Here is a 288,358-nt window from a genome sequence, read left to right as displayed (position 1 = left end):
GTTTCCGAATTACAATTTTACCACTCACATTTGTCTTTCTGTTTTAAATTTTTTTCAATATCGATGGGTCTTGTTTTAAAAATTTATGCTGAAAAGCACATAACATTTATTTATCATGCCTCTTTCAGTTGAAGAATGTGCTAGGATCATGGCTTTTCTGGAACTAGGCATCAGTATGCGTCGCACTGCAAGAATGGTGGGTGTGACGGTACGAATGGTCCAGAAGGTAAAGCGAAGGTACGAAGAGACTGGACACCATCTGAGGAGACCTTGTAATGGCAGACCCAGGTGTACCAGTGCCCGAGAAGATCGTTATATTATTTCCACTGTGTTAAGAAATCGCCACCAAAATGCAGTTGAAGTCCAGCAACAGCTACTTCAGACCCGGAGGGACTACATTAGTGACAGTACAGTGAGAAGAAGACTTGCTGAAGCAAATTTGAAACCCCGAAGACCAGCGAGTGGCCCAAAACTCGAGAGACAGCATCGAGTAGCGAGACTGCGATACGCCCGTGAACACATGCAGTGGTATTTTATTTTTATTTTATTTTATTTTATTTGGAAAACTTTCAGTGTTACAATAACTTAATTACTAAATAATAGTGAGAACATTTTACACCATTTAATAGTTTTCGCATATTGTATATATCGTATGAAGAAGAATGGTCAAGAATTTTTTTTGCAGATGAGTCTCGATTCTCCCTTTACACTTCTGATGGAAGGCGAAGTGTTTACAGGCGACCTGGTGAGCGATACCTTCAAGCCTGCATCTCAGAGAGAGTCCAATACGGTGGAGGCAGTGTACATGTATGGGCTGGCATATCTTCAGAAGGTCGCACAGAGCTAGTAGCCATAGAAAATAGCACCCTCACTGGGCAAAGATATGCTCAAGAGATTCTCAATGAGTATGCAGGGCCGTATTTAGCAGATATGGGTGATGGATCGATGCTGATTCATGATAATGCCCGGCCACACACGGCTCATATCGTACAAGAGTATATTCAGGAGGTCGGTATCAGCGTGATGGCTTGGCCATCAAGAAGTCCTGATCAACCCGATTGAACACGCCTGGGATGAGCTTGGGATGCTAGTCAGAAATCGCAGACCACCACCTACTACCCTCAGGGCACTGAAGCAGGCCCTGGTAGAAGAATGGGAGAATATTCCCCAACATCGCTCCGAAACCTAGTGTTCAGTATGCCAAACCGGCTCGAAGCTGTGATCAGAGCTCGAGGAGGCAATACCAGTTATTAAAAATTAAATAACATGTAATACATTTTAGTTGAATTTTTTTACACTTAACTAAAATGTCTATTTTCATTGTTTTATCTTTTTTAAGTTAAAAATGTTACTAATGTATAATTTTAGTTTCTAAGAATTAAAGCCTATAAAATTTGCAACAAAACGTTTTTAATCTTAAATCTCTACCTTCTATAGTTAAGAAAAAAAAAAATTTGAAAAGTGTGATACTTACTTTTGCAGGCCAGTGTATTAAATGATGTTTTGCGAACGTATACGTAATGTTCTATATCCTAATCCTTTATTACAAAAGTAGTAATAAACAAACATATACACTTGGTGATTTTCAAAAATATTTGTAAATAAGGTTTTTAAAACCATTCAATTTTAAGGGTTAACAAAAAATTGTTGGAAAAGCGTTGAATTACCATCAAGTCATGCCCAAAGAAATTTTACTTCAAAAATTTTCATCTTAGGTGCAGCTTTTTGCCATATATCATTAAATATATATACGTGCCCTACGTGCTATGTGCCTCCAAACTTCACTTTCAAATTTCCTATATATATATATATATATATTATATAATGTATATTATATAATTTTTGGATACCTACTGGTTTAAGGCAGTGCTGTTCGAGTTCAAAAACCAGTTTCGAAAGGAGGTTGTCGACCTTTCCGATGGTAACAATGCAGTTCCTTCCGTTTACTTCAAGTTTAAGGTTGAAAGTCAGTTTACTGTTAGTAATATTCTAAAATAATTTTAATTTTTGGCGATTGTTTTTTTTTTGTTCAAAACAAAGCAAATGTATTGTTTGTTACAAAACATGGTTCCTTTGTTCTCATCACTGATTGATTAAAAGGTGTATTTTAAGGTTTATTTAAAACAGCTGTCTTGTGGGTAAATATAGCCTAAAACTTAATTTACTTACAGCCTTTTTCATATGGATCTTAATTGTTCAGAAAACTAGTTTAATTAACATTTTCAAATTACTGTTATTATTATTTTTGTAATTCTAACCCTTCCCTCACAATACATATAATATATGAATATGTATGTTAGAAAAAATATATCTGAATTCAAGAAAAAATCATTCAATTGAAGAAGAAAGCATAAACTGTACGTGCTGTTTAATATGTTAGCTAGAGTTAAGGGCTTAGATAATTTATAGGTCTAGATAGAGTCTCTTGCTGTTAGAAAACCGATAAAAACAAGCCAGGAATATTAGTTTAGTGTGTGCGATTTGTATGACATTATTGCTAGTGTGCATCAAAGAGGATTTCGACATTTTCATAGCTGTCATAGACATAGTCTATCTAAACGTATGGTTAAGGGCTACTTCATAGGTCTTCGCAGAGCACAAATTCAAGAAATATATTAAAGTTTCTTTGCCAAGGAAGGCTTACTATAGTAGATTAAATAGAGGATAATGATGGACGGTTCCTGTCTGATTCTGCGCACCTAAAATTGTATAATATTATATAAAGCACGGACGAGTAAAAAATAAGGACTCCGTGTCACCTTACATAACAGTGAGGCACCAAAACAAGCCGGTAAACGTGTAAATACATAGCCCCACGCATACACTTACACTAATACAAGCCGATCGGCTGCCGTTATGAGATTTGCCATCGTCTGTGACAGATCAGTTTGCGTCGCAATAAAATATTTTAAAAATGCCGTCGTGGGTTGTGAAAAAGTGTAAAAACAATAATATAAAAGTATTTGTGGATATATGATTATTTAAGGGAGAATAAATTGTGTAACTGGTGTACCGCGTAACCGCACACACACTAGCATAAAGGTGCTTCACTTGCTAATATCACGGCGCGGAGTCCTTCTTTTTTTACTTGTCCGTGATATAAAGTAAGCTTGGTTGTTATTTGATTTAAAAGATGGGCCGGGAGTTTCGTATCAGTTCTTCACACCATGTCATAGCCCCTTTAGGAACTGATGTATTTAATAAGAGCATTTCGTTGAGGTACCTGCGGTCAGATCGTAGGAGGACCAAAGTTAGCGACATAGCCCAGATGGTTGCGAAACTGAAGTGGCAGTGGACAGGGCACATGGCTCGACGGACAGATGGCCGTGGGGCACTAAAGTCTCAAATGGCAACCACGTAGCGGAAGACGTAGTGTTGGTAGGCCCCCCACAACATGGACCAACGATCTGGTCAAGATCGCTGGAATAGGTTGGATAAGGGCAGCGCAGGACCGATACCCTTAGATATTAATTTCAATAGATTATTTAAGTTTTACTTTATTATTTTTTTTATTAAAAAAAAACTCGGTCAGCATTATCTCATACCTAGGCTAAGCAGACTATAACAGGGAATTCAAAGCCAGGGATATTTCCATTGATCTGTAAAAATTTGGAAAATTTAAAAAAAAATTGTCAAACCACTTTTTTTTTATGGAATAGGAGGACAAACGAGCGTACGGGTCACCTGGTGTTAAGTGATCACCGCCGGATACATTCTCTTGCAACACCAGAGGAATCACAAGAGCGTTGCCGGCCTTTAAGGAAGGTGGCTTGACTCTCAAGTGGGAGATGTAGATCACAAGCACTAACTTCTTAGAGTTGTAAATGTTGTGTTTTTTCTCACCATTAATATTTTTTTAATGTTATCTTTATTTTTCTTAACTGCATAAGCTGTTCATTTTTATATCCGTTAATTCTAGGTTCTGTCGCACGACTTATCTGTCTTTGCATGCTGCCTGTAGCCGTCTGTAAATGGAATTATATTATGTTAACTAAGTACCTAAGACTTAAATAATGTAAAAGTTTTGTGTGTAAGTCTGTTGGTGGTTCTAATAAAATATAATAAAAATAATTAATTATTAAGTCATGTGTAAATAAAATTTTAGAAGCAGTCTTTTAAATATGGTTAACAATAACTTCCACACAAAAAAGGTCGCAGTGCTTTGTTTTCGTTAAATTATAATAATTTTAATCTCTGCATTTTAATTGTGAATACTTGTACACATAATTGTTGTATATTTTTGGATAAATTAATATTGAAGTGCGCAAAATTCGTTTAAATTAATAACATGTCTCAACTTGTCTAATTGATGTATGATGAAACAAAAAATATTTATACCATAAAACATTAGAATGATTATTATCATCAAGTTTATAAGTTTTAGCAGTCTACGAAATAGATTTAGTTAATTTTTTTAACTTTTACAATTAACAATTGGGAGTCCCCTTTGCACCGGATGCAGGCTAGATTATGGGTAACACAAGCATTAGTGTTCGGATCTGAAGGGCACCGTAGCTAGTGAAATTACTGGGCAAATGAAACTTAGCATCTTATGTCTCAAGGTGACATGCGCAATTGTAGTGCTGCTCAGAATTTTTGGGTTTTCAGTAGTCCTGAGTGGCACTGTATTGTAATGGGTGGGGCGTATCAATTACCATCAGCTGAACGTCCTGCTCGTCTCTTCCCTTTATATAAAAAAAATTACGGAACGAAGTCTGTCCGTGCAGCTAGTTTAGATATAGATATGACAATGGTGAATGAAGGTAGAAATATGTGATATAAATTAAAAAATATTTTAATCAACGGCCCTAGAAAAGAACTGATATTTGCCATTTTCTTAATTTTCATCAAAGTCAAAGTCAAAGTCAAAATATTTTATTGACATAAAATCAAAAGACTGCTCGTCAACGTCAAATACAAAAAATACAATTCAGATACATACATATTAATTACATAAAAGTTTAAACATATTTTCAAAACAATGCAAACCAGTGAAACAACACAAGGCTGAACCATATAATCCATAAAAAAACAACTATAATACCATTTAATTCCATATTGTAATATCGTTTACATAATCTTCAATACTGTAATAAGCCTTCGACATAAGTCTGCGCTTAATAAAAGATTTAAATTTATTTATTGATAATTCAGATACCCTTTTTTATCGCATGCAAAAGAATTGTTTATTTTACAGAGCCTAGTAGGAATCGATTCACTTCCATCAAGTGGAAACCTTTTATACAACTACCTACATATAGGAAATGTGGCATTAATATTTCGAACGGACTTCGAAAACTTAAAAAGGACCCTTCCAAATAAAAAAAGAGCTTAAGGTACATTTTAATAAATAATATAAAAACAACAGCTGTAACACAAACAAAAACAGAATGCATATAAGACTGATTTCAAATCTGCTAAGTTTGTTGGTTTGGCCGCAATAATCCAAGGGTAATAAAATCATTTCTGCAGATTATTTATAATTTGCATTTAATACATTATTTTCTGTGGTTTATTGTTTTAAAACTGAATCAAACAAACATTCATGAGCATGTGAATGAAAAGTTGTTTAATGCGCTGATGGTTATCTTTATGGCTTTGGTGTTCAGTGAGTTTTTTTTCTTCTTCGTTAAGTGTATTGAGAACTGCATGACTTTTGTTTTAGATATCAACTGCGGTTACTTTCATAAAAGTGATATTTCTCACTTCTTAATTAAATGTAACCAAAATTTATAAACGATGTGTGACTCGAACCTGCGACTTCTGGGGTTCCGTCCGAGCACTCTTATAACTGAGCCAACCACAAACTCTTTCATATATGCTTACTTAATTTGCTATCATCAATTGCTACACTTAAGTTCAACGCATACTTAAGTTCTTCAGACTCGTCTCCCGGCGCGAGAGTGAGGCCATCGAGCGCCTTTTTTTTATACAAATAAGGGACGAGACGAGCAGGACGTTCAGCTGAATGATGCGCCCTGCCGATTAAGATGTAATGCCGCTCAGGGTTATTATAAAAACCCAAAAATTTTCAAGCGACACATCAATTGCGTTCGTCACGTCATGTTAAGTCACATTTGCCCAGATTTTTCACTAGCTACGGCGCCCTTCAGACCGAAACACAGTAATGTTCCCGGAGTATCCTTACAAAATCAATGAATTCAAGCTCTGTATTGGATACTTATTTATATTTATACAGTTTATTATTTATTACTTTTCATGAAATATTTGATATTTATAACGCTTTTAACTTTGAACACAATTTATATTACACAAAACATTTAACACTTCAGAACTATTACAATTGTTATACTCAAACGTCAATTACTAAATGCGTTACACGAGTAAGTCAAAAAAAAGTAAATAAATAAGTAAAACCATACATATAGCACAATAAAGTAGATGCACGAATCTCAGCGGGGAATGGGCATAGCCCTCTATGCTCGGAGTTTCCCTACGAGATCGAATCAGAAATGAGGAGATCCCTAGGAGAACCAAAGTCACTGATATAGCCCTGACATGCGAAACTGAAGTGTCAGTGGGCAGGGCACATAGCTCGACGGACAGATGGCCGTTGGGACAGTAAGCTCCTCGAATGGCGACCACGTGCCGGCAGTCGTAGTGTTGGTAGGCACCACAAGATGGACTGACGATCTTTGGAATAGTAGTCAAGATCGTTGGAATAGTTTAGATGAGGGCAGCGCAGGACGTCCCCGTCCTTTGTCCAGCAGTGGACTTCTTCCGGCTGAAATGACACATTAAATATAGGCATTATGCGAGCATTTTATTACCTATTCTATATAAAAAATATATAAATATTATATACTAAAAAAAATAAAGACAATGAAAGAAATAAAAGCAAAACATGCAGCAGATCCCGGTAAGAGGATAATCCAACCACCACATGACGTAGGTACTTCTCAATATACTTAAATTTGTGTTAAAATGTATAGAATTGAAATACTAATAAATATAATGTATGTAACGATTTTTAACCATTAATTTCATAAGTTAACCACATAAATTATAATATGTTATGCTAAACTGTTTCTATAATTTTTACAGTTTAATCATAGTAAAGTTTATATTATATTGCTATATTTATACGAGCTATTAACAATAAGGTAATAATAATATCATCCAAGGATTACAATATAAAATTACCCTTTTTTGTGAATTAACGTCACTTTATCGGTAGTTAATTATATATCTCGCTTAAACAGTGACAGGTTCATTTCGCAAAGATTATAATGTACATAAATAAAAATGAATCGCCAACTGGCAACCATTACTGAAAACAAAAATTGACATCATATTACTTTATAAGCGTCGGAGTCGTGGACTGGAAAAGTTAAGTTTGTGGGACTGCCATAATTCTTGTTCCCGATTTCACCGATGACACTTATAACTGAGTTTAATAAGACTCAGTTTGACTTAAACTTAATCAAATGAAAGGCTTGATCCCGATTAAACACAAAGCGATTTTATCATCTGCATCCCAATTATCACTCTCGGAACAATTGCCAATCTTGTCCACAGTTCGACTGCTTTTTAAGTTTTCCGGGTTATAGGCACGGACGAGTAAAAAAATAAGGACTCCGTGTCACCTTACATAACAGAGAGGCACCAAAACAAGCCGGTAAACGTGTAAATACATAGCCCCACGCACACACTTACACTAATACAAGCCGATCGGCTGCCACTATGAGATTTGCCTTCGTCTGTGACAGATCAGTTTGCGTCGCAATAAAATATTTTAAAAATGCCGTCGTGGGTTGTGAAAAGTGGAATAACAATAATATTAAAGTATTTGTGGATATATGATTAAGGGAGAATAAATTGAGTAACTGGTATACCCCGTAACCGCACACACACTAGCATAAAGGTGTTTCACATGGCGCGGAGTCCTTCTTTTTTTACTAGTCCATGGTTATAGGATTGTTTATCCCTTTCGGGTGTACGCACATCGCAACACACAACTCAATATGGCACCTTCATCCTTCATCCTAACGTAAGAATGACATTATACGTGTGGTTGAAGTCAGTGTATTTTACATGCTGTTTATTAGCTTCACCTGTATGTATGTTTGTTTGTAAACGACTCATTTGGGCGCGATTTAGACCCAGATTTCGTTCAAACTTCGTAGGTTTATCGAGGACCGATGACAATGTATTAATTTGATAAAATTATTCCATTTTTAATTTGTTAAATATTTTTTCATCTATAAGGCAGGAATTAATGTTCATTTTAAATTTCATCCATTATCTTTTCAACCAAAGGGTGTTTTTTAGTTTTTTTTAACTATTTTTATTATTTATCATCTGTATGTTTTGAATGCAGGTAGACTTATTTATTTACAATCGAGTGGCCAGCAAACAAACTAGACCTACGTGAGAACTTGTATTGTACCTATACTTACTTGACTCATATACAAGTATTAAACTAATTGCAGCGCGAGATATTGTCATTACAATCTCTGATATGAGTAATATAATAATAAGCCTTCATTAATTCCAACAATCTTCGAATGCATAATATTAATATCTTAAGACTACGCGTATAATATAAAAGTTATGTCATTTGAACCCCACTCTGGGTATAGGCCTCCTCCAGCTTACTCCATGTATCCCTTTTCTGTGCTTTTCCTCTCCTTTTCCTCTCCATTCTTTTCCTGCCATTTTTACTAATTCATCTACCCATCTGTTTCTTGGGAGGCCTCCTTTTTTTGCTCGATGGTCCTTCCCAAATTGTCGTTTCTACTGTCCATCTTTTGTCTATGAATCTCGCCACATGACCTGCCCAGAGCCACTTTTGTGATACAGCGTACTCAAGAGCATCTATCACTTTTGTCCTTTTCATAATGCTGTCACATAAGTGTAAATTTTTCTGATTTTCAACATATTCCTTTCCATCGCTTTCTGGCAGGTCGCTAGTTTTGTTTTTATTGTTGTATTGTATGTCCACATTTGATAGACGTATTATAGAGTCGATAGAATGCAGAGAGACCAGAGAGATGACTCTTTTAAAATTTCTTTTAAGCTCCAGAATTTTTTGCAGCTTATATTCACACTGCGTTCGACTTCTTCCTCCTCGCTGTTATCTCTAAATCACAATAATTCTCCGAGATAAATGTAGCTTTTTACGTTTTCCAAAGGTTTTCCGAGCAAAGTGATTTTATTGTTTTTCTGTTTGTCATTACGATTCTAGGACATAGAGAGAGAAAAGAGAACAGATTTCATCGAGTCACCAGGTGTTAAGTGATCACCGCCAGCCACGTTCTATTGCAACACAAGAATAATCAGGAGCGTTGTCGGCCTTTAAGGAAGGGGCTTTTTTTGAAGTCATATCGTCCCGGAAACACCGCATAAGGAAGCTCATTCCACAGCTTTGTAGTACTTGGAAGAGAGCTCCTTAAAAACCGCACTGTGGAGGACCGCCACACAACCAGATGGTAGGGATGATATCCGAATTGTGGCGTATCGTGCGAATGTGGAATTCGGCGGCATATAGCAATTATAGTTTGCATTCGATAGCTTCTATTCAGAAAATCAATCAAAAATCAGATAGAATGAATTCCTTCCTAATATTTATTTGGCGTCTCGGTATCAAAACTAATAACTTCGAGCATATTATCTCTACGCGGAAATCGAGATATTTTTAGAGAACGGATATATTTTATCGATACAATGGCCTCTGCCCGCAGGTATCCTAATAACCATTTATTACGCCATACCTATATAACTAATTTAGCATGGAATGCCGATAGACATACGTTTATCGGAACTAATATTAAATTTTCAAATTATGAAATTTAAATTTTATCTGAAATTTTCTAATTTCAAAGATTAAAGTTTTTCTTACTCGTCAAATGTATTATGTCTTAAATATATAATGCCAGGTGTTAATCTACTTAAGTGGCGTTTTATCATACTAATATGTTCTTTATGATAAGAGATAAATTTCCTATTATGTTATTCCTTTGTTTACTGACCGTAATTCTAGACGTAATCAGTGATAGAAGACTTTCTTTAATCGACAATAAAACCACAGAGTATCGATAGATACTTACGTATAAAGTATAAGCCAGATTTTTTGGGCTGTTAGTTACACTGTATCTGTTTCTACTCTGTGGTTATAGATATTTCGTTTGCGCATTGCTAGTGCGCAGGATTAAAGTATATTTATTATTGTTGGTTTTATACCTATTTTTTGCAAAATATGTTTACTCAATTTACAAAGACCTGTCAAAATTCTTGTCACTACACAGGTTTTGTGTCTACTGTGTTGTAATAACACATAGACATCTTTGTTTTGTGAATTTTAGTAACGCTTTCGAGTGTTTTTGTAATTTACGAACTCTCATACATCGATTGCATTTGCTTTTTCCAAAATCATAGAGTACGCTTTATGTTTTTCTTAATTACCTCAACGGTAATATAGTGGCAGAATCTTTACTGTTAATATTATAATTAAATGTTCAAGTGCTCAATTAGTTGTATCGATTTATCTGTATTTTAAGATCGCCGAACTATACAAGGCTTCTGATAAAAAAGATCACAACTTGCCAGTAAAAAAGGATAAAGGTACTTACTGCTCTCAACATATTTGGTTCTTATTCTGCAAGAAGTTAAGCTAAGTGGTTTTCAATCCAAAGAACTTCACTAATATCTGACCGTCTATTTATTCTTCCTTCTTCTTGATCAAATTTTCCAAAAGTTTTTTTGTTTGGAACTTAGAAATAACTCTCAAACGTTAGATTATTGAAATATAATATGTAATATAACTACTGTATCAAACTATACTTACGTATGTACGTACTGTACCAGTGGGAGGCTCCTTTGCACAGGATGCCGACTAAATTATGGGTACAACAACGGCGCCTATTTCTGCCGTGAAGCAGTAATGTGTAAGCATTACTGTGTTTCGGTCTGAAGGGCGCCATAGCTAGTGAAATTACTGGGCAACTGAGACTTAACACATTATGTCTCAACTCTCAGAGTATTTAGGTTTTTCAAGAATCCTGAGCAGCACTGCTTTGTAATGGGCAGGGCGTAACAATTACCATCTGAACGTCCTGCTTGTCTCGTCCCTTATTGACATAAAAAAATTCAAGATTTCGGTGTTGTTTGAAACAATTAATTAAAATATGATGAAAAAATAAATAAAATAGCTCGCAAAATATTTAACATAACATGAACTATTTTGATAATTATATGGTAACAATTCTGTCATATATTCAACACAATTCTGTCGTCTAATGCCCCAAGATATTACAAATAAGCTGTGTTGTCGACATTAAAAGTTGACTTGCAGCCTTAAAGGGACGTACTGGTAATTTCTTAACTGATAATTTAAAAAAGATTACGGTGGTATAATGGAAAGAAGTGACCGTATTTATGCTCAAAGCTCTAAGGAAGCTTCCCAATAAGTCAACAGAGTGCAACGTGCAACTATCCGACTTCAGTGATGGTTTGGTTATTAGCTATGACGGAGTGACTGAGCCATATTTTTGTGAAAAAGGTATCAAAACATCGGCACAAGTGTATCAAGATACCATTATTGAGAAGGTAGGAAGCTCCTTAACAACACCATGTTCAATAACCAAGAGTGGTCCTTCCAGCATGACTCGACGCCGGGTCACAAAGCTCGGTGTACGCAGTCTTGGTTGGAAACGAACGTTTCTGACTTCATCAGAGCTGAAGACTGGCCATCGTCTAGTCCTGATCTTAATCCGCTGGATTGTGGTCAGTTTTAAAGAGTAGGGCTTGCTCTAAACGCCATGATAATTTGGAGTCCCTAAAACAATCCGTACGATTGGCAATGAATAATTTTCCATGGAAAGAGTGCGTGCTTCTATTGATAACTGGCCTCAACGTTTAAAGGACTGTAATGCAGCCAATGGAGACCACTTCGAATAAGCTTTTTATATGTTAAATTATTTTATATTTATGTATTAAACTAATTCACTGTAAAAGTAAAAAATGTTATTTTCAATAGAAACAATTTTTTTTCTTTCTTTCAGTATTTATGGCAAGACTAGGTATCATATATCCGCACAGAGTTGCAGAGAATAGTAGATTGTTAACCGAGGGTTGAAAGAATTAATTCCCTAGGTATTTGGACGCCCGAGCGCAGCGAGGTCGGCTGTAGTCCAAGTAGGAATTGATACTTTTACCCGAGTTAAACACTCTACTTTTCATTTCGAATATGAGGAAATTAAAAGTAGTTGTTTATCTAAGCACAGATTAGTATCCCGCCAATTTATGTCAACTTTTTAAATTTCAAATATTGAACTTACCGCGCAATTGTTGCGGTTTACTCCGCTCAAAGAAGTCTTCGCTAAGTTCACACTGGCTGTTTAGAAAGTCACATGGCCGCAGCATTTTTTTAATTAGTTAGTACATAAACCTCTTCACAGCAGTTCTATTTTTAAAGTGAGGAAGGAGAGGGAAGCAGCATTTTCACCAAATAATCAAATCAAAACGGAAAGTAAGGTTACTTTCCGAGTATGAGTAATGAAAAATTATTTTTTATCCCCATATTAAAATGGCATTAAACGTGATGTATCCAAAAAAAACTTGATGGCTTTTAGCTTTACAGCTTGTTAAATATCCTTCATGATTGCTCTTCCGATATTATACATTATAATTATAAAGTCATAATTGAGTTTTTGTCTGATGTCTAATGTTATACATAAAAAACCGGAACGTACTCAGCTATATCGCGGACCTCAGTTTTTATAAGGTTGCATTTACATAATATTTAAACGTCATGTCAAGATCAAGATTATTAATAACAATCATATTATAATAAAGTATTCCGCGCTCCATACTGTGATATTCAAATAAATTTTATTTGCATGAAACATTGTATTTATTATTTATAATTACGTACATTATATTATTGATAATCCACAGACGAGTAAAAAAAGAAGGAATTCGTGTCACCGTACATAACAGTGGAGCACCAAAACAAGCCGGTAGACGTGTAAATACATAACCCATGCACACACTTACACTAATACAAGCCGATCGGCCACGATCATTGAGAATTGTCATAGTCTGTAACAGATCAGTTTGCGTCTCAATAAAGTATTTTAAAAATGCTGTCGTGCGTTGTGAAAATGTGAAAAACCGATACTATAAAAGTATTTGTGGCCATATAAGATTATTTAAGGGAGAAAAAATTGTGTAACTAGTATCCCTCGTAACCGCACACACACTAGCATAACGGTGCTTCACTTGCTAATATCACGGCGCGGAGTCCTTCTTTTTTTACTAGTCCGTGTTAAGATGTTAACATAATATTATTGATAATCCAATATCTTTCGTCCAATTGACATGCAAAATATGTTATAAAATTGTCTAAGTACCAACACACAACTGTTATACTGAAACATGTCGGATTTCACAATGCTATCATTAATATTTATAAAATTAAAGATATTATAAGACGTAAATAATTAAATAACTCATCTAGTACCTATGTATAATGTTAACAAATTCAATGTCATATAATATATAGAATTCTCGTGTCATGGTGTTAAGCATTGAACTCCTCCGAAACAGCTTGACCGATTCTCATGAAATTTTGAGTGCATATTGGGTAGGTCTGAGAATCGGACAACATCTATTTCTCATTCCCCTTAAATGTTAAGGGTGGTCCAGATGTTTTTTTTTTTTAATTTTTTGACATTTTTTTTTATTTGTTTGATTATGAGTCAGCATTAAAAATACATACAACTTCAAATTTTCACCCACCTACGATCAACAGTTACTTTTGTATCGCAATTTTAATATCGGCAATACAACGTTTGCTGGATCAGTAAAAGTATATAATTTACATAATATATTATTATCAAATAGACTAATTCATAATAATAATTCTCTTCAATGTAAAAAGTGATTATAATAATAAGACAAAAACAGGGTGTCTGTCACTTACCTGGAAGAGAAAACTAACAAATTTGCTACGTTTTAATATATTATACTACGTTTTAATATATTATACGACAGACGTTGTTCTGTTCATAATAAAAAAAACTCTTGCGGGTGGAATCATGGAAAATCCGTTCTTAGCTGACCTCTTCTCGGTGAAAAGAATATTCCTACCAAATTTCAAGTCTTTAGCTCTAATGGTTCCAGAGATATCGTGATGAGTGACTATATACGTGGATATCTCTTATATATATATATATATTAAATATTATTGCACCTTATAGCCTTTTTTTTATGATAATAATGCACTAGACGAGGAGGACGTTCAGCTGATGGTAATTGATACGCCCTGCCCATTACAATGCAGTGCCGCTCAAGATTATTGAAAAACTCAAAAATTCTGAGCGGCACTACAACTGCGCTCGTCACCTTGAGACATAAGATGTTAACTCTCATTTGCCAAGTAATTTAACTAGCTACGGCGCCCTTCAGACCGAAACAGAGTAATGCTTACACATTACTGCCGCTTGACTTTTCTCATGCATCCCTTGAAAATACAAGAAGTGAAGTTATCTAACTCCTTGCCATATTTATCAGCGAAGTGTTGTGATTCAATTATAAATAAAAATAACTATTTATACAAATAAATACTTTTGCAAGTTGTTCTTATATTTTAAATAAAATGACGCCAATGTTTCTCAGTGATAACATAGTCATTCTACCGGTGGAATTAATTTAAAACCGGTCCAATAGTTTTTAATTTGAGTCATTACAAATACATACATGTTACGTAGATACAAAAAAAACTTTTCCTATTTACATTATTTGTATAGATTGATAGACGCATTTATATTTTTCAATTTTAAAGGCTAAAAGTTTTTTGCGTGACGTTGTAATTTTATGAAATAAAAATAGCTTGACTAAGGCCGGTCGATTAATACTTCTTTCAAACCACACAAGAATATCTAGCAATTCTTGATGTGAGTAATGTTAGGTGATTGTTAGCTTAGCATATTATCTTAAATTTCGTTTTTATAGTCATTTCACAGCTGAAATTATTCTGAACTTGAGCCAAGACAGCCCAATGCAATAGTCAAGTTCACGTTTTAACACACACGGCTAAGTTTTAGGTAAAGCCGGAGGAAAGTCTGAGTACGCTATATACATCTCGTACCGGGCAAACCACTACATCTGCTTTGACGAATTAATAATTTTCGCAAAAGAGAACAGATTTCATCGATTCACCTGGTGTTAAGTGATCACCGCCGCCCACGTTCTAATGCAACACCAGAGGAATCAGGAGCGTTGGCGGCCTTTATTAAGGAAGGCGCTTTTTTTGAAGTTACCCATGTCGTATCGTCCCGGAAACACCGCATAAGGAAGCTCATTCCACAGCTTTGTGGTACTTGGAAGAAAGCTCCTTAAAAACCGCACTGTGGAGGACCGCCACACAACCAGATGGTGGGGATGATATCCTAATTGTGGCGTGTCGTGCGAAGGTGGAATTCGGCGGCATATAGCAATTATAGTTTGCATTCGATAGCTTCTATTCAGAAAATCAATCAAAAATCAGATAGAATGAATTCCTTCCTAATATTTATTTGGCGTCTCGGTATCAAAACTAATAACTTCGAGCATATTATCTCTACGCGGAAATCGAGATATTTTTACAGAACGGATATATCTTATCGGCAGGTATCCTAATAACCATTTATTACGCCATACCTATATAACTAATTTAGCATGGAATGCCGATAGACATACGTTTATCGGAACTAATATTAAATTTTCAAATTATGAAATTTAAATTTTATCCGAAATAAAATTTTCTAATTTCAAAGATTAAAGTTTTTCTTACTCGTCAAAAAGTATTATGTCTTGTAATTAATAATTAATTATGCCCTGTACTTTCCCCGGGGCGTAAAAATAATAGGGGAGTCCCAGGCCCATGGGTGTCGTAAGAGGCAACTAAGGGTTTTTTAGAAGTGGGAGGGTCACGCTGCAGTCTTTTGACGTCAGCACAATGGGGCCAGTCTCGTCCGGGTTTAATTACCACACTCGCACAGAATACCGGCGTGAAGTAGCAGCCTAGTACCGCTATGTTTCGCATAGGTTAATGTCGAGGACCGGTGGCCCTCCCCCCCCCCCCCTCTCCACCCGAATATGACAGCGGATGTACAAAAGATTTTACCCCCGGAGGGTACCGGCTCTACCAAAACCGGAAAATCCCTCCCCGAGCACTCTAGCTCGGACTGCCCTTCGTATTCTGGGGAGGGCACAGAACCGCGCATGACCAAGGACAAACGAGGCAGTAACACCACGGCACCCCGCTCCACACTCAACGTGGACTTCTGTCACGCAAGTTCTGGTCGTTGTCGAAAGCTGCTCTTGGTAACTTCAGCCAGGCATCCATGCCGCCGTTGCACATGAGGAATGACACCCTGGCCCATACGGCAAAAGAGAAAGCCGATCTCTTGTGCGCTCTTTTCGCCTCCAACTCGACTCTTGACAACAACGGAAAAACATATTTCTGTCTAGAAAACTGTTAGGCGAGATCTGTTTTCGTTGGACGTCAGGAAGTCGAGCGGGCCGGATGACATTTCTCCAATCGTGCTTAGAACTTATGCCCAAACGTGTGGCAAACTACAGGCCTATTGCTATTACATTCCTGCTCTCCAAAATCATGGAGAGTATAATCAGCCGCCAGCTCTTGGTATATCTAGAAGGTCACCAGTTGATCAACGACCGACAATACGGGTTTCGCCATGGTCGGTCGGTAGGTGATCTTCTGGTATACCTAACACATAGATGGGCTGCGGCTATTGAAAGAAAGGGGGAAGGCCTGGCAGTTAGCCTGGATAAAGCGAAGGCCTTTGATCGTGTTTGGCACAAGGCGCTCCTCTCAAAACTTCCATCATTTGGGCTTCCCGAGAGCTTGTGCAAGTGGACCTCCAGCTTCCTCACTGGGCACAGCATACAGGTTGTTGTCGATGGATATTGCTCGAACCCGAAGCCCGTGAATGCTGGAGTGCCCCAAGGCTGTGTGCTACTCCCACCCTGTTTCTTCTGCATATCAATGATATGTTGGACACCTCCAACATTCATTGCTATGCAGACGACAGCACTGGTGATGCCGTATACACGGGCCATGCAGGTCTCTCTCGGAAATCGTCGACCTGTGCCGGGAGAAACTTGTGTTTTCTATCGAGTCCTCTCTCGAGAAGGTCCCGGAATGGGGTAAATTGAACCTTGTCCAATTTAACCCCCAGAAGACTCAAGTTTGCGCGCTTACCACTAAAAAAACCCCATTTGTCGTGTCACCGCTCTTCGACAACACTTCCCTTAAAGCCTCGCCTAGTATCGGAATACTGGGTCTCGAAATCTCGAGCGATTGCCAATTTCTGGAGGGTAAAGCCACATTGGCTTCAAAGAGACTGGGCCTCATTAATAGAGCACGGCAATACTTCAAGCCGACATACTAGCGCTCTACAAAGCGCAGGTCCGGCCACACATGGATTACTGCTGTCATCTCTGGTCTGGCGCACCCCAGTATCAGCTCGATCCATTTGACCGCGTGCAACGTAGAGCAGCTCGAATTGTGGGGGACCCAGTGCTCTTTAAACGGCTGGATCACTAGGCGTTGCGTAGAGAAGTCGCTTCATTGTGTGTTTTCTACCGCATTTATCACGGGGAGTGTTCCGAAGACCTGTTTAACCTGATTCCTGCCGCCGAATTCCACCTTCGCACGACACGCCACAAGTTAGGATATCATCCTCACCATCTGGATGTGTGGCGGTCCTCCACTGTGCGGTTTTAAGGAGCTTTCGTCCACGTACTACTAAGCTGTGGAATGAACTTCTTTGTGCGGTGTTTCCGAGACGATACGACCTTTAAAAAAAGCGCGTACACCTTAATTAAAGGCCGGCAACGCTCCTGCGATTCCTCTGGTGTTGCAAGAGATTGTGGGCGGCGGTGATTACTTAACACCAGGTGACCCGTACGCTCGTTTGTCCTCCAATAGGACGGAATACCATAGAAAAAAAATAAAAAAAATTATGTTTCGAGAATATAAACAAACGTTTTATTGTGTTTATAATACTTGCGTCGTGTTTTTATCATGTTTGCTAATTGGCTGACGTTACAAATGCGTCATGGCTTAAAAGCCTAGATAAATCTATAGCAATGATTAATTTTTAATTGTAGATATTTGAATGTATCCACAATGACTTTGTCTGCTGTTTTTCGTCAGACTTCAAAGATTCAACTGTTTGTATGTTTGTTATTGTACCGGTATTGGTACTCCTAGATCAGCCCCATTGTAAAAAGATCTGATGACGCAGACTATTGAGGGCACTCTTTCAATTTTAAAGGAATATAGATTTTGTTATGAAAATGAGGTTACGTTGAAGAAGAAATGACGTTCAGCTGATGGGAATTAATACTCCTGCCCCCTTACAACGCAGTGCCGCTCAGGGATTCTTGAAAAGCCCCAAAAATCCTGAGCGGCACTAAAACTGCGCTTGTCACCTTGAGGCATAACATGTTAAGTCTCATTTGCCCATTTCATTTCACTAGCTACGGCGCCCTTCAGACCGAAATACTTACAAATACTGCTTCACGGCAGAAATAGGCGCCTTTACCCACCATACCCTTATGGGTATCCATAGATAGATCCTTAGATTATCAAGCGGACATCCGGTGAAGCGATGTGCTACAGTGGTACGTGGATTCACAATCCACGTACTATTTCTTTTTCTTTACTAACAAATATAGCATTTTTATACAGGAAGCTATAGCAGTCATTTGCCTTGTCTTTGGTGAAGTGTAACGGAAGAAGAAGTCTACAAATGGCCTCTGGAATAACTTGAAAAACTTTTAGATGTTAGTAAAGAACTTTGAAAGGTAAGTATTTCACGTGTAGGTAGTTAAACTATAACCAAACAATTCTTAAGGGAGGGAAAATAATGAATCTGGTGGTGAAGCCACAAGATAGCAGGTATTTGAATTCCTTCATAGAACTTAGAAAAAAAATAGAACTTTCTTGCCAGTCTACAGTCTACTATTTATATATATTTTGTATATAAATTCCCTTTCTTTTGCGTACTTGGAGTAGGCAGCTTATAAGATAGTTACGTATACGCGCTAATAAGTCTGTACTTACACTTATCTGTAATCTAGAATATTTGGGAAAAAAAGAGGCAAAACCGTATTTATATGTGTGGACTTGAAACCTTCTTTATCAATTACCGTTTATATTATGAAGTTCTAAATTTCAGATTTACATAAAAATTAAGTAAATACTATCCCCCTTATTCATAATAGTCTGCTAACTTAAAGCATTGCTAATTCGCACTCTGTCTTCTAATATTGACCTAAGTCAGAATGAGAAAAAACACTCCTTAGCGGCTGTTTAAAGTTAGCGGACCATTATGAATAAGGGGGTTAATGTATAGTATAAGTATTATATTTGTCATAATTTGTCCAAATGTTTTAAGTTTTCTTTAGTGCTAATTCCGCCAATATTTGTCTTAAAAACGTTGACTCGCCGAACTCTGGCACGAGACAAGGGTCTTAAAGGATGAATACTAGAGAAAACGTAAAACAGTTGGATAATTATGGATTTTCCCAAAGTAACGCCTACTTCAATAAATAATTTATATGTTTAAATAGGCTTTGAAAGGCTAAAATAATATTGAATAGTAAATTTAATTTTGTCTTAAGTTCCTCGTATTTAACTATTTTTTATATTTATCAACGAGCGCTTTCGGTCTTTGAATCTAGAATAAACAATTACAAAGTTAACGGATTTTTTTAGGCTGAAATTAATAATTTAGTATTAAATGACAATGATTTAATTAAATAGAACTAATATAATGCCAGGTGTTAATCTACTTAAGTGGCGTTTTATCATACTAATATGTTCTTTATGATAAGAGATAAATTTCCTATTATGTTATTCCTTTGTTTACTGACCGTAATTCTAGACGTAATCAGTGATAGAAGACTTTCTTTAATCGACAATAAAACCACAGAGTATCGATAGATACTTACGTATAAAGTATAAGCCAGATTTTTTGGGCTGTTAGTTACACTGTATCTGTTTCTACTCTGTGGTTATAGATATTTCGTTTGCGCATTGCTAGTGCGCAGGATTAAAGTATATTTATTATTGTTGGTTTTATACCTATTTTTTGCAAAATATGTTTACTCAATTTACAAAGACCTGTCAAAATTCTTGTCACTACACAGGTTTTGTGTCTACTGTGTTGTAATAACACATAGACATCTTTGTTTTGTGAATTTTAGTAACGCTTTCGAGTGTTTTTGTAATTTACGAACTCTCATACATCGATTGCATTTGCTTTTTCCAAAATCATAGAGTACGCTTTATGTTTTTCTTAATTACCTCAACGGTAATATAGTGGCAGAATCTTTACTGTTAATATTATAATTAAATGTTCAAGTGTTCAATTAGTTGTATCGATTTATCTGTATTTTAAGATCGCCGAACTATACAAGGCTTCTGATAAAAAAGATCACAACTTGCCAGTAAAAAAGGATAAAGGTACTTACTGCTCTCAACATATTTGGTTCTTATTCTGCAAGAAGTTAAGCTAAGTGGTTTTCAATCCAAAGAACTTCACTAATATCTGACCGTCTATTTATTCTTCCTTCTTCTTGATCAAATTTTCCAAAAGTTTTTTTGTTTGGAACTTAGAAATAACTCTCAAACGTTAGATTATTGAAATATAATATGTAATATAACTACTGTATCAAACTATACTTACGTATGTACGTACTGTACCAGTGGGAGGCTCCTTTGCACAGGATGCCGACTAAATTATGGGTACAACAACGGCGCCTATTTCTGCCGTGAAGCAGTAATGTGTAAGCATTACTGTGTTTCGGTCTGAAGCGCACCATAGCTAGTGAAATTACTGGGCAACTGAGACTTAACACATTATGTCTCAACTCTCAGAGTATTTAGGTTTTTCAAGAATCCTGAGCAGCACTGCTTTGTAATGGGCAGGGCGTAACAATTACCATCTGAACGTCCTGCTTGTCTCGTCCCTTATTGACATAAAAAAATTCAAGATTTCGGTGTTGTTTGAAACAATTAATTAAAATATGATGAAAAAATAAATAAAATAGCTCGCAAAATATTTAACATAACATGAACTATTTTGATAATTATATGGTAACAATTCTGTCATATATTCAACACAATTCTGTCGTCTAATGCCCCAAGATATTACAAATAAGCTGTGTTGTCGACATTAAAAGTTGACTTGCAGCCTTTAAGGGACGTACTGGTAATTTCTTAACTGATAATTTAAAAAAGATTACGGTGGTATAATGGAAAGAAGTGACCGTATTTATGCTCAAAGCTCTAAGGAAGCTTCCCAATAAGTCAACAGAGTGCAACGTGCAACTATCCGACTTCAGTGATGGTTTGGTTATTAGCTATGACGGAGTGACTGAGCCATATTTTTGTGAAAAAGGTATCAAAACATCGGCACAAGTGTATCAAGATACCATTATTGAGAAGGTAGTGAAGCTCCTTAACAACACCATGTTCAATAACCAAGAGTGGTCCTTCCAGCATGACTCGACGCCGGGTCACAAAGCTCGGTGTACGCAGTCTTGGTTGGAAACGAACGTTTCTGACTTCATCAGAGCTGAAGACTGGCCATCGTCTAGTCCTGATCTTAATCCGCTGGATTGTGGTCAGTTTTAAAGAGTAGGGCTTGTTCTAAACGCTAGGATAATTTGGAGTCCCTAAAACAATCCGTACGATTGGCAATGAATAATTTACCTATGGAAAGAGTGCGTGCTTCTATTGATAACTGGCCTCAACGTTTAAAGGACTGTAATGCAGTCAATGGAGACCACTTCGAATAAGCCTGAGCAGCACTGCTTTGTAATGGGCAGGGCGTATCAATTACCATCTGAACGTCCTGCTCGTCTCGTCCCTTATTGACATAAAAAAATTCAAGATTTCGGTGTTGTTTGAAACAATTAATTAAAATATGATGAAAAAATAAATATAAATAGCTCGCAAAATATTTAACATAACATGAACTATTTTGATAATTATATGGTAACAATTCTGTCATATATTCAACACAATTCTGTCGTCTAATGCCCCAAGATATTACAAATAAGCTGTGTTAATACGTAAATCTAAATGTATTCGTTATAATTTTGTGCACTAAAATCCTTTTGATTTTCAAAGCTGATAGCAACATTTTCCGCTCTGTGGGCCAGGAAAGAAATTAACAAAAGTTTCAGCCACTGCTTCGCCTGGGATAGTACTTATTACTTAACAGTGGGCAATTGTGATGCCGCTTTTTACTTATTCTATTTTACTACAACACCCTGTATTATGCATATAGTATATTTAGGTCACACTTATATTTCATACACACGGAGTCGTAAATCTAAACGAGACTAATAACTCTCAGTCAGTGATCAAAAGATCGAAATATGAAAGAGCGTGCTATGCATTCAAAGTATAATTATAGAATAATTTAGCTACATAATATACTTAGTCTGGCCATAAAAATATATAACAGTTAATAATAAACAAAATATTACATTTGAATTTGGAATCAGTCATTTTTATATGATTGTTCATTGAGTTTTCTCATTTCGGCGCCAGTAATATGTACAATATTTTGCGATATTAAAATGGAGTGGGGTGATAAAGAGAACCAAATCGCTGTGATTGCATTACAGAAAGTAGATATGGAGCCAAATAGAATATTTAAAACTCTCCATACGCTTGGTATTAGTAAAATGGGCTATTTAAAGTACAATGAGACTCCTATCCTCCTCTGTTTGTAACAGAAAAAGATCTGGCCCTCCACAAAAAAGAAAAAAGTGGTCAAAGCAGCAAGGGAATGAATTCGAAGAAGTCCTGTCCGAAACCAAAAGATTTTATCTCGGGAGATGAAGATAGCACCTAGAACTTTGTCGCGTATTTTAAAAGTTGACTTGCAGCCTTTAAGGGACGTACTGGTAATTTCTTAACTGATAATTTAAAAAAGATTACGGTGGTATAATGGAAAGAAGTGACCGTATTTATGTTCAAAGCTCTAAGGAAGCTTCCCAATAAGTCGCAACAGTCAGAGTGCAACGTGCAACTATCCGACTTCAGTGATGGTTTCGTGGGGTTATTAGCTATGACGGAGTGACTGAGCCATACTTTTGTGAAAAAGGTATCAAAACATCGGCACAAGTGTATCAAGATACCATTATTGAGAAGGTAGTGAAGCTCTTTAACAAAACCATGTTCAATAACCAAGAGTGGTACTTCCAGCATGACTCGACGCCGGGTCACAAAGCTCGGTGTACGCAGTCTTGGTTGGAAACGAACGTTTCTGACTTCATCAGAGCTGAAGACTGAAATTTCAATAGAAACAATTTTTTTTCTTTGTATCAGTATTTATGGCAAGACTAGGTATAATATATCCGCACAGAGTTGCAGAGAATAGTAGATTGTTAACCGAGGGTTGAAAGAATCAATTCCCTAGGTATTTGGACGCCCGAGCGCAGCGAGGTCGGCTATAGTCCAAGTAGGAATTGATACTTTTACCCGAGTTAAACACTCTACTTTTCATTCCGAATATGAGGAAAATAAAACTAGTTGTTTATCTAAGCACAGATTAGTATCCCGCCAATTTATGTCAACTTTTTATATTTCAAATATTGAACTTACCGCGTAATTGTTGCGGTTTACTCCGCTCAAAGAAGTCTTCGCTAAGTTCACACTGGCTGTTTAGAAAGTCACATGGCCGCAGCATTTTTTTAATTAGTTAGTCCATAAAACTCTTCACAGCAGTTCTATTTTTAAAGTGAGGAAGGAGAGGGAAGCAGCATTTTCACCAAATAATCAAATCAAAACGGAAAGTAAGGTTACTTTCCGAGTATGAGTAATGAAAAATTATTTTTTATCCCCATATTAAAATGGCATTAAACGTGATGTATCCAAAAAAAACTTGATGGCTTTTAGCTTTACAGCTTGTTAAATATCCTTCATGATTGCTCTTCCGATATTATACATTATAATTATAAAGTCATAATTGAGTTTTTGTCTGATGTCTAATGTTATACATAAAAAACCGGAACGTACTCAGCTATATCGCGGACCTCAGTTTTTATAAGGTTGCATTTACATAATATTTAAACGTCATGTCAAGATCAAGATTATTAATAACAATCATATTATAATAAAGTGTTCCGCGCTCCATACTGTGATATTCAAATAAATTTTATTTGCATGAAACATTGTACTTATCATTTATAATTACGTACATTATATTATTGATAATTCACAGACGAGTAAAAAAAGAAGGAATTCGTGTCACCGTACATAACAGTGGAGCACCAAAACAGGCCGGTAAATGTGTAAATACATACCCCACGCACACACTTACACTAATACAAGCCGATCGGCCACCATTATGAGAATTGTCATAGCCTGTAACAGATCAGTTTGCGTCTCGATAAAATATTTTAAAAATGCTGTTGTGCGTTGTGAGAAAGTGTAAAAACGATACTATATAAGTATTTGTGGCCATATTTATTTAAGGGAGAAAAAATTGTGTAACCATTATCCCCCGTAACCGCACACACACACTAGCATAACGGTGCTTCACTTGTTAATATCACGGCGCGGCCGCGGAGTCTTATATATTTTACTAGTCTGTGTTAAGATATTATTGATAATCCGATTTGTTTCGTCCAATTGACATGCAAAATATGTTATAAAATTGTCTAAGTACCAACACACAACTGTTATACTGAAACATGTCGGATTTCACATTGCTATCATTAATATTTATAAAATTAAAGATATTATAAGACGTAAATAATTAAATAACTCATCTATGTTTAATGTTAACAAATTCAATGTCATCTAATATATAAAATTCTCGTGTCATGGTGTTAAGAATTGAACTCCTCCGAAACGGCGTGACCGATTCTCATGATATTTTGAGTGCATATTGGGTAGGTCTGAGAATCGGACAACATCTATTTCTCATTCCCCTTAAATGTTAAGGGTGGTCCAGACGATTTTATTTTTTTATTTTTTTGACATTTTTTTTTATTTGTTTGATTATGAGTCAGCATTAAAAATACATACAACTTCAAATTTTCACCCATCTACGATCAACAGTTATTTTGTATCGCAATTTTAATATCGGCAATACAACGTTTGCTGTGTCAGCTAGTAAAAGTATATAATTTACATAATATATTATTATCAAATAGACTAATTCATAATAATAATTCAATGTAAAAAGTAATTATAATAATAAGACAAAAACGGGGTGTCTGTCACTTACCTGGAAGAGAAAACTAACAAATTTGCTACGTTTTAATATATTATACTACGTTTTAATATATTATACGACAGACGTTGTTCTGTTCATAATAAAAAAAACTCTTGCGGGTAGAATTATGGAAAATCCGTTCTTAGCTGACCTCTTCTCGGTGAAAAGAATATTCCTACCAAATTTCAAGTCTTTAGCTCTAATGGTTCCAGAGATATCGTGATGAGTGACTATATACGTGGAAATCTCTTATATATATATATATATATATCTATATATATATATATATATATATATATATATATATATATAGATGAAATATTATTGCACCTTATAGCCTTTTTTTTATGATAATAATGCACTAGACGAGGAGGACGTTCAGCTGATGGTAATTGATACGCTCTGCCCATTACAATGCAGTGCCGCTCAAGATTATTGAAAAACTCAAAAATTCTGAGCGGCACTACAACTGCGCTCGTCACCTTGAGACATAAGATGTTAACTCTCATTTGCCAAGTAATTTAACTAGCTACGGCGCCCTTCAGACCGAAACAGAGTAATGCCTACACATTACTGCTTCAGTTAGTTGCCGCTTGACTTTTCTCATGCATCCCTTGAAAATACAAGAAGTGAAGTTATCTAACTCCTTGCCATATTTATCAGCGAAGTGTTGTGATTCAATTATAAATAAAATTATAAATAAAAATAACTATTTATACAAATAAATACTTTTGCAAGTTGCTCTTATATTTTAAATAAAATGACGGCAATGTTTCTCAGTGATAACATAGTCATTCTACCGGTGGAATTAATTTAAAACCGGTCCAATAGTTTTTAATTTGAGTCATTACAAATACATACATATTACGTAGATACAAAAAAAAACTTTTCCTATTTACACTATTTGTATAGATTGATAGACGCATTTATATTTTTCAATTTTAAAGGCTAAAAGTTTTTTGCGTTACGTTGTTTTTTATGAAATAAAAATAGCTTGACTAAGGCCGGTCCTACATTAGAAGCGGAACTGTTTTCCCGACCAGACGGTCTGGGCGGGTTTGAACAAAACAAACATTGACGCACCGTGTCCCCTCCTATACTGGAACCAGTGGTCGCTCCGGGGAGGGGGAATAAGTCTGAACTGGTCTGACAATAACCAAACAGGTTTGTTCTTCGTCTAGTCCAGACTCCAGACAATATCGACACCTTTCCTCTTTGAGAGTTCACACAGTACTGACTCTGGATTCTGACTGGTTTGTCCGCTCCTGTCTAGCTGCAGTGTAGGAGCAGTAGAGTCTAGACTGGTCTGGTCTGACGGGGTCGGGTCTAGTGGCCAGACCGATTCCCCGTTTCCAATGTAGGACCGGCAAATGGATAGGAAAATGAATATTTCGGTCTTCGGCCATTACTGTTCTAGTATAAGTGGCGCGTTCTCAAAATCAAACTCAAGTAGCCTTTATTCAAATAGATTTACGCCTTCGACCAAATAATATATTTGAAAGTCTAAAAAAAATATTTCTAGTAATTTTGAAAAAAAAATCTAATGTTGAAAAAAAAAATATATGCAACTCATTTTGCGAATTAGACTTGACATCTTATGTGTCAAGGTGACGCGCAGTTGTTGTGCCGCTCAGAATTTTTGGAATTTTCAATAATTTTGAGCGGCGCTGCAATTAATGGGCAGGGCGTATCAATTACCATCAGCTGAACGTCCTGCTCGTTCGTCCTTTATTTTCATAAAAAAAAAACACAATCCCCGTGACACTATTTTATTGAACTGTATTTGAGAAATTCTGGACGGAGTGATTTATCGGTTACGATTCGTTTCATATGTTTAAAACAGTAACATACTATACATATCGTTGAACAACAAAAACTGTATACAGATAAATTATCTCATTAGTTTAGACTTTTGACAGCCTTGATTAATGTCAAAATAAGTGCTTAATAGTGATAAAAACCTTACGTATTTAAACATATATATCGTTGTCCTATAGATAGTAAAAAAACACAGTTTTATTGGAATTTGCCAATAATATTTTAAAACATCAAGAATTACTTCGTAAAAAATGCTCCCTGTTGTTATAATGAAATTGTTTCACAGCAGAACTGTCAAACTGCGCGTCAATAAATTCTCTCACAGAGAATATGTCCATACAAAACAATTATTGGAAATAAAAATAATTATGGGTCCCAAATCTAAATAAAAAGTATCCTATCTCTCAAGTTGGACTAAACTGCACTCCATGAAGTAATCCCCATAAAAATCCGTTCATTAGTTTAGGAGTCCATCGCGGACAAACAACGTGTCACGTAATTTATATATTATACTAGCTGACCCGACAGTCGTTGTTCTGTAGATAATAAAAAAAGTACTGTTTTATAGGCATTTACCAATAATATTTCAAAACATAGAGAATTATTTCGTAAAATAAGCTCCCTGTTGTTATAATGAAATTGTTTCACAGCAGAACTGTCAAACGGCGCGTCAATCAATTCTCTCACAGAAAATATGTCCATACAAAACAATTATTGGAAATAAAAATAATTATGGGTCCCAAATCTAAATAAAAAGTATCCTATCTCTGAAGTTGGGGCAAATTGCACTCCATGAAGTAATCCCCATTAAAATTCGTTCATTAGTTTAGGAGTCCATCGCGGACAAACAACGTGTCACGTAATTTATATATATTAAGATTTACTATGACAGCTGAGTTAAGTACTTAGACATTAATGATTATAAGCATAATTAGCGGTTAGAAGCTACACATCGCTGTTGAAGATTGATTTAACGATGCCTTGTTTTATACGTTAACAATTCTTACTGCTAAATAAATAAAATAGGTAATTTAAACTTTATTTTGGGCTTATTTCATGTAGAGAGCAATACCAAAACTCATGTGGCGTTTATCAAAGTATTATATAAAGAAGAATATAAATAACCTAGTTCCTAAAGAATCACTAAGAGAAAAATATAATCATTTTAAAAGTGGCAGCTGTATTCTTGATAATCTATACATATAAATTAAATTGGAGTGTCTGTTTGTAATATTGAAAAAACCGTTTTTTACTACATGTATATGAATATATACACCAAAATAACGTTTTTTTTTTAGTTTTTGTCTGTCTGTTTGTTCCGGCTAATCTTTGAAATGGCTTGAGCTATTTTGACGGGACTTTTATTGGCAGGTAGGTGATGTAATAAGGAGTAACTTTGCCTACATTTATTTTGGAAAAATTCTTTTATTTTAGAAAATTAAGTAATGTTGCAATGTCCATGAAACTGTATACAGTTTTAACTCTAAAATAATTTATATGGCAAAACAACGTTTGCCGGGTCAGCTAGTGATATATATGTTCATAGGTACATTGAACAATATTCTAGAAACTGTAATAATCATAATGTTAGCACCAGGAACAAACATAAACTTGCAATGCTTACTACTCGGCTAAGTTGAGTAAGTTCCTTCGGCAATGTATAGGGTGGTATCATGATATCAAAAAACTGTGTAACGAAATACAAAAGAGTTGTTAAATACACTGGCCTGCAAAAGTAAGTATCACACTTTTCAAATTAATTTTTTTTCTTAACTATAGGAGGTAGAGATTTAAGATTAAACGTTTTGTTGCAAATTTTATAGGCTTTAATTCTTAGAAACTAAAATTATACATTAGTAACATTTTTAACTTAAAAAAGATAAAACAATGAAAATAGACATTTTTAGTTTAGTGTAAAAAAATTCAACTAAACTACTATTACATGTTATTTAATTTTTAATAACTGGTATTGCCTCCTCGAGCTCTGATTACAGCTTCGAGCCGGTTTGGCATACTGAACACTAGGTTTCGGAGCCGATGTTGGGGAATATTCTCCCATTCTTCTACCAGGGCCTGCTTCAGTGCCCTGAGGGTAGTAGGTGGTGGTCTGCGATTTCTGACTAGCCTCCCAAGCTCATCCCAGGCGTGTTCAATCGGGTTGAGATCAGGACTTCTTGATGGCCAAGCCATCACGCTGATACCGACCTCCTGAATATACTCTTGTACGATATGAGCCGTGTGTGGCCGGGCATTATCATGCATCAGCATCGATCCATCACCCATATCTGCTAAATACGGCCCTGCATACTCATTGAGAATCTCTTGAGCATATCTTTGCCCAGTGAGGGTGCTATTTTCTATGGCTACTAGCTCTGGGCGACCTTCTGAAGATATGCCAGCCCATACATATACACTGCCTCCACCATATTGGACTCTCTCTGAGATGCAGGCTTGAAGGTATCGCTCACCAGGTCGCCTGTAAACACTTCGCCTTCCATCAGAAGTGTAAAGGGAGAATCGAGACTCATCTGTAAACAAAATTCTTGACCATTCTTCTTCATACCACTGCATGTGTTCACGGGCGTATCGCAGTCTCACTACTCGATGCTGTCTCTCCAGTTTTGGGCCACTCGCTGGTCTTCGGGGTTTCAAATTTGCTTCAGCAAGTCTTCTTCTCACTGTACTGTCACTAATGTAGTCACTCCGGGTCTGAAGTAGCTGTTGCTGGACTTCAACTGCATTTTGGTCTTAACACAGTGGAAATAATATAACGATCTTCTCGGGCACTGGTACACCTGGGTCTGCCATTACAAGGTCGCCTCAGATGGTGTCCAGTCTCTTCGTACCTTCGCTTTACCTTCTGGACCGTTCGTACCGTCACACCCACCATTCTTGCAGTGCGACGCATACTGATGCCTAGTTCCAGAAAATTTATGATCCTAGCACATTCTTCAACTGAAAGAGGCATGAATAATAAGAATAATAAATAAATGTTATGTGCTTTTTAGCATAAAATTTTAAAACAAGACCCATCGATCTTGAAAAAAATTTAAAACAGAAAGAAAAATGTGAATGGTAAAATTGTAATTCGGAAACGTCCACTTTGAAAAAGAAATGGTTTTGTTTTTGAAGTTTTTTTTCAGCCAATTCTTAAAAGAAGGTTACCGACTATAAAGTTTTTATGTACAAAATTAAATTCTCTTTGGAGTCCTTTTTATTTCGAAAGTATATCTTGTGAACTTAAAACGTTATCCTAATTTTAAAAGTGTGATACTTACTTTTGAAGGCCAGTGTATATTTATGTTGTTAAAGGTTATATTAAACTACAACTTGATTTTGTTATTATATCTTGTATTGATTTGAATGAATGAATGAATTTAATGATTTGAATTTGAAATGGTGAATTTGAATTGAATTTGAATGAATTTGGTAATGATATCACATCTAAGGAATGGAGCGACCGCCCTCAGGCACTTTAATTAATAAATTTTATTGCGATGAAATTCGATTTCAAAGAAAAAAGAAGACCGCGGTGTTTCTTGCGCCCGTTCTTCTTATATATTTTTTTTATGTAATAGGAGGACAAACGAGCGTACGGGACCTGTTGTTAAGTGATCACCGAGGCCCCCAAAATCTATTGCAACACCAGAAGAATCCACAAGAGCGTTGCCGGCCTTTAAGGAAGGTGCACGCTCTTATTTTTAAGGTACCCATGTCGTATCGTCCCGAAAACACCGAACAAGGAAGTTCATTCCACAGCTTTGTAGTACGTGGAAGAAAGCTCCTTGAAATCGCACTGTGGAAGACCGCCACACATCCAGATGGTGGGGATGATATCCTTATTGAGGCTGTCGTGCGAAAGTGGAATTCGGTGGCAGGAATCAGGTTAAACAGCTCTTCGGAACACTCCCCGTGATAAATGCGGTAGAAGACACACAATAAAGCAACATCTCTACAAAACGCCAAGTGATCCAGCCGTTCACAGAGCACTGGGTCCCCGACAATTCGAGCTGCTCTACGTTGCATACAGTCAAATGGCTCGAGCTGATACTGGGGTGCGCCAGTTCAAAGATGGTAGCAATACTCCATGTGTGGCCGGACCTGCGCTTTGTAGAGTGCTAGAATGTGGGCTGGCTTGAAGTATTGCCGTGCTCTATTAATGACGCCCAGTTTCTTTGAAGCCAATTTGGGTTTGCCCTCCAGATGGCCACGAAATTGGCAATCGCTCGAGATTTCGAGACCCAGTATTCCGAGACTAGGCGACGCTTTAAGGGAATTACTGTCGTAGACAAATGGGGTTTTTTTAGTGGTATACGCGCAAAAATGAGTCTTGTGGGGTTAAATTGGACAAGGTTCAAATTACCCCATTCCGCGACCTTCTCAAGAGAGGACTCGATAGAAGAAACAAGTTTCTCCTGGCACTGCTCGACGATTTCTCGAGAGAGACCTGCATGGCCCATGTATACGGCATCACCAGTGCTGTCGTCTGCATAGCAATGTATGTTGGAGGTGACGAACATATCATTGATATGCAGAAGAAACAGAGTGGGAGATAGCACACAGGCTTTGGGAACTCCAGCATAAAGGCGCTTCGGATTCGAGCAATATCCGTCGACAACGACCTGTATGCTGCGCCCAGTGAGGAAGCTGGAGGTCTACTTGCACAAGCTCCGAGAGCTTATAGAATATATAAATAGAAGCCGAAATGATGGAAGTTTTGAGAGGAGCGCCTTGTGCCATACACGATCAAAGGCTTTCGCTATATCCAGGCTAACTGCCAGGTCTTCCCCCTTGCTTTCAATAGCCGCCGCCCATCTATGTGTTAGGTATACCAGAAGATCACCCACCGACTGACCATGGCGAAAGCCGTACTGTCGGTTGTTGATCAACTGGTGACCTTCTAGATATACCAAGAGCTGGCGGCTGATTATGCTCTCCATGATTTTGGAGAGCACTCCCTGCTCTAATAACAATAGGCCTGTAGTTTGCCGGAGCCGAACTGTCTCCTTTTTTTTTGGATCGGATGGACAAGGGCTGACTTCCATGAGTCAGGGACTACGCCTTTTGAATACGAGTGCCGTAATAAACGCGTTAGCACCGGCGTCAACTCAGGGGCACACGTTCTAAGCACGATTGGAGAAACGCCATCCGGCCTGCTCGACTTCCTGACGTCCAACGAAAACAGAGCTCGCCTAACAGTTTTCTGTCTGAACTGTATTTCAGGCATAGAGCTCTGACACCGCGGGATGGTCGGCGGTGTTTTTCCGTTGTCGTCAAGAGTCGAGTTGGAGGCAAAAAGAGCGCACAGGAGATCAGCTTTCTCTTTTGCCGTATGGGCCAGGGTGTCATTTCTGATGTGCAATGGCGGCAGGGACGGCTGGTTGAAGTTACCAAGAGCAGCTTTCGACAACGACCACAACTTGCGTGTTCCGGTCGGGTAACTGGAAAGCTGCTCGCCGATTTTGACGACGTGCTTCATATGATCTGAGACATCTATTTATTCTTTCCATTGAGTGTTAGTTTTGACGTAAAATAACTGATTTAATATCTTTGCATGCTTGCTTGAAGCAGCGTCGTGCGCCACTTCATCCCTTTCCCTCAAGTTTGTGTGGCGCGGACGATGGCTGGTCCATGCGACAACTTATGGTGATTGATATAGTAAAAAAATCGATGTGTACGTTTTATTCTTAGATAATTTATACGTCTAGATAGAGTCTCTTGCAACAGCAAGAGTTTTTATCGATTGTCTAACAAGACAATAAACAAAAAGAGACCAGGCCAAACAGACCAGGTTTAATACTGTAGTGTGCGTGACAAGCTCAATCTTACACACGCGGTATGTATGACACTTTGTGTAAGTGTGCGTGAATTGCTCAAAATAGATGTTAAGCGCTTATTACACTTGACTGAATTTAGTCATCTAAATTCAGAAGCAACTTACAAATTAGAAGTATCTCATAACACTGTCTTAAATTTAGTTACTGAATCAGTTACCATTCACCACTTAAAGCGCGACGAAATCGGACGTGTCGTATACGATAATGACTCCAGACACCAAAAAATTGGACTTTGCCTAGCCCTGGCCATTGGCTCAATTAAAATAGAAAAAAGAAAAAGATGAACATGAGTAAAGGAATATTTGTTACTGCGCGGAAAGTTCGCAAACATGGACATTATGGGTGTTTTAGATCCAGCTGACTTCAGAAATTATCTACGAATGGATTCGAGATCGTTCGACATATTATTCTTCACATCTTCTAACACATTTTATTCAAAAGCTCTTGCTTTTTTTATCTGTAACACTAAGGTTTTATTGCAACAGGAAATTCCTATTAAGAATTAAAATTTAGTTCTTTACTATCCCAAACCCTGCTGACAAAAATTATCCCTGAAACTGATTGTGCTCTTACTATTCCCGGGTTCGAATCCCGGTTGGAGCAATAAATTATATGATGAATATGGATGTTTGTTTCCGAGTCATGGATGTTTATATGTATTTATGTATGTTTATATGTATTTATGTATGTTTCAGTAAGTATATTGTATTAAATATATCGTTGTCTTGTACCCATAGAACAGGCTTTGCCTAGTTTGGGGCAAGATAATTAGATTATTATATTTATTATTCGGGAATATTAAATAAAACTTAGATACGTCATCCACGCACGAAGAGCTACGAGCAACTGAAAGCAGTGACTTAATGCGATTATACCTTCCTAAATGCGTTTCTAATAGGCTTCTAAATGATTCAGTCAGTCAGAAACCATTCTTATTTCTAAATTTAGGATGCTAGCTTGTTGAATGCGATTATACTTGTCTTAATTGAGTAACGACTGAATTCAGATGACTAAATTCAGTCATGTGTAAAAAGTGCTTTAACTCTAAACTCAATTTTTTTCGACGTTTGCACAGCTGTCATAGTCATCTAGACGTATTAGTATATAATATATAAGTTTATATATACATAAGGTTTTTATCACTATTAAGTACTAATTTTGACATTAGTCACGGCTATCAAAAGTCTAAACTAATGAGATAATTTATCTTTATACACTTTTTGTTGTTCAACGATATGTATAGTATTTTACCATGCAATTCCAAATAGGTAATGGAGAGTCCACAAGAATGCAGAGATAGAAGACCTCGTGGTTGAGCCCAACATTATTGGAGAAGTTACCCAACGTCTTCGCTGGCTCAGCCACTTAGAACGCTTGGGAGAGGATAATGAAGTGAGAAAAGCGTACTCGGGACTTAAGGCCGACGCCCAGTAGGTCGCCCTAGTACCGGTGGAAAGACCGGTTCAACGCTAACTTGCTAGATATGAAAGTCATTAATTGGCGTGGAATCGCACAGGACCGAAATAAGTGGAACTCTCATGTCGGAATCACGGACTAGTAAAAAATAAGAACTCCGTGTCACCTTATATAACAGTGAAGCACCAAAACAAGCAGATTAGCGTTAAATTAAATACATAGCCCCACACACACACTTACACTACTACAGGAGAATTGTCATCGCTGTGACAGATCAGTTTTGCGTCTCAACAAAATATTTTAAAAATGACGTCGTGCGTTGTGAAAAAGTGTAAAAACGATACTATATAAGTATTTGTGGCCATATGATTATTTAAGGTAGAAAAAAGTGTGTAACTAGGATCCCCCGTAACCGCACACACATTAGCATTACGGTGCTTCACTTGCTAATATCACGGCGCGGAGACCTTCTTTTTTTTACTGTCCGTGATCGGAGGCAACAATTTACATTCCGTTAAGGTGGCCTGTTAGTGGTAACTAATACTGGGATGAACAAATAGGCCAAAAAAGTGTGTGTGCACTTATGTATGCACGCAAGAAGTTATACTTCTTTGGCCTAACGAAGATTTTGACGATTTCATTAAAATGATTTATTCCTCGTGCTATTCTACGTTTTTAGAAATAACAATTTTGCAAAAATCTTGCAAAGATTGGCTTTGACAATTAATTATTAAATAATGAATACGGCTGTATGGGCTTGAACCCTTTGCCTGTCCTAATAATGGACGACGAAACCAAAAAAAATAACGGATGATGCAAGCGTCAGAAAATTTTAGGAACCAACTTTAACATGTTACTTTTGTGTTACAATCCCCAACTGTTAACAGTTTGATTGTATCCATTATATATTTGCACTGTCTGCATTAAAATTCAAAATCAATGTCCGTGAAGATAATCAAAAAATAGCCTCATTATAACAAAAGCTTAAAAATATTACTATATAGATAATTTAGGTGATACCCACTGTTAGTAGATCTTTAGTTATTATGTATTTTTCTATTTAAACTTGTGCACATTGTAGTATGTTATATTAATACGACCTGTATAGCCGAGTGGTTAGCGATCCTACCTACTAAGCTAGAGGTCCCGGGTTCGAATCCCGGTAGTTGCAAGCATTTATATGATCAATATGTATGTTTGTTTCCGAGTCATGGATGTTTAAATGTATTTATGTATGTTTATAAGAATATATGTATGTTTAAGTAAGTATATTGTATTAAATATATCATTGTCTTGTAACCCATAAAACAGGCCATATATGCTTAACTTGGGGCAAGATAATTTGTGTAAAAAGTGTGTCAATATTATTATTATTATTAATTTTATGTTTTCTGTAAGTCCGTCATAATATATACACGATGTATAATTGTGTAAATCACAAAGAAAATAAAATGAATTTAACGTATAAGTTTACCAGACTCCTTTGTACAGGATGCCGGCTAGATTATGGATACACAACGGATACCGGTAGATACCATAACGGCGCCTATTTCTGCCGTGAAACAGTTATATGTAAGCATTATTGTGTTTCGGTCTGAAGGGCGCCGTAGCTAGTGAAATTACTGGGCAAATGAGACTTGACAACATAATTCCACCTTCGCACGACACGCCACAAGTTAGGCATCCATCATCATCATCATCTGGATGTGTGGCGGTCCTCCACAGTGCGGTTTTCAAGGAGCTTTTTTTTTTATTTTATTTTTTTATTTATTGAAAGTGGGTATATACAATACACTTTTCCACGTCATAAATACAATAGAATAATTTAATACATTATCGTAAAAATATAAATGTAACAATAATAACAATAAAAATGTCAAAAATATAAATGTCATTGATGGTATTGTACATATAATACCTGTTACCTATCATCTATTTATTTTGTTTTGTCACTAAATTACAATTATTGTTCCAAATAATTTTGTCATTTAAATATTCTTCTATTTTTATAATACGCATTTTGTGTTAGTATGCGTTTGATAACAAACTTAAACTTATTTTCACCAAGACTTATAATATTTTCAGGTAATTTATTATAACATTTAATACATAGGCCCATAAAAGAATTATTAACTTTAGACAATCTGTACTTTGGACATGCTAGTTTATATTTATTTCTCGTATCAAAACAATGTTTATCACAATTTCTATCAAAATTTTTAATATTTCTTCGAGCATACATAATATTTTCATATATATATTGTCCAGGCACCGTCATTATATTTATTTTTTTGAAAAGTTCTCTCAATGTATCACGGCTACGTAGATTATAAATACTTCTAATTGCCCTTTTTTGCAGTATAAATATAGACTGTATATCAGCTGCTCGACCTCACAGCAGTATGCCATATGACAAAATGCTGTGGAAGTAACTAAAATAAACAATACGAGCTGTAGTTACATCAGCAAGCTGTCTTTCTTTTCTTACAGCGTAAGCAGCTGAACTAAGTGTGAAATTTGAGGACTCCATTGCAATCTGGCATACAATCTAATGCCCAGGAAAATTGTTTCATGGGTACCTTCAAAAAAAGCGCGTACACCTTCCTTAAAGGCCGGCAACACTCTTGTGATGCAAGAGAATGTGGGCGGCGGTGATCACTTAACACCAGGTGACCCGTACGCTCGTTTGTCCTGCTATTCCATAAAAAAAACATAAGTCTCAAGGTGACGAGCGCAGTTGTAGTGCCGCTCAGAATTTTCGGGTTTTTCAATAAACCTGCTCGGTGCTAATCGGCACTGCATTGTAATGGGCAGGGCGTATTAATTACCATCAGCTGAATGTCCTACTCGTCTCGACCCTTATTTTTATAAATTAAACAAATACTATATTTAAGACCTTTTTACTTTTCTTTCTGCTTACTCAAGATCGACGTGACTGATCGTGATGAGAATAAGCATAAGGTTAGAACACAAAATATTATCCCACAAGTTGAGAGGCCGCCGTATTCGTAACATAACAGTGGCGTCTTCGAAAAGGATTAATAAAAATATCTTTTCCAAGCAGACGACTACCTGATGGTGCAATGCATTCATTAGTATCACATTCTGCTCCTGTTTTAACCAGCAGGGCTTATTTTTTGCTCAAATGATCAGACATTACAAATCTAAAACAATCAAAATGCAAATGCTTGACCGCAATGGCCGCACTGGCCGACAACCGGATAATCCAGATATTAAGGAAGTTAATCGTGGTGACCAAGGTTAAATGTAAAAGACCCGAGGGCGATCACCCATCCGCTAATGTGAAAAAGTCACTCGGGGGCCTTGAAATAAATACCGCCCTGAGAGAAACAGAAAATCTATCGAGATGAAACGAAATAACGAGTACTGTGAGAAGAGACTTAGACACACGACCTTGAGTTACGAAGAAAGTACCTACGTAAAGGAAGAGTACCTAAATAATATGTTCTTATAAGAAATCAGGATACTTATATAAAGATGTTAGCGCACACTTGGCGTTACTACACTAACTCAATCAATACCTTACTTGTGGCTGGTTCATATTTACTAATTAAAAATCGGGATTATAAATTCCTATCGCGACTCATAATTCTTATAATAATAAAAAAATTCTCCATACAGTCGAATACGCAATACATACAGAAACACTCATAGAACTCACGCAGGCAGAACATTCGCCCCGGCCTACACCCGAACAAGCAAAACACAGACTCAGGCAGACAGAACATTCGCTCCGTCCTACAGCCGAACTCGCAATACACAGCACATACACTCACAGACTCATACACTCAAAGACTCAGGCTGACAGAACATTCGCTCCGGCCTACAGCTGAACACGCAATACTCAGACACATACACTTACAGACACAGGCCGACAGCAAATTCGCTTCGGCCTACAGCCGAACACGCAATACACAGACACACAGAGATCCCGCTTAATTGTCATGCCGGCAAACCATTCGCTCCGCATATACACATAGTCGAACACACAATGATCTAGTTTCAAACTTTGTTTTCATTGACTTTATAGCTGGCAGCTCAAAATAGCCTTGCAGCTTACTGCAAGCGTACCCATAGCGAGAAAACCTCTCCTGCGAGTCTCAAACCTCGGCCTGGCTGCACGCTAAGGGAAAATTAAAAGAAGATATTAAAATCAAACTGACAGACGGGGGACCTTGCCTTCGTCTTCGATGACGGTGGGTGTATAGTATATACGCAGGTTCGTATGACTCATCCTTGTTTTGTAAGTTTGTGTGCCATATTCTGTTTCAAAATTTACAAATTCAAGTTCAAATATTTTTATTCAATATAGGATTCATAATCACATTTTGAATACAAAAACTACCACCACCATTCAAAAGAGACCGCCCCAGACCCGAGAAGAATGGGCGCAAGAAACTCAGCGGGCTTTTTTTTTATATAAAATATGGATTACAATGTGATATCGCACAATAAACATTTATAATTAAAGAGCCTGAGGGTGTTCGCTTTATTCCCATCCGTGGTGTCATTAAGAAAATCGTTTATGCTATAATAACCTTTCCAACACAAACGTTTTTTAACAATTCTTTTAAATTTCGTAACACATTTGTTCTGCGCATTTTCTGGGATCATATTGTAGAAGCATATACATCGCCCAATAAAAGACTTACTAACTCGACCCAACCGAGTAGTGAGTAAAACAAGTTTATGTTTGTTCCTCGTGTTAACATTATGAATGTCACAGTTTCTAGAGAATTCCTCAATGTGCTTATGAACATACAGAACATTATCAAAAATGTATTGAGAAGCAACAGTCAAAATGTTTATTTCTTTAAATTTTTCTCTTAATGATTCTCTAGGACCTAGGTTATAAATCGCGCGAATAGCACTCTTCTGCAGCACAGAGATGGTATTAATATCGGCCGTACTGCCCCATAACAATTTACCATAGGACATAATACTATGAAAATGACTAAAGTATACTAATCTCGCCGTATCTATGTCAGTTAACCGTCTAATTTTCTTAACCGCATATGTTACAGAACTAAGCCTATTCGCCAATCCTTCAAGGAGTACATATTTAGAATGCCACAAAATGCTAAATAAATTTAGTCTAAGAGTACCACTAAAAATTCCACGTAAGCCTATTACTCCACTTTGTCCTCCACTTCGTCGAGCGATCCTATGTACCAATTCCCCAGTCCCACGGTTACGTAAAATTTTAATTTATGGCATAGCTGATATTTACACATTTGCTGATTCCTTAGCCAAATTCCACAAAACCATTTGCACCAACCTTGGTAATCTTTAATAATGTTATAATTGGAAAATTAATGTAACTGTGTAAGTATGTAACCAACTCATTTATTCATTTAAAAAAACTGTTTAATTTTTAACTTATTCTATTTCTTAAAATTAATTATTTCTGTGCATGCTGTGTTTATTTGTGAGTAATCGCTACATTTAGTAGTTTTTAGTTCCACTTTTTATATTTGTGTGTATTATTGTAAGTTGTAAATAAAACTGATAAATAAATAAATAAATAAATTTAAGCTTATCACTTTGAATAATGTGAGACCTTACGTAATACTGACCTTAAAATTATTCCTCATCACTGTCTTAATAGCAGCATGAACATTAAGTTTAACAGCTGATATATCGTAAAGCTGCTTCCAAGAAAACAATTTTCGCTATTATACACAGGTATTTTTTATTATTTAACTCGAATTACTTCCTAAAATTTAAAATTAAAAATGATTTTATGGCTAAGTATTATGTCAGGATGGTTTTTGATTTATTTTCAATTATTTAAAAAATAAATGCCATTTCATGCCTTTTATTTGGACAAACTAATGTATAAATAAACTAAAACAGCTTTATATCAGTATATATCGTAAAACTGCTGCAAGAAAACAATTTTCGCCGTTACACACAGGTATTTTCATACTATTTAACTCAAATTACTTACTAAAATTTCAAATTAAAAATGATTTTATGACTAGGATTTTTTTAGGATGGATTTTAATTAATTTTCAATTAGATATTTGGAAAAACTAATCCAAAAAAGAATGGTAACGGGCCGGACATACATCCTGCCCAACCGTTGCTTAACAATACTAGCTTGTAATTTATGAAAGTTTCCCCCTGAAAATCAAATGAATCAAATCAAATCAACCTAATGTTAAAATACCATTTCAATGATACGCGTTTGAATCCTTAAAAAAGTATTTTATTTAAAAGTTTCATAATCTTAAGTCTTCCCCAGAGAATTTTAATTTATAAAATTAATCTTCTGTCAGTAAAATATTTAAAAAATCTAGAGCCAAATCTCAGCATAACCTACCGAGTGTCGTATTAATTTAAACCCAGAGACAAATCAAAGAGGCAAACAAAATATCATCAAAACCGGTTGAGCTGGTGGTATACGTTACGAAACGACAGAATAATTATGTTTATAAATATTATAATAACAAATTATACATTTCAAACACTGTGCTCTGAAGTCATCGTAATCCAATTTATCATAAATATATATTTATGAAAATCGCATTTAATTAACTTTTTTGTGGTGTTATCAAAGTTATTATTATATATGTAAAAACTGTTGATTACGCACGTAAGAACATATCACATTATCTATCATTTTAAAAATAACTTACAATAACTTTACCTAAAATTATTAATTTTTTCAACACAATTATTTTAATAAAATATACTGAACATCACGGCCTAGTAAAAAAAGTACCAGTTACACATTTTTTTCTCCCTTAAAGTCAATGTCAAAGTCAAAAAAATCTTTACTTTTCTCTTCACTGTAAAACTTTAAGTTATTTAGTGCAAGTCAGAATGAACTACAAAAGTTACAATAGCATTCAAATGAGTATAACAATATTCATTAACAAAATTTAGAACATTAATTCAAACTATCTTTATCATTCAAATAATCTTTCACATTATAATAGGCCTTAGATGTTTATTTATTTTTTACGATACATTAAAATTTTTTAATAGGTAATATTTTAATATCATTTGGGAGTTTATTATAAAATATAACAGAATCCACTTCAAAAGATTTAGCAATTTTACGGAGCCTAGTAGATGGAATTGCGAGTTTATGTTTGTTTCGAGTATTGACACTATGTACATCACTATTCTTTTTAAATTGGCTAATATGTTTATGAGCTTATAGGTCATAGGAGGTTCTCGTATATGGACTGACAGTGTACTGTCATAATATTAATTTCACTAAACTTTTCTCTCAATGAATCCCTTGAACGCATTTTATAGACTACTCGAATTGCTCTTTTCTGCAGCACAAATATGTTTTCAATATCTGCAGCCCTACCCCACAATATAATTCCGTAAGACATGACACTATGAAAGTAGCTGAAATATACAAGTCTAGCCGTTTCAACATCTGTCAGCTGCTTAATTTTTTTTATCGCAAATACTGCAGAGCTAAGTCGATTACATAAGTTTTTTTTATGAGCACCCCGTTGTAGCTAAAAGTCTAATGTAATGCCTAGGAATATTGCCGTTTCTACTACTTACATCAAGTTTGTCATTATTAATTTTTATAGATGTTGGTTGGTGCTTTATATTTGGAAGTGTAAACCTTATTCATTTTGTTTTCCTTTCGTTTATAAGTAAGTTATTAACATTAAACCAATTTACTACTTCAGGAATGTCATCGTCAACCTGATAGAATTTTTTTTGCTGGCGTTTTATTTTAAATGACAAAGATGTATCGTCAGCAAACAGTATAATATCATGTTTATTTTGAATAAGATATGGTAAATTATTGACGTAAACCAGGAACATAAAAGGACCCAATATTGAGCCCTGCGGATATTATAGAGCCAGTTGATCTTTTTCCATTAATGTCTTTTCTTTGAATTGAAAGAGAAAGATCTTTTAAAGAATTTCTAGAGAAACATCTGTAACCCCATAGTGGTAAATTTTTTTAGGTAAGGTTCATGATGGTTGCAGTCGAATGCCTTGGATAAATCACAAAAGACTCCTAACGCATCCCAAGCATCCAAAATATTTCTTATTAACTCGATACTAGCATCTGTGGTTGAAAGACCTTGAGTAAACCCATATTGTTTATTATGCATGAGGTTATTATTGTAAAAATGGTTAATTAAATGCATTAACATAATTTTTTCGAAAATCTTGCTAAAGGTTGGTAGTACTGATATGGGTCTCAAATTGGTGGGTTCAGTTTTATCTCCCGACTTAAGTAGAGGAGTGATCTTGCTCTGTTTCATTAGGTTTGGAAATATACCGCAATCTACACTCTTATTGAAAATTAAAGCTAAGTCTGTGACTACAATATCAATGACAGATTTCACTACGTTAACAGAGATTCACCAGAGATCTTTAGTTTTCTTAACGCTAATTAGTCTAAACGTTTTAATAATCTCTATGCGATCAACATGCTTAATTTTAAAGTTTGTATTACATAAAGATACGTTTTTCTGTAGCAGTTTCATTGCAGATATACATGAGGAATTTAGATATTTTGTCGTAGAGACCGGTATATCAGTAAAAAACTTTTCAAATGTATCTGCGATTTCAGAATCTGTTTTTATATTTCTGTTACCAATCTTTAATTTGAACTCATTATTTTTCTTATTTATTTTACCGATCTCCTCATTTATAATTTCCAAGTTGTTTCTATTTTTTCATTGCTATCTTAAATCTTTAAACTTTTATTGTGAGACTTAGGTAATTTACAATCTTTAATATAATTTTTAAATTTTGCACTTGTATTAAATCGCCTCTCTTCATATAAGTTATACAATGTTTGTCTACGTTTCTGTAAATCGACGAAAGCCCAGTCATTAAAAGATAAAGTATTTTTTGGAAAAAAAGATTTTGAAATGAAAAGAGAGTTAAACAGTTTAGTAAATGATTCAAAAAATGTGTTGTACATTGCATTGGCATCCAAGTTAGGTTAAGGTAGGAATGGAGAATTGGAACTGAGGCAATTTTTCAATTGATTTAAACGATAGTTTGTTACAGAAGTACTTATTTAACTTGTTTTTTCAAAACAGATCTGATGTCTTTAATATTTATTAGTTGACCAAAATGGTCCGAGTCTAATTTACTAATAATACATTTGCTTATTGGAATAATGTCAGTGAATATATTGTCAATACACGTGGCGCTAGTCTTAGATATTCTAGTAGGCTCCGCAAACAAGTAATCATATATCCACAAATACTCTTATATTATTGTTTTTACGCTATTTCACATCGCACTACAGCATTTTTAAAATATTTTATTGCGACGCAAACTGATCTGTCACAGACGATGGCAAATCTCATAATGGCGGTCGATCAGCTTGTATTAGTGGAAGTGTATGCGTGGGGCTATCTATTTACACGTTTACCGGCTTGTTTTGGTGCCTCACTGTTATGTAAGATGACACGGAGTCCTTATTTTTTTACTCATCCGTGACTGAACATATACCTCTTTTTATATTTCGCACGATTGTTATATGTTTGTATACCCTTGAACCAGTTGAAAATATCTTCCTTAATAACATAAATCGCTTAGTGCAGAATGAAGAAATCTGGCAGAAGGAAAATAAAATTGATCTGGTTAGCTATTTCCTTCTTATAATTCGAAATATACAGATATTCTGTAAAAGTCTCTCTCTCTAGTCGTTCCCTCATGACTGAGGATCTTAGAGCACACTTGGAGTAAACTATTTGTTTCCATCGGCTTCTCTCCATCGCGGCCCTGACGACGGAGCTAAACCTCGGGGACCTGGAGTCTTTTATTTGGTCGGTCCATCTGGCGGGAGATCGGTCTCGGGCTCGCTTGCCATCTGTGTTCGTGTGTGTGCCAACTACGATCGATTTCTCCAGGTTCTCATTACCTCTTCACATTATGTGGTTACAATAATAAATAATTCGTTGGTGGAATATCGTGGACAGACAGGTTTTTATCTTGAGCTGTGAGAGGATCGACACATTTGTTCGCTTGGCCGTCCTCAACATACGCTGAACATCTGAAAATGTAAGGTATAAGTTATTAAGAATATTAGATTGGTTATTATTTTAATACTTATGACAGTTCATCATGTCAGCCTAGTCGCACTAGTCCGATGAATCCGTCCGATAATCGTGCGTGTCTGATAATAATTATCGGACACTAAATAGTAACTAACTAACGGTAACGGTGTAAATACATTGAATGAAGGCATTAGGGCGTGTGGCAGGGCACGTAGTTCAACGGACAGATCCAGAGAACGGCTGTTGGGGCAGTTAAGTCCTTAAATGGCGACCACGTACCGGAAGACAAAGTGTTGGGAGCCCCCCCACAAGATGGACCGACTAGTTGGTCAAGATCGCCGGAATACGTTGGATGAGAGAATAAAGAAGAGAAAATAAGAGAGACAAGAATTCAGATCATATTCAGCTGTGGTGTAGTAGGACTTACGGCAGAGCCATTGTTTAATAAAACATTTAAATTTATTTATGCCTCAACAGTGACTGTGATTTTATTATAAAAGTGTATACATTAATTTACATTATCAATGAACTAACCTAGATATATAACATATATAATTCTTCTGTACGTGTGTTGGCAGTAAACTCCTCCTAAAGGGCTGGACAGTCATCATCAGCCGGAGGACGTTCACTGTTGGACTGGACCAATTTGAATGAAATTATTTGTGTGTGTTCAAGTGGATTCGAGGATGGTTTAGATTCACAATTGATTTTTTTTAAAGTGTACCAGTTAATTTGAGATTGGCTAAGATTCTCAATACCGACTGTATTAATTCTCCTACGTATTATGTGTACAGGACAACGTCTGTCGGGTATTATATTATGTAGACTAATAGAAAACTCTTTTGGGAATGAGGCCACAATCGATTATAAAATGAGAATATTGCAAGAAAATTAACAGAATTGGGCGCTGTTTTATGGTAGTCCATTGCCATTTAAAGCTTTTATTACTGTATAACAATCTTTTAAATTATTACCGTCTTATTCATAATAAAACATTTATCGATGGTATAAACCTATAATAGTTAAAACGTATTTTAAGCTACCGAACGTTCGATAAAATGCCTTATTCATAATCGTTTGGTAACCTACGATAACTATTACGTCTCTATAGTACGCAATGTTGCCATTTCGTACAAAAAACATGATTTTAAGTGATTTGACGAGGAACTGTCTATAGGAACAGACAGCTTTTCAATGTCAATGCCTTGTCAGTTGTCAAAAATCGATAACAAAAGTTCAAAATTCAAAAATCAAAGTTTTGAGTAGCGCTGTAGGTTGGTAATGAAAACTAGTTGCAGCTATGAACCCGTGCTACTAAATAAATTTAAAAAAAAACTACTATGAACTGACTGACGTCAAATACTAGACAGCTGATCGATGTCGTCCATGTTTTTTCCTATAGAGGGCTTAAAATATGTTTATAGAAGGGTCCTAGCTACTTTAAGCCACATCAGCTTCATCGATGAGATAATGAGCGCTTTAGCTCTAATATCCGATTATGAATACTATTTTTTAACAAGCGTCTATATGCGATGTTTTAAATGTCCGTTAAGTCATTATGAATAAGACTGTTTCAAAATAATTTAGGATCCAGTTTGCCTACTACGCAGCTTGTCCTTGGACATATGCCTCCTCTAGCATCTTCCACTCCTTTCTATATCGAGCCATACGTAGCCACAAGGGGCCAGCTACGTATATCATCCACCCATTTTCTAAATTGCCTCCCTTTTCTTCGTTTTTCGTTAAGTGATATCCACTCTGTAACTTTCTTTGTCCATTTGTTCCCATTATCTCTAAGGATGTGTCCCATCCATTTCCATTTTTATCTCTTGCTACAATTAATGGCATTTCTAAACTTAAGCATTGCCATGATCTTTAGTATCGCGAGTCAACAGTTGTTGCTGAAGAGGTATTGTCTGGAGGCGAAACACGTATCGAAGTTATTTAGATTATGTATGTTTAAGTAAGTATATTGTATTAAATATATTGTTGTCTTTGCCATATGCTACTGGCTACTGCTACTTGTTTAGCCATATGGCTACATATGGCTATGCCTAGTTTGTGGCAAGATAAGTTGTGGTAGAGTGTGTTAATATTATTATTATTATTATTATGTAGTAAACCGTTGCGGAATTAATACTTAACATCATAATTATGACGTTCTATATGAAAAGAACGTCATCGTCGAAAGTTGGAAAACATGCTAACAAGTTTCCAAGGAATTCTATTTTCAAATTTTGTATTTGATTTTCTATTTCTTATAATATTATGAGTCGTCAGTGCCCCTGAATGTTTCAGTGATGACCAAAGAGGATGTAAAAACTAGGTAATAGAGACAGGACTGCCAAAGTTTTAGTATGAAACGTGCAGTCATTTGCCATAAGTTTGAAATAGTAATAATTACAGTATGGCGATGGCGACGAAGTATAATCCCGCTAAATCTGAAAACGAACATTTAATTAAAACTTCGTTGATTTCGGCTATCTCTGTTTTTCACAAGATAATAGCCGTCATCTGTCAATCTATCAATGGCTGCACGTTCCATACAATCGAGGCCATGTGACGTCAATTTAGTATAGTGTAAAGCCGTTTCTTTTTAGTTAGTTATACTGTTTACTATTTAAAACGGAACGCAATTCAGTATACTGCCAGCCGCATTTTTAGACGCAGCATTCAAATGAGTGTAATATAAGTTTTCTAGTTCATTAAAAAAAACTGTTGTTGGAGTACTGTCAATTTAAAATTATTATAGTACATTAATTTTGTGTATAAGTTAATGTACAGAGGTTATATAGGGTAAAATTTAGGAGTTTAAAAAAAATATTATTGATAACAATAAACGAAATAAAATTACAGGTAATTTAGTAGTAATTTTTAATACAGTCTAATAAGGTTAATTTTTGCAACTCTCCCATTTTTTAATAATTAAACCAAACTAATTACAGAACTTTATTACTTTGGGATTAAACTGTAGGTATTGTTTAACGTTTTTTTTATAATAGGCACTCGAGTGGTTTTGACTGATCACGTGATTAAAGTACTGCGAGTAGCTTACTCCGAAAACGCCAGTGCTCACAGCAGAATATGGCGGCGATTCATGACGTCATATATTTCCTTAGGGTACTGCGGCAGTATACTGGCAGTCAAAGAGTATAATAATATATAGGGAAAAAAGAGCCCTCTCGACGCATTATGAGCTGTCTATTTGAAAACTAGCGCCATCTGGAGATTGGCCCCGAAAATAACTATTATAAGCTCCAAATTATAAAATTCATTTTTAATGTTGTGACGCAATTAAATAACTATTAACTCTACTTTTTAATGTAGGTATTGCAATTTTTTTCCATGTTGAAATTGCGTGTAGAGTTAGTTATTTAATTTTGTCACAACATAGAACATAAAGGATAGATTTAGTAGTGGAAATATGCAAAATGGAACACGAGAGCTACATTCATGTGCAAACGCTAGGCGTAGCCGCCATTTTATGACCAGTGGGCAGTGACACAATTAAAGAAAAGTTGAAAGGTTTCAAAGCGAGTGACAGCTGACAAAGGTTTCATTTTCGGGCCAACTAACAGATGTCACCACAGTCTTCTGAAAACGTCACTTTAAGGCGTCTGTCCCACCCCTGCTGGCAGTCCATAACGGAACGAATTTTTCTACAGTGATAGCACTATTCAGTGCTCGCAGTGCATATCGGAACAAACCCCGAGTGATTCGCTTTTGTCTTAGAGTTTTGCTTGGCTGGTGTTGAAGTACATCAGAGAATATGTACACATTCACTGATATCAATATATAGTTTAATAGATCTAAATTTAATTTGGAATGTCAGGTCATCCTTCATAATATTAACATTCCAAATTAAAATTTTAAATAACATAAAAAATATATATTCGTGATAAGTTAAAGGTCTAATTACAATATTTAATTTATATCAAATCTAATTAGGAAATCGAAAGCGAGGTTAGAAAACATATCCAATTTAGTGATATTGGAAAACCCTGACCGTACTTGTTCCTAAATTGTTTCCAGCTAATGTGTAAACCATATCGTATAATGTGTATGTAAGGTGAGATCTATGTGATAAATAAAGTGTCTAATGAGAATCTAATCGAAACATTTCAAATACGAAGTTGGAAGCTATTTTTATCAGTGATCACACTAGATAAGATTAGATTCTAAATAGGACAAACAATTCACATTCTTGAATTAGAATTTCATGAGGCCACAGTTTTTGATGGCGCCGTATCTTTTAAGACAACAGTAGATAGGGCTAGAAAAAAAAAGATGAAAGAGTGCAGGGTTAAAGAATATTTACTATTAAGAAAGAAACTGTCCTATATAAAAAATTGTCATTTATATTATAATTTATTCAAAACATCAAAGTATACAATTTTATTACGACCTAAATAAGCAGATTTCAAATAAAATTTTATTACGATCCACGGACTAGTAAAACAAAAAAGGACTCCGCGCCGTGATATTAGCAAGTGAAGCACCTTTATAGCCCTAGCTAGTGTGTGTGTGGTTACGGAGGATACTAGTTACACAATTTTTTCTCCCTTAAATAATCATATATCCTCACTTTTATATTATTGTTTTTAGACTTTTTAACAACGCACGACGGCATTTTTAAAATATTTTCTTGAGACGCAAACTGATCTGTCACAGACGATGGCAAATCTCATAATGGCAGCCGATCGACTTGTATTAGTGGATGTATGTATGTAAGTGTATGCGTGGGGCTATGTATTTACAGGGTGAGTATGGTGGGTTCGCGATAACGTCCCACCTCTTACTGAGGTGGAACGTTATCGTAAACAGAGGAGTGAAGGACCTCCGAATGGTCCGAAACTAGTCGGTACCGACACCGACAAAAACGTAAATCCGTATTAATAGATAATTGAATAATGACTCACGAAAGTTTTAATAATTTAGTTTACCGGCTTGTTTTAGTGCCTCACTGTTATTTAAGGTGACACGGAGTCCTTATTTTTTTACTCGTCCGTGGATTGGAGCCTCGTTTTAAGCATTATAGCGCATAGGAAACTCAGATCTTCTACAGCATATTAATGAAATAGTTGGTGTGGAGCATAGTTGTGTTCAAGTAGTTAGTTTTACTGATGACAGAGTTAATGCCCTCTCTCTCTAACCACTAACGACTACTAGATGCACGAAAAGAACTGTAATGATTACTACGAGGGTGCAGATCGTAGGCACGATTTTGAAGCCGAGGGTCCGAATACAACCTAGTAGGGTAATCGCACATTCTCGTGAGCAATAGAATTGAATAGCAATATATTTATTTATCATTAGGATAAACAACACTTGGTAAACCTCATGACGCTACATCAGATCGTAAAGGAGATTTGATATGGGAAGAAGAACTGATAAGAAACTGCAAAAAAGATAGGCTGAAAAGCCTATATTCTATCATATAAGTCCTACCAGGCCTACTTAATATCTAATATATAAAATTCTCATGTCGCGGTGTTTGTAGTTAGACTCCTTCGAAACGGCTTCTCATGAAATTTTGAGTGCATATTGGGTAGGTCTACATCTATTTTTCATACCCCTAAAGGGTGGTCCACGCCAAATTTTTTTTGACTTTTTTTTTAAATTTGTTTGATTGTGAGTCAGCATTAAAAAATACATACAACTTCAAATTTTCTCCCATCTACGATCAACAGTTACTTTTGTATCGCGATTTTAATATCGGCAATACAACGTTTGCTGGGTCAGCTAGTAATACTGTACAATTTTTGGTGGCCTGCGCGGAACCAGACAAGAACCATGCATCATTATCCTACTAATATTATAAATCTGAAAGTTTGTATGTCTGGATGTATGTTTGTACTCCTTTAATTCAAAAACTACTGAATGGATTTTGATGAAACTTTTCAATAATATAGCTTACACACCAGAATAACACATAGGCTATAATTTTTAAAACTATAATGTTCCATTCCGAAAAGCAAAATAATTTAAAAACATTGAAATGTTGATGAATAAATAAAATACTTTCTCTCTTTTTAATCTCCGGATCTACTGAAAGATTTTAAAATCTTTCTTACCCATAGAGGGCCACATTTTTTGTGAATGTTTTATGCTATATTAAGTTAACCAGAAAAATGAAAAGACTTTTTCGTAGAGGTCGGCTTTAAGTAAGTAAGTCTGAGAAAAAACGGTCAAACACTTAAAATAATTCATATGGCAAAACAATGTTTGACGGGTCAGCTAGTAAAATATATAATCAATTCAATCAGTTAATTATACTATAGTAATCCTTCTTTGTAAAAGAAGCTTTAATATATTTCATAAATTTTTCATCAGTTGAGTCCTAGTATACTACACCTACTTACGAGGAAAATACATATAAAATTGTTATAATATTTTCAAATCTTAATATATATAAATTACGTGACACGTTGTTTGTCCGTGATGGACTTCTAAACTAATGAACGGATTTTAATGGGGATTACTTCATCGAGTGCAGTTTAGTCTTGAGAGATAGGATAGTTTTTATATCGATTTGAGACCCATAATTATTTTTAATTCCAATATTTGTTTTGTATGGACATATTTTCTACGAGAGAATTTATTGACACACGGTTTGACAGTTCTGCTGTGAAACAATTTCATTATAAGAACAGGAAGTATATTTTACGATATAATTCTTGATGTTATGAAATATTTTTGACAAATTCATAAAAAAAATCAGTATTTTTTTTATTATGACGTACAGAACAACGTCTGTCGAGTCAACTAGTATTATATAAATTGAATGCAGAGTAAATGTTTGTGACATTTTTTTTATGAAAATAAGGGACGAGACGAGCAGGACTTTCAGCTGATGGCAATTGATACGCCCTGCCCATTACAATGCAGTGCCGCTAAGGATGATTGAAAACCCAAAAATTCTAAGTCGCTCGTCACCTTGAGATATCAGATGTTAAGTCTCATTTGCCCAGTAATTCACTAGCTACGGCGCCCTTTAGACCGAAACAGTAATATTTAAACATTACTGCTTCAAGGCAGATATAGGCGCCGTTGTGGTACCCATAATCAAGCCGGCATCCAGCGCAAAGGAGCCTTCCATTGGTCTTTACCAGCCCCTTTAAAAAATTTGGAGTTTGTGATATTTTTATATATAAACAGTAAGTTTATCGTATCCCGTTAAATATTTGACAGTCAAAATAAACCTTAACAAATGAAAAACATGTAAAATAATGTTTTTTGTATTTTTTTATGCCCACTCAATTACCTAATATATTTTCAGAGTTATCTTTAATAGATTATATCTCAGTTTTGTGAAAAACTACATTATAATTTGGTAAATATTTAACTTTAAACCTGATTTTCATAAAAGATTGTATTAAAAATCGTTGCTGTTATATAAATATTTTATTAATTAGGGACATAATTTTATCGTCCGCTACAAGAATCCATGACCCACAGTGATAACCATGTGGACATATATTTTTTAGTACTTACTAGCTGACCCAGCAAACGTTGTATTGCCGATATTAAAATCGCGATACAAATGTAAGTGTTGATTGGAGTTGGGTTAAAATTTGAAGTAGTATGTATTTTTTAATGCTGACTCATAATCAAACAAATGTAAAAAAAAATGTCAAATAAATTAAAAAAAAAAAATTTGGCGTGGTCCACCCTTAATATTTAGGGGGATGAAAAATAGATGTTGTTCGATTCTCAGACCTACCCGATATGCACTTAAAATTTCATGAGAATCCGTCAAGCCGTTTCGAAGGAGTTTAACTACAAACACCGCGACATGAGAGTTTTATATATTAGATATAATATACGAACTAAATTCCCATTTATTGTCCTGTGTAGTTGTCTTGCGGCTACTTCCCTCATTATCAAGTCCACAATTAAACTAATAGTTTCAACCTTGCACTTGTTCGATGGCTTCGTAAATAAATGCTATCAGCTTAAAGGATTTTAAATAAAACTATAGTTTGGTTCAATTCGCGCGTATCAATGCGTGGCCAGTCGTTATCGGCGGTCGAAGCGGTGCGCGTGTTTACATCTACGAAAAATTACAAAAAAAAAAATATTGTTCCTTATGGGCTTACAGTGCAGTGGTATTTAATTTTAATAATTGAGTTATTCGGTGTACTTTCAAAATGGCCAGTGCTTTAGCTATGTTGCAAGAATTGGGGCAAAAAGTCAAGGGGAAGGATTACCAGGAATGCAGAACCCTGCAGATAAATATGCCCCCGCCAACTAACGTTGATATTGAGTTCAGGAATATTTCACTGAGCGTCTGGATTGGATTAAGAAAAAACAGTAAGTGTTTCTTTTTTATTGTTCTAAATTTTTTTATTTTTTTAAAAAATATTTTTGCATTATAAAAATATTATAATTAATTTAAACATTAAAATGAAAAGAAAGGTGTGCAATCAGTATTAACTAACACTTCAGTTTTATTAAAAAATAAAAATAAAATAAAGTATCAAAAATAATTTATTTGTTATTTTAAAAGTAAATTATTGTATATCATATTACGCTATTGCTAATCTAATACGAGGTATTATAACATTTTAATAATATAATAATTTGTAATAAACGGCGAATATAATGTTGTTATCTCATCAAAGGTTAGTAATGTGAAGTTTGCGTTACGATAACAATAATACCAAAATATGTAATGTTATATACAACTCATGTTATATACAAATAATATTTATACGAAAAAAAAACCTATTTCTGTTTTTTGTTTTTATTTCATTTTTACCCAAACGGCTTGACTGATATCTGTGTTTATTTAGATGACGGATGATTAGTTATTAAATTTGACCCGGTATATGTTTACGATTTTATCATCATCAGCCGGAAGACCCCAAAGATTTCCACGACGATCGGTCCTGCGCTGCCCTCATCCAACGTATTCCGGAGATCTTGACCAGATCGTCGGTCCATCTTGTGGGGGTCTACCAACACTACGTCTTCCGTTACGAGATTTACATATTTTTATTTACTTAATAAAAATAATAATGTTTATTATTATTTCTAAATAATTCAGGTGTTTAGTGTTGCAATAAATACATCTATGTAATTCAACAAAGGCCTAAATTCAACAACTGATTATTTTATTAAAATTATGAGGATACTAGCTGACCCAGCAAACATTGTATTGCTGCATAAAGTAATTAAATAAAAAAATTCAATAATTAAAACTTTTCGGGTATAAAAAATTGATACCGACCGATTCTCAGACCTACCAAATATATCGTAGATATATAAAATTTATCGTACTACAATTATTGTATTCGATTGCCATCTTGCAACCTATAGGGTTAGTGGATGGAACAGAATAATATAAAAATCGCGATACAAAAATACTTGTAGATCGTAGAAGGGCGAAAATGTGAAGCTGTATGTATTTTTCAATGCTGAATCGGAATAAAATAAAAAAAAATAAATCAAAAAAATATTTTTAGGGGTCACCCTTATCCTTTAGGGGTATAGGTAAAGAATAAATGTTGCCCGATTCTCAGACCAACACGATATGCACACCAAATTTAATACAAATAGTTTCAGCCATTTTGGAGGAGTTTGGTAACAAACACCGGGACAAGATAATTTAATATATTAGACTAGTCGACCCAGCAAACGTTTTATTGTCATATAAAGTAGTAAGAAAATTAATAATTAAAATTTTTGGGGTATCAAAAATAGATGACGACCGATTCTCAGACTATATATTATTTAGGTTATATAGTTATTTTATAATTATCTAGGCTAATCATTTAGGGGTGTGCAAAATAGATGTCATCGGGAAACAGCTATTATATTTCTGAATGTTGGCCAAGAACTACTACTTAATAAAAGAAGAAGAACTCTAAATGATACTAAGCACTAGTATCATTTAGAAAGAAAGATATATAAAATCTAATTAGTTATTTATTTTAAATTATTCTTTCAATTTGATTTCTGAACGACGGGGGACACATCAAAGGAAAAACAAAATTTTTGTTTATATTAATTTTTTTCCGAGAACTTTCATATTTATTCACCTTTTACACCTTCCCTGGACTTCCACAAATAATTCAACACCAAAATAAGCCAAATCGGTTCAGCCGTTCTCGAGTTTTAGCGAGACTAACGAACAGCAATGAATCTTTATATACATAGATTATTTCATTGAAATGCCATAGATAACAATAATAATTAATGCTCCCAACACCTGTACAAATGTATTTAGATTACAACACAGATATAATAGTATTATTACTTATTTTATTACCATGTGTGTTTTTGTTATATTTTTTATTTGTCTGACAAACTCACTACCTTAAGAAACTTAAGAACTGTATAACTGATCCTAATAAAATTTAATGAGTGAATGAGAACATATAATTCTTAGTATTATGATAGGTACCTAAATGACATCGAAAAATCATATCCTTACTATGCCATAGCGTTGTCGAGACGTTTGGCCCGAGGGGCCCAGAGGCGCGGAGAATGTACAGAGTACTACCTTCTCCTACTGGCAACCCTCTGGCAGCTGTTTCGGTCAACGGATCAGCCTATACGACGAAATGCTGCCAGTATTCTTGGTACGCTGCCCCGTACTTTTTGTTAGAAAACTTAAACCTATATGTTATTTTTTACTAGCTTTTACATAATATATGATTCTAATTAGTTTATAAAATTCCTAGAGAGTCACGATATTATATAAAACATTAGTTCTAAGTATAGAATTAGTACTTATAATAATTACATTTATGTAAGTATTTTCCATATGGTTCAAGATACCTACAGCAAGAAGTTTACATTTATAAAATATAATTACAGTTAATAATAATAATATAAGTTTACATTAATTTTATTGATACAATACTTTGCTACTTGGGGAGAAAATGTGATTTGGTTATCAGATGCCGAATTGCACTAGGTTTAGTTAAAAATTTGTCAGTTTCGGAGTAAGCATTCACAAGTTCATTAGACACTTGTACGACGAAGAAGGAATTACGGCGATAGAAAGTGTTATAAATTGGGATATGAAAGGGGATAGTATAAGTAATCTCTAAATTTAAACCCACAACTACACATACCAAAAAAGAAGAGGACACTGTCAGTAAGTTTTGCCAAAAACCATCTGTCTACAGCAAATACCACCTCAGAGGCAATAAATTGCGCTAAACTTCATAAATGACAACTATGACAAATACTATCTTTGGCTCATTTTATCTGTATTCCCCATGAAAACGAGATCTAAAAAGGTCTTTAAACGTCGGGTTAACTAAAAAAATGTAAATTTAACGCAAAAATCGAATGTAAAAACAGTTACAATTAAACGCGTTTTAATCCTTTAAAACTGTTTTATTTAAACACATAACATAATTTGACTAAGTAAAGGAGTAAGATCTACTTTATCGTTAACTATTTTACTGAAGTACACTATATCATGATGTAATGATAGTTTTAATTTAATGAAATCATAATGTTGTAAATAAAGTTATAAGATATGTTTTGTTTGAATAAATTGACTGCCTTATGAGCACAAATCTATATTATCAAATTAGATAGGTACATAGGATTCAACTAAGGGTCATATTCCCAAATGCGTTTCAACACCTAGTCCATCATCAAGTATATTTTGTCTCTTTTCGTGGGTATAAGACTGACAGTTCAATGTCATTCGAATCTTGGTCACTTGAAACGGCGTCCGAAGAGGATGTAAATACTACGTAATAAGAAACGGGACTGGCCGTGTAAAAAATTTTGTTCAGTATGAAACGTGCAGCTATTTGACATAAGTTTGTAATAGTAATAACAATATTATGGTGACAAGTATAATCCGGTATAAGTTTGAAAGCGAACAGTTGCTTTAAACTTAGTGGATTTCAGCTATCTCCGATTTTTACAAGATTATAGCCGTCATCTATCATCAATCTGTCAATCACTGCACGTTTCATACAATCGCTTTTTTCTTAGACAGTTTCGCTAGGCTGATGGCGACGCGATGGTATAATATCAAAGCCATGCGATATACCCTGTTACCAACTAAAATCGGTAACACAGAGAATTAGGGACCAAACAGACGCAGTTAAAATATGCTAGTTGGTTGAGAATGCTAGAAGATTTTATTGTTATTTAATTATAGAAATTATTATGTGATTGAACTTCGGATTACCAATGGGAGGCTCTTTTGCCAAGGATGCCGGCTTGATAATGAGTTGGCGCAAGTTTCAGCAGTGAAACAGTAATGTGTATTATTGTGTTTCGGTCTGAAGGACGCCGTAGCTAGTGAAATTACTGGGCAAATGAGACTTAACATCTTATGTCTCAAGGTGACGAGCGACACAGAATTTTTGGGTTTTTCAATCATCCTCAGCGGCACTGCATTGTAAAGGGTAGGGCGTATCATCACATTACCATCAGCTGAAAGTCCTGCTCGTCTCGTCACTTATTTTCATAAAAAAAAACGTCATTATTCACAAACATTCACTCTGCATTCAATTTATATAATACTAGGCAAATTACTGGGCAAACGAGACTTAACATTTTATGTCTCAAGGTGACGAGCGCAATTGTAGTTCCACTCATTTTTGACGTTTTTCAAGAATCCTGAGCGGCACTGCATCGTAATGGGCATGGCGTATTATTTACCGTCAAATTATACCGACGAGATAATAAGCCACCCTTATTACTCCATATCAATCATTAATATGCTGGTTATTCAATATCATGTCACCCAGACTTTTTAATTTTAGTTTATTTAAATTATTGTAAATTGATTTATGTTTTGTTTTCTCATTAGACCAGCCAGTAGGTTATCAACTCTGTGGTCTTTTGCCCTCGATCTTTCCCACTGCAACCACTGTATCCAAATTATAACTTTATCTCCGGGCATTGGTCCCAGATAAATATATGCATAGTCTCGCTAGAAGTTCTGTTACAAATAAAAATGCATTCATTTTTTATGACTTAATTAATTAATCTTAATAAAACTTATATGTATCTATTTATTGAAATGTCTGAAAAATAAAAATGGATTCTACTATCTATGGCTTGAAGCTTGAATGCAAATATTTGATCTATCTGGCCATGAATCTTTTTGCATGGGAAATTAAGTCACTACTTGTTCTAGAGATTTCTTATCGCATCCGTAGATTAAGGATTGGTCTCCGCTGCGCTCCAACGAGATACCGCACTACTTAAGAACAATAGCTTTTTCATTACTATTATATGCTTGTGTGCGTGGCATCTTGACACTCAATGGCATCTTTCAAATTTTGTAAAATACGCTTCGTGTTATTTAACATCGAAACTAATAAAATACCAAGTACTTACTGATCACGGCCTAGTAAAAAAAGAAGGACTCCGCGCCGCGATATTAGCAAGTGAAGCACCTTTATGCTAGTGTGTGTGCGGTTATGGTTACACAATTTTTTCTCCCTTAAATGATCATATATCCACAAATACTTTTAAAGTATTGTTTTTACACTTTTCACAACACACGACTGCATTTTTAAAATATTTAATTGCGACGCAAACTGATCTGTCACAGACGATGGCGAATCTCATAATGGCGGCCGATCGGCTTGTATAAGTGTATGTGTATGCGTGGGGCTATGTATTTACACGTTCAACGGCTTGTTTTGGTGCCTCACTGTTATGTAAGGTGACACGGAGTCCTTCTTTTTTTTCCTATTCGATTCCTCAAGGCCATTGGCTCGGTCCCCAGCCTTAATCATTTTACTAAATAATAACAGTCCAATAGCTTAAACAGTTACATCGCCGAAATGCACAATCGATGAGCTTCTTTTAAACGTATACAATAATAGACATTGAACATTACTGCCACCAAAATAAGGTGCACAAATAAAACTGAGCACAAAATTTTATGAACGATGCGGGACTCGAACCCGCGACCTCTCGCGTTCCGTGCGAGCGCTCTTTACAACTGAGCCAACCGTTCGAGTGACGTATCGTTTACAAAATATTTTATGCTTTGTTCTACACTCAGGTTGTGGCTTCATCTACAGGATCTACTTTACAGTTGATAGCCTGCTCATCCCCAATATTTGCATACTTGGAGGTTGGCTTGAGATGTCGCTCTTGCAAATCCAAACAATTTGTTATATTTTTAAAGTGATAACCCTCACTTCTGGGATTAATTACACAAATAAAACTAAAAACAAAATTTATGAACGATGCGGGTCCAGAACCGCGACCTCTCGCGATCCGTACGAGCGCTCTTTCCGACTGAGCCAACCGTTCAAGTGACGTATCGTCGATAAAATCTTGTATGCTTAGTTCAACTTTTAGGTTGTGGCTTCATCTATAGGATCTACTTTACAGTTGATAACCTGCTCAACCCCAGTATTTGCATATTAGGAAATTGACTTGAGATGTCGCTCTTGAAAATCTAAACAATTTGTTATATTTTTAATGTTATTTTTAAAATATAAGGTGCCATTTCTTTTTCTTTTTTTTTAAATTTGTTATGTTAAGTTATTTATGTTATCTATACAAGTTAATGAATACGTATATATACAACGCCGCTCGGACATTTATTGGCGCCCTTTTAGTAGGCGATTATTAGACTTATTACTTTTAGTACATAATACATTTACAAGATACATAATTTATGTATACATTTAAGGGTAAATGTATACAATTCTATAATAAAGTCCCAGCCACTGTTCAGGCATTATCTATAAATAAATTTAACTGTTTTATAAAAAAAATCCTATTACTCCACTGCTGAATATCTAAATTATCGGATAGCCTGGGACTAGATTGTGATTATTTTATAGCGATAGAAATGATTGTACAATATTGTATATTTTTTCTTGCGCCGCTTCTTCTCTCTCAGAGCGCCATTTGTTTCCGAAGCGGTAGTAGTATCTAGTAGTTATGACATCAAAAAGAATTCTAAAGGAATCAATTTTGAGAAAATTTATGACTTTTTTATGCCTTTAGTACGTCAATTACCGTACCCAAATATACAGTACACAATATCAAAGATGTTAATAATTAAAACCGTAGTTGTTTATGCAGTATTTCATATGAATCATAATATATCTTACACAAGGAAGTATAGAGTACCTACATATACAACATTAATTTATTTTTAGGTTTGATAACTGTGTGCCAGACATCTGGCCTCGATTCGCGAGTTTATCTTGGACTTACAAGTAACATATATACGAGTAATATTATATATTATATATTACCACAAGAAAACTAGTTTATATATGATGATCTAATTCAAAGGGTACTAAGTAGTTCGTTGTCCTGTACTGTTTAAAATGTTATAAATGTCTTCTTTAGTCTTAGATAATTATATGTCTAGGTTAAGCCTCTTGCTGTTAGGCAACGTATAACAACAGGACAGGTTTATTAATTTAATGCGCATGACAAATCCAAATATTATTATTCAAAATAGTCGAAGTATTATATGATATATATGAGTCAAAAACCCATTCCAAAAATTATGCCTCAGACCTGAGAGAACGAGCGCAACAAACTCAGAAGAATTCTCTTTTTTTTCACAAATAAAACTTATTATTTAATAGTATGAGGGCGGTCGTTCCATTCCCAATCTATGGTATCATTAAGAAAGTAATTTATGTTATAGTAAGTTTTACCACATAAACGTTTTTTAACAATTCTTTTGAATTTCGTAATACATGTTTTGAACATTTTCTGGGATCTTATTGTAAAAGCATATAAATCCAGCTACGTTATAATAATAATAATAATATTGACACACTTTTTACACAAATTATCTTGCCCCAAGTTAAGAATATATAGCCTGTGTTATGGGTTACAAGACAATGATATATTTAATGCAATATACTTACTTAAACATACATAAATACATTTAAACATCCATGACTCGGAAACAAACATCTATATTCATCATATAAATGCTTGCACCTACCGGGATTCGAACCCGGGACCTCTAGCTTAGTAGGTAGGATCGCTAACCACTCGGCTATACAGGTCGTCGTTATAAACTCGCGATACGCTATATACACTTTGTTTTAGTGTGCGTGTGTTGCTGAAAATAGAAGTTAAAAGCTTGCCGCTATTTTTTCGACGTGATCACAGCTGTTACAGTCTATCTAATGATATAAATTGTGTAAGAGTTAACTATAGTTTTGTTAAATGACAAATTTTCTATAAACATTTTTATTTTAAGGCTAGCCAATGGCCTTGAGCAATCGAGTGGAGCTAAGTTACCTCCCTAGCACAAGATCGCTGTTATTTTAATTCAGAATTAGAAGCATTTTTAATTTTTTACAAAACTAATACAAAACTATGTTATTTTAAATAGTATTTTGTGTACAATTAATAAATTATTGTACAATTTTTATCTAGATTGAATGATTAGAATAGCTCCAACTGTAAAAGTTAGAGGTATTTTGGTGATTTTACTTCTCACTGTCTATAAAAAAAAAAATAGAAGTGTAAAGAAAAAATGAATTTTCTTCTCGTATTCCGTATGTATGTAGATGTTGATGATGTATGTTCCGTAGATGTATAATTATTTTTTGTAAAAATATAATCTTAATATTAACCGTCAAGAAATGGTTTCAATTATTGGCTTATTTGGAGATTTCTCGAGATAGCAGCCTTAAATCTCCAGCTACAATAGTTTAGAAGAAATAGAAATTTTTTAATTATTACTTTTGCAGACCAGTATATTGGTACCAGCTCATCTGATCGTAGACAAAGTTTTATTGTAAACCATTCTTATCAACTACCAAATGCTGTAATCCTAACTGTGGTTGTATTCCACATTATGGTTACATTTGCCTAATAACCAACAGCGCAGTAACGTAACATTGTAATCTGAATTCTAGTCGTAGGTATAAATTTTTGTTAGTTATACTCTATTCAGTGCAATTTTAAATCCGCCTTAAAAATGCGCCTAATGCCTCAGATCGGCGTGATTTCGGCGCCCGCGCAGCGTTCTGTCAATGCATATTATTTTACGTGTAGTAATAGATTGCTTATAATTAGAATGATTTGAGTGAATGTATCAGAAAGCTATTGAAATAAGCTATAAGACCATGCAAAATAAACCATTCTGTAAACAAAATAAGGGTTAGAACTTGGTGAGAGAGTAAGGTGCCATACGGCACTTTCGGTTTTGGTGTACCTGAAAAATTTAGGGCACTGTTGATTTTAGAAAGTTATCAAAATATTAAGTATGTTAACACTCTTTATATCAGCTTGACTTGTATCCATCGATTTTCACCCAATTTAAATGTCGAATTGAATTGAATCTTTGCACACTTATCAAGGACCGATGACGATTTACCAGTGAGAGATTATGGAAACCACAACGGCGCCTAATTCTGTCGTGAAGCAGTAACGTGTAAGCATTATTGTGTTTCGGTCTGAAGGGCCCCGTAGCTAGTGAAGTTAATGGGCAAATGAGACTTAACATCTGTCTCAAGGTAACGAGCGCAATTGTAGTGCCGTTCAGAATGTTTGGGTTTTCCAAGAATACTGAGCGGCACTGTACGGTAATGGGCAGGGCGTATCAAGTACCATCAGCTGAATGTCCTACTCGTTTCGTTCCATATTTTCATAAAAAAACGATAATAAATATTAATGTAAACGGATTTTTACAATGTCCCACTGTTATTAGCTCTTTGAATGTGATTTTTGTCGTTTTGAAGACGTCAAATTAAATTGAAACTTTGCACACTGGTCAAGGATTGATGTCTTCTTTTTTTTATTTTTTTTTTATTTAATATTATGGTCTAGAGCAGCCGATATCAACAATATCTTTGTGCTGCAGAAGGCTATTCTTAGCGGTTATTTATAACCTAGGTCCTAAAGAACCGTTAAGAGATAAATTTAAAGAAGTAAATATTTAAACTGTTGCATCATAACAAATTCTTGATAATTTAAAGTTTGTTTATAGGCACATTAGCGATTGTGCTAAAAACTGTGATAATCATAATGTTGTGAGTGTAAACGAGGAACAAACATAAACTTGTTATGCCTTCTAATCGGTTAATTCGCGATATTAAGTCTTTTGTTGGTATATGCGTTTACAACACAATCACAGAAAATATACAAAATAAATGTGTTACAAAATTCAATAGGATTGAACAAAAAACGTTTTGGAATGGAACGACCGCCCTCGGGTTATTCACAAACAGTTTTATGATACTAAATTGTATTATGACGAAATTTTATTAAAAAAAAGAAGAGCGCTTATTTTATTGCGGCTATTCTTCTCAGGTCTGAGGCATACATTTTCGACTGATAGGTAGTTTTAGACGTTCAATAAGTGAGTATTAAATCCTATTTGAAATAAAAATATATGAAAAGAGCCTTGTGGCACCCCTATACTGAGAAGAGTCCCAGGAGGTCTCCTGCCATTCACCTCGACCTTCATAATTCTATTACTTAGATATGAAATCAGAATATCGAGCGCAGTTTTTTTATGACATAGTGACATAGTTTCCTGGCAGCGTTGAATGTTGAACACAATCAAAAGCCTTAGATAAATCACAGAAGATGCCAAGTGCATTCTGCGATTCTTCCAAGGCATAGTTTCTCAACCTTATTTTACTCACCGCCCACTTTGAGAATATGTTTTTTTATTTTACTTTAGTACGTGATTAGCGTGTATTTTTTTGCCTTTTTAGACTATATTTTTTAATCTACCCACCCCCCATCTGCGCCATCTTGATGCCCCCTAATTTTCTCTGGGTCTTCTACTACGCCCACAAGGGGGCGTTATCGCCCACGTTGAGAGCCTATGCTCCAAGGCATCAAAAATATTCTTTGTTAGTTCAACACCTGTATCTCCTTCGATGTTGAACTTCACCTCATCATCATTAAATAGCTGTGAGTATAATTGTGAAGATTGTCAACAATATTGTAACGAATATCAGTGGGAGGCTCCTTAATACTGGATGCCGGCTAGATTATGGGTACCACAACGGCGCCTATCTCTGCCGTAAAGCAGTAATGTGTAAGTATTATTGTGTCTCGGTCTGAAAATGAGACTTATTTTTATTTATTTATTATAAACATACAGTTTCTTCTTAAAATAATACAAAGTCCTGTAAAACTGTTTACACAGTTTGTCTACTGGACCGAGCGAGTCTCATAAAATAAATCTTAAAGCGTATTTTACAAATGTCACTGCAACGATAAATATTGATTCAATCGTTTTTTAAATTTATTTTTGTTTGGTTCCCGTCGGATGTATTATTTTCTTTAAAGTTCTATCGCCAAAGTAATTGTTTACTTTAGGTACTTCCACTTTGCCTGATGTCTTAACATCTTATGTCTCAGGGTGACGAGCGCAACTGTAGTGCCGCTCAGAGTTTTTGGGTTTCTCAATAATCCTGAGTGGCACTGCATTGTAATGGGCAGGGCGTATCATCACCTGAACGTCCTCCTCGAGTCGCCAGGTATTGGCATAAAAAAAAGTGAGTGTAATCGATGTCAGTTATAAAAATAAAGTTTTTTTTTCAATAAAAATTAAACGCCATTGAATTGAATGCTCATATTAATTAAGAAAGTGTGCAGTGTATTTAGATAGTAAAAAGACCAATTTCCTTGCCACATACACTTATCCACTCACGGACGTACAGAAAAGATTATTTTTAATGTTATTATTTATTAAACAGAATATGTAATACGGAAATATATATTATTTACCTCGCAGATTATTTGAATTGATGTGTAAGTGCACTCAAATTAAACTGTAAGTGTAAAATAAAAATAAAAAAAAATATTTCAGTTAAATCTTTTTTAACATTTATTTATTCATTAGTATATGACTTAACTTGTAAACTTACAATTTTACCCAAAGCGTTTACAAGCTAGTTTTAGAAGTACAAATAAAATAACAAAATTTGATTTTAAATTAAAGGTAAAAAAACAATGATAAATAATACTAAAAATGTCAAGTTATATAAAATCAAATTATGTTCATAGCGCCAATAAACATACAATAAAAGTCCAAAGTCTTCAATAAAACGTTATTAACATTAATAAATAATTCAAGTACCATCTAAGTTAATATGCATGTCATTAACAATCGTTTGATTGTCAAATAAATCAATGTCACATTATGTGAACAAGTCGCCGACCAGACTTATTTTTTTGCACCCAGACAAACGGAAAGGGCAACCCTCTGGGATAACGACGGGAAGGAGATGGTGAATGCTCATGCATACCAACGTTATGTGGGACTCACGCAAAACCTACGTGCCTATCCACTAAACTGTACCTGAGGTAGGCTTTGGGCAAGTGCCCTCTAAGTCTTCATCGAAGGCGAACTTCTCTTGGGGAAAGAGAGGCGCAAGCGGCACTCCCTATGGAGTATCCGCTGAGATTGGTATCCGGCCGACCCGACGTAGTGCTCGAATAGTATGAGAGTTTTCCGCCGCGTGACGCTGCCGCCGTATCACGGGAGATACGATTTGGTAACAAACCAACTTCAGCTAGGATTTGGGGACACACTAGTTTTAAAAATTTCATATTAAGGAGAGTTATTGTTTACTTGCGGCACCTATTTATGCCGTGAAACAGTAACGTGTAAGCATTACTGTGGGCGCTGTAGCTAGTGAAATTACTGGCCAAATGAGACTTGACATCTTATGTCTCAAGGTGATGAGCGTAGTTGGAGTGCCGCTGTATTGTAATGGGCAGGGCGTACCATCAGCTAAACGTCTTGCTCTTCTCGACCATTATTTTCATTTAAAAAAACTAGCACTTCTAAAAGAAATATAAGTGTACAATATAATACTTCGGATGATTGTTGTAGGTACTTATGCGTGCAATAAGCGATAAGTTTAAGGTACTGCTCTACTCTTGACAGGGAGTGGGAGAGACTCGTAGAGCAGTGAATATGCATTAAAGGTATTTATTTTCTCAAAATTGATACCTTCAGAATTATTTTTGATGTCATTTCTAATATACAAGATACTACTACTGCTTCGGAAACAAGTGGCGCTCTGTGAGAGATTAAGCGGCGCAAGAAATTCTCCCAGCATTCTTTTTTTTTTGCGATATTTTTAATGGAATACACAATATTGTACTGTCATTGCTATTGCTATAGAATAATCACAAACTAGTCCCAGGCGGTCATTTACGACAGAGTCATTTTTTAATAAAACATTTTAATTAATTTATAGATGACTAGCTGACCCGGCAAACGTTGTTTTGCCATATAAATTGTATTGATCTTGTGCTTGCTAGTTGATAAGAGATGGCGCTAGTTGTATTCATTAGTAACAATCACACTTCTTAAAAGAAAAATATAAATATTTTGTATAATTCACACTATAGTTTTATAAATTATAGCCTATTTGTTATTCTGGTGTGTAAGCTATATTATTGTAAAGTTTCATCAAAATCTATTTAGTACATTTTGCGTTAAAGAAGTTCAAACATACATCCAGGCATACAAACTTTCACATTTATAATATTAGTAGGATGGCTGAACAGTGACTGACACTTTATTATAAAAGTATTATACATTTACCCTTAGCCATGTATCTAATGAAGCCTACTAGCTAATAACTGCTTCACTTCAGAAATAGCTGTTGTGGTACCCATAATCTAGCCGGCATCAGGTGCAAAGGAGCCTCCCATCGGTTAAACTAAACTGCTAGTTATATTAATTTAGGCAAAAGCGATTATAACCAGAGTGAATTTTTGCTAATGCAGGCCTTTTATGATCACACAAGATGAAAATGGACATCACTATGGGCCGTTTTCAATAACCTATCAATCCTTAGTTTAACTTAGGTACTAGAGGTAGAAAAATCTATAATTTTACGCTTACTTACAATTCAATTAACTATCGACAGATAGCATTGGACTATAACTAATAACAAACTATATTGGACATAACTATGGATAGATAAGATCTTATCATTAAACAGTGATAGCAATATATCCGTAACTAGAGATATGCTATTGAAAACGGCCGTTAGTTGGACATAACTATGGATAGATAAGATCTTGTCATTCAACGGTGATAGCAATATATCCGTTACTAGAGATACGTTATTAAAAACGGCCGTTAGTTGTACATAACTATCTATGGATAGATAAGATCTTGTCATTCGACGGTTATAGCAATGTATCCCTAACTAGAGATACGTTATTGAAAACGGCCGTTAGTTGTACATAACTATCTATGGATAGATAAGATCTTGTCATTCGACGGTGATAGCAATGTATCCGTAACTAGAGATACGTTATTGAAAACGGCTGTTAATTGGACATAACTATGGATAGATAAGATCTTGTCACTAACGGCCGTTACCAATATTCTATGATAAATATCGTAAGTATCGTTGACTTTTCTGTCCCAATAAATTATCCTAATCCACGGCTACTCACCTTATCCGTGCACGCTGTCTGTCAATGGGACGACGTACAGCTTACCAGCGATATAAAGTTTGTATTGAAATTGCAATTCACGCGTCCCAATATAAGGCAATAAGAATGACTCATCGGGTATATTGGGGCAGCTTCAGATTATTGACAGGTAATTACTGACAGTAGAAGGCAGTAATTCATCTCTATCTGTAGATAGTATATTGGGAACGGCCGTAAACTGTGATAGCAATGTAACTAGAGAAAATGGCCGTAAATCATTCTCGCTCAGACGACGTCGCAGCGGTTTTTAACATCTTGACTGAACATTAAATATCTTCCTTATTTAAGCTCAGCTGCTCAGATTATTATCATAGATAACTAATCAAACCTTGACCTTGTAATTAATCAAAAGTAAATAAAACGAATTATACGTCCTTATCGTGTTTTGTTAAATGTTTGATTGTAAAAAAAAAACGCGATTCAAAAAAAAATTATGCTAAGTACATAATTTTATTGGCGGTTACATATTATTAATAGTCACAGCATTATTATTAAAGTTTTATTATTCATCATGTAGGTATTAGTAGTGTTGGTTTACATTACATTTAAATTAATGGCTTAAGGAAAATAAATTATTAAATGAATTTTAATTTTTTCTAGTAATAAATATATATAATTTAAAAAACATTGTTTGAAAAATACACACGCAAATTTGTGGTATTATTTATATGGTAAACTAGCTGTTACACATGACTTCTTCAACATTTACCAGTTTGACAAAATATCATATCAATTCGACCTATAAAAGATAAATATCACTGCCACCAGCGCCACCTATCCGGAAACGTAACTGTGATCGTCGAAGTGGTTATATCGTCACGCAGTTTCATTTCATTTGGGCTAACTGTTCTCGTGGTTTAGATGAACACAACACACTGTCTTTTATATATATATAGACGTTCTCGCACGCTTCGCTGGGCGATACAAATACAATAAAAAAATAAGTTGCCATAAACCATCTAGGATAAATTTCGCATCGAATATTGGTAGTTTTATGTCGATACGATCAGTGGTTTAGGCGTGAAAGAGCCTCAAACAAAGACCATTTTCATTATATATATTTATAGATAACAAAAAAATCTATTCTTACATTATTAACCTCATGCATAGCCAGCTTAATGAGGATATCATAGGCTAGCATTAAGTGTCACCACTTTAGACTTAAATATCATTGATTTTTGGGAAGTAAGTTTCGAAAGAAGAAGCGCTCCTAAACTGCTTTATGTTCGTGCCTGCCGCTTAGGATTCTTGAAAACCCCAAAAGTTCTGATTGGCATACACGTGCGCTCGTCTCCTTGAGACATAAAATGTTAAGTCTCATTTGCCCAGAAATTTCACTAGATACGGCGCCCTTCAGACCGAAACACAATAATTCTTATACATTACTGCTTCACGGTAGAAATACGGGCCGTTGGGGTACCCATATCTAGCCCGTATCATGTGCGAAGGAGCCTCCAACTGGTAAAAAATGGTAAAAATGTTAAGATATAGATTAGTTGCAATCGCCTCGTTTATAAGGTAAGGTATCGTATAAAAAGCGCAATGGAGTGGTGCTGGACCCATATAACCTGTCTTAACTATTTATAACCCTAATTTGTTGATATAATGTTTTGGAAATAAAACCGGTCACACATCAAGATAATATAAATGCCAAGTTTAAACAATAATAAAACCACAGAGTATATCAGTGGACAGTGTAGGTGAACGGCATAATGAAGTAGGTCTGGGAATTAAACACAAAGTACTTACCTATTTTTTAACTCATTTATTCACAGTAAAACATTGCTTATAAATCTTGATATATATAAATTACGTGACACGTTGTTTGTCCGCGATGGACTCCTAAACTAATGAACGGATTTTAATGGGGATTACTTCATGGAGTGCAGTTTGGTCCAACTTGAGAGATAGGATAGTTTGTACTTCGATTTGGGACCCATAATTATTTTTATTTTCAATATTTGTTTTGTATAGACATATTTTCTATGAGAGAATTTAGTGACGCACGGTTTGACAGTTCCACTGTGAAACAATTACATTACAACAACAGGCAGCATTTTTACGAAATAATTCATGATGTTTTGAAATATTATTGGCAAATTTACCATAAATCAGTATTTTTTTATTATCTACAGAACAACGTGTGCCGGGTCAGCTAGTATGTTTATAATTCTTACTTAGATTACATGAAGAAAAAACTACAACGACAAGGAAATGTGTCATAATATTAAAACCAGGAACATAAACTTGTTATGCCTAATTGGTTAAGTCGAGTTAGTAAGTCTTTTGTCGGTCGATGTATACTTCGCTGGTCTGGTCGCTTTTAAAACTTTATAGCAGAAAATGTACAAATGAGACTTAACATCTTATGTCTCAAGATGACAAGCCCAATTGTAGTGCCGCTCAGAATTTTTGGTATTTTTCAAGAATCCTGAGCGGTACTGCATTGTAATGGGCAGGGCTTATCAATTACCATCAGTTCAACGTCCTGCTCGTCTCGTCCCCTATTTTCATAACAAAAAATAACATAACATTTCATATAATTAGATGAATTTAAAACTATCATTAGAACTATTAAGGTGTACCTAGAATACTGGCAGCATTTCCGTGTTGGATAGCTAGGCTGCTCCGTCGACCGAAATAGCTGCCAGCGCTTGGGTTACCAGTAGCCCTATGAAGGCACGTCGATAGTACTTTGTACATTCTCCGCGCCTCTGGGCCCCAACGGGGCATGTGTATCAACACCTAACGGCACAAAGATGTAAGACGCACTAATACCGACATATTTGCGACGTTTGCTGTCTTTGGCAGTCGAAGCAGCAGCCCAGCACCAACTGACGTAACTTGGGCATGATCCGGAGCCAGAGTACCGACGCAGGTCACGTCCCAGAAATAAATATTTTATAATAAAAGGCATTTATTTTCTCATAATTGATTTCTTTAGAATTCTCATTGATGTCATTTCTAATATACTAGACACAACTACCGCTTCCGAAACAAATGACGCTCTGAGAGAGATGAAGCGGCGCAAGAAACTCTCCCTAATATAAGACCACTCGGACTTTCATGAAAGAAAAATGGTATAATATATAGAGAGGCGAAGCAACGAGAAATTGGACCTCTAGCAAGTTTATCAGTGGGACGCACCTTTGCACAGGATGCCGGCTAGATCATGGGTACCACAACGGCGCCTATTTCTGCCGTGAAGCATTAATGTGTAAACAGTACTGTGTCTCGGTCTGAAGGGCGCCGTAGCTAGTGAAATTACTGGGCAATTGAGACTTAACATCTTATGTCTCAAGGTGACGAGCGCAATTGTAGTGCCGCTCAGAATTTTTGGGTTTTTGAAGAATTCTGAGCGGCACTGCATTGTAATGGGCAGTGCGTATCAATTACTATCAGCTGAACGTCCTGCTCGTCTCGTCCCTTATTTTCATAAAAAAAACTACGAACTAGAACTAATGCAATAATTTCTGGTTATTTTAACTTAAAAGAAACTACAAAATAACGCTTAAAACAGTAGAAAATTATTTATTAAGAGTTGTGGATAAGTTATTTATTAATACGGCTTTAAAAACGATTTCTCACATGTCTCATAGAAGTTTTAATAATTTGGTTACGGATAATTTGTTTTATTACGATATTTATTGATGAATGCGGAAGTTCTTTTTTATAATAATAAACCTTGTATCGTACATAAGTACTTATTAGCCATTAACAATCATGGCAATCAAGAACATAACCCAATTATGCACAACCACGATACTCGGTTGATGTCCGCTGGTAAGTTCGAGATTCCTAGAATCAATAACTACTACGGAGATAGAACTCTGAAAAAACGCCTACCTTATCTATTAAACAGCTTGCCTGAGGACATCCGACTAGAAACCAGTAAAAGAAAATTTAAAACTAAACTTAAGATTTTTTTTACAACACCGACTAGAAACCAGTAATAGAAAATTTAAAATTAAAATTAGATTTTTTATTATATTTTTATCAATATTTGTTAATTACACTTGTATAAAATCAATGTTCTAATAAGCATTAATGTATTACAAGAGACTTGATCCTGCAGACAAACTGTCCAAACAGTTTTGCGGGAATATGTTAGCTTTTAAGATTCTTTCTGTAAATGATTAATAGTATAAATAAATAAAAATAATAAAATAGTACTAATGGTAAAATTAAAAAGCTATTTTAAGAAATATTTATATTATGTTGAAACATAATGAGCTTGTAGCATGGGTCATATTTTATTTTCAAACAAATTAAGATAAGATAAAATCATTTATTTGTAGTCATGGGTATACACAGATGTTACAAATAACAATAAAAGTTCTCCATTCCTTGCAAACAAATTTATATATATATACATAATGACAGTTAATTGATATACATATCAATAATTGAATATTTTGAAATAACATTTAATAATGGAAATTGGTAAAAAGTAAATAAAATAAGTGAAATGATATTTAAAAAAATGTTAATTGAGAGTTGTATCTGAAAAGAAGTCTTTTATGGAATAGTACGATTTTATCAGTAAGTTTCTTATTAAAACACGTCAACTTAAGTTCTGTGATATGTGTAGGTTCTCGGCGCCATTACAAGAACACTTATTGTACATAGAAGCTGTCTTACTGCCATGTAAACGTAATCTATTCTTGCTTCTCAAATATATAATGTGGATTTCAGATGCTCTGAATAATTAAAGATCTAAATTGCCTATAGACAAGGTATACCTTACCTACCTACCGCTATCATATATGCGTTCTCTAATATTCATAAAATGAAGTCAGTATGTATGTATGACGGATGTATGAAGACAAATAGAATAAGTCCCAAATATTTTCGAATTTCTTTGTGTCTCTGTATGTTGGTCTGTTTGTACATGCTAATCTCTGAAACTATTGGACTTAATAGAAATTTTGCATGATGATACCTTACATACATCTTGGATACTTTTCATCCCGGAAAATTAAAGAGTTCCCCTGGTACAGTTAAAAACCTATAGTTACTTATATATAATGTAATATGATAAACGAACTGCCACATAATTAACGGTTCCAAGTTTGATATCTAATATATAAAATTCTCATGTCGCGCGCGGTGTTTGTAGTGAAACTCCTTCGAAGCGGCTTGACCGATTCTCATGAAATTTTGAGTGCATATTGGGTAGGTCTGAGAATCGGACAACATCTATCTTTTTCATCCCCCTAAATGTTAAGGGTGGTCCACGCCAAATTTTTTTTTTTAATTTTTTTGACATTTTTTTTTAAATTTGTTTGATTATGAGTCAGCATTAAAAAATACATACAACTTCAAATTTTGAACCATCTACGATCAACAGTTACTTTTGTATCGCGATTTTAATATCGGCAATACAACGTTTGCTGGGTCAGCTAGTATTATATATATTTGTATAGATACAAAAGATTCGAGTAGCTTTTTTTATGAAAATAAGGGACGAGACGAGCAGGATGTTCAGCTGATGGTAATTAATACGCCCTGCCCATTACAATGCAGTGCTGCTCAGGATTATTTAAAAACCCAAAAATTCTGAGCAGCACTACAACTGCGCTCGTGACCTTGAGATATTAGTTGTCAAGTCTCATTTCATAATCAAAAATAATTGCTATTTGCTTCGATCGGGAATTCCACTAATTTTACTAAACGACGAGATTAATTGCTTAATTAATTAATTTACTGTAAATTTATTTGATAATAAGCCTCTTAATTTATTATTAATTGCGTGGTGATTAGCTAACGATGGGGATTCGAACCTGTGTGTGAGTGAAAAAAAAAGGAATGCTGGGAGAGTTTCTTGCGCCGCTTCTTCTCTCTCAGAGCGCCATTTGTTTCCGAAGCGGTAGGAGTATCTAGTAGTTATTAGAAATGACATCAAAAAGAATTCTAAAGGAATCAATTTTGAGAAAATAAATGCCTTTTATGCCTTTTATGTGTTGAGCTAAGCTTACCATAAACGTTCATAAATTTTGGATAAGAGACAAGATTCTTATTCAGATCTCCAGCTGTAGCTCCATTTTCAGCATCTACTTTACAGCTGTTGAAAGCCTGCTCAACCCTAATAATTGCATACTACATTGAAATCTAAAGAATTTGCAATATTTAATCTATGTCACTTAATTTGTACGAAAATTTATGGACAGTGCGGAATTGGAACCCTTTTTTTTTTTTTTTATGGAATAGGAGGACAAACGAGCGTACGGGTCACCTGGTGTTAAGTGATCACCGCCACCCACATTCTCTTGCAACACCAGAGGAATCACAAGAGCGTTGCCGGCCTTTAAGGAAGGTGTACGCGCTTTTTTTGAAGGTACCCATGTCGTATCGTCCCCGAAACACCGCACAAGGGAGCTCATTCCACAGCTTTGTAGTACGAGGGAGAAAGCTTCTTGAAAACCGCACTGTGGAGGACCGCCACACATCCAGATGGTGGGGATGATATCCTAACTTGTGGCGTGTCGTGCGATGGTGAAATTCGGCGGCAGGAATCAGGTTAAACAGCTCTTCGGAACACTCCCCGTGATAAATGCGGTAGAAGACACACAATGAAGCGACGTCTCTACGCAACGCCAAGTGATCCAGCCGTTCACAGAGCACTGAGTCCCCGATAATTCGAGCTGCTCTACGTTGCACGCGGTCAAATGGATCGAGCAGATACTGGGGTGCACCAGACCAGAGATGACAGCAATACTCCATGTGTGGCCGGACCTGCGCCTTGTAGAGCGCTAGAATGTGGGCCGGCTTGAAGTATTGCCGTGCTCTATTGATGACGCCCAGCTTCTTCGAAGCCAATTTGGCTTACCCTCCAGATGGCCACGGAATTGGCAATCGCTCGAGATTTCGAGACCCAGTATTCCGATACTAGGCGCGGCTTTAAGAGAAGTGTTCTCGAAGAGCGGTGATACGACAAATGGGGTTTTTTTAGTGGTAAACGCGCAAACTTGAGTCTTCTGGGGGTTAAATTGGACAAGGTTCAATTTACCCCATTCCGCGACCTTCACGAGAGAGGACTCGATAGAAGACACAAGTTTCTCCCGGCACTGGTCGACGATTTCCCGAGAGAGACCTGCATGGCCCGTGTATACGGCATCACCAGTGCTGTCATCTGCATAGCAATGCATGTTGGAGGTGTCCAACATATCATTGATATGCAGAAGAAACAGCGTAGGAGATAGCACACAGCCTTGGGGCACTCCAGCATTCACGGGCTTCGGGTTCGAGCAATATCCGTCGACAACGACCTGTATGCTACGCCCAGTGAGGAAGCTGGAGGTCCACTTGCGCAAGCTCTCGGGAAGCCCAAATGATGGAAGTTTTGAGAGGAGCGCCTTGTGCCATACACGATCAAAGGCCTTCGCTATATCCAGGCTAACTGCCAGGCCTTCCCCCTTGCTTTCAATAGCCGCCGCCCATCTATGTGTTAGGTATACCAGAAGTTCACCTGCCGACCGTCCATGGCGAAACCCGTACTGTCGGTCGTTGATCAACTGGTGACCCTCTAGGTATACTAAAAGCTGGTGGCTAATTATGCTCTCCATGATTTTGGAGAGCAGGGAGGTGATAGCAATAGGCCTGTAGTTCGCCGGATCCGAACTGTCTCCTTTTTTTTGGATCGGATGGACAAGGGCTGACTTCCATGAGTCAGGGACTACGCCTTTGGAATAAGAGTGCCGGAATAAACGCGTTAGCACCGGCGTCAACTCAGGGGCACACGTTCTAAGCACGATTGGAGAAATGCCATCCAGCCCGCTCGACTTCCTGACGTCCAACGAAAACAGAGCTCGCCTAACTGTTTTCTGTCTGAACTGTACTTCAGGCATAGAGCTCTGACACCGCGGGATGGTCGGCGGTGTTTTTCCGTTGTCGTCAAGAGTCGAGTTGGAGGCGAAAAGAGCGCACAGAAGCTCGGCTTTCTCTTTTGCCGTATGGGCCAGGGTGTCATTCCTCATGTGCAACGGCGGCATGGATGGCTGGTTGAAGTTACCAAGAGCAGCTTTCGACAACGACCAGAACTTGCGTGTTCCGGTCGGGTAACTGGAAAGCTGCTCGCCAATTTTGACGACGTGCTTAGACTTCGCACGGGCGATTTGCCGCTTAAAAAATCTGGAGGCACGGTTATATTTCCTCTTAAGAACTTTGCAGTTCGGATCCTTTCAATCCAAGCCATTCGGCATTGTGCCCGTTGAAATCACCCAAGACCACGATTTCAGCGGAGGGGATCTGTGCAAGCACGACGTCAATTGCAGCTTGAACGCAGCCCATGAGATGATCGGTTTCTGCGTTACCACTATGGGACCTGTAGACACACGCATAGATACGGACGCGGTCGTCTAAATCTACGCGGAGCCAGAGAGTAGACAGGTCCCTACCCTCAAAATTGCCGAGACGGCGACAGCAGATATCCTCCCTAACGTACACACATACCCCGGCATGAGGCAAAAAGTTGTGCTCAATTTTGTACCCGGGGTACGTTAAATATGACGTATCGCTAGGTCGAGATATCTGCGTCTCCGTAAGGAAACACAAGGCCGGCTGCGCCGTCTCAAGGTGGTGGTGGACGGCGATTAAATTGGAGTGAATTCCCCTGATATTGCAAAAGTCCACGTTGAGCGTGGAGCGGGGTGCCGTGGTGTTACTGCCTCGTTTGTCCTCGGTCATGCGCGGTTCTGTGCCCACCCCAGAATACGAAGGGCGGCCCGAGCGAGAGTGCTCGGGGAGGGATTCTCCGGCTCTGGTAGAGCTGGTACCCTCCTGGGGTAATATCTTTTTACGGACCGCTCTCATAATTTGTGTGGGGGGGGGGGGGGAAGGGATGGCCTCCGGTCCTCGATACTAACCTATGCGAAACATAGCGGCACTAGGCCGCTACTTCACGCCGGTATTCTGTGCGAGTGTGGTAATTAACCCGGACGAGTCTGGCCCGATTGTGCTGACGTCATAAGACGGCAGCGTGACTCTCCCACTTCTAAAAAGCCCTTAGTCGCCTCTTACGACACCCATGGGCCTGGGACTCCCCTATTCTTTTTACGCCCCGGAGAAAGTAAAGGGCCTTTATCCCCCTCAAGGGATACGCCCTTAACAACTAAGCCAATCATCCAAATGATGCATGATGTGTAAATGTTGGTATATTTGTATATTTTATAAAGAATAGCACTGTTAAGATGCGTATTTCTGAGGAGACCTACTTATATATATTTCTTTAGCTCCCATGGAGCTCGATAAAGTGGATGGAATACTACAGACTCCATTCCTCGATAGTGGCAACCGGATTTGTACCCAGAGTGTGTTATGTAATGACGAGTACTCACTTCACAGTTGAGTTACGTGAAGCTGTGGGTCCCTCAGGATTCAGGAAAGGCTCCGGGTTCTTACGGCGACTAGATGCTCATGAAAAATTATAAAGCAATGCTCTTTGACATCAATAATATCCGTATCTCGACTACATCTCAAAAATACGGAAACTACAAAGGTCGGTCCTGTTGGATAAAGGCATGGCTGTATCCATTCACACATATTTGTTATGTATAAAAGATCTTCAAGAGCATGAACAGGAATCAGCAAATGAAAGGAAGTCAATGCGGGTAAACGACAATCAATTGGTTTTCGACCGGGCAATACATTTGACGCCATTTCCTAAGCGATTGCATTTGCATGAGTAACGTTTGATATACATAATTAAACTATACAGAGTTCCGTTTCATTCAGTTTTTGTATTTTTATTCAATGACAATTGTTTGATTCTATCTTTCTGTGTTCTGTTGTTTGATCATTGAAAATATTTATACACTAGCTGCTGCCTGCGATGTCAGTAATAATACTATATCAGCTGTATCTAGTGTGGTAGAGACAAAGGATTGGCCCACAAGAAATGTGGTGTTGGAGACGAATGCTACGAGTATCTTGGACACAACGCCGCACAAACGTCTCGATACTTGAAGAGCTCAAGGTGAAAGAAAGGCTTTCATCTATAGTCAGAGCCCGTATCCTCAAATACTTCGGACACATCACGCGACGTGGAGAGCATGCCATAGAGAGACTTGTTGTTCAGGGAAGGGTCAACGGCAGTAGGTCAAGAGGACGCTCCCCTATGCGCTGGACAGACCAGATTAAAGCCCAAACCAATACTCCCCTCAACCCATGTGCCAGAGAAGCAACAGCCAGGGATAACTGGCGTAGAATCGTTCGTCATTCGACGTGACCACGACTGCTCTGTCAAGAGTAATCTGACGAAGAAGAAGATCTAGTGTGGTATTATGTAGCCTTTATGTTATCCCGAACTATAGTTAATAAACTTTGGATCAACATAACATATTTTGATCAAATACAGAATAAATGTTGCTCCAGGCTACGCTGAACGCATTCGTGGAGGTTTCATCTAAGTCTGTCCAGGGATTAGCGAGTACTAAAAATAATAAAATATTTGTAATTCTATGTTCAGCTCCACTCCCTTTATAAAATCCACCAAAATATCCAATGCACATCGACTCTACAGTTTTATTATAATATAATAAATACATCTATATAGATGACGAGATTATATCGAATGCATATGTAAAAAGATACAAATTCTCTTGTTTTCCTTAAATATTTGATTTAAAATGTAATGTGGTCATCTGTTAAGATTGTGCCTTGTTAATTATTAATTATCTTTTTATCGTTTACATATTTGTGTGCCTGTATTATTTGCTGCATTAAATTTAAATTAATGTCTTTATTCATGATTTTGATTGAATTATTGCCTGATATCACTATTAAATACTATAATATATCGTTTGTGAACAATATAATGTCATCATATGTAGATACTATATATAATCCACGCAAGCATATTAATTTTCAATTTAAAACAGACTTATGAATACTGTTTAGAGAAAAGTTTGCCATCATTTCGTATCGAGGTTTTTTTCCAAAACGTGTTTTCGATAGGTACAACAGATTTCTTTGAATTATGTTTAATTTATACACATATATTTTTCTCGCTGTAGCAAATTTTGGTTGTTGTCAGCCTCTTCATTAAAAATTGTAAGGGTAGGTTGGCCGTCAGTTTTTTGGATTCGCTCCAATCTCCAGAGAGCCGAGAACTTGTAAGACAGACGTCCCCCCGGTCTACTCTCGGATGTTCCACAGCCAAGATTTCCTACTTCGTCAGGAGCGTCTGCGTCTCCTCCATCTTGCCCATCATGATGAGCTGAAACAACTTACTTGTAACGAGTCCGTAATGATTTAAATGTTGTGTTCACTGATATTATATTTTAGTATAATCCTACTAATATTATAAACGCGAAAGTTTGTAAGAATGTATGGATGTTTATTTGTGACTCTTTCACGCAAAAACTACTGAATGGATTTGATGAAACCTTACAATAATATAGCTTACACATAAATCATCATAAATCTAATGTCCTGTTGTTTGTTTCCAGTGAACTCCTAAACTATTGAATGTATTTTAATGGGGATTACTTCGTGCAGTGCAGTTTAGTCCAACTTGAGATAGAGGATAGTTTTTATTTCGATTATGACCCATAATTATTTTTATTTCCAATAATTGGACATGGACATATTTTCTATGAGTGAATTTATTGACGCACGGTTTGACAGTTCTGCTTTTAAGCAATTTCATTGTAACGACAGGTTATACGATATAGTTTTAATAGTTACGACTATGATGACCAACCGAGTGCGCGATACTATGGTGCGGTCTGGCGGCGGTTGAACAACTGAATAGATTTAATTCAAATTTTGCAATTTTATCAAGAGCCCCATCTCTCATATAACATATAGGCTATATTTTCAAGCTAGACGCAATCATTATCATCACTATATATTCGCTGCTTCATAGAGTCCACGCGGACGACGTCGCGAGCAGCATCTAGTATGTAATAATTGTACAAATATTCGAAGAAGTTAAATATGCATCGTTTCTATTAACTACGTAAATATCTTGCATTATTTTAAATAAAATAAATTAAAATTACAACAGATCACACTTTATCCATAATTAAGATCAAAGGAATGTTTACTTGTATTGTAAATACCTAGTATCGCTTTAAGTTCTCTTACAAATAAAAATTCAATAATTTTGCATGGAATGAAATGAAATTTATTTATTTCGTCAAATACAGTATCCATTATAGATCTTAAATTTATTGTAGTGTCTATTCGGCTAGTATAAATAAGTGTGCAAAAAGTTTACTTAAATTTAAAAAATCCTTAACACTATAAATTTTGTGTCGATTAACCATTTCAACAGGAGTCCAAGCTTTTAACTTATGACTTAATGTTACCTTAATAAAACTTATATGCATTTATTAGTTGAAGTCTTAGGAACAAATAAAAAAGAATTCTATTCGTGAGAGCTGAATTTAGTCGCTGCTTGTTCTAGAAATTTCTAACGTTAAACGATGTCGGTGTGTCGTAGAACAGGCTAAGATTTCTTAAATTGTCTATAATTTGTAGTCCAACGGTTAAGAACTGAAATAGACGAGGCTCAAACTTCAGCTTTTATAAATTACAGAAGTTTAACTTTCAAACAAGACACGAAGTCTTGCTGGAAAGCCCCAGATACATTTTTAAATAGCGTATTACTAAATTAAAGAAGTATTAATAACATCGCCTGTATGGTATGGTAAGTACACACACTGTTTATTTTCTTATTGTAAGTGGAGTTTCTGTGGGAAAGTTCAGCCACTTTGTACACATATCAGCATTCTTAGGACTGCAATATAAGAGACTACCAGTGAGAGGCTCCTTTCCACAGGAAGCCGGCAAAATAGGCGCCGTTATGGTACCCATAATCTAATGGGTACCATAATGGTGCGCCTATTTCTGCCCTGAAGTAGTAATGTGTAATCATTACTGTGTCTCGGATTGAAAGGCGCAGTAGCTAGTAAAATTACTGGGCAAATGAGACTTAACATCTTTTGTCTCAAGGTAATGAGCGTAATTGTAGTGTCCCTCAGAATTTTTGGGTGTTTCAAGAATCCTGAGCGGCACTGCATTGTAATGGGTAGAGCGTATCAATAATTGATACGCAGTGTAATTATTACCATCAGCTGAACGTCCTATTCTCGCGTCCCTTATATTCATTGAAAAAATATTGTAGTACAACATAATGTACTAAAAAAATGGGTTTTAAATTAGCAAAACTTACTTCGACTGTCCACTAGCATAATAAGATAACCTTATTAGCACAAATGACTGATAATATACACTGGCCTTCAAAAGTAAGTATCACACTTTTAAAATTGGGATAACGTTTTAAGTTCACAAGATATGCTTTCGAAATAAAAAGGACTCCAAAGAGAATTTAATTTTGTACATAAAAACTTTATAGTCGGTAACCTTCTTTTAAGAATTGGCTGAAAAAAAACTTCAAAACCAAAACCATTCCTTTTTCAAAGTGGACGTTTCCGAATTACAATATTACCATTCACATTTTTCTTTCTGTTTTAAATTTTTTTTCAAGATCGATGGGTCTTGTTTTAAAAATTTATGCTAAAAAGCACATAACATTTATTTATCATGCCTCTTTCAGTTGAAAAATGAGCTAGGATCATAGCTTTTCTGGAACTAGGCATCAGTATGCGTCGCACTGCAAGAATGGTGGGTGTGACGTCCGAACGGTCCAGAAGGTAAAGCGAAGGTATGAAGAGACTGGACACCATCTGAGGAGACCTTGTAATGGCAGACCCAGGTGTACCAGTGCCCGAGAAGATCGTTATATTATTTCCACTGTGTTAAGAAATCGCCACCAAAATGCAGTTGAAGTCCAGCAACAGCTATTTCAGACCCGGAGGGACTACATTAGTGACAGTGCAGTGAGAAGAAGACTTGCTGAAGCAAATTTGAAACCCCGAAGACCAGCGAGTGGCCCAAAACTCGAGAGACAGCATCGAGTAGCAAGACTGCGATACGCCCGTGAACACATGCAGTGGGATGAAGAAGAATGGTCAAGAATTTTGTTTGCAGATGAGTCTCGATTCTCCCTTTACACTTCTGATGGAATGCGAAGTGTTTACACGCGACCTGGTGAGCGATACCTTCAAGCCTGCATCTCAGAAAGAGTCCAATACGGTGGAGGCAGTGTACATGTATGGGCTGGCATATCTTCAGAAGGACGCACAGAGCTAGTAGCCATAGAAAATGGCACCCTCACTGGGCAAAGATATGCTCAAGAGATTCTCAATGAGTATGCAGGGCCGTATTTAGCAAATATGGGTGATGGATCGATGCTGATGCATGATAATGCCCGGCCACACACGGCTCATATCGTACAAGAGTATATTCAGGAGGTCGGTATCAGCGTGATGGCTTAGCCATCTAGAAGTCCTGATCTCAACCCGATTGAACAAGCCTGGGATGAGCTTGGGAGGCAAGTCAGAAATCGCAGACCACCACCTACTACCCTCAGGGCACTAAAGCAGGCCCTGGTAGAAGAATGGGAGAATATTCCCCAACATCGGCTCCGAAACCTAGTGTTCAGTATGCCAAACCGGCTCGAAGCTGTAATCAGAGCTCGAAGAGGCAATACCAGTTATTAAAAATTAAATAACATGTAATACATTAATAATAATAGTTGAATTTTTTTACACTAAACTAAAAATGTCTATTTTCATTGTTTTATCTTTTTTAAGCTAAAAATGTTACTAATGTATAATTTTAGTTTCTAAGAATTAAAGCCTATAAAATTTGCAACAAAACGTTTTTAATCTTAAATCTCTACCTTCTATAGTTAAGAAAAAAAATTAATTTGAAAAGTGTGATACTTACTTTTGCAGGCCAGTGTATTTTTGTTTACTAGCTCATTGCCCGTTAGCTAAGTGACATTGTTCGACTTTTATAGACTATATATATAAGAAATCCCTATGTAAGTTTGTAATGTAAGTTTGGTACGCTTTCACGCCCAAACCACCGAACCGATTTTGATGAATTTTAGTACATAGATAGCATAGAGCTTAGATAAGGACATAGGCTACCTTTTGTTGCGAAAAAATATAATGGTGGGGCTGAAATAGGAGATGAAAGTTTATATGGAATTTCGTCATTATCGAAGATTACACCATAAAATATTGTATTTAGGCACTTGATAAGAAATAAATAAATATTTTGTCTATCGTTTTTTAAAATTTCGACATGTGTAGGGATGTATGGAATGTTTGGTCAAAGAATGTAAGAAAAGATTTGAGAGTATGATGCCTGTAAGCTCTATAAAATAAGATGACTAGCTTATAATTTTCATTGTTTGTTTTTTCTTTAGTATTATATCTTTGTAACGCTTTAGATTTAATCTGTAATGTTATATTGTATCTTTAATAAATAAATAAAAATAAATAAAATGTAACAGGGGATGAAAATTCATATGGATGTCCAAATAACGTCACGCTTACTCCGAATTCAACTGTGATTATATAGTGTGAGGGAATACGTCATTTTATTTTTTCTTCAGTCATTAAGTCCCGTTACTTTTTCTTCAGAAACAAGTCAGTCAAATAATTCTTTTATCTGTTAAAAAAGAACAGTTTGAAAAAAACATATTTTAAATTACTCAGTGATATTTTTTTTTAAATTTCCAAGTTTTTTTTAGGTACTACTTTTATAATAAATAAATTATTTATTAAGTGTTCAGAAATTTTCTAACGTTTGCGAATTTCTTTAGTTTACTATTTAATAACAATGTTATCTTAGATCATTTATACGTCTAGATAGACTATGACAGCTATGAAAACTTCGAAGAAAATTAAGTTTAGATTTAACCTCTATTTTGAGCAATTCACGCACACTAACACAAAGTGTCACACAAATCGCGAGTATAAGACGTAGCTTGTCACGCACACTTAACTAATATTCCTGGCCTGTTTTTATCGGTTCTCTAAAAGCAGGAGACTCTATCTTAACGTATTAAAGATCTAAGAACGTTTTATTGACACGTGCTAATAATCTAAGCTTTACTTTCTTTTTCTCTATCAATGTATTTAATGAGTAAACTTTTTTTGAACATTAAAGTTTTTCAAGTAGTTTTTTTTATGGAATAGGAGGACAAACGAGCGTACGGGTCACCTGTTGTTAAGTGATCACCGCCGCCCACAATCTTTTGCAACACCAAAGGAATCACAAGAGCGTTGCCGGCCTTTAAGGAAGGTGTACGCGCTTTTATTGAAGGTACCCATGTCGTATCGTCCCGGAAACCCCGCACAGGGAAGTTCATTCTACAGCTTTGTAGTACGTGGAAGAAAGCTCCTTGAAAACCGCACTGTGGAGGACCGCCACACATCCAGATGGTGGGGATGATATCCTAACTTGTAGTTATTTTAATTTCAATTTATTTCAATTCTATAAATACAATCCTTAAATAGAAAACATTTTGAGTAAATACTTTAATTGTACGTATAATACTGCCTATACCCAGTTTGGGTGTCTGGGTGTGTGTTTGGTCTGAACAGCAGACCGTAGTAGGGAGACCCACATTTTTATTTATTTTAGTTTGAGTCGTTTAGGATATCATTAATGGCATAGTAGCACTTTTCTAATAAATACTTTTATAGTATTTTAATAAATTCATTTTCATTATCTATGCTTCGAATTTTGTTTGGCAGATTATTATATATTTTTATAGACATTACATAAGGACTCGATGTATATATTTAGCTTAATGAAATTAATTTTATATATAATACAAAATGAAGTAATAATCAGTTAAATAGAATGGCGGAGTCTCAGAAACATTTTACTATTTCATCAATTAATAATAAAAAAAGATAAAATAAAGAACTTGAAAATTACTTGACCTGTAAATAACGTTATTATTTATTTTTAATGATTAATTTGTCAACATAACATTATATTTATATAATATCTGTTAATTATACCTAAAGTTAATTATTATTAAGTTATACTTCAATCGCGCATTTAAATACATTACTATAATCTTTAAATATTACACGCATAAAATTTTTAGGGTTCCGTAGCCAAATGGTGAAAAACGGAACCCTTATAAATTCGTCATAATATCCGTGTCTGTCCGTCCGTATGTCACAGCCACTTTTTTCTAAAACTATTAGAATTATACTGATGAAACTTGGTAAGTAGATGTATTCTGTGAACCGCATTAAGATTTATACACACAAATAGAAACAAAAATTTTGGGGGTTCCCCATACTAAGAACTGAAATGAAAATTTTTTATTTACTAAATGTATACGTGGATGGATAGGTCTTTAATAATGATATTGAGGTTTCGAATATAATTTTTTTCTGAACTGAATAGTTTGCGCGAGAGACACTTCCAAAATGGTAAAATGTGTTAACCCTGTAACTTCTAAGATAAGACAATGAAAAACTAAAACTAAAAAATAATATATGATGTACATTACCATGCAAACTTCCACCGAAAATTGGTTTGACGACACCTAGTAAGTAGTTTGTTTTTAATACGTCATAAATCGTATTATCAATAACTTAATTGAATAAAAATTCATTATTATTAAAACATCGATCAAAGTTACTACATGAACGTTTATATTCTATAACTTGCTGCTACGGAACCGTTCATGGGCGAGTCTGACTCGCACGTGGCGCTGCCAGTGTCATAAAATTCAAGAGGCAATCATTAATTGAGTATAATCAAAATTGATCAAAAAAAAATAGTCAAATAGCTCTACTCTAATTTAATAGATGCCCCTGATATTCATAATGAGCTGATTCGATTGTATATACCTGACAATTATATTCATAGTAGAAATCACAGTCTGCTGACGGTGCCCGCGTGTCGCACGGTAGCACGGTAAAGAGAAAACACGCAAACAAGGTGTTTTTAGACAAGTTTTGTGGTGAAAATATAGCATTTGGAGCTATGAACACTACTTAATCATGTTACAAATACCCTTAAGTCTTATTTGTAGATTGCTAATGCTTGCTGTTGGTTATAGTTAACACTCCAGGGCCTTTTTAAACTACTACTTTTCTTTGCAGTTCTACAAGTTTTTTGGAATGGCATGACGCATTTGTTTAGTACTACTCTCAGAAAAGTTATTCTTATAGCTTGTACTTTTTTGTGTAGGTTCATTTATTACCTGAATACCTGATAACGAGGACTGTAAGCATATAAACTGTTTGCAACTGTTAAAATGTTACGTATTCCACGCAAGAATGTTTAAACTATTGACTTTGTTACATAGCTGGCGGCCGACAGCCGCTAACTCATATCGCTCAAGGTCACTGGCATTTAGGGTCGCCTTAATCGCCTCGTAGAAGCACGCCCTGATTGTGATCTATTTATTAATAGACTTGAGGTGTTGGTGCAGTTGCTGCTCCAACTTTGTGAGTCCTCGCATAATAGTGTCTAGCAATAGTATAATTTACTTGATTAATATAATTATTGGTGTTGTAACCGTTTTAATCAAAATAAATAAATAAAAAATCCGTGAATATTTTTATAAATATATTATTAAAAACGTTTATTATGATGTATATGAATTATGAACTGTCATTAATATAATGTGTCCTTCAATTTTAAGCAATAATATTTATGCAAAGGCAAGTTTTTTTATGTAATGGATTAGACATAATTTAATTTTTTTTATGAAAATAAGGGACGAGACGAACAGGACGTTCAGCTGATAGTAATTGATACGCCCTGCCCATTACAGTGCAGTGCCGCTCAGGATTATTGAAAAACCCAAACATTTTGAGTAGCACTACAATTGCGCTCGTCGCCTTGAGTCATAAGATGTTAAGTCTCATGTGCCCAGTAATTTCACCAGCTACGGCGCCCTTTAGTTGAAACTCTGTAATGTTTACACATTACTGCTTCACGGCAGAAATAGGCGCCGTTGTGGTTGGTATTACTGGTAAATTTTCCACCTTCTATATTTACAATATTGTTTTTTCTACAAACGTAAAATAGCACGAGGACACGGACGAGTAAAAAAAGGAGGACTCCGCGCCGTGATATTAGCAAGTAAAGCACCTTTATGGTAGTGTGTGTTCGGTTAAGGGGGATACTAGTAACACAATTTTTTCTTCCTTAAATAATCATATTTGGCCACAAATACTTACATAGTATCGTTTTTACACTTTTTCACAACACACGATGGCATTTTTAAAATATTTTATTGAGACGCAAACTGATCTGTCACAGACGATGACAATTCTCATAATGGCCGCCTATCGGCCTGTAGTATTGTAAGTGTGTGCGTGGGGCTATGTATTTACACGTTAATCGGCTTGTTATGGTGCTACACTGTTATGTAAGGTGACACGGAGTCCTTAATTTTTTTACTAGTCCGTGCACGAGGAATAAAATTTTTCAAGGATTTTTGTTTTATTACGCCAAAGATTATAATAACTTCTTGCGTGCATACATACTTATGTACACTTACACACACACTTTTTTAATTATTCTGCTCAAGATCCTAGTGGTATCCATCAAATTGCAGACACTATAATGGTTTGTGTGAGTTTCTGTACATTCTGCATACGTCTGTCACTTTTCTGTTATCTCTTGTTCCATACTTGGTTTAATCAGGTCACGTCGCGGAGTTTATTGTTAGTTATACGATGTAGTTGTCGTCCAGAACATTTTAGATTGGAAGTGTTGTAGGATTCCTAGATGTGAGTTTGATGCAGTTCCCCACAGCTGAACTCCGTATGACCTCATGAGCGATTATTTTGAATTTTGCGATATTTGCCAGTACATACTATGTTCTGCGAGTCAAATGGAAGTATTTTTCTTTTAGTAATTATGTTTCCCGGCTTCTGTTTCACAAGTACCATGCTTAATGTCACCACAGACCACTCAGTACAAATAGCCTACAATTTACTCAAATATTTACAATTTTAAGTGTATTATGGTAACTTTACTTACTTTGTATGTAACTTACCTTAATTTTGGCAATAAAATTTATTATTATTATACCCTTTATTATAACTTCATCTTATTTTCTACATTTATATATAACATATTTATAAAAAAAAAAAACAATATTACAAATAGAAATATAAAAAATAGAGTCGCGCCGGCGTTGGTTCACGACAATTCCGCCGGTGCCGGTGGTTAGGGCGACAGACTGAGGAACTTCCGCACGATGCGTGCCGTTCCCAAAACAACTGCTTTCTGTAACTGACCTTTAATCCAGTTATTAATCAATCATTATCAAGAGTATTATTACATACTTGAGTGCTTTTTCTTTTATTTTTATTTGTATCATCAGCTCGACTGGCAGGTATGAGTCGTCCTTGGAATGAAGGCCATATGAGCAGAATTTGTTTAATTCGCCGTGATACATCAGTCACGTCTCTGCAGCAATTTTCGGATTAATTTCGGGTTTGAACTTTATGTTTTTGTTATTTTTGAAAATTAAATATACAGCCAAGGAATAATTTCAAGCAAGGTCAAAAATTAAAGCCAAAAAAATTTTATTGACTAAAATCAACAGAGTGCTCGTCAACGTCAATCACCAAAAAATACAATTTAAACACATGCTAAACACAAAAGTTTAAACAAATTGTGTATATATTTTAAAAATAATGCAATCCAGTAAGACATTACAAGGCTGAACCATAAAATCCATAAAAACTTATAACTATAATACTATTCAATTCCACATTGTAATATCGTTTACGTAATCTTCAATACTGTAATAATAAGCCTTTGACATGAATCTGCGTTTAATAAAAGATTTAAATTTATTCAAGTCAAGGTCATTCAGGACGTCTCTTAGGAAGTCTGGAATAGTGTCAAAGACTGCAAAAGTGCGTAAATAGCGAAGGAGTATTCTTTGAAAATACAATGAATATATCATCAATAAGAAGCCAAAAACTTATACCTGATTTACTTACTTCAGAAATTGTACATCATTAAACTCAACATAACCATTTTTAGCATGATTTTTAAAGCAGGCTAAGTGCATTAAGAATCCTAGTGTCTATGTAGAAACTTTGGATTTGCTTCGCTTGTATTGATCTATCGCGTGTAGAGAAGTACTATATAGCTACAAATAAAATTTGAAAACAATTTTTTTGTAGCTATATAGTAGCTTTTGTAACTCAGTTTGTATGAGAGTTGAACAAAGCATACAAGATTTTATGACGATACATCACTTGAACGGTTAGCTCAGCTGAAAGAGCACTCACACGGAACGCAAGAGGTCGTAGGTTGAAGTCCTGCATTGTTCATAAAAGAAATCTCAAATTTTATTTGTGTATTAATCCCAGAAGTGAGGGTTATCACTTTAAAAACATAATATAATATATAGCTAATAATCCAGATCTAAAATCTAAAAGAAAAAGTAACAGCTTGTCTTGTTCTATAATAGCAAACGTAATACAGTGTCCACATCCTTAGCTAAGTAGAAAAATAGAAAACAGTTGCATGCAAATATGACTTTTATTTCAAAGAACTGAGCATGGTAAATTGCAGTAGGCATTATTCGCTATCGGAATCATTCTTCATTGCTGCAGATAAAAATAATCCCTCTTTTATATCTACATTTATATATATATATATATATTTCTGGGTTGTTTTTCGATAAAGCACTTTATGACCATTAGTTTAGAGAATGGTTACGTTAACCTCGTTTCTAACATTGACAAAAATATTTTTAAAACACACATACTGTTCACTAGGATATACTGTTATTTTTTCTTTTCACTCTATACATTTAGGCTGGGTTGCATCATTATTGCTTTAATACTTAAGGTTTAAGTCAAATTTAACGTTAACAGTTACCCAGTCTTTAACATAGACTGCAGAATGTATTGTAATATCAAGTCAATATCAAATATTTATTTGGAATTTTTGACAGGTCGTCATATATTATTTCTTTAACCGGCAACGATTGGACGGCTACGGTTAACAGTTAAAGCTATGACGTCTTCTATGAATTGTCAAAGGGTGCACCACATTTATTGCTTAATCGGTACATTAACATGTTTGTTATTGCTAAAGTTAGTGTATTCCAGTCTTAAATTTATATTTTCAATTTAGCTAACTCCTTGTAACTAAATTCTTGATACGTATTTAGTAATAAACAGTACTTTTGAAATGAATAAAGTACCACTTGAGATAAACTTTTTTTTTCAAAGCAAATTGTCGAGAATTACTTAAGAATATCTAATAAGTGTAATTATTTTAATCTAATAAAGGCTAGAGGTCATAATAATTAAAAACAAGATTGTTTCGTCATCTCTTGTTAAAATGTTCGATCCAGTTAATAACATTAATTACTATAACTTGTTTTAGACAAGTTTTTATATTTGTTCCATTTAGTCTTGGTATTCCCAATCACGGACCGTTTCCGACCTTAAAAATGCAAATTCTTGGGTTTGCTTTGACTGAAAAATGACAAGAAGTTATATATGTTTTGCTATAATTAAAAAAAAATGTATCTAATTGTTACCTACTCACTATAGTGTAAATGAATTAATAATATAATATTTTCTATTACATACAAGAATATCTGTTTGTGCTTTCTTATTTTATACTAGCTGACCCGGCAAACGTTGTTTTGCCATATAAAGTATAATTCACGTGATAGTTTTATAAGTAATAAAATATTGCCTATATTATAGCCTGTACATCATTTTGTTCTATTGTCAATAGTTTTTGCAGCGCACGCAAAAATAGGTTTTCGATTTTACACCTTGTGTTACAAAATAGCAATTTTATTACGAATCCCTAATTTTGAAAAAAGCCTATAGCCTTCCTCGATAAATGGACTACCTAACACTGAAAGAATCATTCAAATCGGACCAGTAGTACCAGAGATTAGCGCGTTCAAACAAACAAACAAACACTGCAGCTTTATAATATTAGTATAGATTTTCACTTTCTAGCCCTATATAAGTCTTATTTGGCTGTACGATGTTTATCACTCGTTGTGTATGCAGACGCTCTTAAATACACACACACAGTGTGTTTAACAGCACAGTTGTATTAAAAACATATACGATCTGTGCTGTGTTCTAGCAGTTAAAAGCACCGTCATAAGTACAAATCATAAATTTAAATGGAAATTTTGTTTTATTTTATTTATGTAACAGATTTAACACAATAACCTTAAACTATCAAAAATGATATTTTGACTACTTGACAAGAGTGTAAGTAAACCCAATCAAAGGCAAACTCAACATGTAGAAAGTGTGTGTTTTATTTAAACAATCAAATGCTACTTCAAAATTTAATAATTTAAATAACAATTTGAAATCGCAATAATAATGAGATTCAGTTGTAATCTGCAAGCCCATAAAAAGAGTATCAATCGTTTTTAAAATTTACTTTAATGGAAACATAAGGAAAGAAGAAGACAAAATTATGTTATTGTAAGCATGAATCTATACATATAATGCCTTCCGGAATGCCGGCAATGACACTCAATGAATGTCTGCTTTCTTCAACAAATTATTGGACTCACAATAGGCTAACTAATGTTAGTCCTGCAATGTTTCGTGGCAAAGGGACGACAAAATTGATCATTTCAAGCAACGGAGGATACTCCAGAAAATCATTCAAGCTCCTATAAAGAAAATTCTGGTCGGCCACTCATCTGCGGTCTTTGAGAGAATTAACTTTAAAATCATTTTTCTACTGTTGTAACATTGAAGCACGGGCAGCTTTTTGGGTGAGATGTCAAGAAACAAAGGAATCGTTTTGTAACTTTTTCAACTCTCAGAGTTGCTGAGAGTCCAAAAAGTAGAACAGTATCACTACATAGTATAAAACAAAGTCGCGTCCCGCTGTCGATCCCTATGTATGCTTAGATTTTTAAAACTACGCAAAGGATTTTGATGCGGTTTTTTTTAATAGATAGAGTTATTCAAGAGGTGGGTTTATATACATATATATAGTACATGAACAGATATATATATATATAGTAGAGGAACACTGATTATATTACAGGTTTCTAATATGATACCAGTGGGAGGCTCTGTTGCACAGGATGCCGGCTAGATTATGGGTACCACAACGGTGCCTATTTCTGCCGTGAAGTAGTTATGTGTAAACATTACTGTGTTTCGGTCTGAAGGGCACTGTAGCTAGTGAAATTACTGGGCAAATGAGACTTAACACCTTATGTCTCAAGGTGACGGGCGCAATTGTAGTACCACTCGGAATTTTTTGGGGCTTATCAAGAATCCTTCGCGGCACTGCATTGTAATGGGCAGGGCGTATCAATTACCATAAGCTGAACGTCCTGATCGTCCCTTATTTTCATAAAAAAAATGATGTCGTCAATAAACACATTTTTTTGCGGCTACTTTGCAAACGCCAGCTTCAGAGCTGGCAGAACCCTACGAGCTAGGTCAGAATAATTTACTACAATATTGTAATGTTGTTACAATACAAGATATAATGGCTTATTTATGTATCAATTAATCAATCAAATTCTTTATTTGCGTATATACATGGTATGTTACGATGGTACAATCTTACAGTTTTATCAATGGTATATGTAATTAAAAACATAACAAAATTAGATAATGAAATATATCTGTATGTGAGTAGCAATAAAATATTAACTAATATAATAATAATATATAAAAACAATAACAGACTCATATAATAATAAAATAATTAATAAATATTGTTTAATAATTAAATGTTGATCAAAATTTTCACATTTCATGTCATCACATCACTCGTATTCAGAAATTCATTGGTCGTATAAAATAATCGCTCACTGAACCAGTGTTCAAGTTTTTTCTTAAAAAGTCTTTTATTTAATAATTTTAAATTAATAGGCAGTTTATTGTATATTCTGACACTAATAGCACTTGACAGCTTTTGTCATACTGCAAGGTCAGTGGGATTTCGTTGAAAAATAGTCTATTTGGATTTAGGAAGCGATTTTATGCAATACAGCATTAATCCTTATCCAATTAAGTACCTTAAATACATTGTTAATTTGATGTAAATCATTATGGCCTTTTATATAATGTTAACGAAGACAATATTACAGATTTAAAATAGCGGTTTCGGCGCTACAGGACGGGAAAGCATTAAAATGAGGATTATAAAGGATTACAGTCGAAGAATATTTTTTTTGTATATTATTGTTTACTGTTGAGATATAAATAACGTGATCACTTTAAAATTACATTATATTTATTTAATTTACTATTATTTTACTATTAATTTTTGACCGAACGAAGTCTGCCCGGCAATTAGTGCATAATGAAAGTAATAATAATAAAATTACAAGCTTTAGAACTATTCTTTGCACACCATATGAATCCTACATTTCATAAGATTTGTTGTCAATATTATAATCAATGTGGGCAATAAAAGATAGTTTGGAATCAATCCCAAGTCTCTCAAAATATAATATAATATTGACAAATTCTTTTGACCTTAACTATTTTTGAATTGTTTCTTTTTATTTTATGGCAATCCATGATTTGTGTTTAGTGTGATAGTCAAATCATTGTAGTAACATTTAATGTTTATAAGTTATTTTTAATATTTATATAATACACATAATGCATAATTAATATTCAGAATACGCGTAGGTACATATATTACACTTACAATAAGTAATTAGGTAGTTACACTTAGTTTTACAATTGCCAAAAATCTTTCGGGGAATGTAGAATGGTTATCACATCGTAAATATGCAGTTAGTTTTCAAAGAACCATAACAGAATTATTAAATATTTAATATTCAACAATCCTGTCTAAAATTTTATGTGCAAAATATCTAGACACTAACCGCCTTATTCATAACTAGCTGACCCGGCATACGTTGTTTTGCCATATAAAGTTTAATTCACGCGATAGTTTTATAAGTAAAAAAATATTACCTATATTATAGCCTGTACATCATTTTGTTCTATTCGCAAAAATAGGTTTTCGATTTTACACCTTGTGTTACAAAATAGCAATTTTATTACGGATCCCTAATTTTGAAAAAAAAACATAGCCTATAGCCTTCCTCGATAAATGGACTACCCAACACTGAAAGAATCATTCAAATCGGACTAGTAGTACCAGAGATTAGCGCGTTCAAACAAACAAACAAACAAACAAACACTGCAGCTTTATAATATTAGTATAGATAAAACGCTTAGCGAAGGTGTATACCTATATAAGTTAAAAAGTGTTTTAAGCCTATGGGACGTTCGATAAAACTCCTTTTTCATAATCGTTTGATAAACCTCCGATAACCAATACGTCTCTATAGTACGCAATGCATTTCTTACGAAAAAACATGATTTTTACTGATTTTACATGGAACTGTCTATGATATACATATAATTTGAATTTGAATTTGTCAATGTCAATAGCTTGTCAGTTGTCAAAGTTCGATGTCAATATAAGTTCAAACTTCAAAAATGAAAGTTTTGAGTTGCTAGCCAAGTCTGTAGGTTGGTAATGATAAAAAATAGCAGCTATGAACTGACTGACATCGACAAAACGAATTTTAAATACGAGACAGCTGATCTATGTCGTCCATGTTTTTTTGCTATCGAGAGCTTAAAATAGGTTAATAGAAGGGTCCTAGTTACTGTAAGTCACGTGAGGTTTAACGAAGAGATAATGAGCGTATTAGATCTAACACGCAATTATGAATACCATTTTTTAACAAGCGTCTTTTAGTGATGTTTTAAACCTCCGATAAGTCACTATGAATATGACCGTAAAAATATAAAAATACTACGTGGCGTTTCTAATGTCAAAGTCTTAAGTCATTTTGATAACAAATGTGTCGCATAAGACAAAACCCGTCGCACTACTCTAAAAACAAGCGAATCAATATAAAATTATGTTCGGACAGAATATTTTCGTAATGATTCTTGTATGATAATAATATATGACGCACTTTACATATTTACATACTTAAACATAGATATATAAACATCCCTGACTTGAAAACAAACATTTATATTCATATTTCAACACTAGCTTTGTCCCGCGGTTTCAGTCGCGTAATAACATTTGGTCTTATAATACCCATTGTGACTTTTACAGTAGGAAATGTAAGAATATGATATATTTTATATTGCGGACTATTTTTTATTGGGGAAAATATATTAGGTTATATCTTATCGGGGACAAACAAACTTACGGGTCACCCGATGGTAAGTGATCACCGCGTCACTCTTGCAACATTTTTTTTATAAAAATAAGGAACAAGACGAGCAGGACGTTCAGCTGATGTAATTTCTCTTTCGCTCTGACCAATGCAGTGCCGCTCTCACGCCAGCGCCGTTGTGGTACCCATAATCTAAGCGGCATCCTGTGGAATCACTACTCCATCACTACGGAAATCAAAGCGTTGCAGGTCTATAGTGTATATTTACACGATATTTTAATGGTACCCAAACGTGCCGAAGGTAGGTTGTGTCGTGCTGGGAACATCGCGCAAAGAACCTTTGCTTGTTCTGTTAGAAATACACATAATATTCAAATAGTAATAATGATATTAAAGTTAAATTATTATAACTTTCGTGACAAATGATTGACTTATTTAATAATACGGCTTTACACACGATTTATCGGTGTGGGTACGGACTAGTTTTGGACCATTCGGAGGTCCTTCATTAGGGTGAGTGTAGTGGGTTCGCGATAACGTCCCGTCTCATACTGCGGACTTGTGCTCGTAGTGCGCGGCTGGACTGTGCGGGGAGCTGGGGGCACCGGTGGAGATGACGAGCACGGTATCACTGACACTATGTCACTATTGGTGTCCACAAAATGTACTCAAAATGTCCACTACGTGATAATCGGCTTTATGGGTCTTATTGCGAGATGCGTTTAGTAACACGAGTTTCCAAGTAGGTGGCAGAGCCCAACCCTTGTCTCTATTAAAATTATGTCGACGGTCGATATAAAACAGATGATGATGAACGTATTGCCTATTCGAATCCTCTACTATTAAGATAACAAATTACGCGAAAGATGAACGTGAGGTGTCTTGCAATATTTGACACATGTTGACAATTAGACAACATTTCCGGTTAAATACTTACCTTATGCCATATTTTAGTTGGCTGTTTGTATGTCAAGGTTTACGGTGCCTAGTGTCTTATTGAAATAGATGATATTACTAAAACTTATTTGTAAATTAAATCGAAATTACTGTACTGGCTAAACAAATGCGAGCAGCGGCTGGCAAAAGTTATCGGCTAAATAAATATCATATTAAACTCATGTCTGTCGTGTAATTTAAAAATGGAATCTTTTACTCCGAAGCATAGCAACCAAGGAGGTTACTTTAAAGATTTTATTTAAATTTCGAACTGGCTAGCAAATAGAAGTTGTATAGTGAAAAAAAATGTAAATAAATACACGCGGGAAAAAATATATTGATAATAAATAATATTAAAAATTATTGTTGTTTGTTGTTCCTAGCCTAGCGAAACTCTCTTAGAAAAAAGCGATTCACTCGATTGTATGAATCGTGCAGTCATTGACAGATTGACACATAAGGGCTATTATCTTGTTAAGAGATCGACTACGTTTTAAGGAACTGTTCGCTTTCAAACTTAGCCGGATTATACTTCGCGGCCAATCGCGATACTGTAATTACTACTATTTTAAACTTATGTCATATGACTGCACGTTTCATCGTGTATGTGTATCGTCCTATTTACATCCTCTTTGGTTGTTACTCATTGATTTAGAAAAGTAATTGTATTTGACTAAATGAGTTCAAGTTAAGACAATGAGTATGATGAACTTACTTTAAAGACCCGTTTAGTTTTATTTCCGCTCATTATTTAAGAAAAGTACTATTATACAAGCCTTGGCCACAACTAGGCATTGTACTTATGTGTGACTCGACTTGGCTATCCGTGAGACTAAATTTAAACCCGCAAAATACATGATGGTCTGCTAACTTTAAACAGCCGCTAAGGAGTGTTTTTTCTCATTCTGACTTAGGTCTATAGAAGAAGACAGAGTGAGAATTAGCAATGCTTTAAGTTAGCAGACTATTGTGAATAAGGGGGAAAATGCTAGTTTTGCATACATGTAAGTCACTTAGTGAAGTGTGTAATATTTCGCTTTTAGACAATCCCTATCCCAAATATTGATAAACGGCGTCATATTCACGTATACAATATTTTATTTTACACGCTTTTTATTAGCTTCACCAGTATATATGTTTGTTTGTAGCCCTATCCATTAGGCGCGATTTTGAACCACTTTTAACGGCCAGATTTCATTCAAACTTTGTAGATTTATCGAGGACCGATGACAGTACATTAACTTGATAAAATAATTCCATGTTTCAATTTGCGAAATGAGATTATTGTTAATCTATATAATTTTCTTCTATCGGCTATCAATATAGCAGGAATTGATGGTAATTTTAAATTTCAACCATTATCTTCATACGATTTATATATTATATCTTATTTAGAATAAAGGAAGAACTAAAAAAAACACGCTTTTATTAATAAATCAAATTAATAAATGTATGAACTACTATTTATTTATTACCACCACCATATTATCCGTTAAAACACAGAACAATAACGATAAAAACACTAAAATTAAAACGCAGTCCAATTTGACAGGAGACTAATGGACACTTAATTGTTTCAAAACGTTTTCATGTCTTAATCTATTCCGTCTCTTTCTCACGCCTAGGTTTTTATGTATGGATAGTTATCTCACTCTCACACAGGGTTCGTCTATTACGCTAGTAGGCTAAGTTTATGCGGCCAACATACACGTTCGTCTATCATTGGTTCGTTTGCTGGCCACTGCAGCAGTAATGTACTTATCTTAATTATAAGTTTAATAACTTATATGTATCTCAAGAAATTCCTTCAAACACAAGTTTATTTTGAGAAATTGTTATTATCTTTTTATTCTTGAAATCATCATGAATTATTACTACCATTTTAATTGTTACAAAGTGGAACCAAGAAACGATTCTAATAATATGGAGACAAAGGCTATCACCTGTGACCCTCCCACTGGTGGATGCCGGCTAGATTATGGGTACCGCAACGGCGCCTATTTCTGCCGTGAAGCAGTAATGTGTACCTAAACATTAAAAGGCGCCGCAATTAGTGAAATTACTGCACAAATGAGACTAACCATCTTATGTCTCAAGGTGACGAGCGCAATTGTAGTGCCGCTCAGAATTTTTGGTTTTTACAAGAATTTAGGCGTATCAATTACTATCAGCAGAACGTCCTGCTCGTCTCGTACCTTATTTTCATTAAAAAAAGAAACAGATTGGATCCTAATGTAACCGGTTTAAATCTGGATATACAATTTTTTAGAAACCTGTTCAAGATTGATATAGACTGGTTTCAATTATAATGGACTTTCAACAATAAAAATACGATCTCTTTAAAATGAATCAAGAGGCTGTAAAGTATGTATGTATCAAAATGCTTGCTGCATTTTAATCTTTTAAGAAGTATGTTACTAACATTTATTGGGATAATAAATTGGTTAATATTAATATGTATCTGTAATTATGACGTTAAAAACTATAGTAGTTTTCGAATTAAATTCAAAACTACTAACTAAGGTGTTTGTTGGTCATAAGTGTCATCACTCATCACATATGTAAAATTTGAAGAACTTGCATTCATTTTATCATTTTTAATATTTTTGGCATGGTTCTCGAAATGGTTTTATAAAAAAATTCATTAAAAGATGATGGGAAATTGGTAGATACTTTATCACAGATTTATCACTCTTACTAGCTGACCCGGCAAACGTTGTTTTGCCATATAAAGTATAATTCACGCGATAGTTTTATAAGTAATAAAATATTGCCTATATTATAGCCTGTACATCATTTTGTTCTATTGTCGATAGTTTTTGCAGCGCACGCAAAAATAGGTTTTCGATTTTACACCTTGTGTTACAAAATAGCAATTTTATTACGGATCCCTAATTTTGAAAAAAAAAAACATAGCCTATAGCCTTCCTCGATAAATGGACTACCCAACACTGAAAGAATCATTCAAATCGGACCAGTAGTACCAGAGATTAGCGCGTTCAAACAAACAAACACTGCAGCTTTATATATTAGTATAGATTAGATGGTCTCTAATTTTAGGCGAATGGCCTCAATCGAATCTTAAAGAAATTTCGACTTAAAACATAAAACTGTAAGCTCCAATTTAGTTTAAGATTCCTTCTTGTTTACGTTTAACTCTGATTGACACTCAAAAATAAGTGCAAATCGAATTATATTTTTATATAAATATATATTATCTGACATTTAGTAACGAAAACAGTAGATACAAAAATGAATGAAAGGTAATATTCTGTAAAAGACTGGTTTAATTTTGCTTATTCTTGTTGTATTTGTATGTGATAAATAGGCTTCTATATGGAGCTGTTTATGACGCTTTAAGTAATGCTCGAAGTCAAGTACAAAGTACTTAAAAACTACGTTAAAAAAAGCAGACTTCAAAAACTTAAAAGTATAAAATAACCGAATAGAGATTTAATTTAATACACCTCTTATGCAAATTTATACCTTTAATATTAATAAAGTACTATTGTTTGTATGTGCTACCTATTGATAGGGTTTAATTCGGTGCTTGCCTGCTTGGGTTGTTTGGTTCTAGACGAAGCCATCCCGCTCAAAGTCATGCGTGGCGAGTGTAGGTACCTGCTATTACATTTGGCTCCTCGTTTTCGAAGTCAGATAAAAACAAAAATATAGATATTTTATTGTGTGGTTTTAGGAAACAAGGATGCAAGTAAAACTTTTTCCACAAAATAATATATTAATACTTATCAGCATAGAAAGAAAAAAAAAACACATTTATATAGTATTATTATGCTTTACTTATTCATAAAATAAAAATATAATGTAATAAAAAGAAAGGATTGTATTGATTTTATGAAACCACAGTAAAAGTGAAACTTTTTTTCATATTATAGACATTTAACTAGAAATTTTTGGAATTACATTCCATTAAGGGTATAAAAATCGCATTATTAATCTTAATTTTATGCGTGGAAAATTGGAATGATAATGGGAAATAATAAAAGTAGACTAAGTCTCCAACTAATATTTTTATTGAACTCTGTGTCATAGCCCGGGTTACAAATATTGATTGATAAGGATTAAAAATGATGAAATTTGACTTTAACTTTCTTTGCGAACAATAGGCGCCGCCCGACCGTCACGCGACATGCAACACACAGACGAAAAAGTTTGAGACGATGTAATAAAAGTTTAACTTTAAAAATCAGTTTTGAATTTAATTATTCAACTTCAACCCTACTCCGCGGCCACAGGTGTGGTGGTAATGCAACATGCGATAGATGGACAAAATATTTCGAGCGATGTATTTAAAATTTCCCTTTAAAAAGCAAAACAGAGAGACACTGAATCGATTTAATATTATTATTGATACTTATTTCAAAACATGTAAAGACGATATTATGCTAAAGTTTCCGCAAATGTTAAAAATAACTATTTGTTGCATTAGCAGTTTTTATTAAAGACCAAAAAACCGTGCGAAAATAGATATCGATAAGGATATTAATACTTTACGTTTTTGTTGTTGTTAAGACATTGCGTCAAAAATAACGGAAGTATGGCGTTCATATGTGACCGTGAGTCGTATAATCTATATATATAAAAATGAAATGCTGTTCGTTAGTCTCGCTAAAACTGGAGAACGGCTAGACCGATTTGGCTAATTTTGGTCATGAATTATTGGTTTAAAAGGTGAATAAATATGAAAATGCTCGGAATTAAATAAAAACAACAATTTTGTTGTCCCTTTGATATGTCCCCCGTCGTTGAGAAATCAAATTGAAAGAATAATTTAAAATTAAAATGAATAACTAATTAGATATTTTATATCTTTCTAACTTTCTCTTAACTACAGTTGTTAACTATCTATCAGATTAATTAAAGAGCTAACTCACATGTAACCGCAATGATGACCATAGAGACAAGATCAAGAAAATAGTCGAATTGCTTTGTCAGAATTGCGTTCTTTAGTGAGTGACAATGAAGTAGATAGGCTTAGAATGCAACGAGTTCGTGCATATCAAAAAGCTAAATTTTTTTTTTTTTTTATGGAATAGGAGGACAAACGAGCGTACGGGTCACCTGGTGTTAAGTGATCACCGCCGCCCACACTCTCCTGCAACACCAGAGGAATCACAAGAGCGTTGCCGGCCGACAGACATGACAGACTGCATGATAATTGATTTAATAAAAAATGATTCTGTTTGTTTGTTTTAAGTTTATTTCATACAAAAGTTTAGGTTTTTAATTTATCGATTGAGGCAGTACGAAGTCTGCCGGGTCAGCTAGTTATTAATATAATTGTGATGTTAACATTCGCTTTCAGTTGTGAGAAAAAAGTTAGTAAATTGGTCTATTTTTGTTTGTGCTATGTTTCTGATGTTTACAGACTAAATGTAGTACTTATGAAAATTATATTTCATGATCTTTAGTTTATTTACTAATGAAAATATGTGACCTATATTTATAACAAACGGAGATTACTTCAACCATTTAACTCAGCTCAGCTATTTAAAGTCAAATAAACTTTATTCAAATAGGCTTAAACTAAGCACTTCAGAATTGTCACAATAAATATTTATTTTAAATTACTGAATTTACCAAATGTTTGTAGAAAGTTGAGCTCGTGAGAAGAAAATATAAGAAACTCAACGGCCACTGTTTTCAATCAAATAGAGTATCTTACAATGGATGTAATATACATAACAAATTAGTTTGAAAGAAGAAGAATTTTGAATTAAAGATCAGATTCAGGCTATATATTTAACTAGCTGACCCGGCAAACGTTGTTTTGCCATCGAAAATATTTTTAGTGTTCGACATTTTTTGATAATATACACTATATCTTTTAAAATTGCAGCCAATGTGTTATTCTGATGTGTAAACTATATTATTGTAAAGTTTCATAAAAATCCATGCAGTAGTTTTTGCGTGAAGACGTAACAAACATACACACACACTCACAAACTTTCGCATTTATAATATTAGTAGGATTTATAAATGACTCTGTAATTGTATAACAACAGTAACTATGGCAACCAAGACATCAGAGTATTGCAGAGGTCTTAGATTAAAGATTGGTGTCCGCTGCGCTCCAACTAGATACCGCAAGCGTAGTCGCAAAGTGCGGCAACTAATACTACGCCCAAGTGAGCGTACTCGAGCCAGTCTCAAACAATGTGTGACGTTGACGTGCCACATGTTCTGTTAAGATTTGCTATAATAAAACTTTGTAAAAATAATACTCCAAGAAATAAGAAAGACACTGGGATCACATATTATTAGTAATTATTTCGTATTTTATTATTTTAAAGTACAATAATACAAATAATGAGTGTCAACAGTTACCCGTTTTTAGTTCGTAGGTAGTGCGGTATCTAGTTGGAGCGCAGCGGAGACCAATCAACCAACTAGTTGACCCGACAGACGCTGTTCTGTATTTGTCAATAATACATATATCATAATATCAAGACTTATTTCGTAAAATATGCTCCCTGTTTTTGTAATGAAATTGTTTTACAGCAGAACTGTCAAACCGTGCGTCAATAAATTCTCTCATAGAAAATATGTCCATACAAAACAAATATCGGACGACGGGGAACACATCAAAGGAAAAACAAAATTGTTGTTTCTATTTAATTCCGAACACTTTCATATTTATTCACCCTTTTAAACCTTCCCTGGACTTCCACAAATAATTCAAGACCAAAATTAGCGAAATCGGTCCAGCCGTTCTCGAGTTTTAGCGAGACTAACGAACAGCTATTCATTTTTATATATATAGATAATATGAAGCTATGCTGCGCCCACATTGTAATCAACATTAGATGGCTAAAATAATATTCTTTTAAATATCGTAGTAAAATATTTATAGGTTTTTCCCAACATGTTCTGTACTGCATTTTGTATGCAGCTAATTTTATTATAGTTTTGTCATGTCAGTAAATTCAAATGTTGTTAAAACGAAGTTTAATCTATATAAAAATACATTTTGTAAATATTTTTATCATAATAATTATAATATTTGTGTTGTTTTTGTAATAATTGGTATTACACAAGACCTTCTGAAATAAATTCACGTTCTTGGCCACTTCCTATTTATGCCAAAGTTATCGACATCGAAAAATCAACTTTTGAAACGCATTGCAAATAAAAATAGCACATTATTGAGGAATTTATATATATCAACAACAACAACTTTGTGATTGAGTTATAACTAGTCTGTTTAATATTTAGATGTAGAATTAATATAAAATAGTTTATTAATATAATTTATTTAAAATATTTAAATAAAACACTTTTAAGGATTAGATTTTTGCGTAAAAGTTACATTTTTATTTTATTTAACCCGACGTTTCAAGATCTTTCCAGATCTACGTTTTCAGGGGGACTGCAGATGAAATGAGTCAAAGATAGTATTTGTCATAAATTATGAAGTTTAGCGCCATTTATTGCCTCTGAGGTGGTATTTGCTGTAGACAGATGGTTTTTGGAAAAATTTACTGACAGTGTCCTCTTCTTTTTAGGTATGTGTAGTGGTGGGTTTTAATTTAGAGATTATTGGATCCCAGGTGTTAGATAATTTTAGACCGTCGTTTATAATGAAATTTAAATTTAAAATCAAAAGCAAAAATCTAATCTTAAAACAAAATTACTGAGCAAATGAGACTTGATATCTTTTGTCTCAAGGTTTCTCAATAATATTGAGCGACACTGCATTGTAATGGGCAAGGCGTATCAATTACCATCACCTGAACGTCCTGCTCGTCTCGTCCCATATTTTCATATAAAAAGGGAGTTTGGGGCGCGGTGATCACTACCATCAGGTGATCCGAATCTCTCGTTTTATAGAAGAGTTTGTTAATCATATCTATCAACTAAACTCGGTTAAATACAAACATAATAGTTATAATAATCAATACTCTCATTTCCTATCAATGAAATGAATTATTTATGACCATTGAATAATTAATAATTATTGTGTACAAATATCGACTAGACTTAATAATATAATGATACAATTAAACATGTATGTTGATTGATGCATTTTTAATCAAATATAAATTATTAATTTTCATACATTCATACATAAATACCTATCCATGACTTGGAAACTGATGCCTTGCCTATCATCGGAAATACTGGGTCTCAAAATCTCGAGCGAAAAGAAAATTTATTGAAGTAGGCGTTACTTTGCTTTTTAAATCCATTATCATCCAAATGTTTTGAGTTTTCTCTAGTGTTAATTCCACCAATATTTGTCTTTAATCTCGTGCTAGAGTTTGGCGAGTCAACAACTTCTGAGGATGCCTCCTGTAGAGGCAAGACACGTGTCGAATTGTTTAAAGACAAATATTGCCGGAATTAAGACTAAAGAAAACTCAAAACATTTGGATAATCTCGAGCGATTGCAATTTCTGCGGCCACCTGGAAGGCAAAGCCAAACTGGCTTTGAAACCGACTCTACATCAAGCCGGCCTACATTCTAGTGCTCTATAAGACACATGTCCGGCCATTTATGGAGTATTGTTTATATTTTTGGTGCACTCAAGAATTATTTGACCACTAGTAACCCAGAGTCGAATAGTCGTTGTGTGTTTTCTGCAAATTTTTTCACGGGGAATGTTCCAAAGAACTGTTTGTCAACTGACGCCCATATCCTCAGCATTCAGATGTTTTTTAGTAAACTTTCTACCACATTCCTCAGGATGATAGCTAGATTATGGGTACCACAACCTATTTCTGCCGTGAAGCAGTAATGTGTAAGCATTATTGTGTTTCAGTCTGAAGGGCGCCGTAGCCTGTGAAATTACTGGGCAAATGAGATATGACATCTTGACTCAAGGTGACGAGCGCAATTTTAGCATCGCTCAGAATTTTTGGGGTTTTTCAAGACTCCTGGTCAGCACTGCATTGTAATGGGCAATTCGTATCAATTACCATCATCTGAACGTCCTGCTCGTCTCGTCCCTTATTTTCATAAAAAAAACATAGTGGGCAGGGCACATAGTTCGACGGACAGATGGCCGTTGGGGCAGTAAAGTCCTCGAATGGCGACCACGTACCGAAAGACGTAGTGTTGGTAGGCCCCCCACAAGATGGACCGACAATCTGGTCAAGATCTCCGGAATACGTTGCATGAGGGCAGCGCAAAACCGATCGTCGTGGAAATCTTTGGGGGATACCTTTGTCCAGCAGTGGACGTTTTCCGGCTGATGATGATGATATATTATTAAAACTGTGTTCAAATGGTCATCAGATTTTAAATAATAACCAAACTCTAAATCGCGTGCGTTGCGACCATCCAAACCAGAGCCTTGACGACCCACCAATATAGCCTGGTGATTGATCATAGGTTAGTGATCCTGTCTACTAAGTTAGAGGTCTAGGGTTCATATCCCGGTAGGGGCTAACATTCTTTTATTTAGTATGGATTTTCAAATATGTAGTTCAGTTGTAAATATATTGTATTAAATATATCATTGTCTTGCACTTTGTGGTTAGATAATTTGTGTAAAAGAGTGTCAATATTTTAAAAAAAAGCTCGCAAAAGTCAATATTATAAAAAAAATCACTGGGTTTCCTTCCTGCTCGTTTTCGTCCTGCTTTCGCATAAGCTCTGAGTCTCCTTTAGATGCAAGACAGCAGTGAACGTTTCACAAAGACGAGGTAATAATCACGACATAAACAAACAAAGGCATATATTATTTTAAATTATGTAGAAAGAAGCCTCCATAGTGCTCCAGTTGAGAAAACTCTGTATATATTCTATAGTCTATACCACGCGCCGCGGGGTACTTGAAACTCGACATCGCATGCGCACATTAATATGTTACGATATTGCTTGTTTTGAGAAAAATATATAAAAATATGCGGTCGTTATCACGAACGAGTAAAAAATAAGGACTCCGTGTCACCTTACATAACAGTGTAGCACCAAGACAAGCCGATTAACGTGTAAATACATAGCCCTACGCACACACACTACTACAGCCCGATAGGCCGCCATTATGATAATTGTCATCGTCTGTGACAAATCATTTTGCGTCTCAATAAAATAATTAAAAAATTCCGTCGTGCGTTGTGAAAAAGTGTAAAAAGAATGCTATAAAAGTATTTGTGGATATATGATTATTTAAGGGAGAAAAAATTGTGTAACTAGTATCCCCCGTAACCGTACACACACTAGCATAAAGGTGCATCACTTGCTAATATCACGGCGCGGAGTCTTTCTTTTTGTACAAGACCGTGGTCGTTATAAGGTTTTTAGTAGGTATTTCGTTGACTAAGGGGCAAAAATTAAAATATTGTAAGTCTCTTATAACATGTCTAATAACGAGTAATTAATCTATAATATTGTATTAATTTATTCATAATATTTACATATAGATTAATTATTCAAGAATTAAATTTTTACACGCTCTATGTCTCAAAGACGTAGTTTACGCCTTGTTATTGAACTTTGCACTACAAACTTGACGATAGGTAAATACTATTGCGCGATACCGAGCGATAATTAAACAGGTATCACTTATAAGACTTCGTTTTAATATTTTTATTTGTGTTTTATTATAAGTACATGGAATAATTTGCAACATAGTAGGTATAAGAAACTGACAATATGAACCTATAATTGAATTACATACAATACATAATAGTACATCTAGGCAAATGTCATTAAGAAGAGGATTGTGAAGTTGTATGATACCACAGTAAAAGTTAAAACTTTATTTCAAATTATACCTATACATTAAACTAAACTTTTTTGGAATAATATTCCATTAAGGGTATAAAAATCGCTTTATCAATCTTAATTTTATACTTGGAAAATTGGAATAATAATGGGAATTAATAAAAGTAGTTTTTATTGAACTTTGTATCTTAGCCCTGGTTAAAAATAATTATTGAAAAGGATTAAAAATGATTAAATTTGAATACTTTCAATTATTTTTCATGTATATAGATATACATTTTACACGGGGTGACTAATTCCCAATACTCTATAGGCGCCGCCCGACCGTCACGCGACATGCAACACACAGACGAAAAAGTTTGAGACGATGTAATATAAGTTTCACTTTAAAAAGAATCCTGGTAGAGTTTCTTGCGCCGCTTCTTCTTAGAGCGCCATTTGTTTCCGAAGCGGTAATAGTGTCTAGCATATTAGAAATGACATCAAAAAGAATGAATTTTGAGAAAATTAATTCCCTTTTATGCCTTTAATGTATCCCAATCCCTGGAGGATTATAATTATTAGTACAGAATACATGTTAAATAAACTTACCTTGCTCTTATTATTTTATATGATTGAAATCGCTATTTTATGTAATACCAAGTTTTGTAAAATGTTCTTTAATAATATTCAAAGAAACTCGGTAATCATGTCCCACTTAGTACTAAGTTATCAAAAATAGAAAAAGTAATCCGATTTTTTTTATTACCCTTTAGTGTGTCACTTATAAGAGAAGGCTTTATTTAGCCTTAGTCTTTATTTTTTAAGGCCAAAATCTTTCTATAAACTTTACTTCATAATATTTATGTTATTTTCGGACCCAATGAACTGCAGTAACTATTAAGGCTAGGGACCGAACGAACGGCCTTGAGGAATCGAGCGGGGCTACCTTACCTCTCCCATACAAGATCGCCATAGTTTTAATTCACAATTAGAAGCTTTTTAATTTATTACAAACATAATAAAATTTTCCTTACAGAAATAACAAAAATGTGCCATGTTAAATAGCATTGTTAAACAGTCAATAATTTTTCATACTCCAATTGTAAAAGTTAGTTTATATTGGTGATTTTTTTCGCAATGTCTATTAAAGATAGAAATATAAATTAAAAATGTTTTTTTTCTCATATTCTGTAGGCATATAATTATATTTGTAAACATAAAAGCTTTATATAAACCGTTAAGAATTAATGGTTTAAATTTTGCGTTATTTTGGCGATTTCTTGGGATAGCGGCCTTAAACATTATAGGTAGGTATCTCGAATTTTCTGCGTAGCTTCAAACATTTATAAGATATCAAAATATCTCGAATAAGATCTATATTTTTGAAGATATTTTTGAAGTTATACTTCTTTAGGCGGGTTATGAAAAAATGATGAGGGTGAAATTTTAAGATGCGCACGCATCACTGTAACACAAAAGTAACAGGTTGAGGTTCGTTCCTAAATTTTTTTTTGGTTTCTTCGTCCATTATAAGGACAGGCGAAGGGTTCAAGCCCATACAGCCGTATTCATTATAATTAATTGTCAAAGCCATCTTTGCAAGATTTTTACAATATTGTTCTTTCTAAAAACGTAGAACAGCACGAGGAATAAATTATTTTAATGGTTTTTGCTTCGTCAGGCCAAAGAAGTATAACTTCTTGCGTTTATACATAAGTACACACACACTTTTTTTTATCATACTTAGATACTGTTTTTGCATTTTTAATGATGACTTAATTTCGTATCTCGTCTTGTGCTTAAAACACATTACAAGATTCGTATTCGGTAGATATTCTATGAAATAACTAGACAAAGCATAAATTAATATTAATTGGGTATCATGATACGTTATAAAAATTAAAATCCATGTGGATGACGTCAGTGTTTTTAGTAACAGCGATTTAAGAGCCTGAGCAGTTGAGCCCGACCTTGGTTGCATATTATATTATTGTCGATATAAAATCAAAAAAAAATCAACGAAAACGTGCAATGTGTGCACTAGACTGGTTCAAACTGGATATCCTATACATACCACACTACAGCTTGTATAGTGCACAGTGCACTCATCTCTTACACAAAGACTTTGACAAAAGGTGATAATTTGCGAATCAGACGATAATATAGTGTGAAATACGAAGGCGTATTGATTCGTGTGTCTGATTGACATTGAAGGCTTTATCAATAACATTTTAATGTACATTCGCACTGTATTATACATGGAACATACACATTAAAAGTAATCACAACATGAATACAATAATAATTATGTTATTTTTGCATACAAATTGTTACAAATTTGTAACAACTGACAAAATGAAAATGACTCCCTTTTATGAGTTTTATTATATAGGTCTCGAAATGAACATAACATTGGGACATTTAGTGGAAGTTTATGTTTAGCTGGAAAATCCCACAGGGTTAATTTTTTTTAAAGGTAACCTAAATCAGATTCAGCGGCTTTAGGTCCAAGACAAAACCACAAAATATATAATACAAGGGCCCTCTAAAAATGAATCTAATCATCCCAATATTATAAATACACAGGAAACCAAAGGACAGAAGCACAGAATAAAAAGTACAATAGCCTTCGAGGATGAAAGCCTTTTGTCAGTCGAGCAAAGTTATTCGCTGCATCAATGGTTATTTTTTCACTTACTCCTAAAGTAACGGAAGTTAATTTAAAGCAAAGGTTATTAAACTTCGTGAGGTGCGAAGGCAAACATAACAATGAATTATCAGTAAAAAGGTTACACATGAACCGTTATAACTGTGATCTCGGAATGTTTATATGCGCAGAAAAATGATGCTTAGGATCAAGGAACTCAAGAGCTCTTTCAGATTATGATGGCCAAGTTGGAAGTACGGAACATACGAGATCATAGTGGACTTTGATTTCGTTTGTCGAACCGAACAACTGTTCCGTCTTGACGAAATCAGAAACCTGACTGCGAATCTTCATGAACTAAGAGACACGTAAAGGACAAGTCTGCCAATAAGCCTTCAAGAAGCTCGGTGTTTTCAATTTGTTGATGAGCTTCAATACGAGTATAATATTTACCTTAGATAATTTATACGACTATATTATAGTCTTTTGCTGTTAGACAACCAATAAAAAAAGGCCAGGGATATTAGTTTAGTGTGCGTGACAAGCTACGTCTTACACTCGCGATTTGTATGACACTTTGTGTTAGTGTTCGTGAATTGCCTTTTTCTTTTTCGTCGTTTTCACAGCTGTCATAGTCTATCTAGATAAACTATAAATAATCTTCGCTATTTACTTAAATCACATACTATTATTAGTTTTCAAACTTTCCTTTCGAAGGTGTAAATCACTATGTATCATCAGTCGGGAGAAGGTGCGTTCTCCTGCTAGCGTATGTTGGGCATAAGGCTTCGCCCATTTTCGTACAATTCACTCACTTTCCAGACTTCGGCGAGTAAACATCTCCTCAGGATACCTCGCGTAAAAGCGGAACACGTGTCGTAGTGGTTAAAGACAAAATGCTAGCGGAATAAAAACTTAAGACAACTCATAACATTTGGATTGTTGTAGCATATATTTCTTGCAATAGAGCATTTAGCGTGGGATTAGTTTTTGCTAAGTTTAATACAAAAAATAATGGGCTAGTAACAGAGGGGCATTGAACGTGCCAAGTGCCCAAGTATGAACGCTGTTGACTACTTTTTAAGTCTATATCAAATTGAGCATACGGCTTTGTAAGTCTATATCAAATTGAGCATATAATATATTTTCTGTTACATATATAATAGATGAAGGCTTTAAAATAGCAAAGGAAATATGGGCACATATAAACATATAAAAATAGGGTTTCATCTTATTTCTGTGTAAAGCCGGGTCTGCTGCGCCGTGTCTTCGTGTTTGTAAACACAATAACATGTTTTATTAACCGATTAGGGGCGTGACTTAACAGAAAACTGTTAACAAAAGTTAAATAAAACATCTTAACATGTTTATCACTCGCGTTCGCCTGCGGTAAGGGAAATGAACTCAAAATTTGTTAGTGTTCACTGAATAAAGACGTACCTATCATTCGTAGCTAGCGATAATTCTATTTGGTTTGTCTGTGATGGAGTGGAATAAAGAAAATACTTTGTTTTTTATACAACTGATAACAGAAAGACCGGTTCTTTAGGATGTTACATAGATGATAAAAATAAATACAAAAAGCTGGATACATTTCGTCGGAAATCATTTTTGAAATGAAACAAAAACAGGTGTAGCGGACGGACTGTTTAACTAACATGTTTTGTTAGTGTTTTGTTAAAATATTGGCAGACACGGCTTAATACGAAACAAAGTCAACTTGCAGACGCTTCAAGGCTCCTTATGTTGTAAAAAAATCACAGTTCTAGTATGAAAAATAGGTCAGAGTACCTTATTCTAGGTCAATAGTATTTTTTAACGCTGTGTTGCAATTGTGGATACTTAGTAATTAAACTATCGTATATTATATTTTTATATTAATTATTGGTAAAGAGAGTGAATTCAAGGAGACGTGTTATATTTTGTAACACGTCTCATTCAAACACTACTTTGCTAGTAGATTTTCTTACATTGCTTTATCAAATGAACCTTAACTTGAGGCGGTATGGTTTATTTATCATTAGTCGATATAAATATAGAACCTAGTTATATCCGCACATAAATAAACCATTGAGGACGGTTTGAACAGTATCTTTTGTATGGGATTATCTATCCATAGTTAATTAGTATATTAATGATCTACAAAATAATTAAGACTGAAGATATGAGTAGACAACAGTATTCACTGTTCATACAATCATCAAATAATTTTCATACAATCTTTGTAGTATACCTTTTTTTTATGAAAATAAGGGACGAGACGAGCAGGACGTTCAGCTGATGGTAATTGATACACCCTACCCATTACAATGCAGTGTCTCTCAGGATTCTTGAAAAACCCAAACATTCTGAGCGGCACTACAATTGCGCTCGTCACCTTGAGACATTAGATGTCAAGTCTCATTTGCTCAGTAATTTCATTAGCTACGGCGACCTTCACACCGAAACACATTAATGTTAACAAATCACTGCTTCACGGCAGAAATAGGCGCCGTTGTGGTTCCCATAATCTAGCCGGCTTCCTGTGCAAAGGAGCCTCCCACTAGTACTACCTACCTACTTTGATGCTTCCACGCTTCTGGTATTATAAAGGAAACAAAAATTAAGCTTTATAAATATTTATATAGAAGGAAATATTTAACATATCAACTTAGTAGCAGTCCAAACACTCGTGCATTGATAAGTTGCTTCATTGTCTGAGTATATATTTAATCAGCTCTTATAGATCCCACATTTATAGTTGATATTTGTCTACATGATTTAATCATAATAACATTTCCTGTTTGAGTGATTCGTTTAGCAGTTGAAATTATTTATGTATTATAATAAAGGAATGCATGATGCTTGCGGGGAATGAAGTGCGCGGGGTAAGCGGCTGCAGAACTGAATTTTAGCTTAGTTAGGGTGGTCGCATACTTAATAGCTCAAGTTTTTTATGAAAATAAGGGACGAGACGAGCAAGACGTTCAGCTGATGATAATTGATACGCCCTGCCCATTTCAATACTTTTCCGCTCAGGATTCTTGAAAAATTCTGAGTAGTGCCTACAATTGCGCTCGTCACCTTGAGACATAAGATATCAAGTCTCATTTGCATAGTAATTTCACTAGCTACAGCGCCCTTCAGACCAATGTTAACACATTACTGCTTCACGGCTGAAATAGGTGCCGTTGTGGTACCCATAATCTAGCCGGCATCATGTGCAAAAGAGGGAAGACAGTGGGAGGCCCACTGGTAAAAGTGAAAAAAGTTTTAATACTATTGCACAAGGAAGCTCATTCCACAGCTTTGTAGTACGTGGAAGAAAGCTCCTTGAAAACCGCACTGTGGAGGACCGCCACAAATCCAGATGGTGAGGATGATATCCTAACTTGTGGCGTGTCGTGCGAAGGTGGAATTCGGCGGCAGAAATTTGGTTATACAGCTCTTCGGAACACTCCCCGTGATAAATGCGGTACAAGACACACAATGAAGCGACGTCCCTACGCAACGCCAAGTGATCCAGCCCTTCACAGAGCTCTGGGTCCCCGACAATTCGAGCTGCTCTGCGTTGCGTTTCTGTGTATTATTTAAATTTATTATTCCAAGTAATACGCCCTGCCTATTACAATGCAGCACGGCTCAAGGTTCTTCATTGAACCTAAAATTCTGAGCGACAGTTGCCTTTTTGTGACATAGAATTTTAAGGCTAGTAATTTCACTTGCTACTGTGCCTTTAAACCACAACAATGTTTGCACATTACTGCATTACACACAAAGGCGCCGCTGTGGTAGCTACTACCTAGCTGGCATCCTGTCCAAGATGCCTTCTACTGCTTGAGCTGTTTCTGAGATTAGAATATACAAACAAACAGACAAAGTATAAAAACCAAAGTTATATGAAGTTATTTTTAGCTCGTAGCCATTTTAGGTTAATCCTGGGTTGCATCATATAAGCTGTTATAGTTAAGGTTTAAGTCAAATTTAACCAAGGTTTAAGTCAGTTACCCCATCTTTAAAATAGACTGCGGAATGTGTTGCACCATTGTATTCCTTGCCATAGTTAAAGTTAAAAAGTGAAATATCAAACATTTATTTGAAACTTATGACAGGTCGCTATTTAAAATTAACAATAGCTTTAACCGTCAAAGGTTGGACGGTTACGGTTACTGGTTAAAGCTATGACATCATCTAAAATGGTTGATGCAACCCAGCCTAAGGGTTGACAACATCCATTAAAAGTTTACAAGTACTAATAAATTTCCATTATGACTGTTGACAGAGCGCAGTATCTGTGTCACAGACGATAACAATATCGCCGGACCTTTTTATTAAGCCCACTTTTACTCGGGTTAACTAACACCACTGTTAAATACCAAAATAAATACATTACAGCTACATACATGGTCGATGTTGACTGTAATGTAGTTTAAGTAAAACTAAGAGACAGTATTTATAAGATTTCACATACACGGTTATTTTAAAATAATAAAAAACTGGTTTATCAGTACCAAATGAGCATTTATGTTAAAAATAATGTCAAAAAGTTATTCCACGCTAATAATAAATCATTGTCAAATTTCAATGAGTTTTATTCCACCCGAGTGAGCCGTTTGATTTCACCTTTAAAAAAAAGACGTGTCGCACTCGGGGACTCCAGCGGTAAAGCTATTTTATAGCATTTTTTATCAACTTATACAATTATAAGTATTTATTTATTTTATTTATGCAGTATTTCTTTTTATAAAATTAATTTTAAAAAAAGCAAACGGGAAGTGAGTAAAATTTAACTTGCAAGATTTGATTACAGACAGACAACGGGACAGGTGAAACTAAATAAAAATGCTTGTGATAACAATAAAAATTTAAACAATAAAGAAATTAAAAAAAAATTAAGATGTACCCCAGGCTCGAACCTGGGACCTTCTGGACAAAAAGCATACGTGATAACCGTTGTTCCACGGCAACTGTAATGATCGTGCTGAAATATCTATATATAGATCTAGTAAGTAAGTGTTAGGTTATTTTCGTTACGGAATTTCTGGATTCGGTCTCCACGCTCAAGGCCAAGGCGATAGAAGCTATGCAATAGCCTTAATAAGTCAAACAAAATACACAGCAATATTTTTGATGTTTATATCAACTTTACAAACAATTATTTAGGTAAGCACTTCAGATGTACATGACCTTCGGTCTTCAACAATATATTTGCTTTTTTATCTGAAGTTCTTAAATCAATCAAATCATAATATATATTTTGCTTGACAAATATTAATGTTTGCGTTTGCCAGATGTCAAAAAAGTTGGCGGATATATTATATAATATCTAATCATTCTAATATGATTAGATATTATATAATTAATCACAATACTTACGCAGTCAGTTCACTCGCATAGGTATCTAAATCTAAATTAATATAATAAAGAGAAATAATTTGCGTTTTCCGATGATTGTTGGTAATGGATAAATATAATTGTAATGAAAAACTATGAACTTTAGAAACCTTTTCAACTACCAGCACAGTTATAACACACAATAATACATATTATATAATAAAGTGGGCTGTGGGGTTTATTTTCAAAATGATGACTTTCGTATGGATTTTGCTATGAAAATAACTTTTTTAAAAGCATTTTTACTTTTACAGGCAACTTTGAGATATTTTTTTATCGAAGAGAACATTAGAGCCTACGCATTGCTTGATGTTATGTTATTGAATATAAATTATTGTAGTTGCTGGAGGTTATCTTAAATAAAGAAATAAATGTTATGCGATCAACACGGCCTACACTCTCTTTCAAGACCAGAGGGTTACCTACACCTTGTATTACAACGAATAGTATAGACCTATATATAGACCTATCACGCTTAGTAGTTTCGTGCTACAATTTTCACGCGTTCTAAATGCTGTAGTCAGCCACATTAGTGCTCTCAGGTCCTGTCAGACACATCAAAAAGCACCAATCAAATGTACCGTTTACATCATTATTCAAACTGCCTGCTGACGTCTCAAAGACTTTAATATGACAAGGTTTCGTCTCTCTTCCAACGCGTGAGGACAACACAACTTCTTAACAATTACGTATAAAATATTAAAGATTATTATCGGATAGCAGTTAAATCCCATTGAATTTGCAGTGGTGCTCCACCTCCATTAGAGCTTATATTCGATGCTTCTGTTATCAGTGTCAATGTTCAAATGTGCGTATTCCACGTTGTGAGGAACCTTCTGGAAATTTATATAAATTATCTTGCCTCAAACAAGACAAAGCCTGTGCTATGAGTGCAAGACAACGATATACTCACTTAAACATACATATAATAAACATCCATGACTCGGAAATAAACATCCATGTTCAACATATTATAAATGTTTGCACCTACCGGGATTCGAATCTAGGACCTCTAGCTCAGTAGGCTGGCTCACTAACTCCAGCTAGCCACTGGGCTATATGGGTCGTTAAATAATCCTCATTGTTTTCCGATTTAGACACTGAGAAATTTTGACGATGTCCGTCATTTCGAGGTCGATTTGAGTGCCGGTGTCGTAAGTAACTACCTACCTATCGAGCTCAATCAAATGTAATTTAGTGCAGGGTTATTTGAGGATTTCAAGTTTTCGACAGGGCAATGAACCGCACGTTTTATATAATACGTAAGAACAGGAAGCTGGCCAAAATATATCGATTGGAAGTGGCTCGAATTGAAATTATACCTGATCGGACGCGAATTTATTAGACCCACCATCAAGTGATTCTTATCTCGTGTGTTACAAAAGAACAAAAAAAATCTTTTGAATTAAAAAAGGCTGCCAAACTTGGGCACTCACAGCAGCACAATGCAATAGGTTGAAGATAAGTCAGCGAGCCATGGAAAGAAGCATGATCACCAAAAAGAGAATTGACAAGATAAGTAATAAAAATTTGAGAGACAAAAAAAGAGTAGCCGATGTTACTTATGCTATAAAGAGTCTAAAATGGTAATGGGCTAGACACCTAATAAGAGGACCCGATAAAAGGAGCAAAACTATCACTACGTGGTTCGAAATAGAGGTAGGCAAATTAGAAGATGGGAAGATGAAATAGTGAAAACGGCAGAACCTGGATTAGACTATCTGCAAATAAAGAATAGTGGAGAAGAACAGGGGAGGCTTTTGCCCAGAGGCACACGGACAATAAAGTATTTAAGTATTTAGCTAATAGATAGTCATTCATGTATTAGGATTAGTTTTTGTCTGAATAAAAGGCTATTATTATATTCTATTCAATACTCAGCGGTGGATGTACAAAAGGGGCAGTTGGGGTAAGTGCCCAGGGCGGCAAATTTTTTAGGGCGGCAAAATTTTAAAAGCTAAAAAAATTTTTATCAAGATTGCTCCATCTTAATGAATTTTTGAGTTAATTAATAATTTTTGGTTAAATTGATAATTCAAGAAATTCAATTTATCCATTATTTGTAAATTCATTTTTATAAAATAAATAGGTAACATATAATAAAGTTTCTGCAATAAATTAGTTATTTTAGTTTTCAAAAATAAAAAATTCCAGTATTGTGCTGGATTTTTTTCCGGTGCCCAGGGGTGCCATTAAGTTTAAATCCGGCCCTGTCAATACTCAAACAGAACTGATATAGTGTAATATCTATACATTCCTACATACCCATTAAAAAAACAATAAAATGTATATTTAATACTTATATAATTAATACCTGTTCATTATACATCCTGTCCTTCGAATATAATTAGCTTTGCGTGACATATGTATGTTGTTATTTATCGGTCTAATTAAATGACTGGCAATATAAGTTATTTTAAAAGTCATACTATCATTATTGAAGAATTACCCTGATCTTACAAACGCTTTATTTTAACATCGCTTGTTTGTGTGTTATTCGGCCACACAATGCACGGAGGCGAAGAAAGTTTGGAAAAACTAATTTTGATTTGTACTATTACATATTCTTTGATTGTGGTTGGAAATACCGTAGGCAAAAGACCGCGTAGTTCTCCAAGAAGATGGACTGACCAAATTAAATTGTCATCCAAACCCTTCACGGTTGTAAGAAAGAAGACAGAAACCGGTAGAGACAGATCATCTGCTCCGGATGCAAGCCTAATGCTGACGACCATCCTCAGGCATGGGGGACCGACTCCAGAGAGAGAGAGAGAGAGAGAGACAAGTAACTTCTCTAGATACGGCGCCATTCAAACCGAAACACTTATTCTTAACGGCATATAAGGCGTCACTTTCCACCAAGCCGGCATACTGTGCATCCCACTGGTAAGAGATTTGAACAGAAATCTGACGTATCTTCAGGACTTAGAACGTGTCAAGAAAACTTACAACTAGAAAATCGTAATCAACCCGCGTAGTTGGCAGAATTTCTCAATTTCCGCCAAGTCTTTATCATTGCTAACATCCATCTCAATCACCTCTCACCAAAAAGGCATCTTCTGGTGTTGCGGATGTCCCTGAGCGGTTGCTTTACCACTTTCCATTACTTGGATCTCTTGCCCTTTTCCCCCCTCTTATATAAAAAAACTATCAAATAGAAAAATCATATTACTGCTTTCAATATCGGTCGGGAGTTAAAAAAGTTGCCTAAGTAACTCCATTTAATATGCTATCGGCCAGTAAACGTCCGGTCAAACAAGACCAGCTGTTTCACAGATTTGTCAATAGATATACAGACAAGCAGAATCTTCTTAATTAATTTATTATTAATATTGAGGTGCGATGTGAATAACAGCAATGACTCGGATAAGGTAATCTTCTAATTTCAAAAAACTATAACATTCTACTTTATGGTATATTGAGACTTAAGCCTGCCATTGCCACGCTTCATAAAAAAAGTTTTATGTATCTACACTGATTAAGCGTGAGTTACGCTATTTTTACGAATACATTTTAAGAAATTAATAATAACGCCATAAATGCAGTAATAAATTGCATAAAACGCCCAGAATTCCTAAAAACAAAGATTTAATTTTATAAGATTCCTTTGCCAGTTGTAATATGATCATGGAAGGTTAACTTTCGATAGGTTAGGTCACCACCTATTTTATAATCGAACTGGAATGGGCACCACTTTCGACCGAAAGTCATGGCTTAGCATTTGGACGTATTAAATTTAATGCGGTTCCTCAAACTCCACTGGAATACAGCTTGCACAGTATTTTGGATCTCTTTGAAGAGTTTTAAGTCATCAGCAAAAAGGAGACACCGTGAATTATCAAGCACCTCTGGAAGATCGTAAATCATAAAGAGAAACAGTAGAGGCCCCAGTATCGACCCCTGACTAACCCTAGACTGCATGTTGTATAGGTTTGATTCGAACGAACCAAGCTGAACATATTGTTGACAGTCAGTCAAGTAGTCTGCAATAGGTCGGAGAATTATTGGTGCAAAACCAATGACGCCGAGTTTCTGTAACAATATATTATATTGACCCTGTCAAATGCTTTCCGGAAGTCAACGTAGAGCACGTCAACTTGAGAGCCACGATCTTATCTGTAAGAGATAAAGTCAACTAGTGACAACAAGTAAGCGTCTACAGATCTTTTTGGTCTAAAACCATGCTGTTTGCCGTATATGTACCTGTGAATATTGCTTTTGTAGGCGAAGACAACTCAGTTATAGGACGATTCGCTTCAACTTTCGATTTATTAGAGCTTTTTAGTATTGGCGTAACTCTCGACAGCTGTCATTGGGACGGATGCTCTCCCGATCCCAAGGCAAGATTTAAAATATAAAAAAAGGCATACAGAAGTTCTTTTGCCAGCTTTAGAACTACAGGAGGATACGGTCTGCCGGAAATGCTCTGCTTCAACTGTAATACGAAAGATGTTGACATAATTATCTACTGTTATACGTCCTATCAGAACTATAAGCTACATTATATCGAGTATAGGTGCATCTGGCAAAAATGCCGTGGATTGCATAATGGCGACTGTCGAAGGATTACTTAAAAAAAAACTAAATTCAAATAAAGCCATAAATCATTCTTCGTTAACAAACACAGTCATGGAACACTAATAAAGTTACTCATACACAACTGATAAGCAAAGTAAATGCAAGTATCTAAAAGTCTTTAACCTTCTGTAGAAATTTTATCAGTTAATTTACAACAATGTGTTTTGATTTGAAGTGGAAAATTTTGATATTGATAATGGATTAATTGTACTTATAGTTATACTATATTTAAAAACAATATAATCTGTTGTAATAATGTTAAATATATCATACGTAATAACGTATAATATCCGTGATAAATATTTTCGTGGCCTTCTTATCCATATTGCTTATTTATTTTACAAGCCTCTATCCGCTATTTAGTCTTGGCTTGTTAACAAGTTTTACGTGGTAATTCTCGATATTTATGGTAAACTGTCTTAAGGAGGCAGTACGGCAGTAGCATAACGGCTGCGCCGGGACATATTTTCTGTGTAGATATATATATCATCTTCAGCCGGAAGACGTCCACTGCCGAAGAAAGGCCTCCCCCAAAGATTCCCACGACGATCGGTCTAGCGCTGCCCTCATCCGACGTATTCCGTTGATCTTGACTAGATCGTCGGTCCAACTTGTGGGGGCCTACCAACACTGCGTCTTCCGGTATTTAAATATATATTTATTAAATTACAATACACATTAAATTAAATTACAGTTCCAAGAGTCGAGATTTATTTTAAGTTCTTTCATATTAATGATCTTCTTTATAATAAAAAAATTTAAGTTATTAGCGAAGAGCGAAATTTTTTTAAACCTTAATTTTACAAGATATAACAAAATGTACGTTCTCAATAGTTTTAATAAAGAAATATTTTTTCATTTTGCAAGGCATTCATTTTGGATTCCGCCATCTTGGTAGACTGTCGTTATGGACAGTAAAGCAATACACACTTTAAAAATTTTTGCTCTCTATTGTGGCCAAAGGCGTTCTATACACATATAAGGACATATTATCATTCGCAGTCTGTTAACGGAACGGCAAAAGTGTGCTCAAAGACAAAGTAAGCACACTTTTCTCCTTAGTGGTGTGTCAACTGTCACCGTCCGCATCAAATCTCTAAATAAATGTGTTACATTGCTGGTTTTTGACCAAGAATATTTTAAACAAGTGGAGTAAATGCGGCAATGTATAGATATAGCAGTCGAAGGTTATTATGGTGTTATTTGTGGCATGTTCCATATTTCGGCTATGTTTTTATACGACGCAATTTGTCTAGTATACAACGTCATTGATTTGCTTGTGAAATGCAGTCCGATGACAGATAGACGTCTATCCTTACAGCGGAGTAATAGAGATCCTGTCGGTAACCTTTGAGTACGGAACCCTAATTATCCTGTTTAAATCCAGGTAATACTCTGAGCTACCAATTTCAAACGTTTACAAAGCCGCACCGGTTTATATAAGCTTTCTTATTATTTATAAAAGTAGATTTATAAATTATGAATTATAAAAGTATCTACAGACAAACATTTTAAAAGTAACGTGTTCGCCTTTTTTTCTTCTTTATTTTACGTTATTGCTGATACATTTTACTTATATACAACATTAATTAATATTATATTAAACACTATCTGACCCGTCAGACGATTTAAAGCATATATCGGCAAAGATCAAAGAAGTGCAACTTCTGTACGAGTATTAACTACTGAGTAGGAATGGATTCTTACATATTGTAGTACTAACTTAGTACATAGGTACTATTATTTATTCTGTGGTTAAGGTTAGCACAGAAAAAGTGCACCAAAGCGATATCAATAACATTTAGTGACGGCGACATGGGACGGGTCCCTAAAATATGGTTGAGGGTGGCAATCGCTGGCTTATGCGTCATGCTCGTGAACGAGCGCTGCTTGTGGTGGCAGGATGATCCTGTTGCCGGAGACTCGACTTCAGATTCTTAAAGGTTATTTACGGTGTGTGTGGACGATGCAACAACTGTACTCAATAACTATTGTTTTGTAATAATTTACGTTTACTTTCTCGACTTACTCGTATAAGGCATTCGACTATTTGACGTTCGAGTATGTTTTTTGCATCACTTTACATATTATAATATTGTAATTGAAATGATTTGTAAAACGATGAAAATGTAAATCTTAATTTAAAAGAGTGGCAATGAGTTTTTTGCTACTTCTGATTAGCTCAACCCTTGACGAAGAAGATTCAATAAGAACAATTTTTTTTTGACATTCATTAGTGTCATTTCTGTGACCTATATGAATAGAGTTATTTTGACTTGATTTCATTTTGATATATTAAATATAGTTTTTAAAAAAAAACCTTAGTAATGTATAGGTATTACTATATTGTTAAAGTTTTCAAGTCTATTAAACAATTTGAAATGCGTTCTACTTCCATACGATGAAACTATATAAATATTTTCATATTATCTAATGGCGGTGTAATGATAAACATAATATGTCAGGTGACTTATACACTTGATATGGAATTATTAATCTAATGTAAATTGGATTTATATTATGAAAATTACCACAATATTTATGTACATACTAAAACATGTCAATGCCGCACAAATTATGCTTAATAATGCGCGCCACACACCCAGCGAAACTTTGGAAATACCCATAATTTTGCTCGTTTTTTTTGTTTGTGTAAATGGATAGAAACTGTTATCGAAGGAGAATAGGATCTCAAAGCTCATATAAAATATATGTAAGTACTCGTATATAACATTCTATATAATATAATGATTTGAATCAAAATATATTTTATACGGACATAGTTATTATGTATTTATTTAAGGATAACCAGTTGCAATTACATTAAAAGTAATCTTAATATAAGTAAATCTCTAAACAAAACTCTATGTGCACTGAATATAGGTGCCACAACATGCAAATGAAGTAACAAAATATATCAAGTTAATTTAGTTCAAAACTACGTGAACTATTTATAGTTTAAGAAATTATAATTTCTAAATAATACCTACTATATAACATTATTTAGAAATTTACGAAAAGCAGTCTTAAATGCTATGAGTGATGTGCAAAATGTGTCTATAGGTACATGGAGAGAATTATATGTTTGACATAGTCTAGATACAGGTGAGTATATTTTTAGATTAGTACGAGCTAACGGCAAACACAAAACACCCAGGGGTTTTATGGTAATCGTCTAGGAACTCTGAAAGTGGAAGATTCAAGCAACATAGGACAAAACTTCGCAATACTTTGAACGAGAACATCTGATATTTGACGACGGAATGATAGGCTTTCCACTTTAAAATGGATCAGTCTTTCGACATATGATTTATAGATTTTGTGTTAACTAACCGAAAATGACAAGGCCTAAAAAATCTTTTTTGAATTCGCTCAATGCGTAATTATTGAACCTTATAGACTGGTTATAACATATAAGCCATAAAACTACTAGACTGTTCAAAAAATATCTACAAGTAGATCAGTATCAGCCAGTAAGATGAGAAGTAATTTATTTGAAAGCAGTTAATGATCCCTTTGTTTATTGCAGTATTGTAAAAAAGTTTAAAATGTTAGTTTAGTTTGATGTCGAGACACTTGGCCTGGGGGGTCCATTTGTTTGTTTGTTTTTTCTAGATATATTAAAATATCTGTGTACAACAAACAAACGAATAGAGAAACATAAAAAAGGAAGCTTCCATGACGCTGAACCAAACTAATTTAGAGTGATTATTATTATGAAATTACTTTTTATTACTATGAAGGACAAATGAGTTATGTTGAATGTGTCGTGGTGTTCCAATGCATATATTATTATCTTCAAGTAATGTACGTTTGACAATGAAAAATACTTTGTTTTTAATTACGATTACATACCTATTTATTTTATAGAAAAAACGAATCTACTTTTATAAGATGACATTATCAAGGCGCCTACCGTTTTAGGTAAAGAAGATAACCCTAACGTCATCAGAAGAGGTAAGGGTCATACGATAGAAAGAGAGGCAATTTCTAAGAATAAATATGTAGGTTAAGCGCTATGTGATCTGAATTACACCTTATTGTATTGCCGCAACAGTTCCTATTGCTTTAAATGATCTTTCGGAGTGATTCAAACTTGAACTATTACATATTCCTTGAGTATTGATAATTGTTTGTATCTTATTGGTTGCAATGAGAGAAGGCCGGCTAAACTGTATGAAGCCATTATTCAAACCATAACCATATTATGAAATACATACTGAACGACAACTAGTCATTATAAAACATGCAATCCGAACCTTATCTTTTTCACAGTGATAAAAGGTTTGACGTTCCTGCTAAATATAACGTCCAACGACTAGCTACGCATGCACATGCCACAGATCGTATCAACGCAGTTTTACATTATCAGTCTAATCATTTTATAGTCGGTACGCCAGAGCCATACAGTAGCTATTAAATACTGGTAAACTCACAACTCAATTACCTAAATGATGGTTACTTATATGGCTGTTTTGCCATAACACTGATCTGCGGTTGTGATCAAATTACCTCAAGGCGACCGTGACTTTGAATGTGTACTTCAAACCTCGACGTAAACACGATTATATATCAGCCTGGGTACTTCAACTAGTACCAGAAAAGTTTACCTCGAAATTTTATAATTGAAACGTTTATAATTATACTACATTTTATTAAAAATAATCATTTATTTATCATATTACATTTTTTAATTATATATCAAAATCAGACTTGAACACATTCAACGCAACATCACTAAATTTTGGGCTTTTAAGGATCGGAGTTGTCCATACCGTGCTGCCTATAAATCAAAGCTAAAACATTTTAAGCTTCAGTCACTCGAAAATAGACGAAATATTATAGACACCATGACGTTGTACAAAGTTAATGGCTGGATAATTATAATGTCCACACCTCATAAGTATTAATCTTAAAGTTTCTCACATCCTTCCAAGACATTACATTGATAGCTCTTTCTATCTATCTCACAGTAGAACGAACATAGGTTTAAATTCGCCCCTCACTAGAATTAAACGATCTTATGAGTAATTGCAAGCTAAATAATAAAGGGATCTAATAAATGCCCCAAATTTATAAGTGACCTGAAAAAAATTATGTCATAAACTAGTTTAGTGTTAAACTTCGATCTATAGTTAAAGTGGTGATTAATTATTTAATGTTTTGACTGCATCATATTAGCTATTATAGTTAAGACTAAAGTCATATTTAACGTTAACAATAACGCTGACCGCATAAGGTTAACAGTGACGTCATCTAAAAATTGTCAAATGGTGCAACACATTTTTAACTTAACCGGTACTTCAACAGGTTTGTTATTGCTAAAGTGATGCAAACCAGCCTAAGTGTAAGATCAATAGAGTATCATAATGAATAAATAAAAACATAATTGATGGAAGCACACAGTATACTTACGTATGTTTTATTAATTTTATAATATATTAAATATTTTATTGGTCATAAGTCAATAAAACATAGTTTAACTGATTATAAATTCAAATTTTAAAATGCCAATTTGAATAAAGGTATTTGAGATATTTGATGATTTTATTCAATTGGCATTTTTAAGTCACTTACTAAAACGATGACGATATGATGGAAATATCTCAAATTCCGTTATTAATGCTAGCTAACCTTTGAGAATACACTTTGTGTTATGAAGATATATTATACTCATATGAAGAAGTATTTGAAATTCTGTTTTAAGAGAAGATTAACAGCATTATATGTTTTTTTGCTTTAAACAGTATCTTTTTGTATCATGATCAGGTTAAATATTATTATTTAATCATAGATTGACAGTCATTGCTGTCTGTCTTCAGTGTACGACCGCTCTAATAAATAAAACATTTGAAATCCTTACGCTCGACTTACCAGCAAAATTACCAAATTCGAAATTTTCGACTGCAGTATAATGACGCAATAGGTTTAAATTCGCGTGTTTTTTTTTGTTTGTAAGCTCACAATGCCAAATATTATGAACCGATGTAAAGTTCATTGTTCCTTAATAAATAATCCAATTACATTTTTTGTACATTTTGTATATATTTGTTAGTAAGTCTGTTCGTTATTTTAATAAATAATTCGATGTCTCTTAAGTGAAAGCCTTCCCAATTAGATTATATTTTTCTTCTTCCAGCCAGTTTTTACCATCTATTTTTACAATTGCATCTCCTCTGGTTTGGTCTACCGACATGCATTTTACCTTTGATATTGTAGTCAAATTGTACCACTTGACTTTAAAATACTTATTTTCGCGTGCTGCGCTAATTATCAAAAAGAGTTATTATTATTAAAAAGAACGCAAAAAAAGATTGCTGGCAAAGAGAATTTAAACACTCCGTTCAATTGCTGGGATAGTTTCTTGCACCGCTTCTTCTCTCTCAGAGCGCTTATTTGTTTCCAAAACGGTAGTAGTATCTAGCATATTAGAAATGATACCAAAAAGATTTCTAAAGGAATCAATTTTGAGAATATAAGTGCCTCTTTATCAAGAGATGTGATCTGTGAATCTGTGAAAGTGAAATAAATACAAGTTAAGATATAGAATGGAGAAAGAAAAGAAACAAAGCATGAATTTTATTAATAGGATTTAAAGAATTAGCTTTTTTTCATTTATTAACTCATGCTATATTTAAAGCTTTATTATTTATATGTGCAGGAATAATTATTCATATAATAAATGATAATTGACGACCTGTATAGCCGAGTGGTTAGCGATCCTACCTACTAAGCTAGAGGTCCCGGGTTCGAATCCCGGTAGGTGCAAGCATTTATATGATGAATATGGATGTTTGTTTCCGAGTCATGGATGATTAAATGTATTTATGTATGTTTATATGAATTTATGTATGTTTAAGTAAGTATATTGTATTAAATATATCATTGTCTTGTAACACATAACACAGGCTATATATGCTTAACTTGGGGCAAGATAATTTGTGTAAAAAGTGTGTCAATATTATTATTATATTATTATAAAGCATACATCAGAGATTTTGGAAGGATTATTTTCTGTCTCGCTGTGTTTCGTGCACGTCTGCGTGATTTAACGGATATAAGTTTCACCGGTGGACAGAGTAATCCCCCACGTATTCGAAGATAAATAATCCACAAAACATAATACCCATATCAATTTTTCTAATTATAGCAAACGAATAAAAACTAATATAATTATGGAGCAAAAAGTAATGAATTTATGTTTTGCCCGATGCTAATTATATGTTAAGCTTTATTAATTTATATAATTATTATTAACGTCTGGTTTTTTGTCAAGTAATTGTTATTCTGTTTGTGCGTGTTTTTGATATAAGACTAAATTTCTGTTACAATTATATGAAATAAAATTTATACCGGAAACCTATAATTCAAAGCTACAAGAGCTTATTATTAATACGACGAAATTTCGCGGGTAATAAAATTGGATACCAGTGTAAGGGAATCTTGACCTTATGGGTTACAAATTAAGATCGAGAATAGGAATAATATTGGATTTTTTTTTCAACCAGCTGTTACGCACACAACTTGTTTACTTGTTTATTAGTTGTTGTTGATTGTTTATTATTTACTACACTGTGCAACATCATTCGAGAATAATCCTTAACTGTGTTATTAATAAACGCGAAAAAAATCTATTCAAAATTTAAAACTTTTTCTTTATCTTACCTTTGTCACTACAGAATAACATGACAACAGCAACTTTACATTGCGTTTATAAATAAAACAGTTAGGGTATAATTGTATTAAGCTAAAAAAATACTCATAAGTTTTTAATGGAGGGTCTATTGAGTGCGTCCACTTTTTTTGTTGTTCCCCATTTATCAAAATCATTATAAGCTTTTAGTATTTTCTTTTTGATTTATTCGATATTAGTACACATTATCATATTAATAAACTCCGAATTCAATTCACTACCATGTACCATTTGATGTCATTCTCGTATCTTCGCTTCTATTCTTGTTCTTTATAATCTTCTTTTAATGTTCTAACTATGGTAGCCAGTTTGAAATTCGACGCGAGGTTGAATACAATCTGTCATCAATGTCAAATGTCAAATATCAAATGTCAAATATCAAATGTCAAATGTCAAATGTATCTATATAAGATACATTTTGCTTTACTTTATGCGTAAAAATTTATTATTGTTTAATAAACTACTAAAACAGCCATTCATACCTATTAAGCTAGAGGTCCCGGGTTCGAATCCCGGTAGGTGCAAGCATTTATATGATGAATATGGATGTTTGTTTCCGAGTAATGGATGTTTAAATGTATTTATGTATATTTATATGAATTTATGTATGTTTAACTAAGTATATTGTATTAAATATATCATTGTCTTGTAACCCATAACACAGGCTATATATATGCTTAACTTGGGGCAAGATAATTTGTGTAAAAAGTGTGTCAATATCATATTATTATACCAATCTGAAACAAAAAAAGAATAAATTTTAAAGTTTTTAGTTTTATAATTCTAAAACGCCTCAATAGACATAGTGATACAAAAGTATTTTTATTGTATTGGAAAACTAATAGAATTATAACGTCATATTTTTAAGCTTTTAAAAAAAATGTCTAAAATTATCGAGTTATTAATGAATGTGCGTTGGAATCCAAGCGGGGGCGGGGAGCGATATCGTGGGGCGATGATTTATTAATAACATTGTGAATTTAATGACATTTATCAATGGTTTGTTTTTTCCATGCGATAATATTATTGCATCGTTTTTCATTTTACTTTTATTGGGTATGTTACAAATATGAAACATCCACTTTCTTAATCCTGTGAGATTAATGATTCTACTACTTATGTTTTAGCAGTGAAACGGCGGTTATACCATTAACACGGTTTAATTAAATTCCAATCTAATTATTATGAAAATATTTCAAACAAGTTTAGAATATTACTTCATATTTCCTAGTTCCTACTAAATCAAGGATATAATTTTAAAGTGCCACCATAGAACAATCAAACACTATAGACAGATACAAAAAGTTAACAGAAAATAAAAGATGCGAAAATTTATTTTCTACAATAACGGTTCAAATAACTTTTACCCTAAAGTGCATAGTATCCGAGATATCGGCCAAAACTTTTTTTCAAGAGCTCAACCTGGATCTGGCTCCATTTTGTGATTTTATGCTCAATAAGTGACCCTACAAAAAAATATTGATCGAAAATTTAGTGCGATGTTAAATTCTATCTTTACTGGCCTACTTGGCTTAAACCGCTTTTATTGAGTTTATCTTGCTGACCGTACTTCCCATAGCTGTCATTCGATCCAGGTACGGACTTTTATTTATTTATTTGGATCATCAACATTACATATATTTCACATTTATATAAACTTATGCTAGGTACAATTATTCTGATATATGTAACAATTAAAGATGAACAACAGTCAAAAATGTCTAAGTACTAAAATATATATAAAGTAAGGATATAATTTATATGGTTTTATAATGAAGAGGATATAGGTGGAATAGGTGGATAATGGAAAAAAAAAACTTCACAGGTTAGCTTGATGTGCGAGAATTTTTACAAACTTTTTTGAATTATCGTTGAAAATATCGATTTCTGAATTTTTTGAGTTAACTTCGTTGTATAATCTACAACTTATACTTATTATCTGATGCGATCTAATGCGTAAGTTTATAGTTATGTACGTGTTCTATTCTTCCACCTTGCGTGCCTCTGATGCTTAAGGCTGCTATCCCAAGAAATCGCCAAAATAGCGCATAGTTGAAACCATTTCTTGGCGGTTTATATAAAGCTTATAAAAAAAAAATATCTACAGAATATGACAAGAAAATTGATTTTTTAATTACACTTCTATTTTTTATAGACAGTACCAAAAAAAATCACCAGTACCCCTAACTTATACAGTTGGAGCCATGCTGATCATACAGTCTAGATAAATATTGTACGAAAATTTATTAATTGTACACCAATACTATTTAACATGACATAGTTTTGTAAAGAATATTGTATAGTGTTTGTAATAAATTAAAAATGCTTGTAATTACGAATTAAAACTATGGCGATTTTGTACGAGAGATGTAACTTAGCTCTGCCCGATTCTCAAGGCCGTTGGCTCGGTCCCCAGCCTTAAGGCGATGAGTAAGCAGAAAACACGCAAACATGGTGTTTTTAGACAAGTTTTGTGATGAAAGTATAGCATTTCGAGCTATGAACACTACTTAATCCTGTTACACATATCCTTAAGTCTTATTTCTAATGCTTGCTGTTGGTTATAGTTAACACTGCCGAGCCTTTTTGAGCTACCACTTTTCTTTGAAGTTAAACAAGTTTTTTGGCATGGCGTGACGCATTTTTTTGGTACTTCTCTCAGAAAAGTTATTCTTATAGCTTGTACTTCTTTGTGTAGGTTCATTTATTCAGATTAGTAGTGAATAACGAGGATTGTAAGCATATAAACTGTTTTCCACCAAAGAATTTTGAAAATACTAGCTTTGTTACATAGATGGCGGGCCGGCAGATGTGAACTTATATCGCTCAAGGTCGCTGGGATTTAGTGTCGCCTTAACGTTAACGAATGGACGCGGGGTAATGAAACTGTTACGAGTTTTATGCATTCAATGACAAGGCTCAATATCCACTGCGAGGTCTACATTGTACGTAATATTTCGTCCGTTCTGAACTTCCGTATGCGATCTTCTAAGTTCGTTTTATAGCTATGTACATCGTGGCGCTACTTTGCGAGGCTATATGCCTGCATTTTAAATCTGTCATATCTATAATACAATATCTAATATATAAAATTCTCGTGTTATGGTGTTAAACATTGAACTCCTCCGAAACGGCTTGACCGATTCTCATGAAATTTTGAGTGCATATTGGGTAGGTCTGAGAATCGGACAACATCTATTTTTCATCCCCCTAAATGTTAAGGGTGGTCCACACGATTTTTCTTAAATTTTTGATTATGAGCCAGCATTAAAAAATACATACAACTTCAAATTTTCACCCATCTACGATCAACAGTTACTTTTGTATCGCGATTTTAATATCGGCAATACAACGTTTGCAGGGTCAGCTAGTATATATATTTATGCTCTAAAGAAGCTATATTAAGCGATAATTGAGCGATATAAAAAAACCGCATCAAAATCCATTCCGTAGTTATAAAGATCTACATAAGGGTAAACATCGAGGAGCGACTTTGATTTATAAATATATGAATAGATTCAATAATATTTCAATTAGAGTTTGAAAATTTAAAAAAAAAACTATGTGATCAACTCGCTCATGGTGCGCTGTACAAAATATTTCTATAAGTTACTGACCACTCATCGAAGTTTAAAAATCATAAAAAATACTTATGAAGTAATTCCTAAGGGTTTGAACTAAGAGTAAACCTACCCGTGTGTTCATCTAATGTCTTTATTTAATGAAAATACGCGACGAGACGAGCAGAACCTTCAGCTGATGTTAATTGATACGGCCAATGATTACTATGCAGTGCCGCTCAGGATTCTTGAAAAGCCCAAGAATTCTGAGCGCCACCTTGAGACATAAGATGTTAAGTCTCCTTTGTCTCCAGTAATTTCACTAGCTACGGCACCCTTCAGACCGAGACACAGCAATTACTGCTTCACGGCAGAAATAGGCGCCGTTGTGGTACCCATAATCTAGCCGTCATCCTGTGCAAAGGAGCCTCTCACTGGTAAAATATTGCCATTATAGAGCTGTATAAGCACTGATTTATTTGAATTATAATTGTAAAACTAGCACACTTATAGACATAACCAGCGCATACTGATTACTTATATTACATATAAAATATTATTTATTTACAATTCAAATATATGTAATTTTATGAATTCCAGTCAGTTTTAAATTTTCCTTTTTAACTGGTTGATAATAATTTTATCTGTGATTTGTTCTTACAAACAGGCTTATTACAGATGTAGATAATTATTGTTATGTTAATTTGCATTAATGAAGACTTACAAAACTTTATTAACAGAAACAGGACTGAACTAATTGCTCCCACGACACACAAAAGATGAGTCCATGCTGCTTATTCGCTACTCCGCATAAATTTGCTTTGTGAAGTAAATCTTGTTTTACATTTGAATTAACAGAGTGTTTATCTGACTTATAATATTCACAATATAGCTGCTACTAAAGACATGTAGCAGTAGCTCTTTTTCATAATTTTTAAACTAGAATTTAATTAAATAAAATACTGTTTATGTTTTCAAATGCGGGTTTTTTTATATGGTACTTGTTAGGTTCTTTTTATATAAGGTATTTGCGTAAAAGTATTTTGTTTTTATTATTTACTTATTTAACACGACGTTTCTTGACCTTTTAAGGGGACTGTGGTTAACACAAGTCGAGTTAGTATTTGTCATAGTTGTCAATGTGACGTTAAGCGCTATTTGTTGCCTCGGCGGTGGTATTTGCTGTAGACAGATGGTGCTTGGCACAATTTACTGACAGTGTCAAAGAAAATACTATGTACTTTATTTCTTCTATAATAGTCGCGAAATAGCATCAAATGTTATAATAATTGAAAGACTCAATTTCTTCGTATATCGTATGTGCCTCGTCGATATAAAGGCCGAAGTTACGAGTATAGAGAGATATATCTTGTATTTTATCAAAATTCCTCAATAAGTGTGCAAATTTTTAAAATAATGCGGACATTTTCAATGTATTGAATATTATCTTAGGTTAGTAATATTTTCCTTTATTATTCTTTATTTTCTTATTATATACATACGCACAGGTCACCCTGTATAAATATAGTATTTTGTATGATAATAGCGACTGTTACATATTTATACGATATATTTATGACATATTTATTTTGACGACCCATTTAACCTAGTGGTTAGAGAGCCTGCCTACTGAGCTAGAGGTTTTCGGTTCCGATCCCGGTAGATACAAATGTATATGATGAATATGGATGTTGGTTTCCAAATTATGGATGTATATATGTATTTAATGATAAATATATCTTTGTCTTACAACCCATCACAGGCTTTGCCTAGTTTCGGGCAAGATAGTTTGTGTAAAAGTGTGTCAATATTATTATTCCGCAAACGAAGTCGCAGGCAGAAGTAAGTTTCATATATTAAAATTTTGGCCAGATATTATTAACTTTGTTCAATCAAATCCGCTTTACTCACTAATCAACTGTGTTTGTACCGATTAGTTACAGATCATTCGTCTGCCGGCGAACCCACGCCCCCGCTCTGAGAGACCTCCGAGTTCAAATTCAAATTCAAATATTTTTATTCAAAATAGGATGTGAAATCACTTATTGAAACTCAAAAAAACTACCACCCATTCCAAAATGAATGCCTCAGGCCTGAGAAGAATGGGCGCAACAAACTCAGTGGGCTTTTTTTTTCATCAACAATATGTTTTACAATTAAAGTAACATTTACAAAGTAACATTGTACAATTAAACTTATTATTTAATAGCCTGAGGGCGGTCGCTCCATTCCCAATCTGTGGTATCATTAAGAAAGTAATTTATGTTATAGTAGCCTTTACCACACAAACGTTTTTTAACAATTCTTTTGAATAACTTAATGCTTTTGTTTTGAACATTTTCTGGGATCCTGTTGTAAAAGCATATACATCGCCCCACAAAAGACTTGCTCGTCCCTAAACTAGTCGGTACTAATAAATAAATTAACACTCTTTATGTCTCCTACATTTGGTGGAACATTTAAATCAAACACTTTTAAAGGATTACAACACGTGTAATTGTAATTGTGTTTTTACATTAGATTTTTGCGTAAAAGTTACATTTTTATTTTAGTTAACCCGGCGTTACAAGTCTTTTCCAGATCTCGTTTTCAGGGGGACTGCATATGTGAATTCATATTTTTTGCTATTTTAACCGTACCGACTTAACTGTCGAACTGAATATTATTTTTGAGGTTGACGGCCTGGAATTGACAATGTACATACAACTGATTCTTGCGTATTTACTACTCTCCTCCTGGGGGCAAATGTATATACATAATAACCAGATCTACAATAATTACATTATTACTCCGATTACAAAAGACAAGAAAAATCCAGAAGAATCTGGAGTTAGCTGGATGCTTCATTGACCTCGAACCCGGGTCTAGAACCATTGCCACCGTCGCCTAGCTTCCCTGAATGTTGGAACGCAATGCAGTACAGTTCAGACAGAAAACTGAAAGGAGTGCTCTTGGATGCTCTTATGTCCAGTTAATCGGATGATATTTCATCTACTGTGCTTCGAATAAGTACCTACATAAGGACTCGTGGAATTTAGTGTTTGTCCAACCCATAGTAGACAATAGATAGATAAAATTATATAGAGGGCATTACGTTTTTCTTTTACCACAGCTTTTTACCTGACTTCTGCCACCGATTTTGAATACTCGTCCCAAAGGGATACAATTTAGAGAACTTCTAGATTAGAGCGAGTCCCCGATGAGGTGGATAGACCATGTGAGGCAAGCTGTCGACGGTACTCTGCATGAATGCACGAGAAGAGCGGTAGTTTGCGACGAGTGGCGGCGCATTGTGAAACAGGCCAGTAGGTCACTAACCTCGACGTGACGACCACGACGACTCTGACAAGAGTGTAACGAAGAAGAAGAAGATTAGAACACCCTTTATAAGTTTGAAGCCCCCTTGCCCGTTTGAGTAATCTCCTGGATGAGTGGCGTTCACAGGTTCACCCACAGAGTGGTTCTCAAGAACTTTATTTTTTTGAACGAATAAAACCTACTACTAAGTTAGAGGTAAATTTCTTCCCGCAATATTTCCAAGGCGATCTGATATTGGTACCTTTAGAACGACACCTACCTCAAAGCTCGGTAACGCTCTTCAGTAGTAGCTATAAGCATTTTTTTATCTGTTTCTAGATTTAACCACCGCAGCTTTCTTTGTACTGCAAAGCTGTAGTGTACAAGAATTGTTTTTGTTTCGGTATCAAAGTGCACATTACCAACCAAATATGTTATTCTACAATGAAACTGTGGTGTGCAAGTATTATTGATAACATCCGGATAACTGAGCCTTGCTCGGATTTTTAAGAATGTACAAAACTTGAACAAAAAAACATCTAATGGGACATCTGGACTCGAACCGGGGTCTTCTGCTTTCCGGATCACCCAATGTCCCTCCCATCTGAGCTATTATAGTCTTGTATATAGTGGCAAAATTTGCCTTTGTATTCTAATGTTATTGTAGCTGTTTCTCTTTAAAACACAGATAAAACTACATTTTTTTAAATCGAAACCTATCTAGATCGATTTATCGCCCCCAAAATCGCCTGTATACTAAATTTTATGATATTATCGTTGGAGCCCTTTCTGATATACAGATTATATATGTACGAGAATTGCTCGTTTAAAGATATAATCTTTGAATTCCTTTTTAAAGTCATTTGGCAGCTAAAACTATGCTGAGCTTAAGCGAAGACAGCGCAATGCAAAAGTCAACGTCGCTTTTTATAAGTTTTACGTAGGTGGTTGATCATCGACAACAGTGATACGTGACCTACATTGCTGGTAATTCTTTTAAAATCAAATATTGTATGACAATAATTGGTGAACTCTCTAATAAAATGAAAACAGTTACTTAGGAAATTTATGTACAAGCGAATTTCGACCTAATTGTTTATAATGACTCTAGGAAAATGTCATTAGGGTTCGAAAATTTTGGATTGAATCTTTAAACAGTACAACGATCACACGAACGTGTTGCTCGAAGCAAGGACATGTTATAAGGCACAGCTGACTCGTATGAGACTATTAATATAATAACCAGTGTTGCTATGTGTTTCAATTGTAACGTTAATTATAGCCAATGAAACAACAATGTGCAAAGAACAACTAGCACTAAGTATCAGTGCCGTGACTGTAAATTGAGTGATTAGTAAATTATAACTTCCAAGTAATATAGTAACATATTATTAATAACTTCCATAATTGTGAGAACAACATAACAAAAGAAACTATAGCATGTTTATGTTAAGTACTGTAGTTGTAGAAAGAAAATTACCAAGACTGGTAAAAACTAAAACGATATAATTATAATTGATGTTACATCGCTTCAATTCTGAATAATCTGCAGTTATTAGATTAATTGGGTTTTGGTGAAACAGTTGGCGGTTGGAACCAAGTTTCTGTCTCCAACGTATTTAAATTATAAGTAGTTATAATGAATTAAATTTACAAAGAAATGTGAATATAGTACAATCTATAACTAATAATAATATTAAAAAGAGGTAAAGTTTGTGAGTAAGTGAGTAAGTCTTTTGTGGGGCGATGTATATTCTTTTAAAACAAGATCCCAGAAAATGTTCCAAACAAAAGTATTACGTTATTCAAAAGAATTGTTAAAAAAAGTTTGTGTAGTAAAGGTTACTATAACATAAATGACTTTCTTAATGATACCACAGATTGGGAAAGGAGCGACAGCCTTCAGGCTATTGAATAATAAGTTTAATTGTACAATATTACTTTGTAAACATATTTTTTAGGTGAAAAATAAGCCCGCTGAGTTTGTTGCGCCCATTCTTCTCAGGTCTGAGGCATTCTATTTAGAATGGGTCGTAGTTTTTGACTTTCAATAAGTGATGTCACATCCTATTTCGAATAAAAATATTTGAATGTGAGGTTGTAGGGGGTTATATCTCGATCTCATGAACTGATATTGAAAATTCCATTACCAATAGAAAGCTACATTATTTGTGAATGTCACAGGCTATATTAAAACCGTAACCGGACAAAAAAATTACGAACGTTAACTTTTCTTACTAACGCTGCCATAACGATGAGAGATAAAGGTACTGTATATGTTCTGTATATATTTGGAACACCAATATGGTTACATTGGTATTAGATGCGGACAATATCGCAGATTGTCAGCACAGATTAAAAATACAGAACGAGATTAAGAATCGAATTTTTCTTCGATCGATTTCTTTATAATATAATGTTATTATTAAACTTTTTTAAACTAAAGACATTATGTTAATTGTAATGTACTTATTTAGGTACATTTATTGACTCAATCATCTGGTGTAAGTGGTGGCGGAGTCAATTGTTAAAAGTTAAAAATTAAACTCATTCACATTAATCAATTATAGTAATCGATATCCCAAATTATTCGTGAATTTTAAGACACTGAAAACTTAATCTTAAGGTTTCTTCTACCTTGTGAATTAGACTAATTTTTTATATTTTGAAATAGAAAAATATGACAGTTTTTTTGAAACCATATCCCAACTTATTATATTTTGGCCCAGATATCCCCGTCTTCTTTGAACGGGTAGTTATTTATTCTGTAGTAGCCATAAGAATCCACAAGCACAAATTGATTCTATTCCAGTCAATGACGTTTTTATATACACACATAAGGACATATTATCATTCATAGTCTGATAGCGAAACGGCAAAAGTGTGCTTTTTCTCCTTAGTCGTGTGGGAGGTTCCTTTGCACAGGATGCCGGCTAGATTATTGGTATCACAACGGCGCCTATATCTGCCATGAAGCAGTAATGTGTAAGCATTACTGTGTTTCTAAAGGGCGCTGTAGCTAGTGAAATTATTGGGCAAATGAGACTTAACATCTTATTTATCGCCGTAGTTTTGTTAAACGGAGAGGTGGTAAAACAGGCGGAATCTACTATATTTCTGCTAGGTTCTGCAGCATACGCGGTTAAAAAGATTGTACAATTAACAGACCTATATATGGCGCGACTAGTTTACTTTAGTTATATTCTTAGTATTACGTCCTATGTATAGTTATGGGCAGTGCGGCCGATGTTAATACCATCTATGTGTTGCAAAAGAATGCTACTAATTATGTTTACACCAGGAATAAACATAAACAATTTGTTATGCCTACTAATCGGTTATGTTTTTACAACATGATGATGATAATGGCATTCTATTATTATATTATTGAGCTAAGTTTATATAGTTATTATTACAATAAGTGAAATTAAAATAAATTTGAGAAAAAAGTTTTTTTTTTAAAAAGTTTAAAAAAAAAATTCAGATATTTGTGATTTAAGAAATGAATATAATATTATACGAATAATTCTCAAAACTTAATATATATAAATCCAGTTTCCTGACGTTTGTTTCCAGTGAACTCCTAAACTAATGAACGGATTTTAATGGTCTTACTTCATGGAGTGCAGTTTAGTCCAAATTGAGTGATAGGATAGTTTTTATTTCGATTTGGAACCCATAATTATTTTTATTTCCAATATTTGTTTTGTATGGACATATTTTCTATGAGAGACTTTAGTGACGCACGGTTTGACAGTTCTGCTGTGAAACAATTTCATTATAACAACAAGGAGCATATGTTACGAAATAATTCTTGATAATTTGAAATACTAGCTGACCCGACAGACGTTGTTCTGTATATAATAATGTTTTTATATGAATTTGTCAATAATATATCATAACATCAAAAATTACTTCGTAAAATATGCACCCTGCTGTCGTAATGAAATTGTTTTACAGCAGAACTGTCAAACCGTGCGTCAATAAATTCTCTCATAGAAATTATGTATGGACACATCAAAGGAAAAACAAATTTGTTGTTTTTATTTAATTTTGCAGCATTTTCCTATTTACCTTCTCTGGACTTCCACAAATAATTCAAGACCTAAATTAGCCAAATCGGTCCAGCCGTTCTCGACTTTTAGCGAGACTAACGAACAGCAATTCATTTATATAAATATAGATAAAAAGCAGTATTTTTTTTGTTTATTGCCATAATATAATTGACGTATTGAATATGAAATGTAAGTTATCATCATCATAAATAATAGTGTTTTTAGAGTTCCGTTCCTCAAAAGGAAAAATCGAACCGTTACTGTAATCCTAACACTGTTGTCCGTAAGACCGGCCATGCGTCCGTCTTTTTGTCAAGACCCTTTATCTCAGGAACGCGTGGATGTATCGAGTTGAAATTTAAAAGATATACTCAAGTCTAGAGTCTCCTGAATCTGTGAAAAAATCAAACAACTAAGTTAACGGGAAAAAAGATAACATCCCCACCATCACCACACCATGGATGTGTGGCGTTCCTCCACAGTGCAGTTTTCAAGAAACTTTTTTTAAAGCAGAACCAAGCTGTGGAATGAGCTCCCTAGTGCGGTGTTCTAAGTACGATACGGCACAGGTATCTTTAAATGGGCGTACACCTTTCTAAACGGCCAGCAACGCTCCTGTAATTCCTCTGGTGTTTCAAGAGAACGTGAGCGGCAGTGATCACTCAACATCATAAAAAAAACATCTTTTTTTTAAATAAAAATAAGGGACGAGACGAACAGGACGTTCAGATGATGATAATTGATACGCCCTGCGCATTACAATGCGCACTGCATTCTTGAAAAACCCAAAAACTTTGAGCGGCACTACAAGAATTGCGCTCGTCAACTTGAGACATAAGATATTAAGTCTCATTTGCCCAGTAATTTCACTAGCTACGGCGCCCTTCAGACCAAAACACAATAATGTTTACACACGGCAGAAATAGGCGCCGTTGTGGTACCCATCATCTAGCCGGTATCCTGTGCAAAGGAGCCTCCCACTGGATGGATATCTCCCATACAACAAAATGTTAGTGTTATATTGTTCAACTATTTTTCCTACAAAGACTAGGCCTTGCTCAATATTCATTCGGCCTGATCCTATTAACAGTAATTATAGAAGTTCGCCTCGAACTAGATCTTCATAAAGCCATGAGACGTACTGACAAGCTGTTTAGTAAAATGACAATTTAAGGCATAAAAGGCATTTATTTTCTCAAAGTTGATTCCTTTAGAATTCTTTTTGATGTCATTTCTAATATACTGATACTACTACCACTTCGGAAACAAATGGCACTCTGAGCAATGAGAAATGAAACTCTCCCAGCATTCTTTTTTTTTGCGCTCTTTTTAATAAAAAATACAATATTGTACTTCCATTGCTATTACTATAAAATAATCATAATCTAGTCCCAGGCTGTCGGATTAGTCCTAGTCCCAGGCTATCGGATCACTTAGATATTCAGCTGTGGAAGAGTAGGATTAACGACAGAGCAATTTTTTTAAAAACATTAAAATTTATTTATAGATAATGCCTGAACAGTGTGTGGGCATTTATTATAATAGTACCCTTACCCTTAAAGCTATTATGTATCTTATAAAGCCTACTAGAATTAGTTACAAGCAATCCCTTATTTCTAGTGTTATAATAATGAAAATCACAATTGAGAGCAAAAAGGTGACGATTTTTGTGAACGTATATTAAAGTTTCATAAATGTACTGACAATATTATTGTTCATAGAACTTCATTAAAATTAAACTCCAATGGATATCGGATAGGTAGGTTTACCACGAGCTATATCAATACGGCTTAAATACAAAATAATAATAAAAAAGTAATTAGAAAAAAAAACACAACGGAGACAACTTTTTATTATTTCTTAGTTACATACAAACAAACAATACAAATATATAATAGTAAGAAACACATTTGTTAATCTGTGAACACAAATAAAAGAAAAGGAATTTATTACAAGGCACACAAGAGGATTTATGTTTATCAAGAGTTCTTCTCTACTTTTTATCACTGACTGCGAAAATAAGAAATATTGCAGTAGGTATTTATATTTATCACATTATATTTTATATAACGATACTAGCTGACCCAGCAAACGTTGTATTGTCGATATTAAAATCGCGATACAAAAGAAACTATTGATCGTAGATGTGTGAAAATATGTATTTTTTAATGCTGACTCATAATCATACAAATTAAAAAAAAATATATAAAAAATTCGTGTGGACCATCCTTAACATTTAGGGGGATGAAAAATAGATGTTGTCCGATTCTCAGAACAACCCAATATTCACACAAAATTTCATTAGAATCGGTCAAGCCGTTTCGGAGGAGTTCGGAGTGCACACCGTGACACGAGAATTTTATATATATATTATATAAAGAGGAACAAGTTTTGATTGGAACAATGAAACTAATCAATTAAGAAGAATTCGAAATTCATGTGTTATATTATTGTTTGGTTTTGAAACGCCAAATTAAAATAACACCGAAAATACAAAATACCACCTGCATCACGTTGACGTCTGGTATTCCACAACCGTGCGTTTTGCAAAAAATTTCTTGCCACGCACTGGAATCAATTACTGGCTGCTTTTTTCCTGAACCGATACGACTTAGGGACCTTCAAGACTATACTCCCACGGCCTTAAAGGCCGGCAACGCATCTCTTGACACCTGTTGTTGCGGATGTCCATGGGCGGTTGCCTCATCTCTCCCCATCCCGTGAGCCTCTTGCCCGTTTGGCCTCTCTTATATCAAAAGTACTAAAAACGTTTTACTATTAATATGACTTTGGCAAAAAATTGTATAGCTTTATGGAACAGCTCCATTCAAACATCAAGTAGGTACTTTCAGCACATTTTATTTGTGTGTTTCTTTTATTTATTTAGAGCATTGGGAACAAAACCATCAGCTCAAACCAAAACACATTACTCAATTACAAGAAAAATCTCCGTTCGACAGCACATTTTATTTATTTTTATACATAATTCGTACTTATTCCAAATTCCAATTGTTCTTACTGACACAGTGTCTGAAAGAGATTTATATTATTCAAAGTTATTTATGAATCAAATGCCCTTTTTCCAATGAAAAAAAAACAATTTCGTCTTTCTTTTTGTAAACTTAGGAATTAAATAAAACGTTGCCTGATTATTGTTTTTCAATTTAAAAAATCTTATTTCTTTGTTCCAGAAAAGAAACAAATATTAAAGGATGTGTCAGGCCACTTCAAGTCCGGAAACCTCACTGCCATCATGGGACCGTCTGGAGCAGGGAAGTCTACCCTTATGCATGCGCTGACAGGCTTCGGGTGAATATACTGCACTTTACTTATTTCATCAGATAGAAAGATGCACCTACTTGGGTACCAATATAATTATCAGTACCTGGACGACCGAGCCTTGCTCGGATTGTTAAAAAGGTAGAAAAGTTGAACATAAAAAACTAACAGGGCATCTGGATTCGAACCGGGGTCTTCTGCTTTCAGGATCACCCTATGTCCCATCTGAGCTATTATAGTCTTGTATATTGTGGCGAAATTCCTTGTATTCTAATGTTATTGTAGCTGTGTCTCATTAAAATACGGACAAAACTATTTATTTTAAATTGAAACCTAGCTAGATTTATTTATCGCCCCTCCAAATTCCCTGTATACTAAATTTTATGAAAATCGTTAGAGCCGTTTCTGAGATTCAGATTATATATATACAGGAATTGCTCTTTTAAAGATATAAGATAAAGTGAATCTCTCAGTTCGTGTCCACATAACTTAAACCAAAAATACAAATTATTTAAGTTTTCTTTAGTGTTAATTCCGCCAATATTTGTCTTTAAAACAATTCGACACGGTCTCGTGCCAGATTTTGGCGAGACAACACGTCCTGAGGATGCCTCGTGTAGAGGCGAAACACGTGTCGAATTGTTTTAAAGACAAATATTGGCGGAATTAACACTAAAGAAAACTTAAATAATTTGTATAATTATGGATTTCCGCAAAGTAACGCCTTATTCAATAAATTTTCTTAAACCAAAAAGTCATTTTCATTTATTATTTCATTAGAGTACTATTTAAAAATTGAGCTTTTATCAGACGAAGTACCAAGAAACTCAATTTTTTATGGAATAGGACGACAAACGAGCGTACGGGTCACCTGGTGTTAAGTGATCACCGCCGCCCACATTCTCTTGCAACAGCGTATTCATTGGTACTTTTTTATATCAATATTTACAGCTTCAGGATTTATGGAAAGTACAGTAGATTCATTAATAACAACACATGGACAAACTTATACAGAACCATCTGAATGCGTTTGTTAGATTATTAAACTTTTATGTTATTATTTAATAATCATAAAGTACTAAATAACACTAAATAAAACCTAATATCAGAACATAACAGAACAGAAATAATGAATAATATTATTATAAGTAAGTACTTAACTCTGATATGTCCATTCGATGCAGCAGGTACGAGCCAATTGTGACTAATCACTACTGCGCTGCACCAACGAAACCTTAGTAGACTTTGGTTGGCAATCCTCATTCGGGCAGCCAATCAGGAACAAGCTCCTAGTGGCTGTATTGACTTTAAAATACAAATGAGCTACTTTTTAGTTTTAAGATGTCAAAACATTACTCTTTTAACTATGAATTAATTACATTAGGTTATTCAGTGTTATTTAGTACTTTATGATTAATAAAAAATAATATAAAAGCTTAATAAGTTTGAAAATCTAAGACATTCTTTGACAGAGCGGTTTTCAAGAAACTTTCTGAAATGTGTAACCAAACTGTGAGATGAGATTCCTTACGTGGTATTATTATCATTTTTATCAAGGTCATTACGCCATGGGTATCTTCAAAAAAAATTGGCAGTTAGAGAGACTGCCGATACGAGTGAAAACTTCGAACTTTTAGTATTAAAATTTGAAATATCATGATGTTTAAAAACAATTACGTTATTATATTAATTTTATTTTTAAAAATTATTTTCAATAATACGTTAATCAAATAAACACAATATTTTAACGAGGTACAGTATATACACATCGAACTTTTCACTAAATCCAACTTCAATTTCACTTTTACGATATACACAGCAGTAATGTTTCGCAATACGTCAGCTGTATAGCTACAGATATACTGCTATAAGCATTTCGATGACGCCAACTCACGAGATAACACATCAATCAATTCAAAAAGTGTCTAAATATACATTTATATTTATTGTTTTAATTATTTATTTATTGTGTGTGCCAGTCAAGAGCATGTCGGTGACGAATAACCCATAAGATTTTCGCCTACCAAAAAGTGACTACGGCTGTTGTGAATCATTGACGACCGTTCCCAATACTTCAGTAATTAGCTGTCAATAATCTGAAGCTGTCCCAATATACCCGATAAGTCATTCTTATAACCTTATATGGGGACGTGTGAATTGAAATTTCCATACAAACTTCTATCGCTGGTAAGCTATACGTCGTCCCATTGACAGACAGCGTGTACGGATAACGTGAGTTACCGTCGAGAAGTTTATTGGGACAGAAAAGCCAACGATAGTTACGATTTTTATCTCAAGTAAGAGCTGGTCGTTAGACAGCAAGCGAATATGAGCGGTCACTTGTACAGTCATTTGTCCTCTATGGAATACATAAATGATACATGCAATAACTTGTACTGTTTCCGATGGAATTAAAATTCTGGATTTTTATGGAATTTATCTTTGTTCACAGTACTAATGGAGTGAAGGGCTCAATACGAGCTGGTGACAAAATATGTGAACTGGGGAAAGGTAAATCGTTGGACGCTTTAAAAGCGTATCGGAAGAGGTTGTGTTATATCTTACAAGATGACAGACTGAATCCACTGTTCTCTGTCAGCGAGCTCATGAACTTCGCTGCCGATTTGAAATTAGGAAATATGTTGACACCGAAACTAAAGGCATCTGTGGTAAGTGTTTATCTACCTACTAAGCTAGAGGTCCCGGGTTCGAATCCCAAGATAATTTGTGTAAAAAGTGTGTCAATTATTATTATTAACATTATTGTCTAATTCAAAGTCAAAGTCAAATGAACTTTATTAATTAAGCTTAAACTAAGCGCTTTTGAACCGTCACTACAAATATTTCTTTTAAATTACTGAATTTACCATATTTTCTTAAAAAGTTGTGCTCGTGAGATGAACATATTCTAAGGAACTCGAGGGCTACTCTTTTCAATGTAATAGAGAATTTTACAATGGCTGTAGTATACATAACAAGTTAGCTTGTAAGGTGCTACATCCAATATATGAGTTGTGTTTAAATAATGTAAATTATTTCATAAAAAGTAATTAATAATTAACTGTATAAATAGAAAATATCTTATTGAACTCAATGTTTATGTAAGGATGCTTCGTGAACATGATGGTCGTGATTACTGCCACAATTAGTAATTGCATCCAACAAATACAAAGATTTATTAACTATAACAGGTCGACCAGGCACCACAAGGAGCACCCGTGCACGAGTTGACGCATGGAGCAGCTACCGTTCCCCTCGCACATATTTGAGGGAAGGAGACGAAATTGCTTTTAATTACCTTAACTCTGACACTTAACTAGACTAACTTAACTTGAGCCAACACGTCCTGAGGATGCCACGTGTAGAGGCGAAACACGTGGAACTAACACTAAAGAAAACTCAAATAATTTGGATACCTTAACTCTATTACACTCTTTAAAGATGAGCAGTCTTCTATTTCAACGAGGTTTCTTTTTAAGGCAAGTTTTTTTTTAATGAAAATAAGGGACGAGACGAGCAGGACGTTCAAGTGATGGTAATTGATACCAACTGCCCATTACAATGCAGTGCCACTCAAGATTCTTGAAGAACCCAAAAATTCTGTACGACACTACAATTGCGCACGTCACCTTGAGACGTAAGATGTTAAGTCTCGTTTTCTCTCTTTCTCTTCTTTCCCTCTCCTAACAAACTGTTTTCGTGGACTCTTCATAGCCCAACCCTTATTTTTTTGGTTACTTTAAACTGGTGCAGTATATAAGTAGAACCTTAGATCATTTATACGCCTAGATTAACTATGAAAGTTGTTAAAACGTCGAAAATTGAGTTTAGAGTTGACCTCTATTTCGAGCAATGCACGCACACTAACACAAATCGCGAGTGTAAGACGTAGCTTGTCACGCACACCTATCATCATCATCATCAGCCGGAAGACGTCCACTGCTGGACTAAGGTCTCCCCCAAAGATTTCCACGATGATCGGTCCTGCGCTGCCCTAATCTAACGTTTTCCGGCGATCTTGACCAGATCGTCGGTCCATCTTGTGGGAGGCCTACCAACACTGCGTCTTCCGGTACGTGGTCGCCATTCGAGGATATTACTGCCCATCTTTCCGTCGAACTATGTGCCCTGCCCACTGCCACTTCAGTTTCGCAATCATTTGGGCTATAACTTTTCTCCTACGGATCTCCTCATTTCTGATTCGATCTCGCAGGCGAACTCCGAGTGTAGCCCTCTCCATTGCCCTCTGAGCAACCATGAGCTTTCTCATGTCTGCGTACCGTAATAATACGCACGCCTATAATAACAATAAATTATCTAAGAGTAGAACAATGGCATAAATATATGTATACGACGTGATGTTTGATTTTAGATTGCAGACATTTTAGAAACATTAGGATTAGTTGGTACGGAGAATACGAGATGTTGCAATTTATCTGGTGGTCAGAGGAAGAGGCTCTCAATAGCAGTTGAATTGATTGATAATCCACCTGTCATCTTCCTGGATGAACCCACCACGTAAGTGTTTATAACTATCAAGTTTCATGTCAAAGGACCTTTAGATTGTCAGAGCCGCATGCATTATTACAGCAAAAATAATGCTGAACATTTATCTTAAGTTGTTTTATTTTATAGAATAGGAGGTACTACAAACTAGCGTACGGTCACCTGGTGTTAAGTTATCACCGATGCCCACATTCTCTTGTAACACCAGAGGAATTACAGGAGGCCTTTAAGGAAGGTGTACGCGCTTTTTTTGTCGTATCGTCCTGGAAACACCACACAAGGAAGCTCATTCCACAGCTTTGTAGTACGTAGAAGAAAGCTCCTTGAAAACCGCACACATCCAGATGGTGAGGATGATATCCTTACTTGTGGGCGTGTCGTGCGAAGTTTCTTTATATCTTCTGTTTATGGTATTCCTCCATGTAGTATTAGTTATATTACTACTAGTCTGATTTTTAAGAGCTCTGAATTATTGCATAAAACCCATTATTACGATTCAGGCTGCCAATAAAATTTTGTAAGTTAATTTATGCAGAGTGTGAAGAAATGAAAATACAGTATTTGAATGAATAAAAAAAAAGAAAATCAGACTTAAATTTTATAAATACAGTAAATAAGTTAATAATGATGAACGATTAATGTGAACAATTGGAATTAGTGGTGGTTGAAGGTATTAAGGAGCTCCTAAATATACTGAAATGTACACTCGCCAGGCTGTTGCCTATTTTAGCCTCCAGAGAACTAATTTTGACGTTTATTACAAATGGCTGCGAGAGAAACGTACAATACTATGAAGTATTTTTGCATTTTGAATTTAATTCGGTCGATTTCCGTGTTTTTTATACTTCTAGAATCATCGTAATAAAGTACACAATTAATTTTTGTAAATAAATCATCAAATGATAGCAACAGTTAACTTCTTCACTAACAATGTTTTTTATTTCGAAAAATCGAAAAATAATGCTTTGATTCAACATCACGAACAGGTCAATGTACCCAGATTAAATAATGGTGGTTTTTAATTTACAGTGGTTTGGATAGCTTAACATCTGCACAGTGTATGGGGATGCTGAAAAATCTTGCCCGTGCTGGCCGTACCATAGTCTGCACAATACACCAGCCAACAGCACTCATTTATAAGATGTTCGATCAGGTACAACATTCGTTTAATTTACTCTCAAATACTTTTGCAATATTTTATCATAATAGTAGTGATGATAAGACACGTTGAACTGATGATAAATACAAAAATTCTGAGCGGCACTACAATTGCGCTCGTCTCCTTGAGACATAAGATGTTAAGTCTCATTTGCCTAGTAATTTCACTAGCTGCGGCGCCCTTTAGACTGAAACACAATAATGCTTACACATTACTGCTTCACGGCAGAAAAAGCCTCCGTTGCAGTACCCATAATCTAGCGGGCATCCTGTGCAATCAAGAATCTGCATGGAATGGAGCTGCTCGGCTCGTCATTATTATTGTCATAAAGAAATTCTAGTAGATAGGCGTCGTACAAAAAGAAAACTCAAATATTGCTCACAGTACTTTCTGATTCACGCGAGTGTTACACATTTAAATAAAACACTTTTAAAGGATGAAAGCTCCGTTTTCAGGGGACTCCCAACTTTAACACTCAGTCCCCCTGAAAATGAGATCAAGAAAGGTCCTCAAACGTCGGGTTAACTAAAATAAAAATCTAATTTTTACGCAAAAATCTAATGTAAAAACATAGTTAGTTTTTAATCATTTAAGTGTTTTAACAAATAATGCTTGCATAGATGCTGCTAAAAAGTCGTTTTATTTAATCAGTATACACAGGAGGCTCCCACATAATGTGCAAATTATGGAATAGGGATCGTAGAAAAGATTTTTTGATGATTAGTAATTAGTTTGGATACCCGTACGGTTTGCATTTCTTTATTGTAAATTTGAAGGCGGACAATATAACGTACCTACGGATTAACTGTAGGACTAAAACACGAAGTTAAAATTGATTTGGAATCGTGAGACAGGGGCGTGCATATCATATAGGCAATTAGGCAGTGCCTACCTCGTTATAAACCGAAATAAATATAGCATACATACATATAATCACGCCTCTTTCCCGTAGGGGCAGAGACCACTTCTTTCCACTTGCTACGATCCTTTCATACATGCTCTTCGGCTTAGGGTACTCTTGACCTGGCCTTTTTTCAAGACGTCCCTGATTTGATCTCGAAATGTCCGCCTAGGTCTACCCCTTCCAACACTTTCATTCACACTGGCCTTATACACTTTCTTTGTCAATCGTTCTTCATTCATTCTCTCGACATGGCCAAACCATCTCAGCAATAAATATAGCACTAGTGTTAAAGTTGATTTAGTTTAATTTGGTTCCATTATTTTATAACAAAACTTGTATTAAACACTTATAACAATTTAATGTAAATCTTAAAACAATTGTTTTCTTGACATTGACATGTTTTCGTGCTCCCCTGCTGCGTTCAGACACGGCTTAGAATTAAAATTAAAATCATTCTTATCGTTGCCCCAAGTTTAATTTAATTTAATTGGTTTACATCTTTTTTATCAATGCGCATACTCAAACTAGTTATTTCTGTGAATGTTTGCGTTTGTTAATGTATACCTTTGATTTTTCTTTTTGTTATTATTGTATCTGTGAAGACATGCTAGATACTAGATTCCTATGGCAAGCATTCTTTGCATATTTCAAAGCTCTAGTGCACGCCCCTATCTGCAGAGCACGTATTTTATCGAAAGAAACCATCGCTCGCAATGAATATTTCTAAAAGGGCCAGGCTGCAAACCAAGGAGTTTGGGCGTCTCGAATAATATAGCCAAGATTTTGCGTACAATAGACCGTTTTAAGAATCTTAGTGCGGATTATATATGCTCACTAACCTGACTTACCCCATCCTATCCTAATTTATATCCTGTCGAGCAGGTGTACGTGGTTGCAGAAGGAATGTGCATTTACGACGGGCCCAGTGATAACACAGTTCCGTATCTGGCGACGATGGGCTTCCAATGTCCAAAGTACCACAATCCAGCCGATTATAGTAAGTAGTACAACAACTAAGTACTAAGAAATATAAGTATTCTTCCGTGATTTTTTTCTTCTTCCTTGAGCTTTTCGTATTCTCTATAGAAAATATAAAAATTGTGTGTAAAAATTATATCGATACTTCAATTACTTTCCGACATATGGAATTGTAAACATTTTATGCGCATGGCGCGAGTTTCGACCGCTAGGTGCTCGCTTCGTGTGACGAAAAATACATTTACGTATTGAAAACCCGGGCGGGGGCCCTGGAGGCCGAAAATATAGCTCATAGGCGCGGGGTGGCGGAAGGCGCCTCGAACCTCGGACCGCCTGGTCATAAGTCAACACAGTCACGCAGTATTTTGCGCGCTCCGGTACGAGTCACTTGGAGAATACGCAAATATTTATTTTAATGTTTAATTTAAATGTAAGAAAGTCATGGGTTGTGCCGAAAAGCACAACCACAAAATAATAAAATAAAGGAGTATTGACCTGTGACGTCACACAGCGGCTTATATTTATGGGAACTTTAGATGTGTATAAAATCTAAACTAATTGGTATTTCGAAATTAAACAAACACCAGTGTATTTATATACATAAAGACTTTATTAAAACAATATTATAGTTTCAAACGATTTCGCATACCCATTAACATTCTTCATTATAAAGGCGAATACATTGAATTAATCTCACAGATAAAAATCTTAACAAATATAGCTTATAAAAAGGTATTTTCTGGAAATACTTGTAATAAATACTGATTTGATTTTATTTTGATTTGAACAAGTCTGGTGCGTCAAAGACAATAAAGTTCTAAAATAAAAACAGAACCGATACTGTTTATAACTACAGCAGCGTCATTATTTGTACTATAAAGCTAGATTCAAACGATAGTTTTCATCTAGTTTAAAAAAGCAAGAGCATATCTATCATTTATTATTATTAATTTTTGTGTAACATTTTACACAAAAATTAATAATAAAACCATTGTTTTGTGTTTTTGCTGTTCTGCCCAATATAATAAATGCTTAGATCATTAATTATTGTATTACTCATGCGGGAAAAGTAGTATTTTGGCGCTCGCTGTTGCGGTCGAAAAAGAGCCGTTTGCCCATTTTAAAATTACGCGTGAGTTTTTTCGTAAATGAAACTGTTGTTTGAGTGCGAAAAGTTTACTTGTCGCACGCAAATTATACTTGGCTCACGCAAATTTAGATAAAATTGCTAAAATAAATAAAATAATAACAAAAAAAACACAATCGAAATATCAAAACTGTCAAATCCAAAAATATCTTAATATAAAAAACCCCCGCCGGGGCTATGCCCCTGAACCCACATAAATCGTCGCATTTGTGATACAAATAGTATGTGCAACTCGTGCGCAAATATATTACACGTCTAGATAGACTATGACAGCTGCAAAAACAAAAAAAAAATGAGTTTAGAGCTAACCTCCATTTTGAGCAAATCACGCACACTTACACAAAGTGTCACACAAATCGCGAGTGTAAGACGGAGCTTGTCACGCGCACTAAACTAATATTCCTGGCCTGTTTATCGGTTGTCTAACAGCAAGAGACTCTATCTAGACGCATAAATTATATAAGAATTTAAGTGTAACAAATAAAATGTAACCGGTACCACCAGACTGGTTTTTGTTTTCTGATAATTCGTTAGATTACGTCCATTAAAGTTTTTATACCTACATGTATGCGGATTCTGTAAACATCGCTATTATAAATCCTTACTCATAACTGCCATGTAGATTTTAATCAATTAAAATTCTTAACTATATTAGGTACTTTTTTTTGATAAAATCTTGAAGTATAATTTTAAATTAAAATCTTAAATTAAAACAAATTTAATGATAATTAATTGAATAATTAGATTTATTCCATATGTCTATCTACCAGTGGGAGACTCCTTTGCACAGGATGCCGGCTAGATTATGGGTACCGCAACGGCGCCTATTTATGCCGTGAAGCAGTAATGTGTAAACATTACTGTGTTTCGGAGTAAGGGCGCCGTAGCTACTGAAATTAATGGACAAATGAGACCTTACATATTATGTCTCAAGGTGACGAGCGCAATTGTAGTGCCGCTCAGAATTTTTGTGAATTTTCAAGAATCCTGAACGGAACTGCATTGTAAAGGGCAAGGCGTATCAATTGCCATCAGCCAAAGGTCCTACTCGTGTCATCCCGTATTTTCATTTAAAAAAAAATTATGTTTGACGACCTGTATAGCCGAGTGGCTAGCGATCCTACCTAATAAGCTAGAGGTCCCGGGTTCGAATCCCGGTAGGTGCAAGCATTTATTTGATGATTATGGATGTTTGTTTCCGAGTCATGGATGTTTAAATGTATTTATGTATGTTTATCTAAGTATATTGTATTAAATATATCATTGTCTTGTAACACATAACACAGGCTATATATACTTAACTTGGGGCAAGATAATTTGTGTAAAAAGTGTGTCAATATTATTATTATTATATAAGTAAAATATAATATCAAAAAGCTAGTATACCCAGGGGCTTGACAGGGATGGACCGTGAGTTTGTAGGGCCCTAAACACTACAGGAGCCGGCGTAGTTAATAAAATTATTGCCTTTGTGTAATAAAACTGTTTCCGATAACATGTATTAGATCCCTACACGGTACGGGAAAAAATACAATAAAATATTTAATTTATTTAAAATGACTTGATGAATAAATAATCCATACGGAACATCAGCCGTGGTTGTCAAGCAATCCAACCGAGACGAGACTAATTTATACGCGAGATAAACCTTATATTTCTTCTTAGAATTATTATAGTATTATTTAAATATACGTTTATAAGTCTTTTTGACTATTCAGAACCTTTTGATTGCTAGTAGCGGCAAAGTAAGTAAACATCTATAAATACACAATATGTTTTATGATTTATGCAATAAATAGGCGACACAAGGGAAGAAGCGTTGAGAGAAGAGTATATTTGCCGACAATCACTATGTGAGTGCCGGCAAGAAAGATAGGGTTGGCACTTGTGAATTGTTGAATCAAAATACTAATTTAATATTAAAATAATTTTGTTTAAATCTGCCTATTAGTTATTTATTTATCAGATTTATGAATAAGTAAGTGTAATATATTTGAAGATTGCCTCGAGTTTTCATCCCACATTCCTGTTTCGTGTCACTTCATAAAATGTTATTATAGTACAGCCAGAAAAAAATGTGAATTAATCACAACAATTTTCTATCTATACTAATATTATAAAGCTGCAGTGTTTGTTTGTTTGTTTGTTTGTTTGTTTGTTTGTTTGTTTGTTTGTTTGTTTGTTTGTTTGTTTGTTTGTTTGAACGCGCTAATCTCTGGTACTACTGGTCCGATTTGAATGATTCTTTCAGTGTTGGGTAGTCCATTTATCGAGGAAGGCAATAGGCTATATATATGTTTTTTTTTTTTTTAAATTAGGGATCCGTAATAAAATTGCTATTTTGTAACACAAGGTGTAAAATCGAAAACCTATTTTTGCGATAGAACAAAATGATGTACAGGCTATAATATTGGCAATATTTTATTACTTATAAAAAACTATCGCGTGAATTATACTTTATATGGCAAAACAACGTTTGCCGGGTCAGCTAGTTTTAATATAAGAGCAATAGCTAATCCGAGATCAAACGATGACATGAAAAGAGTTCATACACCTATTACAGGATATGTTCCTGCAGCCTTGCGGCACAGCTATTGTCTCAAAAGTAGAACAATAAAACTTGGCAATATCATAAACGGACCAAGTACACTTGAGAAAATCACTTGTGACAAACAGCTCTGACATAAAGAACTGCTCGAATTGTCGGGGATGCGAACGAAGTTCTCTGTGAACGGCTAGATCACTTGGCGATGCTCAAATACGTTTTTCTACCGAATTATTCACGGGGAGTGTTCCGAATAGCTGTTTGACCTGATTCCTGCAGCCGGATTCCACCTTCGCATGACACGCTCAAATTACGATATCATCCCCACCATCTGGATGTGTGGTTATCTCACACAGTGCGGTTTTCAAGGAACTTTAACCCATGTACAGCCAAGCTGTGGAATGAGCTTCCTTATGCGGTGTTTCCAAGACGATATGAAATGGGAAAAAGCTTCAAAAAAGCGCGTAGACCTTTCTAAAAGGCCGGTAACGCTCCAGTGATTCCTCTGATGTTGCAAGACAATGTGGGTTGCGGTGATCACTTAACATCAGGTGACCCGTATGCTTGTTTGTCCCTTTCTCCATAAAAAAAATTACTACCATGGTTATAAAGAGCACATCGCATGCTGATAGTGATATTTTTGCAACCTTTTTCCCCCTATGTTATCGCCATGGGTTTTAGACACCTGTGTCCAGTAGATGGAGGCTTACCACTCGTGGAGACCTTGTACATTATAATAAATTAATAAAAAAAAATGTAATTACAGTATTAGAAATAGCGAACACAGAATATGGCAACTTTAACGAGCTCTTGGCAGCGAGATGTTCTCGCGATCAAAAAAGTGAGAAGGTTCAACAAACAGAGCCAGTTTCACCAACATTCACACGAGGAAAGATGTCCATTATGGTTGGCAAGCCGCACGAAGTATATAAGTTTTGGATCTTGTTGAAGAGATGCCTTTTACAACAATACAGAGACTGGGTAAGTGTTGTATTAATTATTTTATTTACAATACTTTTAATTTCATTCTTTTTCTCGTGGATAGGCGTCATCTCTTTTATCTGCCCTGTGGTCGTAACTATCTTCTACCCGACTGATAAAAATTGACGGAAGACTTTTGAAACTTTTAATAATAAAGTTTATTGAATTGGACGTTATTTTGCTGAAGTTCATTATGACCTGAATGGTATGAGGTATCATCATCATCAGCCGGAAGATGTTCACTGCTGGACAAAGGCCTCTCCCAAAGATTTCCTGCGCTGCCCTCATCCAACGTATTCCGGCGATCAACACCAGATCGTCGGTCCATCTTGTGGGGGCCTACCAAAAATACGTCTTCCGGTACGTGGTCGCCATATGAGGACTTTACTGCTATCTGTCCGTCGGACTATGTGCCCTGCCCACTGCCACTTCAGTTTCGCAATCATTTGGGATATGTCAGTGACTTTGGTTTTCCTACGGATCTCCTCATTTCTGATTCGATCTCTCTCTCTCGCCCTCTCCATTGTCTGACGTCTGCGTACCGTAATCATCACTGGCAACACACACGGGCATATAAAGTTATGAGGTTAAGTATTAATTCCGCTATGATTTGTGAGTCTACATGCAGAATGCACCTAAAGCCCAATCGAAGGATAAGCCCCGATTTCACTATGACATTAAACTCAGTTTAACGTCAACTGCCAGTCTTGATCTCGATTAAACACAAAGCTATTTCACCAATACCTTTTGAGCGTGTTGACATAATCTGTTACATGTGATAAACAATAGAATGTATTAAATACCTGCAAAACGGTCATCGATAAGTGTGAACAATGTCAAAATTGTTATATGTCTATTTCTATTTTTATAACGCTAACGACAGTGACAGCTCTTGAACGCGATCAAATATTACGTTGAATATCCTAAATTCGGCGGTCAGCATTTAAACGCGTTTAGGATATAACTGCGTTTAGTTTGTGTTGGTGAAATCCGAATTGAATCTGTAAGTTCGTTTACAGGCGTAAGCTTAGTTGAAAGAGTTCTAGTCACCTTTTGCTTCAATGGTGAAATTGGTGCGTTAGAGTTAGAGGTTTAATACGTCTTCTATCAAAGAATCGGCCCATGCTGAACTCTAGACCAATTGACCAGGTTAATCGGCAACGTAAAACTCTGCATCAAATAATTCAGAATAATAATATTGTGTATCACTTTCTCAGAATTTTTTTTTTCGTTTAGACTTTTTGTAACTGTAGTTATGTTCTAAAGACTTGAAATATGCCATTCTTGTTCACTGGCCATATGTTATTGTCACCCCCTATGGAAAATAGATATATTTCTACTCTATTTTATTCTACTGTAGAACAGCACTGGTGTTGAAAAGTTTAAGAGATTAAATCTAAAATGAATTTAATACCATCCGCATCACGTAGACGTCTGGCATTCCACAACCGCGCGTTTTGTTCGAAATTTCTTGCCTCGCACAGCCACTTTGTGGAATCAACTACCGGCAGCGGTCTTCCCGAACAGATACGACTTAGGGACCTTCAAGAAAAAAGCATACTCCCACCTTAAAGGCCGGCAACGCATTTCTTGACACACCTGTTGTTGCGGATGTCCATGGGCGGTTGCCTCACCTCACATCCCGTGAGCCTCTTGCCCGTTTGAACCTGTCATATAAAAAAAAATGAAATAACATGAAAATAAATTTACAGACGGTGACCCATCTGAAGGTGTTACTACATTTATTGATTGGTGTACTCTTGGGGCTGGTGTTCGACCAGTCAGGGAGCGATGCCTCTAAAACCTTTAGCAATCTTGGCTTCTTCCTCGTCTCTACCGTGTACCTGTGCTACACTTCACTTATGCCGGCTGTATTAAAGTGTAAGTATTATATTATGTCCATCCAAAAACTGAATACTATACGTGTTTCGTGGTAATTCGCCTAATGTATATTTTTTGATGACCAACTAAATTCGGACCATTCATAGGTACTTCATCAGGGTGAGTGTAGTCAGTATCTGACGGGTTGTTCGTTATCCCAAACCCACTACACTCACCCTGATGTAGGACCTGTGAATGGTTCGAAACTAGTCAGGACCAACACCGATGATTCGTGAGCAAAGCCGATTTATATTAATTAAGTTAAAGTTTATGCAAATGGGGTGAAAATCACTAAAGGTAGAAGTTTATTATTTTCGATGAATATTTTTTTAAGACAATAAGGGATCAGACGAGTAGGACGTTCAGCTGATGGTAATTGATACGCCCTGCCCACTAGAATGTAGTGCCGCTCAGGATTCTTGAAAAACCCAAATATTCTGACCGGCACTACAATTGCGGTCGTCACTTTGAGACATAAGATGTTAAGTCTCATTTGCCCAGTAGTTTCGCTACTTACGGCTCCCTTCAGACCAAAACACAATAATGTACACATTACTGCTTCACGGCAGGAAAGGCCCCGTTGTGGTACCCAATATCTAGCCGGCATCCTGTGCAAAGGAGCCTCCCGCTGGTAATTGCCCTTGGTCGCCTCTTACGACACCCTTGGGCCTGGGACTTCCCTATTATTTTTATGCCCCGAGGAAGAACAGGGCAATAATATTTATATTTATCACATTGTTATTGTAAATATTTAGTCAAGAAAAATTATTTTAATATTTATCGTAGGTACTATTTTCTTATGATGAGCCGTGTTGTAAATTATATTTCTTTGCTCGTATTTTACAATAGTAGCTTTGTCAGTTGGAACTAATGTTAAGTAATACATGTGGCAATAGTAATTAGTAATTATAACAACATACATACTCACTCATTATCTTTCAATCTGATATTTTTACGAGCGCTTGATTTGAAAGACATAGAAACACTATAGATTGTCACAAGTTATAAATGTATATAGAATAATATACACCTCTAAACAATAATTTTTTTAAGGCTTTTCTGATTGGGTAGGTACTTTGATCATACGGTGGGTTTCGTAAAGTCCTTTACAATTAAAGGAGGGACAATTACCTTAAACATATTATATAATTGGGGTTATCATGTTCGCAAAAATTATAGTTCGACTTCTTCAAGTAGGTATATTTTATGTGTTGCATGGTCACACATACCTTGTTTTAGTAAATTACTGTTGTGGATGTTTCAAATATGTAAAAACTTAGTTACTTAGTACTTAGGTATTTACTCATACTCTGGTTGGACGCTGATCTAAAAATATGCACTTTAAGTTTAAATTATTTAGTATTAGGTATTAGACCATTTCTAATGTGGTAGTAAGTTTTGAAATAATCTTAAATCTCTTTAGGTCAAATGGTAAGGTAAATCATAGACGTGCCCCGGCACAACACACTTCGCTATAAAAATAATCTTATGTAAACTAACTCTAAATTAACATTACACAGTTCCGGTCCCTACCCAATGTCAGTTAAAATTTATAATAAGTTACCAGAACACTTAAAAGCCGAAACAAATATTAAAAAATTCATAAGCTCTTTGAAAAAGTTACTTTTGGAAAAATGTTACTATTCTATTAAGGAAGGAAAAATATATTTGAATGTCTGCCCCTCTGTCGTTCATTGCTATGCCTATAACGAGGTGCACGTGATAATTATTTAGTACTACAATTTTGTTCAGTAACTAAGTCGCGTGTAACGCAATTTAATTAAATAAATAAATAAATAGGTTCCAATTGCCATTCCCTTGCAACCTTTTCGCAGTGATTGGATTCCGATATTAGAAACGAAGGCAAAATAAAGCTTAGCAAACGAAATAGAAATATAAAAAAAAATATAATTATATAGCTTGTTACATGTCGAATGCGAATCAAATAAATTGGGAATTTTTTGGTGACTTTTATTCGCCATATGTGGACACGGCCTTATTTGTGTTAATGAATTATTAATGACAAAAACCACAATCACATCCGGAAGATTATTGAATAACCTACGATACCCTACACCATGTATAGACGAGATAAACTTTTTCAAGGTTTTATTTTTCCACTCTTTGACGGAACCCTGAAAAGGGCTGCAATATAGGGCTGATATCTTTTGTGTTCATCACCGAATTTTAATTGATAATATTATTTTAACACAGTTTTGAAGATGATATAATTTTGAGAGATAGACATGTGTCTTAGATGCGCCTCTGTTTTTTGATAAGGTTATATTAATGATTACTAATAAATTCTATTGTATTTGTTTCAGTTCCCAGTGAGATGCCAATATTAAAAAAGGAAAATTTTAACAATTGGTACAATTTGAAGACCTACTACAGTGCTTATTTGATTACAACAATACCAATTCAAGTAAGTTTAATCAACACATTGTTTATTAAACCGTTTTAGATAAATTCGGTGGGTTATCAATGGGTTATCGCGTACCTAACCCAAAGCACGTGTTCACCTACTGATATGAATGTCAAGTTTGGGCTGGGTCAGACGTGGATCTGAGCTTCAGCCCAAGGTCCCATAGATATATAGGACCTGTAGTGCCCACTGACTTTGGCCAATATTCATAAAAAAAAACAACTTTCTTACTGTTTGTTTGTCTATATAATATTAAATAAATAAAAATGTCTTACTGTCTTCTTTTTACCTATACCGAAATAGGTTTAATAAGAGTGAATTTTATTGTATTGTTTTTTAAATCGAGATCAATATTGCAATCCTGCAAATTATAAAATATTGTAGTAATTATTGGTTGCAGCATTTTGCTGTTAAAAAAGAGTAAGGCGTTATATTTCTACTTCTGTAGCAAATTCAGCCTGAACGATGTCGGAGCCAGCAAATAGCAGATATTGATTGACTTCAAAACCTCAATTCTACTTCACTCCTCTTCGGTGAACCATACACACAATCTCCCTCTCTTTCGCAACAGTTGGGTACATCAGGAATTTCCTTTCATAGCATCGGTTACGTTACGATGTACCTACTCTCAAATAATGGATATATTTTTTTAAATAAGGGATGAGATGATCAGGACGTTCAGCTAATGGTATTTGATAAGCCCTACCCATTACAATGCAGGGCCGCTCAGGATTCTTGAAAAACCCAAAAATTCTGAGCGGCACTACAATTGCGCTCGTCACCTTGAGACAAGATTAAGTCTCTAATCTAATGTAATCTTGTAAACAAAGGAGATTACGTTACTACTGACGTTACTACGTTCTAAGCAACTGTTCGCTTTCAAACTTAGCCGGATTATACTTCGTGGCCAATCACGATACTGTAATTACAACTATTTCAAACTTATGTCAAATGACTGCACGTTTCATACTAAACTAAATTTCAATATTTACTAAGGTAGTCCCGCTTCTTATATTTACATCCTCTTTGATGATTTGCAGATATGGTTCAGCCTTGTGTATTCGGCGCCGTCGTACATACTGACAGGACAGCCGATGGAGTGGTCACGCTTCGGGATGTTCGTTCTGGCGCTCGCTAATGTTACGTTACTGGCGGACGCCATTGGCAGCGTCATTGGCTCATGTCTCAACCCTATTGTGAGTATCTATATATAGAGCGCTTTCGCACTACGTCCGATAGGTATCCGTGAAAACACGGCTCGGACTAGTCGTAGAACTATTTCTATGGTAGTTAACGCACTAGCTCCGGCTTCCGTCATCCGATTTCTTTCCGTCAACCGTAGAAATAGTTCTACGACTACTTCGGACCGTGTTTTCACGGATTCCGGTCGGACTTTGATCGGACGTAGTGCGAAAGCGCTCTTATATTATTAATACGAATTCCTGTTTGTTTCTTAGTTTGTCACTAGGGCTAGATGATAATTGGTAAGCCTACCCTAGTTAGTTTTCTGTGAATATATAAAAACTTTTTACTAATAAATATAAGTACATAGAGCTTCTTGAAATATAAAACTTTTTTTACACCCTCATAAAAGTATTTTATTATAAGGCTTACTACTATTCTTCCCGCCCTCGTAGATTTTCATGCTTGATCGTCGTGAAATATGCAAATATAATTATTATATAGAGTAAATTATATCTTAATAGTTTAGGACGTGATGTCACTAATTGTGCATATTTATCTATTTTTATTATAAGGTATATTCAGTTTATTCAGTTAACGCAGTTAATAGTGTCTATGAGCTGAATATTTTAAGATGCTTGACTTAATGCCTGATAAATATTAAGTTATACTTTTTGAGACAAGTTAAGTTAAAAGTTTTAAGTCACAAGTCACAAGTTTTAAGTCACAAGTAAATTGTCACTACACGAAAATATACCATTATTGCTATTAACTGCCATATTAAATCTTTGTCTGTTACCTTCATGTTACATGTTATTAAATTAAATTAAAAATAATTAAAAACAATTATTTCCTACAGTTTTCAGAGTTTAGAGTTAGATAAAGCGACTTTTATTATTTAAGCGATTAATAATTTTAGGCTACTATTTTCATAATTATTTAATTATTTCCAATATTTTTAGTTTGTTGTATTTCTCTAGTCTATTGCTGTTAGACAAAGGATAAAAACAGGCCAGGTATAATACTTTAGTGTGCGTGACAAGCCACGTCTTAAACTCGTAATTTGTATGTTAACTCTAAACTCACGTCTTTTCGACGTGTTAACAGCTGTCATAGACTATCTAGACGTATAAAATATGATAAGGTTGGAAATATATTACCTACTCGTAAATTTTCAGAATGGAACCTTCATGGGCGCTATAACGACGTGCGTCATGCTGGTATTCGCCGGTTACTTGGTGCTGGCGGCACATATGCATGCCGTCATGAAGTTCGTATCGTACGGCTCCTTCCTCAAGTACGCCTTCGAAAGTGTAGTACTGTCTATCTACTCATACGATCGCCAGCCGCTCAACTGTCCTGACTCCCGTGTCTACTGCCATCTGCGGTAAGCAATGATATTATAGTATTAAAAGAGTAATTACTTTTAAAAATGATTGCCGGTAAGTAGCAAGGTGACAACCATCGACACACATCCCACGTCATTAGACAAATACATCTCATATAAATCTAGTAGCCAATCGCCACTGTTTACGACTGTTTTTTTTTTTCGAGAGGAGGATAATACATTTATGTATTGAAGACCCCGAAACGGGGCCCATATGTCGGACTCGGGTGACCCCCTACGGGCTGAAAACCTCCTCTATGCTGTCAGCCCTGAAGGCTTTTACAGCGACATAGGAAGTGGGCCGTGGAGGCCACAAAGAATACGCAACAAAGGTCGCGGAAATTTCTTCACTATCCCCTTGTCTTCTGACACAGGCCTCCTCCGAATCCTTCCATATCTGTCTATCCAGAGCAGTTCTTCTCCAGGTGATTCCTGCTATCTTTTTTAAATCATCTTCCTATCTGATTATTTGTCTTCCTTTAGTTATTTAATTAGTAGATAGTCAATATGAATTTAAAGCTATCCATCGTCAGTGTCCATAAAATATCACAAAATATATACACTTAAAATTAACCATGGACAATGGGGCTGGTGGTGTTCTGGTATTTTTGGGACTCGACGAGCACACTTCCAGACAATCTAAGAAAGTTCTTTGAGCTCCATCTTGATATTTTTAAGTCTTGGTTAGTCGGATTTATGTATGCAGAGATTAACTACTACACGGCCACATTAAATCTGGACCTCGCTCGAACTTGAAGCCTCCTCCCGTTCCCCTTTCCCCCTCTCGCGCTCATACTATTGCGTCAGTACGGTTTGCAATTTCATTACCATTAGGTACATGTCGGGATATTTTCGTGTTATATTTTTTTTAAGTTTTCATTGTTACGTTTTGACTTTTTTTGTTAATACTTCTGTTGTTCTGTGTCGCAATAATAGTACTGCCAGGAAAATAAATACGTTTTTACTTAACCCAGAATATTCTCTCATTGATTTTTCATCATTATAATAATAATAATCAGTATCACAAGACAACATCTTTACATCAATCTATAATACTGAAAAAATCGTTGTTTATTTATTAATAATAATATCCTAGTGATGCTTGTTTTGCACACCGTAAATAAAGCGATGTGACGTCATCGACGTCAGATCCAGAGAAAATGTAATCGGACAGTGTAATGTAGAATTATCCGTAGCTATTGTTATTATTATGACGGGTACTCACGATATAAAGGGTGTTTTTTTAGAGGTATAGAACTTTAAGTTGGCATTACTGTTCAAGATGGCGACCGCATTAACAGCTATCAAGTGATTTATTCTCAGTTTGGTTTGGCAATTCATCATGAATAGACTCACGCCTGAACAACGCTTGCAAATAGTGCAATTTTATTTCGAAAATAATGGTTCTGTGCGGAATACGTATCGCGCACTATGTCCATTTTATCGTCGACAAAATCGTCCGTCAATTTTGCGGAAGAATCTTGTTTTGCGTGCTTACAAAATCAAACTCGTGCAAGAATTGAAGCCAAACGTCACAAACGCTTGACCATTTGGAAGACAATATTCGCCGTGTTATTGCCGCTATACGGCCACAAATGTAGGAAAACATCATCGAAAATTGGACATCCAGATTGGACTACATCCGAGCCAGCCGTGGCGGTCATATGCCAGAAATCATATTTAAAATGTAATGCCACAAGATTATCTTTCGGATAAATAAAATTCATGTCAATCGAATAAACCATCGTTGTTTTATTGCAATTTAAAGTTCTATACCTCTAAAAAAAACACCCTTTATATTTTATTGATTTGATGCCGATATTTCGATCCAATTGCATGAATCGTGGTCACGGCGGCACTGCGGAAGCGGCGAAAAACATTTGACAGTGACACATTGACACTTGACACTAATAGTACATCAATCTGTCCACTTGGCGCCTAGTTCGTTTTTTTTCTTTGATTTCATCATTCATGACACACACTACTGACGACGTCGTATCCGTAGCTAGCTGGTTAGCACATATTATTTGCTTAAGCATAAATTGTTCTGTGTTACAGGCATCCAAGGGAAATCTTGAAGGAGTTGAGCATATCACCCGGCAGCTATTGGAAAGATATCATGATAATGGTGATCGAGATTGTGGTGCTAAGAATTATCGCCTACTGGACCTTACGACGGATGCTTAAAAAGTCTGTTTAAAATATAAGTCTTATTTGTAAGAGCTATTCGTAATGATTTTATAATAATTAAAATTTCTGAAATTTTGTTTTCTATGCCCAAGAGAATTTCGTTGTTGAGCATTGAGCAGCTGTAGTGTTAGATCATCTCAGCAGACAAATGACATTCGATTTTAAATATCAGAGTCACGGGCGCAGTGAAATATAACGACTTTCAGCTGGTCTTCTGCTCGTTCTGTCGTTTACTTCCATAGGTTCCTTACAACACGACAGCAGTGAAAACTTCAGCAAGACTAAACTGTTTTTTTGTTCTGTAGGTTATGATTAATAATATAAATATATCAATAGAATCATCATTGTATATAAGCTAGGTAGGTACTCTGGGAAATTCTGTTCTGAATGAAGGAGCTCCCTTAATCGACTCGAGCCTACCTTTTTCTGATCGAACGTATAGAATTTAAAAACAAACTAAAGCTTAAGTTTTAGTTTTTTACTTAGTTCAAACTAAACTTCCGCTTCGGTGTCTCAATCTCATTTAGGCCTATCGCAGACGATAGACTATCCGTGACGCACTTTTTAGTCTATGATAATAAAATCTATAGAATTATAAGCAGTAACGCATACGGTGGTGATTCTCGTAAGCTGATGAATTGATTTCCAAAAAAAACAAAGGTCTAAAAGAACGAGTTTTTTCCAAGCTTTCATTTATAATGTAAATATAAATCCATTTTATGAAAACATGGAACATACCATAATAACCGATCTCTTATCAGTAAAAACAGTTTTTTTAGTTCAGGGAATTCGATAATAAAAATTATTTTTATTACCACATCAAAGTCAGATCAGGTATGAAAGAAGATTTATATTTTTAAATTATTGTATTTATTTTATGAAAACGTTACCAATATTTTACATACACTTTTTAAAGCATGGTTCAAATGATTAGCAGATCGTTAAATGTTACTAAATTACTTTCTTACTAGTAACAGACATTTTATAAAATTTATTTGGATATAGTTTTAGAATGCTTAATAGGAAACAGTCCCTTTAACAATCTCTATTTATTCTTCTTTTTTTGTATCTCTAGTACGAAATAATACACCGCAATCTCTGTACTTGCATAGCGTGTAAGTTCCTACAGTTCTGACGACAAAATGACCGGAAATGCGCGGTAGGCCTTAATATCTCAAAATGATAATATAGTGTTTAGCGCGCCTACGGAGTTTTCACTTCAAAAATTGATACTAAAATATAATAATTCACTATTATTGAATAAACACATATCCATAATTATATTTTGCCGCAGGACGGTTTTGTTGGTTCAAAACCAATATCCTTCAAAGAAAGCAGAAACAGATTTATCGTAAAGAATTACAACAACCACATCATTACAAAAAAAAACATTTTAATATTTTATAGATTCACAAGTTTATAATGGTGGTTAAGTTAGGTTAAGTCGGATCTATTATAAAAATATAATAAGTATTTAAATTATATACCTGTTCAATATTGGTATCAATACTTTAGGTATATTGGTTATAGTTATTTATGTAACTGTTGTGTAATAAGGTGCATTAAAACACAAATGTGGGTTTATGACACGAGGCGAAGCCAACATAAAAGCCAAAATGAAAACTCTCATGTGATAATAGTATCACATGTGTGTTTTTATACCTAATTATCAACAGTTACATACAAGACTTTATCTACACCCATAATATGAAACCTCTATAAATGATTTTGAAACAGTTAGCTTACTGCTAACATTTAAAAAACCAGTCGTAGTAATCATCCAAACGAGTGTTGTAATGTTGTATTGAATTTCATTACAACACTCGTTTGGATGATGTAATGGTTATTAGGACATTGGGTGTTTTAATGTTGGCAATAAGCTAACTGTTTTAGAATCTTTAATTGAGCATTTAAAGCATGGGTAGTAGATAAAGAATCAAAATAAATTTAAAATAGTGGAGATTATGATGATTGAAACATTTAAGGAAAAATATGGGAATAGTACAAAAGTATGTGCAAGCTTAGTTATATATATATAGTTACCTAAAGCACAAGATAATATAAAATATTCCAGTTGTTTTTATTGTTTTGTATGATAATAATAAGTTTAAGGCAGTACATAATAATAGGACTTACGCTCTTTACTAAATAACTAATTACAATTTTATTTAGTAATTTATCTACACCCATGCTTTAAATCCTCTATTAAACATTCTGAAACAGTTAGCTTATTGCCAACATTAAAACACCCAATGTTCTAATAACCATTACATTACCCAAAAGAGTGTTGTAATGTTGTACTGAATTTCATAACAACACTCCTATGTTTTTTTTATCCCTTCATGCGCAAAGAGTTTCAACATACAGCCACATTCTTATTGCTCGATGCATGGTATCTGTATGAATTTCAAAAAAAAACATTTTCGTTTACGCGCGCTCCACACTCCCAGAACGTCACGCGCCGTAAAAAAAAAGTAGGTTATTCGAATCCCCGCCATTTTTCTTCGATATTTTTATTGTTTTGTTTAGAAAAAATGAGCGATTCATTTTAAACGCTGCAAAAGAACATTATATTCGAGTGAATTTTAATTTTTGCTCTATACAAAATGTAAATTACTACTAAAATAAATAATTGTTTCATTAATACTTATTTTATTAGTACATAATCAGTAACGAAGGATATTAGGTTACTACTAGGACTGGTGTTTTAATGTTAGCAGTAAGCTAACTGTTCCAGAATCTTTTAGAGGATTCATATTATGGGTGTAGATAAAGTCTTGTATGCAACTGTTGATAATTAGGTATTAAAACACTCATGTGATACTATTATCACACTCGGCTTCGCCTCGTGAGATAAATACACATTTGTGTTTTAATACCCCTTATTACACAACAGTTGCATAAATAATTGTAATCAGTAATTTAATAAAGAGGTTAAAGAGCGTTTTTTCGAATTATTTCATTGTTTGAGATTGTTTGTATTGGAATTCCATTTTTATAAAATTGTAAATAGAAACGACAATGTGTTTGGAATGGTCATAAATAAAGGAAGACTTACATAATAATTTCACGTGAAAAATATGTGTTGATTTTTACATTTTATTAATTTGTTTGTGTTCACTATGTCCGATTTCTTGCATTAATTCAATAATAGTGCCACCCTTGCCGGTTACATATTTGATTAAAATTTTATAAATATAAAATTAGAAATTAGTTAAAATTAATAATTTTATTTATGTCTTCTATACGTCCTTTGAAAATATTGTCATATTTCAAGCTTAGATTACCTATAGCTAAGCTAGGGGCGGAGTAAGAAAAAATACCAGTCTATAATTTTTTTGCATTGCATTTAGTATATATAATATTATATTTTATGAGTAGGGTTTCTGACTAATTTATTATATAAGGGGACCAAATATTGTATTAGTTTGGTAATTTTTTCGATTACTTATAGTTTTGTATGATAGTACCTATAAGGTTACCAATTTAGAAAATGTTAGCAATTAATGTATGAAAGTTACGATTCTTCGAGCATAATGTTCTTTTTATCTCTATATAACTTACCAATGTATGATAGCAATAAAAATATACTATTACACTTTATTTCCATCCTTAATATAATATATCACAATACATACATAATATACCACGGACTAGTAAAAAAATAAGGACCAAGCGCCATGATATTAGCAAGTGAAGCACCTTTATGCTAGTGTGTGTGCGGTTACGGAGTATACCAGATACACAATTTTTTCTCCCTTAAATAATCATATATCCACAAATACTTTATATTATATAGACAGCATTTTTAAAATATTTCATTGCGACGCAAACTGATCTGTCACAGACGATGGCAAATCTCATAATAGCGGCCGATCGGCTTGTATTAGTGTAAGTGGCGCTATGTATTTACACGTTTACTGGCTTGTTTTGGTGCTTCACTGTTATGTAAGGTGACACGGAGTCCTTCTCATTTTACTCGTCCGTGACATATACAGGGATTTAAGTTTATGTCTGAAATTAATTTATTCAGACTTTTCACTATATACTACTTAAAATTTCAATAGATATAGACACTATGTAGATTGAGTGGAGAGAGTTTTATGGTAAACAAAATTAATATACACAAAATTGTAAACGGTAATTGCTCTACTTGGTATTGGTAGGTATTGTATTTTGTTTATAGTTAGGTATGTAAGTGTATTGGCATTACTGCGATATATTTTTGAAGATGGTAAATAAATTATGTACATTAAGAAAAAGGTGGAATCTAAGCGAGATTTTCGTCTGCATAGAAAAATTATTGGATTGTTTAGAAATATTGCTTTCAACATCTCATAGATAACAATGGAGGAAGGTATGGCAACTTTCATACACCAAATTGTTGAAATAATTATTAAGTATCTGTGCAATGCTTTCGTCTATGATTTAAGTGTACTAGGTAATAATAATAGACATCGGCCTTGTGATTTGTAGTATACTATCTATAACAGATCTGTGATCTTATTATTTTTATATAACTATATTTACATTTAATTCAGCTATAAGTAATTTTATATATTCATTTAATTATAAATGGTGCAGCATAAGGAGTAGTATAGCCTACCTACTGTTTACACAAATATTAAATTTTTTGCATAGTTGTGAAGTTTTATTTTAATATGGACTACATTGGGATGATTTGAAGAAACATTTTGCATATTATTCTTGTTTTATTCTGCGGTATATCTTTATAGCATGTTTATTTGTTACCGTTAGACTTGACTCAAAAAGCAGAGTCTGAGAAAACGGGCCTTTAAACCTTTACCTAATTCATTTATAAGCTGATGTAAGGATTATTACTTAATGATGATGAAATGAGAAACAATAAATTCGTATTTCAAAATGTATGGACTGTCAGGATCAAGGGTGTTGAAAAAAAAAATAAGGAATATGAGAATTGACATCCTATTTCCTGAACTATTTTCCACAACGTGCTGTCGTCTAAAAACTTATTTAAAAGGTTTCCTAAAGAATTGCACTTATATCGACATCAAATAAAAAAAAATTACATCCAAATTCACGAATTGAAATCCCTTACAAAACCAAATTTGTGCACCTTCTAACCTTATCTTCTTACGAAACAGCATAAGGTCCATATATTATCATAAATGATTTTCTCGGCTTCTCTTCGGTACATTAGTTAGTTTTTTAATTTCTTCATGAGATTCTCAATTCGACAGACAAAAAAACAAATGAAAAATAGGAGGAATTTTTTTACAAAAACAGTTTTTGAAATTGAAATGTAGTTAACATGTCATCAAAACTAACCAGATATAAATATTACGATTTCATACATAATTAGTAATTAAAATTTTATGCGACAAAACGTTTTCCACCTAATATTTATCGAAATAAGGGAATACTAATGTCATTAGAGTAATAGTGTTCTGTGGGATAGGTCCGAGTGTGGTCCGACAAGCTGAGAAAATCAGGTTACTGAGAACTCAGATTGGACTGGAGCCGCTGGAGTAAAAACATTGAAGAGTTGAGAGGCGATTGCTGAAACGTTCCAGAATGTACATCATTGTTTAGTAAATATAAGTGTTCTTATTGTATGTAAGAATATGGTTACGAGATATTTTAGACTATTTATATTGTATAAAATGTTGTTTTACTATGTCCATTATATAGCCACCATGTTTAGGTCCATAAAAGGGATATACTCAAGATCTCCCGATAAAAATTCATATATTCAAGATCTCCCGCCTTTTTTTCTGGTTAGTTCTGGTTGCCTGTTCTATCACAACCGGGCGCTACTATCGTGGCCGCATTTTGTTAGTATGAAGTTGACGTTCTTCTCGTTACAACAAAAATATTTTTTGGGGTTATATGAAACGTGCGGTGGATTAATATAGGTTTGAGATAGTTAATAATACCCAACTACCTACAATAATAAAGATTGTATGAAACGTGTAGTGCAAAGAGAATTTAAACACAACGTGTGTAGTCATTGATAGATTGACAGATGACGGCTATTATCTTGTAAAAACTGTTCTCTTTTAAATTTTGCCAGACTATTCTTCGTCGCCAATGGGCCATACTGTAATTACTAGAGTCTGGCTAATGAAAGCTGAACCCAACCATTTATAGGAATGGCAATAATATAAATAAAATATCATTTTGACAATGTCAATCAACCTGTTGTATCTTGCTGTCACATCAGAGTTTGTTTACAATTAATTTCTTCAATATTTCTAAGCGAACATGGGTAATAAAGATATACAATTACACGTCAAAGAAGGAGATAGTAAATGCAATTATCGCAAGCGAAAAAGAGATAACTCTAATTTGCTAATTGCTTCGTATTTGTATAGAGCAAAAACAGTTAATTCATAGATATGATTTTTTACCGTACACCGTGATTTATGCCTAAATTACGATTAAAGGCATAAAAGGCATTTATTTTCTCAAAATTGATTCTTTTAGAATTCTTTTTGATGTCATTTCTTATACTACTAGATACTACTACCGCTTCGGAAACAAATGGCGCTCTGAGAGAGAAGAAGCGGCGCAAGAAACTCTCCCAGCATTCTTTTTTTTGCGCTCTTTTCAATAAAAATATACAATATTGTACAGTCATTTCTATCGCTATAAAATAATCACAATCTAGTCCCGGGCTGTCCGATCATTTAGATATTCAGCAGTGGAGTAATAGGATTTACGACATAGCCATTTTTTTGTAAAACATTTAAATTTATTTATAGATAATGCCTGAACAGTGGCTGGGACTTTATTGTAGAAGTGTATACATTTACCCTTAAAGCTATTATGTATCTTATGAAGCCAATTAGAATTAGTTACAAGCAATCCCTAATTTCTAGTGTTATAATAATTAAAATCACTATTAAGAGCAAAAAGGTGACGATTTTTGTGAACATATATTACATTTTCATAAATGTACTGACAATGAACAGTCATAATATTTATTTCTTTAAATTTTTCTTTGAGAGACTGTCTATAACCAAGCTGATATATAGCACGAACAGCTCTCTTTTGCAGTGCAAACACTATATCAATGTCAGCAGCATGACCCCATAGTAATATACCGTACGTCATGATGCTGTGAAAATAACTTAAGTACACTAATCTAGCGGTCGCAACATTCGTGTACTCTCTAATCTTTCTAACTGCATATGCCGCAGAGCTGAGTCTATCTGCTAGATGGGTAATATGTGGACCCCACTGAAGCTTTTTATCTAACGTGATACCCAAGAAGACCGTAGTGTCCACAAGTTCCAATCTCTGGTCATTTATAAGTACGTTGGTTTGTACCTCCGCTGTGTTTGGTGTAATGAACCGTAAACACTTTGTTTTTTTACTGTTTAAGACCACAAGACAGACACGTCTCAAACCAACGCACTATCTTTGAGAGTGCATTGCTTACCTCGTCATCAATATCCGCACGTCGCTTCACTTTAAAAATAAGTGAAGTATCATCAGCAAACAATACAATCTCATGGCTATCATCTACCACAAACGGTAGATCGTTAATATATATAAGAAACAAGAAAGGACCGAGAATAGAACCCTGTGGAACACCTATTCCCACAGGTTTACCCGAAGACCGTTTGCCATTTACATCGACTATCTGAACTCTTTCGCTTAAATATGATTTTAACAGATTTAGTGCTCTATTTTTCACTCCATAATGTTTTAGTTTTAGGAGTAAAGTTTCATGGTGGACGCAGTCAAATGCTTTTGACAAATCACAAAAAATGCCCAATGCATCCTATGACTCTTCCCAGGCGTCAAAGATGTGCTCAATGAGTCTAGTACCCGCATTAATTGTTGATAAGCCCCTAGTGAAACCAAACTGATTTTTGTTCATTAATTTACAAAAATGCATTTGTAGCTGTTGAAGCAAAAGTTTTTCAAAAATTTTACTACAAAACAGGCAGCACTGAAATAGGTCTGAAATTTGCTAATTTGACCCTGCTGGGTCAAAAGAACTGCCCGATTTAAACAAAGGTATAACGTTTCTGTATTTCATGAGGTCAGGGAACACACCCTCATCTATGCATTCACTAAATATTATTGCTAATTCAGGTGCTATAATGTCGAGTATGTATTTTACAATATTAGTCGAATGGCCCCATAGGTCTTTTGTATTTTTAGGTTAATTAATTTGAAGATTTTTATTATATCGCTACCTGTAACATACTTAAATTTCAAATCAGTGGAAGATACTGGTATGTGTAATTTAAGCATATTATATGCTGCTTTTGGCGAAGAGTTACAATCGGGATTTCGGAGAAGTATTTATCAAATTCATTTGCAATTTCTATTTCCGAATTTATAACGCGATTATTAATATTTAAACAGATAGAGGTGTTACGGCAATTCGATCTACCAGTTTCATTGTTAATTACACTCCAAGTCGCTTTAACTTTATTATTACTGTTTTTAATTTTATCTGCAATGAAACGTGTTTTCGCTTCATGACAAACTACCTTAAAGAGCTTGGAGTATTTTTTTACATATATTATAAATTCTTCACTATTATTGTAATGTTTCTCATAATAAAGGTCATATAAGCGTTTACGACTTTTGTGGATTGACGACCCATTGTTGCCCAATCATTAAAACAATGTTTGTTGTTTACTGTCACCGTTACTGGAGTAAAAATCCTGTCAAATTCCTCACAGAAGGAATTGAAGACTAAGTTATAGTGAAAATTAGCAGTTTCACCACAGTGTAAAAATGGTATGGTATTTACCAAATTATTTCTAAACCTCTCAAGACGGCTACCCGTAACTGGTATAATCGTCACCTTTTTCGGTCTGACATTGTCCAGTCTTGTATTTACTTTTATAAGTTGCCCACTATGGTCGGACTGAAGATTATTAATTATGAGTTTACTAGTAATAGTAACATCTGTAAAAATATTATCTAAACAGGTTGCTGTTGTAGAAGTGATTCTAGTAGGTTCCCAAAATACATTGAACAAATTAAAACTTTGAAATAAATTTTTAAGGCTAGTACAATTGGCCGAAGGTTCAAGCAAGTTTATATTAAAATCTCCACACACTATAATTGACTTGCTGGTTTTGCTAAATTTTGATACTACCTCCTCCATTCTATGTTGGAATTGTTCATATGATGCAGTGGGGGGGCGGTATACACTTACAATAATAAATTGCTCTAGTTCTATACAAGCTATCTCAATTAGTTGTTCTATAGAGAGATTAACAATATCTCTTCTATTCTTACATTTTAATCTATTATTAATAATAATTAGGGAACCTCCATGTATTGCCCTACTTCTACAAAACGAACTGACTACTTTATGTTCTCTAAAACTAAACTGGAGCTGATGACTCTTACGCCAATGTTCTGTAATACATATATCTATATTACAGCAGCTCAAAAACAGTTCAATTTCTAATTCCTTACTTGAGATACCTTGCATATTCTGGTGAACAATATTTATGAGCTTTATATTATGATTATCTATAGCAGTAACATTTATATTTGGTGAATGTTGCCTATTTTGTATATTGCAAGAGTTGTCCTCCCTTGTCAAATAACTTGATTCATTCATGAGTTCATGTAGTAAAAGCTATAAAGTAGTAAAACTGCATTGAAATTAGGTAGATAATGTGTCATTGATTTTATAAAAAAATAATTTAATATTGATCATAATTTATAGCCACATTGATGATATTAATTATTTATATATAAAATAATAAAAAAACATACAGACACCAAAACAAAACCGAAAGGTATCTACAGTAAGGGTACCATTTTTACAATTTGACTAACAACTGTTCCCAAAAAGTTTTAAGATTAAAATTATTATTTTTTGTATCTTATATTATTTATGAATGTCTTTTTGTTGAGGGTTACAATAAGGTAATGGGAGAAGAATAAAATTATCCATTGATTCTTCTGCAGTTAGCAAGGGATATACTGAAAAAACTCCTATGTAAACAAATAGCACTCACTGCAATGATATTATATACAATAAAGACGTAGATATGGCACTAGCGCGCGCAAAATGTTGCAGACAAATTCAGACAATTGTCGTAATTTCATTTAGTCGGCTAATAGCAGCGAGCTAAGCGGAACGTTTTCGTGGCGTGACAATAATAATCTGAAATGCCAACCTGTGTGTTAAGAAAATGTAAAAACTATGTTTGCAAGATATATAAGAGTGAAGGTATTTTATACCATACGAAATTATATAAAAGAACGCCGTATTTGTATTTTATCACAATTTCATTTCTTATTTACGAATAAATCTCGAATTATTAACGTGGTGGTTCGAGCAAGATAGAGAATATGATCTCAACTGCAGCGCGACAAGGACAAATAGTATGTGTCATAGATTAATCAACCAGAGGCAGAATAAATAGCGTTCGTAACCGCTTGATTGCGGACCTTGAGTTTTCTTGTTAGTTAGTGAGCGTCTTTCTTAAATAATATTATGATGGTTATAATAAGTTCTGGCTTTCAAAGTCTTATAATAAATATGGTATAGAATGAGATTAGTAATAGCAGGCTAATAATAGTATGTAACGTACCAGGAGGTCTACTCGCAAAATCGACAACGACACATTTGGAACGATACGATAATACTCCGAATATACCGCAAGTACCCTGTCTGCTGCGGGATGATCGAGGTAGTATATTTTAGGACAATTTAGGAAATCATGTAAAAAAGGCTTTGTTGCAGTGAATGTAAATACGAAATTTAATATTTTTTAATAAACAAGTGCGTATAGCTGAACTATCAAACTGCAAAAACAAGTTTTAGGGTAGGTAGCGGACGTAGACCGTAAGTGCTATCTGCTTGCGTAGGAGTTTTTTCAGTAACACTGCCTTTTCGGTATATCCCTTGCTAACTGCAGAAGAATCAATGGATCATTTTCTGTTTCTCCCATTATCTTATTGTAATAAACTCTCAACAAAAATACATTCACGAATAATATAATATACAAGAATTAATAATTGTAAACATAAAAATTTTTGGGAGCCGTTGTTAGTAAAATTGTAAGAATGGAACCCTTACTGTTAATACATTTCGGTTTTGTTATGATATGTCTGTATGTTTTTTATTATTTTATGTACTAATAATTTATTATTATTATTTATTTATTTGTATAAAGAAACTTACAGCTATTTATATTACATAAAGGTATGATAATCTATAAATATTACACTAGCCAAAATAGTTCCTAACGATGCTTATTACATAGTGAAGTTTTACGACTTCTTCAAAATAATTACAAAAAAAATACAAAAGTTTAAAGAGCCAGTAAATTCACTTATTACATCGAAATATGTCTATGTGGTTATAACAGTCATTGTGTGTTCTGCAAGCTCTGATAAGAAATCTATTCTTACAATAATTAGTCCTAAAGAATGGCACTAAAAATATTTGATCCGTGGATCGATGACCTATTATTGGACATTTGAAGCAAATACGACTAAGTAGGAGTGGAGAGTCAACAAAGTTGTTAATTATTTTGTACAAGAACGTCTGATCTCTGTGTTCACGCCTTAATTCTAAAGTATGTAACTCCGGCACTGAGTCACCAAATTTGTACCTTAAAAGTTAAAAATTTTTGTTGGATTTTTTCAATCTTATTAATATAGGTAGAATATGAGGGGTTCCATGCCAAAGAAGCATACTCCAATTGGCTTCTAACTAAGGAGTTGTATAACATAATGTACGTATTTATATGTTTAAAGTCACTAGATTGTTGGAAAACAAAACCCAGCATTTTGTAAGCCTTAGCTGTAATATTTTCAATATGAGTGGCTAAGTTTAGTTCACTGTCAAGTAGTACTCCTAGGGGTCTGACCTTGGTCACTCTATCAATTGTTTTGTTATTTAACCTATAATAATAACGGATCGGTTGTCTCTTTCGAGAATATGTAATGGCATGACATTTACCTATATTTAACTTTAGATTGTTTGCAGAGCAATATTCATAAAATGTGTTTAACTCCTCTTGAAAACGCCGGCAATGTTCAACAGAATTAACAAAGGAAAATATTTTTGTGTCATCTGCGTACAGTAAAATTTTGGAATGAAGAAAACATTTTGTCACATCATTAATAAAAACGTTGAAAAGAAGCGGACCAAGATGAGAGCCCTGAGGCACACCACATGTAACTGGTACAAAACTAGACGTATAGCCTTTTACTGCTACGGCTTGGGACCTATCGCGTAAATATGAGGATAGCCATCTCAGGAGGTCACCATGTATACCGATGTTATTAAGCTTACTTATTAATAGATTATGTGAAATTTTGTCAAATGCTTTTGAGAAATCGGTATACACAGCGTCCACCTGATATCCCTTCTCCATTGCGTCTAATGTCAATTCTAGAAACTCACACAGATTTGATTCGGTGGACCTATCACTAATGAATCCATGCTGATTCATTATTATGAACGGTCTAATTGCTGGTAATAATGAATCATATACTATCATTAATATGACTATATATTATAATCAATTTTTTTTTTAAATCTATAACACCTAATTTACCTAATTTAAATGTAGTTTTACTATTTTATAACTTTTATTACATGAACTCATGAATTAATCGTATTTTAGGCATAAGATCATATCTACGGTACGGTAAAAAACCATATCTGGTGAATGATTCTGTGTTTTTGCCATGCAAATACGAAGCAATTAGCAAATTAGACTTATCTCTTTTTCACTTGATAATTGCTTTTACTATCCTTCTTTGACGTGTAATCGTAATGTAGTGTGCTATTGCAATGTTAAATTATTCATGTATGCGTTTGTGTATCATTTATAAACACCGAATGTTGTCTAGGTAACCTATCTATACTTTTAAATATCATTGACTCACTGTCTACATCCGCTACCTACCCTAAAACTTGTTTTAGTAGTTTAAGTAGTGGTAGGTATATAGATATATACGCACTTGTTTATTAAAAATTTTTACATTCACTGCAACAATGACTTTTTTACATACTTTCCTAAAATATTCTATCTCGATCATCCCGCAACAGACAGCATCAATATTTTGTCATTTCTGTACGTTAATCTATGATCGGCTTGGCAGCGATCGGCGTTGTCATGGCAACATATTTATTTTGTTAGAGAAATAATGAAATCAAATAAAATGTTATAATTCATGATTTCTTAACTGTGGTATGTAGTTCTATTATTTTTTTTTACTTTCGTAATTAGTGCATCATCCCATACCACAAGGCGGTATTTTAATGTTGTACCTATATCAAATTGTAAGCAATTCTGTCAACAATAAACACGTGTGTACCGTTTTCGTATCGAGAGAGTGACTACGACCAAAGGAACCAATTGACTCAATTGATTAATTGGATTGATTTTCGGCGCGCTAGTGACATATCTACCTCTTTTAATACTATAATATCATTGCCGTACTAAATGAATGTGATACTTGGTTTAAGATTAGTAAGTAACCCCCAGAAGACTCAAGTATGCGCGTTTACCACAAAAAAAACCCATTTGTCGTATCACCGCTCTTCGAGAACACTTCCCTTAAAGCCTCGCCTAGTATCGGAATACTGGGTCTCGAAATCTCGAGCAATTGCCAATTCCGTGGCCATCTGGAGGGCAAAGCCAAACTGGCTTCAAAGAAACTGGGCGTCATAAATAGAGCACGGCAATACTTCAAGCCGGCCCACATTCTAGCGCTCTACAAAGCGCAGGTCCGGCCTCACATGGAGTATTGCTGTCATCTCTGGTCTGGCGCACCCCAGTATCAGCTCGATCCATTTGAACGTACGATCCATTGCAACGCAGAGCAGCTCGAATTGTCGGGGACCCAGTACTCTGTGAACGGCTGGATCACTTGGCGTTGCGTAGAGACGTCGCGTCGCTTCATTGTGTGTCTTCTTCCGCATTTATCACGGGGAGTGTTCCGAAGAGCTGTTCAACCTGATTCCTGCCGCCGAATTTCACCTTCGCACGACACGCCACAAGTCACGATATCATCCCCACCATCTGGATGTGTGGTGGTCCTCCACAGTGCGGTTTTCAAGGAGCTTTCTTGCTCGTACCACGAAGCTGTGGAATGAGCTTCCTTGTGCGGTGTTTCCGGGACGATACGACATGGGTACCTTCAAGAAAAGCGCGTACACATTCCTTAAAGGCCGGCAATGCTCTTGTGATTCCTCTGGTGTTGCAGGAGAGTGTGGGTGGCGGTGATCACTTAACACCAGGTGACCCGTACGCTCGTTTGTCCTAATGTTCATTTGTGTTCATTAGTTTAGTTCACTACAAAGTATTAAATATTATATTGTATTTCAGATAATCTTGATATATAAAAAAAAAGATAATTAAAATACTCACCTATATGTGCGTAAACTCCATTGAAGCAATAGGGTTGTCAGGTTATTTTTCGAATCAAATCAAATAAAAAAGGAGTTTTGGAACGAAGTTCCTTATGGGGTGTTGCAGAGCGTAAAAAAGTAAAAAGTGTAAGATTTTAACGTATAGTGTATGCATGATAGCTTTACAGTATATAATGGAATATTATAGTCTACATGATGACAATGTTATGTAATGTTTTTAAGCAACATTTTTTGAATATTCTTTTTGGAATGTTTTTTTTTTAATATCTGTTGAAATATTTAATTTGAAATATTCACGGGAACATATTGTGTTTTTAAACAGTTGAAGTTTCACTACTACCACAGTCTTAAGAAACTCTTCCCTGCAGTCATCCCACGAACATGTCTAGACGGGACAAATATTGTTTTCGTGAGTGTCAATAACGAATATGACATCTATTTTGAGATCCGAGGTGGCGAATGTGACTTTTACAATAAAATCAAATTGGGTATCAGTTTCGAGATTTTAAAGGAGCATCGATATTCTCGGGATTGGAATTACAAATATGTCACCCATTTCAAGTTCCAAGATGGCGGATGTGACATTTTCAATAAAATCAATATGGGTATCATATTTGAGATTTTCGGGAGTGTCGGTGAACATACTATTTTATTTCAGTGTTCATTTCTTTTAAGTCCAGCATTATCGGCTTGAACTCCCTCGAGAATCATGAAAACAACACCCATGATAAAAAATGTTGATAATTTCATGTAGCTCCAACTTGGATTTATATTTTGACAGCAAAATCAGTTTCAACATCCTCAAAAACTATGAAAACGACACCCATGATGAAAAAGTTGTAAATTTCATGCGGCTGCCATCTTGGATTAACATTTTGACAGCACTGTCTATTTCGGCACAATCAATTTGAGAACACTCAAAAACCATGAAAATGACACCAATGTAGCAATTGTAAATTTCATGCGGCTGCCATCTTGGATTTACATTCTGACACCACTGTATATTTCAGCACCCTCGAAAACCATGAAAACGACACGCGTGACTAAAAACTTGATAATTTTTTGCAGCCCCCATCTTGAATTTTCATTTTGGCAGCATTAGCTGGTATTGGTTTCAACACTCGCGAAAACCATGACAAAACATATGTAAGTATTTTTGTCCAAAATAAATAAATATAAAAAAAAATCATCCTAAAAAACCATTAAACCACGCTCATAAAAAAATGATAATAAATATTGTAGGCGCCATCATAGTGTAAATTGTGAATTATTTTCATGAATTTATTATAATCAATGTCAAATCATATAATTCGAAACGAAAATCCGAAAAAAATTAATTATAAGAATAGTATAACAATAAATCATTCTTATATTACTTACCACTTTATAGTTTAAAAAACGAAAACTGGAGATTTGATGGAGCCAAGTTCAAATAGCCGTATACCACGCAATACGCTGGCATTTTTAAAAAGATCATGGAAACACAAATAAAATTTGAAAAACAAAATTTTATGAACGACGCCTCGTTATAAAATTCTGTTTGCTTTATTCATCTCTCAGGTAGTGGCTTCATCTACAGGATCTACTTTACAGTTGATACCTTTATTACCTGCTCAACCCCAATATTTGCATACTAGGAAATTGACTTGATATGTCGCTCAGTTGGTTAGAGCACCGGCACGGAACGCCGAAGGTCATGGGTTCGAACCCCACATCATACATAAAATTTTGTTTTTCAAATTTTATTTGTGTATTAATCCTAGAAGTGAGGGTTATCACTTTAAAAACATAACATATTGTTTAGATTTACAAGAGTGACATCTCAATTTCCTAATATGCAAATATTGGGGTTGAGCAGGTTATCAACTGTAAAGTAGATCCTGTAGATGAAGCCACAACTTGAGAGATGAACAAAGCAAACAGAATTTTATAACGAGGCGGTACTCGAACGGTTAGCTCAGTTGGTTAGAGCACCGGCACGGAACGCCGGAGGTAGTGGGTTCGAATCCCGCATCGTTCATAAGATATTGTTTTTCAAATTTTATTTGTGTATTAGGAAGTGAGGGTTATCACTTTAAAAACATAACATATTGTTTATCGTGGAAACAAATAACAACGTGATACTCGACTCGTATTGACCGCGAAAACTGCTTAGGGGCCTCGTCGATGCGCATGTTTGTGTGAGTGTGTCATTTCGAACGTTTGTAGGGAATTTTCGTACTGGTACATATGTCTACTGTGGTAATACCATATAAAGTTGATTTGAATTTGCCGCCTTTTGTTAGGTTCAGCTTTCGTTAGTCAGACTATACTTCAAACTTATGTCAAATCACTCCACGTTTCATATTAAACTAAATTTCAGTTTTGACTTTGGCAGTCCTGCCTCTTACTGCGAAGTATTTACATCCTCCCTGGTGTTCAGTGGGTTCTCGTGAGAGTAAAAATATTCTGTGAGCGGGTTCGCACTTCGCCGTTCGAGTTCGAGGACTCGCCGTTCGGATAAAAAAGTTGTTAAAAATTAAAAAAATTATACTTTGTGAACTAATGATACATATTAGATAATACTGTATTAAATATTTGATTATTACAGAACAAATTGCAGTGAGATTTCCGTAAAACTTAATAAAATTCTATAAATTATTATAATAATATTATTACTCTATTCGACTTTACAGTTTCATGCTTAGAGTGCATACAAGTTACAGGATGGAAGTTGAAGAACATTGTAAATAAATTATAAATTAAAAAAACAGCAGGTTGAAAATTGCTTTTCAGAATCAAGGCTCGTAAGATTAATTTCCAAAAATGTGTGTATTCATATTTCAGTATTTGCTTCTAATGTGTTAATATTTCCTGGTTTTAATAATTAATTCAATCTGTTTCATATTAGGTATAAGTTAATTATCATTATAAGCCTACTTTTGATTGGCTTTGGATGTTCTAGTGAGCTAACATTTTATGAGATATTGGGGGTATCCAAACAGGCTTCAACTCAAGAGATAAGACAAGCATACAAAAAGTTAGCTATCAAACTGCATCCTGATAAAAACTCTGTAAGTAATTATGTTTTACTTTCAGCTTTTCAGATAAGCTAAGTCTTATTTAAAGCAATAGTGACATTAATCATTACAGCCTGAGCTTTATAGCAAACAGTGAGTTGTTAAATACACAGGTATATATACCAACAATTCAACCTGCTCAGTGATAATATTGTGATATTAATAATTTTAAGTGATAATAATCTAGAAATTGTATGTATGTTTATTGTTTGGTTGTTGGTTACAACAACTGTTTTACACTTCACATTTCTAGCTTACTTACATACATACAATATGATATTTGTGGGTTCAAAGTGATTGTAAGAGAATTCAATACATTTAAAATTAAATAATATGTATATAAATTGAAAGTTTGCCTGACACAATTGTAATTGAGTGCAATGTGGTTGGTATAATTTGTGTGGGAGTATGTTAGTGTGTAGGTTTATGTAATTGTCTCTATGTCACATTAATACCTATTCCATACATCATATTATGTTACAGAGTGTTCATATGGATAAATTTTAGTTGAACAACTACTATTATTGCAAAACAAAATTAGTTATTATTATTAGACTGTAACTATCTACTCTGCTCCCTAAACCATTCACCATCACAGCATCAGACAGATGAGAGGAAAAGGGAATCATCAACTATTAATATAATATTGAATTTTCCCCAAATTTGCAAGTGTTTAATTTATCTCATTGTAATCAGATAATTAATATCATAAAGGAAAATAAATCTTAATTACTTCCCTCATATTATCAGAAGATCAATTGGCATTTCTTTTGTTATACGTAAATTGTCATATAATATTTAAACAATCATAAATGACTACAATATTGTTGGTAAGGTAACATTAAACCATGAGCTCAGATCAGCTTCCATAATCTCTTTCAATTCATTGTTATTACTATGTTATTATTATACCTGTGTGGGCGGTCTTCCACATGGTTCGTTCTTCAAATAAAAGTTGCCATCATGAAAGTGTTTAAACCAAAATCCCCAGTCAACTCTCCAAATGCAACATTGATATTGCGAGCTGTTTGTTCCGCATCATATACAAAAATCACTCCAATTTTCAAAGTATTCATCTTCCTTGTCTAAGCTCAAAAAAAAACAACTGAAAGTGGATAATCGAATATTGCACATTTTTTAAAAGAAGAACTACATAGGTATCATGTGAAAAAAAGTTTCACTCAAAAATCTCAAACCATGAAGTCCCTATACCACTTAGAACTACCCAATACAATAAAATGGCAATTTCATACTTTAACCCCAATTATATTGTGTATGTATGCACATAGATACACATCCATGTTGCAATTTTTGAAAAAAACATTGATCTGTCGTCATTTTTACCGATAAGGACCGATGACAATACATAAATTTGATAAAAATATTCCATTTTTCAATTTGCAAAATAAGATTTTTGTTCATTTATATAATTTTCATCTATGTATGTATGTAAGTCAAGAATCTATGTTAATTTTAATTTTCTGTAAAGTAACGCCTACTTCAATAAATTTTCTATCACAATATTATTAATTATTATTACTCTCACTAATTATAGTGATATATATTAATATAGTATAAGTATAGTATTAAACTTTCTACTGTGTAAAATTAAATGTAAGATATGAGGGACTTATCTAGGACTTCCTAAGTTCATAATAAATTTTCTTATTTTTAGAATAAAACTGAGCAGGATGCCTTTTTAAAAATTACCGAGGCCTATGAAACTCTCAAAGATCCAGAAAAACGGCATAAATATAACCTGTACGGATCTCACCAAGCGTACACCAGGAAGTATGACTACCACTCACAGTCTGAGTACAATAATTTGTTTATGAAGGGTCTCTACTATGACGATCCATATGTAGTCACAATTACTGCAAATAGTTTTGGTATGTTAACCTTTTTAGATATCATCACTCTTGTTTACTGTCTCAGGCTTGACATCATAGCTATGGCATGGCTAGAGCTATAAAAGTATAATTTTTATAGCTCTTTGTTCTAGTTCAATTAGAGTGAAGTGCAGACAAAGATGCTGTTATGACAAATATTGAAAAAAAAAATCATAAATTTATAGAACTACTGTGGATGAAGTTGTTGAAAATATAAATCTATATAAGCTAAAGGGCCCAGTTGCCCTGGCAATTGAAATCCTACTAATATTATAAATGTGAATGTTTGTATGTCTGGATGTATGTATGAACTTCTTTAACGCAAAATCTACTGAATAGATTTTGATGAAACTTTACAATAATATAGCTTACACACCAGAATAACAAATAGGCTATAATTTATAAAACTATAGTGTGAATAAAGTGAATTATACAAAATATAAAAGAAGTGTGATTGTTACTAATGAATACAACTAGCGCCGTCTCTTATCAACTAGCAAGGAAAAGATCAATACAATTTATATGGCAAATCAATGTTTGCCGGGTCAGCTAGTCATGAATAAGAGCAATACTGTGATGTTTAGGATGAGTTAGGTATATAGGTATAGGTATTCACGGGCTACTTTCCGCAACTCGACGACTGCTGTGCGCCTATTTTGCGTCATAGGTTTGGGTTGCTAATCTTGCCATCCCAACTCCTCAAGGAAGTTACTCAAACCTCTGATGTCACCCATGACCTCGGGGAGAGTCCTCGGTGACCCCAGGTGTTTGGCCCGGTATGTGGCCACACCGCAGCACTCCAGGATGAGGTGTGTGGCCGTTTCTTCTGTCTCCATGCAAGCCCTGCACAGGGGACTGTCAGTGACACCTATATTAAACAGATGTTTGTTAAAGGGGCCGTGACGCGTTATTACATGAGTTATCTTACGTAATCTTGATCGTGTGAGTTTCACCAGCTTCCGAGAGAGCCTCTGATCTATGCATGGTAGAGCCTCTTTTGCTTGTCTGCATCCACTCATCTCCGTCCAGTATTTATTATGTAGCTCCTTGGTGTGCTGCCTTATGACTGATGTGGGCCAACCAGAGGGGAGAGGAACTATTGGTTCCGGTCCAATGGCTATCATCTCTGAGCCCCTCCTTGCTAATTCGTCAGCGGCATCATTACCTCTGGAGCCACTGTGACCCTTGATCCACTGCAGAGTTACGCGACTGTTGTTATCACATACTTCCGTCAGGGAACAGTAACAGTTGTATATAAGCTTTGTGGTGATAATATTGCTTTGTAGGGCTTGTAGTACTGATTTGCTGTCCGTAAGGATCCGGATGGAGTAATCCTTTACCTTACGTGTCAGAGTCGCCGTAGCCGCTTCGATGATGCCCATGCATTCCGCTTGGAAAACAGAATTATGAGCACCAAGTGTTGCAGCTATGTTTATGTTTAGATCTTCAGAAAACACTCCGTAACCCGTTCCAGACCTTGTTTTCGAGCCGTCAGTGAAGATCCAGAGCTCTTTTCCATTACGACACTCTTTCGGTTCTTCATGCAGTTGTATTTTATATTTCTTGTCAAAAATAAATTGCTTTGGAGACCTGTCACTTACTGCCAGCAGCAGTGGTTCCTTTATAATCACCTCATTTAGGACCTCTGAAGAAGCAGATTTATTGGTCTTCCAAAGATTTTGTGTTTTTAACCATCCCGCAGCGGAGGCTGCCTCTTGTTTTATGAATAGGTGTAGCGCTGGAAGATTCAGCATGGCTTCTAAAGCTGCAGTAGGTGTAGTTTGCATACATCCTGTAATGGCCATACAGGCTAGTCTTTGGAAACGTTGTAGTTTGTTACATGTGGTTTTAAGTTTAGTGCGTGGCCACCAGACTATTGCGCCGTAACATAACATGGGACGTATTACCGTTGTGTAAAGCCATAGTACGATATATGGGGCGAGACCCCATGACTTTGCTACCATTCTACGGCATTGCCAGAAAGATAAAGTAGCCGTTTTTATTTTCGCCTCTATATGGGCACTCCAATTCAGTTTACTGTCCAGTAATACTCCTAGATACTTTACCTCGTTTGTTAGTTGGAGTTCAGTATCAAACAGTTTTGGTAGTTTGTAGTTTCCCAGAACTCGTTTGTTAGTAAACATTATCAGTTCCGTTTTTGTTGGATTAACTGATAAGTCGTTGTTTTTACACCATTTTTCCACGATGTTCAATGCTGCATTTGTTACTTCGCATACTGTATTAGCAAACTTTCCGCATATTAAAATGGTTAGATCATCTGCGTAACCTATATATATAGTATAGGTTTTGGTTGAGGGTGGTAATCAGATCGTTTACAACGAGGTTCCACAAAAGAGGCGAGATTACACCTCCTTGGGGGCAACCTTTAGCAACAATCGCTTTTTGTGACTCACCTTCAGCAAGTAATATGACTCTACTTTTCAGCATGTTATCAATCCATGTGTTAAGTGTTGTACATACGTTGGCCATGGCGTTGTAGGGCATCCTTTATTTTGGTGAATTTTGTCTTGCCGAAGGCACCTTCAATGTCTATGAAGGTTCCTAGGCAAAAGATCTTTTCTGAAAGTGCACCTTCTATTACATTTACTACAGCTTGCAGTGCAAATTCAGTGCTTTTCCCTTGACTATACGCATGTTGATTAGGGTGTAAGGGTATTTTTCGAAGGTAGTTTTCCCTCAGTTCTCTCTCGCATAGCCTTTCCAGAGTTTTCAAGATGAAGGAGGTAAGGCTAATGGGTCTGAATGATCTAACATTAGAGTAGTCACTTTTACCTGGTTTTGGTATGAAAATCACTTTCACCTCCCTCCATATTCGGGGTATGTATCCATGCGCTAGACACGCCCTGAATATGTCAATCAGCAGGTTTAGATGGGTCTCTCCCCCCCATTGTAACAAAGCAGGAAATATTTCGTCCGGCCCCGCTGACTTAAAAGGGTGAAAGATATTAATGGCCCATTTTGTTTTCTCAATGGTAACCACCTTGTGGGCTATCCGCCAGTCGTTTTCTTCAGGAGAAGAGTATTCATCCATCCACTCTATTTTCTGCATGATTTTGCAGCCAGGGAAGTGTGTTTCTATAAGGATTTGCTCCGTCTCTTCAGGTGACTTAGTGAAGGTACCATCAGGTTTCCGCAGGGAACCCGGAATTTGTCTGGGTTGACTAGAAAGGACTTTTCTTACCCTGTTTGCCTGGTTTTGGTATTCAATGCCGTTGCAGTATTTCCGCCAACTTTCAGATTTTCTATATCTGATGCGTTTTTTGTACTTAGACTTAGTGTCTTTGTAGCATTCCCAATCGCTTTGTTGGCCTGTGTTCATTGCCCGGTTTAAATGTTTCCTCACCTTCCTCCTAAGTCTCTCCAATTCAAGTCCCCACCATGGTTGGGATTTTGGTTTGCCTGAGTTGGCAAGGGTGAGGGGGCATGTAGAATGATAACAGGTAATCATGATTTCATTAATTCTTATTGCCTGTTTTTCAATGTTTTCAACTCCAAATATCTTCTCTGGGTTCTTCCCCTCTTTCAGACGCGATTCCATCATCAACTTGTATTCGACGAGGTTCGTTCTGCGGGGGTTCCTTCGAGGAGATAATTTAATAGTGTTTACCTCAAGGTTGAAGAGTATCCATCTGTGGTCTGAGCAGGATGCTTCTCTTGACACATGCCAGTTGGATATAATATTAGACATTCCTTCCGATGCCAGAGTAATGTCAATAATTGTACTGCTCCTCCTATTGATAAAAGTGGGTTCTGACCCTGTGTTTATGATATCTAGGTTAGTAGTAAAGAGATATTCAGCCAATTGCTTACCTCTTTCGTTTGGTGTCTGCATGCCCCACAACGGGTGGTGCGCGTTGCAGTCTGCAGCCACTAACATCTCGCATTTGGCGGTCTCGCAGTGGTTCACCAGTCTCACGAGTTCATGCGGTGGTGGATCTGAACCGTCGGGCATGTACACCGAGGCGATCACCATCGGTGGCTCATTTGTATTCCTGTCCAGTAATTGTATAGTGCATATATCCCTGGAACAAAAATCTGTTAGTGGATGCACCTGTAGGTTGTTTGAAACGTATATACAGGTCCTAGGGTGTTCTGGACCTGAGTAGTGGATAACCTTACCTCCAATATTGGAGAGCTGACATATGCGGCCTCGTCTAACCCATGGCTCCTGGATTAGAGCGAGTGCTGTAGGGTTAACCTCCAACCATTTCCGGAGTTGAGCCGTTGCGGTTTCACTATGGTGGAAGTTTATTTGTATGATGCTGCACTTATGAGAAGGGGATGTCATCTTAGGATAGCAGAACCTCCTCGCCATCCCCGATGTACAGCTCTTCCAGCTCCTTGGTGCACACAGTGTCATCCTTGTAGCCCGCCGACAGTGTGTCTTCGAGCTCCATCAGGTTGACCAGCGCTTCCTCTGAGGGGGAATTCAAGACGCGCGCACCGGTAGTGGTGGGGTCCTCTAATTGAGCGTCCATCGGTTCTGACTGTGCAGCTTCATTATCTGTTTTCTCAGCAGAAGAGTCCTCCTGGTTTGTAGGCTTGGAGGGAGGGACTTCAAAAAATTTTCCCCCCGGTCCCTGGAACTTTGTGTATACCGAGCCCAGCATGAAAGATAGACGGCGCTCGTGTTCCATCATTGTAGGGACTTTCTCCTCTGGTACACTGATTATAATGAAGGTATTGTCATTATGTTGGTGAAGTGCGTGTAGCAACCAGCTATCTACCTCGGCCCAAGAATTTTGAAACCGGAGCATTCCGCCGATTGCTTTGGTGTCTTTCCAAACACCAGGCAGAAGGATGCCGCATCTTATGCGGTTGGGCACTTCCCATATATGTTTGACCGTCAGGTTATCGTTGTTTGATAGTTTGATATCTTGGACAGCAGTTTTTAGCCAATCCAGAGTACTTGAATTCGCGCACCACAGTTTTAGGACTCCCCCGTCATAGACGGGTTTGCCAAGAAAGGCTGGCCCATCCCCACCTGAAGCAGCCAGCATGGCGACCATGAGTTTTTCCTCGAGTTTCTTCTGGATCAGCTCTACTGACGTGGCATCAATGTGGCCTGTTGTAACTGATGTAATTGCTACAATCAGGTCGTTCTTTGCGGCATCGGCGTATGAGTTACGTCTGGGCCTGTCGAAAGTCTTGGCCCTTTTGTGGTCTCCCCTTGGAGATTTTGAGTCGTCTACACGGGGGCGTTTGGACAACACAACGGGCTGGACTACGGCACCAGTTTTGCTGGAGGAAGGCCCTTGGTGGTCGTGGGCCTTCCTGAAGATGGGTACAGTTTGTTTCCTCGCTTCACTAGTACCTCTAGAGGTACTAGGTTGCGGTTCAGGTACCTTAGGCTTAGCAGGAGGTGCTGAGGGCCCAGAATTTGGATCTTTGGCTTTCCGCAGACGGGCCGCTATTCTCCTCTGCCTCCTGTTTGGCCGATGGTGAACGGTCTGTGTGGGTACCGATTGCAATTGATTCAGTCCCTCTAGGGGTTTTACTTGCTTTCGGCCCTTACGTTCAACAAGGGTCCAACCTGCCTCCAATCTATCGACTGTTTGGACGGACACTGCAGAGGCAGCATCCATGCCCATAGACGGTTGGCTGGGTTTAACCGGAGTCGCACCCTCCCTTTGTTTTGGTGGCACTTTTGCCAGTATATTCCGTGTGCCAGCAGATGCTGAACAATCTCCGGAAGTGTGGGTTACCTTTTTGGATTTCTCCTCCAAGGGCCCAGTTGTGGCCCTTTTGGTTTCCCTCCATATTGGGGTTTTTTGTGGATCGTTTGGCTTCTATAGTTTAAACCGGGTATGTTTCATTCCCGCCGCTCCCCACCCTCCACGGAGCCCGCAGCTAGGGATGATCAACTTGACCATCAGGGCTGCGTCGGGAGTATAGGCCCCACTGGGTGATGCACATGCGCGACATCAGGAGTTCGAGATGAGTGGCTGGTGGATCGATCCGTTCCACCAGGTCCTCCACCCATTCTTGCCCCGTCAGCATGGCCGGACACCGATCCCAGCCGAACCTCGCCTGTGGCCCTGCAATTGCAGGGACACGAGACCATTACCCACGTGGCGCCTACTCACGGGGCTACCGTTTGGCGTGAAATCAGGGCCAAAGGGAGCGTATTGCGTTACAGGGGTAACTGAACCCCGACCCCTGTCCCGTTCAACTCCCCAGGATTCCGTCATCCCCGCGTACGGCGATCGACTGTGCAGGCCTGGACGCAGCTGGACGCTATAAGATCTTCCGGTTGGCATCCACTAACCGCCGGAAGAGTAGAGCAGATATTAGCCATCAGCCAGCAAAAGACAGCCATTGCATTAGCCATTAGTGAAAATCGCAGCACAATAACTATCAATCACTGACCAATGTTACCAGGACGCACCGGGGTGGTGAGTGTCGCTCCATTCAGATTGTGGGTAACACTTCTTTACGGAGCGACGCCCCCGCCCACACTTGGAGGTTTCTGCTAAGCCCCTTAGGATGAGTTAAATAAAATGGGAATTATGTGAAAATATGGGGAATAGATCTTACTGTCTGATTAATAATCGCAGTATAATGTTCTCTCAAGTGTAAAAGTCATGTTATTGTTATGTTGAACAATTGTTTTAAAAAAGTTTTATTACAAATCTGTCTTTCTGTTGTTTAGCATCAATCTTTAGACGTCGCTTAAACATATGTCCAAGCCATGTTTAATTTTTTTTTGTAGTATCACCGAAAACGTTTTAAATTTGGAGTACCTTTACACTGCCTTTATTAAGAGACAGATTATTATTATTGTGACTAGATAATTTTTTTATTTTTACTAATGGCCGTTCCCAGTATACTATCTACAGATAGAGATACATTACTACCTTCTACTGTTAGTAATTAGCTGTCAATAATCTGAAGCTGTCCCAATATAGCTGATAAGTCATTCTTATCGCCTTATAATGGGACGCGTGAATTGAATTTCCATACAAACTTCTATCGCTGGTAAGCTATACGTCGTCCTATTGACAGACAGCGTGTACGCATAAGGTGAGTTACCGTCGATAAGATTATTGGGACAGAAAAGTCAACGATAGTTACGATTTTTATCTCAAGTAACATATAGACTGAATATTGGGAACGGCCGTAAGTGTGGTTGAATAAAATTGGTTGGTAATGTTAGTATTATTGATTTAAAAACTTGTGAATTTTTGTTTTTATTTATAAATAGTTGACCCGACAGACGTGGTTCTGTATATAATAAATAAAATAATGTTTTTTTATGAATTTGTCAATAATATAACATAACATCAAGAATTACTTCGTCAAATGTGTACCCTGCTGTCGTAATGAAATTGTTTCACAGCAGAACTGTCAAACCGTGCGTGAATAAATTCTCTCATAGAAATTATGTATGGACAAATCAAAGGGAAAACAAATTTGTTGTTTTTATTTAAGTCTCGGAATTCTCGTTTTCCTATTTATTCAACTTTTAAACCTTCTCTGGACTTCCAAAAATAATTCAAGACCGAAATTTGCCAAATCGGTCCAGCCGTTCTCGAGTTTTAGCGAGACTAACGAACAGCAATTCATTTTTATATGTATATATAGATAGATTACATTATCATAGAAAAATTATTGTATGCAATGTTATACAGTGTGTTTTTTTAAGTAGGACAGTATGGGGAAATCCTAAAGTATAAGAGATACAGGGAAACTGTCTTAGGTACTTTTTTGTGAAAAAAAAATTGGTATAGTCAAAATTTTGGTCAAGTGTGAGTTGTCCCTAAAAATGATTAATTTTGATGAAATTTTTTTTGACGCACATCTACTCATTTTCATGAGGGGATCATTATATGTATGTTCTTCAAATGATAATGCACTGCGTCTTTTAACTCTTGTACCGAGTTGTAAGTATCTGCATAAATTCGACCTTTAAGGTACCCCCAAATGAAAAAATCCAACGGTGTTAAATCGGGTGAACGTGGTGGCCATTTAATAGGGCCATTTGTGCCCATCCAGCGATCAAGAAAATGTTCATTTAAAAACTGTTTAGTAGCGATACTATTGTGGGCAGGGGCGCCGTCTTGTTGGTACATGATATTATTCAAATTATTTAATGGAATTGCCATATCTACTAAATCCACAGCCATGTTTAATATTTTCTGATATTTTTGACTATTCAATGTTCCATGGTAAATTTTAATGGCAAAGATTTTATTATCTAATATTGTGCACACCTACAATTAAAGGAAAAGCGGACCTGGTTATGGGTTGCCGTAGTTCGGAAGGGGTTTGTACGTACCCAAAAATGATTATTTTTTCTATTGTACATGCCATTGTTTGAAAAATTGCATTCATCTGTCCAAATAATCCGGCTTGGAAAAGACAGGTTTCTAATCGAGCATGCTACAAACCACTGGCAAAATGCTAATCTCCGGTCACTGTCTCCTGGAAGCAATGCTTGTACAAGATGATCGAAGTAGGCTTCAAAATATTCTAAGATTGCGATAGTTGTAAATTCATTTATTATTGTGGCTCGTCTCTTCCGTTTTAGTGTAAAACAACCTCCCTTTCTTAAATTTTTCACCAGTTTGTCACAAATTTTACGGTTCGGTTGATCGCGGTCCGGATAACGTTCCCGATACCACTGTAACGCATTCACAGAGCTACGATAATTTACAAAATACGCTTCAATTAAATTTACTTTATGCGAGTTTGATAATTCCATGACAACTTAACATAATGTTAACTTTAAACAATGAAATATCAAGTGAAATACTGTTTGTTTCAAGAAGTTCCAAATTCAAATGTAAAACTGGAATAGGCAATATTGTTTTTAATAAAAACCTTGCAGTGGGCAGTGGTAGGCAATTTACACGAGTTGTAATAATGAAAACGATTTTCTTAAATTTGACTAACTTCTGCTGTCCCGATTTTTTTCTTCCCATACAATAAAATGATCCCCTCATGAAACTGAGTAGATGTGCGTCAAAAAAAAAATTTCATCAAAAATAATCATTTTTAGGGACAACTCACACTTGACCAAAATTTTGACTATACCAATTTTTTTTTTCACAAAAAAGTACCTAATGTTTCCTAAGACAGTTTTCCCTGTATCTCTTATACTTTAGGATTTCCCCATACTGTCCCACTTAAAAAAAACACACTGTATAACTAGATCAAAAAACGCTAGCTCTCATCGCTACACACGCCACATACATTATTGACCCTTATTATACAACAGCTGTTTAATAGAATACTATTATTATATTGTATTCGTCTTTTTCAGATAACTTTTTTACCGAAGAGCTCCATTTTGTCAATTTCTATTCACCATTCTGTCCGCCTTGTCAAAATTTAGCGGAACATTGGAAAAAATTAGCTGAGGTGTATGCAGGCATTGTGAGTATTACATCAATCTACCAGTGGGAGGCTCCTTTGCACAGGAAGCCGGCTAGATTAGGGGTACCACACCGCGCCTTTTTCTGCCGTGAAACAGGAATGTGTTAGCATTACTGTGTTTCGGTCTGAAGGGCGCCATAGCTAGTGAAATTACTGGGCAAATGAGACTTAACATCTTATGTCTCAAGGTGACGAGGGCAGTTGTAGTGAATTATTGGGGTTTTTCAAGAATCCTGCGCGGCACTGCTGTGTAATGGGCAGGGCGTATGAATTACCATCAGCTGAACGTCTTGCTCGTCTTGTCCCTTATTTTCATTAACAAACAAAAAAAAAACAGAGAAAGGCGCCTCCTTTTAACCACTTAAGGTTTGGGTTTTTCAAGCATCTGTTTGGCACTACATTATAATGGTCAAGTATCAGAACATATTTCTATCCACTAACAGTCCTTTGCCATATCCATCTTCCTAGCAATCCTCCAACCATGGTTGAGGGTGTTTTAAGTCTTAAGATATCTGTTAAGTATTAACTTGGTTTGGATGTGTGTGAACTATTGTGAACCATTGTTGTTGTATTATACCAGTGGGAGGCTCCATTGCACCGGATGCCGGCTAGATTATGGGTACCACAATGGCGCCAATTTTGTGCCGTGAAGTAGTAATGTGTAAACATTGTTATGTTTCAGTCTGAAGGACGCCGTAGCTTGTGAAATTACTGGGCATATGTGTCTTAACATCTTTTGTCTCAAGGTGACGAGCGGAATTGTAGTACAGCTCAGAAATCGGGTTTTTCAAGAATCTTCAGCGGCCCTTCATTGTATTGGCAAGGCGTATCTATTAACATCAGCTGAACGTTCTGCTTGTCACGTCCCTTATTTTCGTAAAAAAAACCAGACATGTCATTATAAATAGAATATTGTAGGTAAAATTCAAAATAAGGATCTAAATATTATAATGTTTTTTCTATTACCAGGTTAAAGTGGGTGCTGTAAATTGTAAATACTACAATTCATTTTGCTACCATGTCAAGGAAATACACAGTTATCCAACATTATACTTCTATACAAATGTGAGTTACTGTTTTATATATTAGTTTCATACATTTTATGTTCATCTTTCAGCCATATTGATTGATCTTCAAGAATTTTGCCGGTACAAACAAACAAAATACCATTTGAAAGAGCGAAATCTCAAGTCAATTTCCTAATATGCAAATAATGGGGTTTAGCAGGTTATCAACTGTTAAGTAGATCCTGTAGATGAAGCCACAACCTGAGAGCTGAACAAGACATACAAGATTTTAGAACGATACGTTACTCGAGCGGTTGGCTCAGTTGGTTAGAGCACCGGCACTGAACGCCGGAGGTCGTGGGTTCGAGTCCCGCATCGTTCATAAAATTTTGTTTTTCAAATGTTATTTGTGTATTAATCCTAGAAGTGATTGTTATCAATTTAAAAATATTGTTTAGATTAATAAGAGCGACATCTCAAGTCAATTTCCTAATATGCAAATAGTGGGATTGAGCAGGTTATCAACTGTAAAGTAGATCCTGTAGATGAAGCCACAACCTGAGAGTTGAACAAGATATCGAACGGTTGGCTCAGTGGAAGCGCTCGCACGGAACGCGAGAGGTTGTTGCGGGTTCGTGTCCCGCAACGTTCATAAATTTTAATTTCAAATTTAATTAGTGTACAAAATGACAGTATAATAACGATTATCTAATATTTTTTTAAGAACATGCTTATGGACATGATAACTGTCTGTGATAACAATTGAATGTGTGTTAATGACGCAGATATTAAAACATGCCGGGACTATTTATTATGAAATAGGTCATTCGGGGTCAACTATGCTGAGTAACCACAGATTATACGATTCGCGACTATCCGAATTGCAAAAGAAATTTTGTAGCTACACTATACTATTCGTTGATACCTCACGCCAACACCCCTCGACATACGAAATATTTAAAAAAAAATATAAACTACGGCGGCAATTCCATGTTGTAGTTCTTTTTAAGCATCAATTTTTATAATGGTTGTTGTTTTAGAATTATTTTGGTTGAGAAATTTAATTGGTTCTGTTTTGTACCAACGCCCTGCAAGTGTGTGTGCAAGAATTGCGATTCATCATACAATTATGCCTATTCTCGACAATAGTTTATTATTAATTCACTACTAAATTTAGATACACTTATTCTCTGCTCTTACTTCTGAAGTTAGCTAATCAAATTCATTCTTAGGTATCCAAGTATTATATTGCGTAGCAAAACAAAAGACTGCACCTTTATTATGTAGAACAAGAATTAGCCTTATAATCGGTTTTACTACTTGATTTTTGTTAAATTAGTCTATATTTGTATAACTTTATTATTTTTAACCGACTTCAAAAAAGGAGGTTCTGAATTCGTCGGTATATTTTATGTTTGTTACCTCAGAATTTTCAACTGGGTGAACCGATTTTGATAATTCTGTTTTTTTTTTAAAGATGGTGCTTCCCGTGTGGTGACAATGGCATCCATGAGGAAACCATAAAAGTCTTAAATTTGCTATAAGTATGTGCCCGACAAATTAACCGATTTCGATAAACTTTTTTTATTGGAAAGGCTTTAACTTCAAATGTTTGGTGTGAGTTTGGTAAGGCTCTGATTATGGGATCCATGACAAAGCAACGGAACTCTTCAATTCTTAGGAGCAATTAAACGATACTTGGCCGAATCTTTTTTATTCTATCTGGATATTTGAGTCACCTACCGTAACGTCTTTATGGTCAAGTAATTGTCGTAGTCGAATATGATGATCCATGGAACTCTTTAACGATTTGCAGTAACACACAACAGTCGGTGTCAGCCAAAGTAGGTTATAACTATATACATAGTTGTAGGTGAGATGTGCTTGTGTCGCACGCGCAACGTGACAAGGCGAGAGGCGGGGGTGGGGCCGCGGCGGGAGGACACCGATTCCAATAATAACAATTATTGTAACTAGCGTTAGATTAATTTGATTGTATAAAAATATGCAATTATTTTGTTGATTTTTGTTAGTTATATTTTTTTGTTTCCCTGTAGGTTATGTTAAATATTGGCGCCAAATAAAGATATGTATTTTACTTTATCTATTGATTTTGACGACCTGTAAAGCCGAGTGGTTAGCGATCCTACCTACTAAGCTAGAGGTCCCGGGTTTCGAATCCCGGTAGGTGCAAGCATTTATATGATGAATATTGATGTTTGTTTCCGAGTCATGGATGTTTACATGTATTTATGTATGTTTATGTGTATGTATTTTTGTATGTTTAAGTAAGTATATTGTATTAAGTATATCGTTGTCTTGTAACCCATAACACAGGCTATATGCTTAATTTGGGGCAAGATAATTTGTGTAAAGGTGTGTCAATATTATATTATTATTAATATTATATTTATCATCAACAGGGAAGAAAAGACACAAGCACCCAATACCGCGGTGACCGTACATTCAAAAGTTTGGAAGAGTTTGTTCTGTCCTATCTCAGTGATATAGTAGATGTGCCAAAGTGGACAGTTGTAAAAGCAAGCCGCATGCCCACAGTGTATGTTCTTGAGTCCAGTGTCGACAAGAATGCTCTTCTCCGAATCGCTTATAAGCTGGTGAGTTTGCTGATATTCTTTAGACAACTTCAGACTTTGCTCAGACTTCACTTACGTAAAACTCAGCTGAGTGTGAGTTTAGCGCTTTATTTATAGTCATTTGACAGCTGAGGTTATGCTGAGCTTAAGCTAAAAGACAGCCCAATGAAAGGGTCAAGCATGCAAAATATTCATTATACACAGAACCTACATTGTCGATTATTATTAAGCAAACTTTTACAACTTTAGTAAGTATAATTTACTTAATGTCCAAAAATCAATTTAATTTATATTTAAAAAAATTTGTTTGTTTTGTAATGGCAAGTTTAAATCAAGTTTAATTGTTTTTATTTGTTGTAAGTTTTTATTTTAGATCAGAGTTTCACTATTTTTTGTGCTTTGTGCTCATAGAGAATTAATAGTTTGTACAACTTTGTGTGACAGGACTGTGTGTTAGTAGCGGTCTCTGGGTTTCCACGGAAGACCAGCGTTGTGGATTCTTTCGAAACCACAACTATGCTGAGTTGGGGGCCCATTGGCGTCATTAGATCATAATTAGATTAGTATAACTTTAAGAACTATTATCAGAATGTATAATGACGTCAATAAACATTTTTTCTTTTCTTCTTTCTAAATTAAAACAGTGTCCAAAATTTAATTGATTATTAGTTTTATTGTATCAAGTGGAAATAGATGAATGATTGTATGAAAAACGGAAAGCATTTTTAGATGCGTGACAGTGATGGGTGACAACAGACAGTGTATTTATTATACGGGAATTTTAAAACGTCGAACAACAACTGTTGTGATGACGCAAGAAATTGTTGATCTTTTTATTCGGCTTATAGTCTGAGTTTTTCCTAAGTCGTCGTTATGGTGGACTTAAGGGCAAGTTAAGGTTAAGCTTAGCGCGTACTCAAAGCGGTATTTATAAAAACGGACTTTTACTCAACTGAGTTCGCTTATCTCAGCCTTAGTGGTAGGAAAAATATCTATAGTTTTCCCTAAAAATTTACCCCAATAAATTTTTACAATCTTAACTCTAATTACTAATACGGTTTATCCATTCACCGCACGACAGATGTGAAAACTTTAAGCGAGGTTAATAATGGATGTTAAGGCGCGGACTGACTAGGATTGTAAACGCTACAACCAATAAATAGTACAATATTTGTGTTGATCATGTGGCTAAGCTGCAAATGGGCATTTATTTTACTGGTATTCTTTTATTTATTCAAAATAAACATAATAAATTGAATAATTGTTCGGTTTTAGAAAAAGACATTCTTTTTTTAAAAAAAAAAGAATGTTGTTATCGCTGAAAATTCAAAGATTTTTAACTCCAAAGTTATTTTTTGGAAGCAACTTCCATATTTTTTATTGGATATTTCAAATTATATATAAATATTCTATTCGGTTCAAATTTTTCTTTAAGTCCTTCTGTTTGTACTGTATTTTTTCGTCGGAATATTTTCATTGCGTCACCTTGTTATCGATTCTCTAAGGAACGAAATTTTGTGGATATTGAGGTTTGACCGCGCCTTAAGCTGTTTCTGGATCATAAAGTTGAAGTTTTATAATTTCATAAAAGTGTTTTTGTTGGAACACCGTAACTTATACGACTCTACGTTAAATAAAGTCACCATATAAATATAGACAACATTTTAACGTACTTATATGACAATACATAGACAATTTTTTTAAATTATATCTTTTATTTCAAATCAAATCAAAATCAGTTTATTCACGCAGGTCACGGAAATGACACTTATGAATGTCAAAAATAAAATAAAATACTTTTCTTATTGAATCTACCGCTACTTCGTAAAGGGTTGAGCTAATGAGAAGAAGTAGCGAGAAACTCATTGCAACTCTTTTATATCAAGATTTACATTTAAGTACATCGATTTACAAATCATTTCAATTTACAATATAATATGTAAAATGTAAAATGATGCAACAGACACACTCAAATGTCAAATAGTTTCTCCTATTATAAATATTATGTAAAATTAACGGACCAAGCTGTTAGACAGTTTTGACCCTAATTTATTTTATTGTCTATTTAGAGTGACTGTTTATTGCATGAGAATTATTCCCATGGGACACCTGTCAATGATATCGAGTTATAAATATTCTTTAAAAACCCACTGACATGGATTTTGTAAATGTTTATTTACAGAAACGCGTAGCAAATGTATGTGTCACTAATGAGAAGGTATTAAGAAGCTTGGTGAAGGACCCGAATATGAAAGCTGCGTTGAAGTATTATGACAATACTTTTGATATTGATACAACGGATGAACAAACTCTGCTCAAAAGTATCGTTAGAAACCTACCAGGCATTGAGCAAATCGGAAAGAAACAGTTTCAGGTAGGTTTTTAAAATTAAGATGGATATCTGATATGTGCGTCTTACGACGTTCCCAATATACTATATACAGATACAGATAAATTACTAACTTCTACTATCAGTAATTAGCTGTCAATAATCTGTATACCCGATAAGTCATTCTTATCGCCTTATATTGGGACGCGTGAATTGCAATTTCCTTACAAACTTCTATCGCTGGTAATCTATACGTCCGTCCGTGGACAGCGTGTATGGATAAGTCGAGTTACCGTCGATAAGTTTATTGGGACAGAAAAGTCAACGATAGTTACGATTTTTATCTCAAGTAGGCCACAACTGGAGATTGACTGAATGTTGCGAACAGCCGTTACATAACATTGCGAATGGTGTTATGAATAGTCGTCTATTAAGTTTGATAAACTTTAAAGTGCCACCTCGATCTGTGTGTATTCCATGCCTATTTTCGATGAATTCCTCAAATAATAACGTATCGCATAAGAACCCGATTATGAGAATTTAAGGCCCGCGCCTTGAACTGACTGACCTTGGCTGACTAGGATTGTAAACGCTACAACCAACTCTACATTATTTGTGTTGACCATGTGGCTAAGCTGCAAATGGGCATTTATTTTACTGGTTTTCTTTTGTTTATTCAAAATTTACTTAATAAATTGAAAAATTGTTCGGTTTAACTTTTAGAAAAGTACTAATTCTATTCAATTCTGTAAAAAAAGAATATTGTTATCGCTTAAATTCGGAGATTTTGGACTCCAAAGTTTATTTTTGGGAAGCAACATCCAAATTTTTTATTGGATATTTCAAATTATATAATATAAATATTCTATTCGGTTAAAAATTATCCTTAAATGCTTCTTTGTGCACTGTATTTTTTGCGTCGGAATATTTTCATTGCGTTATGTTGTAATCGACTCCCTAAGAAACAAATTTTTGTCGATATTGAGATATGACCGCGCCTTAATGAAGTGTGTGCTGATTTTGATATATTCCTTACAAATATACACTTGTTTTAAAATACTCTTTATTATGTCATTTCTGTTGTGTCCACTTATTTTTTTTTACTGTATTTGGTGAATGATGTGTACAATTTTTTATTGGATCTCAGGATCACAAAAAAATATGCTGTACTTGTTATTAGATGATAGTTTTATCCTGTTATCTGTAATTGTAACTAATTGTAAATTAATAAATAAATAAAAGGAAAATTCACAAATTTTTAAAACAAAATTCGAATTTTCTTATCTATGAAAGAAGATTATCTAGAAAGCAAGACGAGACCACTATTTACTGATTGTATGTACTTCCCGGTTACGTTACATTATCTCTGGACTATGACGTCACATCGTCGCTTTGTTACGGTGTGCAAAAAAAGCATCACTAGGCTATTATTAATAATAAATAAACAATGGTTAATTTTTTCTGATGCTGATTATTATTAGGTACTATAATGATGAAAAGTCAATGAAATAATCTGGGTTAAATAAAAAAAACATTTCGTGCGTACAAAGTACACATGTCAGAAGTGAAACCTGCATGGTGCATGAACCTCTAAACTGATTATGAATTCCTGGTACGTGTTGCTAGGATGACACATGATTTCAACCGCTATGAAAGACATTCCTACCACCACTAATATATATAATAATATGTTCTCCTATGTAGTAATACGTCGTGCGCTTGGAGTCAGAATATATTAAGGTATACTCGCGCCATACTTAAGACAATCTCTTCTTTAACTATGATCGCCTGGTACCAAAACATTGTATTATGCTTCCTATCTCATTATCTCCCATTTTAAATATTCTGAATTGATGTGGCTGCTCTTTTTACTGTCGCTTTTTGTTTCATCGACTTTCAAATCACAACGATGATAAAGAAGTTTTCACTTCAATAGCCTATTTCTGTCTCATTCTTTGCCGGCTTCATCCTACACATTTTTGTATTTGTGTCTCTTACCTGTCGTTTCTTCCGTTGTATCCGGTTTGAAATCACAACGATTCTAAAGAAGTTTCACTTCAAAAAGTATATTTTATTTTTCTGCAAGTACTATTATAGCCACACAGAACAACAGAAGCTACAGAACTATTAAAAAAAGTCAAAATGTATCAATGAAAAGTTCAAAAAGCAGTATTCGCACAAAAATATCACGACATGTACCTAACGGTAATGAAATTGCAAACCGTACTGACGCAACAGGACGAGCGCGAGGGGGTGAAAGGGGGAACGGGAGAGATCTTCACGTTCCAACGAGGTCCAGAGATAATGTGGCCGTGTAGTACAATTTAATATTTATTGATATTATGACTATCCATAGAGCTAGAAGTCCCGGGTTCGACTCCCGGTACGTGCAAACAGTTATATGATGAATATGGATGATTGTTTCCAAGTCATATAGATGTTTATATGTGTTTCCATATATTAAAGTAAGTATATGCAAGACAACGATAAATTTAATACGATACGTCACTCGAACGGTTAGCTCAGTTGGAAGAGCACATGCACGGAACGCGAGAGGTCGTGAGTTCGAGTCCCGCATAACGATGCGGATAAATTTTATGAACGCATAAAATTTTGTTTTCAAATTTTATATATATATAAAAAAAAACATAAATTGTTAAGTATATTGTATTAAATTTATCGTTGTCTTGCAACTCATAGCACAGGCTATGCATATGGAGCAAGATAATTTGTGTAAAAGTGTGTCAATCTAATATATTTCTAGGAACTGCGAAATCGTTTACGTAATGACGAGAGCGAGAACGCGTGGGTGTTGTATTTCTCAGCGCGGGCCCGTGATAAGCTAGCCATGTACCAAACTGTTGCCGCGCTGCCAGAAATGAGATTTGGTATTTACTTACGATTAATAAAAAAAAAACAATTACCGAGGTTGCTTGTACCTAATTCTAGTAGGCTTCATAAGATACATAATAGTTTTAAGGGTAAATGTATACACTTTTATAAAAAACTGCCAGTGGGAGGTTCCTTTGCACAGGATGCCGGCTAGATTGTGTGCCTGTTTCTGCCGTGAAGCAGTAATGTGTAAGCGTTACTGTCTTTCGCTCCGGAGGCCGCCGTAGCTAGTGAAATTACTGGGCAAATGAGACTAGACATCGCAGTTCAAGTGCCGCTCAGTATTTATGGGTATTGCATGAATCCTGAGCGGCACTGCATTGTAATGGGCAGGTGTATCAATTACTATCAGCTGAACGTCTTGCTCGTGTCGACCCTTATTATCATTAAAAAAGGCCACCGTTCAGGCATTAGGATCTATAAATAAATTTAAATGATTTATTAAAAAATGGCTGTGTCGTAAATCCTACTAGTCCACAGCTGAATATCTAAGTGATCGGACAGCCTGGGACTAGATTGTAGGTAATTATTTTATAGCAATAAGAATGACAGTACAATATTGTATATTTTATTTAAAAGATTGCAAAATGCTGGGAGAGCTTCTTGCGCCGCTTCTTCTCTCTCAGAGCGCCATTTGTTTCAGAAGCGGTAGTAGTGTTGGAAGTGACATCAAAAAGAATTCAAAATGAATCAATTTTGAGAAAATAAATACCTTTAATGCTTTTTAAATAATAGTAAGTACATACTTTTGAAAAAAGAGAAAACATTAAATGTAACTTACAGTGTGAGACTTAAACAAAGCATACAAGATATTATGACGATGCGTCACTCAAACGGTTAGCTCAGTTGGAAGATCACACGCACGGAAAGCGGGATGTCGTGGGTTCGAGTCCCTCATCGTTCATAAAAATTTTGTGTTCTAATTTTATTTGTGTATCAATCCTAGAAGTGAAGGTTACTATGAAAACATAAAAATTGTTAATTACAGTGGAAATAAGCTGCGACAAGCTATCGGAGTTGTGCAGCTCGTTGCAAGTGGACAAGGCGCCCGCGTGGGGCATCGTGAAGCCGGGCGGCGCCTACCAGAGACTGTTCTCGCAGCCTTCATCGAACTTGATACGGATCTGCGCACGCGCATACAACCTGCACACACTCTCCACTTCGGACTTCAGTAAAATACTCGACGGAGGTTGGTCAGTTCTTAGCTCGCCTTAATTAAAGAAAGCACCGTAAAACTCCGAATTAATTACAAATACTGTTTCTATACTTTTAAATCTAGCACTGATTGGTAAACCATTTTATCTACCCATGCTTTAAATCCTCTATTAAAGATTCTGAAACAGTTAGCTTATTGCCAACATTAAAACACCTAATATCCTAATAACCAATACATCATCCAAACGAGTGTTGTAATGAAATTCAGAACAACATTACAACACTCGTTTGGATGATGTAATGGTAACGAGGACTGGCCTTTTTAATGTTAGCAGCAAGCCAACTGTTTCAGAATCTTTTATAGAGGATTCTTATTATGTGTGTAGATAAAGTCTTGCATGCAACTGTTAATAATTAGGAACACGAATGTGTGTTTATAATGGATAATAGTATCACATGAGTTATTACACAACAGTTGCTTAAATAACTATTATGTAGAGTCTGCAAGAAACTCACAATTAATGCTATTTATACTAATTCTATATAAATAGGTCTCAGGTTCTTTACGTCATTTAAACGTCTAGACTCTAGATAGACAGTGACAGCTGTGAAAACGTTAAAAATAATTGAGGTTGACAGTTAACCTCTGTTTTGTGCAATACTGCGTGTATTCTACGTGTACACTAACACAAAGTGACATACAAATCGCGAGTGTAAGATTTAGCTCTGTCACGGACACCAAAGTAATAAACCTGGCCTGTTTTCTTTGGTTGTCTAGCAGCAGGATACTCTATCTTGATTCTGGATGTATATTACTTAAGGTAAATACAATAAATAAAATATTATCGATTACATAGTCAAAGTCAAGTACAAAGTAAAGGTCAAAAAACAACTGAAATAACAAGTAAATTATTATAATAAAGAGCTGTATACAAAACAATAAATTAATATATTTAAAACAGTGTTAACACCTGTGTATTCAACTAATTTGCAGTTTAATAATAATTATGATATATTTAGTAAAATAAAGCTAATCTTAATAATATATATAAACTAGCGGACCCGACAGACGTTGTTCTGTGCATAATAAAAAAAATACTGTTTTTTTATGTATTTGTCAATAATCTGTATATATATAAGAGATTTCCAAGTATACAGTCACTCATCACGATATCTCTTGAACCATTAGAGCTAAAGACTTGAAATTTGGTAGGAGTATTCTTTTCACTGAGTAGAGGTCAGCTAAGAACGGGCTTTCCAAAATTCCATCCGCAAGAGTTTTTTTTTATTATGAACAGAACAACGTCTGTCGGGTCAGCTAGTATAGGTCTCAAATCGAAATAAAAACTTTCCTATCTCTCACGTAGGACTAAACTGCACTCCATGAAGTAATCCACATTAAAATCCGTTCATTAGTTTAGGAGGCCATCGCGGAGAAACAACGTGTCACGTAATTTATATATATTACTAGCTGCCCAGACAGACGTTGTTCTGTAGATAATAATAATAAAAAAATACTATTTTATAGGAATTTGCCAATAATATTTCAAAACATCAAGAATTATTTCGTAAAAAATGCTCCCTGTTGTTAAAATGAAATTGTTTCACAGCAGAACTGTCAAACCGTGCGTCACTGAATTCTCCCATAGAAAATATGTCCATACAAAACAAATATTGAAAATAAAAATATTTATGGGTCCCAAATCGAAATAAAAACTATCCTATCTCTCAAGTTGGACCAAACTGCACTCCATGAAATAATCCCCATTAAAATCCGTTCATTAGTTTAGGAGTCCATTGAGGACAAACATTGTGACACGAGATTTATATATATTAAGATAGCTGACCCAGCAAACGTAACTGTTGATCGTAGATGGGTGAAAATTTGAAGTTGTATGTATTTTTTAATGTTGACTCATAATCAAACAAATTTGAAAAAAAAATGTCAAGAAAATTAAAAAGAAAATTCGTGTACCACCCTTAACATTTAGGGGGATGAAAAATAAATGTTGTCCGATTCTCAGACCTACCCAATATGCACTCCAAATTTCATGAGAATCGGTCAAGCCGTTTCGGAGGAGTACGGTCCCGCACACCGTGACACGAGAATTCTATTTTTTAGATTACGTGACACGTTGTTTGTCCGCGATGGAATCCTAAACTAATGAACGGATTTTAATGGGGATTACTTCATGGATGCAGTTTGGTGCAACTTGAGAGATGGGATAGTTTTTATTTCGATTTGGGACCCATTATTTTTTATATTTTCAATATTTGTTTTGTATGGACATATTTTCTATGAGAGAATTTAGTGACGCATGGTTTGACAGTTCCGCTGTGAAACAATTTCATTAAAAAAACAGTGAGCATTCTTTTACGAATTGATTTTTTGAAATATTATTGACAAATTCGAATAACACAGTATTTTTTTTATTATCTACAGAACGTCTTTGGGGCCAGCTAGTATGATATATATTAATGTATTTAAAACAAATGCCGTAATGATTTCTGTTAGACTTTTTACCCGAAATGAATCTTACAAGATAGTATAAAAAACTTATTGTTATAATAATAGCAAACTAATAAGTTTGCTTAACAATTTTATACAGTGTTATCCTTATAATTTCGTAACGAATAGATTTTGTCGGATATTTTATTAAATTAAAGAGTACTTTACTTCCAAGCGCCTAGTAATATACCTATTTGAACAATTTAATATTCTTTCACTAAGCCAGCGACGCAGTTTAATTGAATCACTCACTTTGAGAAAAATATGTAAGTGTGAAATTATACCCTCAGAGCTACTTCATTTAAGAGATTTTCAAATACCAACCCTTGCTTTACGCTCTAAAATTTTATATCATCTCTCAAACACCAGGACAAATACTTGGTATACCTACGTACTTTAGGTTTGATGATGTAGATTTGTTTTCGTGCTCCTCTAAAACTTACAAACTCAGAATAAAACGAATCCTTACACAAACAGAGTAAGTTAGAAATTTGACGTGAAACTGTTGAAGGTGACATCGTTGTGTTCCCTATTTCTATAATATATCTACTTTATGTATAAGGATGTATCTGTATTTGTTCCCAAATACATAAATAAATATTCGTGAAGTACAAATGAATCACGTTTTCAATAGTTTTTTTTAAATAGGTACCTAAATGTGTGATCATTTTTTTCCGCGCAATAAGGTAACATGCTGCCATATTAATGACATCAGAATAACCTCTTGTCAAAGGTAGCATTTACGAACTGACAACTGTTTGCTGACGTCACGCAGACTTTAATATGATAGCGTTCCAACACGCGGGGATTATACTAGCTTAGGTATTTATTGAATCAAATTAGTAGTCAAACCAGTGGGAGGCTCCTTTGCACAGGATGCCGGCTAGATTATGGGTACTTAAACGGCGACTATTTCTGTCATGAAGCAGTAATGTGTAAGCATTACTGTGTTTCGGCCTGAAGGGCTCCGTAGCCAGTGAAATTACTGGGCAAATGAGACTTAACATCTTATGTCTCAAGGTGACCAGAGCAGTTATAGTGCCGCTCAGAATTTTTGGAGTTTTTCAAGAATTCTGAGCGGCACTGCATTGTAATGGGCAGTGCGTATTAATTACCATCAGCTGAACCTCCTGCTCGTTACGTCCCTTATATACATTAAAACAAAAACAATAATGATTATCCAATTTTTACTTTTTTTATCAGATTTATCGACGTGGGTTTTATTAGTGGCGCCGTTTAAAGTTCAGTGGGAACAAATTCTGCCGGCATTTGTTGAAGCCGCTTTAGAGTTGCGAGCGACAGGAGTCAGCGTAAGTACCGTGTTGTTTGGTGTTTATTTGATTTATTTGAATAAAGAACACGGAATCAGACATCATCAGGTGTTAAGATTGCCACGTAAGGTTACTATAACATAAATTACTTTCTCAATGATACCACAGATTGGGAATGGAGCGACCGCCCTCAGGCTATTAATTGTACAATATTACTTTGATAACAAATTTTTTTGATAAAGAAGCCCGCTGAATTTTTTGCGCTCATTCTTCTCATGTCTGAGGCATTCATTTTGGAATGGGTGGTAATTGTAGACTTTTGAATATGTCATCATATGTTACATCGACCTATTTTGCATAAAAATATTTGAATTTGAATATGCGCGGATTAATGCCACCTACATTTAAGGCTACTTTATATGATGGTAGTGATTGCAGTGTAACTGCTATTACGGAATTTCGGACCCTGTTACTGGGTACATGTAGATGGAATCGACTTAAAGTTCTACTGTACAGTGTAAAAAATCATTAAGGCTTCTAGTCTAGACAAAAGCCAGTCACTCTGGACTGGCTTTCATGGCGTGGTGGCTCATAAACGGGCCGGTTCGTCAACTGGTCTGTCTTGAATGCGCGAAGTCACCGGATTGAGTTTTAAAATAGGGTTTATTTATTTTGTGTCACTGGACGGACATGTTACCAACCTGATTTAAATCAAGAAATATAAATATGAGACTTGGTTGTGTGTCTTCTACTGTTTCAACTGGTTCTTGATGTCGAAATCCAACTTCGCACCACACACCACTAACTTGAATATCATCCTTACTATCTGAATGTGATAGTCTAGATCTATAGTACGGTTGTCATGGAACTTTTACTACGTACAACCAAACTGTGGAATGGTCTTCCATGGCCGCTGTTTATTGTATGATACGGCATCTAACTACAAAAATTGCGTACATTCAAACAAACAAAAGGCTGGCGACGCTTCTGTGACTCTTCTGGTGTTGCAACCAGGGGCGTGCATATCATATAGGCAATAAGGCAGTGCCTACCTCGGTATAAACCGAAATAAATATATCACAAGTGTTAAGTTGATTTAGTTTAATTTGGTTCCGTTATTTAATAATCAAACTTCTATTGAACACCCACTGATAAAATTTTCTATCACACTAGATACCTACGGTAAGCAATCTTTGCATATTTTAAAGATCAACGACGAATAGTTACATCCACAGGGTTTACCTTGCTAGAAAATCAATGCACGCCCCTGGTTGCAACAGTGATCACTTTAAAAAAACAGTAACATATAATCATAAACATTATATTACAATTTTTTTAGTAATAACTAATTATGTTTATCTTCTCACTTAAACATTTTACTTTTCACTTACCGTCAAGTGACCCGTACGCTCGTTTATGCTCACTTTCCTGTATAAATATCACTGGACACGCTGTTCCATATGTTTGACAGCAAATTTTTTGTGCCTATTTGAAGCGCCACTCGCGAGCGTCCAGAGAACTAATTTTGACGTATAATACAAATGTCTGCGAAGGAACGTACAATACTCAGAAGTATTTTTGCATTTTGAATTAATTACGTTAATTTTCCGTGTTATTTATACTTCAAAATCAACGTAATAAAGTACAGATTTTTTTTTTGTAAATAGTTTCCCACCATCTATCGATGTTTGCTGAGGTTGTCATGACGAGTTTTAGTAGCGCAGACTCTCGCTACATGACCAACAGCGCCAAAATGGCGTATATCAAACAAGAACAAAAGCACTTTGACAGCCGCCAGCCCAGTGGTATATAGTAGAGGTCAGTGATAAGATATCGAACGATATGACAGTTGGGGCCGACTCTAGTTTGTCTCTCAATTACAAAAAAGAAGTATGTTAGCTGCCGGAAAACTTTTCAATGATGCCATTACCGTAGATAAAGAAAGAAAGAAAGAAGGAAAAGAAAAAATGTTTATTGACGTCATTATACATTCTGTTAATAGTTCTTAAAGTTATACTAATCTAATTATGATCTAATAACGCCAATTGGCCCCCAACTTAGCATAGTTGTGGTTTCGAAACAATCCACGACGCTGGTCTTCCGTGGAAACCCAGAGAGCGCTACTAACGCACAGTCCTGTCACACGAAGTTGTACAAACTATTAATTCTCTATGAGCACAAAGCACAAAAAATAGTGAAACTCGGATCTAAAATTAAAACTAACAACAAATAAAAACAATTGAGCTTGCCATTGCCACACAAAACAAACTAATTTTTTTAAATATTTTAAATTGATTTTTGGACATTACAAGATAGATAAATTAGTGTCTGTAACTGTACATGGCCAACAGCGCCAAAATGGCGAATATCAAACAGGCACAAAAGCACTTTGACAGCCGCCAGTCCAGTGGTATATAGTTGAGGTCAGTGGATGTGCTCCATTCCAGTTCGGCATAATGGCTTGCACCCTCAAGACGGACGAGCATTGCCGCCGTGTCGCTCAGAACACGCCGGTACTCGCTGTGCAGCAGAGGAGACATCTGCACCTGTTCAGTGGAGACATCAACACACAGGCCATCGTTGAGTTCTTCATGCTGATACAACGGTTTAAAGGTACATTTCCACAACCGCACATTTAAGGCCAAGTGCTAGATTCCACCGCATCATGTTGACTCCTAGCATTCTTACATATTTTGTAAAGTAATACTTTTATATATTACTAGCTGACCCCGGTTGTTCTGTACATAAAACGCCCCCGCAACCCCTCTTAGGGGTGGAATTTCGTAAAATCCTTTCTTAGCCAACCTCAACTTGGTGAAAAGAATATTCCTACCAAATTTCAAGTCTTTGGCTCTAATGGTTCCAGAGATATCGTGATGAGTGACTATATACGTGGAAATCTCTTATATATATATATAATGAAGCGAAAAGTATAAAAGAATATTTTTTTTATATGGTCACCTGATGTTAAGTGATCATCGCCGCCCACATCCTCCTCCAATACCAGATGAATCACAGGAGCGTTGGCCTTGCTCCTGGAAACACCGCACAAGGAAACTCATGACAAAAAGTGCTTTGATAACCGCACTGTAGAGGCACGCCAGACATCCATATGGTGGGGATAATAACCTAATTTCTCGCGTTTCGCGGAGATGGAATTGAACATTATTTATATATTTAGTTTTTAAATTGAAAACTAATATGAATAAGGAGTACGAAAGATAGTCTGTTTAGTAAATTTAACGAATGTCAACAGCTGTTAACAACTCCAAATACAATATTAAGAGCTAATAAGAGATATCAACTACGCCTAACAATTTTTATCGCTTATACGTCCTGATAGACTATGACAGCTGTGAAAACGTCGAAAAATTTATATCTTTGTCAAAGTAACAGCTGTTTTGCTAGAAGCTATAGCAATTGAGCAGACAATCCACTTTATTTAATCTATTATCAATACTAAAGCAATAATTTATAGGACATAGTTCAAAGAACCACGTCGCGGAAGACGTAGTGTTGGTAGGCCCCCCTCAAGATGGACCGACGATCTGGTTAAGATCGCCGGAATACGTTGGATGAGGGCAGCGCCGGACCGATCGTCGTGGAAGTCTTTGGGGTGGCCTTTGTCCAGCAGTGGACGTTTTCCGGCTGATGATGAATTAATAAGATATACCGTCATTGCAGACTTAGTAATAGACGAACAGACACTGCTGGAGATAGCAAGTGACCAATCACGTGATGAAACGTGGGCTGTGGGGTGTTTCCCCGCCAACTGCGGTCCACAGTGTGATCATTTTGAACACCAGATCAGACTTACAGCTAAACGGGTGAGTTAAATATCAATTATATATTTTACTAGCTGACCCGGCAAACGTTGTTTTGCCATATAAATTATTATTAGAGTTAGACCGTTTCTTGGACATTGCAACTTTATTTTTGAAAAATAAAAGATTTTTTTCTAAAAGAAACGTAGCCTAAGTTACTCCTTATTCAGCTACGTGCCAATAAAAGTCCCGTCAAAACCGGTCCAGCCATTTCAGAGATTATCCGGAACGGTTAGCTAGTATTAAAATAAAATATACCAAAAAATACTGGGTCTCGAAATAGTATATGACTGCCTATAATATATGTTATAATATTCAAGCTTTGGTGATGAATAGAATGAAGTCATCGAATAGAACAATAACATGCATTAATAAAAGCTGTGCCCAGTACAAATAACTTTTTATAAATTATGACATATTTCATCTCTCTCTTAACAAAACTTAATGTTATGTGCAATTTATATAAAGCTAGCTGTGATTGATTATATTATTAACTAGTTTAATGAATTGTTTATATTCCTAGTAATTTATTGTTTCATTATGGTGGCTCTCTATTCTATCCCTTTATTGGAGTTTACTCCTTAAGAATCGTTTTTCATATAAGGCGCCCGGTATGAGAAAATTAATATGGATAGTAAAATCTGCTCATCAAAATGTCATAGTTACGTTTTTGGTGCGCATCATTTCTCGCGCACCTTTCACTTTCTTGTATTTTGTAGCTTTATTATATTATTGAAATTGATTTTTTATTATACTTTCATAAAGTTAAGTGAAAATTCTATAAATTATGGCAGAAAGTGGTGTAAATACTCGTGCCGGAAAATCTGATAAGCACGTGGGTACTATGTATGTTACAATTCATACATTAATCTGACATGTATTGTATAATATATAAACATGTGTGCTTTGTATTTATTTAATATTAAATTATCAATATAGTTGATACAAGTTTATATGACCTATGCACATAATTAAATGTTTAATTTAATATGTAGAGTATATATAGCGCATTTCACGCCAATTAGACAATTTTTAACCTAACCTATTATTTTATTTTTTTAATATCTATATTTTTTTTTAAATTAATACGCTTTTATTAGCTTCTGCTGTTTGTATGTTTGTAACCGACTCAATTGGACTTGATTTTGTTTAGTACCTGTTCAAAGACAATCGTTCTTGAGCAGTAAACTCAAGTCGTGCGTCGGAGCTGACACACACACTTTTTTTCTTATTTGTTAGTTAATAATTCAATTATGTATTGCATCTTCCATCTCCCAACTTTGATATATTATGTATTTTTATGAACTCTTATTGCTTTATTTTTATCCATGCATCTCTATTCTGTATTAATTGTCCAAATTTTTTGAGTTTACTTGAGTGTTAATTCAGCCAATATTCGTCTTCAAACAATTCGACACGTGTTTCGCCTCTACACGAGACATCCTCAGGAGATTTTGACTCGCCAAACTCTGGCACGAGACGTGTCTCGTTTGGATAATTATGGATTTCCTTAAAATAACGCCTACTTTAATAAATTTTATATATTTTTGGGTAATACCGTTTGTTTCCAAAATAAATAATGAATTATAAAATATGTCGTCAGCTGTCGATTCTACCGTATATACGCGTAGGCGTATTACGCTGCGGACGAGGTCGCCCGACGAGCGGGTATTGCGCAAACGTGCGTGCACCTACACTTCGCGTCTACCCGCACAATTCCGTACAACACTACACGTAAGTGAAATACAATTAAAGTATATAATAAATAATCTGAACGTTACTGAGTCTATTATCTATACCATAGACCAAGTATAGTAAGTAAACTAATTAATAGCTTCCGTCTCACTCACACGAGAAAATGAAAAACTTATGCGACTCTTATGTAAATAATTGAGATGGGTGATTAGATTTTTTGTTTCGCCATGCGTGCCGGTTTTTTCGAGGTCAGCACACCCGGTGTGCTAAACAAACTTGACAGTTGACATTACTGTTGTGAAACGTGTGAAATATACACTATTTATTCAACATAAGTGACAATTTGAAGTAGAATCGAAATATAGTGCGATGTTGTGTTTTACGATGTAAAAGTGATAGTGAAAGAACACTTGTACTATATTATGTACCTATATATGGATATTATTTGTCTCCTGTTGGCCACGCAAAACCGATGTCTAGTTACTATATTTGGTCTATGATCTATACAATTTGTTTTGTTTTTAAATGATAACCCTCATTTCTAGGATTAATACACAAATAAAATTTGAAAACAAAATTTTATGAACGATGCCTGACTCGAACCCACGACCTCTCGCGTTCCGTGCGAGTGCTCTTCCAACTAAGCTAACCATTCGAGTCCCGCATTGTTCATAAAATTTTGATTTCAATTTTTTTGTGTATTTATCCATAGAAGTGTTATAGTGGGTTATCACTTTAAAACCATAACAAATTGTTTAGATTTGCAACACCAACATCTCAAGTCAATTTCCTAATATGCAAATACTGGGGTTGAGCAGGTTATCAACTGTAAAATCCTGTAGATGAAGCCACAACCTGAGAGTTGAACAAAAGCATACAAGATTTTAGGACGATACGTCACTCGAACGGTTAGCTCAGTTGGAAGAGCACTCGCACGGAACGCGGGAGGTCGTGGGTTCGAGTTCCGCAGCGTTCATAAAATTTTATTTGTCTACTATCTATATCAAATATAACAGTTTCTATAAAGAATGGCGTGTGCAAACTCAGTGGAAGTTTATGCCACCTTAAACCAAACTATGAGATGAACAAGTACAGGTGTCTTAAAGGCTGGCAATATTCGTGTGCAACCGTGAACAGCTATGCAATTCTCTAACGTAACCATTCGTGGCTATACTCGATGGCGAGCTAGCCTTAAATTCGACGTCGAGCTTACCGTTGTTAAGATTTAAAAAAAACGCTTACCAGCTCGGCGTCGAACTGGAGGTTGTACCGCTGTTCTCTACGGCGCGGCGAGTTAGGGATTGACTAAACTTTTTGTCGTTAAAAAACCGGTTCTTTAAACGAAAATATTAATGTTTACCAATTAAATGAAATGAATATTGCAATGAAAATGAATTTACATACTTTATTTGTACACAATCATCGAATGCACACAGAAAGGGACAGAAAAAGGTGCCACGAAAGGCGATGTCTAATCAAATTCGTCCATACTATCTGTAATCGCATCTCGTTCATAATATTTCCTTATTAATTTAACAGTTCTATTCACAACCTTTTCCCTGTCTCCTGTTAATCGCGATAGTTACCAACTGTCGACGCCCAGCTCGGAACGTCCGACTATTGCCTGGTCAGTCAGGAGTGTAGTGCCTATCCAACGCGCACGTCGCAGACCACCAGCGAGCCGCCGCTCTTGGCACTACAATTCAGCAGATTGGGATAAGATGCGTCTTTTTTTGCATCCTACCCTTGAGGCAGGATTTGTTTCGGATGATCCCAGTGCCTGTGTCGTTTCCGTAGCCGATGTGATACTGCAGGGCATGGATATTTTTATACCAAGCTCTGTAGTACCGGTGGAAGATCACAGGAAAGCAGCATCTGACTGCAAATAACAGGCGTATGAAACTTGGGTTGCGGTGCTGGGCTCACAGGATCCGAACTGCAAAGTTCTAAAAAGGAAATATACCCGTGCCTCCAGATTCTTTAAGCGGCAAATCGCCCGTGCGAAATCGAAGCACGTTGCCTAAATTGGCGAGCAGCTTTCCAGTTACCCGACTAGAACACGCAACTTCTGGTCGCTGTCGAAAGCTGCTCTCGGTAACTTCAACCAGCCGTCCCTGCCGCCGTTGCACATGAGAAATGACACCCTGGCCCATACTGCAAAAGAGAAAGCCGATCCACTGTGCGCTCTTTTCGCCTCCAACTCGACTTTTGACGATAACGGAAAAACACCGCCGACTATCCTGCGGTGTCAGAGCTCTGTGCCTGAAGTACAGTTCAGACAGAAGACTGCTCGGCGAGCTCTGTTTTCGTTGGACGTTAGGAAGTCGAGCGGTCCTGATAGCATTTCTCCAATCGTGCTTAGAACGTGTGCCCCTGAGTTGACGCCGGTGCTAACGCGTTTATTCCGGCACTCTTATATTTAAAAGTCGAAGTCCCTGATTCATGGAAGACAGCCCTTGTCCATCCGATCCAAAAAAAAAAGGAGACAATTCGGATCAGGCAAACTCTTGCCTATTGCTATTACCTTCCTGCTCTCCAAAATCATGGAGAGCATAATTAACCGCCAGCTCTTGGTATACCTAGAAGGTCACCAGTTGATCAACGACCGACAGTACGGCTTTCGCTTTGGTCTTTCGGCAGGCTTACGATCCAGGTAGGTATACCTAACACATAGATGGGCGGTGGCTATTGAAAGCAAGGGGGACGGCCTGGGAGTTAGCCTGGATATAGCGAAGGCCTTTGATCGTGTATCGCATAAGGCGCTCCTCTTAAAATTTCCATCATTTGGGCTTCCCGAGAGCTGGTGCAAGTGGACCTCCTGCTTCCTCACTGGGCGCAGCATACAGGTCGTTGTCGACGGTTATTGCTCGAACCCGAAGCCCGTGAACGCTGGAGTGCCCCAAGTCTGTGGGCTATCTCTCACACTGTTTCTTCTGCATATCAATAATATGTTGGACACCTCCAACAAACATTGCTATTCAGATGACAGCACTGGTGATGCCATATACACGGGCCATGCGGGTCTCTCTCGGGAAATCGTCGATCAGTGCCGGGAGAAACTTGTGTCTTCTATCGAGTCCTCTCTTGAGAAGGTCGCGGAATGGGGTAAATTGAACCTCGCCCAATTTAACCCCCAGAAGACTCAAGTTTGCGCGTTTACCACAAAAAAAGACATTTGTATTACCGCTCTTCGACAACACTTCCTTTAAAGCCTCGCCTATCGGTATACTGGGTCTCGAAATCTCGAGCGATTGCCAATTCCGTGGCCATCTGGAGGGCAAAATCAAATTATCGTCGAAGAAGCCGGGCGTCATTAATAGAGCACGGCAATATTTCAAGGCGGTCCACATTCTAGCGCTCTACAAAGCGCAGGTCCGGCCACACATGGAGTATTGCTGTCATTTCTGGTCTGGCGTACCCCAGTATCAGCTTGATCCATTTGACCGCGTGCAATGTAGAGCAGCTCGAATTGTCGGGGCTCTGTGAACGGCTGGATCACTTGGCGTTGCGGAGAGACGTCACTTCATTGTGTATCTTCTACCGCATTTATCACGTGGAGTGTTCCGAAAAGCTGTTTAAACTGGATTCCTGCCGCCGAATTCCACCTTCTCACGACACGCCAAAAGTTACGATATCACCTACCCCATCATTTGGATGTGTGGCCGTCCTCCACAGTGCGCTTTTCAAGGGGCTTTCTTCCACGTACTACAAAGCTGTAGAATGAGCTTCCTTGTGAGGTGTTTCCGGGACGATACGACATGGGTACCTTCCTTAAAGGCCGGGAACGCTCCTGTGTTTCCTCTAGTTTTGCAAGAGAATGAGGGCAGCGGTGATCACTTAATACCAGGTGACCCGACGCTCGTTTCCGCTCCTCTTCCAAAAAAAGACTTGCTATTTTTTTGTTTTTCACTTTCCGTAAAAAAATATACCTTGCTGTCGCAATATCGAATCTTACCATCTATGTTTTGCGGTACACAGTTTGTATTAATCTTCGCTTACGGATATTCCATATCGGAGAATAATTCAGCTTCATTCAGTGATTGCACTATAGCCTTTTCCCGTTAGATGATACTTCTGTAAATAGTATAAAACACATGTCTTGTGATTGCATCAGCATAAAACTTACGACTGGTTTTGATCTTTTTTTTTTGGTGAGTGAAGTTAATTTGTCTCGTTATATTTTTCTTTGGTTATTCGTCTGACAGTTCGTTGTCTTAACGATATGGGCATCAGGTCCGCGTTCAAACTCTGACGTTATAGGTAAAATAAGTACACAAAAAAATAGAATCTATATCATGTCCTAAAATTATATGTCTTCAATTAATTTTTAAAACAGTAACTCAATATTAACAGTTCAGAATAGAAATGCGCTAAGACGTCAAAACTATCACGCTATCCACACCGCTATTATAATTATTTGATAATGTTAAAATTTATTTCTTTATGCGGACGTTTTGTTATTATTCTAGCAACTGACCACGGGCGATGGTGTGATACGCGTTTAAATCCTTTAAAAGTATTGACCACGGGCGATGGTGTGATACGCGTTTTAATCCTTTAAAAGTATTGATCACGGACGATAGTGTGATACGCGTTTTAATCATTTAAAAGTATTGACCACGGGCGATAGTGTGATACGCGTTTTAATCTTTAAAAGTATTGACCACGGGCGATGGTGTGATACGCGTTTTAATCCTTTAAAAGAATTGACCACGGACGATAGTGTGATACGCGTTTTAATCCTTTAAAAATATTGACAACGGGCGATGGTGTGATACGCATTTTAATCTTTTAGAAGTATTGACCACGGGCGATGGTGTGATACGCATTTTAATCTTTTAAAAGTATTGACCACGGGCGATGGTGTGATACGCATTTTAATCTTTTAAAAGTATTGACCACGAGCGATGGTGTGATACGCGTTTTAATCATTTAAAAGTATTGACCACGGGCGATGGTGTGATACGCGTTTTAATCATTTAAAAGTATTGACCACGGGCGATGGTGTGATACGCGTTTTAATCCTTTAAAAGTATTGATCACGGACGATAGTGTGATACGCGTTTTAATCATTTAAAAGTATTGACCACGGGCGATAGTGTGATACGCGTTTTAATCTTTAAAAGTATTGACCACGGGCGATGGTGTGATACGCATTTTAATCTTTTAGAAGTATTGACCACGGGCGATGGTGTGATACGCATTTTAATCTTTTAAAAGTATTGACCACGGGCGATGTTGTGATACGCATTTTAATCTTTTAAAAGTATTGACCACGAGCGATGGTGTGATACGCGTTTTAATCATTTAAAAGTATTGACCACGGGCGATGGTGTGATACGCGTTTTAATCATTTAAAAGTATTGACCACGGGCGATGGTGTGATACGCGTTTTAATCTTTTAAAAGTATAACATTCGCGTTAAAGATTTTAATCATGGTTACAGGATCCTGCTGCAACATTTGTCGGAGTCATTGTATATCTCGGAATGGGTGGTCAGCCACGGAGGAGACTACATCTCCAGCCTGACCACGGACAATTATTTCAAGAAAACTGTGCTTGATGACGATGTCCCGCTCAGGTTTGTTGACTACCTACTGCTTTTCGACTCACTTATACCAAGAAGTATCTAGTATATCGTGGAGAGATGAATTTTTGAAAATACAATACGAGACGAGACGGGGCGTTCAGCTGGTGGTAGTCGATACGCCCTGCCCATTACAATGCAGTGCCGCTCAGGATTCTTGAAAAGCCCCAAAAATTCTAAGCGGCACTACAATTGCGCTCGTCACCTTGAAACATATGATGTTAAGTCTCATCTGTCCAGTAATTTCACTAGCTACGGCGCCCTTCAGATCGAAACACAGTAATGTTTACACATTTCACGGCAGAATTAGGCGTCGTTGTGGTGCCCATAATCTAGTAGTGTAGTTTCACAGGGCTCTCTTATTTAAATTTATATCTATTATTTTCCATTTTACGCTCAATAACTTTATGTACTATTTGCTGATGACACCTCTTTATTCTTTAAATTTAATAGGCGTAACAGACAACATCAAGAATGTCGACAAGTATAAGTTCATACAATAACGCAATCTCTATATTATTCCCATATTAATTATTGAATTATTATTATGAATTAAATATCCCATTATTAATTATTTTAGTTAGTTAATATAAGTTAGTGTAATATTATTGTATTTTTTTTTGGAAAGTTAATATTATTATTTATCCTGCAAAATTAATAATTATAATATGCAAAGTATTAATTAAAATGTTTGCTACTCAGTACTATCTATAAATCTATATACATATATAAAAGAGAATGTATGTTTGTATGTTCCCTAATAACTCCTAAACTATTCGACCGATCCCAATGAAATCTTTTGTAATAGATTCGTTGAAGCTCAAGGAAGGTTTACATATATAATTTATATGGCAAAACAACGTTTGCCAGGTCAGCTAGTGAATAATAAATATATGAAAATAAAAAAATATTTATTGAATTAGGCGTTACCTTGCGGAAATCCATAATTATACAAATGAGATTTAAGTTTTCTTTAGTGTAAATTCCGCCGCTCACCGCCGCGTCACAACAGCCGACCAATCACAGCGCGTTATCGTCATGGGACCTGGGTATAAAACAGCGGCTTCCGGCTCATTTGATTCAGTCTCGTGCCAAATTTTGGCGAGACAACACGTCCTGAGGATGCCTTGTGAAGAGGCGAAACACGTGTCGAATTGATTTAAAAACAAATATTGGCGGAATTAACACTAAAGAAAACTTAAATCATTTGTATAAAAAATATATCAATGAAAAAAACAAATAATATATCATTATATACATAGGTAGCCTACATTACATACGGAATTATAATCATATTATGGTTATTAACATTGATAAATACCCCTAAACTTTTGATTTTCTATAGATAAACATTTTAGTTACATATTTATTTAATTATTTATTTTTGATTAATTTTATTTTTGCAAATAATACTTTTACATGCTCCGTTATTTATTTTTCATTCATTTAATAATAATATTGTTGTTTTCTTTATAGTCTGAGGAAGCCATGGGTAGTGTATTTCCACTCACCAAAATGTTCCAAATGCTATGAGAATTACCCCGACTTCGCAGTCATGGCTCATGTAAGTATATAAGCCACACTTCTTATGTTGAATCTGTCACTTTTTCTGATCTCAAAATCTTTAAAACTTTTTCAACCTTCTATTTCATCATGAATAAGTGTGACATAATTTTATGCTTTAAATCCTATATTAAAGATTCTAAAACAGTTAGCTTATAGCCAACATTAAAACACCCAATGTCCTATTAACCATTATATCATCCAAACGAGTGTTGTAATGTTGTACTAAATTTCATAACAACACTCCTTTAGAGTACTACCAACGAAGAGTTTCAACAGACAGCCCATTCTTATTGCTCGATGCGTGGTATCCGTATGAATTTCAAAAAAAGAATATTTTCGTTTACGCGCGTTCCACACTACCAGAACGTTGTGAGCCGAAAAAAAAAGTAGGTTATTCGAATCCCCGTCATTTTTCTTCGATATTTTTATTTTTTTTTGTTTACAAAAAATGAGCGATACAAGTTTTCACAGCACAACGCCAGATATTTTAAACGCTGCAATGTAAATTACTACTAAAATTAATAATTCTTTCATTAATACTTAGTTTATTTGTATATAATCAGTAATGGATGATATTCGGTTAAATAGGACTGGCTGTTTTAATGTTAGCAGTAAGCTAACTGTTTCAGAATATTTAATAGAGGATTAATAAGTTGATACTAACAATATATGGGCAATGCTGCCTGAAATAAATAAATTTATTATTATATATTATTATTACAAAGCATTGGTGCAGATAAAGTATTGTATGCAACTGTTGATTGAAGTATTAAAACACTCATGTGATACTATTATCACACTCGGCTTCGCCTCGTATTATAAACCCACATTCGTGTTTAAATACCCCTCATTACACAACAGTTGCATAAATAACTATTATAAGCCACCTACATCACAAAATAACCGAAAGGAGTTCTATTTAATGTTTGTCACAAAATGTTATCCCTGTTGCCCAAGGGTGATATGCTGAATAAATAGGGTCGCAACTTCCTAGTTATAATATAAAATGTCTCAAGAGGTCCTCCTCTTGAGATATTTTGCAAATATGTTTAGAATCTTTTTTTAACATACCGCATGGCTGGTGTGGCTTACTTACGTGCGATTTGTCAAATTAATTTGCAAATTGACATTTCATGTCGAATTAAGCGTCATCTCGACTAATATTAGAAAGGAGGTCAAATCAAATTTATTTGTTTTACAAGAGATGTTCGAAATCTCCATAAAATAATATTTTCGATATCGATGTTATTATTGAGGAATAACTACATTTATACAGATAAGAAATTTGTTCTAACAAAATAGTCTTATTTTTATGGTGGTCATATAGGAGGAGGGTTTATAATATTTGCCCCATTCAAACTGTTACTTTAAATTTTCAGCAACTCGGCCATGTTGTGAATTTCGGTAAAGTGAACTGCATAACAGACCGACCGATTTGTACCGAGGAATATATCTACAGCTACCCCTCTGTCCGGATATACATGAACAAGAACCACCAGAGAGGTTACACCGCCGTCATCAACGTACAAATCACAGACTATTCGCGGTTGCTCCACGAACTGAAGCCACATTTGGGAGATTATAACGACGAGATATATGCAGCTATGAAGAAGTTGGGGGCCATCAAAGATCAGTACCACGATGAATTGTAGATGTGTTATAAAGGGAGAATGAATCGAAAAAGTTCAAATTTCACATTAATCTCTTAAAACCTTAGTGTAATAGCTATGGGTTATTTTATTTAGTATTTTATTATAACAATATTTTAGTTAGTAGATAATATTTTCATCAGATATGGTATTAACACAAACTGCCAATTAAATTTCTTATCTTAGCCCTTAATTAAGTAACTAGAACTGAATGAGAGCCTAGAACAATGAACTCAGCAATCCTAATTATTATTAACCGACTTCAAAAAAGGAGGAGCTTCTCAATTCGTCTGTTTTTTTCTATGTTTATTACCTCAAACTTTCGACTGGGTGAACCGTTTTTGATAATTCTATGTGGATGATAAATTTACGAATAACTCAATTTCGCGCCAACCGATTTCGATGATTATTTTTTTTATTGGAAAGGATATACTCCAAAGTGTGATGAGAGTTTGGACTTACAGTAAGGGTGCGGGTTTCTATTCTATCTATGGCAGAATTTCTGACTGTCTGTAATCAAATTGCAAAACGCTTACGTTCATTGCTGCATTGAAAAATTTAGTATATCTACACATATTTAGTTAGTGTACTGCAAAATCACTAAAAATTTAAAAATACGCCATTATTTTTATACTTTTTAGTGCATATTATATCCATTGCTTTGGAAGTGTTTCTGAAGTCTGTTGTTTTTTTGTTAAAAATTTTTTTAAACAATTTGTTATTTTAAAGTAATATCCATCAGTTTTATGATCAATAATTATCCAAATTAAATTTGTAACCAGAGTTTATGATGTAGATGGAGCCACAACTTGAGAGTTGTACCAACACATACCAAGATTAACGGTCCATGCGTCACTCGAACGGTTGGCTCAGTTGGTAAGAGCGCTCGGACAGAACCCGAAAGGCGCGGGTTCGTGTCCCGCATCGTTCATAAATTTGGGTTACAAATTTAATTTGTACAATTTATTTTAACATAAAATCTATTTATTCACTTGTCAAATTGACAGGGCTGACTTGATATTAGGCATTTATTAAAATCTTTTTTTTTTATCTCCGAGTACTTGGAATTCATACTCGTGGTTCATTGCCACTTCGGAATTTATTTATGTAACACGATATTTCTTTAATATTATTTCTAATGCAGAACTAACCTTAATTGGGTTTTTGAAAAAAATTTTTTTTGAAGTTTTTTGCATTAAATATCAATATTATTAATAATAAAGTTTTAAAATACATAAAAAAAATCAATAATTTTTTTTTTCAAAAACCCAATTAAGCGTTTGATTGCTTTAATATTTAATTATATTAATTATTATAATGCTATTTATTTTAATTTAGAAAAGTCAATACATATGTGATATTTTTTAGTAGGTTTATTTGTATTTCCAATTAGCATTTATTTTTAAGGTTATACGCATACTACCACTCCATTTTAGTGGCCTACTATTTTTAGTGAAATTTAATTTTAACATGATAATTGCTTTGTTTAAAATGATGTTATAACGATATATCTTTCTATTATGATGTACAGTGAGTTTAGTTTTTTAACTGTTTTTAAGTGTCGATTCTTATAAATATTGAGTTGTTCAATCTTATTGTAAATATGGCAACTGACATTTTTTGACGTTTGTCACAGTCCCTCTGCTAAATGTCAAGTGGCAAATATAATATAACAAAAAAAATTAAATCGTTCAATAACATCAAAACGGGATAAAATTGCCAGCAACTAACCTTTTACAAACTATTTTTATTATTTTCTATGAACTATTTGTACTTTTTTTGACATTCTGTACAGTAAATAATATATTTTCTCACACAAAAGATTTAAAGCATTTTCATGAATGTAACTAGCTGACCCGGCAAATGTTGTTTTGCCATATAAAGTATAATTCACGCGATAGTTTTATAAGTAATAAAATAATGCCTATATTACGGATCCCCTTTTTTGAAAAAAAAAAACATAGCCTATAGCCTTCCTCAATAAATGGACTACCCGAACACCAACACTGAAAGAATCATTCAAATCGGACCAGTAGTACCAGAGATTAGCGCGTTCAAACAAACAAACACTGCTTTATAATATTAGTATAGATAATTAATGCCCATGGACTAGTAAAAAAATAAGGACTCCGTGTCACCTTACATAACAGTGTAGCACCAAAACAAGCCGATTAACGTGTAAATACATAGTCCCACGCACACACTTACAATACTATAGGCCGATAGGCAGCCATTATGAGATATTTTAAAAATGCCGTCGTGCGTTGTTAAAAAGTGTAAAAACAATACTATATAAGTATTTGCCATATGATATGATTATTTAAGGGAGAAAAAATTGTGTAACTATTATCCCCCGTAACCGCACACACACTAGCATAACGGTGCTTCACTTGCTAATATCACGGCGCGGAGTCCTTCATTTTTTACTCGTCCGTGATTAATGCCCTTAAATATTTTTTTTTCTTACTAATTAATTAATTAAGTATTATTATCTTTATAGCATTGAAATGGTTTCGCTGTCGAATGATTATGAAATACTCATTCCATAGCACCCATAGGTTATATTAATACGTGAAATTAACATTTAAGGCGCATTTATAATATGTAAGTTTAATGTGGTAATCTCTTTGTCCGTTTGTGGCATCATGGCTCCCAAAATAATGGGCAGATTTTGATGAGGTTGTTTTTGTTTGAAAGTTGATGTAATGATTAGTGGGGGGCTTTTTAATTATATCTGTAGTAATCTCAGTGTCAAATAATCTCATATAATTGGTGAGCGGTTAGCGTAAATAATACGCTGGTTACTACCTCGTGCATTGATATTGCAAATCTAGACTGTCACTCTCCGAGCAACACGTATTACTTCCATATTTAATAGCAACACTCAATATTCATAATATTACTAAACCATTTATGTAATTGTTAACCTTAGTAGTAATAAAATTTACATTTTTCTTATACAGTTATTTTATTTCTTGTTTCATCAGTAATATAAATGAAGAATGAATATATCATAGTGTTGTAGACAATACTTAATGTATAACCGGCATTTTAACGGACAGCATCTGAAAAAAACATTAGTATTATTTTTTCATACATAAATAAATAGTTAAAGCGAGTCAATAGAACTAGTGTCCACTTTCTTTATTAAGAGTAAGATCAAGATGGTGAAATAGAAGAGCCGCGAACAAAGTTAGGGTATTGTAATAGTCTGTTGTTATTCTAATGACAACTAATATGATACAGCCTGCCTAATCGACTTTAGTTATTTTCATAGTATTATATATCTTTATGTTTAGTTAAATGGAACTATAGAATACAAGGTTGCCAACACATCACTAACATTACAATTAGAAAACAAATACTCTAAGGTGGTCTTCTTTAACGTGACATTGGCTAGCTTATGGTATACCTTCCACAGAAGTCACAGTAGGAAGAATAGAATAGAACCTGGTTGCAGTCATCTGGCAAACATATCTGTAGAAGTACATGAAACACAATTTGTCTTGCTCAGACAATTAATTAATTGATCAAGTAACATTATGAAACCGACCTTTATTGACTGAATATTCTACTATAATAATGGTTTACTGATAATACTTCAGGGAAAGTCAAAGGAACTTTTTCTAACATACCAATGGGATGCTCCTTTGCACAGGAAGCCGGCTAGATTATGGGTATCACAACGGCGCCTATTTCTGCCGTGAAGCAGTAATGTGTAAACATTACTGTGTTTCGGTCTGAAGTGTGCTGTAGCTAGTGAAATTACTGGGCAAATGAGACTTAATTAATAATCAAAAAGTTCCATAAGAGCAAAACTGTTATATTATTATATGCTAACAAAAGTCCATTACAGTAGCAATCTGAATGAGAAGCAACGGGTACCTTAAAAAACTGATATCAGTTCTGTTTTTCCTCTTATTCCATAAAAAATTGAAGCCATGAGAGCCAGATATATCACTTTTTTAACAATGTGCTCTAAGAGATTGAATAATTTATAATAATATAAAGGACATGGCCAAAAAAGGTATGCATTACATACATAGTAAATTTATTCAATATTATTAAAAAAAAATAACAGTATATAAATAAGTAATTTTTAACCAACTTCAAAATAGGAGGAGGTTCTCAATTCGATATTTTTTATGTTTGTTACCTCAGAACTATCTGGGTGAACCGATTTTGATAATTCTTTTTTTATTTGAAAGCTGGTGCTTCCCGTGTGGTCTTGTTGCAATTTGGTCCACATCTGATAGTGGCATCCATGAGATAACCATAAGTCTTAAATTTGCTATAAGTATATGCGAGAAAAATGGACAAATAACACAATATTGTGCTAACCATTACTGATGATTCATTTTTTATTACAGAGAGTAAAGTAAGTAAGTAGAAGAATATACTTCACAGGTAGTTTAGCGAGCTTTTTTAGGTTCTGATTATGGGATCCATGACAAAATAACGGAACTCGTCATTTCTTAAGAGCAACTTTACAATACTCGGCCAAATCTTCTATATGCTATCCGTATATTTGAGTCACCTACCATAAAATGGTTATGGTCAAGTAATTGTCGCTCTCAAATATGATGATCAATGGAACTCATTAACAACTTACAGTAAGGGTGTGATATGTGGCAGAATAGCTATCTGTAATCAAATTGCAATGTGCTTACGTTCATTACTGCATTGCAAAGTTTAGAGTCAAGATGAAACCCATTCCAAAAATAACAATAGTCGTAACTAGAATTAGATTTTATAAAAATACACAATTATTTTTATACTTTTTAGTACATGTTAGGTACATGTTTTGTAATAGTCTTTTTGAAATCTGTTGATTTTCAAATCTGCCTCATGTAATTGATGTTAACTTTATAGCCTCAATAAATGGGTACCAAATGAATTCATATTTGTAATAATTTTTTTTTACAGAATACTTGTTTTTGTGATTCAGGAACTATACCAACACCGAGGACGTAGTTTATATCATTTTTGTCTGTATGTATGTCCAAGCAACGCAAAAACGAGGTTGCCCTGCATATCATGCTGAATAGTGTTCTTACAGTAATAATAATGTAGCAACTTTGTTTGATTTTATTCGAATCTATTATTAAGGCTATATTTTTTTTCAACAATCTCTTTCAACATTTTATTGGCACAACTCACATTAAAGTTCCGATCCAGTTTAGCATCAATAACATCTTGATCAACACTGCAGGGCAAAAAGAAATCAACAGGATTATAGATACCTTTAGATTCTAATACAACTCTGTCTTCACCCACTTCTAAATTGAGATCTTGTACATCTACCTGGAAAATAACATTCAAATATATATACCGTTAAAAAATTAATTGAATATTCAAAAAAATTTAGGAAATTATTGTGTGTGAGTAGTAATAATTATATATATATATATATATATATACAATTTAGTATCACATTGTGTGTCCGCAATGAACTCCTAAATTATTGAACTGATTTTAATCAAATTTCGCACACTGCAGTTTGGTCCAACTTGAGAGATAAGATATATGGTTATAAAACAGTACCCTTAATATTTACTCAGTAAATGAAATAAAAGAAGTAAACTTATGTGCTGCAAATTAGTAATCAAAGTTGAAGTCATTGTCACACTCTGCAATAATATTATTCAAATAAGAATTATTATAAGATTTTTGAAAAAATTGGTTGATTTGATTAGTAATAATCAACTATTGCTACCTCAGATCTGAGAAGAACAGGCAAAAGTTACTCAATAGGCTTCTTTTTTTAATAAAATTGTTTTATAATAACATTTAATAGGTTAGATCACTCTATACCCAATGTGTGGTTAGAAAGTTGTTTATGCTATATACATATATATACATTGACCACAAAAAGAATTTTTAACAATCCTTTTAAAGGACACATTACAATTTTATTTGTTCTTCATGTTAACAATGTGATATAAGTTTCTCGAAAATAGATATACATATTATATTGTAATATTGAGAATATATTTAGAGGCAACCATTATGACATTAATTTCTACACATTTTCTCTTAATAATTGTTTAGGACCAGAGTTATAAGTATTTTAACCTTTTAAAGTAAATAGGAATGGTATGCAAGTTAATAGTAAATAGGAAGAGGAATGGTTTGTTGAACCACCATATTGATAGGAGTTCACTAAGTCTCCTTAAATTCATGAAAAGAAAGAAGTGTGTTAAAACAAGTGTGATTGATGTCATTCTAGGGTAAGCAGTGAGTGTATTAATACATGGTAAGTAATGTAGTAGGAATCATGATGCCTTACTGAGTCTGGTATTTTAAATTCAGCTAACAAATACTCTATTTCTCCTGTTGGTGGCTCACGTCTGAGTCTATAATCAATTTCCTTATTTAAATTTTCTTTGGGCAGTGTCTTATTAATTTCTTCAATAAGTGGTTTGGTACTTTCTTCACATTTTTTCACATCTCTAATCTGAATTCTGTGAGATTGTAATGTTCCAAGTGATTTCTTATTCTTAAGAACAGTAAACTTTTGCATATCAATTTCAAACTGGTATTTATCTTGCAAACCCTCAAAGACTACAGTTAAAAAGAATGTTTTAAACAGGTCATCCTTTTCAATTTTTGAGAAAAATACTGGGTTCACAGCTACATCATACACAGTGGCAGGAACACCAGAATTATCTGGCTCCATTCTTCCTTCACCAATACTCATAGGTACTCTATAGCTAGATGGGTCTTCTGAGCTCAGAATTTGCATGAGTTCCTCATTAGTTATGTCTCTAGGAGAAGGAATAGCATCGGTCACACACACATTAAGAAACATTTTTTTGTTATCTGGTTTAGTAAATGTTTTCACACAAAAGCCTGTATAAGGGAAAATAATAATTAAAAATTAGATCAGATTCTTTAACAGGATAAACATATGGATTTAAAACATACCTGGAGTTGGCTTAACAATTTTACATGGTATTGCATCAGTTGGGGCAAACAATTTGTTTAACTCTTCCTCCATGGGAGAATCCTATTAAAAGAGTTAAATATATTTATCAATATAATGTAACTACCTTGAATATTTATACTACAACCAATCTACGTAATAAATACCTCAAGAATTCGCATATTTTTCTCCAATATCGTCGGGTCAACCTCCAAAGTTATTGATTTTTTTTTCATTATTTACGTTTTGATCGTTGTTTCCAGGCAGTCTCAAACAGCAAAGTACCTACCTAGTGATACCTAGCAAAATCACTACATTCTAGACAAGATACATCAAAACTCAAAACCATCAGCTAATTTTTTTAAACTTTATGGGACCTTAGAATATTGACATTATAGACGTTGTCCCCGTGTGCCCCTTTTATATAGCAATAGTTTTGACAAGAGTAGTAGTGTTGTCATATTATTATTATGACTAAAATTACCCTTAATTCGTTTCTAGTTTGTAGTTTCTTTGATGAATTTGTATTTTGTAGGTGACAAAGAGAATTTAACCACTGTATGTGCCTACGAAATTCGTTAAATATTTACAGAAATTCTGAATTAGTCCAACCCTTAGAATATTAACGCTACAAAAGTAGCGTCGGTAGCTTCATTACAAATATAAAGGACAAGCGATATGCAACTAAGGCTGAGATAAAACGGGACAAAGTGCTTGATCTTGCATCACTATCGCGTATTTATTTGGCCCAATGTCAACTTTGGGACAAATAAACAATGATCTGTCATGTCATTGGTCTTGCGAATAGTATTTTTGTGATTTTATTGTATATATATTGAATTTTTTTTATTTTTTTTTTCAAAGTAAAATAAAATTCACATACGCTTAAACTAAGCGCTTCTATAAATATTTCTTTTAAATGACTGAATTTACCATATGTTCGTAAAAAGTTGAGCTCGTGAGAAGAACATTCATTCATTTGTCGCGTCACAAACTTAATACAACTTTAAGACTTATATGGTTTTCTCGTGGATGCCATTGTCAGAACTATCATCACGGGTAGGTATTGTCGCCTGGTGGTATGGTAAGCATGGTAATGTGGTGGCTAACCAATCTCGGCACCAGGCAACTGAAAGACTAGAAATCACTATCCCATATGAAGAATACCTCATGAAAGCTCAGAAGGACAGGACTTGGCTACCAAGATGAACCAACGAGACGTTGACTCGTCCATCATAGCCTCGATCAATATATCAAAAGATTCTCGCTAAGCGATTGGCTCACAAATCAAATACATATGCCACTGTCTGCGGCCCTACCACCAGCTCATAGCTCAGCCCTTGGACATGACTCCGCTGCCGGCGGCACTCGAAGTTTTTGATGTTTTGGTTTTCTATCTATCTAATAATATAATACATAGTTTTATACATATTTTAAAAACTTAAACTTATGAAAGAAAATAAATACTTGTGATTAGAAATAACAAAACACACAATATATTTCCTGATCATTACTAGAGTTCTGACTCTAGTATATTTTAATAGGCAATTTTATGATGGCGATTTTATGAAATTTATTTTATGGTCCTATAATAAATAATTAGCATTACATGCTTTTCCTTATTATGTTTAATTCATTTACTTTTCCTTATTATGTTTAATTCATTTACATTCCCAATCATCTTTTGAGTATGTGACATTATGTCATACGAATTAATTCCTTAAGGGTAATTTTAGTCATAATAAAAATATGACAACACTACTACTTTTGTCAAAACTACTTGTCTTCAATTCAATTCAATTTTTGTGATATGGCATGTGGCTGCACCAGTCGGGCGCAAATTATTTCGCCAATTTCGAGTGGAATTGAAGAGACACGTTATGGAAATTTTGTATGAATTTAATAATAATAATAAATTTAATTTATAAGTGGCAGGTTTTTTTGAGTATAGTGTTATTTTATAGTATGGTTAGTTTCTAGCCTGGAACAACACAATATTATACAAAATACACTCTACATTACATATTTACAGCTTAATATTATTATATTTGACATATTTACATAAAAAATTACAATAAGGACTAAACACAGACGTTAACAAACATTCAACGTTTACTGGACGGGGAAATTTCGGCGGAAGAACGTCATAAAGGGGATGAAGAAGTTTAGGACAGGAAAATATTATATGAGATACAGTACCGTCGTCCAAGCCACATTCACACAAGGAGTGATCTCTAACTCTGATCTTGTGCAGGTGGACAGGTGTGCTGGAATGACCAAGACGTAGGCGACATATTGTGGAGGTAACCCATCTGTCTGTATATCTGTGGGGAAAAAACCATGGACGCCTTGGTATATCTGGTTGGACTGAGGCATAGAATTTACCTTTAACCAATTTTGATTCATTCCAGTATGTATTCCAGGACTTGTCGAGATAAGTTTTAGAAAGTGCACTCAGATCTTGCGAACTATTTTTATAATGTTCTTAAGAACCCATTTGTATAGCAGATTTAGCACAAGAGTCTGCTGTTTCATTGCCTGCAATGCCAGAATGACCTGGACTCCAGACAAGTGTTAAATTTATTCCATTTTGATGACAGAAAAATAGAGCCTCCCTAATCTGAAGAATAATTGGATATCTTGACTTACTCCGGAATGGGTTTTCCTTGATGGATGATAAGCAACTAAGGGAGTCAGTAAAAATAATAGTTTGATTCAGGTTATGGGAGCGGGTAAACAGGATTGCCTCTCCTGTAAACACCGAAGACTCAGGAGGACATTTGAATTGTAAAATGACTTTAAAGCTGGGGACCCATCAGGCTGCGCCAACACAACTTTGCTGAGACATCTTTGAAGCATCTGTGTAGATAAGGAAGTGATTTGACCAATTGTGATGAACTAAGCATTGAAATTTCGAATAAGTATCGGGGGCTACTTTGACCAAACCAAGATCAGTAACGATGGAAGGATTGAAAACCAGGGCTTTATATGATGTGGAGAATAGAGGACTCATCGATAAAGATAACAAGGGATGAGGGAGATTGGTAAACTTACGGAAACTATCCAAAAGATAAGAAGAGGGATTGCGCCGGCTAAGGACTTGAGATAGCTGGTCCAATTTGGTCCACAATGGGTGGGAGGAAAGCTGTAACATTTTGCTGACAAACCGGTCACATAGGTATTGCCGTCTGAGATGTAAAGAAGGATCAACACATTTGACTTGTAGAGCGTTAGTGGGGGAAGACTTCATTGCACCCAGAATAATTCTGAGGCATCGATATTGAATTTTATTTAGCTTCTCAGACACTGTTTTTTTTAAGGGGTCTAAAACAAACGAACAGTAATCAATATAGCTACGAACTAAAGCATTATATAAGAGTTTCAGGGAGTAGGCATGAGCACCCCACTAGACTCCCGCTACTGCGCGTAGAACATTGATGCCCTTTTCACATTTTTTAATTACATATTCGGTATGAGCCAATCCGTTCAGTCTGTAATCAAGGATAACTCCAAGGAACTTTGCCTTATCTACCAAGTTGATGAGTTGATCCTCATAGTAAAAGCTAAAGGTAGGGATAGATCTCTTCCTTGTAAACAAACTGCCTGGCATTTAGACACTGACAAAGATAGGCCGTGGTCGGAGAGCCATTGCCCTAAATAGTACAAAGCAGAGTTGAGGCATTGGGATATTTCCTCTACAGAGCCTGAGCTATGATAAAGGACAATATCATCAGCATACTGCAAGATGTTACAAAAATTATTAACAGACAGTTCTAGATCCTGAGTATATATGCTGTGTAGCAAAGGACTGAGAACAGAGCCTTGGGGAAGACCTTTCCACACTAATCTGGGTGGGATACTGGAAGACTGGTGTTTTACGATAACTGACCTGCCAGAAAGCAGGTTACATATGAAATGTGTTATACTCGGCGGTACACTCAGCTGGTGCAGTTTTTGCCTGAGCAACGGAAGAAGTACATTATCATATGCAGAGGCTACATCGATAAAAACACCTACAAGGTATTCACCCTTACCAAAGGCAGTACTGAGGCCCTTGCGGAAACCGAACTGCGAAGGGGCCAGCAGTCCTCTGCCTTCCATGATCCACTCTAATCGGTTCTTAAGGAGGATCTCCGTAACTTTTGCTAAGGTGGAAGACATACAATAGGTCTGTATGCATTGGGATCTGATGCTTTTTTCCCAGGCTTGAGAAGAGGGATCACTATTTGAGACTTCCAGGAATCTGGAATTATTCCTTTTTCAAAAAAACCATTAATCAAATTTAAAAAGGAATATTTAGATTTGTTATTTAAATTTACCAAAAAAGAGTAGGGTACACCATCTTCTCCAGGGGATGAATCTTTTAGGCCTCCAAGAGCAATCTGAAGCTCTGAAAAAGAAAAGGGAGCATCCATTTCGCACATTATGGGTGCTGGCGTAGAAATAGGGAAATCGTCCGGATGGGGAACATGTGGTGGAGCAAGTTTGTCAGCGAAAGTACTAAGCCACTCAGATGGATTGTTGGAGTTTGGATCGGAGTAGTTAAGAGTTCTGCGAAATCTTCTTATGTTTAGCCAAACAATAGAAGAAGGCGATCTGGGGTTAAGTGATTCACAGAACTTAGTCCAGCCAAGCTTTTTCTTCTTTGAAACCATCCTTTTAGTTTTAGCATCAATACGTTTATATTTCATGAACTTCTCTTCTGTCATTTGGGCTGCGTACTCTTTCTCTGCTACCATTCTCTTATTGAACAAGTTCGTGCATTCCCCATCCCACCAGGGAGGGGAAAGCAAATTATATGAGACAGAGCGATTTTTACGGGGAATATTGGAATCGGCCGAAGAAATAAGAGATTTGACAAACTGTTCATAGTAAGTCAAGAGGTTACCATCACTCTGAAGATCAGGAAGGGAGTCCAACAAATCATCCACGGTTTGAGCACAGCGAGACCAATCTGCGTTCCGCAATTTATATTTTAGTAAAGGGTTAGGATTGGGGCGAGGAATTGTCCTATTATTTAGAGTAAGGATAATAGGGAAGTGGTCGCTACCATAGGTAGTAGGAAGAGTTTGCCAGGATAGCTGAGATGCAAGGGAAGTTGAAGAAAGGGATAGATCTACTGCCGATTTTTGGTTCTGATTGGGGTAAACTCTGCGGGTCGGAGAGCCATCATTCAGGATACAAAGATTCATATCCTCAAAGATGTCAACCAACAACGGAGCAAACCCATCACAGTTGTAACTCCCCCACAAAGTGTGGTGGGCGTTAAAATCACCCACAATTACAGTGGGACTGGGGAGAGAAGTTAAAATAGTTTCAATTTCTGGAATAAAGGAGGGGCTTGGATGTGGAATATACAAAGAGAGGAAGGAAATATTTACAGCTCTCGCAGCAACAGCATTAATCTGATTACTGTGAGGGGGGATAGGAATAGAAGAAAACGAAATGTTTTGCCGAATGAAAATTGCACTACCCGCATAGCCGTCATTTCTGTCATCCCGCAAACAGAAGAAACCAGGCACCCGAAATCGGGCTCCAGGCCTCAGCCATGTCTCCGAGATGGCAATTATAACAGGGCTATGAAGGTTAATTAATGATATAAGATTTTGTTTCTTAGCACGGATACTTTTACAGTTCCATTGCAGAAGAACTGTTCGGGCCATTGTTCAAGATCTTAAAAAGACGGGTTAGATTGTGGGCAACGTTGGGCGGTAATGGAAGTTCGCTGCATGGAGCAACGATGCTGAGGAGCAATGACGAAAGGTCTTCTAACATTTTTCCTTGGGATTGAGGGAAGTCGGGTTGGCTGTTGCCAAGAGCACAGCCATTGGGTAGAGAGAAGGGTGGGAGATTGATGATAGCGTCATGGGCCTGCTTGTTGTAACCCTTTGCTAAGAGGGTACGGGGGCGAGGAGAACGAATTATTGTCTCCCGATAGGATCTTTTAGGGTTGGAGCTGGGTTGAGATGAGTTGGTAGGTTGGGAAGAGTTAACGGGCAGAGGGGAGAATGTAGGAGAGGAGTAGAACTCCCTTGTCATCTCCGCATATGACCTGCGGACTGGGGGGAAACGAGCCGATGCATCTACATATATACGATATATTATCCTGAGACATAATACGCTTTATGTTTTCTTGGCGTAAAAACTCTGGACAGTTCTTATCCGACGCAAAATGACTGCCTGGGCAATGTAAGCAGGAAGCTTTTTCTTTTGGAACATCGCAGGACTCACCTGTATGGAGCTGCGCACATCTGTAACACCTGGGCTTAGACCTACACTGTGCTTTAACGTGGCCAAAACGACAGCAATTCAGGCACTGAATAGTCGGGAATTTATAGATTTCTACGGGAAGGGACGTATAAAATAAAAAAAATTTGGAGGGAAGCATCTGGCCTCTAAAAGTCAAAACAACCGATTGAGTGGGCACCCACTCGACAATACCTTCAATGATGTTCTTGCGGTTTAAGCGGCGGGCTTTCAAAACCTCGCCACAGCCAATCGGTAGCTCTAGGGATTCGACAAAGTCCTCCATAGACCAGTCCACAGGGACACCTCGGACTAGGCCCATCCGAGTAATATTAAAAGTCGGAATTACTGCTTTATATTTTGTCAAAGTCAGAATTTGGTTACTTAGAAAGTCATAAGCTGCTTGAGCGTTTGAAAATTCGACACTTACTCTGTTGCGGCCAACACTTTTAATACCGTCCTTAACAATGTGCGTGAATTTATTTTGGTGTAGGAACAGTCCAAACTTCAATGCACGGATAGATGTGCCTGCAGATGGGTCCGAGACCTCCCTGGAAACGTGAACTATAAACGGACCTTTGTCATCCCCACTGTAACCTTTAGGGCCTTCAGCGAACGAAGGATGCGTGTACATAGTTTGTACGGATGCTTGGGGCGGATTTAAACCTGATTTTTTCCCGCTTTCTGTAGCGGGCTCATCGGATTCGACATGCCGCTTCCGAGAGGAGGCAGCCTGTTGAGACATATTTCTAGACCCATCGGGGTCTGGTGGAACCGGAGGGTGTTCCACCTCCATTCCCAACACACTAAACAATAGGTAAAACACAAAAACCGGCCACTTTTCAACAAAAAAAAACACTCCGAAAAACACCACACGTGTGTCAACCAAAGCCAACACGACGGTACTCCAACTACTTGTCTTGTCAAACGATTTAATTCCTTAATATTTGTCAATTGTCATTTTTGTTAGGGTTCGGGTTATGACACAGCCACTTTTTTCCGAAACTACATAAACTTTTGTATAAGAACTATATTCATAAAAAGCTTGGTAAATAGATCTATTCTGTGAACATCTAAATGTCATCAATCTAAACCACTTATTATTCTAGGTTAGGCCCCGTTATCTTTCAAGTTTCATCTTTTTATTCTGTACCTGTGGTGAGATGTCAAACTGATAACTGATTACAATACAATACTTTGTCTAAGGTCGTCGAGAGCTTTAGCAAGAAGACTAATTTTTGATCTTTTCAATATCAGATTATTGCTTATTAAAGTATTTAATGCATTTATGCAGTAATTATTAAACAAATTTAAGTATGACTTTATGCAATAGTTTGTAAACTACGTGTGACCTTGGGGAAAACAGGTATAGATTAGCATAGAATTATTGAAATTTTTAGCTTGCCATATTTCGATTGTTTAAAGTTATTTTAAAATGCTATATTTCACAAGTAAACACTCATAATGGTAGATATCGAGGTACTTCAGCAGAATATACGGTTATAACAACATATTACCTTCATTTTGAGCCAGTAAAAGTGGTCGCTAATTTGTTTTGAGTGAATGGAATGTTTAGCTACGCGTAACATTCTAATCGGAATAAAAATAACTAGGTGAAACTTGGAAATAGTTCTCATAGCAGGATCTCTGACTAACCAATTATCCAGCAATTATCAAATTATTCATACACTCTTACTATTCATTCTATTTATTTATTTTTGACTAGAATAGTTGTTTATGAAATCGTAATTTTTAAATATTCGCAATACTAATCTTTTTAATAATACCTCTTTCAACATACAGATTTCATAATATATAAATTTTGTATACAGCATAAACCTTTATGGCAGGAAGGTGATAAAATGGCTGATAAACATAGTTTAAATTATGAAGTGAGGGAATTGAAGTTGGGTTCAAGCTTTACAAATAACAAAGTTTCCCAGTATCATACCATTAAATGTAAGTATTCATATAAAAATTATATTTTTATATCTAATATAAACTCTCGGGTTTTAAATTTTTATTTTTTTGTAAATGCCTTAGATTATTATCTTGTAAACCACTGAATATATATTGAGTGGTCAAATCTTTGATGAGTGGCAATGAGTTTCTTACCACATCTCTGATGAATTGCTGACTGCATAACTATATTTTAGTATATGACACTGTCAGTATGAACAAATAATGTGCAGGTGTCAAGGAGTGAGTCAAGCAAGGGAAATATATCTACACAATGAAAAGTGGAAACTCTTAATCACTGACAAAGACTTATTAAAATAACATAAATATGAACTATAAATAGTATTTTTTTTATGGAAGAGTAGAGCTGACAAGTGATATAGGTCACCAGACTGTTAATTGTTTTTTTTACCAGGTACATATGGCAGGTGAGGATTGTACTGGGGGCACTGTTCTAACAGTCAATAGTTCTATTAATTGTGCCACCAACCCATTTTTATGTACCTTGTTATGTAAATTATCTTACATTTTTGTTTGTGACAATAAGAGATGAGATGAGCAGGATGTTCAGCTGATGGTAATTGATACACACTACCCATTACAATCTTGTGCCACTCAGGAGTCTTTAAATACCCAAAAATTCTGATTGAATCTACGGCACTAGCTAAGGCACTCTTCAGAATCTAACAGGCATCCTGTACAAAGGAGCTCCCACTGGTCTTACAAGTCTATGACTCTCCCACCTTTTTACAAGCTTAAATTATGCATGTAAATAAAACAAAAATTTTATTCTTTCAGATGATTTCAAACCAGCTTCTGTGGATGTTAACAAAATGGCTACTGTAGATGTTGGTACTAATAACCAAGTAACTGTTACAGTACCACATTTAGGTGAGTGATTATTAACAATTTTGGTACTTGGACCCATTAATAATTCTCATGTTGTTGATAATTAATATGTGAATTAATTATTAATAGATTTAGGTCACAATAACAATTTACAAACCAACCAAAATCACATTTGTATAAAAAAAATAACAAATATAAAACCATTCATTTAATATGTTTGATTTGTGCACTGAGTGAAAATCCAATAAACACATTTACAAATAATTTGTATGTTTAATAATCAAAGATTGTATAATATATTATATAGATTAAAAGTTTACTAACAATAAAAGGCATTTAATTTCTCAAAATTGATTCCTTTAGAATTCTTTTTGTTGTCATTTCTTATACTACTTGATACTACTACCGCTTCTGAAATATTGGCGCTCTGAGAGAGAAGAAGCGGTGCAAGAAACTCTCCCAGCACTCTTTTTTGCACTCTTTTCAATAAAAATATACAATATTGTACAGTCATTTCTATTGCTATAGAATAATCACAATCTAGTCCCAGGCTGTTCGATCATTTAGATATAGATTTAGAGCAGTGGAGTAATAGGATTTACGACAGAGCCATTTTTTTATAAAACATTTAAATTTATTTATAGATAATGCCTGAACAGTGGCTGGGACTTTATTATAGAAATGTATACATTTACCCTTAAAGCTATTATGTATCTTATGAAGCCTACTAGAATTAGTTACAAGCAATCCCTTATTTCTAGTGTTATAATAATGAAAATCACTATTAAGAGCAAAAAGGTGACAATTTTTGTGAACATATATTAAATTTTCATAAATGTACTGACAATGAACAGTCATAATATTTATTTCTATAAATTTTTCTTTGAGAGACCAAGCTGATATATAGCACGAACAGCTATCTTTTGCAAAGCAAACACTATATCAATGTCAGCAGCATGACCCCATAGTAATATACCATACGTCATGATGCTGTGAAAATAACTGAAGTACACTAATCTAGCGGTCGCAACATTAGTGTACTCTCTAATATTTCTAACTGCATTTGCCGCAGAGCTGTGTCTATGTGCTAGATGGGCAATATGTGGACCCCACTGAAGCTTTTTATCTAACGTGATACCCAAGAAAACCGTTGTGTCCACAAGTTCCAATCTCTGGTCATTTATAAGTATGTTGGTTTGTACCTCCGCTGTGTTTGGTGTAATGAACTGCAATGGATTATAGTTATCTGAAAATAAGTGTTTTATTTTTATTATTAATTAGTTTTATTTATTATAAATAATATATAATCTAATATATAAAATCCTCATGTCGCGGTGTTTGTAGTTAAACTCCTTCGAAAAAGCTTGACCGATTCTCATGAAATATTGGTGCATATTGGGTAGGTATGAGAATCAGACAACATCTATTTTTCATCCCCCTAAATGTTAAGGGTGGTCCACGCCAAATTTTTTTTTAATTTTCTTGCCATTTTTTTTAAATTTGTTTGATTATGAGTCAGCATTAAAAAATACATACAACTTCAAATTTTCACCCATCTACGATCAACAGTTACTTTTGTATCGCGATTTTAATATATTCAATACACCATTTGCTGGGTCAGCTAGTAAATAATATATTATATACATAAATAACTTCACATTTTATACTTGATACATATTTTCTTCTATTTAAGCTGAGCTAACTTACACAACTTACCATCATTTATTATTCTCTGGCTTTCTATGGGTCTAAAATCTTTAATCTACCAAATAATGTTAAAATCTTGACTGAAACAATAGTAAAATTACCACAAATAACTTCATATCTCTTAATCTCATATTTTGACGACCTGTATAGCCGAGTGGTTAGCGATCCTACCTACTAAGCTGAGGTCCCGGGTTCGAATCCCGGTAGGTGCAAGCATTTATATGATGAATATGGATGTTTGTTTCCGAGTCATGGATGTTCAAATGTATTTATGTATGTTTATATGAATTTATGTATGTTTAAGTAAGTATATTGTATTAAATATATTGTTGTCTTGTAATCCATAACACAGGCTATATATGCTTAATTTGGGGCAAGACAATTTGTGTAAAAAGTGTGTCAATATTATATTGAAAAAAATTAGTAGCTTCTTTCTAGAAATATTTGCATGAATCATAAAAACTTCTATGAATTTTTTATATAAAAAAATAATCTCAATACGAGGCAGGCAAAAAATAAGCTTATGCAGGTTTTGTAAGTAAATATTTGCATTAGGATAGGAATCAAGGACTACTTTTACTTATAGAGGATATTAGAATAATGGAAGTTTTGAGGCTTGAAGTTAATAATTAGTTGCAAGGGAACTGAATGTGTGTTGTATATGAAAATAAATATGTGTATATAAATACATATGGGGAAAATACCGCCACATCAACATATTATTGGTTCTGCAAATTTCCATTATGTTAAAAATAATCTATTGTAAATTTTTCTTCGTTTCAGATGGAGCTGGAGTTCCTCAGACTGTATTTAAAGGAAGTCAACGGCCATATACAAAAGAGTGTGTACTTATAATAGACCGAGTCACAGGCGAGATCACTCTTGAAAAACTCTCTAGTAATATACAAGTTAAGAAAACTAGGTAAGGTTTTGCACTTGTGTATTTATATCTGATATTTATCAGACATTATAGTTGTTTTGTGATAAAAAGCAATGAGGCAAGAAATATCACCTGATCGCTGAAAATGCAAAAGTAGTGGGCAACTAGAGGCAGGCTTAAGGAAAAGATGTTAAGTCTGAGTAGCCCTGCAATTAGCTATAGCAGCATTCAAATTGAAAACAAATAGGGCTATACTAATTCTTCGCAGCAAAAAACCCACCATGTGGTGTGCTGCGGTTCCGTGCAAAGAAGCCTCCTACTGGTATGCCAAAGGTACTGCCACTTTGAAGTATTTAATAGTACATGATTTAATATAATATTTGAATTATCCTAGATTGATATTTTTTTTATATAATTAATAATGTACCTTGTTTTAGTAATTATACTTCAGACATGATCACTAATTACCTTTAAACCTTCTCAATAATATATAGCAGATGGCATGAAAGTTATCACATGTTTTTTTTTAATTATTTATTTATTAATAAAACATAAATTTTACATAATGGTTTTACAGCAATAAAAACTACTGAGGTGTGAACTATTGCTAAATAAGTCTAAGAGTTACAACAATAAAAGAATAAATAATTTATTTACACATAACAATTATAATATGTATTACAAATAAAAATGAAAGTTATTATTACAATTAATTGTTAAGCATTATTTTTATGCTTTACTCCATTTATCTAGGTCCTGTGCCAGTTCCGACCAGGTCTTATTATATCCATATCATGCAATCTCGGGGTCTGCATGACAGCTTGTGCCCATTGGTCTATGTGGGTCCGACACACATGCCCAGCACAGTTCCACTTTAGCCTGGAGATCTTTTCTCTCTTAAATCGGTCTTAGTTCGGTGATCAATCATGTCTCAGAATGTATTTTTCTCTCTTAAATCGGTCTTAGTTTGGTGATCAATCATGTCTCAGAATGTATTTTTTTTAAATTGTGTTATTTACATATCTCAGTCAAAGAGTTGGTCAAGTCGCCTGGTAATTTATTAATCAGTATAGGAACTAGGTAAGCTGTTGTTCTTACAAGGAACGCGTCGGATGCACGAGGTAAGTGCATCATACCGGTATAGAGCAACTGTGCGCATATACACAGAGTAATCTATGACTGTATATTCTTTTGCAGGCAAGAATCGGCTGTAAAGCAGAGACCTCTAACACCAATAACAGCAGACATGACAAATACTACACAGAGATCTACATCGCGTACGCGAGTAGCCACCAACAAACGTGTACAAAATAATCCAGGTATTCTATACATTGACCTTAATACTTCAAATCCTAAAATACCTTATACTTAGTTATAAGATCTGTTACAAATAATAATCAGTAATTTTTTTTTAAAGTGGATAATGTATCTTAATACAATTTTAATGGACGCTCTTTAGAGTTGAATTTATATTAACAAAAACTATATATCATACTATTATTATTATTGTAATGTCATGGAAATAGAGTATAGATGTATTATAAAAATAGCAAGTTAACAAATATTGGGTAAAACTTCGAAAACAAAAGCAAAAATTCTGCGCACTTCACTGTCACGTAAAGACGTGAAGTCCCTTCCTTTTTCCGTTAACTTTTGTGTCACCGATCACTACCATTAAAATTAGTGAAAGAATACTCTAAGCTTGGTGGTCTACCTTAACGTGACATTGGCAAACTTGTGGTATACCTTCCACAGGAGCCATAGTAGGAAGAATAGAATAGAATAGAACGGAATTTTATTGTATCATAAGTTCAAAGTCAAAAAGCAATTCCTAATAACAAAATAAGGCGAGAAATCGAATGAGGTGGTGTGGATTTCGTCGTTGTTCCATATTATGGAACAGTGGTGTCATATTTCGTTCCTCGAACTGTTCCATATGGAAATTCAGTACGCAAAGAGTTAAGCCTACAAACTTTAAGTTTATTATTCAACTTTTTCTAAGATGGTTCGTTATATTTTTTATCCTTTCCTTTTTTACGTACCTCCATACATATTTTGATGACATTATAAATTTATAAAAACAGCACTATATTTTTTAAGTATGGAAAGATACTCAAAAAATATACTACTTCACACAAAGTAGGATAATACAAGCCTCCTCTTTGAGAAAAAACAAAATGTAAAAACTTTTAACAGACAAAAATGGTTTTGCACCATTATTTTCACACTTTACTATTGTTTGAATCATACAAGGATTTTCCTTGTTTTATTTTAATTAGCGCTATTTTTTTCATTGCCATTTAAAAAAACAGATACAATTTTGTATTAATTTTTTTTACAGCACCTACAGTAACACCGGCTCCTCAGATGACAAATCATGCCCGGTTCAACGGAGGCTCGCAGAAAGCACAAAACATGGTCCGTTCTCCTCCACGGGTGAAAACATCACCACCACAGGCTCCGTAAGTTTTCAAATCATTAAAAAAGGAGAGGGCTGAATTACACAGCATGTGTTCTCTACTGGTAAAAAGTATCTTAAATATTTTCTTAATAAAAATATAAACTAGAAAAAGTAATTAATTTAAAAACTACTCCATAAAACATATGGAACAGCCTGTCCAGCGGTAGTTATACAGTTCAGTGGTAGTGAAGGTTACTTACCTTATAATTAGTACTACAGTTTTTTGAAATTTGAAATCATTGTACGGAAACCTTTTCGTGAAGGTCAGCGTAACGTCAAAAACGGTTCTGATATTTAAATTGTCTGCATGGACATGATGTCATTAAGATGGTGAACTGACCCCCTCTTAGCTTGCTGCGTTTGTTTGCACCACTGGATTTTAATTACCTACGAAAAGGTCGGGCTATCAAAGCTCGTCTGAAAAAGAAGGCTTACTATAGTATAGTAGATTATATAGAGGAAAATGCTGCATGGCTCTTGTCTGGTTCTGCGCAGGCCACCTAAACTTGTGTAATATTATATTAAGTAGGCTGAGTTGTTATATGATTTAAAAGATGGGCAGGGAGTTTCTTTTGTCTCTCCATGTCAAAGCGCCTTTACTAACTGATGTAACCTCATGACATTTACCAATTGTTGTTGCAATATGTTATGTTATTGTCACTCCCTCTGGTAATAGTTATTTATGCAAATGTTGTGTAATAAGGGGTATTAAAACACGAATGTGGGTTTATGTGGTAATGTGGGGAATATGATAATAGGTATCACATGAGTGTTTTAATACCTATACTAGCGGCACGCTATGATGGCCGTTTTGACGTTTGTCCACTCATGAAGTTTCGTATTAATTAATAATTACATTGAAGGAGTATATTACTGTTCTTCATTGTCAATAGTGACGTGCAGTTAGTCATAAAAATTAATCGAATGTATAATTTTAGGACACAAAATTTATTTATTACATTGATTTCTAAACTATATTAGGGTCACGCGAACATTTATTTTTTATTTTTATAAGATTCTAATACCTATAATAGTAGTAGTAATAAGTACTTATTTACCACAAAACACGGCATTTGTTTTTCGAAATTCAAAATTTTCAAAAATGAAATCTAATACGATGGTCACATAGGATCGCTGGCTAGCACAACTACAACCTCCGGCAAACTCGCGTCAATGCTCAATGCAAATCAAAGCAGTTTCGACTTGACGTTGCTTCGAAAATAAATAATATTTTAGAAAACGAACTTATAATTAATGTAGGTGATGATAGCAGTGACGACAGTGAAAATAGCAGTATGGACGAATCTGCTGAAATCTGGCCTTTTGTTACACCTTTTGTTGGTCTCTTTTTGTATTTATATGTTTCTTATGTGCATATAGAGTATGTTCATTTTCATTCCAATATTCAGTTCGTTCAAATATATATATATATATAAGTAAATATTTATATTTTTGCTTTATTAAACCTTTTTAATCAGGTACTACTTGCAACAAAAATTAATAGATTTGATTATGTTTTTTTCGAGTATAAATTGTCATTTCACACCACTATTATAGTATGTCAAAACGTTCACCATAGCATGCTGCTGGTATAATTATCAACAGTTGCATACAAGACATTATCTACACCCATGAATCCTCTATAAAATATTCTGAAACAGTTAGCTTACTGCTAACATTAAAAAAGCCAGTCCTAATAACCCTTACAACACCCAAACGAGTGTTGTAATGTTGTACTGAATTTCATTACAACACTTGTTTTTATGATGTAATGGTTATTAGGACATTGGGTGTTTTAATGTTAGCAATAAGCTAACTGTTTTAGAATCTTTAATAGTTGAGTTAAAGCGTGGCTGTAGATAAACAAATATTAATTATTCTATTCTATTTTATTTCTCTTCTCTCTCTATTAATTTCTTACATCAGATGGTCTGCTGGCGGCAACAGTACATTGGCCTCGTTGCCGATGATTGGTTTCGACGAGGCGCCGTCCGCGTCAGCAGCGCCGAGCCTACCGCACGTGACGCCCGCCGTGACACAGAACGTGACGCAGAACGTGACACCCAACGTGACGCAGAACGTGACACCGAACATGCCGCACGTGGCGCACAGACATACCCCCGCACAGATACCGCCCGCACCGGTAATGAACAATGTACTTTTACAAAATTATTTTTAAACAATTTGTTATGTTTTTTCAAGTGATAACCCTCACTTCTAGGATTAATACACAAATAAAATTAACAAAATTTTATTAACGATGCGGGGCTCGAACCCACGACCTCCGGCGTTCCGTGCCGGTGCTCTAATAAACTGACCTGACCGTTCAAGTGTCGTATTGTTATAAAATCTTGTATGCTTTGTTCAACTCTCAGGTTGTGGCTTCATCTACAGGATTCACTTTACAGTTGATAACCTGCTCAACCTTAATATTTGCATATTAGGAAATTGACTTGAGATGTTGCTCTTGCAAACCTAAGCCATTTGTTATGTTTTTAAAGCTATAACCCTCACTTCTAGGATAAATAAACAAATAAAATTTGATGACAAATTTTTATGAACCATAATTTTGTTTTCAAATTATTTTTATATTTGAATCGAATGCTTCTTTAGGAGCGCTGCGCATTATATTTGTCAGTTTTGAATGAGACTGAGAGATCACGTTTGGCTATGTTACTTTCGGATAAAGTCGGCTTAAGTCTACTAAGCGAGCACGATCAGTCAGTGCAAGTAGCACACAATATTAATTGTTATTAGACAGATTTTATGAATATTAGAACAAAACAAAATTATACGTACTTTGTGTTTTAAATTGATAATTATCGACAAGATAATTAACAATGTAAAAGGCATAAAAGGCATTTATTTTCTCAAAATTGATTTCTTTAGAATTATTTTTTATGTCATTTCTAATAACTACTAGATACTACTACCGCTTCGAAAACAAATGGCGCTCTGAGAGAGAAGAAGCGGCGCAAGAAACTCTCCCAGCATTCTTTTTTTGCGCTCTTTTCAATAAAAATATACAATATTGTACAGTCATTTCTATCGCTATAAAGATATCATAATCTAGTCCCAGGCTGTCTGATCATTTAGATATTCAGCAGTGGAGTGAGTAATAGGATTTACGACACAGCCATTTTTTAATAAAACATTTAAATTTATTTATGGATAATGCCTGAACAGTGGCTGGGACTTTATTATAGAAGTGTATACATTTACCCTTAAAGCTATTATGTATCTTATGAAGCCTACTAGAATTAGTGTAATAATGTGAATCAGTATGTTACAAGTATCAATCATGCAAATCTTTAAGTTTTTTTTTATATTGACTGTTGCCTCTCAATATACTTTGATGATGTAATGTACATGTACATTTCTTATGAAAGAGGAGGACAAACGAGCGTACGGGTCACCTGATGTTAAGTGATCTCCTGCATCACCAGAGGAATCACAGAAGCATTGCCGGCTATTAATACGACGCCCTCTTTAGCCGAGTGGTTAGCGATTCTACCTACTAAGCTAGAGGTCCCGGGTTCGAATCCCGGTAGGTGCAAGCATTTATATGATAAATATGGATGTTTAAATGTATTTATGTATGTTTTTATGTATGTTTAAGTAAGTATATTGTATTAAATATATCATTGTCTTGTAACCCATAACACAGGCTATATATGCTTAACTTGGGGCAAGATAATTTGTGGAAAAAGGGTGTCAATATTATTATTAATTCCTTAATAGCCGGTGTACGCGATTTTTTTCAAGGTAGCCACGTAGTATCGTCCTGGAAACACCGCACAAGGAAGTTCATTCCTCATCTTGGTTGTATGTGGAAGAAAGTGGCAGATGGTGGGGATGATATTCATACATAGGGCACATTTAGTAAAATTATGATTAACATAATGTCAACAAAATAAAATTGAATAAAAATTTATTGAATAAGTCGTTATTTTCTGGAAATCCGTAATTATTCAATAAGTGTCTCGTGTCAGAAAGTGGCGAGTTAACATCTCCTGAGGATGCCTCGTATAGAGGCGAAACACGTGTCGAATTGATTGAGGCCGAACTTCAGCGGAATTTACACTCGAAGAATGCTCACACAATTGGATTGAATAAAAAAGAAATAATTTAATATTGACACACTATTTACACAAATTATTTTGCCCCAAACTAGGCATAGCCTGTACTATGGGTACAAGACAATGATATATTTAATACAATATACTCACTTAAACATACATAAATACAGATAAACCTTCATGACTCGGAAACGAATATCCATATTCATCATATAAATGATTGCACCTACCGGGATTCGAACCCGGGACCTCTAGCTTAGTAGTCAGGGTCACTAACCATTCGGCTATATGGGTCGCCAAAATGTTTGTGTTTGAATAGTATTATGTTTGATTTGCAGCAAGTGCAGAGACAAGAGGACAGTTCGTCAAGTTCATCCAGCGATAGCGATAGTGACAGTGGCAGCGGTAGTGATAGTGATGACAACGACTCGAGCGCGCGTCAGGCACTCCCTAACGGTTAGTAAAATTATTTATAATAATAATAATATTAAATCATTTATTTTCAGGCATTTCACCCATATATCTACAAACAAATAATTTGTTATGTTTTTAAATTGATAACCCTCACTTCTAGGATTAATACACAAAATAGAATTTGGAAACAAAATTTTATTGAAGCCTCGACCTGAGAGTTGAACAAAGCATACAAGATTTTATGACGATACGTCACTCGAACGGTTAGCTCAGTTGGGAGAGCACTGGCACGGAACGCCAGAGGTCGTGGCTTCGAGTCCCGCATCGTTCATAAAATTTTGTTTCCAAATTTTATTTTGTGTATCTACAAACAAGTAAAGAAGTAGCAGTACATTCAATAAGAAAAAAAGTAAAAGTTAATTGATACGCCCTACCCATTACTATGCAGTTCCATTCAGGAATTACTTGAAAAACCCAATATTCCGAGCGGCACTACAATTGCGCTAGTCACCTTGAAACATAAGATCTTAAGTCTCATTTGCCCAGTAATTTCACTAGCTTGCTTACACATTGCTGCTTTACGGCAGAAATATGCGCCGTTTTGGTATCCATAATCTAGCCGGCTTCCTGTGCAAAGGAGCCTCCCATTGATAATTTCTTCGCATGTGTAAGAGTGTAGATTTAAAGTCATATATGAATTCCAAAACAAAAAACATAGGTTTACGTGGAAGAAATTGAACCGGCGCCCCCCGAATGTGGCTACGGCCCTATTCTTTCTCGCTGAATAACAACTCTGCAGAGAGATCGCCTATGTAATGGAACATAAACCTTATAACCCAGTAGGCTACTCATATCGGCTGAGGTCAGCGGGCGCTTGTTACGTTATTTTTATTTTATTTTATTTAGACGCGACTTGTTATTTGTACTCGTATGTCGTTAGGTCTAAATTCCAAGTCGATAAACGAAATTCTGCCCCATGAAAGTAAACTCTCTTAAATGCCTAAACGATCGACGATTAAGATCCCGGGTACCAACTTATGCAGGATAGCGAAATTTTAGACCTCATGACTAATAAGGCTGACGCCACCGAGAGGACCTGCACTACAACTTCAGATAAAGAAGATAAAAACATAATTTGTGCTTCTGAAGGGTTTACTTGTCTAGCTATATTGCCTTGCGTTGGTTTGAAACACACGCTGATAGCAACCAGTATCAAATATCGCTCGTAACCGGTTATACGCTTGCTTCGGCAGACGAAAATTGAAGATTTTTTAAAGTGTTAATTATATCTAGTACAAATATGTTTTACTAAAAAATTGTCTGCACTTTTTTTTGTTTATGTTTAACACCCATGCTTTAAATCCTGTATTAAAGATTCTAAAACGGTTAGCTTATTGCCAAAATTAAAACACCAACGAATTAAAAATCCAAACGAGTGTTGTAATGAAAATCAGTACAATATTACATCATCCGTTTTCATTACAACACTCGTTTGGATGAAGTAATGGTTACTAGGACTAGCTTTTTTAATGTTAGCAGTAAGCTAACTGTTTAAGAATCTTTTATAGAGGATTCATATTATGGGTGTAGATAAAGTCTTGTATGCAACTGTTAATAATTAGGTATTAAAACACTCATGTGATACTATTATCATACTCGGCTTCGCCTGATGTGTGTTCACTCACATTCGTGTTTTAATACCCCTTATTACACAACATAATAATAGCATAAATAACTATTAATTCATATTTCTCATTAAAGTTATACAGTAAATATGGTTATCATTTACCTGTACGTAAATATGTATAGCTGAATCAATATATATACATCGTTTAGGAAGTTATATTATTATATATTAAATTTCGGTTTTCCGAACACCAATGTCCCCCAATTATACTAGCGGCACGCTATGATGGCCGTTTTGACATTTTATAATAGTGATGTGAAATGTCAATTTATTCTAGAAAAAAAAATTAACCAAATCTATTAGTTTTTGTTGCAAGTAGTAGTACCTGATTAAAAAGGTTTAATAAAACAAAAATAGAAATGTAATTAATATACATACTTTATATGCACATAAGAAACATATGAATACAAAAGGGACCAAAAAAGTTGTAACAAAAGGCCAGATTCGTCCATACTGCTATTTTCACTCTCGTCACTGCTATCTACGTACCTACATTAATTATAAGTTCGTTTTCTAAAATATTATCTATTTTCACATCTCTTTCATAATCTTCCCTTATTAATTTAACAGTTCTATTCACAACCTTTTCCCAGTCTCCTTTTGTCACATGTTCACAAGCTTCTTCTAATATTTTTAGCATTTTTGTTGTGGTAAATGGGGGTTCTGTATTGCGTCTTGCAGCATATCCCTTAATTTGAGCCCACATCAACTCAATTGCATTATATTCACAATGGTAAGGCGGTAACCGTATGTAACGTAACTCTGTGTTCTAACGCTATTTCATCAATGACGTATCCGATCTTGGTTCGTTTGTTTTCTTTTAAAAGACGTACAAATTCCGCTTTTAACATATTTATGTTTGCATCTACGCCATTTTTTTCAAGCCTTGCGACGATGTCAGCTTTCTTGTGGGATTGGGCAGGTGGCTTGTCAATTTGCATCGTAATTGTGGTATGTGGCGTTGTCCATAATTATAATAGATGGTTCAGGGAGGCTACACAACATTGACGTAAACCATTCAGTAAACTTTTCTCCATTCATTTCTTCATGATAGTCTCCAGTGGTTTTTGACACAAAAGCCATGAGAGAACCTTCGACAAACCCGTTGATGGTTCCGGCGTGACAAATTATAAGTAGCGATCCTTTTCCAACAGGAACTTTGGACGTAGATGCTGCAGTGTCATCGGTCCAAGAACGGTTTATAGTATAGTTAGCATTAAGCCATGTTTCATCCAAAAACACAACATTTTGCCAATTTTCAATTTCTTTCACTTGCCGTAAAAACTATATCTTGCCATCACGATATCAAATCTTTCCATCAATATTTTGCGTTTGTTACATTGTTTGTATCGAAATCCAACGGTCTTCAAAATCTTCGTTAAAGAACTTTCCCCACCAAAGAATAATCCAGCTTCCTTCAGTGATTGAACTAACTTTTTTCTTGTTGGATACTCCTTCCGTAAATAGTAGCCGTACACATGTCTTCGGATGGCATCGGCATTAAAGCTATCAATGCCTACGACTAGTTTAGCTCGTTTTCTCTTTTTTGGTGTGTGAAGTTTATTTTCTTCTGTGCCAGTCTCGCCATTTTTTTCTTTAGTTATTCGTCTAACAGTTCGTTTTCCAATATTAACCGCATCAGCTACGCGTTCAACCACTGACGTTATAGGTAAAATTGGCCCTCCATTCACGATCGAAATAGTTACAAAGGCGTTTAACGAACTCACGTGTCTGACTGTTTAGAACAGTTCTCTGCGTACATTCGGCCATATCGATGAAATCCACAACAAAAGGCGTAAACAGAATCCAAATTAACGAGCAAGGGTCAACAGTAGTGCAGTATCAATATCCGAAATCCAAAGCCAAGTCAAAACTATATCACAATCGCAGTGCACTCACAATTTTTACTTTTCGAAGCAACGTCAAATCGAAACTGCTTTGTTTTGCAATGAGCATTGACGTGAGTTTGCCGCAGGTTTTAGTTGTGTTCCAGCGATCCTATGTAACGATCGTGTTAGATTTAATTTTTAAAAATTTTGATTTTCGAAAAACAAATACCGTGTTTTGTGGTAAATAAAGTACACCAATAATAAGAATCTTATAAAAATAAAAATAAATGTTCGCGGGACCCTAATATAGTTTAGAAATCAATGTAATAAATAAATTTTGTGTCCTTAAATTATACATTCGATAAATTTTTATGACTAACTGCACGTCACTATTGGCAATAAAGAACAGTAATTTGCTCCTTCAATGTAATTATTAAATAATACAAAACTACATGAATGGATAAACGTCAAAACGGCCATCATAGCGTGCCGCTAGTATAGTTTCGATAATCGACGCTCTACTGTATATGATTTTCTGATCAGAATTTTTGGTTTTTAAAGAATAAAGGTATTGCATTGTATTAGGCAGGTTGTTGAACCTACAAGCATGCGAAAAACTTGCTTGTTTTGTCACTTATTAATTATTACAAAAAATATTATTGTGTTCCAGGAACTGCAAGTAACCCATCGTTACCAACAGATGTGCTCAACGACGATCTGTGCCTCTCTGAGTCCGGGAGTGACTCCGACTGACCTCAACTCAACTCTTTATTTACATTACCATATTTTATTTGACAGTCATTTAATTAGTGTTCTTGCAACCAACAAAAGTCAAATCTGCCAAATATAACAATAAGGATATGGCAGTTGGCTTTTTTTTAGATTAGGTTTTAACATTCTAGGGAAACAGAAAACCTTCTAGCAAAGTGCCTTGTTATTCATGTAAAAACTGGAGCGATATTTGTCTTATTGTTTAGTCATTGAGTAGTTTGGCCAAAAACAACTGGCAAGTTACAATTTATATTATACTAAGTATATAGCAACTCGAAAAAAAATAGGGTTGTCAAGATGTCAGTTGGTTACTTATTTGCAATTTGGTGGTCTAAATAATATAAGATTTTTTTTTATTTCATCGTAATTTTAGTCTAAACCACTATGAACTACTCGGGAAAAAATGGGATTCCCCTACTCGGGCGTATTATGGCCGTTGGCTATGCCTCGTGTCCAACTTGCTACAGCCTTGTAGGAATCAAAGAATGAACAGTTTCAAAGATGTATAGTAATAAAGGATTCTAAAAAATAACTCGGTTTTGATGTAAACATTGAGATTAATAATATTTTCAATAAAATAAAAGTACATATCGAAAATGAAGCACCAATCAGAGTTAACTCGCGTTCTAATCGTTTTTTGACGCGTGACGATGCAATGTCATCGTGACACTCGAGGAATTTCGCGCGTAATTTTGATAACAGCTTTTGCTGAGATAATAATATATTATATAAAACAGGTTTTTTTTTTCGGAAATAGAAGTCGTGTACCAATATTATAGACGGTGAATTCGAAATCTCGAATCATGCCTATTTTCTTTTTGGTGAACAATGATTGGTATGTTGCAAATGTCAATGTCAAATAACAACTCCTATAAATAGTAAGAGCAATTGCCGCCAAACCTCTATAGCTTATCACAGCGTAGCGAAACTCTCTAAGAAAAAGGGATTGTATGAAACATGTAGTCATTGTTAGATTGACAGATGACGGCTATAATCTTGTAAAAAACCGGTGCTAGCCGAAATCCACAACGTTATAAGCAACTGTTCGCTTTCAAACGTGGCCGGATTGTACTTCGTCGCCATATTGTTATTACTATTTTTAAACTTATCTCAAATCACTGCACGGTTCATACTAGACTAAATTTAAATTTTTACTTATTCTGTCCTGCCTACATAGTACGTAGTATTTACATCATTTTTGGCACATCAGGTATGGTTATTAACAGACATGTATTTGTCAACGTATGACAAATGACAGGTCGCAAAAACTGACAACCCTACGGGGTTCAACCAATTAAGGGACAAAATTTATTTTTTTGACAGATTTGACGGCTCTAACTCAATTGTTTGCAACTAAATTATGTCCCACGATTACTGAGTATAATATAACGTATATACGTTGCTCAGTAATCGTCGGTTGCCATATGGCAAATCTAAGCCGATGGAAAATATATTATACAAGTTTTATATTGAAGCATTATTTTATATAAAAATTAACATTGCGATTATAAAATTCAAATTATTCATCGTATTACCAAAATCAAATTTAATACTTAGTATTTTTACTAATATTTGATCACTTCAATAGGTAAGTATATAAAAAAATTGTAATAAAATTGTTATTTAAGTAAAGATTTTTAATTTTAATTTGCCGCTCGCTTTGCAGGCAACGGTAGGTACTTAACTGCTTCTTTTGTTATTATATTTTTGTATGCCATAATTGTATTTCATTTTAACTTAGATAATTTATACGTCTAAATAGAGCCTCTTGGTGTTAGACAACCGATGATGACAGGCCAGGTTTATTACTTTAGTTTGTGTGAAAAGTTACGTCTCACGCTCGCGATTTGTATGTCAAAATAGAGGTTAACAGTCAACCCCAATTTTTTCTAATAGTCCAATCTAGACGTATAAATGATCTAAGCATTTTAAATATGTATATAGTGTTATTTAATAACAGTAATGATATTGTTAAAGAATGAACTGAAATAATTCAGTTCGTACTCGGCTTTGACTCTTCAGACAAGCATGAAGTTGTTAGTAATTACTTATTTCAAACAATAAGTATATTAAAAGTATCCCAAATTTAGGAGATGGGTATAGTTGTTGGCCAAAACTGTTACCAATTTGATTTAAGTTATACTGAACTATATTTTGTTCAGACTTACAACATTTTGGCAACAAATTCAAATGCATTATTTTATTATTAGGAATGTGATCTTTTTAATGATCTATGCTCGCAATTTTGTCTGCGTGGAATTCGCTTATATCGTGCTTACTATGAAACTTAAACATGTAAATTAAAGGCAAAGTTACTTCTATATTTACCCTCAAGAGATGTGACGACCCAACGTTTGTGATTTAGTACAAGCGAACTACCATTCTATTCGCATTTAACCCTCAATCTTATTACATGGTTGATGTAGGTACTCGGAATAATTCCTAATCAATTTGTTATGCTTTTAAAGTGATAACCCTCACTTCTAGGATTAATACATAAATAAAATTTTATGAACGATGCGGGACTCCAACCCAAGCGGGTGCTCTTCCAACAGATTTCAATTTCCTAATATGTAAATACTGGGGTTGAGCAGGTTATCAACTGTAAAGTAGATCCTGTAGATGGAGCCATAACCTGTGAGTTGAACAAAACATGATTTTATGACGATACGTTAGCTCAGTTGGAAGAGCACTCGCACGGTACGCGAGAGGTCGTGGGTTTGAGTCCTGCATCGTTCATAAAATTTTGTTTTCCACTTTTATTTATGTTCACCACCGATTCTGATCTGAGATTATCTGAATTATTCCTAGATTGCCAATCTCACAAACAAAAAGTACAAGAAATTTAAAAACTATAACACATTTTTTTATTTTTTAAATAACCCTCATTTTTGGGATTTATTACACAAATTAAATTTATCAACGATACGTCACTCGAACGGTTGGCTCAGTGGAAGAGCGCTCGACGGAACGCAAGAGATCGTTCATAAATGTTGTTTTCAAATATAATTTGTTTACTTACAACAGGCATCTATTAAAAATATATAGGGTGGGTTTATTGTACTAAATTAGCACTATGTAAGACGATTTCATATTTTTATTAGCATTTATTGTAATTTATTACATAGTCAACACGTCACAGGCCGTTTCGTGACGTGTTTCCATATAATTGTTAGATTGAGTGTATTTTGAGCATAGACTTAATATTACATACTAGCCGTATAGACAAACTGACCTATTTTGATTTGTCAATGAGATAGCTAGTGGTTTAATATTCAAAATACTATGGAGCTAACTTCAATCGTGGCTGACTATTTACGACTTGTTGACAACAAAAATAATTCAGCCGGAAGACGTCCACTGTTGGACAAAAGATCGTCATGACGATCGGTCCTACGCTGCCCTTATCCACCCTATTCCGGCGATCTTGACCAGATCGTCGGTCCATCTTGTGAGATACCAACGTATGTGGTTGCCATTCGAGTACCTTACTGCCAAAAAGGCCATCTGTCCGTCTAGCTATGTGACTGCCCCTTCAGTTTCGCAATGATTTATAAAACAATTAAAATGTACATCTTGACTTAAAAGAGTGGCAATGAGTTACTTGCTACTTCTTCTCATTAGCTCAACCCTTTACGATGTAGCGGTAAATTCAATAAGAACAATTTTTTTTTGACATTCATAAGTGTCATTTCCGTGACCTACATGAATAAAGTGTTCTTGAATTTTAATTTTAATCATTTGGGCTATGTTGGTGACTTTGGTTCAATTCTGATTCGATCTCGTAGGAAAACTCCTAGCATAGCCATAACTCCATTGCCCGCTGAGCAACAATGAGCTTCCTCATAAGGCCTTCGAATTGTCAATCAAAATAGGTGACAGTAACAAAAGATTCGATTTCCTTGTCTATCTTGCTGTATATCTGTTGGAGAGTTTCTTCTCTCTCGACCGCTTTGTTTGTCTATACGCTCGTATAATGTAACTCTATGAGACGCAGACGACCTCGACACAGTGCAGCTGAGAACAATCTGGCGACCAGGCACTGACCTGTATAAATACCACTGTACCGGCTGTTCCATACGTTTGACAGCAAATTTTTTGTGCCTATTTGAAGCGCCACTCGCGAGCGTCCAGAGAACTAATTTTGACGTATAATACAAATGGCTGCGAAGGAACGTACAATTATACTCTAAAGTATTTTTGCATTTAGAATGAGTTTCGTTTGTTTTCCTCGTTATTTAAACTTCAATAATCAACGTAATAAAGTACACTATTTTTTTTGCAAGCATTTTCCCACCACCTATTGATGTTTGCTGAGGTTGTCATCTCTAGTTTTAGTACCGCAGACTCTCGCTACATGGCCAACAGCGCCAAAATGGCGAAAATCAAACAGGCACAAAACCATGTTGACAGCCGCCAGTCCAGTGGTATATAGTAGAAGTAAGTGATTGATTGCCTAACATCAAAATAGACCTATTGCATTAGCCTCTTTAAAACTTTAAGCCTTCTAGTGGGTACACATATGAACGAAATACCAAGAATCCTTTCAAGAAAACCCGAGTACCAATGAAACTGGTTTACCCGAATTAGAACTGCTAGACCCTTGTTGGTGTTGGAGCTAAGGAATCCAAAGTCGGAATGTTATTAAATTTTCATGCTTGATTTTTCATCGCATGAAATCCAAATTTTGAAAGTAGGTACTTCCAAATAAGTGCTTAATAAATTGAACACCATTACTACATACTTAGCTATAGCAAATATTTAATTGCAGTCATTTTATGCGAAATGTAAATAGATCGAATTTATATAATCAAAGAAATTTATATATAAAACATTATTTGATTGGTTAAAATAATGAAGGAATGGAATTTTATAAAAACAACTGGACGTAGTTCCTGAAAAACGTTCCAAGCCACATACATCACATTTTAAGGAATTCGTGTTTAAAGTTTAATAATTATTAGTGTATTCCATACATGTGGGTTGGGCTACTAAGTCATGATGTCGTTTAGAGTGACAGGAGGGCTGCCATTTTTTTCAGTCCATTAATATGAATCACGTGACTAGTTTTGTTTTCGTAACTCAATTTCGATATGATTGTGGTTTGGAAGGTTTTTCTGGAATTACGCCCAACTATTGTTCATACCTAAATAATTTACAAAAAAAAAATAAGCAATATTTATATATTAAACAATATATACCTTGCTATTATTACTGGTTGATCATACTATGCGAGATGGAAGTGATTATTTTATTATAATAATGATATTATGCTCAAGTTTTGAGTCATTAAATTATAAGAGAACATATTACCGACATGTTGCAAGATAACTGTTAATATTAATATTCAAAAGTGCCTCTATAAATACAGATATATGTTTTTCAAGCTGATATTTTTGAATATTTAGATGTTATTGTTCGCCTTAGCGTGTAGCATATGCCGTGCCAATAAAGAATAATATGATAGGAGCTTGTATATTTGCGAAATCACTGCTCAAAGTAAAAAAAATCGTTTCATATTATTGATTTCATGGACGAGGATGATGACCGAACCAACAAGTGATTTTGGCCTTTTATTGATAAATAAAAAAAAGGGGAATGTACGCTTATAAATGCACGCAAAAAGTTGTGCTTCTTTGACGTTAGAAAAAAAAAGTGTGTGTGTACTTATGTATGCACGCAAGAAGTTATACTTCTTTGGCGTAACAAAGTAAAAATCCTTTAAATTATTTATTCCTCCTACTATTCTACAATATTGTAAAAAACTTGCAAAGTTGGCTTTGACAATTAATTATTAAATAACTAATATGTATATGGCTGTATGGGCTTGAACCCTTTGCCTTCCTAATAATGGACGAAGGAACAAAAAAAAAATAACGAATATCGCAAGCGTCAGAAAATCTTAGCAACCAACTTCACCCTGTTACTTTTTTCTTACAGTGATGCGAGCGCATCTTAAAATTTCACTCTCATAACTTTTTCATAACGCGCCTTAAGAAGTATAACTTCAAAAACTTTAAAGTAGCAAAAATTATAAAATGATCGATGAAACACATTTGATTAAAATACATGCATGTATACTGACGTATGTATTAATTTTTTATCCCCGTAGATATAAATCACGTGTGTTAAAGATTCGTAAATATTTGAATAACCAATTTAAATATTGTTAGCTACTATGCAGACAATGCACTACATAGTAGTTAACATGATAATTGAAGAGATATTTAGAAACCAACTTCAACCTGTTACTTTTGTGTTACAGTGATGCGCGCGCATCTTAAAATTTCACTATCATCATTTTTTCATAATGCGCCTAAAGAAGTATACCTTCTAAAATGTTATCTATATGTCACGTAACAGCCGTGAGTTGTTTCAGCTGGCGGCGTGTCGTAGACTAAAGGTCTAAGTCGCATCCTGTGCTATTAAGTCTCCCACTGGTAGTTTTCTAACCCCCTTATTCATAATGGTCCGCTAACTTAAAACAGCCGCTAAGGAGTGTTGTTTCTCTTTCTGACTTATGTCAATAGAAGAAGACAGAGTGAGAATTAGCAATGCTTTAAGTTAGCAGAGTATTACGAATAAGGGGGTAACAAATTAGCTATTTGAGCCTGCTAGCCTTAACACCACCCAGATTATTCCTGGTGCTTTCTCAGTAATGCATGAAAAATGAATAAAAGCCTCCCCAATCCTCGCAAATGAACGCTAACAAGAAGCCTCAATTAAAAATGCGTATAGTTCATATATTTGTGCAGTGTCTGAATACGCCAACGCGTCACACTTACACCATAAATTATCGATCCGTCTCTAACACACGCGGTCAAGCTTGTCAGCGTGACAAATCAATCGCCTGATTACGAAATGTAGGCAGTGTGATTTTTAATCTAGTAGCTTCATATTAACAATTAAAATAAACCGAAAATAATTTTTGATTGATCTTATATGATTTTTTTATATTAATCTGTATGATAAAATATATAATTGGTGGGTACTGTGAACGTTAAATGACCAATCAGATACTGACGTTTTGTCTAGTTTTGACAGATGGCAATTGGCAACAAGCGCCATTTTGAATTATACTTATTGGCGCGGCTGAATAGGAGTAATGAGTATGTACTGCAATAAATTATAATATTATTATTATATACAGCAAAATTACAAATATACGTTATGTGACAGTTATATAGTTTTACGCGCGTTGTATAGTTAAAGTTTAGATGATAATTATGTAAATATATAAACAATGTAGTAAATATCTTGTTTTATTTTTTTCTCCATAGCTAATTTTGTACCTAGATATTTACAGCTAGCTAAATTGTATTCTTGATGTTTTTTGCCCAAGGACCCAGAGTCCTTGTGACGAACGCAGAAGGATGTGATAGGTTTCGATCACATGATGATAAGGTGCTTTTGTAATAGATTAAATAGAAGTATGAAATCTAGTTTCTTTAATTACATTTTGGGCTTACTTAACAGGCGACAGTCGTCGGCTACAGATCGACAAAGGTCTCAAATAATCCAAGGTCCCAATGATCTCCACGGCGATTGGTCCTCCTGACTTATTTTTGACTTATATGCAAATTTTTTCTTTTAAGTTTTTTTTACTTAACAGAAAGACCAAGTCCGGACAATCTGATGGTAAATAATCACCGCATCATGCCGTCCTCCAACACCCAGAGCACGGCAGTTTTGCCGGCCTTTAGATATGGTGGGTTGTAACGTAGTGGCACCAATCACCGACAAGGACCAATGATCGACGGGTTTTTTTGTATTTCAAGAAAATAAGAGTAGGAAATTGATTTTCTAATATGGCCACTCTATATCATAGACTATATGCTTCCTGCTGCCATCTAGTGACACTTGAAGGAAATCCGCTATTTTCTCTAAAAATGGCCGTGTGAGATCTGAGTCTGGCTAGTGTTCCTCTTCAAACAAAGGCATTTCTAAGCGGAATCTTTAGGAAAGTAAGTACAATGTTTTGTTCATTATCTTGACGTGTTAAAACTTATGTTAATTGGTGTTTTTTACAGCATGTTATGAGGATTATAGTAACGATTTTCGTTGTAACTAAAGTTTAGAGGTTATTTTTTTCGACTTAAAATGCTGATTTCGTTTACTGGTTCTCATAAATTGACTTCCTCCAATTATCGACAAGTGTCAATAATATTTTTTTTTATAATTTTTATTTTATTAAGATTATATTGTCCTTTGGTTTTTCGTGAACTGTTAGATATTTTTAATCAGTTGATCAAAGTATAGTTACCAGTAATCCACACGATGTCGATTATTGGAGTTACAATGTGTCGATAATTGGTTCTTGCAGATGGCTCCGAGAAAAAACTACACTTCCGATCAAATAGAGAAAGCAATTGAGGCTGTAAGTAATGGTGAAAAGATTGCAGTGGTTGCGCAACGTTTCGGAGTATCTAGGATTACGCTTCATGACACAATAACTGGAAAAACTCCAATAGATTGCACCATGGGGCCAAGTACTATTTTGACGAAATTCAAAGTAGATATTCTGGAAAGATGTTTAGTAACGTGGTCTGAAAAATATATTCCACTTACTAAGGATTCTCTACTGTGCAAAAAAATATTATTAATTAAAACAGGCCAAAACTATTTACTAATAATAGGCCTGGTAAAAAATGTTTTCAGTCGTTCATCAAAAGGGATCCAAACTTGTCACAGAGGGTACCAAATAACTGACCTAGAGCTCGAAATAACGTGTTTGAGACTAACATCAAGACCTGGTTTAATGAAATAGAAAGTTATTTGGATGAACATAACTTCAAAACTATTCTAAACAATCCACACAGGTCATTTAATACAGACGAAAGCGCGTTTTTTTTGTCGCCCAAACCTGATCATGTAATCGACAAAAAAGGAGAGAAACACCTATATAGTAGCTGTGGGGATGATAAGGACAATCTTACCGTCCGAAATGCAGCCGGAGACCTTGCCCCTCCTATGATCGTTTTTAAGTATGAACGAATTGCGTCGTCCATTGCTACCAGTGTTCCATTGTTCGATGACTGGGCAAAAGGTAAGTCGGAGAGTGGATGGATGTGCAGCAGCACATTCTATGAATTTTACTCGTTGAGGATGTCCACAAATCACACCTCACGCTACACTTATCTAATTTTTGATCCCAAAATGGCATTGAGATCTTTGTTCTATACCCAAACTCTACACATCTTTATAACAGTAACAGGTTTAGCTTGGAAAGAGTATTACGAGAAGAAAGCGGCTGAGAAAAATAGAAAACAACAAGAAAAAGGAAGAAAGAGCAAAAAAGAGAATAGAAAATTTTAAATTAAAGGAACAGTTAGCCAAAGATAAGAAAAATAAAACTTACAAAATAAAAACAGCTAAAACAAAAGTTAAAAGAAAGACGATTATTCCAGAAGAATTGACTTCAGACTCCAATATGGAGGTTTCGTACGCTGAAAGTGATGTTAGTTATGATGAGCCTAATTCTTTAGGCTCAGACTTAGAGAATTTACTTTTACGTACCACATTTACATCTTCAAATGCCATTAAATTAAAGGAAAACAAGAAGTATACAATTGGATGTTTCGTAATAATTACATATGAAGGGGAATATTTTCCAGGCAAGGTTGAAAGCTTGAGAAAAGACGTAACCTTAACACCTTTTTTAGAGTTTGTACTCTAAAAAAGGTGTTTACAGGTTTAGGTACAAATACATTTTGAGATATTATACTTAAAACATAGATTACCAGATAATATAGTCGAACACTGGGTGACGATAACTGGTAATTGTCGGTAACTGGGTGTTGACTAGTGGAGTGCTAATGTCGAAAATTTGAGATATTAAAAATACATATTTTTTTTTTATTTATTACTCATCTGCATCATATTTTAAAATTTAGATTTATATCTCAAGGACATATTTTACCGTATTCAATATCAATTTTGTTTTGAAACATGATAAAAATATTTTTAATTTTAGAAAGAAAAACATGAACTTCTAAGTGTCGATTATTGGTGCCATTACGTTACAATCTTCCATTCGTTCTAATTCGCTTTGCTATTCTTACCAATAATTTCGGAGGAAACTACAAAACTTAATCGATAGAAAATGGTAATTTTAACACACTCTACTTGCATTTACTTACATAGGTATATTACTTTGCATAATATTTAATTTTATGAACCTACGTTATATAAAATACTTCTAAAATACTTAACTAAAATAGTACGAAGAGGAAGGTTTTTTATATTTTATTTAAGGGCTTTTATACCTATGTAGGTACATATTATTGTCAGCCCTATTATAATCTAAGTATATAATGTACACTCAAACAATAGAAAAACAAAATTCTTAACCTAACAAAATAATAATACAAACAGAAAAGAACTAAAAAAAAATTAACTACCTACTTCTATTACTATCTACTACTCGGCTGAGTCGAGTTAGTAAGTCTTGTGGTGCAATGTATATATGCTTTTACAACAAGATCCCAGAAAATATTCAAAACAAAAGTATAAAGATATTCAAAAGAATTGTTAAGAAACGTTTGTGTGGTAAATGCTACTAAAACATAAATAACTTACCTACTTAATGATGCCACAGATTGGGAATGAAGCGACCGCCCTCAGGCTATTACATCATAAGTATAATTGTAATACCATATTACTTTGTAAACATATTTTTTGGTGAAAAAACAAGCCCGCCGAGTTTGTTGTGCCCATTCTTCTCTGGTCTACGGCATTCTTTTTGGAATGGGTTGTAGTTTTTGACTTTCAATAAATGAAGTTACGGTGGTCTAATACTGCTTTGATAAATTAGTTCACGTACATTATTCTATTCGATATTCTACTAGAATTTATCTGGTATTATTTAATTAAGGCAATGTATAGGTGAATAAACCCATTCGTTCATTTACCTGCCTATAAATATTAGGACAGCTGGCGCCATTTTCACGCAACTACTTATTTACTTACCCAGGTATTTGTAAAACCAATGTGAGAAGGTCAAAATTATTTAGATTTAAATTCGCATGATGACACAAGAAAGAATTAAGTACCTAAGTACACCTTGGTACCCATAAGACTGTAAAACCTTTTAATTTGTTTTTATACTTCCATTGCTAGTACCTGAATGACTATATAAGTTTGTTCGTATTCTACCATCAGTGTTCTACTGTAAAAAAGCGAACATTTACTGAGGAACCTAGTGTAGATATAGCTTTGGTCTCTTTAAAATACCACGCGGGATTAAATAAGTACTAGACCCTTTTTTTCCATATACCTATCTAGGGTATTTCCTTTAATCGAGTACCTATATTGAAAAATGATTTAAATATTCGTAGAAAATTTATTGAAGTAGGCGTTACTTTGCGGATATTCATAATTATTATCCAAATGATTTGAGTAGTGATGGGTAGGACACGATTTGAAAATGAGTTTGTAAGAGTAGCCTCTTTTTTGCACTGAGGCAGTACAATGTCCTACTTCAAATGAGGCGAGGCGTACTGAAGCGAGGCGACACTTTTGAAGTTACGAGTACAAATATGACATTTGATGTTATTGCAGCCGGAACGAACGACATAGTAATGTTATTATGTAGGCAAATAAAAATATATAACAAATTTATAGTAAATTTTAAGTATAGGTAAGTAAATATATAATAAAAATAATAATAAAAAATTTATTTAATAAACTGTGATTTTAATGTTATTCCATTTAACAAAATTTAATTTTTCGTTATTTATTGTGCATTTTTTTTAATTGTTTTGTAGCATGCCACTCGCTCCCTCACTCTCTCACAGTATACAACTACACACTATAGTGTTACAGAGTGAGTACTGACTACTGAGTAGTTGAGTAGTGAGAGCGCGTCACGCGACTACCGCGACATAAAATTTGAAGCAGTACAATTTTAAATTTCGAGCCGCTCTTACATTTTGACGTCACTACGTCCACGTCCTACTCAACACTAGATTTGAGTCAGTTAGTTCAGTATCGTGCCAGATTTTGGCGAAACAACACGTCCTGAGGATGCCACGTGTAGAGGCGTAACACGTGTCGAATTGTTTAAAGACAAATATTGGCGGAATTAACACTAAAGAAAACTCAAATCATTTGGTTAAATTTTCGTCTTTTAATGTATTTTGTTTTGAGCTGATGGTCTTCTAACCCATCTAAATAAAAAATATATTGAGTACTTTTCTATTCAAATTTTTGCTTGATGAACGATTCTTGTAACAAATCTTAAGTTAGACAAAAAGACGTAAGTATAAACTTTATTTATCGTGCCTCATTCACCTGAAGAATCTGTTAAGATAATGCATACGTCTAGATAGGCCAGGCTTATTAATTTAGTGTGCGTGACGATCTGCTGCGTCTTAAACTCGCGATTTGTATGTCACTTTGTGTTAGTGTGCGTGCATTATTGCTCAACGTAAAGGTTAACTGTCAAAATCAAATTCGAAATGATCTAAGGTGTATGGATCATGACTTTTCTGGAACTAGGAATCAGTAGGTATGCGTTGTACTTTTAAGAATGGTGTTGCTTTACGAAGGGAAGTTTTCTAGAAGGTGTAGCGTAGGTACGAAGAGAATGGAAGCCATTTGAGGAGACCTTTAAATGGCAGCCCCAGGTATACTAGTGCCAATTAAATGCAGTTGAAGTCCAGGACCAGCTTCTTTAGACCGGAAGGACTACATTAGGGACAGTACAGTCAAAATAAGACTTGCTAAAGCAAATCTGAACCCCAAAGACCAGCAAGTGGACCCAAACTTGAGAGAGAGCATCGAGTAGTGAGACTGTGATGAGTATAATACAGTGGAATGAAGAAGACTAGTCAAGAATTTTAATCACAGATGAGTATCGATTCTTACATTTCTGTCAGGTGACCTGCTGAGCTTTACCTTCAGCCTGCTTCTAAAAAGAATGTCCAGTGTGAATGAATAGTCCAGTAAGTATGGTGAAGGTACCTATCGTAAAATAATGGGCTGACATATCTTCAGAATGTCGCACAGAGTTGGCAATAAAAAATCCCTCAGGACAGTAAAACAGGCTAACATAGAAGAATGGGAGAATATTCCCAACATTGGGTCCTACACCTCGTGTTTAGAAAGTCCGAGGAGGCAATACCAGTTATAAACATTAAATAACAAGTAAAACATACTTATAAATGTTAATTAGGTTTTTTGACACTAAGCTAAAAATGGTTATTTTATAGTTATTTTTCGGTTTCAAAGCAACCTGATAAAATTTGCTATAGAACGTTTTTTTGTTATTTTAAATTCTTAACTTAATATATAGTTTAGAAGGAATGGAAAAAGTGTGATAGGTACTTAGTTTTGCAGGAAAGTGTATGTAGGAACGAGAATTTATAAATATCTATGTTAGTCAAAGATAATAAAGGCAGAAAACCGAAGAAAGAAGAGGTCCAATCATTGCGGAAGAAGTTATCCTGCCTGGTTGTTGAGTTTTAGCTTTACCGTTTCGGTGTACACATAAACCTAGCATGCTATCACCCATCTACGGGCAACGGTGTTAGCTGTGACGGGCTGAACTGTGATTGACAGCATCGACGGCCGTGGCCTGTTGATTCCCATATTTGGCTAACATCACATCCCCCATTAGGTAACGTAACGTAAGGCCCTCGACCCAACGTCTTCTTATATCTACGAATACAATAATGGCCTGATAATGACTAATAAATTATCAATAAGACTATGTAACATCAGTAAGGTAACGATTTAGCAATAACCGTAATAATAGTACGGTAAACAAAGTACGATACATTAAAGTAAGTAAAGCTGGTACTAAGTATCTACTTATAATAATTATTTGTTTTCCTCTACTTAAAAATCACCAAGGCATTCATTTAGAAAACAATATTGTACATACATTCCTAACTGTAATTTTGATATGTAGTCGTCATATATGAGTGATCTACCACAGGGCACTACCACGCCTGGGGAGATACCGCTCTACCACTTAAAACCGATCTGAAACAGTAGTTATAATATATAATTACGACAAAGCTGCTATTTCGCTGGTCTCTGGGGAAGCCTTCCCCCAGCCTTACCCCTTAAAGCAAATGACATCACCGATTTCAATTCCTGATGGAGGATGGCCAGGTTCTCCCGCGTACTCCTTCACATTTGCTGTGGACTTCTGTGGCTTAGTTTGAATCTAAACGCCGTCCACTTTCAACTGAAGCCGGCGAAGCAGGAATTGCTCTTTTTGACCGTGAAGCAGATTACCTATATATATTTTTTTTTATTTTTTTATATGAAAATAAGGAACGAGACGTTCTGCTGATAGTAATTGGTACGCCCTACCCATTACAATGCAATGCAGCTCAGGATTTTTGAAAAATCCAAAAATTCTGAGCGGCACTACAATTGCGCTTGTCACCTTGAGACATATTAAGATGTTAAGTCTCATTTGCACAGTAATTTCACTAGCTACGGCGCCCTTCAGACCGAAACACAGTAATGTTCACACATTACTGCTTCACGGCAGAAATAGGCGCCGTTGTGGTACCCATAATCTAGCCGGCTTCCTGTGCAAAGGAGCCTCCCACTGGTTAACCTCCTCTATGGCTCTACAGCTGATACATCTTATCGGAGATTTTTTTATGTTAATAAGGGACGAGACGAGCAGGACGTTCAGCTGATGGTAATTGATACGCCGTGCCCATTACAATGCAGTGCCGCTCAGAACTATTGAAAAACCCAAAAATTCTGAGCGGCATTACAATTGCGCTGGTTACGTCTCATTTGCCCAGTATTTTAACTAGCTACGGCGCCCTTCAGACCGTAACACAATAATGCTTACACATTACTGCAGAAATAGGCGCCGTTGTGGTACCCATAATCTAGCCGGCATCCTGTGCAAAGGAGCCTCCCACTGGTGGTGCTTGTTTTGTGTGTGTATTTGAAGTATAGTTTTAATAACGACGCAAAATTCAACTAAAGAATAATATGGTATTAAATTTAATAGGAATACCACATGTAATTTATGTTAATTCGATGTGTTGTAGCACACTTAGCACACGTCAGGGTTAATAAAACGTGTGAGTACAGGAACTGAAGGTATATGGTATATATGAAAACCAGTCGTACCAGGTCAACACTAATTATAATACATAGTAATCAGCTGAAAATTAATCTGTCTTTGGATTGAATATTGGGAGATATCCAAAACAAAACATAAACCGTAAATGGATCACATTAGCTACCGCTTACGGACTAATCTGGGGTCAACCTTCCATACACAAATATGAGGCTGTCACCATTGTCAGCATTGACCAGCAAATGTCATCTATAACAGAGGAGACGAATGGCCCATTCGGTCCAACATTTTTGATTAGAGATGAAAACAGTAAAAATACTCTATATCTTCCAAGTCGAGCCAACGAGAGCTGGGCACTATATCCCTTTTATGGACGGTTTTTCGCTATAATTTCAAACCAGAATTAAAACAACAATTAAAACATTGCAGCTTCGGTCCAGATGCTGCTACAGAGCCTTTCTGAATAAGTATGTATGACTTATTTACATTTAAGGGTTTCAGATTTTTGAATGACTCCTGTATCTATTACCTGTATTCAAAGACGACTAAAATTTGGCATAATTAAATTGTCTAACAAAAGCACTTAAACAACGGAAAAATTATAATATTCAAATTAATGTATAGAATGTGGAATGTGCATATTACTGTAAATCTAATATATAAAAATCTCGTGTCATGGTATTAAGCATTGAACTCCTCCGAAACGGCTTGACCGATTCTTATGAAATTTTGAGTGCATATTGGGTAGGTCTGAGAATCGGACAACATCTATTTTTCATCCCCCTAAATGTCAAGGGTGGCGTTCCACACGATTTTTTTTTTAATTTTTTTGAATTTTTTTTTAAATTTGTTTGATTATGAGTGAGCATTAAAAAATACATACAACTACAAATTTTCACCCATCTACGATCAACAGTTACTGTACCTTGTATCGCGATTTTAATATCGGCAATACAACGGTTGCTGGGTCAGCTCGTATAAATATAAAATGCATGACTCAAAAACAAAATATTATGTTTTTTTTTCATTTTTCGTTTGCATTATTCATGTTATTCGACATCCCAACTATGCCATTATGGCTATAGTTTTCGATCTAGTATTCTTTGTGTCATTTTAATCTCTGTATATAACGAAGTAATGAAATGTATTATGAGCTTCCTTATGCGGTGTTTCCAGAGCGATACGACATGAAAAAAAAACACGTACACCTTTCTTAAAGGCTGGTAACGCTCCTGTGATTGCTCTGGTGTTGCAAGAGAATGTGGGTGGTGGTGAACACTTCCTCCCCTTCCATAACAAAATATGTCGATAAGTATTGATACGACAAATGAAGTTTTTTTTAGGAAGAATTGAGGGTTAAATTGTACAATTTTTCCTGTTCCACATTCCGCGTCCTTCTTCTGATTCAAGTTGCTTTCGATGGTTAACGGAAACAGTTTAGATTCGAGTAATATCTGTCGATAGCAACCTGTATTCTGTGTATCACACATCAGCCACCATGGCACATGTCACTTTGTCAAACAAAGTCGAAAAAGAAATAAATGCCAATCGAATCTTCTCACTTGTAGTAGTTATAATACACGTCGGAACGCTGATGTTCTGTGACATAGAAGCTCATGTCACAGAACATCAGCGTTCCGACGGCAGATAGGCACTACACTCCTGACCTGGCAATGATCGAACATCCCAAGAGGGCCTACAGCGTAAATCTCCCAAATCAATGAATCTTTTAGTCATCTCTTTGTTGCATGTCCCGGGGATATCTAGGACTATTATCCACTAGAGCAAATTTTTATCCACTTTTTAATGCATAATATCATTTTTGCCGAAGGTTGTCACTTAGATATTTCATTCTTAATATGTATTGCCCTCTTTTTGAACCCACGGGACACTCCTTCTTAGCTTTTACGAAAAAAAAATTGTTTGAACTTAATTCTTAATTTAAAATTCAATACTTTTTCCGGAATAGTTTGTCAAGTTCAGTGCTATAATAATTGCTTCTTTAAATGGGTGTATAGATATTAGATAACGTTACGACATGAATATCTACTATCGTCTACCGTTTAAAAAGTAATTATTAATTATTTTTATGTAAATACATACAATGTTGCAAGTTAAACAAAATTGCACATTTCGTGTGGAACGCGCAACTGGGTAACTCAACCAGTGAATGTTTGTTATTTTAAACAATGTTGTGATCATATCGAGTAACTCACTTAGAGTTACTATTTATTTAGTGAAGCTAAAAGCTGATTTAGTTTTAATTTACACACACAATTTAATTAAGATGAATCCACAAATACGACAGGTAAGATATACAAACGTTTAATAATATTAAGCTGTAACTCAATCGGGCCAGAAATACTATTACAATAAAAAAAATACGTTTGAATTTGGAACCTGTCATTCTTAAACTTTTAAGAATATCATTGTGTTTTCTCATTTTGGCGCCAATCTGTGTTAAACATTCTTGACAATAATGGAGCGGGTGATGAAGATTTATGTATGAAGAGTTATGTACACAAAGTAGACCGGATGGAGCCAAATATTTATAGTATCATCTTTATCTGCTATTAGTCGAATGTTTGTGTACAGACTATTGATAAACATACTAAAACATTATATTTTACGTCCACCTGTTAAAAAGACGATCAAAGCTGTGAAGTAAAAACTTCGAAGAAATTGGATTTAAAAACAATGATTTTTGAAATGAATATTAGCATCCAGAACCATGTTACATTATTTAAGATGACTTAAAACGTGGAATTTATACTTACAATCACTGATTCTGCCATATATAAATAAAGATGTTATACAATCAAAATAATTTCGTAAGCAGTTCGCAAAAGTCACAGATGAATTTATTTACAATTTAATTATTAGTATCGAGCAATATTTAATCAAGCAGAAGGGCCGATTTTATGCTAAACAAGTTTCTCATTTCGTCAGCATCCAACAGTCCAACCCGTGTACTTTCTGACTTCAGTGGTGGATTGGTTTATTCAAAATATCGGAACACGTGCATCAAGATACCATTCTTGAGAATGAATTCATGCCTCCTAATAACAGCATATTCCTTAACTAAGGATAGCACTTTCACTTTGGCACAGACAAGCTCCTTTGAGCGAACGAGATCGAAACAGAAATGTGGAGATCCGTAGGCGAACCAAAGTCACCGACTTAGCCCAAATGATTGCGAAACTGAAGTGGCAGTGGGCAGGGCACATAGTTCGACGGACAGATGGCCGGTGGGGCAGAAAAGTTCTCGAATGGCGAGCACTCACCGGAAAACGCAGTGTTGGTAGGCCCCACACAAGATGGACTGACGATTAGCTCGAGATCGCCGGAATACGTGGACATCTTCCGGCTGATGATGATGTTGGATAGGGAGCCATTTGAGCTTTTTGCGATATTCTGACACTTATGAAGTCCAAATATAAAACGAATACACATGCTCTGCAATCGTTCAAGCTTATCCAACTTGAATTCGGTTAAATCGACATATGAAACATCAGCAAGAATGGACATGAAAATGGGATTGAGCGAGATTTTTTTTTGTGGGACTAGGAAGAAAGTTTTGTAGTATTTTTTAACAGTGAGAGGCAGCGTAGAGCTATTTTAACTTCTTTTAACTGATGGTGCCAAGACAAATTTACTAAAGCTAACAGAGCAGCTAATAGGAATAAGAGTGGAGTGAAACAAATGGGAGAAAGATTACCCGACTCATTTTTATGGGTTAATTGTGAGTTACCAACTGACCCTTAAAAGAAATGTTATGTTAGAAAAAATGTTAGCAGGGAAATTTTTTAGTAAAAGTACTAATAAAAATTGCAAAAGAAAAAGAAGAGAGACAGACACCGCCGTGTAGGACTCTTAGGATATATATATATATATAACTACTACAAGTATATATATATATATATATATCTATATCTGTGCTTATTAATATAGAGAATTGTTGATGGTCTGGACCTTGGAACGAAATGGTAGTATAGAAATTTTTGGTATTCGAATAACATTAACGTCTTTCCAGGCTACAGGAAATTGGCCAGACGTCATGGAAAACTAAGAATATGAGAGATTATAGAAAAAGGATGTGTGTCTTTATAATTTTTCTTAGAAAAACCACACGAACGCATTAGTATAATACTTATTGATTACCACGAAAATTTAAACATGTCCAAGTAATTCACATTTTGATAAAAATTATATAGATAACGTTAAAATAGAGTTGGTTCGCGGAAAAACTTTTCAAGAACAACTTACATAAATATTTATTTTCAATGTCATGTACAATGCGCAATAAATGTTTCTAAATGATAAATAAATATTGATACATACCGTGAAGACGATACCTACTCGTCCAGTTTCAACTAATGCGCATGTTGGTTTGTTTGCAGGCTATAGTGCTTTCAGGCCTGATGATGTGCAGCATATCTGATGGATACATATTTGGACAAATGTCTGGCATGATAGATTCACTACGATCTCCAGATAGTTCGATACGATTAACGGATGATGATATTTCATGGATTGGTAAATAATTACTCTTTGAATATGCATTAATAACACTTAGATTAAAAATTTCAAACCATACTAAAGAGTCTAAGCTCCAGTTGATACTGGTAATATACCAAATAGAGCCTATGCTATGAACTTTTCTAATTATGAAGTACTTTTTGATAAATATTAATTAACGGCGATTGTTTTTTTTTCAGCATCAATATTAAACATGACATGTCTATGTGGCTACGCACTGCTTGCTGTAGTTTGTGAATATTTTGGCAGAGGAAAAACTGTGGGATTACTTAGTATACCTGTACTTGCTTCATGGATAATGGTATATTTTGCTCAAGACAGGATAATATTATTAGCATCGAGAGTTATAGTTGGCGTATTTTATGGCGGTATACTAATTTTAACATACATTTGTGTTGGCGAATACATACCATATCGGACTAGAGCATTTCATACTAATTTTATGAGTAGTGTGGGAAATATAACGGGAACTACATTGGGACATGTACTGAGTATAGTCTTGCATTGGAGAACTGTAGCACTTATTGGCATTATTCCCACAACACTGTCTATAATTCTGGCTTTGTGTTGGGAGGAAAGCCCGTCTTGGTTGGCTGGTAAAAGACGATTTGATGATTGCGAAAAATCATTCAAATCGCTGCACATGCCGAGTATAGAATCAGACCGGGAACTAAAATCTATAATCGCACACGAAAAACAGAAACAGTCGGAATGTTCTAAGTTCAACCAAACTTCATTTTGGTCTAGAACTTTATCGGCATGCAAGCGCAAATACTTCTGGAGGATAATGGGATTAAGTTTCGTCACACAAATTTACAGAATCGCTGGTGGTCGGATTTTGTTCTCTACGTTTGCCATCACCATGTTACAAGATATAACTGGTCACTCTTACATACTTTTATTTACCTTAGCGGTTGATGGATGTGGGATAATAGGTGCTTTAATATCTTGTGGATTTATAAGAAAATTTAAAATGAGAAAGTTGATATTAGTATCAGGGACAATATCGAATTTAATTCTGATTCTGACATCGGTGTCATTGTTTTATTTAAATGATACGTTTGTTAATGTTTGTATCAAAATAGGATTTCTAGCATTGTACTTTATAACGGTGTATGCTGGTCCTTACGCTGTTATGGATAGTTTATTAAGTGAAATATTTCCTCTTGAAATTAAAACGTTTTGCATGTTCCTTTTGGGCCTCATGGGCGCCCCAATACAGTTCTTAGCTATTAAGACGTCACCAGGGTTGTTTTTAACAATCGGTTATCATGGAGTTTTATTGATAAATGCAGGAATAGTAACGCTGTGTTTGATTTATTTATGGGCATATTTACCAGAGACAAAAGGAAGAACTTTGCAAGAGATTGAGTACTATTTTCATAACGGGAAATATGAAAACACTTGTAGTGCAGAATGGTTTAAGAATGATCAAATCGTCAAAATTAATGCCAATTACAAAGACGAACAATTATATTAGATTAAGACTCTATTTATTAAGAATGTTTTGTATATCTACGTTAAGAGGTATACAAAGATAGGTAGGTAAATTAGAAACGTGCTTCATGTATTGAGGATTCTGAGTTTGCCACCGTTTCTGTATCGTATCGGCGCCGATCGGTATTTTGTTTTTATTTATTTTAAAATGTTTTTTTTGTTGTATTTCAATTACTCTAGTAAACTTTGGCGTAAAATAATTATTATAGTTGTTTTTGAACAATATGTATAAGAAATAACTTAGGCCCGCGTAACGCACCAATTTTTGCATTTATGAGTATTAATAAAAAGAGTGGCTATTTTTTCAGTGACTCACATAATTGTTTAAGTACTTACACATAAAAATGACGACCCACATAGCACAAAGTGTATGAGAGTGTATTAAAGTTCATTGAAATGTTACAATTAAGGGACACAAAATTGCTTTTATTAGAGGACGCAATTTTATTTTAGGGACATGTGTTGAGGATCAATAGAAGCTTAACTCTAAGTTTGTGGGGTTACCGCCCTTGCCCCCCGGCAGCCATCCTGGAAAAAGGGGTGCAAAAACCTTCTTCGCGAAATCTCGGAAACTATGCGTCTCAAAAATTCGTAGACGTAATTTTATAACTTCTTATAACGCTTATAACTACTTTAATTTTAAATTTAGGGCAAAAAGATATCTGAACATATTTGTAGGCAAAGCGATTTGCTACATATTATATCGTTAGAATTTTTTTGTAGGACGCATAGTTTCCGATACATCACGAAAAAGGTGTTTGCTCCCCTTTTACCAAGATAGTGGCCGTGGGTCAATGGTGGCAACCCCACAACTTGTGGTTAAGCTTGTATTGATCCGCCCACATATGTCCGAAAAATAAAATTGCGTCCTATAAAAATGTAAAGCTCATATAAGATTTCCATGGACTAATATGAAACATGTCAAATAAGATTTTAAGAAAATGGATAAACAGTAGGTTTTTTATTTTCATGCGATTTGGCGATCGATGCGAGTTTTTAATTAACTTTAAGTTGGGTTTCTATATGAAAATAACTCAGTACTTATGTCGAGCAGGAACAGAAAGTCGTTTTTTATAATTATTAACTTCAATTTGTGAACTATGTTCACATATTTTTGATATTCTAAAATATATTATGTTAATACAACGATATTGTTGGAAATGTTAATTTTACACGCAATTTAAAGTAAAATGCAAATGTGTAGTTGTAATTATTTTGTGTTTAATAGTGGAATAGTTATTAATTCGACCTTATCTGTACACTATTATATTGTAAACCTACGAATTATTTAAAATTACGATATACATAACATTAATCTAACGAACAACTAATAATTAATTGTATATTTTTTAAATTTACTTGGTCGCCTATTTATGTACAGTAAAAATAAAGTAGTTTAAAATAATCTATTTTATTTATTAGATTATGGGTACCACAATGTCGCCTATTTCTGCCGTACAGCAGTAATGTGTAAACATTAATAAGTAATAATAGTAATGTGGAAACACAGTAATGTTTACACATCCGGTCTGAAGGGCGCCGTAGCTAGTGAAATTACTGGGCAAACGAGACTTAACATCTTATGTCTCAAGGTGACGAGCGCAATTGTAGTGCCGCTCAGAATTTTTGTGTTTTTCAAGAATCCTGAGTGGCACTGCATTGTAATGGGCAGGGCGTATAAATTACCATCAGCTGAACGTCCTGCTCATCTCGTCCGTTATTGTCATAAAAAATATCGTAGATTTCCATACTCGTCACCTCAGGTGCCAGGAGTCAAAAGAATAAAGGCGTTCAAGGGAACGGAACCTACTAGTCGGTATTGCTACGTGATTCCAGTATACTTACTGAGGTGGTCATTGCGTGTACAAGGTGGGCCAAAAGAAATCACCCTATTGGAAGATGCTCTCATTTTTGCAAATGGCCGCCAACGTCAAATCTATGTCGACATTTATGGACTAGACAGATGCAGAACAAGCCATGGAGCGGTACACTCCCCAAGAACGCGGAATAATTGTGTCTATTTTTTTGCGTAATAATTCGTCTGTGGTGTTGGCGCAGAGCTCGGTGATTCCGCAGCCGTCCGACACCGACTGCGCAAACACTGCGCCGTTTGGCCACCAACCTTAAAGAGTATGGGACCACTGTACATGTACAAATTAAGTAGTGTAGCTCTTTGAAAATACCAAAACAATGTCAAGTAAACTTTTGTGGATTAGTTTCTTCACCCAAATAATAATGGTTTTCTTGCGTAAAAGAGTCACTTCATAATAAATTCTCAATAGTCACCACCTTGTCTTATCTGTCTGATACCATCTACGCGTACCATATCTTTAGGGTAATAAAGTTATTATTGCTTCACGGCAGCATGGCTTTGGCGCAAACGCAATAAGACCAAGGGCTATTTCGATAAAAAATCATAATACATTATGGGTATGTAGCATATACTGTGCCTGTATATTTAATAATAGGCAAATAAAATAATTATGTTATTTTTACCTACATGTTTTATTAATTGCAATTTACAAGTAAATAAGTGTGTTTTTCACATGTTATCGCATGTAGGTAAGTGTAATACGAAAATAATAGTGCCTCTATTATAATTTAAAGTACAGAAAATTGGTTGCCCTTGAAAAGTTGGGCGTCATCAATCATGAAATGAAAATGTGCCTCTACGCTGGAAGACGTCCACTGTTGGACAAAGGCCTCCCACAAAGATCTCCACGACGATCGGTCCCGCGCTGCAATCATCCAACCTGTTCCGGTAGCGTAGAGGCACACTAGTTTAAATTGCTTTAATATTTTTTTTGTCCACCTACTCCACTCAACAACTCATCAGTTCTCAGGCTAAGTTCATATGACCGCGTCAAGCCGTGTTGCCGCGCGGTTGTTCCCACAAGCACACAGCCGGTCTGAGGTTCGAGTCTCCTTAGGAGACGCCCCGTGACTGTTGTTGCGTAGTCTTTGTGGCCTCCATGGCCCACGTCCTACTTCGCTGTGAAAGCCAGGGCTGCTAACAGCACAGAGGAGGTTTTAGTCGGTATGGGGTGTCCGCTTACGCGGACACTCGAGTCCGACATATAACGCCCCGTTCCGGGGCGTAAATACGTATCCGTATTTCCTCCTCTCAAAAAAAAAAAGCCGCGCGATTGAATCATTCACATAACGGCATACACGAAACAGACTTGCATCAAGACTGCTTAGCGGCCGTTTTCAATAACCTTTCTATCCTTAGTTCTACTTGGTAGAGGTACACAGATCTATACTTTTTTTATTTTTTATTTTATGACAGTAAGGGACGAGACGTGCAGGACGTTCAGCTGATGGTAATTGATCTTGTGAAACCCAAAAATTATAAGCAGCACTACAATTGCGTTCGTCACATTGAGACATACGATGGTAAGTCTCATTTGCCCAGTAATTTCACTAGCTGCGGCACCCTTCAAGCCGAATAATAATACTAACACATTACTGCTTCACGGCAGAAATAGGCACCGTTGTGGTACCCATAATCTAGCCGGCATCCATGCAAAGGAGCCGCCCACTGGTGGTTACGATGGTAGTGGTTTACGCTTACTTACATTTTAATAAGGTAGGATGCAAAAAAGAAACGCATCTTATTCAAAATCTGCTGACTTGTAGTGCCAAACGTGGCGGGTCGCTGGTGGACTGCGAGGTGGGCGTTGGATTGGCACTATACTACTAACTAGGCAATCGACGGACACCTGGTAACTACCGGAATATGTAGTCAGTATTGGATCTAATAAGGACGGCATTTGGCTATCCACATTCGGGAGCCGCGTTGTCGACTCAACCAATTAAGACAGACCATTCGCCAATGCAAAATTATACACAGATCGCCCTGCGTAGTGATACGTGACCCAAGCCATTCGGCATTGTGCCCGTAAGACCCAAGACTACGGTTTCAGCGGAGGGGATCTATGCAAGCACGTCGTCATTTGCCGCTTGAATGCAGCCCATGAGGTGATCCGTTTCTGCGTTACCACTATGGGACCTGTAGACACACGCATAGATGCGGACGCGGTCCTCAAAATCTACACGGAGCCAGAGAGTAGACAGGTCTCTACCCTCGAAATTGCCGAGATGGCGACAACAGATATACTCCCTAACGTAAACACATACCCCGGCGTGCGGCAAAAAATTATGCAATTTTGTACCCGGGCTACGTTAAATATGACGTACCGCAAGGTCGAGATGTCTGCGTCTCCGTTAGGAAACACAAGGCCGGCTGCGCCGTCTCAAGGTGGTGGTGGACGACGTTTAATGTCTTGTGTGCTAAACAAATAACAGAGTACGAAGCGGTGCTCTCATGCCGTTGCCATATGGTGACAGGAGGTTAAATTGGAGTGGATTCCCCTGATATTGCAAAAGTCCACATTAAGCGTAGAGCGTGCCGTGGTGTTACTGCCTCGCTTTTCCTCGGACATGCGCGGTTCTGTGCCCTCCCCCGAATACGACGGGCAGCCCGAGCGAGAATGCTCGGGGAGGGATTTTCCGACTCTGGTAGAGCACCGGTTCTAGAGTACCGACCCTCCTGGGGTAAAATCTTTGGCCTCCGTTCCTCGACATTTACCTTTCCATGGGAAAATTATTCACTGCCAATCGTACGGATTGTTTTAGGGAATTATCCAGGCGTTCAGAGCAGGCCATAGTCTCTAGAACTACCATAAATCAATAAACTGATCATAACCCAGGGGATTAAGATCGGGACTAAACGTGTTTATTTATTTATTTATTATAGACACACCAACAAGCTCTTCTAAACTAAACAAAAATAAGAAAAATATAAAACGAACACTCCTTTTTAATATCGCAAAATATTGTACAAGAAATTGGCGCCAAAATAAGACATCTCAATGAACAATCACAATATAAAAATCACAGATTTAAAATTTAAATGTAATATTTCGTTCATTTTTAATTGTAACACTATTTATTGCCAGACTAAGTATATTGTGACTGTTACTGATTTTGATTGACAAGTCGGCAGATAAGCGTAATTAAATTTGTATAAAAAATTGTTACATAAGAATAGTTTTTTGCACGATTACTTCATATTATATGTTTAATACACATGACTATGAAACACAATATATTTATATTAATTAATCTATAAAAATATTAAATTTAATTAATTATAAATAGTAAATATCGTTAAGCTCGAAGTCGGCAGGTTAGGTGATGAAGCTGGCCATGTTACATCTCCGTATGGCCAAACTCATCCTCTGACAGAGGTACATACCAGACCTTGAGTCACCTGTCAAATCAGTAAGGCGCCTCGATAACTCTGTTATGAGTTTTTGTGCCGATGAACCCCAAGGACCCATCGTCTCCACCCTAAAGGGAAGAAATATGTTTCCATCACCATTTATGGTAGTTCCGGGTGCTACTGCATCTGCCGCCTCAGTTGTGTTTTCAATATGAGAGGGCGCTAGCATGTCCACACAAGTCGATTCTCCATTAAACAATTACGAAGTCCTTGTAAAATTTGTGAAAGTTATACCTAAATTAGATCTCTATACTATTTCGTTTCATTCGCATTAATTCATTGCATTGGTCAATGTCATTTAACTCAATTTCATTTGTTTGACAAATAAAATGATTTTCAATTGCTTCCAATGTTTTACCTTTAGTTTCAGGCAAATAAAACCATAGGAAAATTAAACATAATGTTACGATCCCAGCGTTTATAATGAAGACACCGTGGTATCCTATTGAGCTAAACATAACAGGTGCCATTTTTACTGCTAGAAACTGAATTATTCCAATTAACGCACCAAAAAAGAATATAAAGTATGCTTTGATTTCCAGAGGGATTATCTCCATTAAAAGAGTTTCTAATACAGCGTAGGGACCTGCTAAAACAGTTATAAAGTATAATGCTAATAATGAAACTTTCACCCATGTGAATATTTCATCTTTTTCCGGTCTGCAGTATAAACAAATTGCCAAGATTAATAAAATTGTGTTGGATATAATACCGGATGTAAATAGTAGTGGTCGCATTTTAAATTTCTTGACTAAAAAGCAAGATATTACGGCTCCAAGAATAGAAAAGCCATCAACTAACAAGGTATGAGAGAGAATGCTGGTTTTTCCTGCTATATCTTGTAAGATAGTTAATGCCAGAGTACTGAACATAATGCGTCCACCAGCTATTCTGTAAATATTTATAACAGTATTGACAAGGCTTATTTTCCAAAAATACCTTTTTCGAATGGCAAGTGATATTTTACTAAAAATAAATTTTACAAGGTTCGTGTTCTTCGAATATCGCACTTGCTTTCTTTGCTCCGAAGATATTAAAAACTCCAATTCCTTATTTGTTTCTTCATTAAAAACATGTAGTGCTTCAAATGCTATTTTGCATTCATCGAAGCGTCCTTTTGATGCCAACCACGACGGGCTTTCTACCCAGAATAATGGGAGGACAATTGCTAATAGCGTTGGAATTGCCCCAATCAATGCAACTGTTCTCCAAGAGAATAAGAGGCTTGAAACGTGTCCCAGTGAAATCCCTACGTATAAGCCAACGCATCCCATTACATTCAAACAAAATGATCTAATATTCGGTGAAGTATATTCTGCTACACTTAGATAAGTTAGTATAAGTACACCGCCATACGATACACCAACAATTACTCGTGATATTAGCAAGGTGGCCTTATCCTGGGCTAAATAAACCATTATCCAACATATTAAAACTGGAATGTTGAGCATGGTGATTGCTCGTCTTCGTCCATATACTTCAGTGACTACAGCTACGAGAAGGAAACCCCAGAAGCACGTGATGTTGATAGAAGATGCTGAAAGAAGAAGTATACCTATTAATATTATTACTGTCAAGAAAATATTAATTGCAAAGCGCGTAGGTATTCTACTAGGGCCTCAAAGTGAAAATATCAACGTATATAACAATTATGTTGTTAAATGATTGTTGAAGTTATTAAAAAAAGGTTTTAATGGCTGATGGTGTCGATTTATAGAGTCCGCATGGCGGTTTAAACACAAAAACTTCTGAAAATATAAATTTTTAACTAAATAAGTTTCTAAATCTCTCCATTAATTATGTTGGAAGCCGTGGAATGTAAATGGCAGTATTATTGTGTTTTGATTAGTTATAATAATTTTTTCCAGCTAGGACATGCCGAAATATTTTTATCTTTGAGCAGCCATAATATGTTATATTTTATTCTTAAATATAATTTGAAGACAGCTGATACTAAACTAAATTGTTCTTGTAGACCGCCGGTAATAGTCCCCTATTGTTTCCTTTGATATTTAACTAGCTTAAATCGCAAGCGATCGCAATAAAGTTGAATTCGTATAAAAATAAATTGTATTCCCATAAAAATTTGAACGAAGTTTGGAATTAATTTGTTAAGATAGTTTCTCATATTTTATTTTATCTTTTAACAAACTCATTGTTTTATTGACAATAGACGTAAATTTATCAGAAAATTAGAAGTAAAGTAATCTATACATATATAATGAAAATGGTCTTTGTTTGAGGCTCTTTCAAGCTTAAACCACTGCTCGTATCGACATGAAACCACCACCATTTAAAGCGAAAAAAAAAAAAATTTATCCTAGATGGTTTATGGCTACTTATTTTTCGAATCCCAACCTTCCTTCCTTTTAAAATTCGCACAGCGAAGCGGGCGGGAACAGCTTGTAAGGCTATATAAGTATTAGAGAAAATTTGTCTGTATTTAAAGTACTTTAAAAATTACGTGTAATATGAGCGCTTAAGGCATGCAAATTATTTTTAATAAATATTTGTATTATGATTTTATATCCTTAATGGGGCATTGATAAAATATAAAGATTTATATCGACTTGTTTGACCTGCTCACCATCAAAATTATCTCCGATAATCAAATCATCCTGTGTTTATTTGACATAATAAAATTATATTCACCGATCCAGCTTAAATCACTTTGGTCCAGAGGTATCTCACTATTTTTGGAATGTAATGCATCTAACATCCCAGACATTTGACCAAAAATCAATCCATCTGATATACTGCAGCATGCCAAGCCGGTCACAACAAGAAACTGAAAAATAAAACGGATGGTCACTGTCTTTGAAATCTCTTCTCAGCTTCGATTGAATTTTATCAAGTGTACTACAGTAGAATCCCGATTATCCGAATTTTACGAATCCGAATATACATTAGATGATAATCTATATATATATATTACTATAGCTTATCCCATAGACCAAGTATAGTGACTAGAAATCGGTTTGCCGTGGCCAATATCAGACAGATAATATCCTATATACATAGGTACAATAGTGTTCTTTCACTACCACTTTTACAACGTAAAACACAACATCGCACCATATTTCCTTCGATTCTACCTAAAATTGTCACTGATTTTGAATAAATAGTGAGATATTTCACACGTTTTACAACAATAATAGCTATTTTTATGCACGCAAATAAAAGTAAACAAAATATCTGTGCAGCGCTATCAAGTTTGTTTAGCACACCGGGTGTGCTGACCTTGAAAAACCGGCACGCATAGCGAAACATAAAATATAATCACTCTATCTCATTTCTTTACATAAGACTCGCATAAGTTTTTCTTTTTCTCGTGTGAGTGAGACGGAAGCTATCAATTAGTCTAGTTACTATACTTGGTCTATGGATTATCAGGCGCAGCGAGACATGTTACGACAAATTTATTCCCGCCTAGTAAAGAAACAATAGAAGCAACGAAAATTCTTGGCATTGGTGAAGGGTGCGATGAAGGAATCAAAATGTAATGACAGTAATTACAGGTTGACCCTCAATTAAAGCATTAAATTAATCACAACTTAAATTGCTCCATTAGTTTAGTAGTTACGATCTCACATACACACGATAACCTAATTCTCCTCTTTTGAGTCTGGTACTAAAACTACATAGCTTTGTATCTTTCGGCTTCTCTTGTACCCAGTGGGAGGCTTATTTGCACCGGATGCCGTCTAGATTATGGGTACTACAACGGCGTTTATTTCAGTCGTAAAGCAGTAATATGTAAGCATTACTGTGTTTCGATCTGAAGGACGCCGTAGCTAGTGAAATTACTGGGCAAATGAGACTTGACATCTTATGTCTCAAGGTGACGAGCGCAACTGTAGTACAACTCAGATTTTTTGGGTATTTCAATAATCCTGGGCAGCGCTTCATTATAATGGGCAGTATCACTTACCATTAGCTGAATGTCTAAATCTCATCTCTTTTTTCATAAAAAAAACCCTCGGCACGACACTGAGATAAATGTAAGGCTTGTAAGTTATGTTGTTACATTATAGTTTTATTTTTTTTATATAAGAGAGGGGGCAAACGGGCAAGGGGCTCACCGATGGGGAGAGGTGAGGCAACCGCCCATGGACATCCACAACAACAGGTGTGTCAAGAAATGCGTTGCCGGCCTTTAAGGTAAAGAGTATGCTTTTTTTTTGAAGGTCCCTAAGTCGTATCTGTTCGGGAACACCGCCGCCGGTAGTTGATTCCACAACATTCCATTGTGTATTTTATCAGTTAATATTATTGCAATTATGTTTGTTACTCGTTCGAAGCATGGATATAAAGAATAGCATCGATAGCACGCCCGGACGAATACAAGCTGTCATTTTATCAAGAGGCGATATTACGATTACACACGATATTAAACTCTCACTTTTAATTTTTGTTAAAAAAAACTTAAGTTTATTAGCTCTCTTTGTTATTTAATAAACAGATAAGCAACTAGCTATTTAGACTCTGGGATCATTTTTCATTAATTCCATCGAAATATAATGACGAAATTGACAGAAACTATTTTTTGATTATTTATCAAACAAGCTACTTAAAATTATGAAATAATCTGATGATGCCAGTGAAAAACGTTATTAACCTCGGTGCCCATTTTTTCGCAAAGGTCTATTAACGGCCGTTTTCAATAACGTATCTCTAGTTACGGATACATTGCTGTCACCGTTTAGACAAGATCTTATCTATCCATAGTTATTTCCGATATAGTTATAGTCCAATCCTTTATGTCGATAGGTTATTGAAATCTAAGTAAGTGTATTAGAATAGATTTGTCTACCTCTAGTAAGTTAAACTAAAGATAGATTATTGAAAACGGCCGTAAGTCGACAACAAAATCTGTTTACGACTTCCAGCACAAAATACACATACACACACACTTTTTACACAAATTATCTTGCCCCAAGTTAAGCATATATAGCCTGTGTTATGGGTTACAAGACAATGATATATTTAATAAAATATACTTACTTAAACATACATAAATTCATATAAACATACATAAATACATTTAAACATCCATGAATCGGAAACAAACATCCATATTCATCATATAAATGCTTGCACCTACCGTGATTCGAACCTGGGACCTTTAGCTTGGTAGGTAGGATCGCTAACCACTCGGCTATACAGGTCGTCAAAATAAACGGCTTATCGTATGTCAGCCATCTTGTTTTACGTTACGATCAATGATTTAAGTCATTAAAGCGATAAAAGTAATTCACCTATATACACACCTACTCACTCTTAATTTATTATCTTTTGATATCATTTAATATTCACCAGCGTTTCAGAACGAATCTATGATATACCTAATAGACCTCATAAGATACATAATAGCTTTAAGGGTAAATGTATACACTTCTATAATAAAGTCCCAGCCATTGTTCAGGCATTATCAATAAATAAATTTAAGTGTTGAGTTGTAGAGTGAAGTTTAAATGATCGGGCAGCCTGGGACTAGATTGTGATTATTTTATAGCGATAGAAATGACTGAACAATATTGTATATTTTTATTGATAAGAGAGCAAAAAAAGAATCCTGGGAGAGTTTCTTGCGCCCCTTATTCTCTCTAAGAGCGCCATTTGTTTCCAAAGCGGTAGTAGTATCTAGTAGTTATTAGAGATGACATCAAAAATAATTCTAAAGGAATCAATTTTGAGAAATGCAAAACAAGTTTGTTCTTATGCCTGTAATAATTGACGTCAATCAAAGAGCAGTCTACACATCCAAACAACAGATGGCATTGACACACAATGAATACACATATTTGTTTAGAAATAACGTCATTCTTAAGATATGTAAATATATCTCACTAAATTGTATTTTCCTTGGAAAAAAATTTTGTCTTGACATAAAATTTTATGTCTTGACATAAAATTTTTTCAACAAAAAACAACCGCCTTCAAAACCACTATTCCAAAACAATAGATATAATATGCACTAAAAAGTACTTATATAAAAATAATTGCGTATTTTAATACAATCTACAAAATTAATCTAATTCTAGTTACGATTATTTTCATTTTTGGAATCGGTGTCCAACCAAGCACCAGCTTCAAATATCATCCATTTGAAAGTTTTGAGGTAACAAATATAAAAAAAAAACATACCAACGAATCGAGAAACTCCTCCTTTTTTGAAGTCGGTTAAAAACGAAAAAATCTCACTCAAAGCCGTAATATACCGCTACTTATAATTAAACATTTATAAATACCTGTTCCCGAGTTTGTGGCTGAAGCATATTAGTATCAAGGGTATGGCACCAAAACTTGTTATTCAATTATGACCTAACGGAATGTAATCTCTGTGGCACATACACAAATACGGCGTAGTAATTCATTAGCGTCGGTTTTGTTTTGTTGTAACTAATAATGTTAAATTCCGTATTGAAATAATAAAATATAAAGCCATAAATTCTATATATATAAAAATGAATTGCTGTTCGTTAGTCTCGCTAAAACTCGAGAACGGCTGCACCGATTTGGCTAATTGTGGTCTTGAATTATTTGTGGAAGTCCAGGGAAGGTTTAAAATGTGAATAAATAGGAAAATGCTGCTAAATTAAATAAAAACAACAAATATGTTTTTCCTTTGATGTGTCCGTACATAATTTCTATGAGATAATTTATTGACGCATGGTTTGACAGTTCTGCTGTGAAACAATTTCATTACGACAGCGGGGTGCATATTTGACGAAGTAATTCTTGATGTTATGATATATTATTGACAAATTCATATAAAAAATATATTTTATTTATTATATACAGATCTGTCGGGTCAGCTAGTGATAAATAAAACTCAGAGCCGTATTTATAAAGCAACTTATATTTATATACTAGCTGACCCGGCAAACGTTTTTTTGCCATATAAGTTATTTTTAGAGTTAAACCGGTTCTTGGAAATAAAAGTTTATTTTCTAAAATAAACGTAGCCTAAGTTACTCCATATTACATCAGCTACCAGCCAATAAAAGTCCCGTCAAAATCGGTCCAGCCATTTCAGAGATTAGCCGAAACAAACAGACAGACAGACAGACAAAAATTGTAAAAAATGTTATTTTGGTGTATGTACTGTATCTATTTTCATATACATGTAGTAAAAAACGGTTAGTTCAATATTACAAACAGACACTCCAATTTTATTTATATGTATAGATAACGTCATTCTTAAAATATGTAAATATATCTCACAAAATTATTTTTTTCAAGTCATCAGTCAAGAAACGAAAAAATCTCACTCAGAGCCATAATATACTGTTCCTTATAATAAAAATATTATAAATTCCTTTTGCCAAGTTTGTGGCTGAAACATATAAGTATCAATCAACCTTTACTAATGATACCACTATAACATAGTAACCTTTATTAATGATACCACCGTTTGTGTGGTAAAGGTTACTATAACTATAACATAATAGTAACCTTTACCACACAATCGTTTTAAAACCAGAAATCAGAGTTTTAGTTATAATGCTACTTATATTTAAATATATATAAATACCTGTCGCAAAGTCTGTGGCTGAAACATCTCTATATATCAAAGATATGGCACCAGAAACTTGTTATTAAATACTGAGTAAACAAAACGTTCGTTATCTAGTACGGCCATACACAAATACAACTTTGTAATTCATTAACAATGGTTTTGTTTAAGTGTAACTAGTAATGGAAGTTGTAAAATTGAAGACAATTTTGCAACAATGTTAGAGCATAAGTTACCTACTTTAAAAAGTAGAGTTCCGTATTCAAATTGTGAAAGCTGAACTGTAGCCGAAACGTTTAACATGTAAAGTACTCTGATTATTGTAAGGTTATTATAATATTTGTGGTCTGAAAGAAGATGTTGTGACAAAAATTGAGAAAGGTATGCTGAGATGGTTTGGACATGTCGAGAGAATGAATGAAGAACGATTGACGAAGAAAGTGTATAAGGCCAGTGTGAATGAAAGTGTTGGAAGGGGTAGACCTAGGCGGACGTTTCAAGATCAAATCAGGGACGTCTTGAAAAAAGGCCAGGTCAAGAGTACCCTAAACCGGAGAGCATGTATGAAAGGAATAATGAAAGTGGACGAAGCGAAACAAGTATGTAAGGATCGTAGCAAGTGGAAAGAAGTGGTCTCTGCCTACTCCTACGGGAAAGAGGCGTGACTTTATGTATGTATTATAATATTTTATTTATTTATTTTATTTTATTTATTAGGAAAACAGATTTAAAAACTTAAATGATACTAATATAATTAGGGAGAGCCAATTATAGGTTTCCACAATTAGTTAGCACTAATAAACTCTAGTAGAAAAATTAAACTGAAAACGTGAACATATACAATTACAAGATTACAAATTACATGATCGTTAAAGTTAAATTTAACATAACAATAATTAATACTATGGAGGGTTATTAGTAAAGAATTTGTTGGCTGATGTACGTCTTGTAGAGTCTACACTTGAACAGAAGAGATCTAGATTATTACCGCTTTTTAACAGATTCTTGTAGTAATAAAATAATAGCGAAATAAAAATATTTATTTTATAGTTGAGGTTAGTCTGGGGAAGTCTTAGTAAATCATGCTTACCAGTGGGAAGCTTCTTTGCACCAGATGTCGGCTAGATTATGGGTAGTTGAAATTACTGGGCAAATGAAACGTGACAACTTATGTCTCAAGGTGACGAGCGCAGTCTTAGTGCCGCTCAGAATTTTTGGGTGTTTCAATAATCCTGAGCTGTATTGCATTATAACAGGATATAATATCTTCGGGTAACTTATTTATTTGTCATTTTTGATATTATAAATTATCCTGTTTGTTCAACTCTCAGGTTATGGCTACATCTACAGCTGTTTTTGTGTATTTATTTTGTGTAGGTTTATTTGTGTATTAATCCTTAGAAGTGAGGGTTATCACTTTAAAAACATAACAAAGTGTTAAGATTTACAAGAGCGACATCTCAAGTCAATTTCCTAATATGCAAATATTTGGGGTTGAGCTGGATATCAACTGTTAAGTAGACGTTGGTAGAGCACTCGCACGGAACGCGAGAGGTCGTGGGTTCGAGTTCCTCATCGTCCATAAAAATTTCGTTTTCAAATTTTCTTTGTGTATTAATCCTAGAAGTAAGGGTTATCACTTTAAAAACATACCAAATTGTTAAATATTTAAATACATTTACAAAAATACATAAAAGATTGTACACACACCAATAGTTTCTACTATAATACATTTCATACGATAAGTCAAACAGAAGATAAATAAAAAAAACTTACAGAACTTTCGAAGAAAAAAAAAGACAAACGGATTTGTGCTAGCTTAATTTTGGCACAAGTATTCTCTAATGTATATTTTAAACTTTGTGATCGAGCAAGTATTTTAATCAATATTATTAAATTTTACATTATACTTATTACAAGCTTGATATATAAAAGTATTTTCGACATATTTAGTACATGTTGGTGAGATATAAATATATGTTGCCCTACACTGTAATGGGCAGGGCGTATTAATTACGATCAGTTGAACGTCCTGCTTGTCTCGTCTCTTATTTTCATATAAAAAAAACAATGTGTTATTTCTAGTGCCAACCCTAGGACCTGAATTAAATAAGTATATATTAAGCAGATAAGTAATTTTTGTGTAATTAGCGCGTATATTTATTCGACCGAACTCAACCTACATTTATTTTGAAGGTCAATAATTTTGATTATCAGATGCATGCGATCGTGCTAAAGGCTTGATTATTTTTTGGTTTGAGACTTCTGTTTTATTTTACTATCCAACATTGTTATAATATACAAAAGTTATAATGTATTTATTATTCAAACACAATACTACGACTACATAAAATTAAAACTATCATTACGTGGAAGCGTACCAAGAATACTGGCAGCATTACCGCGTTGGATACCAAGGCTGATCCGTTGACCGAAATAGCTGCCAGCGCTTGGGTTTCCAGTAGCCTTATTGAGGCGCGAAGATAGTATTTTGAACATTCTCCGCGCCTCTGGGCCCCACGGGCCAAGTGTCTCGACACCAAACGGTACAAAGATATATGAAAAATGTACAAAAGTGTATAAGAATGTAGTGTAAAAAAAATTCACTGCATATTTCAAACTATTCTTTCTATACTGTCAGTATTTGATAAATAAAATCTACTGCAGGTGTACATAATTTAGGTTGTACTGGTTTATTATTTTTTCTCCTCTAGGGAACATCTTAATATATTGTCGCGTAGCAACGCTTTGACGTATATGACGAGAGTTGTCAAACGTCATATCGTGTAGCAACGTACATGACGAGAGTTGTCAAACTTCAAGACATTGATAATTTCAACAACTCCGTCAGCAATACTCGTAGCTTTAGCGTAAAAGTGTTTACTTTAGACGCTGTAGACTCGGGTTCGATACACCTATGTTCGATACACGTATGGAATTTTTTGGGTTTTGTAAAGTTAATGGAAATTTCTAGTAAGTTCAGGATCAAATCGAACAGAAAAAAAGGGATGGAAAATGTGTAAGCAGGATAAAAAGAATTTTCTAGTACAATAAAAATTTAGAGATGGAATGGGAGAATCATTTTGAAAATGGAACAGATCCGGGGGTATATAAGCCGTACTAAGCGTGGCCTACGGCAGTTATAGTTCTGACTCGAAAGTGTAAAGAAGAAGAAGAAGAAAAGAAGAAGTAGTGAAAAGTGGAACCGCAGGCTCCTGCCGTAGACATCAGCGTGCTGATGCAGCAGATGGCCGCCATGATGCAAGAGCAAGCGCGCCGACAGGAGGAGCAGCTGCGGGCCTTGCAAGAGGAACAAGCGCGCCGACAGGAGGAGCAGCTGCGGGGCTTGCAAGAGGAAAAAGCACGCGGACAGGAGAAGCAGGCGTGCCGACAGGAGGAGCAGCTGCGGGGCTTGCAAGAGGAACAAGCGCGCCGACAAGAAGAACAGCTACAGGGCTTAAAAAAGGAGCAAGCGCGCCAACAGGAGGAACAGCCACGCCGACAGGAGGAGCAGCTGCAAGGCCTGCATGAAGGCCTCTCGAAAGACATTTTATCCGTTGTGCAGAAAAACTCCACCCGTATTGACGCTGTTGAAAAAGAGATCGCCCGGATTGACAGTATGGAAAAGAAGATGGACAAAGTTGAAGAAAACTTTTAAACGGAAGATGGGAGAGATGGAAGTAACCATTCATCAGCTCAGTGGGAGGGTCGTGTGTCCTTCAACCAACACAGGATTCACCTGTGGAACCACATCGACCAGAAATTTAAAAGTACCTCCCTACGACGGCAAGTCTTCCTGGGCTGCCTTCAAGCTACAATTGGAGACGGTCAGAAGAGCCTGCGGTTGGAGTGACCAAGAAGCGCACTCTGCTCTCACACTAGCTCTCCGTGACGATTCACTCTCCGTATTGGAAGCACTCGGCGCTGGGAAGCAGGAAGTAACCGACACAGACCTTCTTGACGCGTTGGAGTCACGTTATGGCGATAAACACCTTGAGCATGTGTATCGGGCGCAACTTAAGGACCGCAGTCAAAGGGCCAACGAAACTCTGCAGCAGTGGTCCGTGGAAGCTGAGAAGCTAGTGCGTAAAGCATATCAGTCGTCGCCAGCTGCAATAGAAGAAGTCCAAGTGTTCATCGATGGAATACGGGACGCTGAAGTAAGAGCAGCCGTACGATTGAGTCATCATACTAGCTTGAAGGAAGCAGTGGCACATGCGTTGGAAGTGGAAGCGGTTCGCCATGATTCTCGTGCGTTATGACTCCGCAAAATTGTACCAGTAGATTCCAGCCGAAGGCAAGCATATAACCCAGTATGCTATGGGTGTGGGGAGCGAGGACACATTAGGAGCACTTGCCCCAGGCGTGAGAGCATAACGCAAGATAGGAAGGATGCGGCGGTCTCAACATCATCGCTGGAGCAGCAGGAAAACTAGGAAAGGCCAGGGCAGTGGGGTGGGCGCTGGCCGGTAGAAGCAAAGCCCCAAGGATCTTCGTTAAGCAGACATGTGACGGAAACACTTTAACTGTCTAAACCGTTTGAGATGTAATAAAATAGTTTTTGGTGGAACTGTGTATATTAGATATTTAGGTCTTATATAGGTCTACAGAAAAGTCACCGAAGGGATATGTCAATCTTTTAAGGATAACATATTTACTTTAATACATATTAACATTATAATACTTAAAAAAATTGGCAATTATAAAACGGTACTCTGCGAGATCTGTTTAAACAAGTACTATATTAATCCTTATCATTTTATTACTACATATTATAAAATCATTCACAAATACGTTTTTGTTTCATTTTTAACTTATTAACTATGATTGTATGTTTCCGATGGCTTTTGCATAAAAGGCATAAAAGGCATTTATTTTCTCCAAATTGATTCCTTTAGAATTCTTTTTGATTCTTTAGACTACTACATCATTCAAAATACTTACATCAGATCTATTGACAGAACAGCGTCTGTCGTAAATTATATATGAAACAGTGGTATTGATTTGTAAAATTTCCTGATCTTAGGCAAACGCCTTACGCCTTTTCATAACGTCTACCTCGGACAAATACTCCAGTTAGGCAAATCCAATTTCGTGAAAGAGGTCACTCATCGAATCCAACTCGGATGGGCAGTGTTCGGGAAGCTCCGTAAAACCTTCTCCTCCCAAATACCGCAGTGTCTGAAGACGATGGTTTTCAACCAGTGTGTGTTGCGACGATGACTTACGGATGATTGCGAAACTGAAGTGGCAGTGGGCAGGGCACATAGTTCGATGGACAGATGGCCGTTGGGGCAGTTAAGTCCTCGAATGGCGACCACGTATCGGAAGACCCAGTGTTGGTGGGTCCCCACAAGATGGACCGACGATCTGGTCAAGTTCGCCGGAATACGTTGGATGAGGGCAGCGCAGGACCAATCGTCGTGGAAATCTTTGGGGGATGCCTTTGTCCAGCAGTGGACATCTTCCAGCTGATGATGATGATGAGACTATTATACATTTATATTATATTTTTTTTCATATAGAGTAAGAGTAGAGTAAATTATTCTATTGTACTCCAATACACACAAACACATTTTATAAGCAAAACACTCATACGAATAGTTGTGTATTTAATACACTCAGCTGAGTAACTACACTCAGCTGTTCACACAATAATACACGACATGACGTTGTATTTGTATTTGAGAAAGGACCATATTTTACATAATGGAATAGATTCTAAAGCTATATGATTTTTGACATCAATCGATCAATATTAATGTGTCTATATGTTACCAGTAGACCAGGGTCGATAATTTTTGAAACCAAAAAAAATTACAGTAGGATGAAACCCATTGCTAAAGTCCTCGTCCCTTTCCAATCGGTTTCATCCTACTATTATTTTGTTTCACTTTTTATCATTTTCAAACACCTCGGCACTGGTCTATAGTAGGCCCAATAGAATACATAATTATGAAGAAAAATTACATACTTTTATAATAGAGTCCCAGCCGACAGTAAGACGTTATCTGTAAATAAATATACAGGTTTTATCAAAGGGACCTGCCGAAATCATATCTTTTGCTTTGCTTTATTATTACTTATGTGTGACATTATATTAGTGTATATTATAATATTTTAAATAGCGCAAAATAGCAAATTGTGTCGGATCTTCTCTTTTAGACCTCGGATAGTGTTTGACTAAATATTGAAGATGTCGCTGGAGTGGCTGATACACCGAGGATGATACGGCGCCGTGAAGCAGTAATGTGTATCGGTCTGAAGGGCGCCGTAGCTAGTGAAATTACTGAGCAAATGAGACGTAACATCTTACGTCTCAAGGTGACGAACGCAATTGCATTGCCACTCAGAATTTTTGGGATTTTCATGATCCTGAGCGGCCAGGATTGTAATGGGCAGAGGGTATCAATTACCATCAGCTGAATGTCCTGCTCGTCTTGTCAAAAAAAAAACAAGGATGTCAGGGTATTTATTAAATAAAAACTTCCGATCTAGTTTAGTGTCGCATAAATTATTCAATCTTTTTTCCTCAATTTATATCCCCAATATAGTCGGTATGCTAACATCCAATGCCGCCTTGGTTATTTGATGCGAATCCGATTCTACCAACGAATTTAATTCATCACTATTTAC

The 288,358-nt window shown here is 35.2% G+C and overlaps 6 protein-coding genes and 1 non-coding gene across 12 annotated transcripts; 5 read left to right on the top strand and 2 right to left on the bottom strand.

Moving 5' to 3' along the window:
• Positions 1-52,374: 52,374 nt before the first annotated feature.
• LOC126971772 (ATP-binding cassette sub-family G member 4) lies at positions 52,375-216,772 on the top strand. Of its 2 annotated transcripts, XR_007730987.1 has the most exons (13): positions 52,375-52,689; positions 139,850-139,967; positions 142,390-142,606; positions 144,310-144,455; positions 145,473-145,596; positions 147,389-147,503; positions 151,943-152,157; positions 153,870-154,038; positions 156,363-156,463; positions 157,504-157,659; positions 158,824-159,032; positions 161,091-163,696; positions 216,754-216,772. XR_007730987.1 is itself a non-coding variant. In XM_050818169.1 (12 exons), the coding sequence occupies exons 1-12, from the start codon at positions 52,527-52,529 to the stop codon at positions 161,230-161,232; spliced, it is 1,875 nt and encodes a 624-aa protein (XP_050674126.1). In that variant the 5' UTR covers positions 52,375-52,526; the 3' UTR covers positions 161,233-165,862. The 2 variants fall into 2 exon arrangements, 1 of the variants encoding a protein (XP_050674126.1); XM_050818169.1 differs by lacking the exon at positions 216,754-216,772 and having other exon boundaries at positions 161,091-165,862.
• LOC126971768 (dnaJ homolog subfamily C member 10-like) lies at positions 177,954-220,973 on the top strand. Its single transcript, XM_050818166.1, has 17 exons — positions 177,954-178,188; positions 178,263-178,394; positions 178,478-178,640; positions 180,322-180,535; positions 189,822-189,934; positions 190,904-190,999; positions 193,365-193,559; positions 195,721-195,912; positions 198,632-198,755; positions 199,748-199,948; positions 203,627-203,733; positions 206,142-206,307; positions 207,379-207,521; positions 209,122-209,252; positions 214,660-214,794; positions 216,277-216,364; positions 217,746-220,973. Coding segments are annotated over exons 2-17 (2,343 nt in total). The 5' UTR covers positions 177,954-178,188; positions 178,263-178,392; the 3' UTR covers positions 218,019-220,973.
• On the top strand, positions 191,250-191,323 carry Trnas-uga (transfer RNA serine (anticodon UGA)). Its single transcript has one exon. It is a non-coding gene; the product is annotated as a tRNA-Ser (tRNA).
• On the bottom strand, positions 220,965-278,916 carry LOC126971804 (PIH1 domain-containing protein 1-like). Of its 2 annotated transcripts, XM_050818229.1 has the most exons (6): positions 278,905-278,916; positions 225,108-225,265; positions 224,943-225,024; positions 224,305-224,867; positions 223,176-223,319; positions 220,965-221,080 (listed from the first exon to the last, which is right to left on the bottom strand). In XM_050818229.1, the coding sequence occupies exons 2-6, from the start codon at positions 225,174-225,176 to the stop codon at positions 221,048-221,050; spliced, it is 891 nt and encodes a 296-aa protein (XP_050674186.1). In that variant the 5' UTR covers positions 225,177-225,265; positions 278,905-278,916; the 3' UTR covers positions 220,965-221,047. The 2 variants fall into 2 exon arrangements, with proteins under 2 accessions (XP_050674186.1, XP_050674187.1); XM_050818230.1 differs by lacking the exon at positions 278,905-278,916 and having other exon boundaries at positions 223,259-223,319.
• LOC126971798 (ell-associated factor Eaf) lies at positions 232,359-255,077 on the top strand. Of its 2 annotated transcripts, none has more exons than XM_050818220.1 (9): positions 232,359-232,552; positions 233,037-233,145; positions 233,944-234,036; positions 236,485-236,623; positions 237,779-237,900; positions 238,923-239,043; positions 240,969-241,185; positions 243,460-243,577; positions 247,722-255,077. In XM_050818220.1, exons 2-9 carry the CDS (start codon positions 233,049-233,051, stop codon positions 247,802-247,804), a joined length of 990 nt encoding a protein of 329 aa, XP_050674177.1. In that variant the 5' UTR covers positions 232,359-232,552; positions 233,037-233,048; the 3' UTR covers positions 247,805-255,077. The 2 variants fall into 2 exon arrangements, with proteins under 2 accessions (XP_050674177.1, XP_050674176.1); XM_050818219.1 differs by having other exon boundaries at positions 232,360-232,552; positions 233,019-233,145.
• On the top strand, positions 264,998-270,321 carry LOC126971776 (uncharacterized). The gene is made up of 3 exons (XM_050818173.1): positions 264,998-265,188; positions 267,281-267,416; positions 267,599-270,321. Exons 1-3 carry the CDS (start codon positions 265,051-265,053, stop codon positions 268,897-268,899), a joined length of 1,575 nt encoding a protein of 524 aa, XP_050674130.1. The 5' UTR covers positions 264,998-265,050; the 3' UTR covers positions 268,900-270,321.
• LOC126971784 (uncharacterized) lies at positions 274,014-281,861 on the bottom strand. 3 transcript variants are annotated; one of them, XM_050818196.1, is made up of 3 exons: positions 281,741-281,861; positions 276,856-276,991; positions 274,014-275,740 (listed from the first exon to the last, which is right to left on the bottom strand). In XM_050818196.1, exons 1-3 carry the CDS (start codon positions 281,765-281,767, stop codon positions 274,443-274,445), a joined length of 1,461 nt encoding a protein of 486 aa, XP_050674153.1. In that variant the 5' UTR covers positions 281,768-281,861; the 3' UTR covers positions 274,014-274,442. The 3 variants fall into 3 exon arrangements, with proteins under 3 accessions (XP_050674153.1, XP_050674154.1, XP_050674152.1); XM_050818197.1 differs by lacking the exon at positions 281,741-281,861 and adding an exon at positions 280,455-280,530 and having other exon boundaries at positions 276,791-276,991; XM_050818195.1 differs by lacking the exon at positions 281,741-281,861 and adding an exon at positions 280,455-280,530.
• Positions 281,862-288,358: the final 6,497 nt, after the last annotated feature.

The sequence above is a fragment of the Leptidea sinapis genome, chromosome 24 (genome assembly GCF_905404315.1).
Source record: "Leptidea sinapis chromosome 24, ilLepSina1.1, whole genome shotgun sequence".
Classification (NCBI taxonomy): domain Eukaryota; kingdom Metazoa; phylum Arthropoda; class Insecta; order Lepidoptera; family Pieridae; genus Leptidea; species Leptidea sinapis.
The sequence above is the reverse complement of the archived record's forward strand: the minus strand, read 5'-3'. Positions and strand labels throughout refer to the sequence as shown.

Excerpts from the sequence above, each read along its gene's own strand:
- LOC126971772 (XM_050818169.1), top strand. The coding sequence starts at position 52,527 with ATGGCCAGTGCTTTAGCTATGTTGCAAGAATTGGGGCAAAAAGTCAAG. Across the intron at positions 145,597-147,388 it reads TTTATAAGATGTTCGATCAG|GTGTACGTGGTTGCAGAAGG; the intron begins GTACAACATTCG and ends CCTGTCGAGCAG. Across the intron at positions 159,033-161,090 it reads CGTGTCTACTGCCATCTGCG|GCATCCAAGGGAAATCTTGA; the intron begins GTAAGCAATGAT and ends TCTGTGTTACAG.
- LOC126971768 (XM_050818166.1), top strand. Across the intron at positions 214,795-216,276 it reads GATGACGATGTCCCGCTCAG|TCTGAGGAAGCCATGGGTAG; the intron begins GTTTGTTGACTA and ends TTTTCTTTATAG. Across the intron at positions 216,365-217,745 it reads ACTTCGCAGTCATGGCTCAT|CAACTCGGCCATGTTGTGAA; the intron begins GTAAGTATATAA and ends TTAAATTTTCAG.
- LOC126971804 (XM_050818229.1), bottom strand. The coding sequence starts at position 225,176 with ATGAAAAAAAAATCAATAACTTTGGAGGTTGACCCGACGATATTGGAG. Across the intron at positions 225,025-225,107 it reads AAAATATGCGAATTCTTGAG|GATTCTCCCATGGAGGAAGA; the intron begins GTATTTATTACG and ends CTCTTTTAATAG. Across the intron at positions 223,320-224,304 it reads AATTTAAAATACCAGACTCA|GTAGATGTACAAGATCTCAA; the intron begins GTAAGGCATCAT and ends GTTATTTTCCAG.
- LOC126971798 (XM_050818220.1), top strand. The coding sequence starts at position 233,049 with ATGGCTGATAAACATAGTTTAAATTATGAAGTGAGGGAATTGAAGTTG. Across the intron at positions 236,624-237,778 it reads ATACAAGTTAAGAAAACTAG|GCAAGAATCGGCTGTAAAGC; the intron begins GTAAGGTTTTGC and ends ATTCTTTTGCAG. Across the intron at positions 239,044-240,968 it reads ACATCACCACCACAGGCTCC|ATGGTCTGCTGGCGGCAACA; the intron begins GTAAGTTTTCAA and ends TTCTTACATCAG.
- LOC126971776 (XM_050818173.1), top strand. The coding sequence starts at position 265,051 with ATGTTTGTTATTTTAAACAATGTTGTGATCATATCGAGTAACTCACTT. Across the intron at positions 265,189-267,280 it reads TGAATCCACAAATACGACAG|GCTATAGTGCTTTCAGGCCT; the intron begins GTAAGATATACA and ends GTTTGTTTGCAG. Across the intron at positions 267,417-267,598 it reads TGATGATATTTCATGGATTG|CATCAATATTAAACATGACA; the intron begins GTAAATAATTAC and ends TTTTTTTTTCAG.
- LOC126971784 (XM_050818196.1), bottom strand. The coding sequence starts at position 281,767 with ATGTTTCAGCCACAGACTTTGCGACAG. Across the intron at positions 276,992-281,740 it reads AGCCACAGACTTTGCGACAG|TTTCTTGTTGTGACCGGCTT; the intron begins GTATTTATATAT and ends TTTATTTTTCAG. Across the intron at positions 275,741-276,855 it reads AAGTGATTTAAGCTGGATCG|CATCTTCTATCAACATCACG; the intron begins GTGAATATAATT and ends TTCTTCTTTCAG.